Genomic DNA, 288,358 nt, shown 5'->3' on the forward strand with positions numbered 1-288,358 from the left:
CTAAGGAGCCGTCAGACTGGTGGCCATCTTGGTTTTAGCTCCATAAGAAACATTTGTTAAACTTTCTGCTCAATACACAACACTATTTCAGTTTTTCGATAATAGGTATAGAGATTGTTCAGAAAAAATTAAACTTCTAAGTAAAAGGAATATGAAATATCTTAACTATTATTTAGCCAAACTTACACCTTTTAATTAACACTTTGTACCCTGGGCCCCTTCGGCGTGGCTCCCTGGGGGTTTATGGTGATTTAAAAAATCTGTATTATTACAGTAATTTATGTTATAAACTCATACTATATATCATTTTAAAGGTAGAGATACATGCTTTTTTAAATGTATACAAATATAAAGGTTATTTTCAAAATAAAATTATTACATAATTTTGAATGTTATGTAGAAAATACAAAAAAAGTTTTTGCTAAATAGCTTGTTAGTTCAAGTAGTTGGCCTTAGTGTGGTAATTTTTAAAGCACACTGGTACACAAAGTGGCACTGTACAGTCAGGGCACCACCAGGATGTTTCCTTCCTTCCAGCTTTGCCAGTTGCTTCCTTGTTATTTTCTGAGCATACTTTGCATATTCGTGTAGGGTGGTCCTTTTTCTCTGTAGGTGGTATCTTGTCCGGGAAGTGTCCAGCTGTAAAACCCAAAAGTTGTGAAGTAATAGTAATGTAGTACAACAGAAATATTTGTTTTTTATAATATATATATATATATATATATATATATATATGTATATGTCATACATAAAAAAATATTTGTCTTATTGGTTAGTCGATTAGACAATAGACAAATCTCTTTATTTACATGATCGTAAAGAACAGTATAGCGTCAAATATTTAAAACAGTCATAACTCAGAAATAAGCTTTAGAAGAGGTAAGTAGAGCAATTTTGGAAAAGTTCATCTGAGATGTGCACTCCTTGCTCTCTCAACAAATTAATCCAGGCTGTAGATGGTTTCGGACATGAGCCAGCTACGTAGTCTCTGCTTTAAGGAAATGTGATTCCCCTTCTTGATTTCAAGTGGTAGTAAGTTGTATAGCTTTGCACCAGCGTAGGGCGGTTTCATGGCGAAAAAGGCTCATTCTGTGTGCTGGAAGGACAAAATAATCCGCAAATCTGGTGTTTTGGTTGTGAGCATTGGCGTTCCTGGGCAACCCAAGGCTACTGGCATACAGGATGACTTTCCATTATGTATAAAGATGTAACAATTAAAATTCCCAATTGCTTAAAAGCAATCCTGCAGCTCTCACGATATTGAAGACTGGGCTATGCACCTAACTGCCTTCTGCCTTCTTCTGGAGTACCAGCACCCGCTGGATGTTACTGGCAGAGGAGGCACCCCAAAGAATGATCCCATACCTGATGTGGGTCTCGAACATTGCATTGGCAATTGCTGTCATGAACAGGAAATAATTTGATTTGATCGGTCTACACCACTTCTATTTTTGTTATAATGAATTATAACATCAGGTTTTGACTTGTAATCAAGCCTACCTTAGAGCGGACTCCAACATCAGAATACGTCATTTTATGCACAGAAAGAAAGAGCCCAACACATCTCTTTTGTCCTTCCATTTTAGACACAACAGATGATCTCTTATCATAAAAGCTGTTTCATTTGTCTTCAATTTTTTCTTAACAACGGTTTGAGGCAGCTGTTTTCTGTTCCGCATACATGTTCCTACAGCCTTAGTGTTGTTGGCCCATATAAAATCAAATACGGCAGGTGAACTGTAAAAAACGGTCCATAAAACACAGTGTGGCCTTTACCCAAGTAATCTCCAAGTATTCTTTGAAAGGAGACTGATAATACAGCAATCTTCAGATTTTCCAGTGTACACCTCCATTTTTCAAAATGTAGCCAGTCAGTGAATCACAGACAATGTATAGTTTGACCCCATATTTGTCTGGTTTGTTCTTGTTGTAAATTCTTAAAGCGCCACACTTCCTCGAAAACCACATGTTCCTTCATCCACAGTGCGATTTTCATTAGAATAGTGCTGGAAATGCACTAAGCAGGTTGTTGATATAAGATCTCAACTTATGAAGAGGGTCGTGGCCAGGTTGCTTGTAAGGTACAACAATGCTGTTATCGCTAATATGGAAATTAGCTAAGATTGCCAAAAAGGCGGTCACGAGCCATAACTGAAGGTGCATTAGGGACTTCCAATGAATTTATCAGTAGACCAATAATCTGCCAATCTGAATTTTTTTACTACACACATATGCAGAATTATTGAGAAAAACAAATATATTTTGTAAAGTTTGACTGTTGTCTAATGTCCCCAAAATACTATTTTTTTTTTTTTTTAGTTTGTCAGATCTTCTTAGTTTGTCATACTTGATTGTTTCATTTTTGAAGATTTTTGTGATAGAATCAAGGAGGAAAGAATAAAGAAAAAATTTCGATTTTGAGTTGAAGTTTCTCTAATATTAGCTTTTATGCCACTGATTTCATAAAAAAACAGGCAATGGAGGTTGAATATCTCATTGTGACCAACCAAACTCATCTGCATGTTTCTCTGTTCTCCTTCATTTAGGATTGTGGCCTAATGTAACCAACTGAGTGGAGACCTACCGGTGCTAGTGAAAGGCCTGAGTTCCTAGATGTAGGCCTATGTCAATATCAGGATTCTCTTCTTCAGATTCAATAGTTTAGGATCTTCTAAATAGTCACGATCATTTCCAACTCACCCTCAGAATCTGAATCAAATACAGGATCTCGCACATTTTCATTTCGATCCTTCGCTTGGTCATGAAGATTTGTGGAAAACTTAGTCTTACTACTCACATCACTAGGACTCAAAACAACACACAACGTGAAACACTACAAAGCAAAACTGACCAGTACCGACGATCAGCTGTCCAGACTCACTTATAGTATGAACAAAAAATATACGTATTTCATTGCTAAAACGTGACCCAGGGATCTCAAAACCAACAAATATGAACTTATACAACCAATAAACATAATAAAAATGTTCGAATCCAAAAATATGCTGAATGAGACTAAACAATACAATTAAATAACGCGACCCGAACTATACTCGGGCTCCGGGGTTACAAAGTGTTAATTCTCAGACAAAATGAAAAGTGAAATTCAGATAAATATTCCTTGTTTCAGTTTGAATGCAACTTGAGTGTGTTTTTCTGTTAATAAAACAGAACCACACACACACACACACACACACACACACACACACAACACACGCACACAGTATCTCTGTAGAGTGTAGAAGTGCCCTCTTAAGTAACAAGAGCCAGACGTTAGCTCAGATTATCTGAGCTATGCTGAACACATTCCTATTAAGCATAACTAAGGAAAACTACTGTGCTACTGTACATATAACTGCCTCGTAACTTTAAAAGAAATTGTTGTATTAATGATAACATTTTAAATCTGTTTCAAGTGATGTAATGATTATTTAATATTTCTTAATTTTACTTGACAAGTTCATGTCACTAACCCATTTATCATACTGCCCATGTAATAGCAAATAGCATTTTTTATTAAAAATTGTTGGTGGACAAAAATGTTTTCAAAATTTGTTATTCATAACATGAATGCTTTTATATGGGGCATTTACTACAACAAAACTTGCTGTACCACTATTCTTTATACTGTATAACATATTTTATAAAATCACGTTATTATAATGCCTTTGTAAATCTATAGTTCGATCTTTTTATGTTTCAAATGTGGTTTCTTCTAACAAAAATCACAGGAAAATGATTTATTTTAATGCAAATGACGTAAATTTGGTTATTTATTGTTGCTTAGAAAACTATTGTTTTACTACTGCAAGTGCAGGCAAATATTCACTTTTACTGGTGGGATATTATATTAAGAGGTAATTTTATGGTGGGTAAAATTGTGTATATTAAAGTAAGATAAGATTGGTAAAGTGAGATAAAACTCATTTGCTCTCAGTTGGAGTTTAACTCTTTGAGTACTTATAGTGGACGTTTTAAACTTAAAAAAACGAATTTATATAACAACAGAAAAAATAAGGTATAAAAATGTTATTCACTTTTTTTCTTGTTTTTCTCATTTTTTTTTAAATCGTAGTATAAATATTAACTGAATTTTCTCTTAGTAACTTTTTAGAAATTTTTAGGAAATATAAGAGGTGATGATCTAACAATGAAGGGGGAGTGTTTAGGCGTGGTCTGACGTGTTAGCTCATTCTCATGTAGTGTTTGTAAACAGTATTGAGTGTTATATGTAAAACATGGTTGTTGATTTAAATGCCATTGGCATGCTCAATTTTCTATTGTAACGGAATTTTAAGAAAGGTAAGTGCCAAAAAAAATGTGTACAGCTGTCACCAACAGGTGTAAATAATGTTTGTACATACTGGAAATTAAAAAAAATCAAACCTTTGACAAACATTTTTATGGTAAAAATACTGTGTATGAGTGTTATGTTAGGTGCTTTATATAGTTCGGTGCTTAACAGAATTCTGTGCCACTAATTCAGAATCGACTGTTAACGTACAGTTTGTACAAACTTTTTAAAAGAATGTTCTCTATACATTAAATTTGTAATTTAAGATTTCTGAAATATTCAATCCTTTTGTTTATTTGGAATAATTATAAACATTGTTTTAAAATGTGAATTTTACTACCCTACATTGTCAAAATTGTAATAAACATGTGTAAATCATAATAATGAATTGAAAATCAACTCTACTTATAATTTAAAAAAACGTATGTACAAATTAAAGCTAACTATGATTAGATATATTTATTGTATTTTTAAAACTGTAATCTTAGAATATACGTAAACTCTAAAAATTTTATTTTCCTTACATATACAATACAGTTACTTAAAGACACATTATAAGTCAGTTTCAGATTTCAAATTTATTTCATAAAAATAATGTTTTTATTTGATTTGACATGTACATGAGTAAAGGAAGTTGTTCTAATATATGAAAGTGCAGGCAATAAAATTCGGGTATTTTCCTAAATCGTAATTTTGTATTTGCCTGTAATGTTAAGTTACAAATAAACATTTATTGATTATAAAACTCACTACAGTACGTAGTGTCTTAATAAACTTAAATTGAAATAAAGGTAGTGTATATGGAAAAGTTTGTATAAATAATTTACTTCTTGTTCGTAATTGATTACTTATAATAAATACAAATTTACTAAGTATATACAAAATATGGCGATGAGTGAGATTGTAGTAATTACTGAAGATTTGTTAATTCAATTTTGTTCATAACTCAACAAAGAAACTAAATAACCCAGTATTTCAATAATATATTTTATACTTATAAGCCACTGTCCAGTCTGATGATATAATACTGGTTGTGATTTACGTTGTAAATTGTGAAACACTTTTTAAATGTATATGTTACAGTCGGTTACAATATAGTGTATGTACATTGTGCAGTTTTGTATAACCGATACAGAATAATTACGTAATACGCGGCAGCTACCTAGTAAATAAATGAACGGAAGTCAAATTAAGTATAAAAGTGAAGGTTTTATATTTACCATTAGGTATATTTATTACCTTGCGATAGATTCAGTTTTCTTATTCACAGATTGAAGTCAATGTAAGTGAAACAAAACAAAAAGGACCACCGTATTTTTACTATCTACAACCACTAATAATAACACTAATATTTAGACAATAATATTGTACATTATCACACTCATGTGCAGAATGTGTTCAAACTTGATAATGTTTTAGCCATTCTGGAGGTTTGCTCTAGTCTTTCCTGTTTGTATATATGCTGTAGAAAGGACTGAAAATTCATTAAGCTTATACATATTTATATATATATATATTGTGAAAATAATCAATAATATGTACAGACTAATTTGTTCTAAGTTATTTTTATAGGTATGTAAGTTTCTGTAATTTTATTTATTATATGTCTCCATTAGTGTGGAAGATTAAGTTTTTCTCAATTCTTGCAACTCAATAATATATGGCTTTTACCATTTTACGTTAAAGCAATAAATTTTAATACTTCCAGGTACTTTTATCATTTTTTTATATTTGGTTTTATTGTATTAATATGATTTTTATGTTTAATTTTTGGCATAATATTATTGTGTCTAGTATGTTACCTGAGCCTTTTGTACATAAAACTTTTTTACTTGTTCCTTTTGTAACCCTTGCTTTATATCCTAGACAGCGTCTAATGATTTCAGACCAAACCTACAACGATTATTTCCAAAGTGCATGTATTTATTTTTAAATGTAATTGTTTTATATATATATATATATATACATACATAATATATTTTGTATATCGTACACACGTTTCTTATCTGAACATATGTGATTATGAAACCAAATTGTACATTGATTATCATAAATGTATCTTACTGTGTTAAACTTTGGGATTTATTAAATTTGCCAAACCAATTTTTTTATAGAGAGTTTAATAAGTAACTTGATAAGACTAAGAGAAATGTAGTGGTTAATAAAACGATTTCGCATTAGCAATTAAAAACTTGTTAAATTTTGAGTAAAACAAGTTCCCACCCCCACCATCCCCCCCCCCCCCCCCCCCCACCCCCCCCTTTCATTTTATGAACAGTCCCGTTTTATCCTACTTAATAAGGTTTTACTGAATTTTACACGCCTCTGCAGTGTAGAAGGTAAGAGATCTATGTAGTGTACTTATAGATATATTTAATAAACAATTATAAAAATGTGGAAATTTCTTTATTACCAGGATTGTAGGTCTTTTTTTAACAGTGACAATAGTCAACAAACAGCCAAACTTGCTTTTTTTAACAAAACAACCTCTATTTTTTTTTATTTTTTGGAGATTAAAAAATTGTAGATATGAAGATGGCAACCCCTGAAGATGAAATAAGTTTTGCTATCTTATAATCAATGTATTATGCATTGCTAAAAAAAATGCCCTAATTTTCTAATAACACATAACATTTGTATAAACATTCGGTTAATAAATTAACCATTTTATGGAAGGTTTCGTATTACACATTCAAACTAGTGGCGTTATTAAATTTGACAGTATTTGAACAGGCTGTTATTAAAATCAGATGTTACTGTACTGAAAATTGCTACAATGAAACTGGTAATTGAACTTTAACATCTAATCAAATGAAAACATAACCAAATTGAAAAATAATATTATAAACATGTTAATCTGTGTGTTTGGTTATGTGTAAATGTGGCAAAATTGGTAGTAGCTTTTTCCCCCCCCCCCCACCCCCCCCCCCCCCCACCCCCCCCCCCCCCCACCCCCCCCCCCCCCCACCCCCCCCCCCCCCCACCCCCCCCCCCCCCCACCCCCCCACTAAAAGAATGTATAATTGTAAATATATCAAAGATTCTGAAAATAAGGGCAAAGCTGTGTGGAATGTGATAAAAACTTAATTAGGTATGCATACAATTAAAAAATCTGACTGCATGAATCTCAAGGTACAAGATGAAATGTATACAGATGCTAAGCATATTGCACATTATTTCAATACAATGTTTGTAAATATAACTAAGAATATTGGTGCCAAACCACAGATCAATTCAGCTGTTCAGCTACTAAGTAATGTTTCTTGTAATAAAAAAGCCTCATTTGTATTTAAGTGTGTTAGTGCTCAAGAGGTTCATAGTGTGATAATGAGTCTGAGAGACACAAAGTCTGTAGCATGGGATGAGATCCCAGTAGGAGTGCTCAAAGCTACTGCAATGTACATCTCACATCCTCTGGCTTTGATTATTAACCAATCATTCATGTCTGGTGAATTTCCCATCCAACTGAAATATGCAGATGTAAAACCAGTTTTTAAAAAAGGTGAAAAAACAGGATCCAAACAATTACAGACCAGTCTCCATCCTATCCAGTATCTCCAAAGTCTTTGAAAAATAATAGCACACAAACAGTTATGTAACTACCTAGAGAGTAATAGTTTTCTGTGTAAAAGTCAGTATGGTTTTCGCTCTGGCCATAGTACAGTGAGGCTGCCTCTAATATGGTTGAGCAGATCCTGGGGGCTTTGGATGGGTCACAGAGTACTGCTGGTGTATTCTGTGACCTCTCCAGGGCCTTTGACTGTGTAAATCATTCCTTACTTGTTAGTAAACTAAAATTTTATGGGATTTTGGGCAACTCTTTAGCATGGTTTCAATCTTTTCTTCATGGTAGAAAGCAAAGAACGCTAATCAACAATAATGGCATAAAAAGTATATCATCATGGGTGAATATATGTACTGGTGTACCACAGGGGTACATTCTGGGCCCTTTGTTGTTCATTATCTTTATAAATGACATGCCACATAATATTAGAAATGACCTGATTTTGTATGCTGATGACACAACATCTCTGGTAAAATGTAACAGGGAGCAAGATTTAAAATTAGAAATAATTAATTCCCTAATAGACTTAGAAAAATGGTTTACTTGTAATGGGCTCGCATTAAACAGTGATAAGACACAAATTGTAAAATTTCAGACTGTACAAAATAAGGCTATGTCCAATTTTAATATAGATTTTAGGAACTCAGTGATTGTAATAAGTTTTGTTAATTAAGTGACAGTAAATACCACTAAGTTTTTGGGGCTAGTTATTGATAAAAATCTTTCTTGGAGACCACACTTAGAACTGCTAAATAAAAAACTGAGCTCAGCTTGCTACCAAATGTACACATTGAGAGAGCTGGTTGATATTAAGACTAGGCTCATAGTTTATTATGCTTGCTTTTGTTCATTGGCACAATATGGGATCCAAGTGTGGGGATGTAGTTCAGGTATTTTCTGTTTTTAAAGCTCAAAAGAGATATATTAGAACCATGCTATTTTTGAATCAGAGAGCTTCATGTAAAGATATTTTTAGAGATATGAAAATATTGATCATTCCATCATTGTACATCTATAGCTGTTTAATATTTATTCATAATCGCCTAAATTCAGAAAATATAATTTATCATGAACATCAGTATGGCACCCGTTTTAAAGACAATCTGCAATTTCCTCTTCACAAATTAACATTATTTGAAAGCTCTCCAAATTATATGGGAATTAAATTTTACAACAAATTACCTCTACATGTAAAGCAGCTAACAGTGTTCAGTTTTAAAAAATCAGTGAAAAGCTTACTAATTAATAATAATAAAAGGCCTATTATAATATTTCTGAATTCTTGCAGAACAATCTGCAGCTTGTGTAGTTTTAGTGAATTTGACAAATACATTGTTAATGTATGAAATGTTGTACAAAAACTGTTTTTACCATATAGTATGTATTATTGACAAGCAACCTGTTCACACAACATGTATAGTTGTATAACTGTGGATGTTATGTTGCAATAAATTTCTTGATTCTATTAACGGCCAAAATCGGCTAAGTATTGCGCAGTTAGATTTGTTGTAATTCTCTCCATTGTGCTACTACTTAACCTGTTGACGAGTGCGCACGGCATTTGCCGTGCCCCTATGACGGTCCATACTGAGTGACTCATTGACCAGTGACAGACTGTTAGGGAGTAAAACAAAAAAAACTTAAATGTTAATAAACTTGTTTATTATAGTTTAAATGTATATAAAAATAACATTGTAGATTGTTAAAAGCAATATCCTCGTTTTAAAACTTTGCTAATATGTGATACTGCTCAAAACAAGGATATATACAAAGGGCGACCACATGTTGAACATTCATAGCTGGTTTCTTTTCTTCTTTGTCCAGATCGAGTAGTGTGTTTGCATGCACACATAGCACTGCCTGAGTAGTTTTCGCTTCTTTGGGTTATTCTGGGGGAGTGGCCTTATAAAATGGCAACCTTGGAGGCGTAGCGGGTCGTGTCCCGCCTCCGCAAAATAGTTTTTTAAGTTATCACCAGGTGCCACCACGATACAGGACTAGCAACACTGTACAGAGACACTATTAGGAACAACTGAAAAGTTCCAAAAATCTCCGCTAGACGTCACAGTAAGTCAGTGAGAACGAATTGACAGTCATTAGTCTGCAACGGAAAATGCCGTGCCTCCTCACACGGGACCAAACGGCAAATGCCGTGCGCACTCATTTGGGTATGTTTTGCTGCACTCGTCAACAGGTTAATCCATGTTCAAAATCCCATTATTCTATCTAAGGTGCCGTCGTCATAACATGTGCACAATCACGCTAAAACATACAAACACAGACACACTCTCACACAAAAAAAAAATGTATAGCAAATAGTGTGGAGTTTTAGTTATATAGGCCTAGTTCGATTTATTTACTATTAGACAATTTTTGGATAATATAGTCAAATGCTTATAATGTTTTAAATTGTAAGCTAAGATCAAATCTGGTTTCCAATGCTTCCACAGCATGAATAAATTCTTTTTTTTTCACAGATTTCTGATTCTTATCTTTAGAACTGCCCTAGTTAGGTTCTGATAACAGTGTATTATGGCTTAATTTACCCCCAGCTCACTTATGGGCTGGTGTTGTGGGGAGCTTGTGCGATCAATTCATAAGAGTGTTCAAGCTGCAAAAACAAGCTGCGATTCACTTTATCGCTCACTTAAAATTCAGAAAGTTGTAAAAGAAATCCTTCAAAAATTTGCAAATTTTGACGCTGCCCAGTCTTTAAATCTTGGACACAACTCTCTTCTATGTGTCTACATGTGCCATAATGAAGAAGATCGAGCATACAAGAGTATGAGACTAGGGAACAGAGATAAATACCGAACTGGAAGACACAGAATGGTGGTTTATGAACGCTTACCTCCACAGGCAAATTAAAGATTCAATCAAAAACGGTCCAACGTCCAAGGTGTTAAAAACTCGTTTGAAACTCTTTTAAGTGTTACAAACATTTTATAATTTTGACGAGTTTTTGGCATATGATTAGGAGACAACCAACTAAAAAGAATGACTGACTACGTTGGTGAAAGTGGGAATATTGGCGAATGAATGGATGTATGTAAGTTATGCAAGTTGAACGTTTGAATGAGACTTCTTGTGGTGTGTATGACAAAGTTTTAGGGAGTAAAGAGTTAAAGGTTGACTTTTGCCATGCGTTGGAAAATGTTCCAGCAACACAATATCTTTAGTCTTTCCTACAGATTATCCGCTACATTGAGATCTTTGTCAAACTATCCACAAATCACGGCAGTACGAGCACTTACTTCGACATTCCAGTGCAGCAGGAGGCCGGAACATGTGCCACAGAGGCTTGGGACACACCTCACAGTTGGTGGGCATGTGGTAGGAGATCTGTATGAACTCGTGGCCCTTCAGAACGATGGTGCCGGGCTTGTCGTCTATGACCCTGCTCATGTCCAGTGGGCCCCCTTCGTCTGGTCTGCGAGCCTCTCCCTCACCCGCATACAGCAACTGTCAACATCACATTCTCTTGTACTGTCCATACTTTGAAATCTGATTAGTAATTTGGTATTCCACTGGTTGGTGTTAACCACACAATACACAGTGTGCTGCCATGGTCACCCACACAGACCTTCCAAACTCAATCACAGATTATTTTCCACATTTTTTATTTAATTCCTAACATTTTCCTCTATATTTTCTAGATAGTTTCCATTTGTGCTTAAACATTTTTCAAAGTGATCTCAACCTGTTGAATGTGAAAGTTACAGAAGTATGTCTACAAGGATAACCAATTTTCTACTGCTTCTTTCACGCTGTCATCTAGCAAAACACTTGCCACTCTAGAACTAGTGAAAAACCATGTGATGCTATAAGCCTTGACTGTACGTGGGTGGTAAATGTGTTCCCATTCAAAACATCCCATCAGGTGTTTGTTTGAATGGCAGAATGGATCTGGTTTTGTCACATAGTAACCAAACTTCCGACACGAGAGGGCTTATACCTGATTAACAAACACACAACTGGCATTGTTTGCTTGGCCTTGACTTGGACTTGTTATACAAACTACATTAGTGCATTGCAGTACCAGACATCTTCTTCCTTAAAATACATACCATAATCCACTGTACATTCCAGGTTAGGAACTGAGCAATTATTTACTCTTTATGTTACCTAAAAGTTGTTTATTAGTGGCGAGTGCTTTGCTACAGACTACAGATGGTGTGATGAAAGAAGCAGTTGGAGTAACTTCTGTGACTTCAACCTCAGGTTTGTATTATGTGAAGACATAATATGATTGAACAGAAACTACTATTTGAAATATACAAAATTTAATAAATAGGGTTGTTGAAAAAGCTGTGATGGTTTATAAACTTTCCTCTTCATATAAATTGGCATTTCATGACCAAACATTAACAAAAAATTACTGATAATATTTAAACAAAAGAAAATTATTTCAACTATTTCAATTATTTCAATTAGAAGACAGATACGATTATGAGAAAATAAATTGAATTAAAAAGTTTATTATTGTATATTATATCAAACACTTTTTGAGGATACATTTCTAATACTAACAGTCATTTTTTCAACAGATGACAGGCCATTTTTGAGTATTTTGTATCAGTACTTTGAACATTTTGTAAAAAAAATACATTTTTGCTATAAACCTATATGTGCAATATTATTTTTTCAGGAGAATGTGGAGATAATTATAATAGTATAAAACATTATGCATAAGCCATTAAAAAAATGACTACACTATATTTTGTTTTTGGAAAATAGTGAGACTGCCCCTGGTTACTTAACCCTTTGGGCGCCAACGTCCGATCTATAGGACGTTACGCAAAACTGCTATATTTACCCGACTAAACAACTTTATTCAGTCATATTCAGTATTTGGCCTTCCAATAATTTGGTAAAACGGTATTTATTACTTCTTTATGTTGGTATCACTGGCAGCACAAAGAAACTAACAACCAATCGCGCTGTTTCCCGCCAAGCGCTCAGTGAAGCTTTCTGTGCTGTCATTTTGTTCGGGTGTCGCTTATACGTAGTGATATTGCTGGCGTTGAATCTATAATTCTATTATTGATTTTATGTTATTTATAAAGTGTAATATATAAAATTTTACACTTTTTTAATGAGTAGATCGCCTTTGAGTGAACGTACAATTCAACGCTTAGTTGAAAATGATTATTTGAGTGACAGTGAGTGCAATGATGTGGATAGTAGTTCAAATGATGAATCTGAGCAAAGTGATGCCGACGACACAGATTTAGATCCTACGTTTGAACCAAACAATTCTGGAAGTACTGTTTCAACCACTACAAGACCAGTGTTGTCGTCGTCAGATGAAGACAGCGTTGAGAACCCAAGGCCGGGACCTAGTCGAGTGACTCACTTGCCTAGGCACCGCGGTCGCCTGCCTGCTGCTACGCAAGACCCGCATACCATCACAAACTCCAACTCGGAATCAGGTGAACTTAGTGATAATGACGAATGGCAAGAGGTTATTGAAGGCAACGACCCAGGTTTCACTCACACCTTCTCATTCTGTGAGCTTCCAGGACCTAAACATTGTCCACCCAGAAATTCCCCTCCTATAAATTATTTTGATTTATTTTTTCTATTTACTTTTTTGCAAATTTTGGCAACAAAAACAAATAATGATGCAAGGAATTTTATACACAAAAACCAAGGGAAATTGGGAAATCAAAGCTGAAATCGCACATTCAGGCCTGTTGCTTATTTAGAAATAAAAACTTTTATTGCCGTCCTTTTCAATATGGGACTAAATAAAAAACCAACAATTGACATGTACTGGAACACCAAATCATCTCAAAATTGTCCATGGTTTGCAAAAATGTTTAGCGGGAATAGATTTGAGTCAATATTGAAGTTTTTTCACATGGTGGACACTGAAAATTTGCCAAAACCTAAAGAGCAAGGTTATGATCCATGTGCTCGTTTTACTCCACTAGTTGAGCATGCAAACAGAGTTTTTAGGCATTATTATACACCACATAAGCAACTATCCATAGATAAAAGTCTTGTAGGCACCAAGAATCATACACTACTCATACAGTACTTATCCAACAAGCACCACCACAAGTGGGGTATAAAGTTGTGGATGCTTTTTGACGCAGTTTGCAATTATTGTTTAGGATCTGTTTGTTATAAAGGGGCAAAAAATAACAATGAAATCCAGACAAATAATAATGGACAGGGCTACAATGTTGTTGTACAATTGTTAGAAATGGGAAATTATCAAAGAAAAGGATTTCATGTTTTTGTGCAATGATGTGGCTAGTAGTTCAAATGATGAATTGCCTCTGGCAAAGTATTTGTATTTCCAACTTACTCATATTACTGGAACACTTTGAAGCAACAGGAAGGGAATCCCTCCGAAAATGTTAACCAAATTTTCTGTACGGGAAACAAAATACTGTAGTAAAAACAGTATGCTTATGCTAGGAAGCAGACAAAAAGCTTCTCAGAAAAAGCAAGTTTTACTGCTCTCTACTGACAGTACCGCCATCAACGAAATGAAAGCAAAAAAAAGAGCCAATAAAGATTTTAATACAAGCAAACCACAAATGATTCGACAGTATAATGCATATATTGGAGGTGTTGACACCGCTGACCAGATGCTTTATTGCAATCTGGATGAGAGGCGGACTCTCAAATATTGGAAAAAGATTACATTTCATGTCTTTGCAAGAATGGTTGTCAATCTTTACGTCTTGTATAAAATGAACACGGACAATCCTTTATCCTGATTGAACTTTACCATTTCAATCATTAATGAAATCTCAAATGAGTGGCTCGCGGACCTGGCACCGCACCTACAACATGGACATGGCAATCGGGACAATGAACCTCTTTACATCTTACTGAGGAAAAAGAGCGCAATTGCAGTGTATGTAGTGCAGCAAGCACAAAGCAAGGTGGAATGAGAAAGAAAACTAGATATGCATGTAAGAAGTGTGAGAAAGGGGTTCATCCTCTATGCTTGTCCAAGCATAGATGCTAAAAAAACTTTTTCAAACATATAAGATTTCTTTTTATTAATAAGTGTAAATATTTAATTTTTAATTTAAGACTTACAAAAATAAAAAGTGTGTGTAACATGAATTTAATGAATATAAATTCTATAGTAACAATAGTGACAATGTACTGCATTACAACTTTCTCCAGCTAAATAAGGTAAATATTGCACATTGATGAATTAGCATAGTTTTATTTAAAAAATTACCAAAAATCCATTTCTTGTCACATGGGTTTGAAATTTTGTAATAATGTTAGCAAATATATATACTTTAAAATAAAATCCAATGTTATGTATAAAATATTTTTTCCAATATGTTTTCATGAGCATAAAATAAAATTTTAAAGTTTAAAAAATTTGTTTGTGTTGTTATGCGTATTTTCAAAATTATTTCCATGCATTATAATTTTATTGATAAATGTATTATATATAAAATTTAACAATAAAAATAACAAAACAAAAATGAAAATTCTAACTATAATATTAAGTTAGCTATGATATTTTTATTGAGATGCTGCAAATCACAGTGTTAACCCGCTGGCTCTTTTAGCAAGAAACCGTGAAAAAGCGCTTGGCGTCCAAAGGGTTAATATTATAAACATTAGAATCTGAGATAGTAGCAAATTTATTCTTAATTTTATCTAGTTTCATAAAATATATAATTGTATCCAGATTCTCTTGAAGAAAAATTAATACTGTAAAAATCACAAATAGCACTTGAAATGCTAAATTTGTTACTATGGGTACAGTTTTTTTTTTTTTAATTAACAAAAAATTAATTTGTACACTAAAAAATCCTTAATATACAAAAATGCAGCATAGAATAGCCTAACACAATGCTATAACAAGCTATAAACCTACATAATAAACCATACCCATGATATATTACAAATTTGCATAATAGCTAGATGAAGACAATCTTTCTAGCAAGTTTTATGACATCACTGTTGCCAAAACAACAAATTAAATTTCACCATTGAAATCAGCAATTCTTTCTGTTTGGAATGGTATATAAATAGTGGTAGTGGTGTTGATTTATGTATTATATAAACATAAGACAATGTACTGTTAATTCAATGTATAGTAAAATATACAATTAATTTTGAAATATCACACACAAGGGGAAACTTTTTCTCTGTAGTTTTTTCAGTACAGCAATATTAAAAGACAACTCATGTACCTGAAATATCCTAGGAATATCTTTGGCATCTGCTCTGATAACATCTCCCTGGGTGACCGGCCGGACATGGAACACTTTACTGGAAATAAACAAAATAAAATTACCTTTCTGTCAGTACAGTAGGCATGGGTAAAACTGGGAATTCCTCACAATTGAAGCCAGACAACGGTTACACAGAACCGTTGCGCCGCAACTGCTCCACAAAGTGACAGATCGCAACTGTGAGGAAGAAGTAGTTCTCTGCAGCAGTAAACTTACATAGACTCTCAACGTAGCTCAACTAGTTTTGTTGCAGGAATCGTCTACAAAAAATAGTTGTTTTGAAACTGTTGTACCAAAAGTTGAAGTGGAACTGAGTGTACTGTGTAGTAATCAATGGTTCTAAAGACCGGTTACAATAGTGTATAAATTAGTTGCTACTTGTACCATTAAAAAAAATTAAGCTTAAATAAACAAAGTACTAAAAAATTGTCTAATCAATAGGTTTATTTGATATTTCAACCAATCATCATAACAGTTTTGTTTTGTTTTAGGCTGAGGCTGAGGTGGTTTAAATAATAATTGCTGTTAATAATATTAATTTTTAAGTACACTTCATGTAATATACTTAACCCTTTCAGTGCCGCAGCGTTTTGCTATATGGTATGCATAAAATCCCGAGCGAAAATGCCTGATTCTGCAAGGGTCTGGTTAAAAATTCATAACAAATTTATTTATTGGTATAATGTCTTGGGTTTTTGTTTTTTTTTAGATAAATATATTTTCTTTATACATATAATACATTTATCACTTATTTAACGTTTTTATACACATAAAAAAATCATTAACAAAAACTTTATGAGAAAAACATTTTGTTTTTTATTTTGACACAACTTAGTGTTATTGAAATATTTTATTTTTTCACTTTTAGTTATTCTATCTTATACTCCATTTAATTCTTTACAAAAAGACATATAAACATTATTTTTATACTTATAAATAAAGTTTGGAAAATAAATATGAAAATATGACCTACTACAAAACTAGAAATTTTCTAATCTAACCTAACACACTGGTAACTGATACACTAATAATGCTTAAATCTAATGCCTGCAATACTAGGTCTTCATTGTAAGCAATGTTTTTACGACTCATTGTTTATAAATATCACTGAACAAACACAAAAAACATAAAAACTATACAAACGTATTTAGTAAAGTACTAGATGCTTATGTTCGCCGTAACTCGCGGCCAAGTCATTGTTCTACTTACACACAGACTAGAACAACGCACACAAACGAAATAATTTGAAGATACTAACACTACAAACCCATTTATTTACACTTAAAAACTTTCAATATCATTATTTGTGAAATAAACAGCAGCGCAAACAAAATACGTGACGGCTCGTCCGCGTAGTGGTCGATTCTAAACTCGACTGATGCACTCACTTTACAACCGCCGTAAAAATCAGAATCTAACCAGAATGCAACAAAACCTACATCAAAAGTTACGTTGAAGCCTTTGGAATGTGTATGTATAGTCATTGAGACAATTTAGATAAATACTATATAAAATATAAGCGTTACTGCAAAAGTCACTAACAGCGATTCTGGCATTTCTTGCATATAATGCGGGATCGCTGACAGCGATGCTCCGGCACTCAAAGGGTTAATATAAAAAAAATATGTAGACAAAAAAATATTTGTAATTATTTAAGATGTTTTAGGTAACACAATCACAGGATAAGTAATCCTATCAATCAATCAAAATTCTTTATTTACACGAACATAGAGTACAGTAATGGCGTCGTTACTAAAGGTTTGTACATTTCATATCTTAAAATTGTATATACAATAATAGCTTAGTTGAAATCAGTCAAGAAGATATAAATAGGTAACAGTTAGAGTTAAAAAGAGATGATGAAGCTAAGTTTATATATGGTACAGAAATGTTACCATAGTCAGGCATTGAAAAATTCTTCTAGGGTGTAAAAAGATTTCTGTAGCAGCCAGGTCTTGAGCGATGTCTTGAAGTTCTTGTCTTCTCTACGTCTCTTCAGATCTTCTGAGAGTTGGTTGAAAAGTTTTCTCCCCATGTAGGTAGGTTTCTTTTCAAACAGGGTGAGGTGGTGCATTGGCAGGGCATAGTCATATGCGTTTCTAGTGTTATAGTTATGATTGTTACCTAGGTGGTCAGGTTTCTGAGCTATTGTGTAGCAGGTGGCCTTGCAAATATAGAGTGAGACCACTGTCAGGATTCCAAGTTCTTCAAAAGCCTGATGGCATGACTCGTGAGGAGTCAGTTCTGCTAATATTCGAATAGCTTTTTTTTGCAGAACTAGAACACGGTCCCTGTTTCTTGTTGAAGAGTTGCCCCATGCTAATAATCCATACCTTAGGTGGGACTCAACTAGAGAGAAGTATGCTGTCCTGGTAGTATCTTGGTTACAATAACATTTTACTCTTTTAAGAGCATAAATACTGGAGTTAAGCTTACTACAGAGATCGTCAATGTGTGGATTCCAAGATAGCTTGTCATCTATTATAATGCCAAGGTACTTTGCTTCGTTATCTTGAGCTATTTCTGGTAAGCCATAGTAGTCACTGGTTCTTTGGCCTTTCCATATAAGTTGTAGTGTTTTGCTCTCATTAACCCTTCAACGCGTTATTTTTTTTTTCATGGTCATACTCCCTCCTGCGTTGATTTTTCTGGCGGTTTTTTAGAGATTTTGTGTTTTATAAATAATATAAGCAAATTACCCAAGTTTATAATTATTTTATTATACTTCTATGTTGTTAGTGTTTAAAATTAGCCAAATTAAACAAAATTAACCTACTTTAGGTTAATTTCCCTAAAAGCTAGCTAACCTACAAACCATCCCAAACTCATGTTTATAAAACACAACAAATTGTTCCTGTCAAAACGGGATTTCCTTCTTCAAAACAATATAGTTAGCTTGTAAAATTAATAATAATAACTAAACAAAGGAACGTAAAAACACAAAAAAATATGTCAGTTGAACATAACCATCACACTAACAATGACTGTAAACAACAACAAACGTAAGCTGACAAACGATCGGCTGCACGGCAATGACGTCGTCTTGAATGCAGCTGGTTTCTCAGATATTTTTTCTAAAGATCGATTTTTCGAGATATCGACTCAATTAATTGAAAGTTTGAATCTTCTCCTTTCGATTGGTATACATTTTTCATTGAAAACATTCGATAGTCGTCTGTTACAGCTACAAAAATAACCGACTACTCCATGACGTACTCAGTACGGCAAAACGCGATCTCAAGTAAAAGTGTCATGACGTACCTAGTACGGCAAAACGCGTTGAAGGGTTAAGAACAAAATTATTATGTTGGCAGTATTGTTTGGACATATTCAAGGCTATACAAGAGTTAAGTTCGAGGGATATTGAGTCTTTTTGTGCAATAAGAAGGGCTGTGTCATTTGCATATAGCATTGCTTGGGCCCAGTCAAGAAGATAGCTTGGAAGGTCATTCGTTAGCAGAATAAAAAGCACTGGTTCCAAATCGATCCCTGAGGGACACCTCTAGTGATAGGGAGTAAGGTAGATCTTGCTTTATGGGATGTATTATTGTTTGTATAGTTGAATTCAACTAGTTGCTGTCTGTCTTTCAGGTAGCTAGCAAGCCAGTTTTGTGATGTTCCTCTAATGCCCATGTTCCCTACTTTTTGGAGAAGTAGGGAGTGGTTTAGGCAGTCAAAAGCCTTACTGAAGTCCAGCAGCATGGCAGTCACAGTTGTATCCTCTTCAAGTTGGTCGATGATGAATTCTGACAGTTGAATTATAGCTGTAATTGTGGATTTACCACGGAGGAAGCCATGTTGCTGGGTCGTCAAGATGTTGTAAGTCGTCAGATGTGTTATCAGTTGGTTTAGTAAGATCTTTTCCACTACTTTAGATATTGTTGGGAGAATTGATATGGGTCTATAGTTTTCCACTGATGCTACGCTGCCTTTTTTGTGAACAGGGAATACTTTTGCAAGTTTAAGTTTTGTTGGAAAAATGACCTGTGAAAAAGAAAGGTTGATTATATGACATAAAGGATTCACTATTTCATCCTTGCAGTGTTTCAGTAGTGTGGAGGTGAGTTCATCGATACCTGCTGATGGTTTTGATTTCAGAGATGAGAGTGTATGGAAAACTTCTTCTGGTGTGGTGGGATGAAGTATATAATAATATAACTAATAACCTAATATAACTGGAAGTTCAATCTTTTGGGCTTGTTGCATAACATAGTGAATTAGTCTTTAATAATAACAACAAATTGTTTTTACTGTGGGTAATGATCATTAACGACAGTCTGAGTTTAGTTTCAGTTTCAACAGTTGTGCAAAGTGCAACTGCAAACTAACAATATAAGACAACGGTTACAAGCTGAAGCTGTCGTCTGAGCACAACTGTTCCACAGTATCTAAGCCATCGCTAAGGTACAGCACAGTTTACAGCAACTTAACAAAAGGAACATCTTGCTGCAGATCCAAAAATAAGCCCTTCCAAGCTAGACTGGCATGCTTCAGCACGTCAAACATTTCAGTTGGGAAACACAGTAAAGTTTATTACTGTCAACCTAACCTAGAAATTGGTGGCAATCCAATGGCAAACCATGAACCACAACATTTGTACAGTTAATTGTAAAAATATTAAATCGCAAAGGATTAAAACAATCAATTAGGAACTAAAAGTTAAAAAGGAGTAGTCTTGATCTTGATAAAGAAACAAAAAAAGTAGAACGTAGACAATTTTACTTACATTCTACTTTAATTTCTGTGTTTATAAGAAGACAACTTATCAATAGACAACCTACTATTCCAACCCCCACTAATAAACCACAATTAAGTAGTGTTATATTAATGTAAAGTATAACAATAATGGCAAAAGTCCAAAACGCTTTTGTCTTTTTAAATCATCCACCGTCAATAATACACGTTAATAAAGGACAATGAATTGATTAGATACTCACTTTAAATCCAGTATGAGCACAGGATCAGTATTTTGTTTATCACTCTCTGAATTGTAGAAAATGATTTTTTTCGAAGAAACAACAACGTACTGCTTCTTCCAGCCGTGGCGTCGGATGTTTTGTTTGTTGGGTACTGACAACCATCCCTCTATCCTATTGTCTGAAACCAAAATATACAGTTTACGAGTTAGATGAACGAAAAATTAGTTGAAAATACAAGAAAAATTTTACCCCCTGAGTAATAAGTTAAGCTAACACTCAGCCAATCATTCAAGTTTTATTGCTCACAATCCATCATAACAATGCTACCACAATAAAAATCTTGAAATATTTCGGCCATGCTGCGGAGAGACACTTTCACTCCAGACCGAAACATAATTGTAAACCTTTAACTGCATTAGTTTTTATTTTATTTTTTTAAATTTAACATTCGTGACGGAATCAAACTGCAAACTACAACATTTTTGATAATTGTTGCATGTAATCCAATGTTTTAGATTACTTCGAATTTGTAATATTATGTTGCATTGTATTACTATTCAAATCTTTGTGACATGTAATGAGTAGGTGTAAAGCATATGCTTTAATATCTAGAACAAAATCACCCTGTTTCATTTCATATTATAGAATATGTAACTGTGCATTAAAAATCTATAAAATATATAGGATATGAGTTTTCATTAACACTAATTGAAGTAAAAGTTACAAACATTTCATATAATGTTTATAAATTGTTCTGTCTTATAAACACTAATATTATAACTGAGGTTAAGTGGTAGAGAGGACTGTATAGTCCTAACTTCGCCTCTAATAAAGACATTTTTCATTTCATTCCATTATCAAAAAAATTGTACAACATCAATACACAGGTTACACAATTAAATTATTGAAATATTTCAGCCTGGAGGTGAAATAAATTTTACTGTCACAAAATCTACCTACTTTTTTCGACTGAGCCGGAAGGACTATTTAGGTTTAAGATTATGAATTCAATTAAAATTATTTGCTATAAATTAATCTACAACTTATGTACTAACAACTATATGAAGGGTAGGTTAACAAAGATAGTGTATTGACAAAGTGTGCAAAATCTTAACATTATACCTCATTACTTTTCCAAAAAAATGGATCTGGGGTAAAATTATATTTAACCCTTCTTAACACCATACAATTCATAAATTACAGAAATATATTAAGTTTACTATGGTAAATTTAGCAAAAACTGAAACCAAGTAGTAGAGCCAGTAGATATTAACGCTTAGTGCGCCGCTGCTCCCCGCGCGCCGTCGTTCGCTAGGCCGCCAGACGTTTGAGCACCGCACGGATCCAATACCGCCACGGTAAAATCACCCGTTTTTGCATGGTCACATATTAAATTACATAACTTTCGTAAATTTTGAGCTAGCCTTTTAGTTTTGGTTTTGTTTTTGAGGGGAAGAGATGTACTTTCAGTTGATGTAATAAATTAATTTTATTTTTTTTTTACATTTGTTTATTAGTATGTATGCCTGTCGTAATTAAAAAAAAAAATCTTAAGTTTGAGGTCCAAAAACACACTGAATAAGTAACTTGGGCTCAAATAACGTTTTTTAACCTAAAAGTACGTATTGTTTTGAGAATATACTAAAAGTTACAAATATATTCCACAGAAATTGCATAAAATAATGTAATTTAAGTAAAATTCAAAACATTTCAAAAATTCCGCTGTAGGATGAAGATACACTTGTTACTATAGAAACAAGTAAATATCAATATTTTATAGTTGAAATGAAGCAGAGTAATACAATTCAAAGTTGATATAAATATATTTTATGTTTAAACTATAAGGACAAAGGCGTAAAGTTCATAGTGTCCTGCGGCGCTCAAGGTACCGCATACGGCGAGCCACTATAGTGGCCCATTGCGGTCACGGTACCGTACATCTCGAGCCACTATAGTGGCTCTCGGCGGTCAAAGGGTTAAAACAATCACCTTGTGAGAATATCTCATCATTGTCATTCTCCGCACTACTGAGCGAAGCCGTCTCACTCCCCAGGGTTGCCAACCTGCCCAGCAGCTGCTCTATCTCCGAGTCCTTGGAGTCCAGCTCCATCTGAAGCCTCAGCCTAGCAGCTGTCTCTTCCACAACCTGAGCTTGCTGTTCTTGCAACTCCTTCTGCAGTTTGAGCACCTCCTGGCTGTACTTCTCCCGTTCCTGTAATGACACACACATGCACACTATAAAAAAAAAACAGTACTTTCTAGTTCTAATTTTGTGTTGTCCTTCCTTAGATTACGTGATTAGTTAAAATTATATTATGTACTAGCTGTTTCCTCTCGGCTTTGCATATTTTTCGTAAGCTTTGCCCGTGTATGAGCACTTCCGGTTCAAGTGAATTATGTTTCCAATGCCGATGTAGAGTTTACCTTGGTGCCACAATCAAGAAAATCTGTCAAAAATGTATGTTTATAGCCATTGTAGTACATGTACTGTATTATAAAGTAGTATAACACTCAAGCTTTAAGTTCAAACAGAAATTTATTTTAAAGACAGATATACGTCAAAACTTAGCGCCTTCAAATAGTGTTTAGCTATTTAATATACGTAACTGTCTCGTAATTTCAGTTTATAATGTGCAGGCGCTTTGATAACTTTTATTTTGCAGCGCCGCCTATTTCATAAACTTAAGTAATTAACATTTTTTCATTAACTTTTTGTATGTTAATAGAAATATTTTCAAAACTTCAGTACAAACATTACAATGTTCCTCGTTAATAAACAAAAATTTGTTTTTCATGATTTTATTTCATATGATCACAAGAGGATGATTATACATTAACATATTTCTTTGTTTAATATAACTATTTCAGCTATCAAAGCTTAGGCAGGCTTAGGGTACAAGAAAAATTACCAAAAAGACACATTAATTGAGCTAAGTAAAACTTGTGTACACTGAATGTTATTTTGCAACAAATATTGCATAAACAACCAAGTTTTCTGGACAACATCACCAAAATACGTGGGGAGTACCTGTGTAAGTTCCTGTTGCAGTTTACGACACTCCTTCTCCTTCCGCCTCAGGTCAGCTGACGACATCTTCTTGGTCTTCCCTGTTGTGTTGATGTCCTTCCTGTTCATGATCTCTGCCAACTTGTTGACAGCTTGTTCCTTCAGCAGTTGGTCCTGCTTCAGCTGCTTACGTAATCTGTCCAATTCCTCTTTAGATCCTTTGGCCAGGCGGACGTCTACAATATTCACATAATTAGGCTAAATCAACTATATTTTTTTAGAACTAAAACAGTTACAAATTGTTCCAGCCTAACTAATTCCCACCAAAATAATCAAAGAGTCTCCAACAAAATACAAACTTCTCCATATAAATAGAAGAGATAAAACCAGAAATAATGCTTTGATCATACTTAGACAAACACTGCAAACAATATCAAAATTTTACTTACATAAAAGAAGCCTCACCTAACGTCAACTTAAAAATATTTTTTAATTTTGTAAAAGTGCCAAAATTAATCCTGGATATCAAAATGACATATGTTTTATTATTTTATATACTTTTAAGCAATATAAATTAAATCTAAATTTTTTCATAAAGATTTTACAGATGTTAATTTTATTGTAGTGTTTGCTCATATTTACCTTAAACTACTATATACCTGATGATGGAATAACTGAATCCGAAATACACATAGTTCAAATTAAAAGTGTTGAAGGTGTTTTATTTTTATTTATTTAATTCAATATTTCAACAAATTTATGTTATTTTTTTATAGCATTTATAACAATCAAAGAAAATCACTTAATATTATTGTATACTCACCCTCTTGCATAAGCATCATTTGGTGGTTAAGATCTTCTTTATCTTTCATCAACTGCTCAGAATTCTTTTTGTACTCCATTTCTCTCTCCTTCATCTAAGACAAAATTACTTGTTACTTAATTTAAAGAAATAATCACGAAAACGAGGTAAAGAAAAGAAATGCTAACTGAATGCCAGGAAGCAATAATTGTACCCATATGTAAAAAAGGAGAAAATAAAGAATGTTTTAGCAGTATTTAACTACTCATTATCTCTTACAATGATACTTAAAAAGTGACCCAGAATAGTTTAGAATGTTTGAATGTACAAATAAATTAATTTGGGGCTACCAGGAAGGTTTTATGAAGGGAAGGTCGAAAACAAGTAAGATATTTACTTTTAAGGAAGTTGTGTCTATTGGGAGAAATAATGAAGATTTCTATGCTATTTTCCTTGATTTCCAAAAAGTATAAGACAGTATAGACAATATACAATAATCTTTATTTACATATTCATAGAGAATGGTAACAGCGTCCTTAAAACTAACAATATTAAAATTTGTATACAATAAATTGGTCAAAAAACAAAACAACATGGCTGACTGCCAACATTCCCTGTGAAAGTGCTCTCAAGAATCAGTAAATTAATGATGGTTTTAGGTTCAAACAACAAATAACCTCCGACCAGCACCTTACCTGGAGTACCGTGAGTCTGTTCACAAAAAAATTTGACACTTAAAACTCAAAGAAAGCGAAATATTTTACTTATTCATTCACTTACCAGTAACTGACCTATATATTGAAGACAACAAACTTTATTTTCGACAATACATAGAATGACAATAATATGTCAAATAATCAGAACCACTTTTAATAAAATATTCTAGGAGCATAAGAAAAGAATTTTGTCTCTTCTAATACACTAACATTGACAAAACAATACTGAAAATCACTAAATCTGGTGTGACGTCACAGCCAACTCATCCATTGCTGCTAAATACGTCACTTCCAACACTACACCAGTTGAACAACAGGTTGCAGACAGCCAGACACTAACCTCCAGCGCTGACACAGTGTCTGCTGATTACTAACCTCAGACTTCTGCTTGCTATTTATTGCCAGACCTAGTAATATACTGGACTACAGTATGTTACAATTTTGACATGGTCATTGACTACCTTAAATCAATCTAACTTATACTGTGCAATTTTATACACCTGGACCTCAAGTTTTATGACATAAAGAAACAGCCAAACTTTACAAAACTGATTTGATTTTTATATTTTGAACCTCAATTATTGACATAAAGAACCAGCCAAACTTTAAAAAACTGTTTTGATTTTTATATCTGAACCTCAATATTTTTGACATAAAGAACCAGCCAAACTTTAAAAAACTGATTTTAATTTTATTTCTTAACAAGACTCTTGACATAAAGAAGCAACCAAACTTTCAAAAACTGAACATCTCCTCATTTTCAGCCTCTGGATTTTTCTTTCTTTTCCTCCAAGAATGCCGACAAGATATCCCTGTGGTATATGTTCAATAGGAGTAAAGTACTCAGGACTAAAGTGCACTGGTCTATGTGGACATGCCGGGTGTCAAGATATCAGTGAGAAAATTTTGAAATAAATGTCCTCCAATAAAACAGATAACTGGAAATGTAAGAAATGTACTACAGGCTCTCCAAACCTGCTGTTGACTCCCCCAGCCTCCAAATATCCTCAGACGCCAATTCTTCATTACTGACAAGTCAAACTGAACCTCACATAAATATTGAGGAAGTTCATTCTAAAATCAAAAACCTCAGAGATGCCGATGATCTAGAAACATCCCTTACTCTAGCTGCTGAAGCCGGAAGTGCTTTATTACTTGGAGGGAAGAACACAAATGGTAGAAATATCATATACCAAAACAACACCTCATATTGTATAACATCAACACCACTCCCTCTAAATAGAGGCGTTCCTCAAGGATCTGTCTTGGGGCCGGTACTTTTTATTCTGCTCACCAACGATCTCCCAAACTATCTCCAAGAGCTTAGCCAGGTACTCATGTATGCCGATGATACTGTCCTCCTCATAGCAAATAAACAAGTACAAGAACTAGAAATAGCATCCTTTATGGCTCTAAATACAGCAAAACGATTTTGTAATCAGAATGGCTTAGTATTAAATGACAAGACTCAACAACTAAACTTTGGAAGAAGAACAGTTGAATTGACAGGACTCCCAGAAGTTGACCTTGATAATAAAGCTAAATACTTGGGAGTAACTATTGATGACAAACTCACCTGGACACCACATATTGATCAACTTTGTTCTAAACTTAACTCCTGCATCTATGTCCTTAAAAGACTAAAGGCTACCAATACTCAGGAGATAACTAGAATTGCCTATTTCGCACTTTTTGAGGCTCATCTCCGATATGGCATAACAGTCTGGGGCAACTCCTCAGCAAAAAAATGTGCAACGTATCCTGGTAATTAAAAAAAAAGCGATTAAGATCTTAGCCAACCTCAATCCACTTGACTCCTGCAGAAGTACATTTAAAGAACTAAAGACACTCACATCAGTATCCCTCTACATCCAGGAAGTTATCCTTTACACTACTAATCAAAATCTAACAAGAACAGGACAGCTCCATTATTACAACACCAGGCATGGAAACAATTTCATTTTGCCGAACCACCGTATCAGCCTATATGAAGAGAAGCCAAGCTACATGGGACCAAAATTGTTTAACTGCCTTCCTGACTACTTGAAGAAGATCTCCAGACAAAAACATTTTAAGAGGAAACTTCAAGAATGGCTCCTGGAGTGGTCCTTTTACTCGATCAAAGAATTCACTGGCTTAAAACAACAACATCAAAATTTGTAAAATTAAAAACCAATTTTGTATATTTATATAAAATATGACTTTACTACCATCTACCATGACGCCATTGTATTTCTCCATGAAATTACAAATAAAGAATTTTTGATTTGATTTGATGGTCTTGTTTTTTCCATCAAACATCTCTTTCTAGATATTCTTCAATGGTGTAGAAGGGATTTTCTAGCAACCACTTCTTTATTTCACTCCTGAAAGCCTTTGTGTTACTCTTCTTCAGATCTTCTGGTAAATAGTTCCACAGCTTCATACCCATGTATGATGGCTTCTCCTCAAACAGGGCAATTCGATGCACAGGAAGATGAAAGTTTTCTGCCCTTCGAGTGTTGTAATGATGGATGTCACGACCTCTTGGTAGTCCGTTATTGTGAACAGAGATAACTGCTTCCAGAATATAGAGAGCCGTGACCGTCAATATTGATAAGTTGACAAAGAATGGACGACAACTGTCTCTGTTGTAATCCAGTCAGTGCTCTTACTGCCTTTTTCTGGATTACTAAGATGCGATGTAGGTTGCCTATTGAAGAGTTTCCCCATACTAAGATACCATAAACAGAGAAAAGCTAAGACGCAGAATGGAGGAGTTATAATTCCACAGAAACTCATAAACCTATCTATGCTAAGCATCACGGAGCCCAAGTGAATGGTGAAGTATCTAAACCTTTAAAAGTAGATATGACAGAAAGATGGGCTCTCCCAAATTCTTTTCAACATTGCTATTGAGAAGGCACTACAAAAAGTAGCAGAAATGAACATAGGTAATAAGCATGGGTGTAAAATCAATACATTAGTCTTTGCAGATGATGTACTTATATTATGAAAGCTGTTGCAGAGTACACAATAATCGATTAAATGTTATGGGCTTTTAGGGGAAAAGTACCTTTTCGGACATAAACGCACCAAGTATGGATTACAAATATTTTCTTTAGTTGATTTCTGAACTGGGAGCTTATCTGGGAAAACCCTTTCCAGGATCCTACAATGTTAGACAAACACAGACACCAGAGGTACTTCAGATAGTGGAACCAATGGAAACATACCATTATCAAATGGAACTTTTACAGCCACACAACATTGTATTAGTTAGGACACTAAGGAAAAAGACAAAACCGGAAACCCAAAAAGTTTTAATTACTAAAGGACAAGACAACAATTCCTCACTAATTGGTTTTGTAGAAAAACTAAAAGCCCTTGTTTCTTATGACGTATCGTCCTTTTGGTGTAAAGCATGCACCACAATAGACACATTGATCCTGATTCTGGTGATGCCAAACATATAAATGATATAACAAAACAACAGGGGTGTTGACATAATAGATGGCCTCGGAGTCTTAAGTAATTAGATTGAACTCTTTTATCATCTTGCACGGAACAACAGGCAAGACAGATACATAAGAAGACATTGGATGAAAGAGCTCAACCAAGAAACTGACAATAATTAAAAATATTATGAACACAATCACTTATAATAAATTCAAGATTCATTTCGTATATTGTTCTTTTAATAGACACATTTTCTTTTTAAATGTAAACAAATTTTTAACTCTATATTCTTAAAAAGTATGTGACAAATTTCTTTCTTTCTGTAAATTTGACGTCAAATAGTATACTGTACTGGTATTTTTTTATAGACAGAGTTTAATATGCAGATTATTTAATTCAGTATATTCTGAGAGACATATATTAAAACTAATTACAAGATTTTTTCAGATTTCCCTTTTAAAAAAGTGACAAATAATAAAAAAGTGTGACCTAATTGCTTTTAGGTGATCAAAAGAAAATTCCTTCACTATGGTCCCTTGTTTCAAGAAAGTGGATGCAATCGCTCAAGTATAATTTATATTTATAGCTTGTTAAAAGAATAATTATTTCAGATATGTCTAAATCGACTATCCTAGATTGCGTAAAAGTGCAGAGTACAAACCATATTGAAAGCAGAATCCTTAGAAGCGATGTCTGTCCTATGTTTGGCGAGCAGGTCCTTCAGTTCCAGCTCCTTCATGGTTTTCTCTTTCTCTAGATCGGCAACTGTCTCCTCTGCAATGGAGCGAGCCAGAGCTTCACTGTCCGCTCGAGCCAGGGCTATCTGCAGCTGGTGAGCCAAGGAGCCCCTCTCCTCCTCCAGCTCCAGAATACATCTGGACTTCTCCTCTATCTCCTCCTTCAGCTCTTGGGTTTGTGTTTTGTACAGATCCTGTCAACAGATGGAATCTAATAAGTCTGTGACAATCAACTCTCTTGACATTATTTCACGATTACTGAATTGTACGCCTGACATAACAAAGTCCCTATACTAAAAATATTTGAAATTAAAGTGAAATACTGTCTTGCATTTGATGTTTTAGTTATAATACCAAAACTATCTCCAAATCATAAACACGATCACGTCTAAAATTATCTTATAATTTTGATAATGGAAGCCCATAAAAATACATTACATTTTTTACAAAGTGTTGCGATTGGATCAAATCCCTAATGCAAGCCATTGCTGAACAAATCAAAACTTTTTGAATCATCTTTAGTTTGAAAATCTAGTTACAGTTGTTGAAAAGCTTTGTTATATTCTTCCTCGGACGGCTTGCCATAGTATATGAAGCCTTAACCCTTTAAGTGGCAAGCGCCGTCTGAGACGTATGATTTACGCCGCCGCGAAGTGACAAGCGCCATCACAGCAATCGCTTCACATTTAAGGCTGTTGCTCCACAACCGTCCATTATTTTTAGGCCTAGTTTGAACTATTGTATTCTCCATGATATTTCCTATACATATCATATAGTATAGTGTGTATTCATGTTACTAATGTTTGCTGGCTTAAATGAATCCAACAGTTTTCGTTTGACCTTGCGGTAGACGAGAGAACAGCTGTCTACTCGTCTCGTCACTGTTTTGTTTGGCGAATTTGCGTACTGTTATTGTCAGTATATTATTGTTTATCGCGTTGTTTGTGTTACTGGTAAATGTTTAGGTTATTCGTTCGTCATGGAAAATGTTGGGGTACTTTGGGATTATACCGACCACACCAGTATGAGGAACACAAAAATATAAATTTATAGAAAAAACATTATAGAACGAAAAAGCAACTCTTCAATTACAAAATTACAAACTTACAACGAATATTAATTGTTAATGGGTTTCCTGTGACGCCCAGAATGCAGCAATATGAAGAATGAGTGAATGTAGTAGATTTCCGCCTTCAGCCGCAACTGCCGACCACTACGCATATTTTAGATTTAGGCAACTAGTCATGATCTTGTAAAATCTAATGGCCCTCTCTTCGCTCCTGGGTAAATCCCAAATTCTCATAGTGTCACCCATCACTAATCTATTACACACACAGTAAAACACGGAAATACAACAAAGCGACGCACTCGACAGACACTTCGGCACGAAAGTACAAGAATGCAGCGCACCAGCTGAACGGGCGGCGAGATTCTATAGTCACGTTATTTACTAGACCGCTCGACTTTGACCTCTGTCTGAGGATGGGGAGGGGTTTGCGATAAGACAATTCCTGTTTTATATTTACGAAATACACTGTGCTATGACAAACTAAGCCACTATTATCGGCCCTACACTACTGGGAGAAAAAGACAAGCCCCTTCTAGTGACTCGGAGTAAAAAAAACCAGTTTGTACATAGATTTAGTTTTTCCCATCTAACTTTTTTGTTCTTGTAAATAGAAAAAAATGTATAGGAAATAATTTGTTTAGAATAAAATTGTGTATATTCTATGAATTTGACATTATTTTGTAGCTCCAGTAGTTTCAATGTGACGGACAGTAGAACTTAAAAATTATTTTTTCTAAAAGAAAATCTTTACACATCTACAATGATATTCATCTGAAAATATAGGTAAGGAACCAAATATTATATTTATTCTTATTCTATAGTTCATAAGGAAAACAAAAATATATAATGTTGCTAGGTTATCACTTAGACAATACACGCTCTGTATAATAAGTAACCGGACTGAGCCTGCCCCGCTCCGTCAAAGCGTCTGCTAACCGGTATCTGGTGCTGTAATGGTGGTGGGGGGTCTAGTGAAAGGGAACCGGGCTGCAGCAGTTGCCTCCAAGCGCTTGGAGAGTTAGTATCGAGCAAGAGCGGAGTGCATGTTCAGTTACCCCGTCGGAGTGAAAATGGAGAGTACGATCGAGCAACGTTTTAGCATTAAATTTTGTGTCAAACTCAAGAAAACGGCCACGGAAACTCTTCAAATGATTCAAGAGGCTTACGGTGAGGATGCTCTGTCCAGAACTCAGGTGTTGCAGTGGCACAAAAATTTCCGGGAGGGCCGCGATGACGTCCATGACAAACAGCGCGTCGGTCCTCCATCAACAAGTCACACGGACACAAATGTGCAAAAAGTGTGTGATGTGTTGAACAGTGATCGTCGTCTGAGCATTCGGGCTATCGCAGATGAGGTCGGAATTGATAAGATGACCGTTCAAAACATTATTAAGAACGATCTGGGCATGAAGAAGATCTGCGCGAAGCTGGTACCCAAACACCTGACTGATGAGCAAAAGAAGCGTCATGTTGCTGTCGCTTCGGAAATCCTTGATCGACTGCAAACCGAACCAGAGTTTTTCAACTACGTTATTACAGGAGAGGAGACGTGGGTTTTTGAATACGATCCTGAGACGAAGCGGCAGAGTTCGGAGTGGCACACACCGGCGTCACCAACAACCGAAAAAAGCGCGCATGAGCAAATCGAAGGTGAAGTCGATGCTCATTGCTTTCTTTGACGTGAAAGGCATTGTTCACAAAGAGTTTGTGCCACCCGGTCAAACTGTAAACGGCCAGTACTACAGAGAGGTGCTCCGTCGACTAACCGCCCGGGTTCACCAAGTCCGTCCAGAGATTGCAGATTCGTGGATTCTCCATCACGACAATGCACCGTCGCACACCTGCCTGCTCGTCACCGAACAGTTGGCAAAACAGTCGAGGGCAACGTTGCCACAGCCTCCTTACAGCCCGGATATGGCACCACCGGACTTCATTCTGTTCCCCAAGATCAAGAGACACCTTAAGGGGACGCGGTTCGGGAATCTGGAAAACGTTCAACGTGCTACGACGAGGGCTCTAGACAACATCGAGGTTGCCGACTTCCAGGGAGCGTTCAGGGATTGGAAAATACGGTATCAGCGTGTTATCGACTCCAATGGGGACTACTTTGAAGATTTCTAAAGAAAAATTGTACATATTTTGCCAATAAAAAATTTCCTGAAGTCAGTCCGGTTACTTATTATACAGACCCTGTATTTTCTAAAAATAAGTTTAACGATCACAGCAATTTACCCGAAAACGGCCTGCCACTGAGACCACAAATGACCACCACTTATAGGGTTAATGAATTTGTTGGTACGCTAGGTTTTAGAAAATTACATCAGACACGTGTGGCTGGCCAAATTTGTTTCAAAACACAACTGCCGCACCTGCCGATATTTGAAAATCACGGGATACTGTGTGAGTTTCAATTACTGTGTGAGTCCAGTGAGACCCAATTACTGTCTCAAAGTGGACTGAATGTGTGTCACATACTAACTGGTAACCAGTAAGAGACAACATGGCAAAACCAGCTATTGGTATTCCCAGACATCCTAATGGGCATCGGTCAGACGAAACAAAACCTAATAAATAAATTCATGATTGTTGATTCTTGTAATAACTTATTTTATAAGTTGGTGTTGTGAAAGTACTAAGTGAATATATTGAGTGTGTATACTCACTTCCAGTTAAAATAGGACTATTTTACACAGTTTGATGAATGCTGAGTAACAATCTAAATTAAATTCTATTTTCCTAGCACGTTTATGACATTTAACACAAACAGATAGTAAAAGAGCGATGGTTGAATTTTTACTTTACTCCCTACAATGCCACTCAGACAGCTCACCGAGAAGTACTGCTCTGCTTCGAGCTGGTCCTGCAGCTCCTTCATCTGCAGGTCATCGACAGAGCGCGCCGTCTTGACGCGGTGGAGCTCCTCCTCAGCTGCACGCTTGCTCTCACGCAGACTGGCCACTTCTCGGGAAAGCTGGGCCTCCCGTGCGCGAAGGTGTGCCACCTCGCTTGTGGCCAAACTCGCCTCCGATGCTAGTGCACTCTTCTTGGCCTGCTCCTGCTCCACTTGCGCTTGCAGTGCTTTTGTCTGTCACACACAAACATTTGTATGGTTAGTACTTGACTAACTCAACAATAACAAAGTCAATGCAGTTGAAATACTCAGTGAAACCCACCTTCTCAATTTCTTGCCTGTGTTCCCCCTCCAGTTTCTGTAGCCTTTGTTGTATCTGTCTGTAGTCGACGGAGAGCATGGACATTTGTCTCTCCTTCTCCTGTGATTGAAGGTCTGACTTTTGCCTTGCACTTTTCTCCTCATTTAATTTCGCTTGAAGGGCTTAAAATATTACAACAAAAAATACATTAATATACTCAACTAAACAATGTATTTATTATTATTTGTTATCACTCAAGCAACTAGAATCTCTTACAATAATAGTTTACCTTGAACTGGCAGGTTGTTTTTAGGTAATTAACATACTATTTCTATAAAATTAATAAAAAAATCTTTTTTTACTGTCATTCTATCTATACATTGATACCTATTTTGTTGAAAATGAACTAGAGACGGTGTGATTTAAAATATGAATCATAAAATAAACATTTAAGTTTTTTATAGATCAAAATAAAAATTGCAGTAAAGTTGTGTTACAATAAAATGTGAGTAGCGAGTACCTAGAGACAATAGTTATGTAAATAAATTTAAAATTTTAAGATAGCCAAAATTTAAAAAAAATGTATTTCAGTTTTTGAAAACGTATAGGTATATTTGCTTTATTTTATCAATTATTTTTAGTGCACAAACCAGAGACAGCACAAAAATACATTATTCTCAATGTATACATTATACATTACAATGTTCAGCATTTCTTCCAGTTTCAAGTGGTATATAATCTGTGATATATAAAAATGTTGATAACACCCAAATAGGTACTATAATGAGTGACGAGAGCGAGCACTGCAAATTAACAGAATCTCTGTTGATACCAATTGAGACATGACATAACCAATGGAAGATCCATTGACTGTCAGCTGTTAAAGGGAATTTTATCCAAATATAAAAGTTGTAAATAAATGAGAACGCAAGTCAATATCTAAAAATCAATTACCTTACCATTTATTATATAATCGTGAAATCAGTCTGGATGAAAACAAGTCTAATTCTGTCCTATTTGAAGTACAACAAAAATATGTTAAACAAGGTAAAATCACATAGCCTACCTCGAAATATGCAGTCCATTCGGTCTGAAGCATGAGAATAAATTATCAAATTAATTACACAAGCTTTGTGGATAAAATTCCTAAATTTAAAAACTTGAATAAAATACTAAAGACTAGATTAATTTTAATTTAAGGTAAAAAGTATGTAGTTTTACCACATAACAGTATTTCTTTTAGGAACTTAAACGCTAATGAAATTCAAATACAATTCATGAAAAAAAAAATGTTAAACTGATTTTGAAAAGGTATAGTTGAAATAAATTGCAAAATTAATGCAGAAGGAATTGTTTTATAAACCATACCAGAGTACACTTTGTATTGCAGTCACAAAAACAAGATCATTATACTTCTGTAACCTATTTAAAATATTTTTTAATTGTGCACCTTTAACAGCTTCAACGTTAGCTTCCTCTTTGGTTAGTAGCCGACTGCGTTCGGTCTCCTCGTGGGCCCGAACCTCCTGGTTGTAGCGGTTCTGAGCTGCCTTCAGCTCCAGTGTCAGCAGGGCACATTCCTTCTCCAGTGACGAAATCCGCTCATTGAGTTGTCTGTTGTCCTCAAGCGCCTTATTTTCCCGGTTGCTGCTACGCTCTAGTTCCGCGTGCAGGGCTGCCAGCCGACCTGGAAACACAACACACCAACTCATTTTTCGCACAATCACTCACAGCAAGGTTCTGCATTAAAGGGTTAAGATACATGCATATTTTATAGAGGAAATATTTATTTAATTAAAGAAGAGGTAAATCAAAACTAGCGGTTGCTGTTTGTTTCACATTAAGCAGCTGACGTTTGTACATAGACACAGGAGACATGTGGCATTCCATGAACATAAACAAAGAAAATACAAACTGCAAGCAAAATATTATTGACAAAAGTACAATTTGTTGATTTCGTTATCGATTTACACCAGTTCATACATAAACTATGACAAAAACACGTTTTAAAGATTAACAATTTGCATACTGCCAATCAACTGATAACCCAATCAACCGATAATTAATGAAGCAGCAAATATTCACAGATTCGATTGATGTATCCTATCAATCAACTCTCAAATGAACAAAAATTCAGTGGATTCAAGATTCATTTTTGACACATCACTAGTCAATAGCATTTTTGCCAACATGGAAAACAACAAGATTTATTTACACATTACATCATTATAATGTATTTAAACAAAAGATATTTGTGATCACTGATTTTCTCCTCTGTTTAATCACAAATTTCAGCATTTCTTTAAATTTTTGAGTAGACAGCACAAACGAATTATACCAAAATCATTAAAATCTGTTGCACCATTTTCTCTATCTTTGGTATTTTCATATCTGACATTGGCTTGCTATAAAAATAATATATGTTTTTGAAATAAATGTTACGATTCAATAATAAACGTTTCAACATAAACTAATTTTTTCAACTGAGATTTCTTTTTTTACCTTCCAGTTCCTTATGCAAGTCAGTGACATGAGTCCGAGCTCCCTTTTCTTGACTGAGCTGGCCTTGCAGTGTTGCCACTTCCTGCTGTAGAGAGTCCCGCTGAGACTGCAGTGCTGCCAACATTCCCTGTAGCTCGCTTGTCATCTGCTCACTGGCAGACTTGGCTACATTCAGCTCTGCCGCCTGCTTGCGCAATCTCGCAGCACTCTCTGTTTCACTCTTCAGCTTCTCTTGTAGTTCTGATAGCTGAAATATTACTAGACAATGTCAGAAGACCACAAGTAATAGTTTTCTAAATAATAATAAGCTGTCATTTAGTTAGCATTAAATTGTTTAACAGTGTCTAACTTAACCCTTTTAACTTTGTAAGTGAAATATCTCTCTGATTAAATCTAACTCCAAACTTTCAAAGCGGAATATGCCACAGTATAATGATAATTCTACAAAATTTCATCAGAATTTATGGGTGAGCTCCTTTGGTATTTTGTAACACTCGTCACAACACCCAGCGGCAGTTTTATAACTCAAGCTTTTGTTTAATCAGTGGCCCGCTGTCACTCTTGAGCAGAAATATTCCTTTGTGACAAATCAGCTGCTGTGTACACGCTTAGTTATTTGTAAACTGATATCACTCAATAAATTCATAGTCATTTAACAACAACGTATTCTTTGTTTAAAGTTTGTTATTGATGATGGAACGTTTGACAGGATAACAGGATTTGGGACATATGCCTTTGTTTTGTAACCATAACCGATGGCAAAAGTCCGAAATCCTGTTATCCTGTCAAGAACCTATTGATAATGTCAGAATACAGTAAATGTACCCAAGTCAACAGACAAAACGTTAATTAAATAGTGTAAATGACTAACAGGTGTTTAAATTTAAAATAAAATCAGTACAGTAAACACACGGTACAGTACAGTACAGTAAAAACTGAAATAAAGAGGGGCAGCCATATTGGATAAACAATTTTTCGGTTAACCAAATTACATCTCAATATAACCTTTTAGAATGGGTGAGTAGGGGAAATTACATACAATAGGTTTCTAAAGTTATGCTTTGCAAATGGTGGCAGGAGCAGGAAGATGACAAATAGCAGCGTGAGTCGAACATATAATTACTTGTAATTATAATTACATAGTAAGAAAACTTAATTTTGGTTTATTCCAATTACTGTACATACAAACATGCAGTAAATAAAATTAAAAATTTTCAGAAGGACACTTTTTAATTCAATTGTACACCGGGAAAATAAAAAAATAACTTTTATAAATTTAAATATTAATATTTTTTTTATTGAGCAGTATAAAGATGTAGATTTTAAGTGATATATTTACAAAGTTACATCTGTTCATTTTTGGTGTGAACCATCATTAACATTTTTTTTATGGCAACATAATAAATTTTAGCTAAAATATTATCTGTATTTTTACAATAAATATAGGAGGGTTGTCCAGAAAGTAACAGCTGTTTAAGTGTTCCGCAGTGGATGGGCCCAATGCCACCATCTTGGGGTACAAAGATTCATACCCTCAATACACATCGAGCTGTAGTAGCAGGCAGTCTGTATGTTTCCTGCTTCGCTTACTATGACTCGCACTACAATTATTAAAAATCCACCACTTGTGGAGTGCATTCAGTGAGTAAGCTTTTATTGGAAAAACTACAACCTATCATTAGAAATCAATCTCCTACTTTGTAATGATTACGGTAATGGAATATGAGTGAAAAGTAGATAAGACAGTGATGTATTGATTTTTGAAATGGCAAAGTTAATTTTCATGATGAAGATTACAGATTGGTCTAACGTGGTTACTGAAGATTTGTTGACAAAATCAATAAAAATCTAAGTTTAACAATCAGTGAATTTTCAGAACAATTTCCTCAAATTTCATGAAAGCTTGGTTACAAAAACCTTTGTAACAAGAGGGTTCCGAAAACTTTTACAGATAATCACAAAAAACGAAGGGTTGCTGCATCTATGGATTTTTTTAAAAGATTACGATAAACAAGGTAATGAACTTCTCAAACATATCACAGCTGGTGATGAAATAAGGGTGAAGCATGTTAATTAGGACGAAAAGACCTAGTACAGAACGGGGACACAAACATCCTCACAAAAAAGGAAGAAAAATGTCTTCACCCTATGACTGCCAGAAAGATTATGGCACCTATTTTCTGGGACAATAAGAGTGTGATTTATAAGTTGATAATAAGGTTGATTTCCTTGAATGAGGCTCAACAACCAATGCAGAAAGATATTGCTAAACACTGCAGAAGTAAAGATATTACTCAAAAGAATCTAAGTCTTTGTTCTAAAGACATGTTGTTAACTTCAAATACTAATTGCAATTAGTTAAAAACCTACCTGCTTCTCCATGAAATTGATTTTATCGTTAACTTGCTGATTGTTGTTCATTTCTCGAGCCCTTTTATTCTGTTCCTCCTCCAGTTTCCTCTTCAGTTCAGTAAGTTGCCCTTCTGTTTTCCTCCTGACTTCAATTTCGTTTTCGATTCTTCGTTGAGACTGTAAAACACACAGTATTAAGTGCAAGATATTTTATTTATAAACCTAAAGAGTACAGAATAGACAAAAGCAAAACAAAGTGTGTGTACACAATATAAATGTTGGTTTTCCTGTTACTAAATTCGTCAACTAAGTAAAGATTCAAGACAAGAAGCCATTCTTTGAGATGTGACTTTTTCAGATTTTTACCAAATGGTCTGAAAGAGGATTGTGGAATTTCCACTCCATCCAGCTTGGTTGTTTCTCGTACTATGAAAATTAAACTTTGTTATCATTTTTAAATGTTTTTATAAGCACAACATAACTAAGAGAAATACAGACTCACTTCCTTGAGATCATGCCTGGCCATAGTGAGAGACTTCTCCAGCCGAGTGGTTTCCTCTCTCATCTCGGACTCGCGCCTTGACACTGTTTCCAGCTGTTGCAGCAGCACTCGCTGCTTCTCCTCCAGTGCTTCCACCTCCATGCGTTCCCTCTCCAGCAGGGACTCCAGCTCCCCATTGTGTTCCCTCTGAAACATTCACAACTGTTATTTCCTTCATGTCCTTCAGTAAAAACATTTTCAAAAATTACAAATGTATTTGTTTTAATTTATCGTATTAAATGTAGTCAATGCTTATTTTAAATAAAAATTTGATAATACATGTAATTTATTAGGAAAAATTCAGTATTATAGAAGCAGTCGTTAACATAAATCTTGATTATAAAGAAATTCTTTTATTCCTGCTCAACCCTAAAGGTAAGTGCTGTAATGGGTGGGCATTGTGTCACAAGGGCCAAGACGTTATTGTTATTTTGATGTGCTTAAAGTTGCATAGCTAAAATTAAATTAAATGCATAATTCCTTTATGAATAAGATACTTGTAGGCAATTAAGCAGTATATTTGTTTTTAATGTGTCCCATGATGAATTACACTACAAATGTATTTTATAAATTTAGTAAAAATTCGTAATTAAATAAAAGTACTAATAACAGTTTTGAGTTCAAGAAATATAATAGAAAAAGGGGTTCAAATAATTTAAACCTATAGATGGGCTAAAACTAGTATATAATTTGGTCAAAATAATATATTAAGCCAACACAATACATTGGGATCCTTATTTTCTTATTAATTGAAGCTTCATAAATTAAATTAGCGGACCAATTGAACAGTCCAAATTAGACCACTTTGGTTGCAAATTCAGAAATATGAAATAACAAGGAAAGCTAAGTATCAAACTGATTAGAGCTTTGTAATAAACCAAAGCGGAGTCACAGTATGGTTTTGAGAAGTTCGTCAAGAGTGAACCAATAATAAAAAAGGCATCCTCCCATTTCAACATTATTTTAAATATTACTAAGCGTGGTAAACTGTATTGACAGTAGTAGATACATGCACTAAGAAAACATTAATCGATTGAATTGACTCTTTTGTTACGAAGTCTGATATTTTTCTTGTACTTCCAATTACCTAAATACTTTAAAATTACATGGAACAACTCGGTATAAACTGTGGTACAGAGAAAAAATGTTCGTGTGGTATTTGAATCTTATAGTTATTGTCGGCGGCATAATAAGTCCTGTTCAATAAGCCCGGTACTTCCTACAGTAGTCATTTGAAATAGATTCATATTTTTCTTAGAGATATGTAAATAAATAAAAAAAATATTTAAAACTGTTTGAAGATTTAAAAAGTGTATAATATAAAATAAAATTTTAATTCTTAATGTACTGGTTATTAAAAATGAAGACCTATTTATCTATTCATAATTATTTTTAAAAATCGAATATTTTCATACAAAATTATTTTACTTATGGTAATTTATGTGGAAGTAAGCAATTTAGCTTAAATACATTTCTTACAGTTCGTTTTTGCTAACCAAACAGTGATTGGCACTAAAAAAGTTAAAACACTTTATCTTTATATCTTAACTCTTGGTAATATTAACAAGAAGTTATATAATTAGAAAAAAATATATCAAAATATCTCTCCCACATGTGGCAGACAGGTCAGCCCTATTAGTGTTTGTGAAAACAAATATTTTAAAATTTGGCTTGAAGCGAAAACAACATTTTTTAAATATTCTGTACTCTTTGACCATTACTTTTTTTAAATCTGATAACCTCAACATTACTACACCTTATGAACAACATTGGAATTTCCCCCTTACACATTTCTTTATTACTGGAGTTTCAGTTGTTTTAAAGAACTGTAAATATCTCTAACTACCCATTTGAAGGTATCATATGACCAACACTAATTTCAGTATGTAATGCATCCTTCGTCAGTTTTCTGTAATTTTGATAAAATTTGAAAACAAAATCATCAGAAACTTACCGTGTCCACCTTCACCACCACCATGGAAAGCATGAAAAAGAAAAAAAAGCGTTGTTACAAAATGTTTGATCTTTTAATGGTTATAACTATTTATTTGAATGGTAAATTAAAAAGAGAATAAATCACTTGAATTTAAGTGTTTCTTAAAGTTTGTTGTTTTTTTTATTTTGAAAATGAACAAGTGAATGGATACATTTCATTTAAACTACGATCTCGGAGTTGATCTTGCACGCTTCATACCACATGAGAGTAGCTTACTGTACTTGGTATAACTGGTTAGAATATATCTTGTTTATTATACTGAAGTAAGAACTCCACTTGTTAAATCTAAGAGAAGAAAAACATTGGCAAAGTCTTAAAATTATGCTTAAAAATTCTTGAATATCATGAGAAATTCTTTAAAAATTTGTAAGGCCATACATAGTATGTTATTGTATCAATAAAGATTGATGAACAAAAAGTACTAACTCTGCCAAAATGCTAGGAAGAGCTCTTACTCTTTGTCCATAATTTATTTTGTATTAGATTGTTTCTGTCACACAGCCCTTACTCTTAGTCCATCATTTATATTTTTACTACATTTTTTTGAAAAAAAAGAATGCATATTTTACTGAAAATACTGTTATTTGACGATAATTTTGTGAACTTTAACTTCTATGAGTTGACAAAATATTTTGTTTTCTGTTTAAGTTTCCTGCTCTTTACCTTGAAAAAACTTAATTTGACAAATCTTTTCTTAACCTTAAATATCTGTGTGGTCCAAACTGTTTTAATCTCCAGAACTGTACAGCCACATATGTGGTACACCTCTACACGGAGTTGACAAGTTGATAATTAATTATGAAGTGTTCACATTAGCTCAGCGAATAAGGGACACAACTGATTTATTGTTCAGTGGAAAGTTTATGAAGTACATCTATAAGAAAAGTTCAGAGTTATATGTTAATAAATAATTAATATTTAATTACACAATATACTTGTCCAATTTTACAGATTATTTATTTTGTTTTTGCTGAATAGTTAAGTTCAGAGGGTATAATAATTCTGTTACAAACTTACATTCATATAGCAAAGTTACAGAGGCTACAAAATTATTAGATAAACAAATTTTAAAAAAAATAAAAATTACTTATGCTCTTATTGTATTAATTTACTATTATAAGATATTGACCCAAAACCAGAAAACCAAAAACTAATTTACTCGAATCATTACAAACCTAATTATATTCATTATTTATTATCTTACCGTGTCAGCGTTATGAGAAACAGAGTTTTCTCTACCGGAACTCCCTAGCAACCTGAAAATCACAAAAAAATCTACTATTAGACACAGACGATAAACTCTTAATCCTGTGAGTGCTGTGGTGTCACTAGCTCTGGTTGTAAAAGTGCTCAAAGTGATAGTAACATCACCAATTTTTATAATTTATACTTTGATAATAATTAACCCTCTGGATACTGGACGGTAATAAAAAAATAAATTAAGAATGTCACACTATTATAAGGATATTTGTAGAGGTTTTCAGGAAATATTTATATTTCAAGAACTATATCAAATTATATTGAGTGGAGTTCAATTTCACCTTCCGCTTAGTGCAGCGTCTGAAATACGACACTGGTGCTCCTGGAACCTAGAGTTCACATCTGTCTAAAGAGATGAAGGAATGAAGACGTTCGAAACAAGCTCCTTGCATTTTTTCGGCTTCCAAAGCAACAGCCACACAAACGTTTCTTCATATTGAAGAATAACCAGAAGTCTCACATGCAAGATCAGGTAAATAACAGGTGAGTCCCATTGTTTTGATGCATTTTCAGCCAAGAACTCAAATTTTTGCAGCAGTGTGACGAGGCATTGCCATAATGCCAAATTAAACCCTTAATGTTTAAGTCCTGAACAACTTCTGGTGAGCTTTGTTCTATCTACTAACTTGCTATGACAATCCTCTGTTCCTCTATCTTAATAGCCCTCACCAGTTCTGTACTCCTAAAGAGAACATTGTACATTATTTTCTTCACCGTTTGTGAGGATGGCTTATCTTCAAACAAAACATCAACACACGACTAGGTGTTAGAACATCATAAAATGTCTCATCACCTGTGACAATTTTGGAAACAATCCGATAACCACCAATATTAAGCAGTTTTAGGGTCTGCTGGCTGATTTTCACATGCTCAGGTCTTTGCTCATCTATCAAAACGAGAGTAACCATTCAGACATATTTTCTGACTTTTAGACAGTCACACAATATTATTCACACTGCTGCGGATCTAATCTCTCTAGGGTAACTTCAATCATTAAATAAGAGCATCGTCTGTCCTTTTGGATTATAACGCGCACCCAATGAACGTTTTATTGAGCAACAACAGAATACAGCCTGCCTGAATATTCGTCATATAAAGCAAATTAAGGCTCTCCAAAATTCTAAATACCACCTAAAAACAGTAACAAAGGATGGTACTTCAAAATCATAAACAATTTTGAGACGTTCTGACACATTCCTCTAGAGACAAACCGACTTTAAAATCATGGAAATTCATAGCCTAAAAATGTTCTGCCAATAACCCCATGAATTTATTAAATTCATGTTTCCGAACAGACGATACAAGTACAATGACGAAGTCAAATTGCTGTCAGATACTTATAGATGCTGGGACTATCAGATAAGAATATTGCAGTATGCACTGCCTGCCAGTATCTCAAAACTTTCAGAGTGACCCTCGTGTAGTACAATGTTATTTCAGCCACATGACACATTTTGGAATTGTGTGTTCAGAACTCTTTGGTCTACTAAAATTATAATAATAATAATGAAATATTCTGTACACACATAACACAATGGTCAACCATAGTCTGATTTAGTTTAACCAACATGTCATTTTAAAAGGTCCTGTCACCTTTAAACTTGACATTTACAACTAAAGGAAGACAAGAAATTTTGTGGCAACAAAATTTAAGAAAACCAGAGGTATTTCTAAAATTTCCTGATTTTTCCCTAAGTTTTTCAGAGTTAGACCATGCTGACTCTTGTACATCAGATCAATATAATGTTTCCTCTAAAATCAAAAGTTTAGAAAGAAGCCCTCATCCTGTGTATGTACTATTTAACAGGAGAGCTAGTTAAAATTGTTTCCATCTATCATGGGATGGAGTGATTTTAAGATTTATTATTATTACTCTCTGATATAATTAAACTTTAAAACAGAATATCTTATTTCTTTTATGTTTTTATACTTAATACTACACAAAAATAACTAAATTAAAAATTAACCTTTTATAAAAACTTTATAATATTTTTGGTTCAAACAAATTATTTTCAATTAAGTCTTTAACTGCAGTATATCAACCGTAGTGTCACATTTTCCACTTTATTACAGAAAAATTTTTTAAAAAACCTTAAATCTGTTTCATAGATACTTTACAACTGTTTTTCATTATATACTTTACCATGTATAATGTATAGGTACAATTTTCAAATAGTAAACATAAACTAAGAAATAAAGGGCATACCACTTTCATTTTTATACATCCCTTACCTATGATTGTATTTTAATTGTAAAACAAATGACATATAAAATGAGTGAAATCAACAATATTTCAGATAAAGAATATACTTTGAACATACTTACATATAATCTCGAGAATACGTAAATCCCACAAATGGTAAGTGGTTGCCGGAGAAAGCCTTGGGAGTTGGAAAACTTTCCTCCGGGGACTCGTCCTTCTCAACGTCATCGAAGTGGCTGGTGTCGTCGTCTCCAGAGAGTTCAGGTACAACGGGTGGCACACCTGGGCAGGGTACATTCATGTTCAAGTGATGCCACATTCTTAGAACTAATAATACTAATAATACTCCTTTCTTTTCTCCTTTGAAAAAGCATTTTCTATAATCTTGGAAGGATTTTCAATATCTTAATTTCCTGACTGATCTACCAACTGACTATTGAGAACAAAGTAGCATCATTGTTAGTAGCATCAAGTGTTAATTTGCTTACTAGGGAGAGCAAAGAGCTCTTTAGGCTTGTTAGCCTAAGATATCGATCAACCGCATTTCAATAGAATAAGTCTAAAAAAAAGTAATAAAATAAGTTTAACATTTATTTATTTATTGTATGGCTGCACATATTATAAAATACATAAAAGTGTATAACACAGTTATGGATCAATTTCTTTCATAAACATACATTTAACCCTTTTAACCCCGGCCATTAAATCAAGTGATGTGCTAGAAATCCCAAGCCATTTTCAGACAAAATGTAAGGGTTTTGTAAAAAATTCATAACTCAGTTATTTTTAAAGATATTTAGGTAATTCTTTTTTTGTTTTACTTCTTTATACATGTAGCTTACAGAAATATACAAATAAAATTATTATTTTGAAAGTATTTTTTTTGTACATACATATACATATATAACAAATAAATAAAAATGAAAAAATTTCAAGTTTGATCATGGAAACCATATAGTTAAAAAATATTTGACACAAAAATACCCATTTACTTTATGATATATATTTAATCCTTAATAAAAGGAAACAAAAATTATAGGCCTACCTTATTTACAAGTGGAGTAACATCAATTTTTGTGTTACTCATTGCAACAGTAGGCCTACCAGATGATGTTCCTGGTTGAGCAACGTCCTCATCTGATGAATTTTCAAAGGGTTCAAAAGTTGGGTCTTCAACTATATCATCTAAATAAGTTACAGATAATTCACTATCACTTTCCTCTGCTAATTCCCCTTCTGATTCAGAAGAAATGTTTTTCAAGATATCCATCACTCAAAACGTCGTCACTAATCACATCCACACCATTTGCAACTAGGTTACTAATTAGTGTATTTTCACTTACGGGAGACTTTGAACGATGTCTTTTACTCATTTTGAAATCAAACAAATAATAAACTAAACTTTAACTGCCGTACTTTACACTGCTTTAACCTAAAACTGTGAAGAAAACAGAATATTCACAACCACGTGATATACAGCTGTCTGCAACAAGTGTGAGCAGTCAGTCGAGACGAACTGCAATTGCTCAGTCACAGACTGACAAAATACGAAGTCAAACCATTACAAACTAATATATTTCGATGCAAAATATCTTTGTGCACAAGTCTGTGAAATTTCAAAGCATTTGGTGAAATAGGTGGCCAGTAAAGTAATAAAAAGTGCACGTCCGCACTATACGGACGTCGGGAGTTGACGCCATTTTTACGACGTCCGTACTATACAGACGTCGGGGTTAAAAGGGTTGTCAGCGTCTATTACCATCAGGAAATCATCTAAATGCCTCCATATGCCATACTTGGATATTCCATCATGATGTGTCTTCAGATTTCCTTTTCTGCTCCAAAATCACACCTGGTAGATTGCGTTCGGCCCCACTTGTGTAGTGAATCCATGCATATGCCGTAGTAAGTGCGGATTCTGTTGATTTATGTCCAAATCTTACAGGGCTGCTCGAAGGCAGGTGGTTTCATCCTAACGCAGGGAAGATACCTGCACTGAATGGAGCGGTCATGAATTCATTTACACTCCCAGGAGTCCACAGGGTCGAACTTAGACGAGAGCAGTTCTTATAATTGGTCTACTGGATCATAGTCTGTTTCTCGATGATTTTTCCGCATCCTGGTGTATGGGTAAGCGAGGGTTGGCTTGTATGCATTTATATTCATAGAGAAGAGCTGCTTTGTGCCTGAAATCTGGAAGAGGTATATGGCTCAATATGGTAGCCAATCTGTGGGGATCAATCGCAGAGTTCCACTGATCATCCTCATAGTCTCGTTCAACTGTACGTCCACTTTCTGGGTGTGAGTACTGCTGAGCCAGATCGGAGCGTCATATTCTGCAGTTGAGTAAACTAGTCCAAGTGCTGAGGTTCGTAATGAGTCAGCGGTAGAGCCCCAAATGGTGCCACATAGCTTGTGGAGGGTGCTATTCCGAGTTCCCAGTTTCACAGCAATATTCACCAGGTGTATCTTATAGGTCAGTATTCTACGCAAGGTGACTCAAAGGTACTCCAGGTGTACATTGTGGCACAATGGAGTATCCACACAATGGAGTTGGAGCTGTCTATTCACTGCTCTAATGGTGAAAGCATGGGACTTTTCTACACCAATGGAATTTCAATTAAGCATACTAAACGTTTTTACAGTAAGATGGTCTAAACCCATTACAAATATTTTTTGACCTCCCCAGGAATTGAACCTGTGACCTTTCGGTTAGAATTGCAGCCTTACCCCTATGCTACAGTGATGGTCATGGGATTTTTATTGTTTGTTGGTATTTGGCTTCAATATCCATTTACAGAAATATTTCTCTAAGTTTTCTAAATGCAAACCTCTATCTCCCTCAAAAAAGCAATGCTGCATGGCTAGCACCCAATCATCCACATAGCCGAACTTCCGAGATCTAGTTCAGATATATCAGACATGTAGAGGTTGAACAGCAGTAGGACCAGGACATAAGATAAGATTAGATAAGATAAGAATCTCTTTATTCATAGTTGTATACATTTTATACATGAATAGTGTCAGAATTGTATATACAATATAGTTGACTAATCTTTACATTAACAAATTAGAATTCTGGGTATATTTTCCAATTTATTTAAAATAGCCATACATAAATATATAATGGTTAATCTATAAACATTATATTTCTGCAAGTTCATATTATAAATTAAAGAGAACTTTAAATTCTTAAAAAATAAGCTTCAAATTAATGAACTAACTAATGGGCCATCTGATTCATAAAATTCCTCTATTGAGTAAAGTGCCTTTGCTGTCAGGTAACTTGTTAATTTTTTCTTAAATTTTGGCAAGGTTTGTTCCGATCTAATGTGGCAAGGTAATCTTTGAAGAAATTTTAGTCCCACGTAGGTTTGGGCTTTTTTTATAGAACTCAAGATTATGATGCCCAATTATTCTATATCTGGAATTCCTGGTATTGTATTTTTGAGTAGGATAATCTGATATTTCAATACATTCTTTTGCAGTTAAGATTGTGGCAAGTAATATATAAGGCAAATACTGTTGGAATTTGTAGCTGAGCAAAATAAATTTTAACTGAGTCTCTCCATCTAAGATTTAACATGATCCTGACAGCCTGTTTTTGTCATTTTCAAAATTCTATTGAGATTTGCTTTGGACTGTCCCCCTGTATAGGCTAATTCCAAAGTTGATGTGGAGAATGAATGAGTGAATAATAAATTGTTTTCAATGTTTTGAGATTGCTCAGCTTTGACATTCTTCTCAGAGCAAATAATCCAGATGATATTTTGGATGAAATTCTATTTACGTGGTTTTGTCCAGTCTAAATTTTTTGTCAATCGTCAACCCTAGAAATTTTGTGCTGTCTGTTTGATCCAGTTCATGATCTCTTATTAGGATTTTAAGGTTGGTCTCTTTATTTGAATTTTGTTTTGTGAAAAATTGCATAAGGTGTGTTTTTTCATAATTGACTAATAAATTTTTTTGGGCCATATTTTGAATAAGATTGGAAATATTAAGAAAAGATGATAATTCAAGCTGTTTTATATTGTCCTCTGTTACAAGAAGATTAGTGTCATCTGCATATAAACAAATTTTCCCGTTTCCCATGTAGGGTTCCCACTGGGCAATCCCTTCAAATAGCATACAAACAGCAAAGGGCCTAAAATGGAACCTTGGGGGACGCCATATTTCATGAACTGTTGTCTTGATTGAATTTTGTTGATTTGTTTTCCATTTTGATTTGTTATCTCAACATATTGCTTGCGGATTGTTAAATAAGATTTGAACCAAGCAGCTGTTTTTCTATCAATATTGAGGTTTTCTAAAATCTGTAGTTAATTTAGGATGTGAGACACTGTCAAATGCTCGGCTCAGGTCAAGGAAAATGGCAGCCACTTTTTTCTTTTTATCAATATTTCAATTATTGACTGCACAAAATCAGTTGCAGCTGTAATCACAGACTTGCCAGATCGGAAACCATGCTGTTCCTTGTCAAATAAACTATTCGATTTCTAGATAAGAGGCAAATTGGTTGTACACTACTCGCTCATAGACTTTTGAAAAAACATGATAACTGAGAAATAGGACGGTAGTAGCAAGATACATCATGAGGGTCACCCTTGTTGACAACTTTGGCAATTTTCATTTGATCAGGAAAATATACCTGTGACAAAAGAGGAAATTAATGAGATGAGCCAGAGGGCCACTGATAACTCTACCACATTGTTTTAAGACAGCACAGACACATCATCATGGCCCTGATGAGAATTTATTATTGAGAGAGGCAATTAATGGTGCTAACTACATCTGAATTTACTGGTTGAAAAGTAAAAGGACTTATTCACTTGAAACATTTATAGTTTGGGAATTCTCATTTAGAACAAGGTTATTAGGCAAGTTTGGTAAAATTAAATTTTCTACAGTTGATGAGAAAAAAACTATTAAAACTTTCGGCTATACATAAAGGATCAGAAATTTTGTCTACCATCCACATTCAGAAGTAATTCTGAGTTACAACCAGTTAACTTTCTACCCAATTCATTATTAATTATTTGCCAGGTTGATTTTATCAAGTTAGTAGAAGCATTCAATCTTTCTGTCAAAAAACTTTTTCTTTTCTAAAATGACATTCTGTTTTTAGTTCTTTCCTTATGGGTTTTAACATTTCTTTGGTATCACTATCTTTAGTACTCCGAGCCTGTGCACTTAAATTAACTAATGTAGCCTTTTTATTCCTAATACTGTCAGTTATCCAAGATTTACAATTTACATTAATTTTGACTTTGGTTAAAGGGAAATGTAACATTAAAATGATACATAAATGTGGTATAAAAAACATTGAATTTTTCTTCAACAGGAGCACAATACATATCCAACCAGTTTTCTCTCTCCAAAAACTTTCACAAAATCCATTAACACTGCTTTCAGAAATGTTTCTACTAAATTTTATAAAAGCTATTGGATGTACTTTTTGTTTTTACATTGTGTAATTCCAACAATTGTCCATCATGGTCAGAAATTTCAGTTACTATGCCAGTTACACATGTAAGTTCTTTATCTATATTTGTTACAAAATTGTCAACCGGCAGTTCAGTCACACATCCCTGAGGCAGTCCAGCATTGAGTGTCCTTGAAGAACTCGCTTTGATACCCAGTACAAACCCGAAATACACTGCCAGTGAGCATGGATAATAAGTTGCAGGGTTTGTTTGCATGGACTTCTTGGTAAAGTTTATAAGTAATCCATATCTCCACACAGTGTCATACGCTGCAGAGAGGTGAAATGTTCACAGACAAATTTAGACATTCATACATACACATGTAAAAAATCTGAGAGCTCATAAGAAAATCTACTCACTTTCAGACTAGGTGAAAAATGTGGATAAACCCAACGTAAAGGGTGTCAGGTTGGGACAGTCAGTTTTTTTCATAGTTTTAACAAGATTTAAATCCTCTTTAGCATGTTGAATTCACACAAATGCTTCTGCAATTCTCTTTAACCCTTTCCAGGCCAGGCGGCAAATATATTGCCGCCATAGATCGTGTCTGAAAAGTGCCAGGGCGGCAATATATTGCCGTCAGTGACATATTGCCGCCTTGATATTCGTCGTTTTCTTAAATAAATACGACGTCAAATGATTAAAGTTTTATGTTTTTTTATTCCCTGGTATATTTGTAGATAGTTAATATGAGTATAATTTTTATTTTGGAGGTCTATGCATTTTTATTTTTAATTGTCACGTGACATTATCAGCTGACTCGATCTATTGTTGTTAATAATTCTTTATGCTTTAGTGTAATCGTACTATTGTATGCTGGATTCTTCTTCATTATTTTATTTTGGTGGTTGTAAATATTAGTAGTGTTAGTAGTTACATGCTTAGCTATTGTGTGTAGTAGTTACAATGACTGACAATTTGCGATCTCACGGGAGTGAAATTGTTAAGTAGCACATTTGTAAATAGAAAAAGTGTAAAATAAATTTCAAATAAAATTGTGTAAATATTTCTTGGTAAATAGTGTTTTTAACTGTATTGAAACTGCTTATGGATCCTACAATCATCTGTTAACCGGTACATCCATAATGTGAATATTTATTTTAAGTTTTCTTGCAGTGTAAGAGTCAGTTGCTTTATCACTTGTTGCGAAGTACAAGTACAAATTATGCGTATTTATACAAAATGTGTCATAAAAAATTTATTTATGAGAGAAATAACACAAAATTTTGTATGGTTGTTCCTTTCTAAATGTACAATATAATAACATAGCTTCCTACAGTAAAATTATTTTTCCTTTTTTAGTTATTTACAAAAAAAAAATTTAAAAAATTAATTTTTTTTTATGTAATCTATTAAAACATTATTTTTTTTAAATTTTAAATTACTTAATACTACATCTATATATTTTTTTTGTTGATAGTATATATCTATACGAGTAATTTGGTGCAACTTTTTAGGTCATTCTCTAATGTTTATGAAAAGTTATAAATTTTAATCAAGAGACTGCAAAATCTCCAATTTTAGCCTGGCACTTTTGACTAGTCACAAGGGGATATGATATGTGAAAAAATTTTGCAACATCTCATATTTGGTCCTGGCCCTGAAAGGGTTAAAACATTGTTTTTTATTTTGCATGGTTTATTTTTATTTTTCAAGATAATAGTTAAATTAAACCAAAAAAAAGAATAGCATTTCATAAAATTGATCACTACTTTTCATATTTAATTTTCTCAAGTAAGAATTACTTATTTACTATTATTTGTACATTCATTAGTTCATTATTACAATAAATAAATTATAACAATAACAATAAAATTCTTTATTTAAAAAAATACTTAAACATCATAATTTTTTGCCTCTATACGAGAACATAAAAATGAAAAATTGTGTAATTTTATTAAAATGACTGAAACATATAGGTAAACATCTGAATCCAGTCAGTTTAGATTCCACTAAACTGATTTCACAATGTTAATTTCACTTGGGAGAGCTGTTCTGACAGAGTAATTTAAAATATTGAGTTTAATACATGTTCCTGGCAGCTTCTGTAATTATTGTTTCACCAAAATTAATTTGGACCTTCAATAAATTAAGACTCTATTTCTTAGATTATTGCTTGGATTAGTGTGAGTGACATGGGATATCCATGTTTCATCTCCTGTTATGATTTGACGACATGTCATCCACTTCTTTGTTTTAACGAGTTAAAAAGATAAAAAAAACTTAAAAATTTTGTTTGATTGTGATTCTCTGTTGGGAGTTTGAATACTCACTCAGAGCAAAATCTTAATAATTGTTGGTTTTCTAATACAATTCTATACAGGACAGACCTAGCTAAATACTACAGAATATTCCTTATAGTGTTTGGTTATTGTCAATTTTCTGTCCTTCCAAATTACAGTTTCAAATTCAATTGCACTTAACCAAATCTTCAGTGACTACAGACGGTCAACGTTTTCACTGCCACCCTTGAACTCTTTGACCCATTTCCACCATTTACCTAAGCTTTATCATTATATGCACGCTTTTGGATAGCGTATACTACTAGTCTAAAGCCACTCATATCTTGACTACCATTTGTAGATTTTAGTACTTTAATACTTACAATCTCGTAAATTATCAAACGTCCACTGATCATTTTGAAAGAATGCGTGTGACTTAATTTCTTCTACGCCATTTCTCCCCAGCCTCTGTGTTCTGCAATAAAAATATTAAAGAATCAACAATGAGAAATTGTATCAGATATAAAATAAATTTGAAACATAGAAATTCAGTTTGCATAATTTACATGATAATTACATTCCAACCTCAACTGTGGAGTTCAGAACTATTATTCTTTGTTACTACTGAAGATCTACATGCAACAGTTATTATGTATGGGCTAACATGACATTGGCTTGCACTGTTTGTAAAATCAATAATATTATATGACAGCATTAACCATCAAGAATTAACAAAGATTTAAACATCCAAAGTCAGTGTCCACCGTTGTCATTTATAGACTTTGACCAAGTTAATTAAAAATTTGGTAACCTTTGTGGGTAATGAGGCTTTCTTTTTGGTGGAGCATAAAACGACTCAAAATTTTCAAAAGGCAACCCTACACATGTGGCACGTTGTTGGATAACAAAAATAAACATTTTTGCGCAAAACGGAAGTCGCTATCTATCATTGTTCCAAGAAGGCGGTGCTAAATGACGGAAAATGGGGTTTTTAACTATTTACAAACAGATTTACATGAAACTTGGTTTGTAGAGATATTCAGGTCAAGAAACGCCTATGTGATATCAGTTTTACAAATTACCCACTCATTATCAAGATGGTGGCATCAAACAAGGGTAAAAAGGGGTTAGAACTATCGTCCAGTTTCTCTATTAATTTCATTTTCAAAAATTTTTGAAAAGGTAATGTTTAATCAATTATCTAAAATACATCATCACAATACAATACTCGTGGCCGAAATGATCTTGCCTTTCCCTCTCATAGGTTACATCTGTATACCAGAAGACCATTATATGCAGGAATTAAGTTTTATAACTGTCTTCTAAGTTATATAAAACATACACATGGAAGTTCTTATAATTATAATTGATATGTGTTTTTTTTAAACTTTGTAACTGACGCCATTCATACTGTACACTGTACTTTTAACGAATAAAGTTACTGATTGATTATCCTTCGTCCACCAGTTATTTTTCGGCGGATTAGAATGAAAATCGTTATTTGGAGGTTTTTCATGTCAGGTTTTATATGCAAGTTACTATACGAGGTGTGTTCAAAAAGTATTAGTGAATTTTGTGTATTTTCAAAAATTATTTATTTATTTGTGAATATCTATTTTGTCCCCTTCAAAGTAATCCCCCTGGGATATTATACACTTGTGCCAACGTTTTTTCCAATCTTCAAAGCACTTCAAAAAATCATTTTTTTTGTATCTTGTTCAGCTCCTCCTTCGATGCTGTCTCTATCTCGTCCATCGTGGCGTAGCGTCGTCCTATCATGGGCCTCTTCAGTTTCGGGAACAAGAAAAAGTCACAGGGAGCCAGATCTGGGGAATACAGTGGCTGCAGTATCATTAGTGTGTTGTTTTTGACCAAGACGTCGCGTACAAGCAGCGATGTGTGAGCAGGGGCGTTATCGTGGTGCAAAAGCCAATTTTTGTTTTTCCACAAATTCGGGTGTTTCTGGCGGATTGCTTTGCGAAAATAGCGCATAACTTGCAGTTAATATTCCTTATTCACCGTTCTACCTTGTGGCAAGAACTCATGATGCACCATGCCCCTGCAATCGAAGAAAACTGTAAGCAAAACTTTCACATTCAACCGAACTTGATGTGCTTTTTTCGGTCTTGGTTCGTGCGGCAGCTTCCATTGAGATGATTGAGCTTTGGTTTCCACGTCATAACCATAAACCTACGATTCGTCACCAGTTATGACCCTCTGGAGCAAATTCGGGTCGTTGCAGACAGATTTCAACATCTCATTAGCAATGTTCATGCAATGCTGTTTTTGATCGAAATCGAGCAATTTTGGTACGAATTTTGCGGCGACCCGTCTCATGCCCAAATTATCGATTAAAATCGAATGGCACGAGCCAATTGATATGCCTAGGTCCTCGGCAATTTCTCTAACGGTGATTCAACGATTGGCCAATACCATTTTCTTCACTTCAACAATTTTATCGTCTGTTGTTAAAGTGCTCGGGTGTCCGGCACGCTCTTCATCGTTCACATCTTCTCGGCCTTCTGAAAACATTTTGTACCACCGATAAACGTTGCTTTTGTCCAAAGTAGCTTCTCCGTATGGCACAGTCAACATTCGGAATGCATCCACGCACTTAATTATTTCACACAAAATTTGATACAGGTTCTTTGTTCCATTTTTTTGAATAGGTAAAAATCGAAGACGAACCAAATCACGTGCAAGCAAAGCAGCTGTCAACAATTAACTGAACATTCAAAATGGCCGAAATTGTCAACATAAGTAAGAGACATATGTACCAACATAAGGCCACAAAAAAATCGAAATTCGAATATACGTAACCCGCGAAAATTCAAAATTCGCGATACTTTTTGAACACACCTCGTATGTATATAATGGTAAATAAAGCAATCAGAACTTTTTTGCTTTTTTTAACATTGTGATTTGTAGAGTATGAAATTGGTGATAAAATGCATTAAAATGTCAACTGAACATCAGAAAACAGCTGTGCTCTATTCATTATTCATGGTTACCTGTTATCAATCCGAAATACATCATAGTGAACACCATTCTGCACTGAATACTGGTATGTTTGAACAGTTTTTTTCTGTATGGGAAGTATGATAGTGAAATTGTTGAGATCTACATGTGAGAGAGGTGCAGTCTACGATCTTGTTACAGAAAAATAAATAATTTCTAAATTTTTACATGAAGTACAAAGACAAAACAAAAGCCACAACAACCTTCTTACATTTAACTTCTAAAATACCAACTACTAATCACCAAACTCTTAAAGCTGACGTAGATGCCAACTACAGAATATTAAAAACTCTGTCAGAGAGGAAGCCTTATATCAGGTTCTTGGCGCGATGGGATATCTCGATGTCGGAGAAGTGCAGGGAATTGCGGCAATCCATGATCTTGCTGTAGGTGCTGACGAGAGGATATTGCAAACTCACCTGTCAGTGAGGAAGCCACATATCAGGTTCTTGGCATGATGGGATATCTCGATGTCGGAGGGGAAGTGCAGGGAATTGCGGTGATCCATGATCTTGCTGTAGGTGCCAACGAGAGAATCAGCGTAGAAGGGTGTGTCACCGACCAACATCTCGTAGAGAAAGACACCAACCGACCACCAGTCACACTCTCGCCCATACAGCCCCTCTCCACCCTGCGACTGTAGCACCTCCGGCGAGATGTAGTCTGGTGTCCCAACAGCCGTATCTGACCTCACCAACCCATCCTACCATACAAAAGAGAGTTTTATTGTTCACGAAACTCATACTTTACTTCTAAATATGTTAAAATGGGTTTGTTAATGAAATTCAAAAATAATCTTTTAAATATATGTAAATAATAAAATTACTAGTATTAACTGTCACTGACTAAACATGTTGGTATTGTGCAACTGTAATTGATACTTCCAATTACAGTATTTGGAACCAGACTTGTAATTACTTAAATACCAAAAAAGATTAAGAAATATTTTTTAAAGTAAATTATAATTAGAACAAGAGGAAGTGAGCTCGTTCATGCTTTATTGAGTTTTTAGTTGGTAATACCAATTTATATACCAAGTTCTGCTTCTTATTGAGAATATAGATCTTAAAATGGTGCTCATTAAAAAAAGTCCAGGGAATTGGACTTTTAAAATTATACCTCAAAAGTTCATCACATTTCGGCTGTATACAACAATATTTTTCAACATCAACACAATGATCAGCTTTTAAGGAATTGCAGCTGTTAACTCTCCCGTGTCTGTACATTTTAGAAACCACTTTGTTTTGTATGTATAAGTGTGCCTTAACCAGAGGCCGGGACATACATACGCATGAGACACGAGGTAGAGAATTACTACGAACTGCAAGCCACAGAACAGTGGTTTTTGAACACTTGCCCTCGCAGGCATGTGTTAATTTTATTAACAGACTGCCAAATTCAATAAAAAATTCCCTAACGCCCAAGGCACCTTTTGGTGTCACAAGCATTTTATAATGCAGGGGAATTTTTAGCATTTAATTGGGAGACCGCCCAATTACACGACTGATTCTGCTGTTTAAGGTGGGATATATTGGCGAAGGATGAAAGGTGCATAAGTGTAAAATTGTATGTGTGAATGAGAATTTTGTGGTATGAATGTAAGAAATTTTAGATTAAAATTTGTGACGTTTGCTATACAATGTAATATTGTTTCTGCATTAAAACTGATTTGATTTGATTTGATATGATCAAGTTTGACGTGAATAAAGTAAAGTTAAATTAATGTAAATACAGTATAACTTTTTAACAAATTTAAGTTTTTGATCACAAAACCCACGCTTCCTGTACTACTTTCAGTTTTTGCATTAAAACTAAATTTATTTATCCAAAGACCCATACAAAACTATACATTTTCTGAAACTAGACTAAATTCGTAACCTAAAGCTTTTTTGAAATTTGAAAACTATATTTTTCAGGCACATCCCTCCCTCCCTCTTTTTACATGCATAAAACAAAAAACAATTCCCCACTCACAGTAAAAAATTCAAATTGAAAATATTTACCCTAATTACTTATTATCATTGTATTACACAATTCATTGTGAACAAAATAATACCAAATAAACTTTGGGTTCCAGTAAAAAACTATTTTTTACAGATTTTAGAAAGAAAGCTTCCAAAACTGGAAAAAACGGCTTGGCAGTTGGAGGGTTAAGAGCCGCAGTAACACGACCTTGAGTTAATCTCCATGAGAATGATGTTAAACCTCATAGACTTTAACACCCTTTTTTATCTTAGTGTCAAATCAAATCAAATCAAATTATTTTATTGTTGAAGACATTTACATGCATAACAATCGTCAGTGTACATTGAAAATGAACTAGCCTAGTTTCTAAAATAACTAAAGGTCCTTATCAATTAGAAAACAATTAGTACTATAATATTCCTTTTCAGATAACAAGCACTTTATCTTCCTCCTAAATGATATTGAAGTGTTGGCCTCCTTGAACCCAGATGGCAAGTTATTGAAAAATTTTATGCAAGAGTAAAGGGTTTGTTTTTCAAAGAATGTTGTTGAATGTTTTGGAAGAGTTAAGGAATTTGTACCGCGGACTGTATACATGATGGCCACCAACACAGTCTCTGAAGAGAAGTATTCTTGGATTTTTCTTTCATCGAGCAGTCTCCAAAGGTTTAAAGTTGGTAAGAATTGGTTTGGTAAAGATTTTATTTACACTTAGGCTAAAGTGTGTTATTAAGATCCTTTAAATCAGAAATTGATTTAAAAGAATTCAAAATCAAATTGATTCAAAAATTCTGGATTTGACTGTCACTAATTACGACCAATAATTACATTTAAAATAAATTATGATATTGATATTTTACCATGAATGATTTCACAAATTAAACTTACTTATAGTTTACTGTGAAAATCTCTTATGTTTTCACCGGAGTCAAAGATGGTAAATTGTACATTTGTTACATACAAGAGTTCCATTGTTGTATTTTGGCCTAGTATTTTGGTTCTATAGTCTAATTATAGTGATGGTACACACTAAAGTGTATAGTTTACTGTTGTCCTATTTCTGGAATTACACATGTTAAAATGATGATACAATATTTTAGTATCTGCCTATATTCTTACTTACCAATACTAAAGGAATCAAGATCAAATTCAGAATCGAGTTTGCTATTTTGTTATCAGCCCATCACTATTGTAATCATTGCTTACTACTGCAGAAGAAGGTATGACTCACCGAGTCCATTCTCATGCACGTTCCGAAATCAGCCAACTTCAAATGACCATCTTTCCCAAGTAGCATATTGTCAGGTTTTACATCCCTGTTGGCAGAAATAATTTAACAATGAAATAAAATGCCTGAATAAAATGATAAATAGAGTTATTACAACATCTGTTTTAATTGCAGGAGTAACTTATTTCTTTTACTGAAAAAAGTTTTTAAGTTTTTTTAAAATCATAATTTTTATTTTATCAGCAAATTGTTTATTTTGAAACCTTACCAACTAATTGCGTAAAATAGATCAGTAAATAGAAAAAGTCATGATTCTTGAAAAGAAATACTATGTGAGAAGGAATCTGAGTTAGTAGTGTGATTTATTGTGTTGCTTTAACGACGCTTTATTTAAGAGAATCTTGATGGCTTCCTATACAGTAAAATAAATAACTACATAATTGGAGACTATGAAGAATATTTAAGTTAACTTAACCTGGCATAAGCTCTGATAAGAATTAAACAAGGTATCCACATACAGTTTACACCTTAGCGCTCGGAAGGCCACGCTCAAAGCCCAGTCTTTTCTTTTAGTGTACTCGGATATTCAATGTGATGCGCTGTCCACTCTGATCGAGCGGCCATGCTACAGGCCCACTACATGTTCTCCCAACCAGTCGGAATTCTCTGCTTACCACTTAAAGCTGACAGAACGGATTTATTTTTCTGGATAGCTCCAAACTGGCTTCACCTGCCTAAATTTCAAATGTCCATAATATTGTTGTATGGTAAGATTTGAATACTTGAGCTGATATAAACAACAGACCATAATGTAAATTAATTGGTGTGTTTAATAAAAACAATTTTTACTTATATAATAGTTTTTATATGTAACTGTAAGCATGATTATGGGTGATCATTAGTAGTAAATCGTTTCATAAAGCAATTCAACTTTATTTACACATAAAAAAATGTAAAAAGAAGAGTTTTATTTAATTATCAATATAATACTAATTTTAGTAAAATATTCATGTCATATTGTATTTATTTTTAAGAAGTACAAACTACACTGTGTAGTATAGAGTGAATAAACAACTTTTTAATAGTAAAACAATTAAAAAACTGACATGACTTCAAAAGTTACAAATGTAATCAATTAATTCAGTTGAATAAAGTAAATCATTTTGCTCACCGTCGCTTTCATTTAAACAATAAAAATAATTATCACTATCATCAAATTCTAGTGTTTCAATTTGTCTTATTCCGTCAGGACCTAGGTCACAATAATCTACCATGATACATATTCAATACTAGAATAATAAACTTAACTGGTATGTCACCGTCAGTAGAAGCATGTACTACTACAAAAGGCTTCAGAATGAAACTCACCCTGCTGGGTGATCTCTGTTATTTCCATCCGAGTGCTAAGGGTTAATACTTACGTTATTAAAATAACCACATGTATTGTTTAATGGAGACATAAAAATGGAAGCCTTTAACAAAAACATTTATTGTATTGTAAAAAGGGATATGCACAAAAGGAGTTCCAGAAAGAAAAAAATCATATCTTTGGCAATATTTGTCACAACTTTTTGTTTTATAAACTTAAATGTTTGGAAATAATTGTTTATGCAGAGCACCATATAATCTCTTTATAGAATTTTTTTTATTCTTATTTACACACAAAACAGTATAAAAGCATAAATACATTTTTATATAGGTTGGAAATTTGTGCAATCCATGATATCAGCTTTAGCTATTTTTTATCTTTATGAACAAAAATAAACAAACAATTAAAGTCGCCAGCTGTTGCTTTGTAAACTAGTTTATGAAATACATTCTAGTGGTGATTACTGTTGCTAACAACACCTTAATGTCACATCTATATATATAAAAATGAAACTGTTCGTGTGTAACAGCATCACTCACAAACGGCTGGACGGATTCTTTTGTGTTTTTTTTTTTCTTGTTTTTTTTTGTTTTTTTTTTTTTAGCCTAATTTTTTTTTTAATTTGTTCGTCTTGAATCTGTAGAAGGTTTATAGGATACTTTTTATCTCTTTCCCGATTCAGGATTCCGCCCACTGGTTACAGAAATACCCGTAAGAAATGCATTGCAGCAAACATATGTTATTAAGTGAAAGAGTCTTTTCAAATTTTTAATCAGCTGTTCTTTGTAAACATATATAATGCAACAAAAAATATATTTATATATAAAAATTTTCTTTACACTTATAGTTTTAAAGCATAGAGTAAGCTTAAGAGAAACGACAAAAATTTTGTTTAAACTGTTTCTGCAATCATAATATATAAAAATGAATGTTTGTGTGTTTGTCCTTATAAAGACTCAGAAACTATTGACCGATCACTATGAAAATTTGTATTTTTCTATGTAGAAGGTTTATACGCAATGCCCATTGATGTAACTAACCACCAGGCTGTACTGCAAGATATAAAAGCTTATCAAAGCGCCTGCACATTATAAACTGCAATTACAACACAGTAGTTTACATATATTAAAATATCCAAACACTATTTGAAGGCAAAGAAATATACGGCAAAGCTTAAGAGACGCGTGCGAAGCCGCGGGAAACAGCTAGTCTATTATATAAAAATGAAACTAATTCGTGTGTAACAGCAACACTCACAAACGGCTGGACGGATTCGCTAATTTTTTTTTTAATTTGTTCGTCTTGATCTGTAGAAGGTTATAGATACTGGTTTATATCCCTTTCCCGATTCAGGATTCCGCCCACTGGTTACAGAAATACCCGTTTTTTTTTAAGACAAATGCATTGCAGCAAACATATGATTAGTAAGTTGAAAGAGTCTTTTCAAATTTTTAATCAGCTGTTCTTTGTAAACATATATATAATGCGACAAAAAAAAAATATATTTATATATAATTTAATTATACACTTAATAGTTTTAAAGCATAGAGTAAGCTTAAGAGAAACGACAAATTTTGTTTAAAAAACTGTTTCTGCAATCACTGTTAAAACATAGAACTTTACTATCCAGATAATACAATTCAAATTTGGGACGTAAAAATTCACCTTTAACTGCAATATTTAATTCATTTAATAATGTCCATTCACATGCTTGATCAGAAGAGCAATGCACAGATATAATTTACTATCTTACGTTGGCTACAAATATAAAGAATGTTATACTAAATCAACCTTAGTTTGTTTTTTTTTGACAGAAGTATCAGGAATGTGGTACATACCTTCATAATGCGCCCAAGAAGCTCACGAAGGAACGACTATCCAATTATCTCAGCAATGTTTAGAATGTGATAGAAAAATGAATAAGTGAATATAGTGTACTGTTTTCAACGGGAAATTGCGTGCGAAGCCGCGGGGAAACTTATTGAAATGCGCAGCGAAGCGCGCCTGGTCCGCTAGTTATGTAATAAATGATTGACATAAAATTGGCATTTGTGTAACATGCTAAAATAAAAACATTAATTCCATAAAATTACGTGACCCGCAACCTTCAGGAGTTTCAGCTATTTGTAAAATTATGGAATTCACAATCAAAGGCAAAATAAATTCAAGAGTTTGTATAAACTGTAGGTCCCTATTACTGACAGTATATCAGCCCAGCAGTCTTCAAGAGAAAAATGCTATTGACAACAGATCTGCCCTTAGTCCTCAAAGGGTTAAATGCAACTCAGCTCTGTATTAATTCAATATCTATTATGACCATAAAAAAATATTAATATCATAAATTTACCTATGCACAAATCCCATAGTGTGTATAGCATCAAGGGCCAGGACGACTTCAGCACAATAAAACTTGGCCCAGTTCTCTGGCACATCATAGTTAGACATCAAGTTCACCAAGTCACCACCTAGAAATGTGCAGAATTAGTAGTAGTTAGTCATACGAGAATATAAAATGTCTGCTTAAATAAACTACAGAAAGATCTAAATGGGTAGTGTAGATGCGTAGTTGGGAGAGGAGTGCCGATGGCCGAGAGATCTAAGACGTCGGACTTGGATCTGAGTTAGAGATAATGCAGGGAACCCTTCACACACCACTAATAAATCCATTAGATTTCTTATAACGCCAAGACAAGTAAAGAAATTTTGTTTCTCTAACCCTCCGGGTGATACGTGTTTTTACCCATGGTGATGGGTATATTTTGATTAAATGTGCGCATGTTAAAAAAAACATTTTTTAAAAAGCAAAAACTGTATTGTAATATATTGTGTTGCATATCATTTTATTCTGTACATTCTAACGAATCAGAAAATAATACTATAAGTGAACTTACGCTAATATGATGACCCATTGTACTCTGCTGAACATTCAAATTTACTTTTGCAAAAAAGTTTTTTCAATTTCTCACAACCAAGTACTTTATTATACACATAAAAATTAAAATGTGGAATAGCCATTTTGTTCACCTTTTTATGTACTTTCAGAAAAACTACACATGTATGGCTCAATTCATCAAAAAACTCAATCTATATAATAATGACTATGTACATCTCTTTTTCTGAGCAAACTTCACTGTGATTCAATATCAATGACATCTTCTGGTGTATAAGTTCTCAACCACACGGGATTGGAAAATTCTTGAATAGGCCTATTTGGATTAGGTGTATCATCTTCATCACTATCACTATTATTTACAGTATGATGAGAAATATCTACTTCAGAAGATTCTGTCTTCAAAGTTTGGAACTTTACCTCACCGCTGCCAGAAGAATAATCCTCTAATGACACATCTGAATCAAGTTCTGGCACATCTATATCACTAGTATCTTCCAAATCACTTATTTCATCATCTAAAAACATCTCTGATTTGATCTGAGCCTAAATTGTTATTCATTGCCACTAAATACAGCATAATTCAAAACAATAACACAGTAGACACCATTACTGTATGGGTGTAACAACAGCAGAAAACAGCTGGTTGAAAAACATCGATATATCGACCGCCAAAACAATCTATTAGATTCCATAGAGAATATAAAAGAAACTCCAGAATTTCATGATTACGGCACTATATGAAACATTAGATTTCAAAGAGAATTGTTGAAGGAATTAGCGTTGCAAAAAGCGCTTACATAATAGTAGCGCTCGCGACAATATCACCCGGGCGGACGATACTATTATCACCGCGAGGGCTAAGTTCAAAGCTAATTTTTATTAAAGCTAAATTATAAAATGTAACAGCAAAAAAAAAAATAAATAAATTAGGGTATTTTACTTAAAATTAGCGTATTTATTCATAAAAATAAAACTATTTACAAAACTGTTTATTTTAAATAAATTTTCATTTCATTGTAAAATGTAATTAAACTGCAAAGTTTAGACACACACTCCTGACAACCGAGAAAGCAGTAATACACGCCAAGGATATGTTTGGTTATGGCTCTGTAGGAGATGTAGAACTGATGAGCAGGCGGTCAGAGTTAAACAAAGGGCACTCCTGTCCCCTTGCCACTGAGTGAAGGTCGTTTATAAATACTTCCTTGGCAACTGCAATAAGCATGGAGCATGTACCCAATATTTCAAAGGCCTTTTGTAAACTAAATAACTCTCCAAGAGACATAAACTATAATATCATATATAACTGTATTTGGCGTTTTGGTCTGTCTACCACTCTAATATACCCGTCTACAGCATGGGAAGGGTTAAATCCTCTCTGTGACCCCATATCACTATCTTATCAGTACCATCGTCCGCCTTGTACTGTATCGACTCTTCCCCTTATTCTGTTTGATAATATCCTCAAACTGTGGGGGGGCAGATTTCAACCACTTGTTTTCAAGTGCCGTACATGCTATCACTGCTATTAATGCATCTATCATTAGTAGTAAGGTAGTAAGGGCTCAGTAATAGCTCTTCTTAATTTTTACACTTCAAAAACTTTAAAAAAAAATTAAAGGGACCAATTAACTACACACTGAAATCAGGTAAAGCTCTAAACAGATGGTTGTTTATAGTCGATAATATTGAAAATTTAACGTTTAATATACAGGTTTTAAAATTGTTCTCAGTAATCATTTATGTCCCGTTATATTAAATGCATATGTTCTTACTTTTTAAATTGGCATGTGTTTTTAACTTAATTTACTTTTGCTGCTCAACATTACTTATATTATGATGTTAGAATCCTCCGAACAGGCTCGCCTTGGAGGAATCGTACCTTGTTTGTCTCTTTTAATATAGAATAGTGAATTCTGAGTAGCTTTGTAAAATGTTATACAAAGGTTCATAAATAAAATATCTAAGAGTAATTTTTTTTAGATATTAATTTTGATAAGTATTCTGATGAGGTTTCCTTATACATCATCTGCTAGGAAGGTATTCAATACACTCCCGATGAATTTGGTCTCTCCAGAAATGTATAGCTATAGACAACTGAATATAATTTGAATGCCTAGAGCACTCCTACAGTGTTTTATATTCTATAATTTGTTCCTTTATTCTTGTCTATATTCTGGTAAATATTCTATGTACCTTGTACAGGAATTTTTCCATGTATGCCAAGTGTTGTTTAATTTTAAAATACCAGAGACCAGTAGTGTCAAACTACTATAAGAGCACTGTCTGTTGTTTTGTGACCATATCGGAATCATGTGTTTTTCAATTAGTAACTGTAAATTAATACAAATCTGATCCTGATACAATTCTTACAAATATTAATTAATCTTGTGGTTGACCTAAAAAAACTTTCTTTACCTTTAAATTTAAACACATTCAAACTAACAACCAATAATTAGAAGCTGTGTTGGTAAACCACAAACTTAAACATCTTTTCCTTATTCACAGACAACAGAAGGAAAAAATGAAGGATTACCTGGCATGTAGTCCATGACCATATAGAGATACTTGTGATCTTGAAACGCAAAATGAAGCTGAACAATCCACTGCGAGTTGGCATGAGCCATTATGTCCCGCTCTTCCCAGAAAAATGCTGAATCTGACCTCTTGATCTAAAAAAACGGTCAATGTTAATATGATGAGCCCGACCAACTCCTTTGAGAATTAAAACATGCTACATTAATAGATACCGATGAAACATCATACTGTACTTATATAAATAAATGTGTAACTTGGGTTGTGATATTGTATAAATTGGACAAATTAGTCATCTACTGTAGATTTGGTTTATATACAATAGTTACATTTTATTTCAAATATTTATTTATCTTTCATGTTTATGACAGTAGTTTATGGGAAATTAACAAACATTTGAACACCTAACATATTTGTTCTAAGAAAGAAATCTGTTCAAGAGGAAGATTTTTTTAAAGGAACCAACATAAGGAAATAATAGCAGTATCAACATTTCTAAAAGATCAACTAGAACTGACAATGTGAATGAGGCATTAAAAGATGAAAAACTTGATGTCTTACCATTTCACACTTGCTCAGGAGTTTCATAGCATACACTCGCTGTGTTGATTTATGCCTCACCTAAAAACAATAATTAATTGAGAAAAATACTAACCAGATTTAATAATTAAAAATACCACACAAGTGTGACAAAATAGAAGTAATAAAGTCTGTACTAGTACAACAAATACGTGACTCTAAAAGTCACAAGACAAAAATATATGAACCCTTTTGAGCCAAGAAGGCCAATACTGTCAGCCACAACTGAGTCTCAGACAGTTCAGAATGTTCATGAATTAATAGTGCTCACAGCTCACATGTCTATCTATGGCTAAATTACTTTCATTGGGTGAAGATATTTTTCCTCTCTTAGGACAAGAAGCTTAGAAATTGTACCTTGTCCTAATAGAACCTTTGCGCTGCTTCTGGAGTGACAGGATATTAAGGATGAATAAGGTTCGGGGTAGGGGCCGCTTCCTATCGAGATCCATGAGGAAGAATTTAGGACTCTAATCTCAAGTCATGTCCCCTCGGAAGAAGGGGAAGCCAGCACTGAACCAGTCTCTCCAGACAAAGCAGGCAAGGGGTGGCATATGTCTAGAACCTTTGACACTTAGGGAACGAACCCCATCAACTCCAACAGCCATCTCCCGCAGTAGACTAGACCTATCAAACTACCCTTGCACCCCAGAATGTCAAAATTTGTTAGTTATGTGCTGCTCCTGGACATCCATAAGGTTGCCAAGATTTAAGTGACACATCGGTTTTTTCAATGCCCAGTGTGGGTTCAACTGGAAGGTAAAACCAGTCAGAAGTGAACCCTCCTGTTGTTATTGGGTGAAGTTAATAAAAAGTAGTACTTGCTTCGTTACTCTGATTTTTTAGCAATTACTTTGCATCCAGTGAAGAAAAATGAAAAAGTTACCAAAGGATAGTACTTGCTTCACATTTCCCACGCCTGTAACACTTTCTCCAGTTTCATATTCGTATTTGTGAAGCTTGCCATGGGTCAGACTATGTTTCAGTTCAGCCGGCATTAGAGTCCATGCACAAGGTTGTATCATGAGCTTCAGTACATCACTTATACATAAGTGTGCAATTAACTGTTTACTATTTAAAATACATTGGTGGCATAAATAACACCTATAGCCCATAGGACAGGACAGGAAAATTGCTTTTATATATGGGCTCCTATAGGCATACACAAAAACCTGTGTAAAAATGTTATGTAACAAAAAACATGCCTGCAAAGTTTTGATGACTTGGGTTTTTTATAAGAATAAAAATGTTTCAGCTCATGGAGTAAGTATGACGATATCCAGCCAAAAGTTGGTGTGTTAAACCATCCATAAATAAAATATAATGTAATAGATGATTTCTAACAAAATGTGTGTACTTTTCACTAGCGTACTTCCAACAATTACTAGATTTAAACTTACCAACTGCACTTCACCGAATGCTCCTCTTCCTATCACTTTGATTAAAGTGAAGTCGTCTGTTTTCATACGCAATTTACAAATGTCTGAAGCAACGTTGTCATCTAGAACAAAATAATAATCATAAAATGTTAGTATTACAACCAGATACTAGAAAACTGATTACCACTTGTTCCTTTGCGAGACAGCTTGTGAAAGTGAACATAAAGTGAAGTTACTGCTATCATTACTAATGCAACGTTTCTCAGTTTTCTTTTAACAATACTCATTTCCTAATATAATTAACCCTTCATACGCCACTAATAAATCCATTAACTTTCCTATAATACCAAGACAAGTAAAATTTTTTGTTTCTTTAAGTTCAAAGCTAATTTTTATTATAACAAAATTATAAAAGGTAAAAGCAAAAAAAGTATAAAACAGGACATTTTACTATAAATTAGTGTATTTATTGATAAAAACATAAAAGAACTATTTACAAAACTGTTTATTTCAAATCATTTTAAATCTCAACTTAAACTGAAAAATTTAATTAAATTTTACAAAAAACAAGATACAAACAAATAAGATAAGATACAACTTTCAAACAAATCACAACACTATTACACGATGAAGTGTAATAGGGTCAATCCGTATGGAGTGGTCCAATAAAAGTTAAATTGGTTGCTTGACTATTTTTAAATATTCTAATTTTTATATAAGTTTTTACTATACTCATAAGAGGTTAAAAAATGATTTTTAAATAATTCTATCTTTCACCATTGATGTATGGCGGCCATTTTTGTTTACGAGAATCTTGTTATTTTTGGCTTTGTAGACATTAGCGTTAGATCGATTATCACTGGATTGGATTATGTTAGAGCTTTCAAACCAACACCATTCTTTTCAGAAAGATCTCTTCTACAATATTTGTACCCAACACAAGTACAAGTACAAGCACCAGAAGAACCTAGACCTGGTAACTTGTTTGTGTTATGTTACTCGCATAATATTAAAATTGGCGAAAATCTGTTTTTTCATAACTTTGCTCAGAGCCAAATATCAAGTTCAAATTTATACACTACCTAAGCACCATATATAATATGTACATGCTGTGCAAAAATCAGATTTTTATATCATGTCCCACCAGAGATATAGAGCTTTAAACTTTAAAAAATGTCAAAAAAGACAATTTTTAAAAATTTACAACAAATTAAGGAAGCATGTTTTAAGACTAAAACTCTATTTTATATTAGTAAGTTATGCTATCTAACTGAACAAAAAATTTGAACTGTGATAAATCATCCCTTCTTTGTTTTTTAAGCTTCCAAATAGTGAAATTTGCCAAATTTCAATACTTAACTTTGGGGACGATTTTGGGAGTTAAAATTTGCTTTTAGAGCTATGAATAAGATAACAAGTATTGTAGAAGAGATCTTTCTGAAAAGAATGGTGTTGGTTTGGAAGCTTTAGCATAATCCAATCCAGTGATAATCAATTTAACGCTAATTTCTACAAAGCTAAAAATCACAAGATTCCCGTAAACAAAAATGGCTGCCATGCATAAACGGTAAAAGATAAATTATTTTAAAATAATTTTTTAACCTCTTATGAGTATGGTAAAAATATATAAAAAATGGAAATATTTAAAAATAGTCAAACAACCCTCATTAGACCACTTCATATTGATTGACCCAATAACGAATATGTAGTAGAAGCGTGCACTCGTGACTACCGAGAAAGCAGTAATACACGCCACGGATATGTTTGGTTATGGCACTGTAGTAGATGCAGAACTGGTGAGCAGACTGTCGAAGTTAGACAAAGGACACTCAGTGTTCCACTGCCGCTGCGTGAAAGTTGTTTATAAACACTTCCTTGGCAACCGCGATAAGCACAGAGCGTACACCAGGCATTTCGAAGGCCTTTTGCGAACTAAAAAACTCTCCAAGAGACATAATCTATAATATCGGATAAAATTGTATTTGGCGTTTTAGTCAAAGAGTCTGCGATTCTAATATATCCATCTACAGCGTGGGAAGGGTTTATACTTAGTTTACAGTATAACCAAACAAACATCAATGTGAGTATTGTAAAAAAGAAAAAAAACACAAAGACTAACTGTACTCACATCTTTGCATGTAAGCTTCAACATTCTTCATACGCTTGACAGCGGGATGGTCACAATCGGAGACCAGGGCTTGAACTGTATCCTGTAATAGTATTACACAAAGTTAGCAAAACTCTAATATATTACACAATCATAACATTTTTGCAATCATGTTCCTAAAGGAATTAGCTGGCTAACATAGTCAACAAAAGGAATTGAAAAATCTCCTTTTCCTTAAGAAGACATTAATCTTATTTGATTATGCTCTTTAACAGACACAAAAATATTCAAGCTTACTGATAATCCTCCAAGATTTAATTTATATTGTTCTTTTGGAGGAACTTGGATAGAAATAAGCCTGCAGAGTATAGCATCCCAATTATTTTCTAGATGGACTATAATTCTCAATAATCTTTTTCTCTACAATACCTAATTACATTATTCTGATCATTTCACCACATGGTCATATTCGATAGGTTCCAAACTACTGAAATATATAAAAAAATAATTCTTTATTGTATTTCGTTTATTCTTTCAATGAATTATGATTACATTTACTTCTGATAGCTAAGCTAGTGGTCGAAAGTAGCATGATTTATAAATGACAATGAATGCATGATGTATAAAAAAAGCATTGACAAAGTAAATTATTATTACTTTAATAATTTAATTACATAACGTTATAAAAAAGGTATTTAGAACTTAATAACACACTTTTCCCTAGTAACTCATTCTAGTACACACTTTTTAATTGAAGTAATTTGAGAAATTGAAGCATTGTCAACAAGGATAGTACTTTACAAGTCATAGACGAAAATGCCTCAACATAAATATTTTATTTCACTCAAAAAACTCAAAATCACGAAAAAATACACAAGTAAATAAAATTATTATTTGTGTTTATCTCCTGCAACTGGCTTTAAGCGATTATCGACGCATTAACTACAGTTTCAAAATGGCACTAAGCTATTTTCGACGCCATTAACTATGTTGTAATATGATCTCTCACAGCAAGTCTATTTTTAACTTTGTTTGAAGTAAAACATACGTAAAATATAAAGATAAAGATTCAAGGTTTCATATTATACCATAAAACGCTCTATAGTTAAGTTAAATCTTTCATTATAAAAATTCTAAACTTGGATGTTCGCATTTCCGATCGCCATTTGTTTGCGTAATTTCCGAAACACGCTAAAATTACCGTATGTTTGTAAAAATTCCCTGTCGTGAGTTTACGTTCTACACGATCGTAAGTGTCGTCATTGAAAACAGTGTATTCTTGGCTTTCAGAAACATCTTTTCAATAGCCAGTAGGAAAATAAATGTTTATAAAATAAGCGTTTGAAAAGCTCGAGTTTTGTAAAATCTCAAAATGCCCCAATGCGTAGAAAATAGCTTCATTATAAATTTTGTTATTTTTGTTACTTTATCGTTGTCTGGAAATAGTGAAAATCATATCAAAACAAAGAAGAAGAATTGCTCTAAGCAAACAGTATAATAGACAACGAAGACTATGAACTAGTATTTTATTTTTGTTCTGTTGCGCAATCACCGACTCAGCCAGTAGAGAAGAACAACGCATCGCATTGGTTTGCCGTGTTGATTTCTTTGTTGTTATTACGTCATTGCCGGTATTAGTGTATTGCTTGCTATTTATTTGGATATTTTAGACTTCTCGTTATTTAGTGTGTATAAATAAAAGTTTGTTTATTGTTTTTGTTTTTAATTAGTGAAGTGAAAAATGTAGAGGTTAGGTTAAGTTTTTTTAGCGAATAGGTTGGATTTTTGTGAAACTGAAAATAAGCCTATGTTCACGTAGGTTCAGTGTTTTATTATTTTGTAGACAAATTTAATTTTAATTAAAATAAAATTTTGATTTAAATTTATGCAAAGGTATTTATTATAAAAGTAAATTTTTTTTTTTACTTTTTCTGAAGGTATTAGCGTTTTATTTCTATGACCATCGCTCGTTTTATTTTTTTTAACAAAAAAATAATAGAGATAAAAATACATTGTTGTACATTTTTGTAAACTTCAAGAAACGTTCTATCTTTTATAAATAATTTTGGATGAAAAGAAATTGTTAGCTAAAAAAAGTTAGGCATTTATTTCACAATTTTGACTTTTGTAAAAATAGAAAAAAAATTTGTTTGCCATATAAAAATATCTTATACAATGTAAACTTCTATAAATATCATATTTTTCTCTTCTACATATATTTATCTCTTAGAAAAAAATATTTGTTCATCCAATAGATTCCAAAATGTCACTATGGTATATACATAATAGTGCTATACAAAACTTTTTTCAGATTTTGTAATTTTTATAGATATATTATCCAAAAGTACCAATAAACTTCTTTTACCTAAATATTTTTTTGTAATTTGTAATTGAGGTATATAAGAAACTTTTGTATATTTTAGAATTATTCTAAAAACTTTCATATTACCTGAGAGGGTGCTATACATTTTGAGAAAAATTTATTCTTTACTAATATTTTTACGTTAATCTGTAAAAAAAATAAAAATATATTCAATGATTCAAACTTTAATATTTTTTGGGGAAACTGCATTTATTTCTAAAGACATTGATGTTTTTTAAAATGTTTGTATCTTAAAAAATAGATGAGCAGTGATTAAAATACAAAACCCTTACAAAATCACCAAAAAAGTGCCTGCCATTTTGGGAAAAATGATGGCCAGTTCCAGGGTTAACAAAAAACATTTTTTAAACCCTGCATTTTCAAGTGAAATTGTATGTACTGTTGCATTGTTCTATTTCCGTTTTGTTTCCCTCCATACAAATATTAAAAAATACATTATATTTTGTTTCTTTATATTTCTTACTATATTAAATAAAAAATATTAAATACTCTCAAACTACAAAAGTTTGAATAAAACTTCTAAAATTAAAAGAAATTTTAACATATTTTATTTTTGTCTCAACAATAACAGAATACGTGCCATATTCTTTACTTAATTGATTTTTTTACAATAACTATCAATGTTATAATCAATAATTATAATAATCCATAAAACAACAGTTTTTCCCCAAATGCTTGAAAATTAAAAGCATACAGCCTGGCACTTTATGCATATACCTTTGAGAAATGGCAACATGATACATCAGGTTAGATAAAGAAATTGGATAGTGAATGATTAAGAAAGGTTTAAGATATATTAAAAATGTTATTATCAATACAACTCACATGGACTATTACTGCAATGGATATTGCACTCATGTTATTTTTGTAAATAGAACAAGATGTAATGTAAAGTTAAAACTTAAATTAAAGTGAAAAGTTAATGAATTAACTTAATGGAAAAATAAACAAAATAGAAGTATGTCCTTTTAAATTCATAATGCATAGCAATATTTTTGTTGTTTCAATCACTATCATTTTTATTTGGCTAAAATCAACGTTAAGACGTTGTACAGTTAAGACTGTAACTCCAACATTTACTAAACGTTTTACCGGTACTTGATTTTCTAAACATTGCCTCTTCAAAACAAAAAATATTTCAACTTTTTATGTATTTATTAAACAATTTGTACCTACCAAAAGACAGTCCACATTTGCTACACTTCGAGGATCTTGAATTTTTTCCTCCAGCTGTCGTAGGCGTCGTCTTCGATCTTCATCAATAATATAGGTGTCCATCTTCGTTGTGGATTTTTAAAGCTGTTGACAAAATTCTTCTGTTAGTAAAATGACCATTTATTTGTCTGAATAAAGTTTTCTTTTCACTTAAGCAGAATCTTAAAAGAAAGCAACTAAGCCACCTCAGCTTAACCTAAATGATGTTATTAATAACAGTTTTAATTTGAAGTTTTCATTGTTACATTTTTTTAACAATACAAATATTACTTTTAGTCATTTCCACAGTTAGTATTAATTAGTTCCTTTGGTCAAAGTACCGTTTATTTATGTAACAAAGTCTCATAAACTCCAATTTCAAGTTTACTTCTTAAAATAACAAAGAGTGTAAAAATGTATAAACAATGTGACCTTAAATTCTTATATGAAAAAACTTGTGGATACACACTTGTGTTGCTTAGAAGTTCTAACTTATTAATATAAAGAAGACCACCATAGTTGATTTGTGTTAATATTACTGGATAGTTTATAAAGAAGCTGTATGGGGTGTAAATTAGTACATACTGCATAACACTGTTAGACTAAACAAATGTAGGTTTCTGTTCAACTGTGATTGGGGTAGTGTTAGCTTCGTAAAACAGTAAGACCTTTAATTGATACATCACTTTTAAATGTTACTTATTACTTTACATTTAATTTGCTACACATTTGTTCCTAACCCACTCACAAAACCTGCCTGGACCGTCTTCATTCAAAGCATTTAATGTCCACTTATCTTTTTAAATTTAAAGATTGCCATCTTTTTAACAACTTATCTGACTCTGACAAAATAATAATTTGAGAGATTTCTTTGTAGACTGTGTAAACATCTGCATCACTACAGCAAAACTTTTAAAATCTGTAGAGGTTTTCCTCCATCTATACAGTGTCTTAAACACATTTCTCATGACTCTGTATCCTTCAAAACTTGCAAAAAACTCTTGCAATTGTTACACTTGTACATATTCTATTTCCCACTTTTTTGGACCTCTTGAAATTCTTTATCTCTCATAGTATTAACCATCTTTAAAATATAAATAAATGCTTTTTATGAAAAAAAATTAAATGTTATTTCTATCGGTTTCTGAATTAACTCTCTAAAGCTGTTTTCAACGTTGAAAATTTACAGAAATCGTGGTTATTGAGTGATATTGTAAGAAATTATAACCACTGAATTAGCAAATTTTTTGCAAGGTTAAGTAGTAATAAACGTGATTGTGTAATATAAAAAAACCATTGATAAACTTTTAATATTATTTTGATTCATTCACGTTTCAACGTGAATGAAACAATTCTTTGAAGTTAACAGCTTTTAGAAAACAAATTGAACCACATTTTGAAGCTGTACTTCAACATTCTGTTCATAGTAGGTTATTGGAAATAGATTATAATAAATCCCAAAAATCTGCACTAGTTGTCTAAATCACCTATTGTCTACTGCTATGCACTCTTCAGTACTTTTTGAAAACATAACACAGCATACTTCACCTTGACTTGTTGATGCCAAGTATGTTGTACATTCCCATATTACGAGACATGTTCAGAAAGTAAGTACTCCAATTTTTTTCAACACAATTTTATTTCTACATTGAAGCTCAAACCTTAAACTATTTTTCGACACAGTTTCCACCGATGTTCAAACACTTCTCGTAGCAGGTGATCAATTTGTCTATACCCTCTTCGTGGAAAGTTCCTGCCAACGGACTGTAAGGCGGATGATCGAACTGCTCCCAACGAAACCGTCGAATCAATGTTTGAGTGTCACCAGTGTTATGGGGCTGAGCATTATCATGAAGCAACACAATTCCGTTACATTTCTAGATACCTAACAATCCTGTTTCCAATACGATTTGTTTTGAAAGTTAAGATTTTCACTGGTTTTTACAAATAGACAATATTTTTTTATACACATCATCTTGGAGGTAAGTAATGTGTCTTATTATTACATCAGTAGTACTAAAAATAGTCTCTTCTTTCAGTGTTTCTTCTGTCACGAATTCTTCCACTCAGTCAATCAGCTTGTACCGTTATTTAGTTGTATTTTATATAATACATATCTTCACAACCCTGTTACTCATTACTAGTTAATATCAGTTACATCCAATGTTCTTGGCGGATTAATAACCTAATTGGCACATGTATTAACTTTTTTCTCGAGAACTTTGTAGCTCACCTTCTTGCTGCCAAGCAAATTCTCGCACACCATGTCCGTAAGTAAAATTTATATTTTTGTATTACAAATTAGCTCTTTCAGGCGAGACATCTAATTTTGAATGTAATATAAAGTTGTAAATAGGAATATAACTTACCTTGGTTGATGTTTTATTTGGCAGATTAATATGGATAATAGTGTGGTGATGTCCTTCTGACAAGACCACGTTGTCATGAATCTTAACCCTTTAAGCGTCATGAAAAACTGGACCTGATCTTTGATTAAGTTACAATTTTTTTTTAATTTCCAATGTGTAAAATTAAATTTATTCTTGTTTCTGTATGTCAAAATAGAGTTATTTAACGGTAAATAAAACTTGTTTAGCCCTTTTTGGATTTCCTGGGCTAATTTTTAACTTTTGAAAATATTGTAGAATAGCAGAATAGTTGTCACTAATTTTTTTATCATTTATTCAGTAAGTAGGGGAATGAAACACAGTTTTACAGATAAACGTATACTATATTACTAATTAATAATATTAGAAAAATACAAAAGTAGACAAAGAGTGTTTACGGCGGGCTGTCACAACTGGCATTCCGCGCATCTCCCGCAAGCCACTGTTATCGCGTGGACTTTGAACCTTATTATCGCTCGGCAACCTGTAGAACGGCCTTGCGGGGCTTGAATTATATTTCTTGCTTTCTGAGAACATCCTTATGACCGTAGTAAAATATGAAAAAGTTTGGGGTTGACCAAGTAATTGCTCAGAATTACCAAACCTTCAAATTCCGAATCGTCTAGATTCGCCATTGCACACGAATAATGGTAAAAAAAACACTAAATAAACACTGGACACTGCTGTTTATAATATTAATAATTTACTTTAAAAAGAATAGGACACAACAGAAAATTAGCGATAACCGAAATACATGTGTGTGTTCCGGACGCTTCTCACTAACTAACTGGTTAGATGCCTTGACGGGAGCTCCCGTCAATGACTTTGTGAAAGGCGCTAGAGTGTTTGGCCAATTAGTAGCCACTGCCACTCCCATTGTAATAGAATTCGAGGCAGGGCAACCCGTCTGTATGTCGCATGACTACTAGAACCATCTAGAGGCAAAATATTCAACTAACATAGCAGTAAGAAAATAAAGAATGCAAAAACGCGGAACCACGGCAATAACGTTTTGAGCTTGTAGTGGCCCTCCGCGGATCCGCGTCAATAACGCTGGAAAGGTTAAGTTGTCTCGATAAATGGCTGATACCGTCGTGATTTTGTTTTAGGCGAGTTCAACCGAGTCTCTGATTTCAAATTCAAGTCTCTGATTACAACTTCAAGTGCTTTTAGATTTCCAATCTAGTAATCTTCACTAATGTCGAGTCAAGATGCTGACGCCCGCACTTGTAAGTCGACATCAACGTGAAGAGAAGTTAATTTTAAAGGTTTAATAATTAATAAGTTCGTATACAAAATTCCCAAAGAACATTGGAACCATTAGGTCCACCACCATGATATCATTTAGTTCATTATCACTCTATTTGGCAGCAACGTGGCAATACATTATGTTATTTTTAACATCTAGAAGTGGTGCTTTTATATTTATTTGCCACAATTAACCTGTTGACGAGTGCAGCAAAACATACCCAAATGAGTGCGCACGGCATTTGCCGTTTGGTCCCGTATGAGGAGGCACGGCATTTTCCGTTGCAGACTAATGACTGTCAATTCGTTCTCACTGACTTACTGTGACGTCTAGCAGAGATTTTTGGAACTTTTCAGTTGTTCCTAATAGTGTCTCTGTACAGCGTTGCTAGTCCTGTATCGTGGTGGTACCTGGTGATAATTTAAAAAACTATTTTACGGAGGCGGGACACAAGACCCGCTACGCCTCCAAGGTCGCCATTTTATAAGGCCACTCCCCCAGAATAACCCAAAGAAGCGAAAACTACTCAGGCAGTGCTATGTGTGCATGCAAACACACTACTCGAACTGGACAAAGAAGAAAAGAAACCAGCTATGAATGTTCAACATGTGGTCGCCCTTTGTATATATCCTTGTTTTGAGCAGTATCACATATTAGCAAAGTTTTAAAACAAGGATATTGCTTTTAACAATCTACAATGTATTTTTATATACATTTAAACTATAATAAACAAGTTTATTAACATTTAAAAGTTTTTTTTGTTTTACTCCCTAACAGTCTGTCACTGGTCAATGAGTCACTCAGTATGGACCGTCATAGGGGCACGGCAAATGCCGTGCGCACTCGTCAACAGGTTAAACATATAAGTAAACTTTGCAAATCGAGTATTCATTACTACAACCTCAGCAGTATCCAAACCCCATGTGTTTCGTCCATTCGGTACAAGCTGTTGTGCTGATTTCCTCAGTTATTGTGGCAGTAGGTTGTTCCAGCATACATTGGTTCTTTGATGTACAAACTAAGGTGATGGGATGGTAGAACAAAATTTGGGACATGTTTTGTGTTATAGTGGTGAATGTCTCAATGTCTCTGATGTAAAGATTGTGTGAATATATAGTAACTGAGTTACTGTCCTGAGTGCCCCATAACTCTCTTGAAAAAGATATACCACGTTATTGCTCAGGTCAAGACAAACATATTTCACCATATGAACATGGGTCTCTCTGATGCTTAGTTCCCCATTTATCTGTCTATATGTGTTTTTTTATAAAAAAATTAATATCTTAAAAACTAATAAAATAAATTACACCAAATTTGGCTCAAATGTTTATAATAACAAGACCAGTTACTGAAAAGATGTAATGAAATTATCTTTAGTATTTTCAAAATAGCAGTTATTAAAACTTTTAATCTTTGAATATGTTAAAAACTCAATTTCTCAAGAATTGCAAGAATAGCAGTTTTTAGAGTATTTTATCACACATCAAATGACACCAAAATTATTTAAATTGAATAATAAATAACTGATTTAGAGCAGATATACAATGACAAGATATGGCCCATATTGAGGTTCTTGGAAACGGTAGCTCAAAGCATCGAAGAACCATGTTCATATGGTGAAATAAGGCTGTAATGACCTGAGCAATAACGTGGTATACCTTTGTCCTGAGAGTTACGGGACACCCTGTATAAATTGCCCCAACAGTTAGAATGTTAGGTTCAATAAATGCTGCCCTGCAGCTACCTTGGTACCTAACACCTGCCAGACATGTAACAGCTCTCTTGTGTTGAATTGGGACTTTCTAAATTTGTTCCCCCTCAAGAAACTAAACCAAAACTAAACGATATACCTGAGTGTCAAGAAAGGCAAAATGGGCAGTTATTGTTGTCTCTGGAGTACACATAATTGTTTGTCTTTGTATGAAAAGGTTCTTGAACAGAAGTTTTTGCACTGTTGGTCCACATGTAGCTTTCAATACTGGAGTCAATTACTATACCAAGGTACTTTATGATAGTTTTACAGCCAATGGCAGTTATTCCTTTATCTGTGTTCTTGTTTTTGAATACTACCTGCACTGTTTTTTTCAGTCAAAACCCACAAGTATAATCTGACTCAGCCGATATCACAACATCAAACAAACCTCAAACACTAACAAAATTCATACACACACCATGACATAGAGGTCCAAGGCCAAAACATAGGGCCAGAGGAGGATGTCTTTACCCTTCCGACCATCGCCTTCCTGTGTCACTGTTTCACATGATACGCTGTGACACCGCAGGAGAAATGCTGACAGCGATTTCCTAATTAGAGTCCCACTTTCTTTGGAAGTGACTTCTGTGAAGTTACAATGCCTAAGTTCATTTTCTCCTAGTTGCTCTTCAAGCTGTTGTCAGGTATAATAGGTACCACTTATTTAAGTTACAGTCCATTGCCAAATGTTGTAGGTTTTAAGTACATGTTTATGTATTAAGTTTAATACACCCGAGGAAAAGGTTAGATCTCAATCCTTAAAATGTAGTGTTAACATTGCGTAAAACATAAAAATGCCAAATGTCCAAAATATCCTTTTACAACATACAAAAATGCATACTTTATAAGGTTCATACAGAATGCTAGAAAATAGTTACAAACTTGGCTCTGAAAACTATTTCTTATTACATCGTATTAAACAAACAACTACTATTAAAAATACAAAACAACAATAAAACTATGGAAAAATACATTACGTAACAACAGGGGTGAATATCAAACAAACTGAGCCGAGATTAAAGATGCTCATTTTGTAAATATTTTCTCTGTCTTTGCCTTGTCTGTCTTTCGATGTCAAACACCAACCAACTGATAAATGACATATTTCAGTCACAATATGAAATAGTTCACCAAATTGCCAGGAGGTTTCACCAAACAATGAATGTCCATATGTGTGACAGATGTAATTTCTTGGGTAAATGTTTACTTTAGCCACTTCACATAATTTGTCGTTTTTTCATAAGAAAAATGTCTAAAAAGTAAATTTAAATAATAAACAGAAACAATTCAATTTCAGAAAGGCCAAATATTATTTTCAACTTTTAAATAGGACCTAGTAATTGAACGATAATCCCTCCAGTCATCAATACAGGATATGGCCCTTCAGTGCTGCATAATGCTGATGGTGACAAATGAAAAATTCTCTTGAGATAGTACCGTTTCAAAATAAAAAACTCCATAAGGCTGATCACTTTTGCTTCAAAACTAAAAATTTACAAACTCACCTAACCATTTTACTCTACGTAGTTGGGTAATGACCAACAATAGCCTCCTGTAGAAGTACAAAAAGCATTAAAACTCCCATCACAAAGTAAAAGAAAACAACGTACGTCTTTTCTGTCCATTCTGATACAGCAGTAATTCTATAGTATCTTAAAAGTAAGTAAAGTATTCACGAATTTTACATTGGATGTGCAGAAAAAGATCACTCACTAGTATCACAAGAAGATTTATGTAAATGATTACACAACCTAATTTAACCAATAAGAAAAACAATGTCTAGATAACCACAGAACTTATGCAATAGCAAACCATACTGATATAACAAAGGAAAAATAATAAATTATCTTCACTTTGGAGGTACAAATGATAAATAAAATTACCATAGAGATAGAAAGTATAACCAAAATTGAAAAAGTGCTGAAAAACTTTAAACTATATTCAAATACAGATGGTAGACCTGTTCCTCCCACTTAAATTCTCGGGTGAATGTTAACAACCCAGTTATCCCCTCCTCTTTTACCACCCCTACTTAGTTTGTTATCCTCACTCACCTTAGAAACCCTAATTCCTCCAAGTCCCCTAGATCGATGGAATAATTAAGATATAAACTAAAATTAAAACACTTTTTTGTGCACTGTATAGTTTGTAACCGCCTGAAAATACCTTCTGCAAATAAAAGTATACTATTATAAAAAACTGTTATAAGTTGCTCTTTAATAACATGGCTATATTGTAAACATTATCCATTACTTTTTTTAAAGTTTGTTTATGATAATAGGTGATTTTAGATATCTGAAATTTGCCACTGTTATAGTTTACAAAAAGTATAACACGTATTCCACGTTCGCTAGTTCGGGTGTGTTGTGTTTGTGTTCTTATCTCCCATGCAGTGACATCACTAGGGTCCATTCTCTCCAGTCTGGATTTTATGCCATTTTTGTATTGGTCAGTTATCATTTAATTATACCTTTGAGTGAAAGTCCATTGCTGCACTTTTTTGTTTGTGATTTGTTTTCTTTATTAATAAAGAACCCTACTTAAGTAGGATTTTTAAACCTGAAGAAGATGGATGATTTAAATCATCGAAAAGTAGCGTTATAGTTTTTGTAACATATAACAATGGATGCAATTCGATGAACACTGGGATATTTTTTCATGTAGTCAGGCTAATCCTCCCAGTTATTAGGCATTGATAGTCTCTTTTAATTCAATTGGCTACAGTATAATAAGAGGTCACCACCACAATAGAATCATATTTATGATCATCTAAACTATTATTTAGATAATCATAAACATGATCCTATTGTGGTGGTGGTGGCCTCTTATTATACTGCAGCCATTCAATTGTTAGTAGATCACTGTTTAAATAGTATAATGCAAAGAATAGACGTATCATCTATCAAAACATTTCTATACAGCCTACTCTATGTATTAAGCAACTGACATTTACATAGTTTTTCAGCATTAGTATTTTTCAATCAAATCTATATTACATTTGAAGGGCAGGGCATATATACATTACGTCAAGCCTACATAACCGTGCTACATGTTTTGAAAGCAAATAAAACTCAGCACAAAATGGTTTTATTAAATAGATACTTAAATGTAACCATATTTTATAAGGAGTTACCTACACACTTAAGAGAATAAAAGCATTTTTAATTCTCCTGTTATACCCTATTTATGTGCCTATAATCTAGACATATGGTATCACTATTTCTCTTACAAGTACAAAATAAACATGGCCTACAAATGACGCTTAAATATATTTTATCAATGTTATCAATAAAAAGCTGAGATGGCAGAAGCATAATAATTAACCTAGGCCTAAATTCTAGCAGTAAATAGTTTAAACTTTACATGCACTATAAAATACAGTATAAAGATATAGTCTTCATCCGTAGTTATAATAAAGACAATTTAATACATTTTGAAGTGTTCTCTAATAATTATAACAAAGCATAAATGTTTCTAACTTTACACACTTGAGTGCTTAATTTATATATATATAACTTCAAATACAAAATTTAAAAATCAGTAAAGTAGGCACACTTAAATTGGCTTTATGTTAAGGTCTATGCCTAGTATAACAAAAACTTTTAACATTTATACACCTACAATCATAATACAGATTAGCTTTAAAAATTATGTTGACACAAAAATACTTATCAAGTTACATCTTTTAGCTATTTTAAAAGGAAACTGATAAGCTTTAATAATTAATGTACTTAGCACTAGGTGGCCAAGCTGTGGCTGTTATAGCAGGTCAATATAATAAAACTAAAATCAAATTATTTTATTCATAATTACCTCTTTAAAAGGTGATGTACCAGATTACAACTAAAGAGTAAAGAAACAATAATAAGACATACGAAAACAACCTAGTGACTGGAGATGTTAGTACCCAGTAACAACTATTATAAAACTACAAAGCAGTACAGTATTCAACAGCTTCATGATAACTGTTGAATCTGTTTGTCAGAATAAGGCATTCTATTCAGAAACGATATATACCTCGGAACTGTTGCAAACTCGACTAATTAGTTTTAGCTATCTAAACTGGATTGCAAACGTAGTAAAATGACAATGACAGAACATAACTCCTACTTCTTATTTTAACATTAACACCATTGTTCAATTACTTTACTTCCAATATTACTTTTTCTTGTACTTGTCGTAATAGTATCAAAGACTGATTCAATGAAAAGAACTCTTCAAAACTTCCAAAGCAGTAAATTGTCGGCAGGATTAACACTTTCACTCTTCCAAATCATACACTTCTTCTGTACATTATAATTTAGAACATTCACTGAAGCCTTACAATGTAAGTAATTAGTTGTATTTATAAATTGACAACATAAATATGATTAAATTTATATTGACAAATTCTTAGACAATTATTAAAGTGGTTAGCAGCGAAATTCCAAAAATTAAAAAGAATCCAAATGTATATTTTAAATAAATAAACAATGTTGTGTTAATTTTAAAAATCACTATAAAAAGAAAGAAAGAAAGAAATTAAACTTTTATAAAAGGTGTAAAATTGATTACTCAAGAGAGAAAATCAATGGTCAGCATGGAAATAGCAAACAAATGTTGAGAGTAATGGTGAAGACTGCTGACGGGTCTTGGACTTTACAAGAGAATTAATTTGTGTTTGTTATCAGGTTTATATCCTGAATGATTTGAAACAGTTAAAACTGTACTAGTATACATATATGGAATGCTTGAAAACTAATTTAAAATCATACCGTCCCATGTATATGATGTTTTGATGTTATTCACAACTGGTTTTGAAAGATACCTTAACAGAAAACGTACACTTTTTAAACTAAAATGAACAAGTAATTGTGAGCGACTTCTGGGTCAAATTCAATTTTACTGATATTTTAGTATAACGTACAAGCAGTTCTTAGCAAATAGGCAAAATGATAAATACACTTTAGAAAGCCATAACTAACCTTGCCAAGTCATAAGAAGGTTCATTGTTCATGGGCCACTCCGCTTCATATCTTATCTATCTTTAACAAGGACTGATTTGCTCACGTGATCTGAGCTTGATTTTTAGATACAATCAAATCAAATCAAATCAAATCAAATATTTATTTTGTTGTAAACATGTTCACATGTATAACAAAGTCAACTTAAAAGGTTACTTAACCTAACTTAAAGAGTTAACAACTTCGTAAAATTCTGTTACATCGTATAAGCAGGTTGCAACTAGAAAGTTCTTTAGTTTTTGTCTAAATCTAGTGAGTGGCAGCTCTTTAATACCTTCCGGCAAAACATTAAACATTTTTATGCCTTGGTATAAGAAAACTCTTCTGAGTTTGCAGAGTATCTGCATCGTTTCACTTATAAGTTTATTTTTGTTTCTAGTTGCATAGTTATGGACCTCAGACATTGCAGGCAAAAGTGCCAAGTTCCTCTTAACAAACAAGAGTGTGCTAAATATATACATAGAAGGCAATGAAAGGACACCTAACCTAATGAAGAGCTCTTTACAGTGGGCCTGCCAGTGTGCATCACAAATCAGACGGATTGCTTTTTTTTGCAGCACAAAAAGCTTCTGTACATATCCATGGTTTGCCCAGATTGAAGTTCCATAAGAGAGGTAGCTATGTATGTGGCCATAGTAAACACAGAGCAGAACACCAAACAGAGACACTGCCTTTAAGTGCTCTGATCATGAAAATGCCTTTTGAAATTTTGTTCGCAAGACTGTCAATTTGCTGATGCCAATTTAAGATTGCTCTGGACTGTGAAACCCCAAGAATTTTGAGTGGGTTACTTCCCCCCCCCGATTGCTAAGGCTGAAAGCAAGGTCCTGAGTTTTCCCCGTCATTAAGGCTTAACTTATTTGCATTACACCAGTCATGAATGGTTTTTAGTTTTGGTGTCGATTACGTAACCCACATTTTCTGCACTGTTACCCTGGACACACACTGCCAAATCGTCAGCAAATAGAAATGATTTTACTGAATGAGCATTTAGGTTGTACGGCAGGTCATTAACATAGAGTATGAAAAGCAAGGGTCCCAAAATGGACCCTTGTGGGACACCTTGTTTTACACTCAACTGTTTGAGTAAGAGCCATTTAGGAATACGGATTGCCATCGATTGTTCAAATAAGATCTTAAGAACTGCACTACACTGTTGTCAATAGAAATAAAAATACATCTTATCCAGTAAAATATGATGCGACACTGTGTCAAAGGCCTTGGACATATCAAATGATCTGAAAAGAACGTTCAGGTTGTTCTCCAGTCCTTCAAAACAATTCAAGATCAAATCCTGAGTAGCTTCAACAGTGCTATGGTTAGGTCTAAAGCCGTACTGATTCTTGGACAATAACTTATTTGATTCCAAGAAGGAGGAAAGTTGTTCATGAAAGAGACGTTTCCAAGACCTTTGACAGCGTCGGAACAATGGATATTGGCCTATAGTTGGCACAATCATCCCTAGGCCCTCTTTTGTGTATTGGAATGACCTTACTTACTTTTAGTTTGTCAGGATAAATACCCTGCTTAATACACAAGTTGAAAAGATATGTTAGTACTTCACAAATAGACCTAGCTGATAACTTCAGTATTGCTGCATTGGTGCCATATATATCAAGACAAGTGCTATTATTCAGTTGGTTTATGGTTAGGTAGACTTCTTCTACTGTAAAACTTCTAAGAGTGAATAACCCTACTGAATTGTTTCCTGTTGCACAGTTCTCACTATTGTCAAGAAAAACACTATGATTAGGCTTATTTACATCAGTTGGTATGCTATTACAAATTTGTTCTACACTGGTAAGAAAAAAACTGTTAAAAGCATCAGGCGTTAAATTAGCGTTAATATTGGGAGGCTTACTGTTAACATTTCTAAGCTGATTTATGACAGACCATGCAGCTTTTGATTTATTGTTTGAACTGTCAATTATGTTGTTATTATGATTAAGTTTGGCTTTTTTAATTTCTGCCTTGTACGTTCTCTTAAGAGCAATATAATTTTTCTTTAGACCTGTTACAGTTAGTGTTGCAGAATAAATAGTAAGCATTGTCAAGTTGGACCTTTAATATTCTTAAGTCCTCATTGTACCATTTGTTGTTAGATTTACTATTTCTGTTGGTTATCCCCAACAGTTTTCATAGGCATTGCGCTGTTTAACCCGCCCATAACAACAAATCAAAGAACTTATTGAACTTATTGTTTAAGTCATCCTTACTATTATATATAGCTAACCAATTTATACTATTAAGGTAAGTTAGAAATAGCTTAGAGTTCTGAGGATTGATAGGCCTAACAAGTTTCTTTAACTTAAGATTGTCTGAAGTCACGTTCATTGGTGTACTGAAAATGATGGCGTTGTGATCAGACACACCCCTGTGTGCAAAACGGAAGCATTCCATCTATCAGGATGTAAGGATGTAACAATATTGTCCAAACAGGAGCCCCTACTTGTCGCATTTGAAGATAGATTTGGCCTGGTAACATCCTTAATCGTTATGTGTAAACCAAAAGTTTTAGTTAAGTTATACAGCTCTAAGGTATCATTATTATTATCGGCTAACAGATCGATATTCAAATCTCCTGCGCATATAAAGTCAAAGTTCACACCATGCACACACGAGAAAACTGCATGCAGCTTGTCAAACAAAGCGCTGGTCTTACCTGTAGGTGGTCTATAAAAGCAAACGATGATGGTATTAAAATCAACTAACTGTAATTGCTGTAAGTTCAAAAATTTTTGTTCTTCAACTACCAGTGATAACTTATTATATACTCGTGGATGTTTCTATTTTTCCGATAATAATGAGAGATAGCGTGAAAGGAACCAAATTAGGCTGCACCGATTACCATGAGAATTTGCTGTGATCAGTACTTTCAAGTGATCTCATCACTGTGAATAATTTGCCACGAAAAAGTATCAAGTGCCAAAGTCTCTGGCCAAAGTGAGAAGTTTGATTGGACTTTTGGCGTCACCCTATACATCTGGCACAATAAAATATGCCTCGAGATAGTACTTGAATTCAACCTCATACCACATACGCTCGAACCATGATGGGTATTGTAGTAATTAATTAAATAAAGTAAAGATGAACTTACACTTTTATCCGTCTATACAGTGTTATATATTAGATTCGCCATATATTAGAAAACAAATAGGTATATTTAGTTAATTTTTTGCTAATATTGGTAGTGCTAATGACTATTTAAATGATCAAAATATTGTGAAGTTGTTCTAGAGATCGTTATTGTAGGTGTCCCAGATAATGAATACCTACTAATATACTAATATAATGAAAGCGGGAATAATATACTAAACATTTTTGGTTATCTATATCCATCATCAAATGAAATTTTACTGTTATATCGTAGATTACATGTATATTTTAATTCAGTAACACGACTTAATTTATAACTTAGATCTTAATATACCATGTTATTTTATAATATATAATCGTTGTTATATTGTAGAATTATTATTGTCAATTCTTATTTACTCTATGCTTTGTCGTTAAGATTAAGAATAAGAAGTTTGTTGTTGTTGTGGTTAGTGGTTATCTTCCGATCATATCCCTGCCCTGCCTATCGTAACAAAATATTATCATTCATATCCTCAATCAATGGCATAATTTCATTATTCACATTCGGTTTCGGATTTTTGTCGGCTTCTTTTAAAGTAGCTGAAAATATAAAGAATTTAATATTTTATTTAATTATTGTGTGGTTTTATAATTGTTTGTATACAATTTGGTTTATTTTTTAATATTAGTAAAACAACATTCACTTCGAATTCAACGTTTTGTCATTCACGGGTTTTATTAAATAATGTAGATAACATACAATAAGTTTAGGTTATGTTCGTTAAGTTAACTTTACAATATCTTGTAGGCAGAATTATTTTAAATTGTCTGTAAGTGTTCCTTTTATTTCATTATTGTATGTAAAATAAATGGAGAAAAAAATCAAAACTGTATTATCCAGAGAGTTCAAAATTAGTACAACTTGCACACATGTTCAAGCCGAAGGGACTGTATTTTGCAGACAGGGCACTTAGACTAGTCAGATTGTGATAAAGCTTAATCATGATAAAGCTTGATAATCATTTATGCATACACATCACTTACAAACAGTAAAAAATTCATTACCCCAGGTTTATTGCAAGTAAGTGTTTTTTCGTGAAAAACTAGTCAAATCGGGAGGCTGAATCAAAACTAGTTAGACTAATGATTGTGATGAGACTTTGTATATGCATTGTTTACATTCAAAAATTAACTTCTCAGGTTTCCCCTAAGTACATATGGTGCTTTGGCATTATCTGAAGGCCACTATTTTTTCAGTTTTACTTACCGAGGACTTATAAAAATTAAATGATGATAAAGAACAGACTATTTGACTTTGACTTAAGTTACTGTAAAAATTGCATGTCATTGGACTATCGGTTCTTTTTGTTTGTCTCCATAAAGAAGTGATGTCAGCAAAAAGGAGGTCACTCTGTCTCTATCTACTATGTTTTACTTAACTATAAAAGTAGGTTCAGATTAGGCTATCATAAATATCTATTTGATAAGTTGAAAATTACCTTTACAAGTGCTCACATGATCTGAGCTTGAATTTGGGTGCTATATCAAGGGATGTTTTTCTTTTCTTTTACCAGAAGTGATAGTGCTGCTAACGGTGACATCCATCCCCACACTGGTGGCCAGGGGCATCCCTGATCAGTAGTTTCCTGAACTCTGATTACATCCCAGATTGTCCATCTTTTCCGATGTCAGATCATGTTGGATGATATGGGCTTTGGTAGTCCCACTCTTTTGACGAAAAAAGAAAAACATCCCTTGACTTAGTATCTAAATTCAAACTCAGATCACGGAACTGGTTGTTAACATTTTATATTTATAATAGGTCTATGTACGTATCTATTTAGCTACTTATAATAGCAAATAGATAGGGACCGAGTGGCCTCTTTCACGCCAACATTGCTTCCCTTTGGAAGGCAGATATTAACCCTAGAACTGGCGGTCATTTCATCCTGTAATGTCGGGCTGTTTTGGAGCTTCGCGCAAGGTTTTTTTTTAAAAAATTATTAAAAATATAAAATAAAAGCAATATAAATAAAAGTATATATTTTTGTGTTCAGGATTAAACTTAGAATTACACTATATTGTAAAATTAACAATACAAAATTTTTTAATAAACACTTTTTTTAATCAAATATAAAATTTACAAAAAATATTTGTTAAATTTGGGGGGACCATACCTAGCAAATGAAGTTATAGTGAGATATATTTAAAAGTGAGATAGCCATTCTGTTTCAAATTTTATCTAGTTTCAGAAAAACATAAACATTATACACATTTATGAAAGCATCATAAAGCTATAGAACAAAAAGCAGCGTTGCGCATAAATTCTGAAAATCGGGTGTACACTTAAGACTTTGTTAAAACAAGTTTTTCTAATAAATTTATCTATGAATACATGTTATATTGCATATTCTCTTACTTAGAATAAAGTAGAATGTACAGTACTAATGAAATAATTTCCATAAATTATTTTTTGAACAGTAAAAAGAAGTTACATTTTGCCATTATTCAAAAAATTTGCGAAAAATTTTCATTCAGCAAAATATAAAATGGTTTCTAAAGCTTGTACTATAACAAAATTTATAAATTTATGGTTTATAAGTAATAGGAAATATTATGTAGTTAGAAAACTATAAATATAACTAAATATATGGAAAAATTATAGAATAACCCAAACAGTTATTATATATAACCAAAAATATTACAGGAAATATATATTTTATTGTGAAAACTATCTATTTGCCGAAACTAAATAGTTACTTCAGAGCTAAAAGAGTGCTATAAATAACGTTTAGTAAGTGAAAACAATAACAAACTATGTGAAATGAATTTTAGCCAAGTCATTTTGCCATAGTCTACACAGAGCTGATAATTTCTCAAACATATTTCAGTAAATAGAAATTGATTTATTCTAAAATATATATGTTTACACTACTACGAAATCCAACAACACACTACACATTAAATACGACACTAAAACACGCATAGAACTATTAAAACTTGCAAATATCCACGGCTCGGCACGAAAGTGATACCGAACGGCCGCGGCAACATGGCGGTCACAACAAACGGCGTCACGTTTTCTTTTACGTTCAAAATAACAAGCTTGCTACTTTGATATTCAGGTTAAGGTAAGGTTAGGGAGTAGGGGCTGCCTCCTATCGAGATCCATGAGGAAGAATTAGGGCACTACATCTCAAAGTCATGTCTCTCCGGAAGAAGGGGAGGCCAGTTCTGAACCAGCCTCTCCAGTCAAAGTAGGCAGGGGGTGGCACACTCTTGTTGAGGCTAGCAAGAACCTCTGAGGTTAGGGAACAAACCCCACTAACTCCAACAGTCATCTCCCACAGTAGACTAGACATATTGAACTGCCCATGAACCCCAGAATCTCGACATTTGCGATTAGTGATGTGCCACTCCTGGACATCCATAAGGTTGCCCAGATTTATATGACACATCGGTTTTTGTTGTGAAGAGTGGTGGGTTCAACTGGAAGGTATAAACCAGCCAGAAGTGATCCCTGATGGGTAAACCGAACACCATAATGACATGTAATTATCAGTAAGTCAAATAAAGTTTGTTCTTTCTAATAATGTAGTTTTTTAGGTCCCGGTAAGAAAAGTTCTTCCAAAAGTAGTGGCCTGCGGATACTGTATGTATTTTTTATCAACAACTATGCTTCGCACGCTTTTCGTAAGCTTTGCCTGTGTATGAGCATTTCTGGTTCAAGTGAGTTATATTTCCAACGCCGATGTAGAATTTGTCTTGATGTCACAATCAAGAAAATCTGTCAAAAGTGTATTGTACATGTACATCTACTTTACTATTATATAAAGTGGTCTAACACTCAAGCTTGAAACTCCACCAGAAATTTATTTTAAATACAAATATACATAAAAAATTAGCGTCTTCAAGTAGTGTTTGGCTGTCTCATATATACGTAACTGTCTCGTAATTGCAGTTTATAACGTGTATGCACTTTGAAAACTTTATCTTTTGTAGCACCGTCTGGTGGCGAATTACATCAATGTGCATAGCATATAAATCTTCTCCGTGGAAAAACATATACATACAAATTTTCATAATGATTGGTCACATAGTTTACGATTCTATAAGGACATACAGACAAACATTTATGTATATATAATATATAGCTCCCAGGTTTATATCAAGTATATGTTTACCATAAAGATTTTTTTTGTGGTAAACACATACATGGGATGAATTGGGGAAGTTGAATTTTCTACTGTATATAAGTAATGCGTATACAAAGGTGACTATCAAGTTTCATAAAAATTGGATTAGTCTAAGTATCCCAACTACAGAGTTTTCATGTTTCTTACTTTCTTAAGACTGTCTGCCTGGTCTCTATATTAAAATGTGAAAGAAATTAAAGTTGACTCGATTTACTCAAATTAACCTTAGCTTTACTTATATTTTCGTGTTTGTATTTTATATATAAACTTATATATTCTACTGTATACCATCGGCTTCACATATAATTTTTAAAAGCAAAGTCCATATCTTACTTAGTCAAAGCACTTATGATGTAATATGATGATCCCGTGTCATATTTTTCAAACGTAAGAAGGCATATTATTCCACGTACATATTATTCCAGTGTTCATGGTTAGATGATCTGAGGTTGAGGGTTTGCTCGTATAGGAGCAGTGCTGGTCCAAATGAATTATATTTCCGATGCCACAACTGACTTTGGTAGTTTGAGAAAGGCTTCTTTCGTTATTAGATATTTCCAGTACATAGTTGAGTTTGCCTTGCTGTCACAATAAAGAAAATATATATACATACTTGGGTCTGAGAAGTCTACAATTAGTAAAAACGAATCACCTACTTCCCGTATAAAGGGGAAATCCTTAGGAAGTTCATGCAACATTTCAGTAATCATTTATGATAGGTTTTCTTTTTGTTTCGACTGTAATCTGAGAAAGAATGGCTCATTGAAGCATATTAGTGTAAAAATGCCACATCACTATGTCAAGGAAGCCAACCAGTCTTTAGTATCTGACATTTTTGCACATAAACATTAACAGTTTTCCTAATTAAGGTGTGTCTCATAACAGTGTTTTAATAGTATTTAAAAAAAAAAAACAAACTCTAATTCAAGTATTTCCAATTCATTACATGTTAATTCGTCACTGACTTAATGTGGAATAAATGTTATAGGATTTCTGTATTTGTTATTTGCATTACACTACTATTCAAGTACTTACATTATAACATTAAAATGTAAACAAACGTTTCAGTCTCTTTGACATACTTTAGTTGAAACATCAAAGAAGGTTCAAAAGTGTTGGAACAGGTTTTTAGTGTCAGTTAAATTTGGATTATGACACATAAAATATTATTATTAAAATAGTGGTTAAATTAATTAGACATTTGGTTGTGCTGTCATAAAACAATGTTTACTCAAAACAGTCAATTACATTTAATGGAATTTTTTAATTAATATTCACAAATTTAGAGACTAGTGGGGCTTATTCCAGAAGGATTTTTGAGATAAGAATAGGACTGTATGTTAACCAGAGACCCTATCAATGTCCATGTAAAATTTCAGTATAATCGGATGAATAGTTTACGTGTGAAAGCAAATCAAACAAACAAAGACACTTTTGCATTTATAATATTATTAGGACTTATAATTTTATAAAATTAATATGAATTACATTTAAATAGACATTTAGTGCTGTTTTAATTCATGTATAAATCAATTAAATGTACCTGCATCAGATAAGCTATAGAATCAGGTAGCTTTTGTATCAATATTAACTGTTTGAGTATTATCAACCGACATTGAAAATAGTGTATCTTTATCTGTATCAACTTTAAACAAAATTTAAAACTGTAAACATACAGTAATCTAAAAATGATTTCCATTAAAATAAAAATGACAGAAAATCTTAGAAAGTTAAATGAAATAGCTTTAACGTGATAATCTCTTCAAGAGTAGCTTCTATAAATTGGAATCATATTGAAAGACTCAATATATGAAATTTACAGAAAAGAGTCTATCCTAATAGGGGAAAGTATGATTGTGTTCCGGTGCAAAAAGAGAAGATAATGTTGGTCATAACTTTAGACGCCAAGCTATGGAATACTTTCTTCTATAGCTCTAAGTTAGAACTAACTAGACGTTGTGACTGATGTCAGAAAACAGGATCACTGAAATTTTATTTGTTTAACGCAGTCTAAATTTATGCAGCCTATCAAGACCTATCTATGTTATCCTACTGACTTGTTTTGTAGGAAGATTAGCTTTATTTGGTTGATGACCAGTTTAACAGAGAAGAAAAGCTTGAAGTGGTGGTTGAAGTAAGTAAGTGGAATGTAGGAAAATATTATAATAAAGGGAGGCTGCTAGAAGGAATATGGATGTTGGGTTTGATTAAGCCATTATCAAAAGGGCAAAGATGAGGTGAGACATACCAAATTGCAGCAAATCTGCAAAAGAAGAATGATGCAAAATCAGTCATTCCTTTTAAGTATGTTGACAGGAATAATAAAGTGACAAACATGTAAAAGGCAGTTAAGCGAAAGTACTTTTGTTTATTTTAATGTTGGTAGCTGCCAAAAGGGGTTATACCTGCCAAATGGTGTAAATACATACTGTTGGAAGCAGGTAATACAGTCATAAATCAGAGTCTTAAGATTGGCATACCAGCCGACTTCCTCACAGATAGTCTGTGAATACTCATGTAGAAGATAAGTTCTTTCTTGGTAAGAGATTAAAATGTCCATTCATTATACCTTTTCCTACCTGTGACTTTTCTGCCCTCAGTGCATTGCCCGAGCCTCTGTTTGGTATGCCTTCGGATAGTTGTATAGGGCTAAAGTGCGAAGTGCGTATGCCATGAAACAGTTAAAAAACCAGCCACTTTGGTCCCTGTTCACGAAGTGAATATTGGTCAGAGTGTCTGTCTATGTATGACTTTGGTTGTTGAGAATTACCAACACAGAAAATGAGTTAGCACCAAGCTATGGGGAACGGGGATAGGGTTGAAGGACACGAGGATATGCTCTTCTTGGTGTTTGGCCTGAACCTCTACACACAATGCGCTGATGAAAAAACCCATGAAATTCAAATTTAAATGGGCAGAGTCATAATTACAAATGGCAATAGCAATGTTAATTACAGCTTTCAAGAGATTCAGGTGAAGAAGATTATAACAAACAAAAGAAGATAGGCAAGAACAAGAAACCAGTAATGAAATAACCCCCATGTTCCTTTTATTAGATCTAAAAAAAGAGAAATCTAACTAGTCCCTTATGTACGAGGGTAATTCGGAAAAGTAAGGTCCGATTCACGTTAACCAGACTAACAGTAAGCGAGCAGCGAAATGCGCATGCGCCCTGACTCTCGGCATGCATTGCGCGCAGAACGACGCCATTTGCAGTGAAATCGTTGTAGTCTGCTGTTTTCTGTGGCTTTTTAAAGTGTTTTAAAACTTTTGAACGTCCCGCCGACTGTGAAATGCGGTCTGTGATACGATTTTTGACAGCAAAGAACGTTTCAGCAGCGGATATTCATCGACAGATAAATGAAGTGTACGGTCCAAATGCAATGAATGACAGCAAAGTGCGGAAGTGGGTGAGAGGTTTTAAAGATGGACGGGAAAATGTCCATGACGAACCACGATCTGGTCGGCCGTCAGTGATCACCGAAGATTTGGTGAAAGCCGTTGATGAAAACATTCGTGAAGATCGGCGATTCACTGTTTCTTCATTAGCAATAGAATTTCCAAACGTGAGCACATTGTTTAAAATTGTTTCTGAAATTTTGGATTTTCGCAAATTTTGCTCACATGGGGTTCCCAGGTTGCTTACTGAGGAACACAAAAAAAGAAGAATGGGTATTGCTCTTGAGTTTTTGATCCAATATCATCAGGAAGGTGATAACCTTTTAGACCACATTGTGACGGGTGATGAGACATGGGTTTCCCACATAACCCCAGAAACGAAACGCCAGTCGATGGAGTGGCGTCACTCGACGTCACCGGTTAAAGTGGTTAACAAGACTGGTTATCGTCGCAGGCGGCCGACTTCTATGACACCGGGATTCAAAAACTTGTAGATTGTTATGACAAGTGTTTGAACAAAAAGTGGAAATTATGTAGAAAAATAGTGATTGATGTCAGGAATCAAAATAAAACAAGTTTTTTGAAAAAAATCTGTTGTGGTTTTTTTTTTAAAAAAAAAAACGGACCTTACTTTCCGAATTACCCTCGTAATTAAAAAATTCATCTCCAGAGCATGTGGTCAGCCAATGTTCATCAAGACACTTTAGTGATAGAACTGTATTGGTGGTTGCGGTGCAATGTCTATCGTTGGCACACACCACAGTGTGCTCCTTTGGCTATTGGTAGTGAACACGGTTGAACTTTAAATCTTTGTGTTTGTTAATTATAAAATAGAGCATAACATTCTCTTGCTTATGAGACATTAAAAAAATTACTACCACTTGTATCCATTATTTATTTAAAACAAGAGTAAAGTGACAATATTATTTAATACTAATTTAAAATTAACCGAGCAGGGATCACTTCTTGCTGGTTTACACCTTCCAGTTGAACCTACCACTGGGCACAGCAAAAACCGATCTGTCACTTAAATCTGGGCAACTTTATGGATGTCAAGGAGCGGAACATCACTAACCACAAATTTCGAGATTCTGGAGTGGAAGGGTAATTCAATAGGACTAGTCTACTGCGGGAGATGACTGTTGGAGTTAATGGGGTTTGTTCCCTAAGTATCAGAGATTTTGCTAGCCTCAACAAGGGTGTGCCAGTCCGTGCTTGCTTTGACTAGAGAGGCTAGAGCTGACCTCCCCTTCTTCCGGGGGTGGGGGGGGGACATGAATTTGAGATTAGTGCCCTAATTCTTCCTCATGGATCTTGATAGAAGGCGGCCCCTACCCCCTAATCTACCCATCCTGAATATCCTGTTACTCTGGAAGGCTAAGGTTCTTATAAGACTAAGTGCAATTGATAAGCTTCTTGTCGTAAGAGAAGAAAAAGCATTATATATATAAAATTAAATATTTTTAGTATACATATAGAATTGTAGAATAGTGATGCTTGCATGTACAAAATCTGTTTTTGACAACAGAGATGTATTTATTGTGTGTTTTCAGAATATTTGAATGATGGGAGAAGTTTGTGGTCCACAAGAAAAGTTCTTTATCCTAAGTCTGCCAACTGAATATTTTTTGTCATCATTTGAAAGTGCTTTGGTGAATACATCAACTCAACAACTCAATTTAGGATCAAATAGCTTAATACTGAACGAAAAAAATGTTACAAAATTAGGTTTAAACTGTAGTTTGGACTCAATTATTACGTGGGCTGTGCTATCCTTTAACTTCAACATCCACCAACAGTCCATTCAAAATAGCACCTTAGTGTCAAAAAGGCTTGTTCAAGTTGTTAAGGATGAAAGAGTATCAGAAGATGCAATTGTTATGAGTGAGGATCTGCTTTTCAATTTAGAAAATGATATTAGACGAAGAGCACCAGATGGTGCTTTTGAAATTGACAAAACTTGTGTCACCGTTATTGCCGCAAATTTTTATGAAAACTTACCACCAGCAAAAGCTACAAAAGTAGTTCTGTCAGCATTACAGTCAGACGTGCACTCAGACAATAGTTCCATTGATAATCTGCTGACAAAATATTTTTCATCTCAAAAATACTTATGTGATGGTGATGTGTTCAGTGTGCATGTGGACGAGTGTCATAAACTTGATCTGGGCAGTTTTGTGAATATCGGGAGCGTTTATTTCAAGGTGTGTGAACTCCAAAGCACTCAGAAAAGTGAGTTATATCCAAACGATGTCTGTAGAGGACGTGTGGTTGACAGATCATCAGCATTGTATCAAGTAGCAAATCAGCAAGGGTTCCTGCCTCCTAGAACAGTGCCTGTGTACAGCAACCTCAGTATCAGATTCCTGTGTTCCGATACCTTGGAGATTTTAAGAACTTGTAGACAAATCCTTGTTCCACCCAGTTTTGGAGATATTTTCAACACTTTGTGCCAGTGGATTGAACCATTTGTTTCTCATTCTAAAAGAATAAATGGTAAGATTTTTTTACACACTTTTTCTTCAGAGCATTATTGAACAGTTTACTTTTAAATTTAGGTACTTAAGGGCCATTCCACGCCAAATCATCCAGCCAAAAGTAGAATTGACACCCAAGGGTTCTCTGATTTCAATAAAAGTTTTACATAGATAATATATACATATAAATAAGAAGAAATCCAAAATTGTAGCTTATTCTAACAAAGGGTTTCAGAGATACGGCCATTTGAAGTTTTATGCTAATTTCAGTTTCCAAGGCCCATTTTGCCGCCAAGTGAGCGTACACGTATTCTCGTCTTTCCATGTAGAATGGACAATTATGAAGCTAGAGGCTTCAAATTTTAACTCATATGTTCAAAACTTAATGCAGAATCATATAATACTATTAAAATGGGATTTATTATCTTCTATCACCATAAAAATAATTCATAAACACAAATAATTTTGATTTTTCTGAAATCGGAACATTAAGTTACAAAAAGTGTTGTAGCAAAAATCTCTCTCCACCTACCCTTATAAAAAGTATATATCACTGGAAAGAGGATAGAATCATCTTTCAAATGGTATAATAATATGAGTGGGGTTTTGAGTATTAACATTTTTATCATATATTCAAAGTCAAAAATTAAATTTTAAGACACTAAAATGTGATTGTATACAAAATATTTATGTGATGAAGAAAAAATAAATTCTAAGGTGTAAAAATGTATTATATTTGTTTGAAAATATCTGAATATATATGAAGGTGAAATAAAATATTGTGTTCTAAGTTTTTAAGTGTGTATAAATAAAAAAGAAAATTAAGTTTCTTTAAAAAATTTAGTAAGTCAATGAATTAAAGTATTATTTTAACACAAATAGTTATTGGCCTAACTAAATTGGCCTACAATACTTTTACCTAAAACATGGCTAATTATAACTTTACAAGCATTAAAATAATATTTTTATACAACAATTTAAAAGTTTAACATTCTGAATAAAAAAAAACAACACTTTATTAACTATTAAAGGTCAAACATCAATATTACATTATATGCTAATTACTAATATTTTATAAACACAAACCACAATGGGTGACATCTAGACCAGTTCAAACCAGTGTTTGAAATTACTCTTGTGGAGACATGAAACATTCATTCAAGTCTCAACATGAAAGAAGAAACTTACTCTTGTGGAGACATGAAACACACAAGTCTCAACATGACTCAGTAAGTCACACTGCAAGCTATTGTCAGTATGTGAGGATCTGTGGTTCAGTTAACATTGGTGCTGTGTATACTACATATTTTTGTGAATTGGTCTATTTTAAATGAATTAATTAATTTATTTATTATAAATATGTAATTAATTGTGAAGTGTTTATTTTTATCATGGAAGAAATTGCTGGACCAAGTCAAGTGAGACCAAATTTAATTTGTACAGTAGGTAAAACTTTCAGACTCTTCTTGTGAAAACTTTACTCTGACAAACGATAAAAGTGTACATTTAATTTTTTCAAAAGCTTTCAAGTGAAGAAGTAGAAACATTGAGTTGGCGGACAAATAATCAGTATCGTGAAAATGACACTATTTGTTCTCATCATTTTTGTTATTTTTTGAAATATTTTGAAAAAAAAGCCAAAAATTCATGTTGTGACCCTTTTCAAAAACATGCTGTACCTTTGACAAAGAAAAAAGATTTAAGAGTAATTACCTTAGAAAAAGACGAAAGATGTTAGAGAACATAAAGACATAATTTTAGTCCCAGGAAAGCTTTTGTGCAGTAATTGTAGAAAGTTATTGAATGTAGAAAACAAAGGTTTAAATAATAATGAAACTGCATTTCATGAGAGTGATGAAGATATGGCAAAGATCTTACGACTGCCAAAAGAGTAGTGGAAAAAGAAGTTCTAAATGAGTCTCTGTTAGGTTTAGATGTGACACCTCTGAAACTCCAGTCCTTATCTACTCATTCAAAAAAAAATATCTGCCAGGAAAAAGTTTAAAGCAGGCAAAATTACAAGTCAAGAAGAAACTATCTTTTGTCCTACAAGTAAATGATGATTCTTTAAATGAGTCTTCGAGTGATGGCGAAGAAAAATTTCATGATGAGGAAAAGAAAAAATCTGAAGATCTTGATTATTTAATGGATGCTATTAAGCAAAAGCTGATGACCAATATAACCAGAAGGGAAAAAATACAATTACTAACAATTGCTCTAAGTCATGGTCCCGCAGAAGAAAAGTAGCTGAAAAAACTGAATGTTTCAGAATACTTAGTACGAAAAGCTAGGGCTGTTTGTAATGAAAAGGGCATTTTGGCGATGCCAGAACCAAAAGAAGGTAGAAAACTACCTGAAGAGACAATTGAAGCAGTAAAACAGTTCTATGAAGATGATGAATTTTCTTATATGTTTTCCAGGAGCGAAAGACAGAGTTAGTGTACAAAAAAATACCTACATGCAAAAAAGACTACTTTTATGTAATTTAGAAGAACTGTTTATTGCATTCAAAGAAAAACATCCAAATTTAAAAATAGGATTTTCAAAATTTTGCTCTCTGAGGCCAAAATGGTGTGTACTGGCTGGTTCTCCAGCCACGCATTGCGTTTGTGTATGCCTATACCATCAAAATGTCGAGCTTTTTGGCTAATGCCATAAATCAGCATGATAAAGAAGCCATACATATTATGATGGAAAAAATTAGTCTGCAACAGACAGTCCAGAAATTGTATGCTGAAACGTTGTGATGAATGTCCAAAAACAAACGAGCCATATTAAGACAATACTTGGAGGATATTTTAGAAGATTTTTGATGATGAGGAAGAAATCAAATTCTCCTCAGTGGATAAGTGATGGTCACATGAAGCTGCAGACAATGCTTCTTCCACGCCAAGAGGTTTATTGGCTTTGTAATTGATAAAATTGAATCACTCATTCCACATTCTTTCATAACTAAATCACAAAACACCTATATGAGGGAAAGGAAGGAAGAATTTACAATATGATGTAGCCTTAGTCCTAATGGACTTCGCTGAAAATTACAATTTTGTCCTACAAAATGAAGTGCAATCCTATCAGCATTGGAGTCATTTAAGTTGTTCAATTCATCCTGTTGTTGTTTACTCAAGAAGCGAGGGTGGAAACAACAAAAGAATCCTCTTTGTGTTTTATTTCCGATGATTTGAAACATGATGTACCATTCGTCTATTCCGTTCAAGAAAAAACCGTTGAGTACATTAAGTCCAAACTTTCCTAACGTAACCAAAATTGAATACCTAACAGATGGTTGCAGTTGCCCAATATAAAAATTACAAGTCAATGGTAAAATTTGTGTTACCATAAAGAAGATTTTGGGCTAGAAGCAAGTTGGTCATTCCATGCAACAAGTCACGGAAAAACTGTTTGTGATTGGGATCGGAGGAGGAACAGTTAAGAGGACTGTAACAAAGGAAAACTTACAAAGTGCCAGAGATTCAGACCAAATCATAAATGCTGAAGAAATGTAACTCATTTTGTGCAAATCAGTTCTCGAAAATTAGTTTTTTTTCTTTTTGAAAGAGAACGATATTGAAAACAAAAGAAAGTCTCTTGAAAACCCGTTTTGAATGTTGTGAAAACTATTAAAGGGAACAAGAAGTTTTCACTTCTTTCAGCCAGCAACTAGTGAAGTAATTACAGCGAAGCGACTAAGCTCAGACACTGATGTCTGTTTAAAAACAAAACATATTCAAGAACACTTTGCCAAACTCTAGAGCCTAATATTCATTCTTTTGTAGCATGTGTCTATGAAAATAATTGGTGGATAGGAATGATCCAGTGTTCAATGAAGTTGAAGGAGATTATGATGTAAAAATTTATGCACCCTCATGGACCTAGTGAAACTTTTTTTGGCCCCAAAAAGAAGATCAGTGCCCTGTTCCAGCAGCTCATCTGTTATGCATTGTTAATCCACCTGAAACAACCTCTCTTGGACGTTCGTTACAAAATTGATTCTGTATCTCGGAAAGAAATAGAGACAAAGCGTGGAATATTTTCAGTTTGTAATTAGAGTGCAATGTGTGTGTGTGAGAAAGAAAAATGTAGTTTTGATGGACCAACATAATCAATTCAGTATAAATGATTTTTATTTTTTTTAACATGAAAATGTACATACCTGTTGAAATATTTATCAAGTAAGTACTGAATATAAGTTGTGTACTCATTATAAGTGACTTAATTGTTTTAAAACTTAACTGTGACTTATTCCGCAACAACATTTGATTTAACATATTTAATTTTATGTAAAATTGGCCTCTTTCAAAACAATTTTTCATAGGTATTTTTAATATTTGGCTATATTTTGTGTTTTAATAGAGTAAAATTTTATTTTTTTTACTTTGACGTGTAATAAAAATGGTAATACACAAAACCCCACTCATATTATTATACCATTTGAAAGATAATTTTATCCTCTTTCCAGTAATATATACTTTTATAGGGGTAGGTGGAGAGAGATTTTTGCTACAAAACTTTTTGTAACTTGATGTTCCGATTTCAGAAAAATCCAATTATTTGTGTTTCGGAATTATTTTTTATGGTGATAGTAGATAACAAATCTCATTTTAATAGTATATTATGATTCTGCATTAAGTTTTGAACATATGAGTAAAATTTGAAGCCTGTAGCTTAAAAATTGTCCATTCCACATAGAAATACCGAGAAATACGTGTACGCTCACTTGGCGGCAAAATGGGTCTCGGGAACTGAATTAGCTAATAAATTTAAAAATTCATATGTCTGGAACCATTTGTCAGAACCCAACTGAAATTTTGGATTTTATCCTATCTAAATGCCTACATTATGTGTACAAAATTTCATTAAAAATCTGTGACGGGTGGGTGTCGACCCCTGGATGACTTGGTGTGGAATGGCCCTTAAGCATTATTTATACTGACCACACATTTTGTAATTTGTGTTTAAAAAAGAAAAATATACCTTAATTAAAGAAACATTGTTAGAAAGACTAAATGTATTCTTTTTCTTCTATGGGGCGCTTATTGGCATGCACTTAAGCCTCAAGGGCCTTTTGCACATCCCGGAAGTACACCATGAGGCCGACCAGTCTACAGTTTCAGCAGTTCTACAAACTGCCAAAAACAACCGATCAGGGCCTACTGGAGAAATTTGCCATCCTTATCCATACTACCAAAGATGGTGTACCGCTCCCTTGCTATTGCAGGGCATTCACAGAGCAGGTGTTCAGCAGTTTCCTCCTGCTCGTAACACATTTTACAGAGCGGATCCTGTGAAGATGCTTCCTCAGATGACCATACCCTGATGAGATAAATCAAAATGTTGTATTGGTTTATCTTATCTGAACAGGCAAAGGGAAATGGGAAGAATCGTCGACACGACAGTCGGTTTTGTTTCCTAGTAAGATGGTTGGCCCTCAAGTAGGGCGGTCCGGATGTGAATAGAGACTGTAGGGTGTGGAGTAGTCAGGTAGTTAGATAATGTTAGATAATGTAAGTTTTTGTTCTTTTTTTAGACCTATATATTTATCTTGGATATGATAGTTTTAAATATAGGTTATGAGTTGGGTAGGTTAAAATATGGAAAGAGTAGGTTAATTATAAGTAAAACATGTGCTGGACAGTTATGTTTAGGTAAGTTTTTGTTATTCGTAACTTAAATATACACACAAAACAGTCAAAATGTGGTTGGTATAATACATAAGTACCAAAATGTATAAAAATTTTAATAGATTTTACAAATAGCAATGTATCAAGAGATGTTTTGCTTCAAATTCACACTGCTACAAAACCTTGTATCAGAACAGAGTCAAAGTTACAGTTTTAATTCATGGGTAGTTTGTAAGAAAATAATTACAAACTTAGGTTGACAGTCTTTGTTTTCTCAGATATTGAGCTGAGTCCAATCTTTCTCCTTTCGGGGAATAATGGCACGGGGAAGTCACTGCTACTGCAGACTCTCAGCCAATACCATGGGCTGCACTACTGGAGAGTGGATTGTGTTAATGTGGGTGGAGCAGCGCCAGGACAGTCCGAGGCCAAAGTTAAAGCGATTTTCAGTCAGCTAAAAGGCCTTGCACCTTGTCTCTTACACCTCGCCAACATCGAGGTAAGTAAGACACACTGTGCTATCAATAACATAAAATTGAAGTTCATTTTTACATCAGAATCAGAAGGGTGCACTTCCGGCTGATTTATACCTGTCTGGCAGAACCTGAAGTGGGCACAGTGAAATACTGATGGGCCTACATCTGGACACCCAAAAGATTGTCCAGGAGTGGTACATCCCTGACTGGGATAATTTAGTGAACAAGTTTAGTACAATGTGAACAGGTCTCGTTCAGTGTGCTGAAGGCTTGTTAGGAGTGGTGGATCTGAGGGAGACACATCTTTTACCCAAATAGACCGGTAGGATAGAAACAACATTGTCTCTTTCTTTCAAGGTGACGAGTGTTCAAAATGTGTTCAATCAACGACTGAGGGCAAGATTTCAACATATCCCCATAGTTTTTATCTGGTAAGACCTCAGTAGGAAGCAGCTCCAGTCCTTCCTGAATTCCCTATCAATGATGAACCTGCACAAATCACTTTATATGTTAAGGTTAAGAACAGTTGACTTGATCTTAGGTGATTCAGTCCTCTGAAATCATGTATAATCCTAAGAAAGAGATTCCATTCCTGCAATCATGATGTAGTGTTTTAATCCGGCTAGATGGAGGATTTGAGGCAATGAAGTTTGACTAAATTAAGCTATCCAAAACATCTGTTAGGCCAATCTCTTTATTCCTATATTCACAAGTGGTATGCTAATGCCAGTTTCACATTTAATTCTTGTCGTTATTGCTTCACAATTTAATATATGTACAATTATTTCTGATGTTTTTGTTTGGGTAAGCAGCATACAGAATCCTGTCGAAGTACTTTGGGATCTTTGAGAAGGTTTTTACACAAAGTTTGTCAATGATTGACTGCTAGAGTTGCAATGTTCTGTCCCGGCAAGAACTTTGACAGTGACTCTTATATCTGAACTTAGATGCTACTTGGACCGATTGTGGCCTAATTAAGATATGTTGAATCTTTCTTTTGCCAGTGTGTCTGCATCTTATGATTTAAGATTTCCTAATAGTCTGGGACCCATAAAAGTTCCAGATGGTTAGCTTAAGCAAGCAAGGCTTGCCCACATTACCAAATATCTTTATAAACTGTGCGGTGGGACTGAACACCCAAGTGTCCAGTGGCAGAGATCAAACTCGTGGGGCTGGAAACATTTCATTTCTATTTGTCTGTCCACACTATATCTGTAAACAAACTGACCTATAGACTTGATGTTTTTCATGAAGCTTCATTTGTACAGGATGTCCCATAACTCTCTGGACACAGGTATAGCACGTTATTGCTCAGGTAATGACAACGTAATTCACCATATGATTATGGGTCTCTAATGCTTAGTTTCCCATCTATCTGTCTGTATGTGTTATTTATTAAAAAATTATTATCTTAAAAAGTAATAAATTAAAATATATTTATACCAAATTTGACTCAAATGTTTACAAGGCCAGTTACTGAAACCAATGTGACGAAATTATCTTTAGTATTATCAAAATGGCAGCAATTAAAACTTTTAAACTTTGAATATCTTAAAAACTAGCATGTTTCTCAAGAATTGTAAGAATAACAGTTTTTAGAAGGGGTTTTTCACAAATTAATGTGTGTCAGATTTGATGAAGGCCCCTCGTTGCTGTGCCAATTGATGTATTTCAGATTTGAAGTGATGTCAATTTGATGAGAGTGGCAGATTATAACGCCAATTTGCTATGTGTCACCCCCACGTTGGTTGCGATAATTTGCTGAAAGTCAGTTCTTTAGAGTTATTGACTCACCATGTAGTTGTACGCCCCTTGTCACCAGTGGCACGTTGTTGTACCATGTTGCTCATCATGGTATCGGTCGCCATCTTGCCCAATGCTAGCTGTATTCCCTCGGTATTAATCAAAAAATTATTAGATTTGAACGTCTCTGGTGTTATCACCAGAGACAAGTCTGTGTGTATGTCAGGGTTCCAAAATATGTTAAGTAATGATTACAAAATTTAACATCACTCCACACTTTTTATAAAAGGGATATTTAAAGAAAGTCAAACCAAGTGACCACGAGATTAATTTATTAAATGTCACACTCTCAACACATATTATAATTTCACTCACCTTGCAGTGCTTTGATAATTTTAAAAGTCTAAACAATATCCCATCCTTGATTAAATTTCAATATACTATACAACAGATCATTACTATCCCAGGAGAACTAACACAACCTCCTTGCTTCGAGTCTGATGAAAGAAGAGCGAATCTCCGTACAAAACGACGGATACCGACTCAAAACAATACTCATCCCCTCTCTCGTTCAAATCAGCGTCTTCACGAATAAATTTAATTTAATTCTTTTTTTAATAATTGTCGAAATTTATTACGTTTACTATAATTAATCAATTTAAGTATTTCTATTTTCTTTTTATTATTTTTTCAAACCTTTTTATTTAAATTTTTAGCAACATGTGCTTTATGACGTCATCAATATACAAGTCATTCATACCACAATTGGCTTTTCTGCGTAATTCTATTTAATGTTTTTGTAAAACACGAATTTTGGTTATGTTTACTTCATTTTAATTAATCAAATCTTTTCCCGAATAAAGTTCAATAAATTTCTTTGTTATTAAATAAATCTCAATTCCGACAACATGTGATTCACTGACGTCACAGTCTGCCGATTCATTGACGTCACAGTTTGCCAATTCCCCGCGAATATTCAAATGTCGTAATTTGACCTGTTACACAACCCCCAAATATAAAATTGATCACATATTTGTTATCAATTTATATTTCTCCTCCAATTAAATCTTTTAAATTTTTGTCCAATTAAGCTATTATTTAAATTTCTTGATAATTTTGTTTAAAAGTATTCATTTAAAAGAAAGTAAAATATCAAAGCAAAGCTTACAATCATATTACACAAATTACAATGTATTAAATGTTCACACAAATTACAGTGTACAATATAAATCAATTACACAAATTACAATTAATATTAAATGATTACACAAATTATAGTGTACATATAATCAATACAATTAATACAAATATCAATGAATATATAAATCAGCTACACAAATTACAATTAATATTAAAATGATTACACAAATTAACAATGTACATATAAATCAATTACACAAATTACAATTTAATACAAAATATCAATGAATATATATATATATCTATATATATATATATATATATATATATGAAGAACAGTACTAAAGTTTTAAATACTTGTAACCTCTATATTTTTTGAATATAATGTTTAACGTGTCCATTTCACATGTTCAATACAAGTTAACTCTATCAGATTATACACTCACAAGTTATAATAATACACAAATACCTTGTAAAATTCCTAAATATATTCTTACTGATAAACAATATTGTAATATCCTTATATTGTCATCTCCTACTGGAAACCATATTACATATATTATCTACTATATTACATTATCCTTGTCACATCTTATTCTAAATATTGTATACAACCCCTATACTAATCTGACTTACTCTTAATCTATGAATCTCTTTAGTTCCCTTACATTACGGATCCCAAAGAATTCATTATTGTCTAATCTGTTTAATGCATATGCATTTTCTCTTTTAATGCCTGCGATTACATATGGTCCCTTCATAAAGTAAGAAATATTTTTTAATCTTCTTATCTAATGCATTTGATAAAATATGGTTTTTTACTAATACTTTGTCACCTATTCTATACTTAATTGGATTTAATTTCTCATCATGTCTTTTATTCCTTTTTTTTTCTGCCTTACTTATTAAGTTTTTCCCTTACCATTCTAATTTTATTCAAATGATTTAAATTTACATTCAATTGGAAATTTAATTATTTTTACTTAGAAAAATTATCAGATCTTATTCCAAACATTACTTCATATGGTATTGCTTCAATGGTGTCCTGTACTGAATTGTTTAACACATATTCAGCAAATAACAGAATGTCAGGCCATTGAGTGTGTCTTTTATGACAATATATCCTACAAATTTTATTTACTTCTTTGTTTGTCCTTTCCACTATTGAACTTTGTGGGTGATAAGTGTGTAATGTGATACACTTTAATATCTAAGTTATTAAGAGTTGTGTTCCACAAATTTGAATTAAAACATGGGACCATTGTCGCTGACTATTGCTTTATCATTTTTCCTACTTGACTGGTATAAACTCTTTAGTTACTTTACTTAATACCACTTCTACTGTTTGGTTTCTTTATGGCATATAATTTCACAAAATTTTGAAAAAACATCTACCATTGTTAATATGTATTGTACATTTCCTCTTCCCTTTGGTAATGGACCTATCAAATCTATTGACACCAAGTCTAGTACATTCTGAGATATTATATTCATTTGTCTACCTTCTTGTCTTACATTCCCATGTTTACTCTTTTGGCACAATATACACTTTTTTAACTGTTCCTTTACACTTCTTTCCATATTCTTAAAAATACAATATTCTTTAAGTATATTAAATATTTTATTGACCTCCTAAATGTCCATATTTTTAATGTGTAAAATTAACTAAATCCTTTTTAATACCTTCTGGAATACATACTTTCCATACATCACTATTTTCATCCTTTCTCTTAAAAATTATCCCTCTATACTCCATAAATATTTTATTTATTTTTCCATAATGAACTCCTTCGCTGTCATTTAAGATATTTTTTATATTTCTCAAATACTCATCCTGTTCTTGTTTTTTATCTAGATTCTTTAATATTTCCTTTATCTCACTATCTTTAAACCTAAATCAATTTTGTTGTACAAAACCTTGATACTGTATTTTTCTACTGAATTTTGACTATCCTTCTGTGTAATCCTTGACAGTATGTCTGCTGGAATGTTCTCTTTCCCTTTAAAACAAATTTCTATTTCAAGATTAAACTCTTGTAATGCTAAAGCCCATCTCAACAATCTACCATTTGTTAATTTACAACTTTTTAGAATGTCAATGCTTTATGATCTGTTCTCAACTATCACTCTGGGATGTCCTATTAAATATGATCTAAATTTTTTACTACAAGTTAATACTACAGCTAAACAGTTTCTTCATTCTGTGATCGAGTAAAATTTTTGCGCTTGTGTTAAAGCCTTGCTATAAAATGATATCACCTGTTCCTCACTGTTTCCTCCATCCTTGATTAAATTTCAATATACTATTACAACAGATCATTACTATCCCAGGAGAACTAACACAACCTCCTTGCTTCGAGTCTGATGAAAGAAAAAAGCGAATCTCCGTACAAAACGACGGATACCGGACTCAAAACAATACTCATCCCTCTCTCGTTCAAATCAGCGTCTTCACGAATAAATTTAATTTAATTCTTTTTTAATAATTGTCGAAAAATTTATTACGTTTACTATAATTAATCAAATTTAAGTATTTCTATTTTCTTTTTATTATTTTTTCAAAAACCTTTTTTATTTAAATTTTTTAGCAACATGTGCTTTATGACGTCATCAATATACAAGTCATTCATACCACAATTGGCTTTTTCTGCGTAATTCTATTTAAATGTGTTTTTGTAAAAACACGAATTTTGGTTATGTTTACTTCATTTTAATTAATCAAATCTTTTCCCGAATAAAGTTCAATAAATTTCTTTGTTATTAAATAAATCTCAATTCCGACAACATGTGATTCACATGACGTCACAGTCTTGGCCGATTCATTGACGTCACAGTTTGCCAATTCCCCGTGAATATTCAAATGTCGTAATTTGACCTGTTACAAAATCTAATGACATTAAAATGATTTACATCAAATAATAAATAACTGATTTAGAGCAGATTTACTGTGACAAGACATGGCCTACATTGAGATCTGCTGTTTGTTCAGTTTTTGTATTGTTGGTTATTCGATGAGAACCTCAAAGATGTATGGTTTTCAATTTTTTGTACTGTTATCTCAGTAAAAATTTTTACAATTCCAAATTTTATATTTGTGCGTCATGAACTTGCATAAAACTGCAATATCACTCACATGAACTCAACACTCATTGTATTGGATGCCGAGGCTTGAAATATGGATTGAAAATTGAAAAAATTTGTTTACACTGATGAATGTAATGGTGCCTGATAATATCCATATATTTGCACTTATGAGGTTATGGACCTGGTGTAGAGGGGAAGAGTTAAAACTGTGACTTATTCTTATGAATGTCACAGATTTCAGCGATGTTTGAGAACAGGTCTACACAAACGCAGGCTTGAGATTCCTGCCAACACAAGAGTTGGAACTGCAATAGGCGAAGCCATAGTGGGCATGCTATAGGCAAACCGCTTACAAACATATATTGGGTGATTTTAGTTCACTCAGGGTGGGGTAAATACCCCTCTGCAGCTGTGATGCCACCCTCTCTCAATATCCCCACCACTGCTCAGCACTTGCCCGCTTGTTCTATCCTCTGACCTGGCCACTGTCACTTAGCGGCTAACCTCACACCAAAATGCAAGCTCCCTGGATATATCTATAAGCTATGTTATTCTGTTCAATTAATATTTTACGCTTGTATAGGCCTACACAGAAAAAATACAATATACTACAGTATAGAATAGGTAAGTAGCTGTAGTGTAAAAAAAATGGCACAAGTTAGACACGATCCACACAGCTGATAAAACAGAGACAAGATGCTTGTCCCACTTCCCACCACTGGGGAGAGACCCCTCCTGCATATTTGTCTCAATTTCATGAAATGATGCAGTGGCTAGTCAAGGATGGGAAGGTCAGTGTGATGTTAAGCAAATAATCTAAGTAATGTTCAGTATCATAAATTACTCTTGTATATATAAGCACAAGATTTCCATCACTCTATATTTATTACGAGTATTACTAACAGTTAAAGTGTGGTGTGGCTGTCTGAGGAGGATGCACCTGAGTAGCATCTTTCAGTTCAGATCTCTAGGTAGTGAAGGAAACAGGATTTTTCCGGACATTTGCCATCGTTCAGTGAAACAAGAAATCAGTAACACTATGTTTCGAGATCTGCAATCTGATCTCGAAACGTAGTGTTACTGATTTCTTGTTTCACTGTACGATGACAAATGTCCGGAAAAATCCTGTTTCCTTCACAATCCTTCCATCATCAAAAATAACCTTCAAACAAAGAATCTCTACGTAGCCTTGAAGTCTCTAAGTAGATATCTGCTATCAATAGAATATAAGCTCATTTCTATATTTTATGGTTGGCTCCACCAAATGCACTAGTATTATAATAAATTGATCAGATACACTGTTATAGTTACAGTGGCACTGACACTAATGTAAAAAAAAAACTCTAAAAGAATTATTACTGTGGTATGTGCTGCAAAATGTGAAATATTAATTTAGTTCCTTATTTGACCGATAGATTACAGTACTTTTCAGCTACACTTGGGTAAGGTTTGAATTTCATAACCATGCAATACAGTGTGCTATTCAGAGTGGCCTGGGGAACTGACTGACCGAATGTGGTCATAAAGTCATGGTTACCCAAAATGGCTGCATGAGTCAAAATTGACAATCTCATAAGTTGACAGACGAGCACTAAGGGTTAATATTGTAGTAAATTAAATAAGGTATCAGTCAATGTTTGTTAACATCAGACTTTGATGAAGTACAAAAATGAAAATGCTTGTTTCAGGATTTATGCCAAGATGCAGACTCCAAAGAAGACGTCCGTGTACTGAACTGTTTCAAGCAGCAAGTTCGGCTCTTGAAGTCAAAATGGCCTTCTTGTGATAATAGCTACAACTCAATATATCGAGCGTATCAACTCCAGCATTAACCAGTTATTTCTGGAAACGGCCACTTTGAAAGTTCCCAACTGTGAGCAAAGAGAAGATATAATTCAGTACTTTTTTTATTGCAACGGTAAACAAGTTGATACTAAAGTCTTGCAAATGGTGGCTTCTCAGACGTCAGGTTTTGCACTTAGAGATCTCCAAGTGCTAGTTGCTCTTGCTTTCAAGTAAGTAAAATATTAAGTAAATAGTGTAAATTTATAATAGTTTTTTGTGATAAATTAAAAGAACTATTCAACAATTCTTCACATTGCTTCACAAAACAATTGTTTCTTCACATACAAAATAAAAACATCATTTTAAAATTTGATTATACTCAATCAACATACAGATTATTCAGTAAAAGTGTTCCAATACTTTGGGATTTTGTTCTACACATAAAAATGAGCAATAAAGTTCATATAAAGGTATGTCCTAAAAAACCTTTAGTTTTCTATCTGTCTGTATGTGTTTTTACAAAAACAAATATATCTTTTGAACCAGTTAAGATAAAGTTATGAAACTTGAGAATTATATTAACCTTTAGTAGATCTTTTTGAAAATAAAATATTATAAAAATCTTTTACCCATTTTTAAAATGGCAGATGATTAAATTATTCCATCAAAATAACTGAAAACCGAGTAACGTCCGCCATTTTAAAACTTCCTTGGTCCTCTGTCATGAGTGTTTGCGTCTTGGTGAGTTTGCTGTAGCCACAAAGTGCAGACAGCTACTGTGTGAAGTTGTAGCAACCTATCCTGAAATATTTTATGATTTCATTTCTAGTGTATATTATACCATGGATAAATCCGATGCACAAATAGATGATTGGCTTTTTTTGCGTAATGATGCTATGGACATGGATAGTGAAAATAACTTAGTGGGCAATACATAAAAAGTGTAAAATATTGAAAGATACTAAAATTAAATTTTTTTCATAAAAAAGTACTTATTTAATCTAAATCTGTCCCTGTAAAACACAGCTTAACCCTGGAACTGGCAACCGCCCGATATCCCCCGTTTAAAGCGCCCGATATCGGGCGTTTTAATATGTCTTTTATTTCTCAATATTATGTACTTAAAACACGATCAAAGAGTATCGGTATTGATACCAATCGAAAGAGGAAGGTTCAATTAATGTAAATAATACACTAATAAATAATTTTATCGTTTCGTTACACGTCCATACGTTTTTTAATCTCTAGTTGCTCACGCAGCGATGAGTCAACTGGTTTATTTGGCTATTGTTATTTCATCAGCTGCATGGTGTTCTGTCTGGTTTATTGTTTGTTTGAGTTCGTTGTAATGATGGTTGTGTATATGGACACAATAATAGTAAGTTTTTTGTGCGTGTTTACGTAATGGATCATAATTTCCGTGATCGTTCAAGTGACATTCGAGAACTAGTTGTACATGAAATAAGCAATAATGAGGATTCCGATTTAGACATTCAATCAGAACATAATTTAAAAAATATATAATAAAAAATAGAGAATGAATATGAACTAATAGTTACAAGATTGTACAAATCCAAGTGAGCTTTGAAAGTTCTTACTTTTGTTGGTAAGTAGCACTTTCGAATGTCAGTGTATGATTTTTGTATCGTGTACCACATGTAAAAATATCTTATAAACTACGTGTTGTTTTATTTTTACTCAGAATTAAAAATATTTGCTCTTTCTTTTTTATATTTGGATTTTGCATATCACTAACAAACACAATTTTACAAATCAAAAACTTGTAAAACACTTTTCTTTTTTCTAAAAATGTTTTTCCATGAAGAGGTAGAGTAAGGATATTTTTTTTGTTTTAATTATATTATGTGAAAAATGTTCCTTGAACAATGCTGAATAATAAAAAAAAAAATATGACATAGGTACTTTATATTAAACATGTAATAATAAAATAAATATAAGGCAATGTATGAAGTACTAAAAACACTCCGCCACTGAGAGAAATATGATCGCCAGTTCCAGGGTTAAAAATTCACTTAAAAAAGTAATGCTGTTACATATTCAGTTTTATTAGATCTAAAAAAAGAGAAATCTAACTAGTCCCTTATGTAATTAAAAAATTCATCTCCGACACTTTTAGTGATAGAACTGTATTGGTGGTTGCGGTGCAATGTCTATCGTTGGCACACACCACAGTGTGCTTCCTTTGGCTATTGGTAGTGAACACGGTTTGAACTTTAAATCTTTGTGTTTGTTAATTATAAAATAGAGCAATAACATTCTCTTGCTTATGAAGACATTAAAAAAATTACTACCACTTGTATCCATTATTTATTTAAAACAAGAGTAAAGTGACAATATTATTTAATACTAATTTAAAATTAACCCGAGCAGGGATCACTTCTTGCTGGTTTACACCTTCCAGTTGAACCTAACCACTGGGCACAGCAAAAACCGATCCTGTCACTTAAATCTGGGCAACTTTATGGATGTCAAGGAGCGGAAACATCACTAACCACAAATTTCGAGATTCTGGAGTGGAAGGGTAATTTCAATAGGACTAGTCTACTGCGGGAGATGACTGTTGGAGTTAATGGGGTTTGTTTCCCTAAGTAATCAGAGATTTTGCTAGCCTCAACAAGGGTGTGACTAGTCCGTGCTTTGCTTTGACTAGAGAGGCTAGAGCTGCTGACCTCCCCTTCTTTTGGGGTGAGGGGGGGGACATGAATTTTGAGATTAGTGCCCTAATTCTTCCTCATTGGATCTTGATAGAAGGCGGCCCCTACCCCCTAATCTAACCCATCCTGAATATCCTGTTACTCTGGAAGGCTAAGGTTCTTATAAGACTAAGTGCAATTGATAAGCTTTCTTATCGTAAGAGAAGAAAAAGCATTATATATATAAAATTAAATATTTTTAGTATACATATAGAATTGTAGAATAGTGATGCTTGCATGTACTAAAATCTGTTTTTGACAACAGAGATGTATTTATTGTGTGTTTTCAGAATATTTGAATGATGGGAGAAGTTTGTGGTCCACAAGAAAAAGTTCTTTATCCTAAGTCTGCCAACTGAATAATTTTTTGTCATCATTTGAAAGTGCTTTGGTGAATACATCAACTCAACAACTCAATTTAGGATCAAATAGCTTAATACTGAACGAAAAAAAATGTTACAAAATTAGGTTTAAACTGTAGTTTGGACTCAATTATTACGGTGGGCTGTGCTATCCTTTAAACTTCAACATCCACCAACAGTCCATTCAAAATAGCACCTTAGTGTCAAAAAGGCTTGTTCAAGTTGTTAAGGATGAAAGAGTATCAGAAGATGCAATTGTTATGAGTGAGGATCTGCTTTTCAATTTAGAAAAATGATATTAGACGAAGAGAGCACCAGATGGTGCTTTTGAAATTGACAAAACTTGTGTCACCGTTATTGCCGCAAATTTTTATGAAAACTTACCACCAGCAAAAGCTACAAAAGTAGTTCTGTCAGCATTACAGTCAGACGTGCACTCAGACAATAGTTCCATTGATAATCTGCTGACAAAATATTTTTCATCTCAAAAATACTTATGTGATGGTGATGTGTTCAGTGTGCATGTGGACGAGTGTCATAAACTTGATCTGGGCAGTTTTGTGAATATCGGGAGCGTTTATTTCAAGGTGTGTGAACTCCAAAGCACTCAGAAAAGTGAGTTATATCCAAACGATGTCTGTAGAGGATGTGTGGTTGACAGATCATCAGCATTGTATCAAGTAGCAAATCAGCAAGGGTTCCTGCCTCCTAGAACAGTGCCTGTGTACAGCAACCTCAGTATCAGATTCCTGTGTTCCGATACCTTGGAGATTTTAAGAACTTGTAGACAAATCCTTGTTCCACCCAGTTTTGGAGATATTTTCAACACTTTGTGCCAGTGGATTGAACCATTTGTTTCTCATTCTAAAAGAATAAATGGTAAGATTTTTTTACACACTTTTTCTTCAGAGCATTATTGAACAGTTTACTTTTAAATTTAGGTACTTAAGCATTATTTATACTGACCACACATTTTGTAATTTGTGTTTAAAAAAGAAAAATATACCTTAATTAAAGAAACATCGTTAGAAAGACTAAATGTATTCTTTTTCTTCTATGGGGCGCTTATTGGCATGCACTTAAGCCTCAAGGGCCTTTTGCACATCCCGGAAGTACACCATGAGGCCGACCAGTCTACAGTTTCAGCAGTTCTACAAACTGCCAAAAACAACCGATCAGGGCCTACTGGAGAAATTTGCCATCCTTATCCATACTACCAAAGATGGTGTACCGCTCCCTTGCTATTGCAGGGCATTCACAGAGCAGGTGTTCAGCAGTTTCCTCCTGCTCGTAACACATTTTACAGAGCGGATCCTGTGAAGATGCTTCCTCAGATGACCATACCCTGATGAGATAAATCAAAATGTTGTATTGGTTTATCTTATCTGAACAGGCAAAGGGAAATGGGAAGAATCGTCGACACGACAGTCGGTTTTGTTTCCTAGTAAGATGGTTGGCCCTCAAGTAGGGCGGTCCGGATGTGAATAGAGACTGTAGGTTGTGGAGTAGTCAGGTAGTTAGATAATGTAAGTTTTTGTTCTTTTTTTAGACCTATATATTTATCTTGGATATGATAGTTTTTAAATATAGGTTATGAGTTGGGTAGGTTAAAATATGGAAAAGAGTAGGTTAATTATAAGTAAAACATGTGCTGGACAGTTATGTTTAGGTAAGTTTTTGTTATTCGTAACTTAAATATACACACAAAACAGTCAAAATGTGGTTGGTATAATACATAAGTACCAAAATGTATATAAAAATTTTAATAGATTTTACAAATAGCAATGTATCAAGAGATGTTTTGCTTCAAATTCCACACTGCTACAAAACCTTGTATCAGAACAGAGTCAAAGTTACAGTTTTAATTCATGGGTAGTTTGTAAGAAAATAATTACAAACTTAGGTTGACAGTCTTTGTTTTCTCAGATATTGAGCTGAGTCCAATCTTTCTCCTTTCGGGGAATAATGGCAAACGGGGAAGTCACTGCTACTGCAGACACTCTCAGCCAATACCATGGGCTGCACTACTGGAGAGTGGATTGTGTTAATGTGGGTGGAGCAGCGCCAGGACAGTCCGAGGCCAAAGTTAAAGCGATTTTCAGTCAGCTAAAAAGGCCTTGCACCTTGTCTCTTACACCTCGCCAACATCGAGGTAAGTAAGACACACTGTGCTATCAATAACATAAAATTGAAGTTCATTTTTACATCAGAATCAGAAGGGGTTGCACTTCCGGCTGATTTATACCTGTCTGGCAGAACCTGAAGTGGGCACAGTGAAATACTGATGGGCCTACATCTGGACACCCAAAAGATTGTCCAGGAGTGGTACATCCCTGACTGGGATAAATTTAGTGAACAAGTTTAGTACAATGTGAACAGGTCTCGTTCAGTGTGCTGAAGGCTTGTTAGGAGTGGTGGATCTGAGGGAGACACATCTTTTACCCAAATAGACCGGTAGGATAGAAACAACGTTGTCTCTTTCTTTCAAGGTGACAAATCAACGACTGAGGGCAAGATTTTCAACATATCCCCATAGTTTTTATCTGGTAAGACCTCAGTAGGAAGCAGCTCCAGTCCTTCCTGAATTCCCTATCAATGATGAACCTGCACCAATCACTTTATATGTTAAGGTTAAGAACAGTTGACTTGATCTTAGGTGATTCAGTCCTCTGAAATCATGTATAATCCTAAGAAAGAGATTCCATTCCTGCAATCATGATGTAGTGTTGTAATCCGGCTAGATGGAGGATTTGAGGCGATGAAGTTTGACTAAATTAAGCTATCCAAAACATCTGTTAGGCCAATCTTTATTCCTATATTCACAAGTGGTATGCTAATGCCAGTTTCACATTTAATTCTTGTCGTTATTGCTTCAACAATTTAATATATGTACAATTATTTCTGATGTTTTTTGTTTGGGTAAGCAGCATACAGAATCCTGTCGAAGTACTTTGGGATCTTTGAGAAGGTTTTTTACACAAAGTTTGTCAATGATTGACTGCTAGAGTTGCAATGTTCTGTCCCGGCAAGAACTTTGACAGTGACTCTTATATCTGAACTTAGATGCTACTTGGACCGATTGTGGCCTAATTAAGATATGTTGAATCTTTCTTTTGCCAGTGTGTCTGCATTTTTATGATTTAAGATTTCCTAATAGTCTGGGACCCATAAAAGTTCCAGATGGTTAGCTTAAGCAAGCAAGGCTTGCCCACATTACCAAATATCTTTATAAACTGTGCGGTGGGACTGAACACCCAAGTGTCCAGTGGCAGAGATCAAACTCGTGGGGCTGGAAACATTTCATTTCTATTTGTCTGTCCACACTATATCTGTAAACAAACTGACCTATAGACTTGATGTTTTTCATGAAGCTTCATTTGTACAGGATGTCCCATAACTCTCTGGACACAGGTATAGCACGTTATTGCTCAGGTAATGACAACGTAATTCACCATATGATTATGGGTCTCTAATGCTTAGTTTCCCATCTATCTGTCTGTATGTGTTTATTTATTAAAAAATTATTATCTTAAAAAGTAATAAATTAAAATATATTTATACCAAATTTGACTCAAATGTTTTACAAGGCCAGTTACTGAAACCAATCTGACGAAATTATCTTTATTATTATCAAAATGGCAGCAATTAAAACTTTTAAACTTTGAATATCTTAAAAACTAGCATGTTTCTCAAGAATTGTAAGAATAACAGTTTTTAGAAGGGGTTTTTCACAAATTGATGTGTGTCAGATTTGATGAAGGCCCCTCGTTGCTGTGCCAATTGATGTATTTCAGATTTGAAGTGATGTCAATTTGATGAGAGTGGCAGATTATAACGCCAATTTGCTATGTGTCACCCCTACGTTGGTTGCGATAATTTGCTGAAAGTCAGTTCTTTAGAGTTATTGACTCACCATGTAGTTGTACGCCCCTTGTCACCAGTGGCACGTTGTTGTACCATGTTGCTCATCATGGTATCGGTCGCCATCTTGCCCAATGCTAGCTGTATTCCCTCGGTATTACTTAAAAATTATTAGATTTGAACGTCTCTGGTGTTATCACCAGAGACAAGTCTGTGTGTATGTCAGGGTTCCAAAATATGTTAAGTAATGATTACAAAAATTTAACATCACTCCACACTTTTTATAAAAGGGATATTTAAAGAAAGTCAAACCCAGTGACCACGAGATTAATTTATTAAATGTCACACTCTCAACACATATTATAATTTCACTCACCTTGCAGTGCTTTGATAATTTTAAAAGTCTAAACAATATCCCATCCTTGATTAAATTTCAATATACTATACAACAGATCATTACTATCCCAGGAGAACTAACACAACCTCCTTGCTTCGAGTCTGATGAAAGAAGAGCGAATCTCCGTACAAAACGACGGATACCGACTCAAAACAATACTCATCCCCTCTCTCGTTCAAATCAGCGTCTTCACGAATAAATTTAATTTAATTCTTTTTTTTTATAATTGTCGAAATTTATTACGTTTACTATAATTAATCAATTTAAGTATTTCTATTTTCTTTTTATTATTTTTTCAAAGCTTTTTATTTAAATTTTTAGCAACATGTGCTTTATGACGTCATCAATATACAAGTCATTCATACCACAATTGGCTTTTCTGCGTAATTCTATTTAATGTTTTTGTAAAAACACGAATTTTGGTTATGTTTACTTAATTAATCAAATCTTTTCCCGAATAAAGTTCAATAAATTTCTTCGTTATTAAATAAATCTCAATTCCGACAACATGTGATTCACTGACGTCACAGTCTGCCGATTCATTGACGTCATAGTTTTGCCAATTCCCCGCGAATATTCAAATGTCGTAATTTGACCTGTTACAAAATCTAATGACACTAAAATGATTTACATCAAATAATAAATAACTGATTTAGAGCAGATTACTGTGACAAGACATGGCCTACATTGAGATCTGCTGTTTGTTCAGTTTTTGTATTGTTGGTTATTCGATGAGAACCTCAAAGATGTATGGTTTTCAATTTTTGTACTGTTATCTCAGTAAAAATTTGTACAATTCCAAATTTTATTGTTGTGCGTCTTGAACTTGCATAAAACTGCAATATCACTCACATGAACTCAACACTCATTGTATTGGATGCCGAGGCTTGAAATATGGATTGAAAATTGAAAAAATTTGTTTACACTGATGAATGTAATGGTGCCTGATAATATCCATATATTTGCACTTATGAGGTTATGGACCTGGTGTAGAGGGAAGAGTTAAAACTGTGACTTATTCTTATGAATGTCACAGATTTCAGCGATGTTTGAGAACAGGTCTACACAAACGCAGGCTTGAGATTCCTGCCAACACAAGAGTTGGAACTGCAATAGGCGAAGCCATAGTGGGCATGCTATAGGCAAACCGCTTACAAACATATATTGGGTGATTTTAGTTCACTCAGGGTGGGGTAAATACCCCTCTGCAGCTGTGATGCCACCCTCTCTCAATATCCCCACCACTGCTCAGCACTTGCCCGCTTGTTCTATCCCCTGACCTGGCCACTGTCACTTAGCGGCTAACCTCACACCAAAATGCAAGCTCCCTGGATATATCTATAAGCTATGTTATTCTGTTCAATTAATATTTTACCGCTTGTATAGGCCTACACAGAAAAATACAATATACTACAGTATAGAATAGGTAAGTAGCTGTAGTGTAAACAAAATGGCACAAGTTAGACACGATCCACACAGCTGATAAAACAGAGACAAGATGCTTGTCCCACTTCCCACCACTGGGGAGAGACCCCTCCTGCATATTTGTGTCAATTTCATGAAATGATGCAGTGGCTAGTCAAGGATGGGAAGGTCAGTGTGATGTTAAGCAAATAATCTAAGTAATGTTCAGTATCATAAATTACTCTTGTATATATAAGCACAAGATTTCCATCACTCTATATTTATTACGAGTATTACTAACAGTAAAGTGTGGTGTGGCTGTCTGAGGAGGATGCACCTGAGTAGCATCTTTCAGTTCAGATCTCTAGGTAGTGAAGGAAACAGGATTTTTCCGGACATTTGCCATCGTTCAGTGAAACAAGAAATCAGTAACACTATGTTTTCGAGATCTGCAATCTGATCTCGAAACGTAGTGTTACTGATTTCTTGTTTCACTGTACGATGACAAATGTCCGGAAAAATCCTGTTTCCTTCACAATCCTTCCATCATCAAAAATAACCTTCAAACAAAGAATCTCTACGTAGCCTTGAAGTCTCTAAGTAGATATCTGCTATCAATAGAATATAAGCTCATTTCTATATTTTTATGGTTGGCTCCACCAAATGCACTAGTATTAATAATAAATTGATCAGATACACTGTTATAGTTACAGTGGCACTGACACTAATGTAAAAAAAAAACTCTAAAAGAATTATTACTGTGGTATGTGCTGCAAAATGTGAAATATTAATTTAGTTCCTTATTTGACCGATAGATTACAGTACTTTTCAGCTACACTTGGGTAAGGTTTGAATTTCATAACCATGCAATACAGTGTGCTATTCAGAGTGGCCTGGGGAACTGACTGACCGAATGTGGTCATAAAGTCATGGTTACCCAAAATGGCTGCATGAGTCAAAATGGACAATCTCATAAGTTGACAGACGAGCACTAAGGGTTAATATTGTAGTAAATTAAATAAGGTATCAGTCAATGTTTGTTAACATCAGACTTTGATGAAGTACAAAAATGAAAATGCTTGTTTTCAGGATTTATGCCAAGATGGCAGACTCCAAAGAAGACGTCCGTGTACTGAAACTGTTTCAAGCAGCAAGTTCGGCTCTTGAAGTCAAAATGGCCTCTTGTGATAATAGCTACAACTCAATATATCGAGCATATCAACTCCAGCATTAACCAGTTATTTCTGGAAACGGCCACTTTTGAAAGTTCCCAACTGTGAGCAAAGAGAAGATATAATTCAGTACTTTTTTTATTGCAACGGTAAACAAGTTGATACTAAAGTCTTGCAAATGGTGGCTTCTCAGACGTCAGGTTTTGCATTTAGAGATCTCCAAGTGCTAGTTGCTCTTGCTTTCAAGTAAGTAAAATATTAAGTAAATAGTGTAAATTATAATAGTTTTTTGTGATAAATTAAAAGAAACTATTCAACAATTCTTCACATTGCTTCACAAAACAATTGTTTCTTCACATACAAAATAAAAACATCATTTTAAAATTTGATTATACTCAATCAACATACAGATTATTCAGTAAAAGTGTTCCAATACTTTGGGATTTTGTTCTACATATAAAAAATGAGCAATAAAGTTCAATATAAAGGTATGTCCCTAAAAACCTTTAGTTTTTCTATCTGTCTGTATGTGTTTTTACAAAAACAAATATATCTTTTGAACCAGTTAAGATAAAGTTATGAAACTTGAGAATTATATTAACCTTTAGTAGATCTTTTTGAAAATAAAATATTATAAAAATCCTTTTACCCATTTTAAAATGGCAGATGATTAAATTATTCCATCAAAATAACTGAAAACCGAGTAACGTCCGCCATTTTAAAACTTCCTTGGTCCTCTGTCATGAGTGTTTGCGTCTTGGTGAGTTTGCTGTAGCCACAAAGTGCAGACAGCTACTGTGTGAAGTTGTAGCAACCTATCCTGAAATATTTTATGATTTCATTTCTAGTGTATATTATACCATGGATAAATCCGATGCACAAATAGATGATTGGCTTTTTTTGCGTAATGATGCTATGGACATGGATAGTGAAAATAACTTAGTGGGCAATACATAAAAAAGTGTAAAATATTGAAAGATACTAAAATTAAATTTTTTGCATAAAAAAGTACTTATTTAATCTAAATCTGTCCCTGTAAAACACAGCTTAACCCTGGAACTGGCAACCGCCCGATATCCCCCGTTAAAGCGCCCGATATCGGGCGTTTTAAATATGTCTTTTATTTCTCAATATTATGTACTTAAAACACGATCAAAGAGTATCGGTATTGATACCAATCGAAAGAGGAAGGTTCAATTAATGTAAATAATACACTAATAAATAATTTTATCGTTTCGTTACACGTCCATACGTTTTATAATCTCTAGTTGCTCACGCAGCGATGAGTCAACTGGTTTATTTGGCTATTGTTATTTCATCAGCTGCATGGTGTTCTGTCTGGTTTATTGTTTGTTTGAGTTCGTTGTAATGATGGTTGTGTATATGACACAATAATAGTAAGTTTTTTGTGCGTGTTTACGTAATGGATCATAATTTCCGTGATCGTTCAAGTGACATTCGAGAACTAGTTGTACATGAAATAAGCAATAATGAGGATTCCGATTTAGACATTCAATCAGAACATAATTTAAAATAATATATAATAAAAAATAGAGAATGAATATGAACTAATAGTTACAAGATTGTACAAATCCAAGTGAGCTTTGAAGTTCTTACTTTTTGTTGGTAAGTAGCACTTTCGAATGTCAGTGTATGATTTTTGTATCGTGTACCACATGTAAAAATATCTTATAAACTACGTGTTGTTTTATTTTTACTCAGAATTAAAAATATTTGCTCTTTCTATTTTTATATTTTGGATTTTGCATATCACTAACAACAACAATTTTACAAACCAAAAACTTGTAAAACACTTTTCTTTTTTCTAAAAATGTTTTTTCCATGAAGAGGTAGAGTAAGGATATTTTTTTTGTTTTAATTATATTATGTGAAAAAATGTTCCTTGAACAATGCTGAATAATAAAAAAAAAAATATGACATAGGTACTTTATATTAAACATGTAATAATAAAATAAATATAAGGCAATGTATGAAGTACTAAAAACACTCCGCCACTGAGAGAAATATGATCGCCAGTTCCAGGGTTAAAAATTCACTTAAAAAAGTAATGCTGTTACATATTCAGAAAAACAACATAATTTTAGGTACAAAAAACCGTCAAGGGGTTTATTATAATATAATAGTCTTGTTCATTTTTCTTAAGTGACAATGAAGCAGTGTGAATTGCCAGTATATCTATTGTGGATATATGTATATTAGTCATGATATTAGTATTCAGGACATCCATCCTCTTGCCACATCCTTTCTGCTCGACTGTAACCTCACTCATTATGGTAGACAAGAACACAGAGTTACTTCATAATTGACTGGTTCATGTACTCGGAGTATATTGTTATGAGTAGTAGTTTAATATTACAAAATAAGGAAACTATTTGTTCGGGAACTGTGTCAAGTGTTAGTGTTTGATAATTTTTCCTTTTTTTTAGAGAGAAATTCAAGAGGACTAAGGAAGGGAATGAAGAAAATGACTTCATATTTTCTGATTTCTCCAAAACTATAAGTAAGTAACTTGTAATTTAGTAGTGTTTTTCTGAGGAGAAAGACGTCCTCCTCCTTCCTGCATGAAATAGATTATATACAAAATTTGGCAGACTAATTAAGTAATAAACGTTTTTATTATAACATATATGTACAAATAATAATATGTATTATGAATGCAGCACAGTAATATTATTGAGTAAATAATAATAAAAACTAATATATATATAAATTAAGTCCTGATATGCCTGGATATATTCCAAACGGATTGAGATATCGGAGTACAATCTTCACCATGCCAATTAAAATACTTTTTGGAGAGTAAAAAATCTCACCACCATTTGGTTGAGGGGGGTTACTTTAAATTTTTAAATTTCAACCTATAGAGGTTAAGATAGCTTGTGACATGTGATTTGAAAGGTAAATTCAAAAGAAACACAATAACATAAACAAACCAACTCTAGCAAAAAGTTATGGGTAAAATAATCCCTTACATTGTAATGCCACCTAGAAAGAGACACCTCTTATCAAAACTATGCACACCAGAAACATTGGATACTACAGTAAAAGGGTTAAGCTGGGCACCTCAAAGTATTACTAAACAATGTCATGCGTGCATTGTGATGCTATACTCAAGAAATTGACATTGTCCCTACAGATTATTATTTTTGTGTTATTTGCCCATAACTTTTGCTATAAATAGTGTAAAGGTTTTTCTTAATGTCATTGTGTTTACATTTAATATGACATGTCACAAGATAGGGATTGCAATTTGAAAATTTATATTTACCCCCTTCTACCCCCCTTTTCAAAAGGGGTAAATTATTTTACCTTAAAAAAAAATCCAAAAAAGTAATTTAATAAGTACAGTGTGTATCAAAATGAATGACCTGATTTTAAAACTCAATATCTATTGCTAAAAATGTACTACAAAAATAATATTTATTGCAAAATACTCACAAAATCTTAAAGTTTTAGGTATGTTATTACAAAATATTCTATATGTCCACCAGCAGCAGCACGAACAATATCCAGACGATAGCTAAATTCCTTATAAACCTTACACAACGTATCTGCGTTCACAGACCTTATTGCGACAGTTATTCTGTTCTATAGTTCTTCGATGTCATGAGTTAGAGGGGGAACAAACACTTTTTTCCTTCACATATCCCCACAAGAAAAAGTCGCATGGGGTCAAGTCTGGTGATCTTGGAGGCCAAGAATGAAGGGCATTGTCTCGAGGTCCCGTGCGCCCTATCCAGCGGTGGGGCAGAGTGTTGTTGAGAAGCTGCTGAACATTGTTGTGCCAGTGAGGCGGAGCTCCATCCTAAATAAATATTATTTTTGTAGTACATTTTTAGCAATAGATATTAAGTTTTAAAATCAGGTCATTCATTTTGATACACGCTGTATAGTGAAAGGCATATCAAGACTTAATATACACCCTTAGATGTAAGGGATTGTTTGCCTATAACTTTTGCTAGGATTGTCATAGAGATTTTTTTTCATATAATTTCTTATCTGTTTCTTTCAAATGACATGTCACAAATTAGGGGTTGAAAATTTAGAAAATTTAAAGTGACCTCCCCTCTACCCCCTTTTAAATAGGGGGGAAATATTTTTACCCTTTAAAAAAAGTGTTTTAATAGGTATGGTGAAGATTTTACATTGATATCTCAAACCGTTTTGGAATATATCCAAGCGTATGTGTGTGTATATATATATATATATAAGTAGATATGAATGTGAGGGTTCTAGCTCACTTTTGGGACAGTCAGAAAATCAACGTAAAATACTGTTTAAAGGACAATAAACTAATCTGTAACTCACGAATGAAAAAAAAATTAACCGAATCTATAGCTGTTTTACTGTTCATTGTAGGCTTCTAATTTCTTAAGCTGTTTTAATGAAAAAATCCAGAAATCTTCGAAATCTTTATTCCACGAAGTTAATTGTAACACAGTCTTTATCTTTAATAGTCTTCTTTCCAGTAACAACCAAGTGTAATTTTTCATTTTTGTTCAATTCTTTAATCTTTTTTTCATCCAAAACAGTCAAAAATCTGTTTGGCAAGTGTACTTTACAATCTTCCAACTCGGCAATTATTGTAAACCCGAATTTATCTTTCATTTTCTCCAAATTCAAGATTCTATGTTTCTTCCTTTCTTCCAATTCATTTAACTTCTTATACTCTTTAAACTTACATTCTCCAATATCATTTAACTCCTTCAAGAACTCCATTTAAATAGAAAAAATTTAAAGACGGAAAAAATGAAATTTGCTAACAATCACTCGAGAAGTCGGGGAGAATGTGAGTAAAACCGCATTCTTTTCACGAGGTTCTTCGTTTAATTTCTCCAAATGTACTATAAAATCATCAAAGATTTCAGGCTTAAAATCGTAGACAAATTCAACATCCAGATAATGAAAAAATACAGGTAATATCTTTTCATAATAAACGTGTGTATCGATACCTACAAACCTAATGTATTCTTTGAAAAGGAAAATAATTTTGTCAATGGTTCCAAGAGATAAGTAAAAAATTTTTATTCTGTTTTCTAAATTCTGTAACAAATTTTGTTTGCTTCTTGTCTCCATATTGCAATTTCATAAGCAGATTATTCAAATGTGTTAGTTTATTTCGAAATTTTCCTAGGTTTAGGTCTTTCGTACAAAATTAAATTACAACCTCTACAAACTAAATATCTTTTATCGATAATTTCTCCTCTATTAGAACACTTGTAACAGTTGGCATTATACTCTTCCATTTAAACAAAAAGATTTTTTTTATAAATGGAGATTATGGAACTAACTCTGCCGAGATATAAATTTTTCAGCGCAAATGTTTGTGTTTACATTTCTACAACAGAGATAAATAGAAATAATTTCATTCTATTGTACAACTATTTAGGATATTATGTGTACGATTATAAAGATTATTCCGGAAGAAATCGAGATTTTTCATCAGCGAAAGAGTATATTTTTGAAGTTTTAGAGGGAATGAAAGAGAATAATATGAACATCATTAACTACTGAATTTCTCTAATATCGTTCTTAATCACATCATAGGCTTAAAAATTTCTCAGAGACAACAACAACATAACAAATCGCGTTTGTAACAGCTTTTTGAAAATCCATATTGATAATTATATCGTTCTTTGAACCAGAAATATTTGTCAAACTCTTTGTTGTATCAATGACATAAATAGGTCTATTCGCTAAAAATTCTTTAGGATTGTAATACATTTCCTTATTATTACAGTAAACTTTCTTAAAATCTTGATACATCTGATACATGATTCTGAAAAGACCTCCGGAAATGTTTAAATTTTGTAATTCATCTGGATAATAAGAACCGTTCAATTTTACTCTGATATTTTTTACATCCAAACTATCAAACTTTGAAGGATTTTTTTCTTGATTATTCTGTCTATCTGTTTGAAAACCTATGATAACGAACTTGGGATTGAAGATATTTCTATAAATATTTGTGATATCGAACGAATAAGTTGTTCCGGAAATACCTTTTTGTTCAATACATTGCCAATCTAGAAAATTAAACATAATGTTTTGACTTTTTGTAATTTCATCAATCAACCTTATTTTACTCGTGATTTTATAATCAATCATTGGAACTCTAATAAAAAAATCTGTAATTGTTATTTTTCCATCAACAGGCATAACATTTCCAGTTGCAGTCTTCAGAATCACATCATCGTCTTCTGCTCTTATAAAACTTAGATAAAATCCTCCTTTATAGATCGGAATAGTAACATTTTCAAAAAATCCTAATCCAAAATGAGATAAATTTCCAGCTGCTTCAAAAACACCAAATTTAAAATCTGATTCAAAGCCATTAGAAGTTTGAGAAATAACATCACTTTTTGAATACGAAATAGTTCCTTTAATTGTGCTTAATTGGCCACAGTTTTCGACTTCTTCTATCAATTTATTGTGTTTTCTTACTTCAATCTTAGAAAATAAAAACGGTATAAAATTATCGATTAATCTAACATTATCAGTTCCAAGATATGCTTGACCATCTTGTTTTGTTAAAGTTCCAGAAATATAAAACTGGAAGTTAGATGAGCAAAAGTTATCTCCAAAATCAATATTAAACTCAGTTCTTTTATTCGGTTCATTCAAATGTTGTTTACTAATTGGATAGAAATTTTTAAACTCCGCCCTTTCAATATCACTAGCATATTTTCTGTAGTCCGCCATTTAATAAGAGAAAATTTAGAAATTTTTAAACATCGTGTATCATTTTTTCATCGATCTAATGTACGTTTTTATAAGAAAAGATATAAATTTTAGTAAAATAATTAAAAAGATTAGAGTCATTTTTAATGATCTACTTCGTCATATTCAGGATTCTCTTCCTTAAATTTTGCGATCTCGGTCACATATTTCAATAAAATCTGCACAGGATAGTAACCGCTATCTATAATATTGTTCCAATCAACTGTATCTTTATTTTCATCCAAAAACTTTATACTCAAGTGTTGATAGAGACAAAGAACAGACATATGATCTTTTAATTGATAATGTATATTTTCTTGAATGAACTCTGGGGACAGATTTTGATATTTAGCAATGTTATACCAATTCAATTTGTTTACGTATAATCTCATCATATCTTCGGATAATTCATATTTTTGAGAAATGTCATCCCAATGTTCTTTTTTCAAATCTCTTTCGTGTTGCATGATAAAAAAGATCGAAAGCACTGTAATGTCCCGCCATCTCTATTTATTAGGAAAAAATTTCAAAATCAAGTTTTTATAAATTGGCTCTTTTTAGTGTTACATTCAGCACATTTTCCAGAAATTCTCTTAACTCCATTGATGTTTGCATAGTATTTTATATCATTTGTTTCAGTTTTTGCCTTACATCTCACACAATATATGAGCGCCATTTATATAAGGAAAATTAGTCATCATAGCCGCCTACTCCATTAAATCTGTTATCAATGTTTTCAAAAGATTTATTAACATCTTCTTTAAATTTATTAAAGTTTTCTTCTAGTTTATTTACTTTATCGAGATATAAATCGTTGTATTCAACGAGTTTATGATCAATATTCTCAAAAGTTTTTGTGGCATCTAAACTAAACTTATCAAAAGACTGCTTATTTTTTATAACTTTTTCATTAATTTCGCCAAAGTTTTCTTCTAGTTTAATTAATTTATCATGAAGTAAAGATTGATTAGTAACTACTCTTTTAAAAACTTCACCATTTTTTTCTATCGGTTTCATTAAAACCCTCTTGAAATTTAGCGAAATGTTCCAAAAAGTTTGTTATTTTTCCATAAAGATCGCCTTTATATAGATTGAAATTTTCCTCAAAATTTGTAAATTTTTCATCACAATTTTCTATAGATCTTTTACTTCTCGCTTCAAGTTTTTCATAGACTTCTGTTGTAAAATCTTTAACATGCTGTTTATGATTCTCATAATTTTGTTTTAGTTCATTAAACATTTTAATAGGATCTTCTAATTGAATCATTACAACAACATCAAATGGATTAATTCCTTTACTAACACCGCTAATTCTTTTTCCTTTAAAATCTAAGGCATTTTTAACATTCGGATCATGTAAATCAACAATATCGATGTTTTCTGATAATTTTAGAGGTTTTAAAATTTGTTCTTTAACAACAACATCATGTTTGTCAATACCAGGTCGAACACCGACAATTCTTTTTTTATTAGCTAAACTAACATAATTCTTTTCAACTTTGATCGCTTCAGTAATTTTTATCAGCTTTTTCGATATGAGACATTAAATTGGTAAATAATTTTTTTACACCATCATCAACTTCTTTTTCCAATGTTTTTATTTTATCAGCAACTTCATTTGAACTCATGAAATTTGCAAGTTTGTTATCATATTCTGCTTTAAAATCTTCAATCTCGACAGCAAACATATCTGAATCTGGAAGGTTTTGTAATAAATTTTCTAACTTGTTATCAAACTCATTTCTCAAACTATCAAAATTCAAACTATTATCTACATTTTGAATAATTTGTGTTCCAAATACGTCAAAAATATTTTGTGAATCCATATTTATTAAGCAATAATTTGTTAACAACTTCTTTAAAATCTTTACCATTACTCAGTTCATTCAAAACAAAAATACACAAATGTCCACAAATTGGGGGATCGTTATAGTCTTGAATCTGAGAGTCATTGTAGTAGACGCTTGATTTTTTCAAATATTTGATCAATTCTATCGGCGGTTTGTCCTCAATTCTTCCATACGAATCAAAATAACAGGCATTCTTATCATTCTTATAATAACAAACCCAATGCGTTCCACTTCCCATAATCGAGTCTAAATTCACAATTCCCACATTCAAATTTCTTAACTTTTTCAGGTAATGTATCGCGCATAAAAATTCCTCTAAAATGTTTAATGTTTTTGCAGATTTCTTCCAATTCTCCGAATGTTAAGGGTTCAAATTTTTTTTCCGATGTTTGATTTCACGTAATTCAAAGTTTTTTCATCTAATCCAGATCCTGTAACATCTTCCAACTCTTTATCTAACCAATTTAAAATGTTTCGAACAATAGGAATCACATCCTTTTTAACGATTGGAGCAGCTTTACGAACATAAGGAACAACATTTTTAACAACTGGAATATTTTCTCCAAAATCTAATAAATCTTTCAAAAGTCCACCATTTTTAAGTTCTTTCAACTGATTATAAGAAAATTCTATTCTGGTTCCTTTATTGTTTTTCTTATGTTTTTCGAGTTTATTGTATTGTCTATTTGTTAAAAATATCTTATCTTCGCCATTGTTTAGTTGATCTATTTTAAATTGAATACTAACGGGTATTTTCTTCTTAAAAGCGGATTTTATTTTTTCTTTTCTGATTTTTGCTGAAATTTACATTCACCTCCATTTATATAGTTAAAATTTCAAGTTCTCTTCGATTCCCATTCCTAGTTTTCTCTTCAAAAACATTGCTCCAGCTGTTGGAAGCGCAACAAATCTTTCACCTAAACTAGCATCTTTTGATAAAAATCTATCCATTGCTTTATCTTGCAAAACTTTATCTGCTATATGTCTGGAATTTGTGTCTCTATGTTTTGCATAAAAAATATCGTGTTCCATAGCAGCTTGATCTAATTTATTTATACCAGGATCTCCTCTTTTTAGTCTTTTTTCGAGTTTTGTGCCAGGCCCCAGATACTGATAAGTTGGTACGTGTAATTCAAAAGGTAAATTGTTGATAAAATCATTCAAAAGTCCGCTACCTTCAATCATAGATGAACTTATTGCCGGCAAAACTCGTTTTAAATATTTAATTCCATCAGGTTTTTCAATCATTTCATCAAGTTTGTTCGAAATAAAATCTTTAATCGCTTTCTTTTCGTTCAAAAAATTGTTGTTTCCAGCCTTTTCTTGAGCATAAATATAATTTATAATTCCATCGAGTTTTGTCAAATCGTCGATATATCTGTATTCAATCTTATTATCACTGTATTTTCTTACACCTGATCCTTCGATTCGTTTTTCCCAAATTGGTTTAATCAAATTGAGATATTTTTTACCTTTACTTGACTTTGGTTTCTTAGTTGATGGATCATTATTTTTGTAAATTGAATCAGATTTCCATAAAATTTCAGTATACTTTTTCAAGTCTTCTTCAGAATATAAACCGTCTTTTGGAACATCAGTGCCTGTTAATAATCTCCATAAACCTTGAGTTCCTTCATATGTTTTTTTCATTAATAATGATATCATTATGCTCAAAATTCACGGGCAAATTTCCAATCATAAAACTTTTCTTTTTTCTGTCCCAATACAAACCAAATTTATCATCCTTTGCTCTAGGAAGAAATTTTTTACCAATTTCACCAATTATTATATCCGTTGTTCCAGGACTTATTGGTTCAACTATGGTAGAGTCTTCAATGATTCGAGGTCTAAATGGTGTTGAAGATGGTAATTTTGGCAATTCAAACTCTTCTACTTCAGATTCTGGAATTGAAATATCGGCAAATTGTCGTACAACTGGAACCAAATTCATCAAATTTTGATTATCGCTTAAAACGTTTTCAATTTTACCTTCAACATTTTTAATTGCAGAAGTTACAGGTTGATTGATTTTTTGAATAAGTTCTTGTTCTTCTTCATCCATTCGAATCTGTTCTTTAAATTCTTTGATTAATTTCTTTTCGATTTGATCAAGTTTTTTCGCTTCTTCAGAAGTTACGTTCGCCATTTATTTAGGAAAATTTTGAAACGTGGAACGTAAAAACGTGAACGTGGAACGTGAACACGGAACGTAAAACGTGAACGTGGAACGTGAAACACGAAACGTGAACACGGAACGTAAAACGTGAACACGGAACGTAAAACGTGAACGTGGAACGTGAAACATGAACGTAAAACATGAACGTGAAACGTAAACACGAACGTGAAACACGAACGTGAAAACGAGAACACGAAACGTGAACACGGAACGTAAAACGTGAACGTGGAACGTGGAAACGTGAACACGAAACGAGAAACACGAAACGTGGAACGTAAAACGTGAACGTGAAACGTAAAACGTGAACGTGGAACGTAAAAACGAGAACACGAAACGTAAACGTGAACGTAAAAACATGAAAACAACTAGATTATCACACGTTTATATTGGAAAATTTATTCAAATATTTACCACTTTTAGGCTTCAAAGTTAGATTAATAGTTAAAAATCCGTAGTCTTCCTTCCAAATTTTATCACATAACTCAATAAAGTGGTTAAAACTCATATCAGATCCCACATAATTGTTATAAATCTTTCTCGAATAGTGATCATCTTGCTTAAAAATACACAACATATTCAGGTTATTTCTTATAACTTGTTTATCAACCTTTGAAAAGCATTGGGAAAGATAGATACAAGATATGTTTTTGTGACGAGACATTACGAAATATTCCTTAATAACGTCCTGATTTTCCAAAATACAATCATCAAAAACGATTAAAGAATTTGGTTTACATTCGCTTAAGTGAACTATGTCCTCGGAAGCATTATAAAAATGTGATATTTTTTTGTTTAAGTTTTTCTCAATATTTTCAAATCTTTGTTGTAATTTTTTGTATACGTCTTGTTCTAAAGATTTACTAAAAACATACAAATTGGAATAAGGAATCAACCTATTGTAGATAAAATTCAATAATAAAGTTGTTTTTCCACATCCACTTGAACCAACAATTAACAATCTGATTGGTTGATCTTTCTTATTTTCTTCAAACGTTTGAAGTTTTATCTGATCTTTTTGCTTTAAAAATTTCTCCATTTAAATAGAAGATTTTCATCTTGAAGCAACGCTTGCGAAAATGAAGCTGTTCAAGTTGACTTCAGAAAGCTCTAAATTAGTTTTAAACTTGGAACATCCTATACACTTAGAGGAAGAATCAAATTATTTTATCGGTTTAAGCGGCTTTTATTCTGATAATTTTGTAATAAATATTAGTGAAAGTTCTCCTTATTGTATAGGATTTAGTGAGAAGAACGTAACAAAATATTATGGTTTAAACAAAGGATATTATACTTTCGATCAAATAAAAAAATTCCCTTAAAAATTATCTGAAAACATTCAAACAATCAGATAAATCTTTAAACTTTGACAAAACAAGTTTGAAATGCAAAAAAAATTATCTCTCTAATAAAATTCAAATAAAATCACCAGTAAGAATAATGTTTTCAGCAATTATTGTAGATTTATTAGGGTTTGTTCAAGAAACTATTGAGCCAAATCAGGTATATTTAGGAAATAAAACGCCAAAAATTTAGACCGTTTGATGTAATTGAAGTACATTGTAATCTCGTTGAACCTAGTTTTGAAAATCATACCGAACATTTACACAAAGAATCTGAAATTTTGTACACTTTTTTCCCAAATGTTGCTTATGGATCAAAAATCAGTGAAAAACCGAATGAAATCGATTATATTCCAATTAGAAAAAATATTAAAAGAATTCAAAAAATCGTTCTAACTATACAAGACTCTGAGGGAAATTTATTAAATAATGAGAGTAAAACAACAATATATTTAAGATTGTCGAAAGAATGATGAATCAAGGGGGAACGAATCGTTCTTACCTTCAAATTTTCAAGAAAACAACTTTTGAATGTATAAATTACAAGAGTCTATGCCATAGACCCCTTAACAATCTTCATCCTGACCCTGTTTTCATTAATGAATCTGGATTTTATTCTCGAAATACAAAATTACTAGTTAAATTTCTTTTCTATCTAAATGGAGTCAGTTGTGAATCTACTCAAATTCAATAATAAAGAAATTTTAACATTTGTTGACGAAAATAATGAATTTTGGTTTAAGGCGAAAGATGTTGCAGAGGTGTTAGAATATAAAGATACGAAGAAAGCAATTAAAGAACATGTCAAAGAAAAATATAAAAAAAGCTTCGAAAACATACATTCTGAAGGTAGGGGTGATTCGCCCCCGCCTTCAAACTTTCAAAAAAACACTGTTTTCGTTAATGAATCTGGCCTTTATTCTCAAAATAAAAAATTACTAGTTAAATTTCTTTTCTATCTAAATGGAGTCAGTTTGTAGACCTACTCAATAATCAACTAAAATTCAATAACAAACATATCTTTACGATTGTTGACGAAAACAATGTGATCTGGTTTAAGGCTAAAGACGTAGCAAAAATTCTAGAATATGAAAATACTATGCAAACGATCAGAATAAACGTTGACGAAGATGATAAAAACTTCTATTTTAATCTAAATATAAGGGGGGCTATAAATAGCTTACCTTCAAACTTCCAAAATAACACTGTTTTCGTTAATGAATCTGGACTTTATTCTTTAATTTTGAGATCGCATAAACCAGAAGCGAAATTGTTTAAAAATTGGGTTACGAAAGAAGTATTACCTTCCATTAGAAAATATGGTGAGTACAAACTCAAAAACGAAAATAAGCAGTTAAAAGATGAAATAAAACAGTTACAAAATTTCAGGTCAAATGAAATCCTTGAAAATAGAGAATCAAGAATTGCGAATGGAATTAATGAAGAGAGATATGGTATGTAAAGATTTTGATAAGAAAAAACACCATGTTTTTGTGTTAATTAAGAAGAATCACATGTGGGAATGGCCTTATTATGTTATCAGAGCTCAAAAAGAGAGAAATACCGAAAAGATTGAAAGAACTTGAAATTGATTACCCAGAAATGGAAATTTTATTAAGACATGGAGATCCAAATAGTATAAATCTCTACAACCAAATGAAAGAATCTTTGAATATTTTATACAACGGAAATCATTTTACTACAAATATGGCAGAATCTCGACTGATTTATGGAATATCTAAATTACACGATGAAAATGTTAAACATTCGAATTATGATAGTTTGTTTGTAAATGTCTTTTAAGACTATAGAAATGTTGAATTTCTCTTCCGCATACGCAAAGAACTGGTCTAGCAAAGATTTGTTTAGCACAATCTTTACAATATGCTTGTTTGTTGTCTTTACTATAATGGAGATTATAAAATTCTGAAATATTCTTAACCTTTTTACACCGTGTGCACTCTTTCTCTTCTAAAGTTAATTTTTCCATTTTATCATATAATTCTTTTCTATATTTCTTATTACAATCCTTACAATAATAGCATAATCCATCTTTTCTAGTCTTATCTTGAAAAAACTTCGACAAATCTTTAAATTCTTGACACTTTATACATTTCTTTTGGGCCTCCATTTATATAGAAAAAATTACAGCTTTGACTTTTTCAATTCATATTCGTTAAAAACTTCCGGTTATTTCTCAATTTTCAAAGTTTCCAAGTTTATTTAATTCGTCTAATATATCAGATTTTTGCTTCATTTTTATAGCCATACGGTACTGTATCGATCTTATTTTCTAGGACAATTCTCTTATCATCTTTAGCGTTCAGTGCCAGCTTGTTTATGGTAACAGTGTACAACTCATGTTTATAACTTTTGATGACTGTCATCTCCCTAAATTCTTCTTTATCTTCGAACAAACATCTCTTCAAGTTTTCGATATTTATTGTTTTATTTACAACGCTTCTCTTAATTCCTTTACACCTAACTGGGTTTTTATCTAGATATTTGTACGAGTACATCTTAGACCTTAAACCACAAAATTCTTCTAAAACTTCGCTATTTAACTCATCTTTGAATTTCCCTATTACCTTCTTATTTTTAGTAGTGAAACATTCATGATCTTTTGGATAATCACTTGTATCAAAGTCATCTATATTTTCTTTAATAATTTTAAAAGGATCTCGTTTCAATTCTAGAAAATAACTGTCTGTATCCATGTAACACAGATTCAAATCTGGATCAAACTTCTTTAATTTATCGTAATAAAACTCGTACATTAGCAATTTTGAGAGGTCGAGAACTGAAAATCCTATGTAAATCGGTTTGTTAAATTTAACCTTTTGTTTGTACATGTGACTCGCTATACAGTTGTCGTCAAAGATGTTAAAGCATTTGAAGTTCGTTTTCTTGGCCTGTTTCATTGAAAATTCTTCATTTCCTAGTCTAATATCACATCTGTTTCTCACATTTTCCATAGATTTTCCAAAAACTGAGTTGTTCATTAACTTGTAAAAGTCCTTCTCAAAGTCACTTGTAGCTTTGGTTCTCATGTTTGTGTTAAAATCAATGTAATCTTTCATAAAAGGCTTCTGATCGAATGCAATAACTCTATTCACATGTTTCAAAATCATACCTTGTTCCAGATAGAATTTCAAATTTCTCGAATGAACAACGTATTCAGTTTTATCCAGTAGAGTTGTGCAAAGTTTGTTTTTAAAATGTTCTGGAGCAAGAGGTAAATCCTTGTGATGTTCGTGTAAATTTGTTGGATATTCTAGATCGACTTCAAGAATATAGCCATAATCTTCGTCGCCAGTGAGTTCCAAAATTGTTTCTTTCCATTCTGCTGTTGTATACGTTTTAGGATCCATCCACTTGATTTCGTTATATGGTAAATTTTGCATAAGTCCATACCCATAAAGGTTGTTTGCATCGAGATAGAGTAAATAGTTTTCGGGCTTTGTCTTATCAAAATCTTTCAAATATTTGTTATTTGCTTTAACATATCGTTTAATACATTGAGAAATGCCTCCGCGAATACCTTTTTCGATCATCAAATACATATTATAATCACTAATTAACTGTAATTCTATCTTCGTTAATTTTAACATAGCGTCCCATGCAAGACTGGGAGCTGTTAGATAGTGTGCTGGATCAAGTTTATAGCAATTCAAACAAATATTCCTAAAATTTTCAAAGATATCAGCGAGCAATAGAACATCTTGAATGTTATAGAGATCAGAGTAATTTCCAAGATTTTTATCTTTTAATTTGTTCCAAACATTTAAGTAGTGTTGAAAATCTTTCTCAGATATGCTCTCATCTGTCAAAAGTGAATAGAAATCTTGAATTCTCAATTCTTCTGTGTAATCAAGTTTTTCAATACTGTCGATAAATTCATAGGGAAATATTCCTTTTCCAGATAGAATTTTAAAGATTTCTTCTTCGTCATTTGGCTGTCTTTCTATTATCTCATTCAATATTCTTCCATCTTGTATAAAATGATTTGTATGTTTGAAATCATCTTTTTTGAGGTTTTTAGCTAACTTTTCTATAGACGATGCCATAAATCTGAACGTATCTACAAAAGAAAACTTGATGAACTTTCTTGGTTTATCATCTTCAAACTCATACCCATATCCTGAATTTACTGAATAATTTATGTATTTTTCATCGGTGTTTGCGATCAAATCAACATTACCATACTGTTTTGCCAATTCTTTTATGTACAAATGAGCATCGTAATTTGACATATTGTGGCAGAAAACGGGAATATTTTGAGGAAATTTGAGATTCAAGTTACAAGATAAATGAGCAGCACCTCTAAATTTACCTGTTAAATGACAATGATCTCGTACTTTTTTTTCTTGTTTGATTATCAAAACCCTCACATTCACAAATATGACAAAGACTGGAATTTTGGTACGCTAATTCTTCTTCTTCGGTCAATTTCATAGGTATTTTATTCTTAGAATTATACTTTTTAGCTATGTATTTCGATAATTTATTAAGTTCTTCAAACAATTTTGCAGGAACATTTGGCAAATCTTCTTCATTTTTTGCTCTATAACATATAGGTTTGTACATGCGATTTGTCACATTTGACACTAAATATGGAGTAAAACCATAAGGAATGTGCTTCTGAATCTTGGTTGTAATCGATCTTTGTGGATTGTTCTTGCATGTCGGAATTTTTTCTAATATGCTTTCAAAATCCATATAAATAACGTAAGGATGAGAAAATTTCTTTTGATAATTAGTAAATGTTGTTGTTTGACCTGGAAACGGCATAATTGGCTTACAAACTTCGTGTTGCTTGCAAATTTCTAAATGATCTGTTAAATCTCCAGATTTGTAGAAATGGCTTAAACATCTTCTGCATAGAAATTTTTTATTTTTACACTTAGATAACTGAGAAAATACAAGTTTGTTTAAAATCTGTTATCAAAACATAATGAGATTTTTCATCTTGTTTAACATACAATAAATCGATTTCTAACTCGGCATCATAAATTTCTGAAATTTGTAACGGAACAATATTGAGTTTTTCATCAAAACTATAGACATTTACAGACATTTTCGGATAATTATACTTTGCTTTACTGCTTCGTTTTTCAAATAATTGTATATCTTTTAAGGACATTGGATACTCGAAACCTGAAAATATCTCGTCATTTACAAATTTCTCGTATTGCTTTGCTCTGTCAGCATTCTTTTCAGGTTTTTCAATAGCGCATCGGATAGAATAAACAAAACAGAAATCATCTTTATTTTTGATATTTACACAAGCTTTCTTATCTTTGATTTTCTTTGGCAAATCGATATATGATCCTGCGTTCATTATTTCGTGTTTATTAAGGCTCAAAACTAGTTGTTTGCAGCTTTTAAATGTCCATCCAGAACCCTTATTTGGATGATTTGTCTGTTCTCGATGTGTTAATTTATTAAATTGCTTAGTAATAAAGTCGTTTACATCAAAGATCTCGTCTGCTTTTATAGTAAAGTACATTGGACAAGTTTGTGTTTCACCGTTCACTAAAGTTCGTTCGTATTCGCATTCTAAAGAGAGATATCCTTTACTATTTTTCACAGTTTCTTGAAATTTTTCGATTAAACTTTTAATTTCTGGGCGCAAAATAGAAAGATATTTGTAAATTGACATGAAATTGTCGTTCAAATTTGTTAAAATGTATTGCTTAAATAGACCATGTATTGAGGATAAAACTTCTACATCAATGATATTTTCAGGTTTCTCATTAAGAGTTTTGTCAATTTCTTCGATAATTTCAGACTTAGTTTTATCGTTTGTTTCAATGGACAATTTCTCAGCGATTGATTGAATTTTTTCATCTTTAAATAGATTGAGATCTTTTTTACTTTCCTTAAAATTTTTCTTTAGTTCACGCAATTTTTCTATATTATACATGTTTTGGTGATCGGCAATTTGATTCTCTTTAGCCCAAGTCCTCAAATAATTTAGTTCTTTATTATAAATTTCTTTGTTCTTCAAATGATTTTTCGACTTATAATGTCGGGTAAAATGATGTTCGAAAACATCTTTTTTGCAGTACGGGCAGGATATCTTTTTCCTCTCCATTTAAATAGGGAAAATTTGAATCTGCCAAGTTTTACTTTTTAGTAAAATATCTTTTTATTAAGCTGAAAAATAGCAATAATTCAGTAGATTTCTAAGGATTTTTATCAAAATTTGATAAAAATCAGCACAATTTATGGTTGAACAGCCTTTGATTCTTCTATTTAAAGAAGAAAAATTTGTTTAACTAACACTTTGAAAAGTACAGATTTTTACTAAAATTTGATACAAATCAGCACAATTTATGGTTAAACAGCCTTTGATTCTTCTATTTATATAGAAAAAATTTCATTTAGAGATTTTTTAAATTTCAAATTTTGTAGTGATTTTTCGAGAAATATCGTTCACATTATCAACTTTAAAGCTAAAAATTCGCAATAATTAGAGAAATTCAGTAGATTTTCAGGATTTTTCAAAAAAACTCTAGTATATATGCACCTTAAGAGCTGTGGTTTTGACCCTAAAAACGTGTTTTTAGGGTCAAAACCCCGGTTTTTTGTGTATTTTGGAAGTATAGTGTTGATTTTTCACCTTAAAAGTGTAGAAGTATTAATTTTTTTCTATGTAAATGGCACTGTTACAAGAGTTGAATAAGGTTGGTGATTTAACATTCAAAGAATACAAGAAATTAATAGAATTAGAAGAAAATAAGAAATACAAAATTGTGAATTTGGAGAAAATGAAAGATAAATTCGGGTTTACAATAATTGCCGAGTTGGAAGATTGTAAAGTACACTTGCCAAACAGATTTTTGACTGTTTTGGATGAAAAAAAGATTAAAGAATTGAACAAAAATGAAAAATTACACTTGGTTGTTACTGGAAAGAAGACTATTAAAGATAAAGACTGTGTTACAATTAACTTCGTGGAATAAAGATTTCGAAGATTTCTGGATTTTTTCAAATAGGTAAGAAAGAGGGGTTGCTATGCTACTTTTCAGCTGACCTAAAAAATTGCCTTTTTTTCTAAAAATTCTTAAGAAAACACTTAAATTTAGCAAGATTTTGTTAAAAATTGTGTATTTTGGCCACAATTTTAGGTAAAAAAAAATTTCAGCTGACTTTAAATTTTAATATATTTTGCTTAATTTTAAGACATTTAAGACAAATACTTACAAATTTTAAAAATCCTAGTTAAAAATTTTGCTATATAAATGACAGCTGAAAATAAAATCCACGCTGACAACAATTCGTATTCTATAACAGAACTCTTAGGAAATAAGAAAAAACCTACTAACGAACGCTTCGGATTATGGCTTTTAAACGAGAATTTACATAACGACAATCTGATTACGAACATTGGAGACTTAAACTACGTAGAAAACGAAGAAAGAATGGGGAAATTTAAAAGAATTACAGAACCATTTTGCGATAATATTATGGTTTTTAAAATAACAGATTCTACAGATCTGGAAGGAAAGCTGTTGAAAAAAGACGTTTGTGGCTCCTTTAACAGTTATTTGAGGAGTAAATTTTCTAGATTTCCACTAGCAAAACACGGCGTAAAAGCGAAATTACCGCAATTACTAGATTCTAATACAATAACAATAAAAGGAGTTAAACAGATTATAAGACAAGATTTTAAAAAGATCGCGAAAAAGTATAAAAAACCAGTAGCTGTTCCGTACAAAATAGAGTTAGCGGACGTAAAATTATTAACATTATTGGAAGAACTACCAGAAATCTTAGAGCAATTAGCTGTAGAACACTATTATTTGCTAGATTTGGACATAACACAAGACTTTGCCGGTATCTTTAACAAAGAAGAAATGACAGAGTACTTGACAACAAATTACAATTTTTGCAGACAGAAAGACGTTAAAAATAACTGTAAGATCATTGTAGATAACGATAAAACCGTTGGAAAGGACTGTTTAACCTGGATAAATTCTAACTCCAGGGTCAAAATCTACAATAAGTTCGTGTGCCAAATGACCAGCCCAGGAATTAACAAAATTTTAGGTAACAACGTAGTAAACTTCGTAAACTGTCCAGACAAAAGGTTAAAAGAGACGTTCTCTAGCGAGTTAGCAAAAAACAACGGAATTACAAGATTAGAAGCAACAATTTACAATTATGTAGACGAAAATTTCCAAAATGATAGAGAATTTGATCCACTGGACGACTGTATAAGTTTATTAAAACAAAGCAGGAAGTATTTTAAAAACGCTCCGTTCTATTCGGTATCTCTAGCAAAAATGTGGAGAAAAATAACGGACAGTTTAAAAAACAGTTGCTGTCTCGTTTTTAACGACCTTTTACAGTTTGTTTACTGGGGGAACAGAAACACTAAAAAATTGACAGGAATACAAGTAAAACTGCCAGAAAATACAGAAAACAGGAGGAAAATGGTTGCCTACGCTATATCCGCGTTCAGTTTTAATCTTTTACCGGTTAATTTGGTCTATGTTAAAGAAGATAAAAACGACAAAAATCTGGAACGCGGAACGTGGAACGTAGAACGTAACATGAACGTAAATTTTGTGTTTTACGTTTAATTTAACGTGATTTTACATGTAAAGGTTTAGGTTCCACGTTCTACGTTCCACGTTCCGCGTTCCACGTTCCGCGTTCCGCGTTCCACGTTCTACGTTCCACGTTCACGTTCTACGTTTTCTTAATAAATGGATAGAGCACTAACATTATTACAAAGCGAAAAAGATAAAATCGAAGAAGAAAGAAATAATAAAATTTTAGAATTAATACAAAATGCCGAGACAGATTTTAAGAATTTAAGAGCAAGTTTATACAATCTTCTAGATGAAAAATATAAGCCAGAACTCGTAGAAATACAGTTTAAAAATAGTAAAAGCTCTGTAAATATTTTAAAACAATACAGAATCAGATTCTTTTACATTAGATACAGAAGACGAAGATAAAATATTAGAGATTATTAAAAAAGTTGTTAACAGCACAATTGATGTAGATTCTAACGATTTACAAAATATTTCTGGAGGAAGACTCTATAAATACAGATTTAGAAGTTCTAAGTATGGTAGTGGATTAAGACAACATTTAAAATTCTAAACACGTCTTTCTATTCTTTTTAAACATTTTAATACATTTATCCAACAAATACAAACCTTTCTTTATGCTGGCTTGGAGTGTTTTTAACAACATCTAATTTAATTTTTAACTTGTAATTTAGATCAATATTCCTATCTTTTACTTCTTTTTCTAGCCAGTAATTAGAAATGTAACAATCTTCTACGTTTTCGAATTTTAAGATATATCTTTCGGTTTTTCTATAAATTATTGTAGATAAAGCAGTTATTTGTAGTTCTAATCCTTCTTGTAAATCTTCTAATCTTTTACAATTTTTTACCTTAATATCTCCAATTATCTTGTCCATTCTAAGATTTTTAGCGCAATTTCTGTCTTCTTCTTTGTAAATAATATCGTCCTTATTTGTAAAAATATCTAAAGCGTTTAGTGTAACAATTTTAGGAAAAGTATGACCGTTAAAAGAAGTTAAACCATCTGTTTTTATCTCTATAATTGGTTTATTAATCGGATAGTAGACAATATTTAAACCGTTGTACGGGATCAAAATAAACCCTTCTTTCGTTAAATTTTCTTTATTATTGTTCAATTCGATAAACTTATTTTTAAAAGGTCCTTTAATAAAATAAACAGCTTTATAGCCATCTTTTTCTGCTAAAACGCCAACATAACTAAATCTTGCTTTATTATTGACCACAAATGCCGAAATTTTATAGTTTCCTTTAGTCGATAAATCACTCCATTGTTTCGAAAAGTAACCGATCAAACTATTCTCTATTTCGTTAATTTTTTTATCTTTTCTATACAGTTTTTATATTTTTCTTGTTCTTTTAACAGTTTCTCTAGGTATATTCTTTTTCTTGTTTCCATGTCAAGTTCTTTTAATTCTTGTTCCCTTTTTTTAATACTTTTTAAAAACACGACGTTTAAAGGGTCAATTTTCTCGAGGGAATTTGGAAGTAATTTATTGGTAATATTAAGTCTTTTTCGACAGATATAAGGCTCGACGTTTGTTGTCTTTATCAGCCCTAATTCTTCTAGATTAACCTCTTTCGGAACCGTAGAAAACAAGGTATTAGACTTAGAAAAATATGTTTTTCCCGCTTTTAAATAGCACTTTTGTTTAATTTTTACCAGATTTTTGTCGTTTTTATCTTCTTTAACATAGACCAAATTAACCGGTAAAAGATTAAAACTGAACGCGGATATAGCGTAGGCAACCATTTTCCTCCTGTTTTCTGTATTTTCTGGCAGTTTTACTTGTATTCCTGTCAATTTTTTAGTGTTTCTGTTCCCCCAGTAAACAAACTGTAAAAGGTCGTTAAAAACGAGACAGCAACTGTTTTTTAAACTGTCCGTTATTTTTCTCCACATTTTTGCTAGAGATACCGAATAGAACGGAGCGTTTTTAAAATACTTCCTGCTTTGTTTTAATAAACTTATACAGTCGTCCAGTGGATCAAATTCTCTATCATTTTGGAAATTTTCGTCTACATAATTGTAAATTGTTGCTTCTAATCTTGTAATTCCGTTGTTTTTTGCTAACTCGCTAGAGAACGTCTCTTTTAACCTTTTGTCTGGACAGTTTACGAAGTTTACTACGTTGTTACCTAAAATTTTGTTAATTCCTGGGCTGGTCATTTGGCACACGAACTTATTGTAGATTTTGACCCTGGAGTTAGAATTTATCCAGGTTAAACAGTCCTTTCCAACGGTTTTATCGTTATCTACAATGATCTTACAGTTATTTTTAACGTCTTTCTGTCTGCAAAAATTGTAATTTGTTGTCAAGTACTCTGTCATTTCTTCTTTGTTAAAGATACCGGCAAAGTCTTGTGTTATGTCCAAATCTAGCAAATAATAGTGTTCTACAGCTAATTGCTCTAAGATTTCTGGTAGTTCTTCCAATAATGTTAATAATTTTACGTCCGCTAACTCTATTTTGTACGGAACAGCTACTGGTTTTTTATACTTTTTCGCGATCTTTTTAAAATCTTGTCTTATAATCTGTTTAACTCCTTTTATTGTTATTGTATTAGAATCTAGTAATTGCGGTAATTTCGCTTTTACGCCGTGTTTTGCTAGTGGAAATCTAGAAAATTTACTCCTCAAATAACTGTTAAAGGAGCCACAAACGTCTTTTTTTCAACAGCTTTCCTTCCAGATCTGTAGAATCTGTTATTTTAAAAACCATAATATTATCGCAAAATGGTTCTGTAATTCTTTTAAATTTCCCCATTCTTTCTTCGTTTTCTACGTAGTTTAAGTCTCCAATGTTCGTAATCAGATTGTCGTTATGTAAATTCTCGTTTAAAAGCCATAATCCGAAGCGTTCGTTAGTAGGTTTTTTCTTATTTCCTAAGAGTTCTGTTATAGAATACGAATTGTTGTCAGCGTGGATTTTATTTTCAGCTGTCATTTATATAGCAAAATTTTTAACTAGGATTTTTAAAATTTGTAAGTATTTGTCTTAAATGTCTTAAAATTAAGCAAAATATATTAAAATTTAAAGTCAGCTGAAATTTTTTTTACCTAAAATTGTGGCCAAAATACACAATTTTTAACAAAAACTTGCTAAATTTAAGTGTTTTCTTAAGAATTTTTAGAAAAAAAAGGCAATTTTTTAGGTCAGCTGAAAAGTAGCATAGCAACCCCTCTTTCTTACCTATTTGACTGTTTTGGATGAAAAAAAGATTAAAGAATTGAACAAAAATGAAAAATTACACTTGGTTGTTACTGGAAAGAAGACTATTAAAGATAAAGACTGTGTTACAATTAACTTCGTGGAATAAAGATTTTGAAGATTTCTGGATTTTTTCATTAAAACAGCTTAAGAAATTAGAAGCCTACAATGAACAGTAAAAACAGCTATAGATTCGGTTAATTTTTCATTCGTGAGTTACAGATTAGTTTATTGTCCTTTAAACAGTATTTTACGTTGATTTTCTGACTGTCCCAAAAGTGAGCTAGAACCCTCACATTCATATCTACTTATATATATATATATATATATATATATATATATATATATATATATATATATAGGCAAAAACCATATTTTTAGATGCTAACACAAATATATATTATTTACAGCCTTGTTTTAGATAACTAAAATGTTATTTGTGTTAGCATCTAAAAATATGGTTTTTGCCTGTAACTAATTGTAGAGCTCTAAACAACTCGCCCTTCAATCCATTCAGCAGTAGCTGTTTAACTACTCTTGTAATGGACATAATTTGGCAAAATTAACTGTTGTGTTGTACAATAAATTGTAATTTCTGTAATGGGAAAGAGTTGTCAATTTTTTTGTGTGCAGGATTATATTGTATATTGTACAATACAGTCATCATAATTATGATTTGCCAATGTTAAACAAATGTTGCTTAAGAATGTCAGGTTGTATTTAAGGCATTAAATACAATTTTGAAATTTTCAAAATCTTGCACATCGTATGCAATATGGCATCAGTTCTACTTATCCATGATACTCACACTTTAAAGGGCCACACATGGGAGGGGGGAGGTATGACTGCCTCACATTCCTCTCTCATATGATCTTACCCAATGATTATAACACATTGTTATTGCATTTTTGCATTATATATTATTGAATGTATCTGTTGCCGTTGTATCTTTCATATTTTATTTTTATATAGTATTGTTATTTGGTTATATATTTATTGCTAAAGTTTGTCTATTTATTGTCATTTATCATCTATTATATTATTAATCATTAATATTTATTGTCTGTTTGCCAATTAACAAAAAATGGTTGTTAACCATGGGAAAGAGAATAAAATAAACACTACACTAATGCTGTTAATTATAAAGCAAATGTACCTTGATACTACACTGATATCTTCAACAGGTCTCATGCACAAGGCATATTCCGAGTCAATTGGCACGCCAAAAGTTCCTTCTGTGTCATGGAAAGATGTTGGAGGCTTAGAACATTTGAAGAAGGAAATATTACGTTCCCTGAAGAGCAACATGTTTAATTCAGGATTAAAAAGATCAGGTAAGGTAGATATATATTGCTGAATATATCCAAGAGTATCAGGACTTAATTTACACTCTGAATATATATATATATATATATATATATATATATATATATATATACATGCTTGGATATATTCAAGGTGTGTCCAAAAAGTATCCGACCTTAACGTCTTGCATGAACTGTAGTTACTCGGCGGCAACGGCAATCTGGTCCCCTTCAAAGTACTCCCCTCCACAAGCCACTACCTTATTCCAACGCTCCTCCCACTTCCGGAAACACTCCTTAAATTCATTTTGCAGAATGGCTAACAAGTATTTCGTCGCATTTTGTTTTATTTGTTTAACATCTTCAAATCTTTTTCCTTTCAAAGGAATTTTTAATTTCGGAAATAGCCAGAGCCACAAGGAGCTATGTCAGGACTGTAGGGAGGCTGTCGTAATTGGTTGATGTCGTGTTTGACCAAAAAACGCTGAATAAGATTTGAGGAATGAGCTGGCGCGTTGTCGTGGTGCAGGATCCAGTCACGGCTTGTCCACAGTTCAGGTCGTTTCCTTCGCACTGCATCTCGTAGACACCTTAGGACCTCAAGATAATACTTCTTATTCACTGTCTGGCCTCTTGGAGCATATTCGTGATGAACAACGCCGTCCTGGTAAAAAAAAAACTGTCAACATTGTCTTGACATTGCTTCGACTTTGTCTTGCTTTTTTCGGCTGTTGCTCTTCGCGAGTTTTCCACTGTGAAGATTGAGCCTTTGTTTCAGGGTCGTAGCCATAAACCCATGACTCATCATCACCAGTAATCACTTTTTTAAATAGCCCTGGATCACTTTTTATCAAATCAGATTGTCCTGTGCGATTTCAAGTCGACAGTTCTTTTGGTATTCTGTCAGCAGCTGAGGAACAAATTTTGCCGAAACACGGTTCATATTTAAATCTTCGTGTAAAATGTTACAAACTAACGATTTTGGTATTCTTAAATCTTCTTCCAGCTCTCAGACAGTCAATCGACGGTTATCATTAATTGCTGCACGAACACGTTCAACATTTTCAGCGTTTCTGGCCGTTGAAGGCCTGCCAGATCGGTCATTACTCTCCACTGATATGTGGCCATTTTTAAACCGCCTAAACCACTCTTTTATTTGTGTATCGCCCATAGAAATGTCACCATAAACTTTCCGTATTATAGTAATCGTCTCTGATGCTGAATGGCCAAGTTTTTGGCATAATTTAATGCAAATGCGCTGCTCAATACGTTCAGTCATATTGAAATGCGATGCACACACACGGCAGTACTGTACGGAACAGAGCACTGTGACTCACTGAGTGACCGGATCGTATTCAATGCCTAATATGGGAAGGAGTAGGCTCGCCCCTCCCCGCTAATAACCGGTTCGAGCCGGTCCGTTACGACGCGGCTGCCTCCTGGTCGGCGGTCGGATACTTTTTGGACAGACCTCATATATATGAAATAGAAGTCCTTGAAGTGGGGTTTATAATGCTCTCTAAGCTCACATTGTTTTAAAGTTTTAATAGCCTTCTTCTGCAGTAATAATATTTCTTCAATCCTAGAGCAGTTACCGTACACATCTAAAAACAGATTGGAAGAAGGCAAAATATGCAGCTCTAATGTAATTTACTGGTATTATATTGTTCAGTCTACTCAAGAGATAAATAACTCATGACTTAAATCTGTTATTTCAGTAGTCAATGTATACTCCCCATGTCAAATTCTTGTCATTAATACCCAAGAACTTAAGTATGTTTGAGATACCATCATCCAATGAATCTGTATTATGCCTAAGATTAAGTAGCTAGAGCCTCAGGATTAAGACTATCCAAAATGTTTATTTCTCCTTACGCTAAAGGGTGGGCAGCTCTCCTAGATCAGAGTAAGGAGGATATTAGACTGATATTAGGGATGTTGACAGAACATGGCCCCCTAAGGAAACATCTTATGAGGGTGGGCCTTAGTCAGACGACTAGTGTAGACTCTGTGGAGAAGAGGAGGAATCAGCAGAGCATATTTGGTTAGATTGTCTTGCCATTTTGAAAATTCGAAAAAGATTCTTGGGAGCATATCTCCTCAGTCCCAAGGACATCAGGGAACAGGAGCCCTCAATTCTGATAGGCTTCTGTAAAAGCCTCAAGATTCTGAGAACACAAATATAAATAAGGGAGGCACAAAGGTAGCAACAGTCCATTTGCATGAAACCAATTTGAGGCACTCAATCGCTTCTTTAGCATTTAACTTTAGTACGTTTATTTGAATTCTGTGATTAGTTAATCACAAGGATATACTGATTTATCCTCTTATAGTAATATTGTTTACCTGCAGGCCTGTTGCTACATGGGCCCCCGGGCACTGGCAAGACGCTGCTGGCTAAGGCAGTTGCTACTCAGTGTGGCCGCAACTTCCTGTCTGTGAAAGGACCAGAGCTGCTCAACATGTACGTGGGACAGAGTGAACACAACGTAAGAGACTGTAAGTGTACTCACGCTACCTATTAGAACTTGGGTTAAATAAAAATAGGTTGCACTTTATAGGAATGTATACGCTCTCTAATTGTTAAAAGTTTGGATTGCATAGAGTAATGTGAAAAATGTGTAAGATGGTAAATGTGGGTAAAGCAAAGCGAGGTTGAACAGATGTACTGAATTTCCAATGCAGTGGTTGCAAACTATCCCATAAAGGAAATGTACTCAACAGCTGCTTTGCTGACCCTCATGTAGAGATTAAAATGCGGAGATTCGTGGATTCATGGAAACCGGGGCAGTTTTTCAGACCTGACAATCCCGGAATATCAATCCCAGGATTTCCAGCATTTAAAGGTCACGAAATTTTACTAAAAATTAGTCATTATTGAGAATGTTTATAGCGAAGAAGTGGAATGAATGGTCATACAAAAATTAATGTTCAAAATGGAGAGGAAAGAGGACATAATTAGAACTAGTTTACAACATTACTATAAATTGACAATATCAATAACATGTGTTGAATCAGATCAAGCATTTCATCTTCCGAATATGTGCAGTACACTAAGAACCCGACTGGAAGATGTTAGATACACTTGTTTTGTTCACTCTCATTTCCAGTCATCAAAACAAAAATTTCTTGGGTTAATGAGAGATTATAAATAATGCAGTATTTAATTTTAAATTTATATGTAATTGTATTTAATGTAATATCAGGATGTAAAATATTTTATTTCATTTAATTTGATAGTTTTTTTAAAGAAACTTACTTTGCTAATTGTTTTGTAATATTAGATGTTTGATTTTTTTCTTTAGAAAAGGATTTTAACATAATTTTTCTTATTAAACTTACTAAATTGCTATTTATTTAAATAAAAACTTAAATATAAGTAAATAGAACGATGATATTCATCTATATTTAATTTAATGATTTTGTATTTGTACTATAATTATATTTAATTTGATGAAAAAGGATTTTTTTTATAATTCGAATTTTCTCTGGACACTGGATGTGGTACAGTTTTACATTGAAAATAAAATAATTTTAAGCGTAAATAATTTTTCAAAATTTTGTTGCCAAAATTACGTTATAAAACAGATTTTTCAATCCTGATATTTAAAACAGCTTTTTTAATCACGAAATCCAGGAGTTACAAAAATGGTCCGGGACTACAACCCCTATCCTCACTCTAACATTTAAATACAGCACCTGATGTGTACTGTAATACTGATATATTATGAAATGTGCATTAATGTGTGACCATTGTTTTATTCATATAGAGGTATACATGGTTACATGACTGGGGCTATAGGCTCTACTATAAAACTTTCATTTTATTGCGTATGCTTTATTGTTATCCTGAATGAAAAAGTGTAGTTGTTCATCAAATTCAATAAAACAAATAACAAATTATTAGTTATAAATGTTAAAACATTTTTTAGAAATTATAGGATGATGTTAATGTTGATTTAAATACTGAAAAGTAGAATTATTCCTGTTTTTATCTATTAGATTTTTTACAAGTTTGCATTAAAATATATAAATTGGATTACTTTTGTAATTTTTATCAAAAAACAAGATTTCAATACTTTTATCAGAATATGATGTGCACATTTTAGTTTAGTTACTTTGATAATTTATATAAACATTGTTTTCTGTGACTTAGTAACTGTAAAATCTATGTTGTATTTTCCAGTGTTTGCATTGGCTAAAGCTGCCTCACCATGTATTGTGTTCTTTGATGAACTGGACTCCCTGGCCCCCAACAGAGGGCGGAGTGGGGACTCGGGGGGCGTAATGGACAGGTGAGTGACATTATCCAACAGTCTTACCTTAAATAGGCTTCAATTTGTATGATTTCAATAAATTTGAACTATATATGTGTAATTTGTAGAATACAGAGGATCCCAATAATAATGTTCTCCCGTATCAATGCTATAAGCGAGAAGCTTATATGTAACTGAGAGTTTTCTACCGTTTATTGCCCCCCAAAATCACTGTTAAATTGATTCCACTATGTAAGCAAATTTGAAATGTTTAAGAACTATAAAAGTTCTTGAATACATATATCTTGATACAAAAAGAATTAACGAAGCAGCAATTGAATTAGAGTCATCTCATTTAACCTACAAGTGTTTATCATTACACTACAAGTTGTTAATACATGTTTGGCTCCTATTTTAACACCATAGGCATTTTACTACCATCACCAAAATTTGTACAGTAAAATGGAAATGAGAATGGATTAATTTCTTTTATGAAGATTTTTTTATTATAACTAAATTATAGACTTTCCCCCTGCTAAAAACACAAAAAAGTATTTAAATTTATGGATTGAATTTTTGTTATAATATTTTGTATTTCATCATTGCATTGTTTACGTAATTCTAACTGAAGCTCTATATTAACTCATTGGGGAACTTGCCCGAGCGTCACTCTTTGCGGCCGAGCAGGACTGAATAATCTTGCCCGAGCAGCACTCGTGTGCTCTTTCTAGATGCTAACAATCACGAATTTGTTTGTTTTTTCCGCTAGATCACAGTTTTGTACCCTCGTGCATTCTTATAAACAATTATTCCGTTTCGATTCGTTATGTTTGCACACTGGAACCACAACTAATAGCTTGTTTTGTTATTGTTTACATTTTGCCATATGCTCAATTTTCGTTACTTCAATGTTCTGCTTACATTCTATGTATCATGTTCTCAATGTTTAGTGATTAACTGTTTATAACTATTGAATGAGTTTTTAGTTCTTCCGCTACCTCATGGAACAAGACAATTTACGTACTTCAGAAGTAGACAGATACTTGGAAGTGATTTTGAGATATCAAAGATACTCAAAGACTGAATGGTCATTGAATGTAAAGTAAATAGTTTATTTTAATAATAACAATTGAATGTAACAAACAGTTTTATCTCATCTACACCAGATAACTAATTCAGGAACTTGTCATAAAATCATAAAAAAGTGATAAAATGTGAATTTTGATTGTCTTGTTATTATGCTTTATAGTTAAGTAATCCAATAAAAACTGGTTTTCCATGTAAGAAACATTGTGCTATTTTGAATAAAAAATTATTGAAACAGATAAACAAAAAAATAATAAAATATTGACAGTTACTTTAGATTTTTTGTGTTTTTTACTTAAAAGAATTTGTAAATATATACTAAAAAAATTAAATAAAACATTATTTGAAGTAATCAACAAACCTAATCAAGAATCAAGAAGCTTTATTGTCATTAAATACACAAGGTACAATAGACATTGTCAGACAATATAAATATATATAATCTATTAAAATGGTGGTTATAACACAGTAATAAATAATTTTTTTCTGTAGTAAGTTTATACATAAGTGGTTTACTTGCTCAAACTATATAAAAAAATTGCATAAAAAATATTCACCTGTGCTAAAATTTAAATACTTACAAATAGGAAACACAAATGAATAATTTATCACAAAATTTACATTGAAAAATGAATATAACAAATTAAAATAGTTTGACTAGAATACTACTTACTCTTACTCTTACTCCCAGGACCATTTATATCGGAGGTGATATTTAGCCGCACCAACAAAGCTCCTCCATCTTGAACGGTCCTCTGCATCTTCCTCTGAAGCACCCGTCTATAGTTTAGACGAGTTTTTAGAATTAAAAAACATTACATTTTAGATATATAATAATTTTTATATGTAAATTTTGACAATTGTTTATTTACTATTTAATTTATATATCTAGGCCTAGTTTATTTTAAATTAACCTTCACTGACTAATTTATGCTACTAAAGCACTGTTTTTTCTTTTTTGTATGTTAGTTTAAGTTTAAATTATTTTGATAAAATTGTTTTATTTTGACCATGCCCTAGGCTGCAATATGACATTGTCAATGATTGTAAGAATTCGAACGACAAATAAAGATTTATTTATTTATTTATTTATTTATTTATCTTCTCCATATCAGCCTTCACCTGGTTCCACCATCTCACTTTTGGTCTCCCACGGGGCCGTCTTCCTTCTGGGTTACCATACATTACCCTCTTCAGTTTGCATTCCTCTTCTCTTCTCAAAACATGGGCCTGCCCAACGGAGTCTTCTGCACTTTATTTCTCCTATTACATCCGTACTATTGTAGAGCTCCCTGATTTCTCTATTATGTTTTCTTCTCCATACCCCTTGTTCATATGATGGCCCATAAATTTTACGTAGAATTCTATTCTCGAAAACTAGAAGCTTTTTCTCATCCTTCTTATTTAGCCTCCACGTTTCGGATCCGTACAAAAGCACTGGACATATAATTGTTTTGTATATTCTAGTTTTAGTTTTGTGAGAGAGAGATTTGGTTGAAAGTATCCTATTGCATGCATATACACATCTATTTGCTGAGTTGATCCTATTTTGTATCTCTGGTTCATCTGTGTTTTTATTTGATATTGTGACCCCAAGGTACTTAAAGTTCTCCACTTGTTCGAAAACATGCCCATCAATTTGTAGGGGTCCTCCTCTTTGATTTTGATTCCTTCTAAAGTGCATATATTTAGTTTTTGTCTCATTCGTCTTCAACCCCACTTTCTCTGCCTCACTCATAAATAGTCTAGTTAGTGACCTCAAATCATCTACATTTTCTGCAAATATGACAACATCATCTGCAAAAGCTAGTATGTTTAGTTTAGCTCCAACTTCCACCCCTAAATCCCTCTCTGCTACACTCTGAAGTGCTTCTTCTATGGCAATATTAAATAAGATTGGAGAAAGACCATCTCCTTGCCTAGAATGCTGAGCTTAAATTAAAAGATTTCAAACTGGTACAATTAAAACTAACATATAAACAGTACAAATTAAAACAACATTTATAGTTAAAAAGCTGTATCAGACCATTTAAAACAGACTATCAAAAAATTATAGTACTTGTATCACAGACTAAGAATTCATCCACAGAGTAAAAAGGTGCAACCTTAAACCAATTCTTAAGAACTGTTTTAAATTTATTTAGACTCGTTGTCCATGCACTATCAGGTAATTTATTAAACAACTGCACCTCCATAAAGCAGTGACTTTTTAAAATTTTTCAAGTCTTACTGGTATTAAATTTAACATATATTTAGCTCTTGTATTATAGTTATGGATGTCTTGACGCACCTCATATTTGTCTAGATTTTCTTTAACTCTCATTAAGCAACAATATATATACATAGATGGTACTGTCATTATGGAGAACTCTTTGAAGATCGGGCGACAAGATTCCCTACTCTTCACATTTTTAATCAATCTTAGAGCTTGCTTTTGCCACAAAAAAACTCTTTGGGCTCCACTACTATTACCCCAAAGAAGTATTCCATATAACAAGAGTGAGTGAAAAAAGGCAAAATATGATGTTATTAACATTTCTCTACTTACACATAAACTTAATTTACTTAATAAGTATGTTACCCTAGATAGCTTTGTACATAGACTACTTGTATGAGTATCCCAACTAAGCCTGTCATCCAAATGTACCCCTAACAGTTTAACTGATTTACTTCCACTTGTTACAGCAGTTCTTAAACTGAAATAAATATTCTCTGTTTTACTATTGTTTACATTTAAGAAATTTGCTCTAAACCAATCACAAGCTACCCTCATGGCATTACCTTGCACCAAGTCTAAGCTAATCAGGTCTTTACCAGAATTGAGTAAAGTTGTATCATCCGCATATAAAACGGACATACAGGGTACACTAAAAGCAAAATTATTCATTGTAGAGCACCTATATTGTAGAGCAACCAAATAGACTAAAATGTCCTGAAAAATTGGCTAATTTATCTGTGTCCAAACTTACTTTATTAATATTTAAGTTCAAGCTCGCATTTTTGCCAAAACCAATTAAAACATTCAAGTCCTAGACAGGCTAGGGTAATTCCTTCCTCAATGGGTAACTTAATACAATAGTAACTTATTCTTGAATGGTTCTATGTTGAGCACTACAAGTTTGAAATATTTTTTCATCTATATTAAAAATTAATGTGTATATATATATAATTAAATTTCAATAAAAGTTGAATCGCAAAAAGTACTTGCTCCGCCGGGACTCGAACCCGGATCTCTCACTTCCGGGTGATCACTCATGGCAAGTGAGAGATCTGGGTTCGAGTCCCGGCGGAGCAAGTACTTTTTGCAATTCAACTTTTATTGAAATTAAATTAAATTAGGCTATTGCCATTTATACAAATTTAATGAATATATATATTCACTGTTTTACATACACTATTTTATTAAAATGTACAATCAGTGCAAGTTTAATTAAAAGAAAATTTTTGGTCTTTGTTATATACATATTACTGTAATATGTGTGTGTGTGTATATATACAATAATAATTTTGAAATATTTTTTCAACTATATTAAAAATTAATGTATATATGTACATACATAATGGCCGCCTGTTTAAACATCAAGAATTAGTGAGTGCAGTGAAAAGTGAGTTTTAAAGCTAGAAAAAGATGTCTAGAGAACACAAAAATGCTCACCTCAGATTTACATAGAGACTGTGAGTTAAACTAGCAATAAGTTATCACTATATACTCACATAAAGATCACTAAAAAACATAAATCACTGCTACACACTGAGCTGGCATTCCAACTGCCATAACCCACAAACTGTTATTAATACTTCTCTTAACAACAATTAACAACAATTTCTCTCTTTTCTTCACACTATCAAGACCATTTAAAGAAAAAAAAAAAAAAAAATTACTTCAGTGACTCAAGATATAAGACAACTAACCATTTTCTCACATACAATGGTTTAATGACGTCATTCAGAACAGCCAACTCACAAGAAATAGTGACGTATTAGACTTTGTAATAGCATCCAGCTGTACAGCAGAAGCATGCAGTACAGAGCGAGGTCACAGACGGGAGCGGTGACCCAGCATCTGCTGACAGTGCAACCTCAGCACCTGACCACACACAACTGCTCTGCCTCGACCACCTTGCTAGCTGTGATAATTATCATTCTAGCAAATCCTATACTCATCTGTAGCACTGTTTAGTAATGGCAACAACCAGTGATTCTTTCTCAGTTGGAGACATTGTTTTTGCCAAGCTTAAATGCTACCCACACTGGCCTGGAAAAATAATTGGAATGTCTCCTCAAATTGGAGAAATATCTCCAAAATACAACGTTCTTTTTTTTGGTGATAACAAAACTGCTGACATAAAATCCAAAGACCTATTCCTATATGTCAAGCATAAATATATTTATGGGTTACCCAAGACAGATAGTTTCTAGAAACAGAATATTTAACAAGGCGCTACAAGAAGCTGACACAGCCATAGGTTCAGTAACAAAAACGCATATAGCCTCTCTTAGTAATCCTTCTGATGTAGCTATCTCCATAGAGTCTGAAGATACCCATAAACATAAACCATGTCCAAAACAAAATCAGAAAATATGAGCAAACTGATGAATTTGACCTAGAAACGTCTCTGACTTTAGCAGCAGAAGCTGGGAATGCTCTACTTCACGAGAACAATATATTCTAAAGATTGAAATTACTGACCTCAAACTGCTAAATGACAAACTTACATCTCAGCTCAGAGAAGCAAATCAAACTTAAATCCTCATTACAGCAAGACATGGAAGGAAAAATAGAAGAACTGGGGGGATAAAGTGTCAGCACTAACGGGACTTTACTCGCGACCTTTCAGAAAATAATGACCACCTAAGCAGAAAGCTCACTAAGGAACAAAGACTAAAAGAAGAGTTATTAGCACAGGCAGATGAAGAAAAGAAAAGTAGTGTGAGCTGTACTTAAACAACTGCAAACGTTGCAAACTAAGTCAGAGGAAAAAATAAAATATTTGGAAGCAAAATTAGCTAAAACCACAAAATGGGCAGATAATGAAATTCTCATTCTCAGAAATGAAAATGCTCAATTAATTTCACGAGGGAAAGAGACAGAACAAGAGTTACAGAACTATAAAGTAATTTTGTCGAAAACGGAGGAAGAAGTAGAGGAAAAACCAGTTTAGATTTACTGAGCTGATAAACAAATTTAAAGTCTACACAAATTCATTCCTTGACAACTTTATGAACTCTGACTCAAATACCCACTTAAATAAACCAGGGAATAATAAAATTACATCCAAGTTGGACAGAAAGGAAAGTCCACATTCCTCAGCTAGAGGTCACATGACCAGGACCATGAAGAACAGCCAACTGGATAACACTTTGCAAAAACAAAACCTGTTCAGTATATCACTCCAAGCTGCTAAGTACAAAGCTAGCACTCAAAGTGTGAATCACACTTCTGAACAACACCACAACTTGACCGCAGAAGCCAGACAAATCTGCGTAAACAACACTGAACCTTCAATTGACAACCAGGACTACGCCTTACTACAACTTGACCGCAGAAGCCAGACAAATCTGCGTTAACAACACTGAACCAACATTGACAACCAGGACTATGCCTCACCACAACTTGACCGCAGAAGCCAGACAAATCTGCGTTAACAACACTGAACCAACACTGACAACCAGGACCACGCCTTACTACAACTTGACCGCAGAAGCCAGACAAATCTGCGTAACAACACTGAACCAACATTGACAACCAGGACTATGCCTCACCACAACTTGACCGCAGAAGCCAGACAAATCTGCGTTAACAACACTGAATCCATACTGACTAAAGTAAGAGAACACATCTTCCCTGTAAGTTCAGCTTTATGTAAGTCAGACAAGGAAAAAACACAATTTACAAAATCGCCACCTATGTATGCAAAAACTGAAGCCTGAAAAAATCAAAGTTTGGATGAGTTTTTTGCAATGAATATTCAATTCTACCTTCAGATTATGACTAAAACTCAGGAAAATTCTGCAGTCACTAGGAACATGATGCCAATGACTTCTTCTTCTGAGGCACTGCTTCAGATCCTCACCAGGTCTCTTGGAAACACTAGGACAGGAGACAGATGAAATAGCCCTGGCAACACCCTAATCATCACCTTCCTCTACCGCCACCATCTCCACAGGAACCTGGACATCAGATCCTGGTGCAAGCAGACGTACACCACTCCAATTCTTTTCTAGACCATACCAACATGTCAAGCTGCAATAGTAATATAAAAATTCCGCAATGCTCAGAGTCATCTTCAACAGAAACAACTGTTTTTTTAGGCAGCACTCAGCAGATAAAAATGACTACCTGACAATATGTCATCAAAACATAAGAGGGTCTCAATACAAAAATAAACCGGCTAAACCATCTACTAAGTGAAGTATGCCCCAGCCTCTTGGTTCTAACAGAACACACGGTCTCAAGCAAAGCGATATTGAAACCACAAAAACTTCTAGGATACTCTCTCGTATCTGAATACTGCAGAAAAGAACATAGACTGGGGGGGTTGCTATTTATTGTAGAGACAACTTAATAAACAATATAGAGGCCATAGACATGAGTAACCACTGCGAAGAAAAACTATTTGAGGCTGCAATGGCACATATTATAATCAAAGGGAAGCATCTCTTTCTCCTGGCGTATACCGCCCTCCCGGGGTAAACATTCAAAATAGCTTGGACATCCTATCAAACATTCTGGACAATAGTCAAGCACATAATAGGTCGTTTATTCTGACAGAAGACATAAACATTGACAGATTAAAACCCAACAACCCGGACAGCCTGATGTTTGACAACGAATTGGCAACACACAACATAAGAAGGCTCCCCTTTGCCACCAACTCGCATTACAGTTGACACAAGCACTTCAATTGACTGTATATATGCACTAATATTCCAGAACATGACCTTAGTGCAACAATTTTACAAACTGGACTATCGGATCATACCGCCCAAATATGTAGCCTGGACTTTTGTAAAAAATGACGACAACACGCAAACTCTTCGGCGACAAATGGGAAGGAGAAACCTTGACCAGCTCAAGTCACTGCTTTCCATAAAAACTGGGATACTGTCTATAATGCTGAAGATGCGGAAACAGCATATAAACATATTCGAAGGAGTGCTGCCAAACTGCCCTTGACATCTCCTGCCCTCACAAGAAGAGCAAAAATAAAACTAAGAGTAAACCAATTCACTACTATGACCAAGAATCAGCTGAGATAAAAGCTGCCTATTTAAGAGGCTCAAACACCTATGAAATTACCGGAAGGGCACAAGATAAAGAAACTATGGTAAACATAAAAAAGAAGTACGACAGAAAAACTAAGGATGTTGCAACAAAATGCAAATACACAGAAAATAATGACATCTGACAACAAAATCCAAAGCTGTATGGGACATAATACATACAGAGACCAATGCCAAACAACTTAGCAAAACGTGTCCTAAGCTAAAACATTGACGATGTAGTGGTAGACAATCCTCTTCAGGTAGCTGAACAACTAAACACTTTCTTTACTCAGATAGCAGAAGTGACATTACAGCAAAACAACCAACAGCCAGGAGACAACAGATTAGAAGAGGACCTAAACCTCTTAAACCACCCTTTAATACAACCATTTGATCTGACCGCCACAACATGGGAAGAAGTAAGTCAAGTAATACACAACCTAAAAAACAAATCATCGAGTGGTACAGACGAATACTCATCAAAAGTTGTAAAGCATTGCGCAGTGGAATTGATTCATCCTCTTGCATCAATTATAAATAAATCATTTTCCCTGGGCCAATTCCCAACAAAGCTTAAAGTCTCCAAGGTCTATCCCCAGCACAAAAAAGGACCAAAAACTGACCCAAAAAACTATAGACCCATTTCCTTAATATCAACGTTTTCAAAATTATTGAAAAAATAGTATGAAGAGACTAATGACACATCTTACACAACAGGACTTAATTACTGACTGCCAGCATGACTTCCAGAAGGGAAAATCTACTTTATCTGCCATCATAAGTCTGGTCGAATCTATAATTGACAGCATAGAGGAGGGACAATTTGTCACTGCCTTATTCCTAGACTACAGTAAGGCCTTTGATTGCCTAGGACACAGCCTCATCTCTAAAAAACTTGCAGCTTTGGGAGTAACAGGTCTGGAAAACAAGTGGTTTGATAGTTATCTCAAAGGGAGATCCCAAATTGTGGAGATTCAGCATACTACATCTGGCGTCACTAGCATGTTCAGATCTTGTCCTCAACCAATTACTAGAGGAGTCCCACAGGGATCTGTGTTGGGACCCATTTTGTTTATTCTGCTGACTAACGACTTCCCAGCTCTAATTCAAAATGAAAGTACGAGCTGCATAATGTACGCAGATGATACCACTCTTCTTCTAAGAAATGACACAGCTGAACAATTGTACAGTAACTCTATCACATCATTAGAAAGCGCCATAATCTACAGTAAATTAAATGACTAGCAATAAACCCTGACAAAACTACACAGGTACACTTTAGCAGGAAGAAAGAGGTACCAGCAAGCATTCCCAATATACCAGTGGCTAACCAGATCAAGTTTTTGGGAGTAACTCTCGATAGCAGACTCTCATGGGCAGATCATGTAAACAACATATGCAATAAAATTAGTACAGGCATCTACGTTGTTAAACGTATTAAAATGGGTAGGCTCTCTGGAAGCGGCAAAAATAGCACTACTATGCGCTAATAGAGTCTCACATTAGGTATGGCCTTATAGTCTGGGGAACCTCCCAAGAAACCTCAAGAGAGTTCTGGTACTCAAAAAGAAGGCAGTCAGGACCCTTGCAAACCTTGAGCCACTACAAACTTGCCGACAGGCCTACCAGACCCTAGGCATACTTACAGTACCTGCACTTTACATTTATGAAGCCATCTTGCACGTAGATAAACTACATCTGCAGACTCACATGGACCTCATAATTACCCACACGCCATGCCTCAAGGCTCACTCTACCTCAACACAGAACAGCTTTATATGAGAAGAAACCTTCATACATTGGCCGGAAATTTAAAAACCTTCTACCAGACTACCTCCGCAGCCTGACAGGAAACAGACTAAAGAACCTACTTCGAGAGTTTTGCTGAAGAGACCTGTATACACCATTGAAGAGTTCCTGGAATCTGCTAACACTGGAACCACGTGATTTTAAAAATTGAAGCATAAACCTCCTAAACTCACAATGATGACACTATTAAACTGTAATTATCTAACTTTGCATTATGTATTATATTTTGACAAATTACTGTACTTAATGTTCACGTAATAAAGACATTTTGATTTTGATTTGATTTTGATATATATATATATATATATATATATATATATATATATATATATATACATTAATTTTTAATATAGTTGAAAAAATATTTCAAAATTATTGTTACTTGTAGTGCTAATAATATATATACGAGGGCTGTTTTTTAAGTAAGGGCCGTTCTCCCGTACACGGTAGTAGTTCGCGTTCCTGCCATAACGAGCGTGCGCCCCGCCTCCCGGCATTCTTAGCGAACAACTTCATGCCAGTTGCAGCTCTGTAGCTAACCTGTATGCATTACTGTGGATCTTTAAAATGTTTTAAGATTATCGAATCACCCGCCGCGTGTGAGATTCGGTCAGTGATACGATTTTTGACTGCAAGAAACATGTCGGCTGCTGACATTCACCGTCAGCTTTGTGAGGTGTATGGTGCCAAGGCAATGAGTGAAGGTAAAGTGCGGAAATGGGTCCGAGAATTTAAAGATGGCCGCGAAAATGTCCACGATGAAGATCGCTCAGGCCGGCCATCTGTGATCACGGGAGATTTGATTACTGCAGTTGACGCAAAAATTCATGAGGACCGACGGTTCACAATAACCACTCTCTCTATGGAATTTCCTCAAGTTGTCCAGGTCAGTACTGTACAAAATTGTGTCAGAAAACCTAAACTTTAAAAAATTGTGCTCAAGATGGGTACCCAAACTCCTCACTGAGGATCACAAAAAAAAAAAGAGATTAAGCAGTTCTTTGACTTTCTTGACCCGCTACGACGAGGAAGGAGACGACATGTTGAGTCGAATTGTCACAGGAGATGAAACATGGGTATCCCATATCACTCCTGAATCAAAGCAACAGTCCATGGAATGGCGGCACACAACATCTCCAGTCAAAGTCAAAGCCAAGCAAACGCTGTCGCGGCGCAAAGTTATGGCAACTGTGTTCTGGGACAGGCGCGGTGTTTTGCTAGTGGACTTTATGCCGCGAGGAATGACGATTAACTCAGAAGCCTACTGCGCAACCCTGGCCAGTCTCCGACGCGCCATTCAGAACAAAAGACGCGGCATGCTGACAAAGGGAATTCTGCTCCTCCACGACAATGCAAGGCCTCACACCGCTGCTCGGACACAGGAAATGATCGACTCTTTTGGCTGGGAAGTTTTGAATCATCCGCCGTACAGCCCCGACCTTGCTCCGAGCGATTTCCACCTTTTTCGTTACTTGAAAAATCATCTTGGCGGGAAGCGCTACAATGACGACGAAGAAGTCAAGACGGCCGTGAACTCCTGGTTGTCAGAGCAGGCGGCAGATTTCTTTGAAGAGGGATTTCAAAACTTACTTTTAAGATATGATAAGTGCCTTAACAAACAAGGCAACTATGTAGAAAAATAAAGAAAAGTATGCAGATTCTGAAAATAAATGTATTTTGAAAAAAATAATTGTTGTTTATTTAAAAAAAAAAAAAAAAAAAAAAAAAAAAAAAAACGGCCCTTACTTAAAAAACAGCCCTCGTACATTAATTAAATTTGTTTGAAGGCCAATAGCCAAATTTAATTTCAATAAACATTGAATCACAACGTACATACATACATATACATACAACAATTGTTTAGTCAATAATTTTTTTAATTGATTTATGAGTATTTGAAGTGTCAGGTGAATCTATCAATAGTTGGTATGTTTCCATGTAGAGTTGTATCACAGTTGCTGGCAGAAATGGATGACTTGGGAGATTCTGGCGATGTTTTCATTCTAGGAGCAACAAATCGCCCCGACCTGATCGATCCAGCTCTGTTACGTCCGGGCAGGTCAGTTATATTTATAAGTACAAAAAATTGTTAGCAGTTTTGATAAAAAGGAGTTTACATAAAATTGTTGTAAATATCAGACATACCAATTATAGCACCACATAAAGTTTGGAAATATTCATCCGTTTGAAATTTAGTTCATTAATAACTGACAAAATATTTGGAAAAAAATCTATTCTCGTGCCTGCAATTTGGTTTTAGACCATACAAAAAAACCAAATGAAATCTACATTTTATGATTTGACAAAAGCTTTTAATAAAGTAAATGATGGCATTTTGGTTTCTAAGCTGAAGTTTTATGGATTTGACAAAATAACGTCTTACCTCGAAGATGGGAAACATTTTGTATTTTGTACACAAAGTCCTTTGTAAGAAACGGTGTTCCACAGGAATCCGTTTTGGAACCTCTTTTATTCATAATTTATATAAATGTACTGCCATACCTGAATACGTGTAAGTACAAGGTGTTAAAATATATTTTAAAGCGAAATTAGTAAGTGAACAGTTAGTTGACTTGTCATCAAGAAGTTGCTGTAACTAATTTGTTTCCTAATTTTTTATTGCAGCAGTAGACGAGCTTGTAATACCAAACATTCCCTTGCAATGTTCCCAATTTTTATCTTTCTTTCTGATATGTGTTTGTAACAGTAACAAACTATAGTTAGGACAAGTAATATTCTCTTTTGATGATAAAGAAATGATATTTCTAGAAATATTTTTAAAGAAGCCACGTCTGTAATTGTAAAACCTCTTTCTCATGTAATAAACTCTGAAAACTGATTTTCACCAGAGAACATTTGAGAGACTCTGTTTGTTACAGACCAGTTTCACTAATTTCTGTCTTTTGAAAAATCTTTGAATATGCTGTTTACATTTTGAAGGAAATTAGTTATTAAAAAAACAATTAAAACTATATTTACTTGCAGGAGTTTGCTGAAAGAAGGAACTAGTGTTTTTCAGTAGCTTTAGTTGTTAATTCATGTAACTATTGTTTTTTGTTGTTGTTGTAATTTTAGAACTAAATTGAATAGTTTTTAATTAAAAATGCATCGTGCTATTCAGTGTTTTAACACGTTCACTACTGAATTTCAGCCACCTACCCAATATGCTAAAATATATTTTTTGTTTAAACTTAACATTAGATGTTTTCTTGTAGACTGGGGATGGTATTTTGTTGATTGTACAGGGTGACTGCCGGGAACCGGAGGTATTTTAAATGAATAGTACAACCTTATTTTATATAGTAAAATTATTTAATTGTGGAATATATATTGGTGAAAACATAACCATTTCAAAAAACATATGTTTTATGGAACCTTTTATCCTAGTTTGGGTTTATTTCTTAAAGATGATATCATGCATGTATGTGATGGCCGTTAACCTGGATACAGGTTTCCAACCTCTGGAGAAAATCATTACGCACTCTCATCAACATGTCTTGTCCAATCAAATTCACCTCTTCGGTGATTGCATCTTTTAGCTGCAATAATGTTCGTGGTTTGTGAACATAGACACGAGCTTTCAAATACCCCCATAAGAAATAGTCACAGGGCGACAAATCTGGTGACCTCGGCGGCCACGGCACGTCACCAAAACGTGAAATCAACTTGCCAGGGAACATCTTCTTCACAACTCGCATCGATGCAGCGGCAGTATGCGCTGTAGCCCCATCTTGTTGGAAGTAAACATTTTTCACGTTTATTCCTCGCCTCCGAAGTTGTAGCTTGAGATATGTTTCCAACATGTGAACATAGCGTGCAGAATTCACTGTCACTGTGACTCCATTTTCCTCAAAAAAATACGGACCAATTATCCCAAAGTGGCCTACAGCACACCAAACCGTTACTTTTGGAGAGTGGAGTGGTTTTCCATGAAAGTTACATGGATTTTCAGGAGCCCAATATCGTAAGTTTTGTTTGTTCACTGAACTGTTTAAGTGGAAGTGAGCTTCGTCGCTCATTAACATCATTACATCAAGATTATCAGTAAACAACACCTGCATACGTACTGCGAAATCTTCTCTTTGTCCATAGTCCCTCTCTTTCAGTTGCTGTACCACCTGTATTTTATAGGGATGAAATTTCAAATCTGATTTTAAAATTATTCTGACAGAATCGCGCTTCATGCGTAGCTCTTGTGCGTGTCTTCGTGCAGAGCGACCCGGGCTCCTCATCAAAGCAGTTCTCACTCTAGCGATGTTGTCTGGTGTTCTCACTGTTCTTGCTGGACCAGGTGGCTTTTTCTTTGATACTGTTCCTGTTGTTCTGAACTTGTGCACCCATCTTAGCAATGTATTCCGGCTTGGAACCGTGTCATTTCGCGCAATATTAAAGTGGCGTCGGAAGATACGCTGTGTTTTGATAACGGATTCGCCATTTTTAATAAATGTGTCATATGCAAAAACACGATGCTGAACTGACCACTGATCCATCGTGACTAAAATGGTAAAGCTCACTCAAAACAATGACATAACCTCAATCTCCCTAGAACGTGTAACAACAATGTAACAGCTGTTGCAAATTCGTCCGGTTCCCGGCAGTCACCCTGTAGCTTGGAAAAGTTTATTTTGGCCATTTTGAAAACTTGAAGTTCGCACACAGCACCCAACTTGTTATTATCATTTACGCAAAGGAAATACATTTTGTCTCCTATGTATAGAATTATTGTCAGAAAGGTAAAATATATATTCAATTGTAGCCCGGAAAAGTTCATATAGGAGATTTATAAAACTTGAGGTCCTGAGACCTAACGCGTACAGAGCACCCGATTTGTCACTATTATTAGCTCGAAAAACACATTTTGTCTCTTATGTCTAGAAATATTGTGAGAAAGCTAAAATATATACATAACTAGGTATTTACAATTATATGTACATCCCTACCAGCCACCCAAATGTCTTCTATAATTATCCATATACAGACTGTGGTTGTTGTGGAGTTTTTCTCTCATTAGATTCAGAACAACATTCGCGGCGTGCCCTTTTCCCCCCATATCGTCCAAAACTCCACAGTAAATTACAAATGTAAGCATAAATCCATGGGGATCACAATGTATACAACTTGGTTCCATACTTGTGACGTTTATTTTTAATAAAACGCCACAGACTCGCCGAGCACAGGAAGTGTAAACTACACCTGCCGAGAATTCAGCCGAGCCCATACAACCAAACAAACATAACCTCAACCGTCTTAGGTGCCAAGGACACACTAATGAAAGAAAGAAGTGATGTGCACATGATGTCCCGAGACCTCATGCGCATGCGCCAGACCCTCCACTTGAGGTCCCGAGACCTCACCCGCAGTGAACGTGTTAATGTATGACATTTCATAAATAGAAATTTTAAATTTGATTTCATTTGATAACCATCAACTACAGCATTAGTCATCCGGCGATCAATCTGTCGATTTATATCATTCACTGTCAACTAACCTTCTAATTGCTGGTAATTGTTACTAAAATGCTAGATGTGGTTTAAGTGGTTTTTAACCCTTAAAAGCTATTATGATGTTTATGAGCAGTAGTAGTTAGTGTTTTTTTTTTCAGTTTTTACTAAATATAGCATAGACAAAAAATGCAAAATGAGTGTTTTGAGTCTGGTGGTACACTTATACAAGAATACACTGATCTCATCAACTTCCACCCAAGCCAACTATTGTTAATTTTAAGGTGAGCCCTCCCACCAGCTATACCACAGACCAGTGACTCAGAACAGTACACCACGTTCATAGAGCATGTTATGACAACAAATAATATATTAATTTGTGCTAAACTTTTATATGCTAAAATTTATGTTTCCATAGTAACAAATTTGAATTAACATACTCCGTTGATTATTCACTGTAAATCATATTTATAAAAAAACTTATACCTATAAAAACATACAAAACTATACATTTTCTAAAATTATAATGAATTTAAAATGTTTTGGCTATTTCAGAATCGTTTATTTCTTTTTTTTCCTATGTACACCCCTACCTCTTTTTCATTATAATTGCCAATTTTTATAACTTTGACTTACAAAGAAAATTCGAGAGATTGTATTATCTCTTGTTTATTGTGATCAAAATGCACCAAATATAGAAAAATGTACAGTAAACAGTTTTTTCCCCGCCTCAGTTAGAGAAAACTCAACTGTCAGTTTGAGGGTAACTTCTTGTGTGTCATCAAAAAGTTTCACTAAGTGAACCAGAGCTGTGGGGGCTGCACAAGGTTAGGTAGTTGTACCAACACCCACCACCCTTCTCATCGCATTTACATCTCTTTATTTCTGTAATATACTACTACTATACTTTAAATAAATGAATGGTTAAACTTAATTTGTATTCTGATGATTATAACTAGAAATAATAAATAACTCAGTATGATACAAATGTGAACTTTAATGATGATAAATTAATATACAGGTTTGAATTTTGAAACAAGATGGAGGATACAATAATGGTAAATTTTTAAATACAGTTCTTAAATTTTAGGGCAGGGTGGTCGTGCTGGCTTAATGAAATAGAAATATTAGGTATTGTTTTTAATAAAAGATATTGTAACTTGAAAATAATTTTGTTAAATTTTAATTATATTAATTTTGAATTGTTAGCCAAATCGAATGTTCCTGGGTTTTATGTTCTTGCAATGGATCACTGTTAAACTTAAAAGGAATTTTCTCACCCAATGTCTGTCTTCTGCTTCTGTGTACTTCAGTGATGATATGAATTTAATAAATTAACCTTTCCTTTGAATCAAATACTGCTTAAATATTATAAAATGTAACCAGTTTCTTTATTTAAAATATTAATCTTGCTTCACTTCTTCTATATCCCTCTCTCCTCTAAACTTTTAAACCTCTGCTCTCTTCACTCTTCAACAATCATCCCTGTACACTGTATCACTGACTTTAGTTTACTTTATAACTTTTGAGTTTTATATGTAATAAGGTGAATTTTGATTAATTTTGATATATTTAATTTTGTATTTATTATTGTTTGTATTAAAATTTGAGACAATTTATAATTAATTATTCCTTAATTATTATTACTAATAAAATTTCTAAATTAAATTAAGTATTCATATGAATGTGAGATGGGTGTATGAAATGAGTCATTACATTTCCAATTATGCTGTTTGGAATAAAATAATAGTAAGGTGCACTTTGTAGGCTGGACAAGCTGTTATATGTGGGGCCATGTGAAGATCGTAGCTCTCAGCTGAGTGTCATTACTGCCCTCACTCGCAAGTAAGTGTTTTATTAATTTTGAATTTTGGTAATTGCAAAATTCTCTAAGTAAAAAATGTAATTAGTCAAAATCTACTAATTCATATTAAAATGCCTTTATTTATGGGTGGAATAATATGATTGAGTTCAAACATCTGTATTTTTACTATTTTTTAAACAGAGTTTGTATTAATAATTTTTAATCTTATTTTCTTCCTTGTTTATGTAAAGTTTATCTTTGAATTTTAATTTAATTAATAGCAATTTATTAAGCTTGTATTTTTTTTAGTGAATTTTACCCTGTAATATTTTGTTGTGAATGTTTTCAAACATTAACCAATGATGTGGTTAACACATTTGTTTATTTTGTTAGTATTGTGGTATTTACATCCATTTTTTTCACTTTTTGATTTTTGTTCATATTTTGAAGTTTATTTTTGACGATAGAAGGATTGTGAAGGATACAGGATTTTTATAGTGAAACAAACAATCAGTAACACTAAGTTTTGAGTGTAATAAATTAATTTGTAATAAACCAATGCAGAGTCATTGTATGGTTTTAAGAAGTTCATCTAGTATGAACCAATTATAAAAAAAGGGCCCATTCCTGTTTCCCTTCCTTTTTATTGCCGCCATCTTGTTTCTGCCGTGACAATTGCCATTTGCTATTGATCTCTGGCCAGTTGTAGGTGGTTGGTTGACAAATGCAAATCTATTGTGACCTGTATTCTGTAGTTTAGTTTTAATGATTAATGTTATGTTTAGTTTTTTATTAAGTGCATGTGTTAAAGTTAGTGAAGTTGACACATAACATGGTGTGGTTGTAATTCCTGATTTAGGCGTATCACAACACTCTGGTATGATTTGCTTATTCTAACCTAGTTTGTAATTATGTGTTGCAGATTAGATTGCATATTTTGAAACGTAGTGTTACTGATTTTTTGTTTCACTGAACCTTTTGTTCATATTTTGTAGACAAAATGAAGAAAAAAGACAACTTGGGGGAAAGATTATCCTTCCTTCCCTCTTATTATGGAATAATTACAACATCTGTTTTGATAGATTACAGTTGGCCTCAGACTTGAATTTAGAGGAGATAGTGTCTCTGCTGCCAGACTGTGTGACCGGAGCTCAGATCTCAGCTCTGTGTTCAGCCGCATGGCTGTCGTGTGCACGTCAGCTAATCCTCGGTACGTATTTTGTGTCCATTAAATCTCTTTTTGTCTTAAATATGCAGTAATCTGCATCAGTACATCCTATTACACCCTCTATTTATTGAACCTCTACAAATAAAAACTATTTAGTTAGTAAAAAGTATATTGTTACTTGGTGAATATGAAATTCAGCTTACCATATTGTGAAGATTTAATATCTAGTGTAATATTTGCTACTACTATACACTTTAATTAAATTGTTAAACTTAATTTGTATTCTGATGATTATAGCTAGAAATAACAAATAATTCAGTATGATACAAATGTGAACTTTAATGATGATAAATTGATATACAGGTTTGAATTTTGAATCAAGATGGAGGATACAATAATGGTAAATTTTTAAATACAGTTCTTAAATTTTAGGGTAGGGTGGTCGTGCTGGCTTAATGAAATAGAAATATTAGGTATTGTTTTTATAAAAGATATTGCAATTTTGAAAAATAATTTTTGTTAAATTTTAATTAGGCTATATTAACCCTTTTAGTGCCAAACAAAATTTTCAAAATTTGTACCAGGAATGCCAGGCGTACACATGCATGTTTGTACCAAGATTGCCAGCCACGTTTAGCCAAAATGTACCGTAATTCTTTAAACAATTGTAACTACACTATTTTTTAAGATAAATTCATGGGGTTTTTTTTGTTTTTAACTTAAATAGTTCTATTTTGTATCCTGCACTTTCTTTGACAAAAAATGGTGTACATTACTTTAAAAAAATTTAATTATTAGTATTTAAAATTTTTTTATTTTTTTACTTTTTTGAGTTTAACTTGTGATACACAACAGTAAAATGAACATTGGAAAAACATTGACTACATCACTGAATTCCTACTTTTATTCTGTTGAAATTTACAAACTTTCAAACTGATAAATTAAAAATTGTGAAAGAACAAAAAGAACATCCAAAAGTGTGCTAACCTGGAAAAACACTCCATTTTGCCTAATCTGTTAAATGTCTTCTTGTTTTCTTGAAGGTCTTAACACAAGAGTCAAAATATTTCACAGATCAATAGGCTAGTAACTCTCTTGAAATAAATAAATATTGTTCTCTAAGGATCACTTAAAATAACAAGTAACTATTTACATAAAAATGTACAAAATAGAAAATTTGAAGAGAACATTCAGCAGAAGTGTAGAGGGTAACACTTGGTGTGCACTCCTCTCTTACATTTAACACACATATAGGATGATTTTTTTTTCGTTTTCCTCCTGATTTAGTGCTTGCTACGCTACACACACAACAGTTTTTTTTCCTTTTTTTCTCTCCAATTTTTTCAAAAAATTTTCTGACGTCAGCATTATCACCACCACCACCACGGATGCTTGCCATAGGTCTTGGACTGGTGGCACTTTCCTGCAACTGAAGCCACTGATCACCTAGCTTGTCAACAATGGATACCAGAAATTCTAGATGTGATTTAGGCTTTGTAGTGTTTTGCTTGTATAATATATAGGCATTCAAAAGCATTCTGGATAAGAGATTGAAGGTAATTTTTTTCCAAAATTTAAAACTTCTCCTATCGTCCAGGTATTGGTATAGCATTTGGTCTGATCCATCAACCCCACCCATATTAGCATTGTAATTACGTATCATTTTTGGTTTGTTAGATATGACAGTAAAATTTCCTCTGCGTTTTACTTTACGCTCTGAAGCAGCGACATCATTTGTAGACAACAGCAAAACCTGCTTTTTTTGTGCCTGCTTTTGTCTGTAGCCAAGAATAATCATTTCACTTTTCCTCATGTATTTTGTTTCTCCAACTTTAAAATTTTTTATCATTTGAGCAGGGATACCTTTACGGTTGTGCCTTAGAGTGCCAGTTATAAAGGATTCCTTAGAATATAGATGTGTTGCCAATGTCAGGGAGGTGAAAAAATTGTCCACAAACACGTGGTATCCCTTATTGTACAAATTAGACATACTCATTAGTTTATCCACTACTGTAAAGCCTAAACCTTTTTCTTTTACCGTTGTCTTCTCATTGCCTTTGGCTCCTTTGTATACAAAAAAACTTACACAATAATGAGTGGTAGCATCAACCAACATCCATAACTTCACACCCCACCGGTGATGCTTTTTAGGCCTGTACTGGAGAAGCTGTGAATGTGTTTTGGTTGCAATCATGCTTCTGTCAATAGATAAATTTTTATCTGGTGTAAAATGTAATTTGGAAATCCGGTTTATGTGATCAATCAGTGGTTCGAACCTAGCACAAGGATCGTAGTTTGGTTGGCCTGACTTAGGTAAATTTGTAGTATCCACCAAGTGAAAAAAAATTTCAGTATTGCCTGAAAACGGTTCCTCGTCATCATTCTAGGGAACCAAGGAATCAATTGACTTTTAAGAGTAGACCAAAAGGAAGCGATAGTGTTTTGTCTTTTGATAGCCATATTTATCAACACCAGAAGGAAAGCTTGCATTTCGTTTACAGTCACAGGTCTCCAAGATTTTAGCCTACTGTGTTCTTTCATTCTATCGCGATTTTTATCAATAAAGTTCCTGGCGTACTTGTTTGTAAACCGAACCATTATTTCAATCAAAGGAATGGTAAAGAAAATTTTGAAATAAGCACTTGGAGGAGAGTTCATTGGAGGACAGTGCTTGACTCCTGGCTGTTCCTGATGGAATGGTTAGGCCTGTGTTCAATATCATTGGTTTCATTCACTTCCACCCAGTCAGGTTCATTCTCAGAGTCTTCTGCAGAGCTACTACTGCTATCCCTATTGTTAAGCCTTGATCTTTGAGGTATCACTCTATGGCCTTGTTGGTTAGGCCTAGCCCTATGACGACGTGATGGTTCACTATCAGATGAATCACTGTTAGATTCATCTGAATTTGTATCAATTACCAAGTTTAGTCGATTCAGTCCTAAACCTCGATTACCTGAGGAAGTTGTCGGTCCAACGGGATCGTAGGTCGGGTCATTATCTGTATCGTCAACAACCAAACTTGAACTCGACACTTTTTCATTTTCTGAAATTTCACTCACGAAACCGTCTGAAAGATATTCACTTTCTACTAATCTAGCGATAGTATTATCACTAACAGGTGAATGAGAACGTTTCATTTTGATAGAAAGAAGTCATTAGCACATCTCACTTCACTCAAAACACTCACGAACAACTAAAGTACAACTGTAAACAACAACGACAATGCTGTCTAATGTTGACAGCTGAGAAACGAAATGCACAGAATAGCCAACTTTAAAATCAAAATATGGCTACCTAGTATGACTTATAAACTGGGTAATGTAATTATCAGAAAGATCGTTGTATTGCGATTCTAAAACATTACAAGTATGTTTATTTTGACTAATTAAAGTAATTTTTATTTTTATTTTTTACAAAACGTCCGAAAATACGGACGCCGGCAATCTTCGCCTAAACTGCCAACGTCCGAAAATACGGACGCTGGCAAACTACGCACAATAATCCAACGTCCGAATTTTAAATTTAAAATTTTTAAATACAGTTCTTAAATTTTAGGGTAGGGTGGTCATGCTGGCTTAATGAAATAGAAATATTAGGTATTGTTTTTATAAAAGATATTGCAATTTTGAAAAATGATTTTTGTTAAATTTTAACTAGGCTATTTTAATTTTGAATTGTTAGCCAAATCGAATGTTCCTGGGTTTTATATTCTTCCAATGGATCACTGTTAAATTTAAAAGGAATTTTCTCACCCAATGTCTGTCTTCTGCTTCTCTGTACTTCAGTGATAATATGAATTTAATAAAGTAACCTTTCAAATACTGCTGAATAAATGTAACCAGTTTCTTTATTTATAATGTTAATCTTGCTTCACTTCTTCTATATCCATCTCTCCTCTAAACTTTTAAAACTCTGCTCTCTTCACTCTTCAACAATCATCCCTGCACACTGTATCACTGACTTTAGTTCACTTTATAACTTTGAATTTTATATGTAATAAGGTGAATTTTGATTAATTTTAATACATTTAATTTTGTATTTATTATTGTTTGTATTAAAATTTGAGACAATTTAAAATTAATTATTCCTTAATTATTATTACTAATAAATTTCTAAATTAAATTAAATAGTGAAATGAATGTGAGATGGGTGTATGAAATGAGTCATTACACTAGTAAAACAAAGCTTTGTACCATGTATTAGCTTTGTGTAGAGTGTGTGACCTGAGTGTGTAACTTGTGTGTGAAATGAGTGTATGACCTGTGTCTGCGTGTGCTTGCATTGAGTCTTATTTCTAGAATTTGATAAGAACATTCTCTAGACATGGACCAAATTACCAAAGACTTAAGTGTGTACATGTAATCTTCTCTGCATTGAACAACCCATCCAAGAACTTTTCAGCTCATGCAAATCTTTTGTTATCATTTTTCTTTCCCCTCTTTCATACTTAAGTCTTGCTTAAAATGAATAATATAAACTTTTTGTACGAGATGAGAAATTTTTATAAAATACCTAATGGATTCTGTCATTCTTTAGTAATTCTTGGGGTCAGTCTTATTCTTAAACCTATCACTCTAAGCCCTCTCCCAATTGGCTTCGTTTGTGTGATGATGACACGGCCATGGATACTAAAAATAACATTTTTGGATAAAAAGAATATATCTAAGCTCTACAAATTTGTTATTGTAAAAAAGAACAAAAAATCAGCAAAACAACATGAGTTTAAACAATAAATCTTCTAATAATTTTGATTAAACTTATTAGTTATTAGTAAACGTACTACTTAAAAAAAAATTAAGTTTCTGGTGGCTGAGTTGTTAGCATCACATCTATTTCTCGTGGAACTGGTTCAATTCTATAAGCACACCACCACAACAATTAATCATCTGAACTAAGCCTGAAGTAATGTGGTAAACAGTTCTGGCTGAGCACTAGATCAGCCACGAAGTGTTGAAATTAACCAGTTTGTTCTTTTCATTTTTTCAGATGGTGAACACAAACAAAGACCTGCAGTGGTTGTCAACAGATCTCATTTCTTTGCTGCCCTAAATTCTGTTTTTGGTGAAGAGTAGTTAGTAGACAGTATATTTAAGTTTTTTAAGGATTTTACTGTAAGATGATCTTGATTCACTGACAGTACATTTACAGTAGTATTTTGAGTACCTCAGAAGGCGCTGCCCATTACGTTAAGTTCGTAATTTTGGAGTCGAAAAATATTCCTGATATCGATCATTTTGGCATTTGTCTCTACTATTGTAATTATAACATGTCCGATTTTGAAGTAAGTTGACTCTCTAGAAATCGATTGTTGTGTCATATGTTTATTGTTTTGATTAGTTGTTGTCTGAAATGACGTTCTTTTCTGAAGGTTTTAGTAACTTTGTGGGGAACATACTCAATGAAAGTAAAAATGAACTGAGTGATGGTAATGTTGATGACTAAAGAAAATTATGTGACAAGGCTAACTTCAAACTTGGAAATGGCCAAGGCAAGCTAATGATCCGCATAATTATATTTTTAGTGGTAGATCTGGTATAAACCAATTGTTGCTAGGCAACTAAATACATGAAATATAAGATAATAAAATACAATTTTAATATGTTATATGTTTGAGTAATATTTAAAATTGTCCATAAGCACTTTCTGATTGTAAGTAAATGAGGGAAAATCATATATTTAATTTAAAACTTTCTTTAAAACATGTTATTTAATATCTAACCAAGTGATTATATGAAAGATTTGGTAAAATATTAAGTTCTTTTCAGCCAAATTGAATCTAAGAAGTGTTAATGCCAAAGATGTAAAAACTAAATTATAACTATTTTATGTTTTATAAGTGTTAAAATATAACAATAAAGCTTGAATGTGACAAATAATTGTAAAAAACATTAAAACGAATAAAGATTTTTTTTACTTTGACTTTATATTCAGAAACAGGAAGATTTATTGTTATGCTCATTATGTAGATTTGTACAATTTTGGTGTGTTGTTATTTGTTGTTTTATATAAAGATTATATTTTGCATGATTTGTTACAATGTGTTGTGTTTCATTAATAACTTTTATCTTTTAATTTATTTATATAACCATTATTCATTCAACTTAATCTCGTTATGAAACAATCACAAAATTCAAAATTTGCTTCAGGTGTAAATAACCATTGATAATTTAACCTTAAAGAAATTAGAATTATGTTTTTATGAGTATTTCACACCACAAATATTATTATTGTTTTCATTACATTTATTTTTAAAATTTTGAAAAAGTATTTATTTATAATTATCATGAGATCTGTGGTTTTTCAAGCGCGTATTGAACAAATACTCTCCCTAATTACAACAGTCTGAAAATTTGCATTAAAATTTGTTTAACAACAAAATGTTTATTTTGTGATTTAATAAACCAAACTATAATTTATTAGTTTTTAATTATAATGAAAATGTATACAATTGAACAGTAAACATTTTCAGTGTCCTTTTCAGTCTATTCATTACCAGTTTTAAAAACTTAAATTTCTCTGAAAATTACTATAAATTTGTTCCGACTAAGGGAGAACAAAAAATTGGGTCTGGCCAAGATCAAGTTGCATATTGTTCTTATATTGTATTATTTGTAAAAACATCTTAAAAAGCTTGGAATAAATATGAAGCCTGAAGTAATCGAAAATAAAAAAACTGTGTCATAACTAATTTGTCATATTTTAAAACTAAAATTATGATTAACGTTTAGTTTTAAAAGAAATAACATTTATTAGTTTTTAAAACAATCAAAATCACATACAATTGTTGTAGGACAGAAATGAGGAGTATTACTTCTTTTTCTTCTTTGTTTTAGATAATTTTTTTGGCTTTACTTCTGTTTCGGACACTTTAGTCTCTTCATCAAATGTCACTTGTTCATCAATATGCGTTTCCTCTTCTGGAATATCCTCGATTGACTTTTCAGCTGCATCGGCTTTGCTTTCTATGTTTCTCTTTTTAACAGCTAATTTTGCACACATTAATAAAAGTTCATAGAATTCTAAAAATACAATCTGAAAAATATTTTAAAGTTACATTACAGAAGTCTCCAGGTCAAGGTCTTGACTTTATATTATAATTTTTAAAATATAAATATGTGTAATAAAAACCATAAATGTTATTTTCTTTACTACAAGGTAGAGTCAAAGTTTTCTACCTTATCAAACTTTTTACTAATGATTTTAATTTTATTTAGTGTTTTAATCAAATTAAATTAATTACCAAACTGATATTGGTATTATTTCCATTAAGTTAACATTAATGATAATTATTTAATCATGCCAGAAAATTTATATTTAACACACTCGCTGCGGGTGACGACAATTATTGTAGTCAAGCAATACTGGCGCGCCATGCGGGTGACAACAGCAGACATCTGCTCGCTTGGCCGCCATTGCCTCAGTGTGAGCCTAGCAGTTGCTGTGGAATGTTGTGTCGTTTGCTGCGTGTTGTGCCTGTTTCATACATTGTTTATTCACAATCCTTTCGTAGTTCGCAATTTTCGTTCGCTGGCTGTGCTGTTTTGTTAATTGTGTGTAGTGTATGGTGTAAGGTGACTGTATGTGTGTTTTTTATTGTATTTAGGCAATATGGAGGACGGCAATGAACTAGCTAGCGGAAGACTTTATGAGTGAACAGAACAATTCCGATTCAAGTTCAGAGAGTTCTGCCGATATGAGTTCAGTCCATGTTTATGGACTGTTTTCAATTTTTTTACACAAAACAATTTTTTTCACTATTTGTGCAATTGACAATGTCTTCTGCGAGTGACAGTGCCATTCAGGAGTATTATACCCAGTGTCCTGCGGTACTGACTAAGCGGGGACCGGCGTCAGGTGCGGCTGACAACAATTGTTGTCACAGTTGTGACGTTACCAAATCTGGCAGTGGGGTTGCCTGAACAACCTTGTACAACCTTTTTGGTTGCTCTGACTTCATTCTGGATAAGTTAAAAAAAAATATTTTCCCGCATTTACCATTACCGGTCAAATTTTGTTCAGCAGCGAATGTGTTAATAATAATTGATTGAATGACCTACTTCGATTTACTTTATCTCTAACAAAGCTCAGTTCCTTAGACACTGAGGCCACAGACTCTCCCAAAGATAATTACATTTCAGCAGGATTCATAATCCCAGAAACTTGTTGATTCTGGTACCTTGACTGATGACTGATGACGTGCTTTACTTTAGTGAGTACGAAATACTCGGGACAGTGAGTCTACCGTTTACCTTGTAATCGATATTTATGACAATTCCACCAACAGCGATGTTGGGGCATACTTTTAGAAGACACTGGAACACGGAGAGTAACCCGATACCACTCAGGCATGTCAGATCTTGCGGGTGAGTGTTGTCAGCACATTTTGTCTCAGGTAACATCGGTCCATCAGCAGGATAATAAGTCAGTTTTCCTCCAACTCCGATTACATTTTTACCTGCAATGTATGATATGTAATTATAACCAGTATGATTATTTTACTTGCAGGAGACTAAGGGATATTCTACTCACACCACTCTGTTCACTTTTCTACCAACAGTATTTTCAGAGAAGAAATTAATTTTGATACACCTTTATCAATATATGATTATAATTCTATAATATGTGTATAGTAAATAACATTTGTTAATGTAATACTACTCAATATTAAGTTAATGTAATGTCTTTAATTGTTATAAATTTATATTTCCTCTATTGTCCCATAATTTTGCAGAAGTTTCAGATCAGATTTGTGTGAAGTTATTAGTTTAACCCTCCAGGTGCTAACTATAATACTTTAAAGTGCTGGGCCATTCCAGTGTATACCATAAGGTAAAGAAAAATACTTTAAAATACAAAAAAGTATTCAAATATGTATTATGTATCATTTTTCAGAAAAAAACCTGCCATATATAATGTCTAATAAAACCAAAATACTTTTCATTTTGTGTTTAAAAGGGTAGACATGTTATTACGGGCAGACAAAAAACGTTTTTTAATTTTTTTTATTAATTGGTATAAATAATTTTTCAAAATTTACCAATTATTTCAAATATTATTCTGAACAAGATATATTTTACACCAAACCTTTTTTAAAAAGATACACAGAAATATTTTGAAAACAATAATTATGCTACAGTTTACAAATAATGTTAGCTACTACATAAGTACTTAGTAAATGGATATTTCTTCAAAATAAACAGCACCATTGGTCTTACATATTAGCACACAAAAGCTAAATAATATAGTTATAGTGTAAAATACACAGTTCAATAAATAATAAAAAACTGCTGTTGTGTGTTTGTGTGGGTACGCCAACAGCTGAATTTTATTTCTCATACTTCAAAAAATCTACAAAATTAGTACTTCCAATAAGTCGAATGCTTCCTATTTTACTTTTGGAAGAATGCAATTATTGATTAAACTGTTCATTTGTATCTGACAAAAAGATATGACAGTACTCTTTGAAGTGGTTCAAGTACATTGCACAGTGCGACAATGGCACTGAGGTTAAGCAAAATCTAATAACATTAATTGTTTATCACATATTACTCTTCCCCAAAAAATGTACACATACAAAAATCAAATGTTCGTTTTGTTTTAATTTAAAAAGTAATTATTGCTTTGAATGTTAGTTTTTGTATTATTAAGCAAATAAGTTTTAAAAACGATAAGGAGATGGCTCAAAGTAACGATATGCCCTTGTAAACAGAGAAATTTTATAGAACTGCACCTAGGTTTATTCACGATTTTGTCAATCTAAATCTCAACTTCAGATCATGTCTGTCAGTAAAAAACTGGTGGTGTCTAGCTAGAATGATTTTTCAGGGAAGGAGTTTAGTAAATAAGTCACTCATCAACACATCATTTTCATTACTTGAACGTAAACTCAGTGAATTAAAACTTTTTGGATTCGTCGAACATAGTCAAAGTCAACAGATGTCAGTTGAATATGCTATGAAAAAAATATATACATGCACATTCGTGTTATAAAGATACAATGTTTTGATATTCTACACATTCTTCATATTACCATGTAGAAGATGTTCGGGATAATTGGGAATGGGCTTTTTATATCCGTTTTTGTCCAAAGGAGCAAATGCACACTTTAAGAAATTCCTTGCTGAAAGGGGTTCTCCAAGTCCTTTATAGTACCAATACAGGGCGTCCAGGCTCAACAAGTTTCTTTTTTTAAATAGAACTTGACCTTGAACAATACAGACATTATTGTTGTCATTTAATCATTCTTTATTTGCACATTACGTATTATATGGGTACAAGATACACGGTACAGGTGCATCGTAAAAGACAAGTATAAAATAACCTAACTAAAACTAAAATACATTTTGTGTATCAATTTGCACTTACAAGAGACAATATAATGAAAATAAATAAAAATATTAAAATCTATTAACAATGGGAGGGTGCAGCGAATTATTTCTAGCTATCAACATGCCGTTTCCTTCAACTGTTTTCCCTTTAGCGTTGTTATAAAAATGCTCATAAACACTGGAGTGATCAAAACTTGTTTATCCTGTACTTTTAGAGAAAGTTATACTAAAGATTTGTAGTCAAATCTTTAGTTATTAAAACATTTAACCAATTTATTTGTTCCACTTTCATCCAATATAAGATGGTTGACAGAATATTTGAAAACGTTTTGATTTATAGACATTAAGGATTTTTTAATATAAAAGATGATACCTTCAAAATACCTATTCTATTAATAGAGTTAGGATTGTTAATGAATTTACATACAGTTGACGTATTGGTATAACTTAACAATACCTCTATGGCGGCCAGCATTAGGCAAAATGTCCGAAGTAATAAGTTTGTGCAATCCGGCTGCCAGATAACCCTGGATGTTTGGTGTACCATTCCTTCGTTTCCCATACAGCTCCCATGATACTTCTATAATGCAATGCAAAAACTGCCAAAACTGTAATCTTTCGAATGGGTAATGGACTGCATTGACTAGGGAGGCCTTGTTATTTGCTGAAATCGTACCATAGATGTATCAATTCCTTCACTTCATTGAGACAGAAAGCATATAAAGTGGACAGTATGTTTTAATTCTTATTTTTAATTATTTATTCCTTAATTACGTTTATTTTTTATTTTATTTTATTTTATTCTCCTACTTAGCACCCGCTTTTAAACCTTGGAAAATTTGTGAAAAATTAGGTTCAAGAACCTGAATACAGTAGAACCCCTCATATCCGGCCACCACGGGACCGAGCCCCTGGCCGGATAACGATTCGGCCGGATAAACCAACCTACAGTACACAGCACTTGACGAAACAAAACAATTGTACTGTACTGTACTAACCGGAGTGGAAATAATCAACGAACTGTTTACAGGTTAAACCTATTAGCTCAACTGAGGACAACACAGGAAAATGTAAACAAATAGATACACCAAAATAACGCAAGAGTCGTGGGAGACTAGTGCGTGCAACTGCGCGTCTGCAAGCCGTGGTAAATAAATTTCGATATTGGCTTGCGGGAAGTGGCCGGATAAACCGAGGTGCGGTAAAACCGAGGCCGGATATGAGGGGTTCTACTGTAAAAGCAAATGAGGTAGTAAAAAAGTTCCTGGAAATGTTTCCATGTATTCAAGCAAAGGATCACTGATGGGGAAATCTCTCTTCCTGCGGTAATCAGACAACTTCCAGTTCTTTGTTTTTGATAATGGAAGGATTGTGAAGAAAACAGAATTTTTCAGGATATTTGCCATCATTTAATGATAGTTTGTGAAGTTCTTTGTGGTGGTTCGTTCAGTACAGACCTATAGTGATGTGCATTCTTTAGTTCAGTTTTAATAATTAGTACATTTGTTTTATTAAGTGGATGTTTGAGAGGAAGTGTGCATGAAGTTGACACAAAACATTGTTGCATTGTAATTGCTGATGCGTGTCATAACGCTCTGGTATGATTTGTTTATTTTAACCGGGATTGTAGTTAGGTTAAGGTTAGTTATCCACCTGAGGCAGAGATCAGATTGCAGATTACGAAATGTTGTTTTACGGATTGTTTGTGTCATTGAACATGGTAAACATCCGGAAAAATCCTGTATACTTCTAGTTTTGGATGGCATTAATAAAAACAATGCCAAATGATTTAATACTTTACTAGCAGTGCTGCCAATCCCAGAAAGATATACATTTTTTTTAGAGCACTCCTTTGTGAATATAAATAACAATCCTGGGAATTATTAGACTTGTTGGGAAGGTTAGCTTGAAGTGGAATCCAAAGTAGCATGCAAACAAGCCACCCTTCCTCTCCAGTCCACACAAAAGCACATGGTACAGTACAGACCAAAATTAGTGCTGTCATGGACTGAAGCGACTTGTATTGTCAGAAGCACACAGAGTATGGAACGGACTGTTCGTAGTCAAACTGCTAGAGGTGGGGGGGAACAATTTTAGAACTGCTGAAACCGTAAACTGGTTGGCCTCATGGTACACATCCGGGGTGTGAAAAAGGCCCTTGAGGCTTAAGTGCATGGTAATAGGCCACCTCTTAGAAGAAGAAGTGAAAATCATTCAATCAGAAAGCAGCAGGTTACTTTAGAAATGATGTGCTGCTAATAGTGATAACAATCTTCTGTAAATTTATTCACAATGGATTTATAAGATATGTAGTGTTTACAGTGATGAAATGGTGTAAAACATGGAATCTTCCAAATCAGGCATTCTTCTCTTCACATCAATGGTAGAATACTTTGTTATGTCAAAAAGTTTTTATTTTTACAGTTTTTCATTAGTCATAGTTTAGGAGAAGAACAATTAAACAAATATTATTTAAATGTTATTTAAAATAAACTAACAATAGATTTTATCTGAAGAGGATTGTGCAGACGAATGCATGCTGTAAATGCAAAAACTTACCAATAAGAATATCAAAATCAGCCAAAGACAGTCCTCTAGAGTGAAGGTTACAGTCTATCAGCAGTTGCCAGAACATCAGCCTCATCAGAACTGTCGGAAATGTTGGCTTGGTCTTGCAGCACAACTCTGAGTACTTCACATAAACCACCTTCATGGCTGATAAGTACTGTAGTACCACATTGCGCAAAAGAATCTCCTCAAATCCCGCTTCTAGCTTCTCATCCTCATTGTAGGTAAAGGGGGTTAAATTATTAGAGTCTGTTTTACTGTAAACTGTGCTTCTTATAGTTGTGTGACGTTCTGTTTTACCAGTCCTCTTGGAATCATTCAAGTAAGCACTGAGTCTTCCGGTGTAAAATGTGAGATTTATATCGTGATGTGGTGCGGTTACTGGAACTTTGTAGTGGTTGAGTGAACATATGCTGTCATCTACAAGAGAATCGACTTCAATGTCAGAAACTGAAGAGATACAGCCATGTGTGAAGAGATTGTCGCTGTACACAAAACTGCCATTGCTACATATCACTTCGGCTGGCCCATGTTTCTTTCCGTTCTTCCAAGTGCCACGGACTGTCACACCCAAACTTGTTTCTAATGTCCCCTTTCCTACAATAAAATCCACTTTTTAATTTTAAGAACCAAGAACTTCATCCTCAAGTAATAAACCACAAATTACTGTAAAATATTAAAGTTGATATAACCAACAATATAAATATTATCATAAAAAGTTTACAGAACTAATATCACAGAACAGGAGAGATTATTTGGCATAATCAAATGTATATTGTAGGCTGAGCATTAGTAAAGCGTGTCACTCAAAAAGGATGAAAAATTTGCTTCTACTCATCTTTATATCCTTACGATATCTCAAGAACAAACAGATATATATATTAAAACATTTTGAAATTTGTTTCTTTTTTATTGAATTAATTGCCTATTGCCAGTACATAATACCAATTACAGTGAAGAACCTTGACTGCTGAGGCCAATAATAAAATGTTTATAATTTGTTTTTCAGCTTTAAAAAATATTTTATCCCCTGATTATTGCTAGTATTAGCTTACTAATAAATTATTGTAATCGCCATATGAGCTAAATAGTTTCTTTACTATTTCGTATCCATTCAATTTGACTGTCTTTTATTTATTATAGTAAAATTTTATTTAGTATTCAAAATCAAAAACATAGTAAAATGTTACACAGTTATGCCCTTTATTGCTTTAGCTGACGCTGCAGCTCTATAGTTCTTCTGGTGGAAAATAGGCAGAATAAGACTATAAAAGAACTGGCCTTTTCTCATAGAAAGTAAAAATCTCTCATGTGAAGAAATCAGGGTCTTGTTATTAATACAGTTGTTAGATAATATTTACACATTGACATCAATATTATACAGCTTGATTATGGAAACAGCATTTTGCATAATGTGTTAGAGAAAATAATGATCTTACCATGCCGTACCCCTTTATCCCAGCTCCCATAGTAACAATTTTCTTGAGGCACAACCAACTGTTCGTTGAAGAAAGTCTCCCAGGTGTATTCTCCATAGCCATGGATCCGATTGTTTTCCCAATTTCCACTGTACACCTACAGCATAGTCAACTGTTTGTCTTTTGCAGATTTAATTGTATATAATATTTTTAATATATTGTAAATGAGTTTAAGTGAATTAGAATTATAAAATAAAAACATAAAATTTGGATAAGTTATCATAGTCATAGTCATAATACTTTATTTACATATTCGTCAAGAACAGTAATTACGTCAAGTTACACATAGGTTAAAATATCTTAATACAAGATGTAACATAAAATAATTGAAATTAACATAAGTATATAAAGTTGTATTTTATTCAGTTTACACTTGAGTTCCTCTCCTGTTAAAGAATTCTGCCAGTATGTAGAACGGTCGGTCCTGAAGCCATGTTTTTACTCGCTGAGCAAACTATCTCCTGTTAGTCCTTTTTAGGTCTTCTGGCAGGTTGTTCCACATTCGCATGTAGTATGGTCTCTTTTCAGTTGCACTGAGAGTTGCACACATGCAGAAAGTCAGTAATTGGTTGCATGTCGTGTATTATAGTCATGTATCTGAGCATTCGTTCTGATTTCTTCTGGAGCCATTGTATAGATGTACTTAATGACTTCGAAAATGTAAAGGTTTACTATTGTTAGGATTTTTAGCTGCCTGAAGGTTTCCCTACAAGATTCTCTGTACTGGAGGTTTCCTAAGGTTCTTATTGCTTTTTTCTGAAGCATAAGGACTCTTTGTATGTTTCCAGCTGTAGTGCCTCCCCATACTACAATTCCATAGCGAAGGTGTGACTTAAATAGCGCGTAGTAGGCAGACTTAGCTGTTTCCATGTTGCTTATGTTCTTCAGTCTTCGTATTACATAAAGTCCTGAGCTGAGATGACGACAGGGAATCAATGTGGGGTGTACATGTAAGACCATCATCAACTGTTACAACCAAGGTATTTAGCCGAGGCAACCTCCTCCAGACCAGGTATTCTTCCTGTGGCGTCTCTTTGTCATCCTAAAATCAGCTACTTGGTTTTCTTTTCATTCATAACCAGATCACTGCTGTAAAAATACTGAATTGCCATGTTCAAAGCTACATATGAGGCAATTTCCAGTTTTTTGGGTTTCTTTCTACTTAGCAACAGTACCGTGTCATCTGCATACATCACCATTTTGCTGTAATTCTGTATGTATTGTGGAAAGTCATTTGTAAATATAATAAACATCAAAGGCCCTAGTACAGATCCTTGGGGTACTCCACAGGTGATGGGTTTAATTTCTGATTTAATTTGATTTGTTTTCTGTCTGATTGTGTGCTTGATTTCTACCATTTGCCTTCTTCCGGTTACATAACTTTTAAACCAATCTCTTGATGTGCCCTGTATCCCAAATGTTGTCAGTTTTTTTAAAAGCTGCTGGTGGTCAAGGCTGTCAAAAGCTTTACTGTAGTCTAGTAGTATGGCTGTAGTAGTATTTCCTTTTTCATATTCTAGCAAGAAGTCTACTAGGCTTATTAGAGAAGTGAAAGTAGATTATCCTCTTAAGAAGCCGTGTTGAAAAGGTGTTAAAAGCTGATATATTGATAGGTGATATAGTAGTCGTACTAGTGCCACTTTTTCTATTAACTTTGAGAAAGTAGGGATCAGTGAAATTGGTCTATAGTTTGATGGATTAGTATTTGAGCCATTCTTGAATTTAGGATAAATTTTGGCCAGTTTCAATGATGTTGGGAAAACTCCTGAACAAAATTACTTATTAGTTATATCAACCAGAGGATTGATAGGTTCTTCTTTGCAGGTTTTCTATAGCTTAGAGGAGATCCCATCATATCCTGCTGAGGTCTTTGTTTTTAGTGAGCTAATGATTTGGTTAATTTCTTGTTTAGTTGTTGGCCTTAAGATTAAATGTGGAATATTAATATTCTGGACTGGAAGGTTTATTGCTTGCGTTACATGTGGTCCACTTTTTTTATTATATCTTCAGCTATACTGACGATAGTCTAAATTTGTAGTCATTAAGATGGTTCACAATATCTTGTGGGTTAGTCATTTCACATCCACGTCAATGTTAAGTTTCGAGGGTAATAATGTGTCTTCTTTATGCTTTCTTTCATTGTTAATTACGTTCCAGACAGCCTTTGTTTTGTTTTCTGCGTCAGCAATCCTTGAGATTTTTTCTTGTTGTCTTAAGAGTCTAAGGTGAAGGTCATACTCTTTTTTTAAAAGTGAAGCTCTTCTTTTGTGTTCCTCTTCACCTGTTGTATTATAAAGATTTTGAGCTGCACTAAACCTTTGCTTTAAATTGACTGCTGTGGGAACACTTAACATATAATTTTGTTTTCTTTTTGAATTTTTTGTTTTAACTATTATTGGGCATGATAGATTTATTGCTTGATTTAGAATGTTGCTAAATTTATCATACGCTTGATCTGTGCCAGTGTGGAGTAGACCTCTGTCCAGTTTTGTGTTGAAGTAGATTTTTTAGCATAAGCAGGTTTTTATTACTGAAGTTTCTCCTCTCTGTTGTAGTGGTTAAAGCAGGTTTTGTGGTCCAGTGGATAGTGCAGAGTTGTCCCATGTGATCAGTGATAGCTGTGTTTATTACTTTAATATTTACAGTATCCGGATCACGATTGTTACAGCACACACAGTCAATTGATGTGCCCACAATCACACAGATTGTGACTGGCACAAGATCTAGTCTATATATGTTGCTGCTCATGCATAGTCTTGTTTCTTTTCAAGACAGTCAATATTGATGTCACCCATAAGCACTACTGGGTGGTTCCCAATTGATGTGCCCACAATCACACAGATTGTGACTGGCACAAGATCTAGTCTATATATGTTGCTGCTCATGCATAGTCTTGTTTCTTTTCAAGACAGTCAATATTGATGTCACCCATAAGCACTACTGGGTGGTTCCCAATTGATGTGCCCACAATCACACAGATTGTGACTGGCACAAGATCTAGTCTATATATGTTGCTGCTCATGCATAGTCTTGTTTCTTTTCAAGACAGTCAATATTGATGTCACCCATAAGCACTACTGGGTGGTTCCCAATTGATGTGCCCACAATCACACAGATTGTGACTGGCACAAGATCTAGTCTATATATGTTGCTGCTCATGCATAGTCTTGTTTCTTTTCAAGACAGTCAATGTTAATGTCACCCATAAGCACTACTGGGTGGTTCCCAATTGATGTGCCCACAATCACACAGATTGTGACTGGCACAAGATCTAGTCTATATATGTTGCTGCTCATGCATAGTCTTGTTTCTTTTCAAGACAGTCAATGTTAATGTCACCCATAAGCACTACTGGGTGGTTCCCAATTGATGTGCCCACAATCACACAGATTGTGACTGGCACAAGATCTAGTCTATATATGTTGCTGCTCATGCATAGTCTTGTTTCTTTTCAAGACAGTCAATGTTAATGTCACCCATAAGCACTACTGGGTGGTTCCCAATTGATGTGCCCACAATCACACAGATTGTGACTGGCACAAGATCTAGTCTATATATGTTGCTGCTCATGCATAGTCTTGTTTCTTTTCAAGACAGTCAATGTTAATGTCACCCATAAGCACTACTGGGTGGTTCCCAATTGATGTGCCCACAATCACACAGATTGTGACTGGCACAAGATCTAGTCTATATATGTTGCTGCTCATGCATAGTCTTGTTTCTTTTCAAGACAGTCAATGTTAATGTCACCCATAAGCACTACTGGGTGGTTCCCAATTGATGTGCCCACAATCACACAGATTGTGACTGGCACAAGATCTAGTCTATATATGTTGCTGCTCATGCATAGTCTTGTTTCTTTTCAAGACAGTCAATGTTAATGTCACCATAGGCACTACTGGGTGGTTCCCAATTGATGTGCCCACAATCACACAGATTGTGACTGGCACAAGATCTAGTCTATATATGTTGCTGCTCAGCATAGTCTTGTTTCTTTTCAAGACAGTCAATGTTAATGTCACCTATAGGCACTACTGGGTGGTTCCCAATTGATGTGCCCACAATCACACAGATTGTGACTGGCACAAGATCTAGTCTATATATGTTGCTGCTCAGCATAGTCTTGTTTCTTTTCAAGACAGTCAATGTTAATGTCACCCATAAGCACTACTGGGTGGTTCCCAATTGATGTGCCCACAATCACACAGATTGTGACTGGCACAAGATCTAGTCTATATATGTTGCTGCTCATGCATAGTCTTGTTTCTTTTCAAGACAGTCAATGTTAATGTCACCCATAAGCACTACTGGGTGGTTCCCAATTGATGTGCCCACAATCACACAGATTGTGACTGGCACAAGATCTAGTCTATATATGTTGCTGCTCAGCATAGTCTTGTTTCTTTTCAAGACAGTCAATGTTAATGTCACCCATAAGCACTACTGGGTGGTTCCCAATTGATGTGCCCACAATCACACAGATTGTGACTGGCACAAGATCTAGTCTATATATGTTGCTGCTCAGCATAGTCTTGTTTCTTTTCAAGACAGTCAATGTTAATGTCACCCATAAGCACTACTGGGTGGTTCCCAATTGATGTGCCCACAATCACACAGATTGTGACTGGCACAAGATCTAGTCTATATATGTTGCTGCTCAGCATAGTATTGTTTCTTTTCAAGACAGTCAATGTTAATGTCACCCATAAGCACTACTGGGTGGTTCCCAATTGATGTGCCCACAATCACACAGATTGTGACTGGCACAAGATCTAGTCTATATATGTTGCTGCTCATGCATAGTCTTGTTTCTTTTCAAGACAGTCAATGTTAATGTCACCCATAAGCACTACTGGGTGGTTCCCAATTGATGTGCCCACAATCACACAGATTGTGACTGGCACAAGATCTAGTCTATATATGTTGCTGCTCATGCATAGTCTTGTTTCTTTTCAAGACAGTCAATGTTAATGTCACCCATAAGCACTACTGGGTGGTTCCCAATTGATGTGCCCACAATCACACAGATTGTGACTGGCACAAGATCTAGTCTATATATGTTGCTGCTCATGCATAGTCTTGTTTCTTTTCAAGACAGTCAATGTTAATGTCACCCATAAGCACTACTGGGTGGTTCCCAATTGATGTGCCCACAATCACACAGATTGTGACTGGCACAAGATCTAGTCTATATATGTTGCTGCTCATGCATAGTCTTGTTTCTTTTCAAGACAGTCAATGTTAATGTCACCCATAAGCACTACTGGGTGGTTCCCAATTGATGTGCCCACAATCACACAGATTGTGACTGGCACAAGATCTAGTCTATATATGTTGCTGCTCATGCATAGTCTTGTTTCTTTTCAAGACAGTCAATGTTAATGTCACCCATAAGCACTACTGGGTGGTTCCCAATTGATGTGCCCACAATCACACAGATTGTGACTGGCACAAGATCTAGTCTATATATGTTGCTGCTCATGCATAGTCTTGTTTCTTTTCAAGACAGTCAATATTAATGTCACCCATAAGCACTACTGGGTGGTTCCCAATTGGAATGTTGTCAAGAGTCTCAGATAAAACTTCAATGCCGGAGTGAAGGCTCTTGGTGGTCTGTACACTCCAATAAAAAAAAGAGTATATCTGCCTTCATTTAGCTTAATGGCAGCCAAGTTCAATACTTAAATGACTTATATCAATCATTTCAGCCTTGTCTTTCAGTATGTCTTAAATAAAAATGACCACCCCCCCTTTAAGTGTGACTTTCTGCTTTATTCTGCTACTAGTGTGTGCTCTATTAATCTTGTGTTTAAAAGTGTTTCTTTCTTCTGTCAATGTTCTGTAAGTGCCACTATATCTGGTTCTAATGAAGATAAGAGTGTATTTAATCTTTCAATTTTATTGGCAACTCTGTCTACATTCTGGTGAAAGATAGTGAGAGTTTTTTTAACGTTTTGTTTAGGTAACACCTGTGATTTTATGTCCCGCCTGCTTTTAATTTGCTCTTGATTAAGCTTGCATATTCTAAAAAATGTTCTGAGTGATGGATTTCTTAAAGAGACTGGTTATTAGTGTTTAATGGGAATAGAGACTACTACAATGGCTGAGAGTTTAATGGTTTAGTAACAGAAGAGGCCAGTGATAGGTTTGCTTGCTCAGTGTAGCCATAGTTTTCTTTCATGTGCTCCTTGTAGAATATGTGTTTTAAGAAGAAATCTTCATAATTTTCATCATTTCTTTTCAATTTAGCATTCAATGGTGGGGACTTTCTTACATTCATTTTTATGTTTGAGGTGGCAGGTAGCTGTAATTTCAAGTGGTTCGATTTTTCTGCCGCTTTTGCTACTTGCAAGGAGACACTAAACACGTTCCTCTTCTTAGCTCTGGTTGGAGAGAGTATGTGAATTTTATTTTGTGTAGTATTACTGTCTCCTAAAGTTTGGTTTTCGTGTGTCACAGGCAAGGTCGGCTTATTTATTATTTTTAGATTATCAACAGGTTGTTGTATAGAAGGGGCTTGTTGTGAAACATAAGCTTTCATTTAGGATATTAAGTTCACCACCTCTTGGTCTTTTAGTTTTCGAAGTAGTTCATTATGATGTAGCTTAAGGGTTATAGATAACTTTCTTTCTTCTTCTACTTCTTTTTTGAGGAATTTTTCATTGTTTTCAAGGTAAGTTATTCTTTCCCCCACAACAGTTTTTTTTTTCCAAGTTTGAAAGTGCAGTGTTTGGTACATTGATTTTGCCTTTAAGGTTTAGAATGTTAGCATTAAGAATATTTATTTCATCACTATAAAAGGTCTTTTCATTGTTAGATTGTATAAGTAGCTCTTCTTTTAATTTATATTCTTTAGCTAGTTTTCTGTTCAGGAAAGTAATTTCTTGTTCCAGTTTAGAGTTCCTTGAGATTAGGCTCTTCACTTTTTCTTGGCTGCATATGAGCCTGCCTTCAATGTCATGTTTGTGTGCTGATTCTCTTGTTTGAAATCATTTAATTTTTGTTGTAGGGATATTTTTTGGTTATTGAGTTCAGTTATTTGATTAAGAAGTCTATTAATATCTTGTTTGAACTCTGTATTTTCAAGCAGTAAGGCATTCCCTACTTCAGCAGCCAGGGTAAGGGACATTTCCAGGTCCATCTCCTCCAACTCCCGGTAGTTATTGATTTTTTTCTACCACATTACCTAAGCTAATTTTGGCTATGCTTTGTTCTAGAGGGTTTTCACAGCCTGGGATTTTAAAAGTGTCCTGACTGAAATGGGGAAGAGGAAAGCTATTTAGGATGTCCCTCTGGTCTCTTAGATGGTCATCCTTACTTTTGTAGTCATCTTGTTTAAGACTGATGTCAGATTGAACAGTATTGTCAGAGGTTAAAGTTTGCAGAGCTGACTTGGCTTCCATTAGTGCTTTGTTGAAGGCTTCGTTTCTAAAGTTGTTTACTTATGGGATGCCATATTTGTGGATGTTTTCTGAGTAAGAAAAAAGGCTACTCATTTACTTGAGCCACTGTGTTATCGCCAAAAATAAGGGTTTTAAATTTATGTTATTTTTATCATGTCAATAACTTTTGCTGGCCAATGACGATATCCTTTTATCTTGACAAAGACTAAATCTCCCTTACAAAAATGGTTGGATTTGTTCATTGTCATTATGACTATTTGGTTGTAAGTTTATTTGAAGGAAATCTTTAGTGAAAAAAACCCTTAAAATACAGGTATAGAAAGAAATCAGTATTTAAAAGTTTGGCTGATTCTTTATGTCAAAAATCTTGAAGTCCAGGTTTAAAAATAATCAGTTTTTAAAAGTTTGGCTGATTCTTTATGCCAATAATCTTGAAGTCCAGTTGTGAAAATAATCAATATTTTTTTTATGTACAAAAATCTTGAGGTCCAGGTTAAAGAATTATTTTTAAAAGTTGGTTTAATAGTGGTCTTGAATAAGTTACAATCAAGTGCCTTGTCTTTAAACAGCTGCTGTCAGCTGATGTGATGGTAGGTCAGTGTTTGCTGTGGCAGCAGGTGTCAACCCTCAGCTTTGATACATAATTATTGAATGAGATAATAAAGAATTAGTCAAGAAAGAAGGAAATGACCAATATTTTACTAGTATTAGTAAGTATGCAACGCAAGAAAGAGGCCTAGATTGAGATGTGTTGGACTCAATATTTTGCATACTGACATGATAATCATGAAGTTAAAGAAAGAGAACAGGATTTCAGAAACCAAAAAACATGGCAAAGACCAATATTATCTTGATTTCGATTGAACATTAAATATTTTAGTATCAGCAGTATACTGATTATCATTGTTAATATGGCTGATTAGGTTTACTAATATTGAACAAAGCGCTAACGTACAGTGTGCAAGTAATAATTCATTCCGATTTTGCTGTTAACCTATGACTGATATTATAAACATTTTTCTGTAACCGTAATTTTTTAAAAAAACCTCATTTACACTCTTATAGGGTTATTTAAGTTTTTGAATCGTTACATTTATTTTACGGTTTGTCTTGCAAAGTGTTAACACCTCCACTGCGGCTTTATAAGGAGTGATCCAAAAATGTAGCCAGCAAGGGGGTCTAAGAGGACCGGACCACCCAAATTTTCAATTTTTTAAATTACCTTTTTTAGTAAACGATTATTATTATTGAAATAATTCAGTATTACTGACATGTACTGCTGAAATAGCGTTCTCAAAAAAGAAACTGGTCAAGAACTTTTGAAGGAACAAGATGAGGCCTTACTCTCTGTCCACTACGAGGAAATATCAGTTGTCTGGACCCCCCAACATTTTGTTATGGTTACGCTCTTTGAGTGATCTTGAGTACATTCACCTTGACTGCACTTTAAGGAGTCTGCCGCAGCCAATGTATTAATCTCAGTTTTAGATATAGTCCAATGTTTTCTTGTAACTCACAAAAACCTACTTGTAGTTAAATTTACGACACTACTTTTTATCCTTTTGTTTATACTTCATGATACAATCAGTTGATTACAAATTATACCTAGATGCACAGGACATCACTTTGATTCTATATTTAATTTATCCTTTATCAACAACCTTATACAAGCTCTCTTTAAAACTGTCTGTTGTTCTGAAATCACAAAAAGGAACAATAAAAACTGAAATAATGTACAGAACACATAACATGATTACATACATCATTATTGGTCCAGACCATAGTTCCCAGTCCATGCCGGACTCCGCCCTTCCACTGGCCCGAGTACATGGCTCCCGAGGGGTAGCAGCGTAGCCCTGTGCCGTGCTTGCAATCTCTTGCCCACTCCCCATTGTAGTAGTCTCGGCTGGTGTTGTTGCGGTTGTAGTACATGGCACCCAGCCCATGCCGTCTCCCACACTGCCAGCTACCCGTGTAGAAGCCTACACTCTGCACGAACAGACCAAGACCGTGTCTGTAGCCTTGTTGCATCTGGCCTTCATACCAGCTCAGGTCTGCCCACTGCATGTACCCATCCCCTGACATCTCTCCGTTGTAAAAATCACCCTGAACAGTACATACAAGAAGTTGCTACTTGTAAACTGAGTCCATGCCTGTAGCATGTCACGAAACAACAAACAATACTCTCCTTAATTAATTAAAAAGACAAACTAAAATTTAGAAACAACTCAACAAAAAATATATTCAAATTATGATAGTTTTAATGTAAGGTTCTTCTCAAAACGAAACTAGCAGTTCTTCCAAAATTCAAGATAAAAGTGTACTAAACAAAATAATATGTAGGACTGAATAATGTCTTGAACTAAATTATTATTTCTTAACTCATTAAATAATGTTCTAAAAATACCTGGTCTCCCTGTGCCTTTGTTAGAATTCCATGTACGAGGTTAGTTGCAATTTTAAATATTTCATATTCTTATGAAAATGGATAAATATTATCTCCAAAACTGTTACACTAAACTACTATTAGAGGTGTTAAAGCTTCTATTGTAAAACACCTTTTTAGTCTGTAAGTTTAAAATTGATCTTAAATAATGTAACCATTACACAATTGAACTTAAAAATATTTTGCCGCAAATCTTCAAGTATTGCTTGATTTATCAAATTATTGTATTTCCTTCCTTAATTTGGTACATTTATGGGAGTATTTCTCCTACGTATCAATTAAACCCTGTGAAGATTGGTTGGAAATCTTGAAATACACCACAAAACAAACACTCAAAGTCAAAGTCAAAATCTCTTTATTTACATAGTCTTCAAGACTAGTAGTGGCGTTAACACGATATAATACATAGTAATACAGTGAAACAATGTAATAGAACTAAAGTAAAAATATTAAATTTAATTTTTTGTCTTTATAAACATGGTTGTCTCCAATTGTAAAATTCGTTCAAGGAATAAAACGGTCGTTCTTGCAGCCAGGTTTGCTGCTTCACAGAAAGCTCCTCTACAGGTTTGTCTAGGTGGTAATGTCCCCAGTATTCTCATGGGTCTTTTTTGTAGAGTTAAGACACGTTGAATGTTTAACATAGTGGTTCCACCCCAAACAACAATCCCATACCGCAGATGGGTTTCGAAGAGAGTGTGATAAGCAGTTTTGGCTGTAGTAAAGTCGCTTATAGTCATCATTCTACGCATCACTCTGCGTGCACTGAATAAGAACAAGAGAGTTGCAACTTCCCAAGCTGAGTTATAACAATATCCCCTTCCAATAATCCCATACATCATTATACATGAGTTTGACCGATTTTTAACGAGACCTCAAAGGGTTAATTAAGCCTTTTGTGGTACCTGTAAGACAACCAACAACTATAAAGTCTAACTCTTCCCTTCCACCTCTAGTCAACTGTTTTAAATCCTTTATTAAGGAATTACAAACAAGATTTTGAATTTATTAATCCATAATTATACTTATAAATCAATAATTTTTAAAAATAGGTTTCTTTAATTTATTAAAAACTTAAAAATATTGTCCAAATGTAGCTAAGATGCTAAAAAGTTGTAATATCTTTCAACATACCACATAAACACTACCGTCAGCCCAGTAAAATTTCCCGTGTCCATGCATACGACAGTTTACCAGTTTACCCTGATAGGAGTGTCCTTGTTTAAAAACCATTACTACTTCTGTATCAGTTTTAAGAATTTCCCAACCAAATATTTTCTCTCTTAGGTGTTCAAAAAACGATTTCAACTCTATCTCATACTCTTCTTCAATTTCTTCACTAACAGTGTTTGAAATATTAGATACATCACTAGTAGAATGTTCTGTTTCAGATAGCTGATCTGTTGTTCTGAAATAAACACGTATACCATTAAAATAGTGTTTTGTTTTGGCAATCAATATTAATGATAATAATTAGTATAAATTAGTCATTCAGTATAAATAATTATTGTTATAATCAATAATAAAAATTTAGAACAATTAAAATAGAATAAATATTTCCCAATAAGCAATTTTCACTGTGTATACAAACTTGTTAACGTGATGTTTATTCCTTTAAATAATCACAGCACATCAGCTAATTGTTAGGAAGGATAATAGGATTTCTGACATTTGCCATGATTATCATTTGTTTATTATATGTTACAAAAATTATAACACTACATTTTAAGGATGGAAATTTAATCTCTTCCTCAGTTGTAAAAACCTAATACATGAACATGCACTTAAAAAAGTGTGAAAATGGTCTGCCACTCAAAAAATCTTTCATAATACCTGACTGGTACCCCGATAGTAGGAAGTCCAGACAGGGAGAAATTGGGCCTAAGCGATGTCACTGCACAGAAGTCAAGAGCACAAAACAATATATCACACTTGCACCAGTAAAAGTTGAACACTGATGAGAAAATCAACATAGGCATTTCCTGTAGTGTAGCGGCGTGTCATCTGAATACTTTGTTATCTAAAGGAGATGTCCTGACTGATTCATCAACACATAAAAACTAAAATATATAGACATGAAGTTTGGTTTATAAGCTTATCTTGTGCCTTAGAAGCTGATCTCGAGGCTCGTCACATTGGCCTATAAAATTGCAAAATGTTTATAAGAAATCCACTACTGCAAAAACATGTTATAAATAGAAGATTTTGTTTGATGTGATCAACTGTTCAATGTAAACAAATTCTAATACTCAATACCTGAATACCTTGATTCATTGCAGTATTCATAAATACATGTTGAAGTCATGCAGTGTTAAATAAGGAATGTAGGATGCATTTTAAAGTGTTTCTAAATTAATTTGGTAAAACCTATACTGATTCAATGCAGCTGAGTGTGGCCAAACATTGCCTAGGAGCAGAAATGGACTTTGAATCACCACTTCTCGCTTTTTCCAAGCATCAAGTAAAAATGTTGTTGACACAAATTTATTCGTTGATTAATTTTGGAGTGAAATTTTCAGTAATAATTGCTATAAGAGCTTACGTTTCTGGTGGTTGATCATTGTGGTGAAGAGCCACATCACCGGGTTCCTCATGTACGCTTTTGTTTGATGTTCTACTTCTGCTGGACGAAGATACCTCATTAATACTGTCTTTTTTTGCAGTGGTAGTACTGTCGTGTGATTTTAAACTGCCAAAACTAACACGAGTTTCATCTTGTAACTGGTCATCATTTTCTGCCTCACTTGTTGTGGTAGGAGGTTTCATTCCATTCTGAGCAGTGACGATAGACTCCCATCTAAAAAATTTAGTTTTCTGTTGAATGTTGAAATTCTTTGGAAATCACAGATCAGTAATATTCTTAAGTGCCCTGGTCTATTACTATTACTTCGTCTCTGTAATTGTTAATGAGTTGTTATAAGTGGTAATTCTGATTAACCTACTGTACAATAACTGTCTAGATATAATACATGTTGTTAACACCTTCACTACCGAGTGATTCTCATATGACACTGAATACTCAAGGGCGACTGCCGCTGTCAACATGTTAAAAGTGTGCATTTTCACCGTTGAATAAAGTTGTCAATGTGAAAACTTTTCATCAATAAACTTGGGTTGCCAACGTTCTGTTTTCAAGAAAATTGAAAATTTGTTATAAACTTATAATAATGATGGAAAACGTTTGAAAGTTATCCTGTTAATCAATGCTAAGCTGAGCTTTACATAACATTGATTGCTTAGCATTTACAAACAATAGGGAGTTGTTCTCCTCCTTCTGACACTGCAGTGATGATTATTTCTATACTGACAACTGGTGTCTAGTGCACTAAATCTCTTAGGTAGCTCCGAAGGATAAAGTCAAGCGGGGTAATATCCTGAGATCTCGCAGGTCAGTCGAAGGACCATTTCTCCTATCAACCATCTCGGATACTGCCTGCCGAGGAAATCCTGCATTGCAGGGTTCATTGAAACATAAATCTCTAAACATGACAAAGAGGATAGAATATAACAAGAAACCTCAGAAACAGTACATAAGAGAACAGTATTAAACGGGATGGTAATGGACTGCTGATTAAGACACTGGAAAACGTACACATTGTGCAATATATGATGTGCAGGCAAGTTGCCTTCATGCTACCATATCTCTATTTTCTCGATAATGATTCACTGGCAATGAGAAGTGTATTGACAAAATACAGGTATGTTCCTTTCCACAACCTCTATGTATTCTAAACAAATGTGAACTTTTATCAGAATCACCCTGTAGAATGTGAATGTTAAGTTTAGCTCCATTTCACCTTCTGCTCACAGAGTCTGAAATCTAACACTGTCACAGACTTGAATCCTGGAATTTGACTCCACATGTGTCTATAAAGATCCAAAAGAGTCGATGACGAAGACATTCAAAGCGAACTATTTGCATCCTTTCGACACCCAGACTACAAAGAGCTCTGCCTGGTTATCCAGCACCCACTCAGTGTGATTTGTGATTTTCTTTATTGTACGTATTCTTAGAGAACGGAACAAAGGTCAAGAAGAAGTGTTAATGTTATAAATTAGTGTAATAGTCAGTGTTTGTAAATTCATTATGTGGTCTTCATTTAGTCAAGGGCTCTCTCCAGGAATTCTTTCACTGAGTGTACAACTAGATGAAAAGGTGTTCTCATTGTCTCATGAGGTGCACAATTAAAAATGAAAAATTGAAATGGAATTACACTCAATATTGAAATTGAAGTCTTGCATCGTAGCTACGTTATGTGTAGAAAACCCTGTAGAAGTTCCATATTACATAATAATTATCCATGTTACATATAAGAACATATGCTTCCCAGTACTTTGTAATAACAGTGGTGATATATATTTGTTTAAGAAATTTCTTGACAGGTAAGTGACAACATAAATTTTATCTACATGAACGAGTAAATAGTTGGTGTGAAAAATTGTTGTCGAAAAAGTAACTACAACTAAAGATATAAAACTCTTTGTGAATTCAGGAATGAAGTGATTAGGTCCACTTGAGATCAGATAAGAAGGGACTAGATTGGGGTGCAAGTTTCTGACCTTTGTTTCAGCAGATAACAACAAGCTGCTCTGAAGGACATAATATTATATTATTATGTTTATAAACATTGTTATCACATCTTCTCCTATCCAGATAGACTTTGATAACTCTGAAATGTTTACTATTTTTACTATTTACTAAACTAGGCTTTATTACAAGTTACTCAGCCAACTGGCATAGTAAGCACATCTAGACTACAGCAAATTGCCATCACTCAGATAGCTCATCTGGTAGGGTACTAGACTTGTGTTCTGAAGGTTACTGGTTCAAAACCTTACACAAAGAGATATCAAATTTTTGCTACAAGTTGAAGTACCCCATCACTACAATATACAATACTGTGATATTTTGAAAAGAAAGTCTACTAATATATATAACAAAAATTAGTAGGTTAGGAAGTATTACACGCAGAGTACGATAAGCAGACCCGGTTTTTATATTGCTTATTACAATAACTGATACTTTATATATCAAATAACAAAATGATCAATCAATATCAATGTATCTAAAATACTAAATTAGTCATGTTTCAAATTAATTAAAATAGTTTAAACTATTACGTAATGTCATAAATAATAAAGAAACCATAACCATTAATCAATTGATAAAAATATGAAAGGCGACAGAAAAAATGTAATTTAAATAATAAAGAAAACCTAACAACTAAACAAATATCTTAAAACCGAGAAAGACACGTTAAATCATTTTTTTAGTGTTATTTTGTTTAGTTTTTAAACTTAATTGTCTTTATTTATTTAAAAGAAGTTACAAATAGAACGAATTGTGTTTAGAATGTGAAAATGTGTGTACAGTTAGTACAGATGATTTAGTTATTGTTCAAAATGATCACTATTAGTTGATTATATCAACTATAATAGGTATAATAATCAACGATATTTAATGGGTATAATAATTAAATATCGTTTGATAATTTCGATATAAAAAGCTGGGTCCACTTTTCATACTCTACCCAGTATTATTTTTAAATTTTTTTGAGGAATATATTATAAAAGCACATTCTCGCATCTGTTGTTACTTTCATCTAAAATAATTGCCTTATTACAAGTTTCAATCTCACATTCATATTGTACAAATAGGAAACTTGCACTAATTGGAAAGTAATAAACCAGGAAACTTGTATTATATTCACAACACATTATATACTATATTTAAATGATAATGAAATAAAGAAAGATTAAGGTAACCTCTCAATTATGCTCCCAATAATGGCCGAGAGAATTATGGCAACAACTTCGTCTTCTGGTTTTCTCAAAATGAATTTACCATTCAGTTTTTTCCGATGTTCAGTTTTTGATACATTATCTTCAGCTTCGAAATGAGGTACATTGTCGTCCATTGCTAGTATTGTACTTGACATTATTATTTATATGTTTGATATGATTTTATTAAGACTTGTAAAATTAATTGTTAAATTTCAATTTTAAACTATTATAGTTTTTCAGGATAAATGAAAATATTACTACACCCAAGTCTACTCAATGAACTTTTGTTTACAGACAATGTTATGATTCACAAACATATGATGTGACTTTACATGTTTTTTGGTTGTCAACTACAATAGTAACACATGGCTGTACCCAGACAGGGTCAGAGTCATGTATTCTTCATTCAAAAACTTATATATTACATGTTTTGATTTGAATCATTAGATGAAAAACTCATAATACAAGTAAAATATTTTATTTTCTACAATACAGGCCCATACTGAAAAAGTCAAGTCTTAAAGTATGTAATACATATATATTTTAAGTACGGATAGAAGCAGCACGGAGGATATTTTAACTATTATACAATAACAAATTTATTTTCTCTTATAATATATGTTACTGTAGTAAGTAAATATGGTAGTGTATTGAGTTTCCCACAATTAAGTGTGCGTCCGTGTATAAATAAAAACCTTTAGTATTTTTCATTTTTGTTTGGCAATCTGTAGCAATATTTAAAACATATATTTTCTTCAAAATAAGTACTTATTTTTAAATTCACTAAGGGTAACTTTGTTTCATTAATTCTGTTTGGTATACTCCTTGCGGGACGTCCCCATGATATTACAGAAAACTGATAGTTCCTTCAAAAAGTAGATTTTTAGGTGTAGTGTTGATGTACCAAATCTTGTTGATTTATCTGTTATTGTTCAGAAAATATTATACCTGTGCAGGACTTTATGTACAACCCTGTGTATATATATATATATATATATATATATATATATATAGTTTTAGTGTCTGCCATTGCAAATGAACTCTTTATCTAAATGATGAACTTATCTGATGGAATCTCTAATCAGGCTTTACCTTTAGGACCCTATTTTTTCTTTAAAACTATATATTTCATTTTTCTTAACAGAATGTTATTTTATGTTAGTATAAATTTGTAATACTCATATGATTTTGTCTTGGTACTAGTATTTTGTTTAGGAAATAAATAATTTATTCATTAATTTAGCTACAAGTTCATAAATTTCATATCAGTCTGAGTTTTTGCTTGAGAACTGAACACGTTATTATCTAACGTTACCACAAACATCCAATTTTTCTGGTTCACACTACGCTGAAACACTGCTTGCGTAGTTAAATTCTTGAAATATTTCATCTTCACTGTGGAGAGCCACCTTCAGTTAATCTGCTTTTTATTTAACGTCTGTTGTCTGAAGATGGCTACCAAAAGCTAAGCTAAAATATCTCAAGAACATATTAATTTGTGTAAGCAATGCTTTGACCCAGTGGGAACTGGAAAACTTTGATGTTTAATCATGCCACCTGTCATGTAAGTCTAGAACTAAGATGATGTTTTATTCATCCCAATAGAGTAGGCATAATAGCAAATTCGTCAATTAACCCTTTTCAATCGGATTCTTACACAGGTTTACCCCCTCAGCTTGTAATTATTTTAGCAAATATTCAGTGAAAAACTAATTTATAGAAATCTAATGATTATAAAAGTATACAAGTTATTATATGTTTAATTTACTGTATCAAGCTAAAAAATATACTTCCACTAACTAGTTTTATATTTAAACAGGGTGTGATATCTTTCAAACTATTTTACTGGTTGAAAACCAGGATTTTTTCAACAGGTTTTGCAGTAGTACAATGTTTTCCCTACAACTTGTATGTTGAACGGCATCAGACATTACGATGATGTAATCTTTACTCTACTCCCAGCCGGTCTAAGATTTTTCCGATTGGTGCTGTGATACTACGCCATTCTCAGAAACTAATAAAGTAATGACAGCTGCAGAATTTTTTTGTAGGCAGTTACTCACATATTTTTAGCTGTTTTCATGTAAGTAACTTATATTTTGTTACAGAACACGCATTTTGTTTCTGATTTTGAAGTTATTCCTGAGTTAGAGAATGACGATTCTATTATTTACGAAAATATACAAAGTGATGATGACGACATTCTTCCGACACCAGACATAACAGACAGTGACAGTGATGATAGTCTATGTCTTGGCCTATCAGCAAATAGTTGTGGTGACAATGGATTTTTGACAAGATTTGATCTGTTTATGAAGATCCTAATTTTTCTCATTCGCATTACACATTACTAGCTGGGATATAACCTTTAACACATGTTCCTAATATGGGTAAGGAAAATTGCAATGCAACAGAATGCTTTGTGATCGCAGCACCAATTGGAAACATCGAGGACCGGCTGAAAATAAAGTAAAATGACACCATCACAATGTCGGTTGCTGTCTGACATATGAATTGTAAGGGTTTAAATACTTACTTTGGAATACATGTAGATAAATGGGGAATCTGTGAAATCAATTTTGGGAGAATTATAAAACCTACCACAGTGTATACTGTTATATTCAGTAAAACCTAAAATGTCTAACAAATTTCTTGTTTCTTTGATTTACGAAGTAAATTAAAGATACAACTGTGAACAAATCTTATTAAAGGAATATTAAATAAAACAACAAAATAAAAATTGTAATAATTTAATATTTTTTACAAAAATTATAAAAATATTAACACAGCTTAAGGCACTATATACATTTACAATTATGTTCAACTATATAAACATATTAATAGTTTACAAAAAGTATTGCAGTATACTTTTTAGGCATATTAGTTTTATTACAAATGTTTGTTACGGCTCTGTTTGTTCAATTCATGATAAACTGTAATTGTAATATTTGTAGGCACTTAATTATAATTGGCACAACAATGAGCACACTCTAGTTTCTTGTATTACAACAACCAAAATCAGCCACAAAAAAAAAAAAACTGAGTAAACCAAATAAGGGATTAAAATTAAAACAAAGCCATGTGAAATATTAATACTAATACTAAATTATCAAAGAACTACCCTTTGAATGCCTCTTGTGTATTCCACGGGTCAATAATTTTGGACCAACGGAAGCCACAAGAATTTTCTTTCTACTATGAGTATACAAGTAAATTTCATTTAATGTAAAAAATTAATAATTGATTCAAAATAATGTGAAAGATCTTTGCTTAACACTATTAGCAATTATTACATGTGATAAGAGCCAGAGCAATATGTTAGTAAACAAATTATATAAACAAATAAACTGTTGTCATATAATCAGTATTATTTTATTATGTAATACTACAAGTTAATACTAATTTGAGGAATTCTTCTATAATTAATTTTGTATCCAACGTAATGTAAATTATTTACATTATTTTCCTAACATTTTCAATACATGTTCCCAGCTTGACATAGAAGTGAGATAGATTTTACACAATAAACACTTTGAATTAATTTAAAAATAATAAATTAAAATATTTACTAGGAAAATGCTAATTTAAAACACTTTACTATATTTAGTAATTAAAAGTTATCATATTAAAGTATAATTTTATATACTTTCAATTACCTTTAACAAGTGAATAATTTTTGGCACTAGCCTATTTTGAATTTGGCACTTAAGTTTTAAAAGACACTCGGTGCTCATTACTCATGTATGGCACATAACCTATAAAACACTTTAGCACTCAAAGGGTTAAAAGATTTACTTCAAAGAAATTAACAGATTTCTCTTTGGTAATAACAATAAATAAAGTAATAACATCAAATCAGGCAAGGTAAGTAGTCCGAAACTCAGTGTTTCATGGGAAAAGTAATTCAATAAACTCTCAACAATCATTAAACAATTAAAATTAAAATAAATTGGACAGAATTAACTGGTATCATGTTAAAAAGATGTAAGCACAATAGAGTATTGTACCAAACAGATCTTAACGTTTGCTTTTGCTATTTTCTTCCAGGTTGACACGGGCTTTTTTCAGAATGCTGTGAGTTTTGTCTATTTGATGGCAGATAGCCCTTTCGACTTCGGCCTTGTGTTGGTTGGCAGCACTGAGCTGAGCCTTGTACTGCCGCTTGTGTTGGTTGGCAGCAGTGAGTTGAGCTAAAGTCTCCTCCAGTGCGAACCTGGTCTTCTGCAGGTTATGACGCAGTTGAGTGTTCTCTTCTTCGAGCTTCAGGAAGTCCTTGGCTGGAGGTCCTGGGGCAACAATCCCACAAATTAGACAAACACTGAATACAGTCAATGCCCAACATTTACTTAAAGAATGAAAAAACCAAGTAGGAATTGTGTTAGTATCAATTATTAGTAGAGTAGAAGTTCAATTATCTAAGCCGCTGGGTTTTTTTCTCTTAGGACAAGAATCTTATAAATTGCACTTAGTCCTATAAGAACCTTAGCGCTGCTTCTGGAGTGATATTCAGGATGGGTAAGGTTGGAGGGTAGCGGCCGCCTCCTATATAGATCCTCATATATAGAGGAAGAATTAGGGCACTAATCTCAAGTCATGTCACCCCTGAAGAAGGGGAGGCCAGCTCTGAACCAGCCTCTCCAGTCAAAACAGGCAGGGGGTGGCACATCCTTGTTGAGGCTAGCAAGAACCTCTAAGGTTAGGGAACAAGCCCCACCAACTCCAACAGTCATCTCCCGCAGTAGACTAGATCTATCAAATTCCCTAGCACCTTAGAATCTCAACATTTGCGGTTAGTGAAGTGCCGCTTCTGTACATTTACATAGGATTGCCCAGTGTGGGTTCAACTGAAAGGTATAAGCCAGAAGTGATCCCTGCTGAGTGAAATCAGTTCAATTAGTACATTTGTTATTAATTTTGAAACTGTGAGCTTTACAGATACAAACAGCTTTATAAAAAAACTAAACATTCTGTACTTACCTAATGGCATGATTGTTGACTTAGATGCATGAGTTTCCAGGCTAGACAGACGTCCATGGTCACTTTCAATACCAAGGTCGGGGGATGCACTGGCATGAGAATGAGGAGATGTGGGGTACCACATGGTCCGTGCTTGTGTCTAAAAACAAAAATCAAACTTTGAAATTGGTCATAAATAAGTAAATGATTTTAATTTACTTAAAATATTATTATGGAGGGTTGCAGTAGAATAGTATTTATTATTTCAAACTTGTTATAAAAGTTTTAATGTTTCAAGATTGTATGCTTTGTAAATTTGCGCCTGATCTTTATGGATATAAAACACGCCAAATTGGTCTTTATGAATATAAAACGCAAAATTGATCTTCATGAATATAAAACATGCAAAATTTTTCATTGTAGAAGTTGTTTGTTGGTAATAAATAATACCCTGTAGGAAAGTATCAGGACAGTCAAAGTGACAGATGCGTCTCGCACATGAGAAGTAAAAAAGTCCTGGGAATTAATACTTTAATTACTCGTTTAACTCATAACATTAAAAGTCCTCATTTTTAAGACATAATAAGCTACTTTTTAATATCATTACACATCTGTAATTCTGCACATTGCCAGGGGATCCTTCCAAGAAAAATGCAATCACTTAAAGGTTTTAGAATACTGAAGTACATGAGTACTAGTTGTGGTATGTTATTTATACAAGTTTAGAAAAAAAGAATCATACATGGATTTGAAATAAAGAAACTGGCATGATAAAAAAAATGTGTGGGCCTCCAAAGAATATTTATACCTAAAGTTATCCTAAAGTACTGAAGTAAATAATACCCGGAAGAAAGCCGGACCCGATACAGTACAGTGATTTTGCTGTAATAATCATCCATCTGAATATATAATTAGTAATTTGATTGAGTTTCATCAGAAGTTTGAACAGATGAAAAATGTGATACTCTGGATTTTATAGCGCAGTAAATGCGGTTTTCCTCTCAGACTAAATCTCTGCCTGAGCTCTGAACGTTAAACAAACTTGAATGAATATCAGTTAGACAGCACAAATACAAAACACAATTGTTTCTTATTAGCCAAATTTAATAAAAATTAAAGAAAAATTTGTTACTATAATTATTTTTAAATAAATTAGTTTATATATTTTCACATGGGTTTAACAAGCAAAATTTAATACCAATCAAAGGCAAACATATAGTGAAATTTTCATAAGAATAAAAATACATTTATTGCCATAAAGCTTACATAAGCATTGACACAAGTCATGTATAAAATGTGAAAACTAGCAGAAGTCCAGATAAGGAAAATTTGGTACCCAAAACATGAAGTTGCCAAAACAGTCATGCCATAATTTAAATATTATTTTAAAATTTAAATAAATAAATAAATTAAAACAGGTATATAACATATAAATAAATAACAAATTAATAATAAGAGCAAGTAAAACACACCCTCAAAAATTACAATAACAGAATTATATAAAATTGATAAATTTTCTAATATAGTCTGTATAAATAAAAAAAAAAAACATTGACATTAGAATTCAAAATACAATCATTAAACTAAATAGGTTGTGTCTAGAAACTAACAGTTCCACAGACTAAAATTCTTTTAAAGAACAAAATGGATGGACTAAAATCTAGGAATAACATTTTTGTTAAAATTCATTGTAACTATATTTAGAGATACGTGGCCTTAAAAAAATGTAGACTTTCAAAGCGATTACTGTGTTAGTAAAATACACCCCATAGTAAAATATGGGTTATACTTTAATTTCCAACATTATGGAATGGAGTTTAACACTATTGAATTCCCTCTCTTTTTGCCACATTGAGACTGAATTAGTTTAAAACAAATTTTAATACAATGTTAGAAATGAATTTTATTAAACATGCCAATTTATTGAGACAACTGTACCTGAGGGGAAGACAAAGCCACTTCTTGGTCAGAGATGTAATCTGACGTGAGATCTTGGCTGCGCTGAGTCTTGTACGAGGGCGGGGAAGAGGGCATGAGTAGTGGTGGGGGGTGTTGGCGGCGGGGACTGCCCGCTACACTGGAACCCCCATCCGTCTCGTAGTCCGAGTAGTGGGGCTTCACCAGGTTCAGACTGGCCAACTTCGACTCCAGCTCCAAGTTCACTGCCTCCAGTTCTGCCACCCGCCGCTCCAACTCACACTTGATCCGCTCCACTATCGCCACTTGCTACAACCAAACAGAACCCCACTCACTTTTGTGCTATATCCAGTCTGCTGGACGTATCTAAGTTTTTGCTATACACACATAGTGTGTAAATTAAGTCCTGATACACCGGATTATATTCCAAACGGATTAAAATATCGATGTACAACCTTCACCATACTTATTAAAATACTTTTTTGGATTTTTTTAATTAAAAAAAAAAAGTACGGGGAGGGGGTAACTTTAAATTTTAAACTTGTAATCACTATCTTGTGCCATATAATTTAATAAAAACACAATGACATGAATAAAACATCTCTATGACATTCCTAGCAAAGTTATTACAAAATCTTTTTTTTACCTATATAAATTATGTTATCTTTTTAATATCAACTAAAATTTTACATCCTCACCTAAAACTTTCGAAATTAAAAACATTTAACACATTATTTAACTACTTGCTAGTTGTTTTATATAGAACATGTTCAATTTTGTTCTACAAAATGATGTTGTAAAGTAATTGTATTTGGCAAAAAAGAACACAATCCCTTCTTTGAACTTTATGAGAAGTGTATTAAAAAGAAAGAGTGCATTTCTATGATATGAGCAATGTTTGATTAAGTAACAACAGGAAAAGAGGAAAATCCTAATTGTGTTGTTTGTCTGGATGGATCACTGATGTTTAACGGTAGTTAGTTTATTTTCTCCACCATTCCTTTCTCTCTCCATTGCTAAATTCTTCACAGTACAAAATCAGAGACTAATATTACACCACATTGTGTATTTATAAGACAGTAAATATTTGTACAACACAGCTGTTGTAATGGAATAGCGTTTAATCAACCCAATCTGAGGTTGAGTGGTAGAGAGGGCTAAATAGCCCTATCTCCGCCTCTTAAATAAAGGCATATTTCATTTCATTTCAATAATAATAATAATTGATTTATTCTCCATTATCTTACAAAACATAGTTACATGACAGTATCGAGATGGACAACCATTGCTTTAAATATGAATTGTTAAATGAAGCACTGGTAAATGAGTATAAATTTTCCAATATCAATTTTATTATTGCAAGACCTTTTGGAATATGATTCCATCATCAGGCAACTTCACAGATGAATAAGAGTCCTAAACTTTTTCCAATGCTCCAAGATTCTTAATTCATGAATTGTTAAGTATGTCAATTGCCAACGTTGTTGTCTCCATTATAAAAACTGCCTTGTAAAGAGATGTAAGCAATTCACAGTTTCTGAGTAAAAGGTAGAACACATGAAGCTAAAATTATTGCAACAAACATGAGATGAGTCAGCCTGAGCCATGAACATGAATAGAAATAAGAAGATAAGCAACACTGCCTCCATTTCCCACTAACTTCTGTTCCACAAGATGGCTAAATCACTATCCCCACCCACTATACATAATTTTGCAAGGAGACTATTTTTACAGAAATGGCCTTCTAAATGGTTTAATTAAAAACATTTATTACATGTGCCCTTGTGTCAAAAAAGTAATATAATTTTGATTAAATAATTTCAAATATATAATTTTTTGTATGATGCCGGCCTGTTGGAATTGTCTTCATGGTAAAACTTATTAAAAATTTTGACACTAATTAACGAAACATGACCTCCAGAGTACAAACCCCCCCCCCCATCACAGTGTATATGTGTCTCATTTTATATATTTTTACTATATTTATGTAACAATTACTTGGTATAAACATTGGTCCTATGTTTGTTGGTCAGATCGGTACACTATTACGTTCCAATATATTGGCCATTAACATTTTTTCCTCACTATATTATTTATGAACCTAGAGAAAATTTAAAAAATGTTAAGAAATGCTTATAACATTTCCTACAATTTTTATGATAAAAAATTTGTTGTATTTCAAAGAGTTTATTGATAACATGTAAATCCTATAAAAAGTTAAGTTATTGATAGCATTTAAATTCTATAAAAAGTTTCCAATCACTAAAAACCGATGAGGGAAATGGTGAAAAAGTTCAAATTTGGAACAAAAATATATCTTAGCCATATTCATTGGCCAGCTCGGTATGCCTTTTTGTTCCAATGCGGCAGCAGTTGTATAGAATATGCTATAGAATTGTTTGACATGGCTTTTAAGGCAACCCATACATTGTTAGAAACCCAATTTTAATTAAAATTTTTAAGAACAACATAATATATAGGGAGATTATAATAATTGTAATTAGAACAAAGTACTGTTCTGAACACAAAACCATCCTGTAATATTCTATAAAATAAATACTTATTACCCTTTAGAACTAGGAGACTAAGTGGAATAACACAAATAAACGCAATGTTACAAAAATAAAGTAATATTTTACGGTCCGACTCGGTTTATGGTTATCAAAATGGTAATCATCCCGTATATTGCATATAATAATGTTTTATTATGTAGTTTAAATATTAGTAATTTCATAAATATAATATTTTATTCAATATCGACCTCACTTTAATTTTATAATGTTTCCATGTAACTAAATATTAATTATTTTTAAATAAATTTTGTAAATTAATGATAATTATAATGGAGTGTCCATGTCAAACGTGTATTTTTATAAACTTTTACAATATTGTAACTGTAAATATTGACTATGATTTGCCATCAAATGATTACCCCTACGCTATAACTAATTATATGTTAATATAATCTGAAAGCAAATACACTGTGTAAAAAATTATCAAACATCACAATGAAAATGAAAAACAATAATTGCAAGTGGATAATGTTGAATCAAACTTTACAAGTTGCTAGCATAATTGTTTAAAAGGCGACAGACGTACAAAGTGGTTAAAGCCTTGCAAAACTTTGTCAGTCACTACTATTTATATTATAATGAGGTAATTTTTTATATTGGGTGTTATATATTCAAGGAACATACACTACAAGCATCTCAAGGTACTACTACATGCATACTAGACCACAGGTCAAAGTTAATTTGTTTTGTTTATTTAAGGCGGGTATTTGGAACCAAAACAAGCCCAACCTTCTAGGCACTAGCAGATGATCACACCACAACATGTGCTACCAGACACAAGATACTGTACCTACGCCTATCATATTTACTCCCTACAGGGAAAAATTATTGTATAGTGCTAAAATGTTTTATAAAATTATACTTTTAATTTTTTCTTTTTATATTCTTTGGTGCATGTTCAATGATTCAACCATTGGGCTAATTTTTCACAACTTTACAATTCCTGCATATTTTCTTGCAAAGCCTGGATAAATAAACCATTTTATTCAAATGTATTACTTCATAGAATGTTGATCTAAAAAGTATGTTTTAAAAAAATTAAAGATTTTACAAAAACAGGTTTAACGCTTTTTAATCAATATTCACCACCCGCTATACGTTAAAACTCCACAATTTGTTTCTTTCTTGTTGAAAAGTTATAAAATATTGATATTTCTATTTGAACAGTGATGAGATTATAATACAGACCCATTATATAATCTATCAAGCTGAAGGTTTCATTTTCATTATATTAGCAATATATAAATAACGGGGCTATTCAGAAAGTAAGGAATGTTAACATCTGATGCCGGCAGCCGTGTGCCAATCATATACATATTATATTGGTATGCTCATGCTCGGTACCTCAGACAGCCAAAATTGATGAATATTGATTTTCTCAAGTGTGGTCAACAATAAACTCTGAGCGGTACTGCCAAACATTGCAAAACCTTAGGAGAGCTATCTCAAAAAAGTGCAAAGGAAAATTGTCATCCAAAATTTTGCTTTTGCATGACAGTGCCCGACCTCACACGGAAAACCGTACGCAAGAATTCTTGAACTTGTTCAACTGGGAAGTTTTTCCTCATATCCCCTACAGTCCTGCTCCAAGTGATTTTCACTTATTCCCGTAAACGAAGACCTGGCTAGCAGCAGCACAGCATTTTGACAACGATGATGAGTTCCAGGTATGTATCATAGAGTGGCTGAGATCAGAGGCTGCAGAATTCTATGACACAGAATTTCAAAGCTTGTCCACCGCTATGATGAGTGCATGAATTTGTATAGTGATTACGTAGAAAAGTAGTATAATAGTCCCTCTTTCATATGTATATAATAAGATGCTTTTCTTGTACATAGTTCTAGTTTTAATTAAAAAACGTTCCTTACTTTCTGAGTACCCCTCGTACTTCTAAAACACTGTTGCATTTTTAATAATTATTTTACTCTAACCCATTATAATATTCTTCTTCAAAAATTTATAATTTTGCAAACAAAACCAATACAACCTAAATAATTTGATTTAACTATTACTTTTTAGTTTAAGAAACATGTTTAAATCATGTATTGACCACTTCAAATAACTACAAATTTGTTTGATTTTTTTTAAATAGACGCACTCGAACTTGTGAGTTTAATTACACTACAGCCAAATCTACACTTTCCATAACTCTTTGGTACTGTGTTAACTCCAAAATGCAATATTTAGTAAATAAAAGTAGATAATCTGTGTTGTATATTGGCGGATACCATTCAAGCTTCATATAAGCTGATATCACAGGCTTTAGTGTCAGGGATCCTTGGACCACAGCCATTCTAATGTGTATAAACCCACATGCTTGAATGGTCACACTACAGGTTTTTGTAACTGAATGACTCTATTTATAGTTCCACCAGCAATAAACGATAGCCTAGCGCCTAAAGGATTTAGTAATGAATAGTTAAACCATAAAAGACAGAAGAAAACCACTATAAGAATACAAATTAAATATATTTGTACACAATTATAATTTAAAAACAACAAAAATTAGTCAGTCGGTCAAAGCTAGAATTTGTGTGCCATGCAATATTTGTGGAGGAAGTCAGAATTAGTCTGCTTGAGTACGTTAGGTTCGTGTTGTCTGCGCCGCAACTCTTGCTGCAGCTTTATGTTCTCGTTGGCCACTCGAGTGTACTGCAGCACAGCCTCGGAGTGCGCAAACCTGGCTGCGTCTAGCCGCCTCTGCAGCTCCTCCACCACTGCGGAGCTCTCGTCCCGCCTCTACCAACACCAACACCCGCACTCACTCCCACAACTTCCAACTAACGATGCAACACTAATCTACTTCCCCGATACTCTGCAAATATAGTTCTACAAGAGGGTAAAAAAAAATTAAATACCCAGAAAAATTCAAACTAATTGAATGAATATCTACACACTTATTGCTAACCCCAAATTTAACTTTTATGCACAAACTACTTATACAGATAATGTAAAAATATTTTTATATTTCTAATGTAATTTTATGGATAATTGACAAAAATTAATCTGTATAACAAATGAGTTAAAATTTATCATATTTTGGATGACTGTGATATGAAAATAATAGATATGTTACTTTCAAAGGTAAGCATTTGAAAGAGTAATTCTTTTAATTTCTCCAATTTAACTGATGGCAAAACAGTAATATATAATTTCCCATAAAATAAAAACATATGTCCCTTAAAATAGTCTAGAGGATTCACTGGTATTCCATAAACTTAATATTTACCTTTGATAACATTTTGTCTTAGCCTTAGGTATGTAATATATTTTTTTGACATGAACAAAATAATTACAGTAGGTCATTATTAATTTTTTATGGTGATTTCATTGTTTATGAAAAGTAAATTTATGGAAATGTTAAAACAGTATAATTTTTTTCAACTTGCCTTTGTAACAAAATTATATATCTCAATTTTGAATAGTGTATTTTTATACTATGGTGTAGTAATTTTACTTCTCAATCCCCCTCTTGCCAATAATGTTGAGACAAATTCCACCACCACTGAGATACCACCACCACTTTACCCATGCATTTACCCAACACAACTAAAGATACGATACAGGTCCACTGGTACAAGAAACGTTACCTTGTTGGAGCTGTCCAGATCGCGTACCCTGGCCTCGAACTGAGCGCACTGGTCGAGTGCAAGGTCCAGCTGTGAGCGCAGTGCTCTCTCCAGCTCGCCACTGCTCAACTCCAGACAGCTGAGCCGCTTCTGTAGCTCGCTCACTTGACGGTCCCGAGCTATCAGCTGGGTCGCCAACTCCTGCCGCTCTCTCTCAGCGTCGGCCAACAGCTGTTCCTGCTCAGCAACAATCCTCTGCAGACCAAACAATCATTGTCACTCATATGTGATAGTTTGATATATCCATATAACTCTATTCCTAGTTTGTTATATCCACATAACTCTATTCCTAGTTTGTTATATCTATATAACTCTATTCCTAGTTTCTTATATCCATATAACTTTATTCCTAGTTTGATATATCCATATAACTCTGTTCCTTTGACATACAAAATTATGGTATGATCTTTTGTATTTTCAATGTATCCATTTTACTGCTACAATCTAACTCATATAATTAACTCCTACCTACATTTGAAAATTCTCTCCTTAGTCAAAAATGTAATGGAGCACTTCTAATACAACATTAGTGACTAGTTTTCATCATATTTTGCAAAATATCTTTTCCCTCCAAAATTACAGATTGTGTCAGAAAAGGACTACTTCCTAAATGAAACTTTTCATTGAAAGATTTTGGGCCAAAGTATGAAAACCAGTGGCCACATAAGGTCTTTGAGCTTGAACTGGCCTCATTCGTATCTTGTCCAAGATGGGAGCACTTCTGTGAGTTCTGTTCATCTCTTACTGTATAGACTCTCCCCAACTCTGTCCAAGTACCCTACACAAGTTTTATAGCCTTAGTAAACTAAAGCTAAAGAGAGAATCTATTAAAACAAAACTTTTTAAATGTGTTAACACGGCTTTGAGCAGTTTTTGGAATTCACCTTAACAAACACTTTCTTGCTATACATATTAAGTCCTTTTATACAATTTATTAGTGATAACATTTAACAAGTTTATTTATACTGTTTATAATGACCACATCATCTAAACTGATACTATTCTTTACATCATTGACATTTCAATATGTTTTATTAATACAAGATCCTGCGTTCATTTCTTCCCTTTTCCATAAAAAATTACTATCAATATTGTTAACAGACAATTACCACTACAAATACCTCACCTACTAAGAACCAAAAGACTCACAACCAATAGCCTAATCCTACAAATCTAAACCTGAGATAAGTCCCTCCCACCACTCCCCTCAGAAGACTAACAGTTTCCATATATGTTTAATATTTAATATAGTACTCGATACATAAAGTGATAAAATTGTCTATAACAAGTATATTGGGAACACTGCTTACCACACTGACTCTGCAACCTAAAGTGAACAGTCAACTATAATGATCTCTACTGGTTGTGAAAGATTGCAGTGCAATCGAACATTTCTAATTATGCGTAATTTTATGTGTTCTTTCAATCAGTGAACTCTAGAAGATAGTTTTCTGGGTAAACCTGCTGATTTTCCTATCAACTAGTAACAAAATTTAAAATAAGTATTTATTTGTGTGTTATACACTTCTGTGTATAGAAAAAAATGATCTCATGACTACTTTAAACAAATTTTAACGTAGTCCATATAATAGAGAGATAAAAATTAACCTAACATTCTATATTCTTTCATCAATGAGTTATAAAAGTATGTAGCTTTTCTTTCAAGAACAAACCCCACCTTATTTTTGTTTAATAATTACATCTTTGTTATGATAGCTGAAGGCAAAATTTATATAAACTAAACATTTAATATTTAGTCTAACCTTAAGGTCCTCTTTTTGTTGGCTTATTTGCTGGATTTGAATGTTCAAATCTTCTTGGAGTTTTTTATTCTTTATTCCTTCTTGTTCATATCGTTCAACATCCGCTAAGAGCTTGTTTACGTGCTGATTGCTCTCTAACATTTTTGCTGATAACTCATCTTTTTCATTTCGTAAATCCAACCATTTCTGCTCCAGCTGCAAACATTTTTGTTCAGATTGTGCACATTTTTTACTAAACACTTCTTCTACTTCTTTGATTCTTTGAGCAGTTTTGTCCTCCAACTCTAGCAGGGCACGTTGTTTCTCAATCAGCTCTGATGAGTTTTGTTGCAAAGTAGTTTGCAATAAGTTCACTTGTTTGTTCCAATTTTCCTTTTCCGATTTCAGTTCAGACAATTCACTCTCAGCTAACTCTAACTGGGTAGTGACCTCTTTCAGCCGTGCAAGTGATGCATTCTCTTGATCATCCCCCTGGAACAAAGGAGAAAGTTAACACAGAACAGCATAGATTACAATATTTCAACAAAGTTTACATTGCGGAGATCTAAACAACTATGATAGTTCTACTGGGTTCCCTCTATTTATAATAATAATAATTGAAGATGCAACATTTTAATCTTCATCCACTCATTCCTAAAACATTTAAATATTTAGCTGATTGAACACAACAAAATATGTTACAAGCTTGTCAATAAAAACGTTTTAATTAACTACAACTTGAAATTTGTCAAGCTCTTGCCACCCATAAGGAAGATGAGCTAAACTTATTCCAAAACCACATCAACATAACTTTTAATTGGTAATTACATATCAATAATAAAAACCAATATCAGGAAAATTATCATTAGTACTTGCAGTTACCTGTGGCTTTGCATGCAATTTCCTATTGAAAAACATGGACATTGTGGACATATTCCTTTTAAATAGAATTCTTAACATTCCTGAGATCTCCTGATACATTTTAGATTAAAGCTTTGAGGCAGAGAATTTAGAGTGTGAAACAGTTTTTATAAGTAGTCAAACAATTTGAATATCTCTCAAACATGTCATGATTATTGATTTAATAGCTACAACGATTTTTAGTGACAGTTAAATAATTTTACGCCGTTGTAGAGGAATCTTAAAATTGAAGTCTTAAGTTATTCAGCTATTACAATTATGATATAATAAATAGAGGGTTCTATTTAGTTTTCAAATAGAAGTAGACATATTTTGGGTACAGTGCTCATGGATAAGAGATTCAGATATTAAGCAAAATTTCTAATGGTTTTTATTTTTGACTATGCGCATGTGCACTGCTGATTTGCATGAATTATACTTTCGACGCCAAGGCTGAGTTTGCCATGTTTCTCCGATCAATAATATTCATACACACACAGGTCTGAAAAGTCTACTTCTTTCATCAAGCATCTACTTTTAGCCATTATAATTTACTTCGACTTTAAGGCATTTCCAATGCCATAGCTGAGTTTAATTTGTTGCCCTGATCAAGAAAATATATATACATATACAAAGTTTTATATAAACAACAGACTTTATTATTATTTAATTATTATTAAATTATTAATATGTGTTTGCTATAACGCAACTTTAAAGACCAGTGGGGCGTGACCTGGAGAGATTTTCGAAACAAGAATAGGCCCATATTTCAATACTAAGAATTTCCATGTAAAATTTCAGTTAAATTGGTTGAATAGCTTACGCGTGAAAGCAACACAAACAAAGGCACTTTTGCATTTATAATATTACTAGCGGGCCCGGCGCGCTTTGCTGCGCATTTCAATAATTTTTTGCAAAAGTTGCCCGCGGCTTCGCACGCAATTTCCCGTTGAAAACAGTACACTATATTCACTTATTCTTTTTCTATCACATTCTAAACATTGCTGAGATAATTGATAGTCGTTCCATCGTGAGCCTCTTGGGCGTATTATGAAGGTATGTACCATATTCCTGCCTCTATCTAGCTGTTACCCACGGCTTCGCACGCAAATCTTAAGAACCGAAGTCCTTATATTACTTAGTAAATTTTTTTTTTTACTATAATAAATTTTAGATTAAATTAGTTATATCTCCGATGCCACGATTGAGCTTGCTTTGTTGTCTCGATCGAGAGAATATGTACACACGGAGTTTTGAGAACCATACTTCTGTCAAAAAAAACAACTAAGGTTGATTTTATAACATTCTTTATATTTGTAGCCAACGTAAGATAGTAATTATGATATCTGCATTACTCTTCTGATCAAGCATGAGCATGGTTTATATTAAATAAATATTGCAGTTAAAGGTGAATTTTTACGTCAAATTTGAATTGTATTATCTGGATAGTAAAGTCTATGTTTAACAGTGATTGCAAAAACAGTTTAAACAAAATTTGTCGTTTCTCTTAAGCTTACTCTATGCTTTAAAACTATAAGTGTAATATATGTTTACAAAGAACAGCTGATTAAAAATTTGAAAAGACGTTAACATATGTTTGCTGCAATGCATTTCTTATGGGTATTTCTGTAACCAGTGGGGCGGAATCCTGAATCGGGAAAGGGATGGGCATAGCTTATAAACCTTCTCCGTGGAAAAATACATATACGTACAAATTTTCATCATGATCGGTCCAATAGTTCACGATTCCATAAAGGACAAACATACAAACATTCATTTTTATATATATAGATTAGGATATTATCAATACAATAGTACCTCATGTCACATGTAATTAGGTCACATGCAGTATTAATTTTTTTTTTAACTCTGTACATGTATTATCCCTATATAAGACTCTTTAAGATGAAAAGCTAGTTTGGCTGTCTGCATGGGGATAAAGTTTAAAACTGCATTATAAATAGTAACAGTCTCATATCCAACCAATCAACTTTATTCAATAAAAGTACGTGGTATAATACAAATGGTGTCAATATTTTTAAAAAGTGTATGAAGAAATAATTATAATTAAAAATGCTATTTTTACTCTTAGACTATTAAATTGTCAAGTAAATTTCACGTAATTTGCGTTATTACTACTTTTCATATATTAAAACAATTTACATACAGTGGAGTCCCGCTAATCCGAACACGTGTAATCCGAACGTCGGTTAATCCGAACAGGTCCAGGAGGAATTATTTATAACGATAATGAACAGTTATAGGAACTAATTACATACTAAATGAAAATGGGTGCATCATTTCGTACATAAACAAAGAAAACTTTAATTAAATAGACATACAGTATTTTATTAAGACAAATTGTGTACGGTACAGTACATAAATAATGAAATTAAATACAGTACCAAATTAAGACTTATAGGTTAAGTATGAGTTAAATTACTGTATTAAGAAGTGAAATCAAACAAAAATTGGACGTACAGTACTGATATTATTATTGAGTACAATATTAAATGTTAAAAGACATAAATTCAGTTATTCTCTTCTGTCGCATTGAAGGGAGTCTATTGGATGACGCGTAGTTTCGTACAACTATTGAACGCGTGGACCCGTACAATATCCAGTACGCTCACATTGCTTAACAATAGAACTCTCACACTAAATACGGTAAATATGCTTAGTATTCGCAAACACGTTTATTTGTCAAGAAATACAATGCAACAGTCAGAAAACATGTTTTAATAAACAATATTGATAATTCTATAACAAAATAGACCCATCTCAAGTTTAAAACCGTATTTTTCTGTAATTCTGGCTAATCCGAACAATCACATAATCCGAATAGGGCTCGGTCCCAATTAGGTCGGATTAACGGGACTCTACTGTATAACAAAAAATAAAAAGTTATAACTTTCAAAAATATTTTCAATTGAATATAAAGATATATCCACCAGATACTCTTTTAAAAAGGTTTAACATTTTTTTGAATTTTTTCATTTCTTAAATTACTAGGGAATTAATAAAAGACTTTAATTCCCGCATCCGGTGACTTCCCTGCAAATAGCTCCAACCTGTGCCAGGGAAATGTATACTCATCACGGCTTCTGGTGTTATAATGATGGGTTGAGCCAAGATTAGGTAGTTGAACCAAAAATGTATCACTTCAGAAACTTAGATTTTAGTATCTTGATGCTAATAAATTGTTAAAAACGTATATCCATTATACAATTTATCACGAGCCATTAGCATTGACACACTAGAAATGTTTATGAGTTTGAGACGAGTTCCTATTCGTAACACAGCGAATGCATGGCCTCTGCCTACCTGATTTCTCCTCAGGGAGGGATCGGTGGACTCCAGCTGGCGTCTTATGTAATCATTGTGAAACAGAGAGGCTTCCAGTTTTTCCCTCTGGTGCCGGATTTCTTCCAGGAGGTGGGACGGGACACAAAACTGACTCTGTCTTGATAACTGTGATGATACAATCAATCAATCAATCAACATTTTTTATTGCCATAAAATAAAGATCATTGGCAAAGTTAGATTAATTATATCTTAAGTTACGCAAACATAAACCACAATACTCAAATACAGCCAGTGGCATTGGCGAATTTAAAATAAAATGTTTTTTAATCGGAGGTACTCGTCCAGTACTTAAAATGGGTTATCTAACAGCCATAAGTAATATTTATTAAAAAATTTTTTTTATTGTACTTTAGGACTAAGGATAACAAATGGTTGTACACCCTCAGTGCAATAGCAGAATGGCTTTCAAGAGTTTTGCTCAATCTATTAAAATTAATAGACGCAGCATTTTTATTCCTGGTATTATGGGATTGTTTGATAGTGCTAGGCTTTACCAATTGAGGATTTTGAAAGATACATTTCATAAGACCAAAAAGATACAGGTTTATTATGTCTGAATTTTACAAATAGTAAAAAGAGGTCTACAATGTTCAAGTGGCTGTGAGTTAGTAATAATTCTTATAGATTTTTTTAGGATAAGAATGTTATTAATTTTACTTGCATTGCCCCACATTACTGGCTCATACCTTATAATGGATTGAAAAAAGGCAAGGTCAAGTTCCGTTATTTCACCCCATGTTTTTAAATCGCTACTATAGCCACGGAATTGATTGTTTGAGGTGAACTAATCATTTCAACTTATATTTCTGATCAGCCCCTCTAGAATTTTATATTTTACTGATAGGTACTATCTCGAGGGATGTTTTTCAGGATGGCCGAAGGCACTCGTCTCATTTCGATAACAAGAACAGTCTGGGCATGCCTGATGCTGATAAGATAAGACGTCATCAAGGAAAACAAACAGTGTCTATCTAGTTTAGTACCTCCGTACTCATCTATGATCATAAATAGTTAAAACAATCAATTCCGTGGCTATAGTAGCGATTTTAAAACATGGGGTGAAATAACGGAACCTGACCAATGGCAAAATAAGCCGTTCTCACATAATTTATATTAACATAGAGTATATGCCGTCTGAGAAGATAAATCACTCTAGATAACTTAGTTGAAAGATAATTAATATGGGCATCCCAATTTAAATTTCTGACAATAATAATTCTCAAGAATTTAGCATGATTAAATAGATTGCTTTGAGAGTTTACAGATTTTCTTAAACTGAACAGGATATTTTGAGTTTTAGATACATTTAGATGGAAACCATTGTTTTTAAACCAGCTTGAAGTATTTTGTGTTACAGTGTTTAGTTTCTCAATGCTATTGCCTGCATTTAAAAATGTTGAGTCATTTGCATACAAAATTGTTGTGGCAGAGACTGACGACGGCAAGTCATTAATACAGACCAAGAATAACAAAGGACCTAATATGGATCCCTGGGGGACGCCATACGTGACATTTACTTCCTGAGACCAGTTACCATCGTTATAAACTTTTTGCTTTCTATTGCTTAAATAGGATTTTAGAAATGAGAGACGTACACTACCCAACCCATAGTATGATAATTTCATGGTAAGATCATTGATATCAACACAATCAAAAGCCCTGCTCAGGTTACACAAAGTGGCATACAATAGCATTACATTAATTTTACCTAATCAATCTGCTTTGTTACTAATAGATTATAATCCACAATTATTTATAGCTCCATTGTAGTATGTAGCAGACTTATTATTTCCATTCTAACAAACATTCATTTACCTCATTTCTATAATTAATTGTTTACTGATGGTTATACAAATTTTCAACTGGTTTTTCTGTATTTGACTAATCAAATCAAATCGAATAAAAAAGTCTTTATTTAGAATTTATAAATATACAATAAATAGTGTCAAGTACATTAAAACTACTATTAACAATGTTACTTTATACTATAAAACCTCATATGATATATAATAAAATAATAGTAAAAAATCTTAAAAATACTAATTGTATGATTATGAGTTATACTGACTGTCCTAATGAATATAATTCATCTAGTGAATAAAAAGCGTGCTGCAAAAGAAAATCTTTTAATCATAGTTTGAAATTTGTAAATTAATTTATTTCCTTTATTGCTTTGGGAATATAGTTTAAAAATTTTATTCCAGTATAGTTGATGCCTTTCTTAAATTTTTCTAGGTTATGATGAGGTAATATAATGGTGTTTTTGTTTCTGGTATTGTAAAAGTGTACCTCTTTATAAGTTTTAAAATTGAGTTTGTGATTTTCTACATAAATATTAAAAGTATTAAAAATATACTGGCTATACACTGTCAATATTCTTAAGTTCGTAAATTTTCCTTGACAGAATCATCACTTCTTAATCGAAAGATTGTTCTCAGACCTTTTTTTTTAAGGCTGAGAATTTTATTTAGATTTTGACTTGAGGTCCCGCCATAGACCATAGGATATATATAACTGAATATGAGCATGAAATACAGTACTACAGTACTAGAGTCTTTACATAAGGTAACAACATTATTTTGAAACCATTTTTTGTATTTCTATAATTAAAGGAGAGTATGTTGCTAGTAGATGCAAAAAAACATAAATAATAGGAAGATAAGACACAGGAAACAATTAATGGTATGAAGAGGGAATAGAGGAAGAGAGTCGACCTGACCTACCTCAATGCTGGTTGTTTTGTCCTGTCTGGACAGTGCGGAAGGCGTCAGCTGATGCAAGATTACCAACTCACTTCGCAGAGCTTCATTTACTTGTTCCAGATTCCGAATTTTACGTTGTAGTCTTTGGATTTCACTTCCTCTCCTAGATGCTACAAAAAACGTTTTTTTTTTTTTGTTATGTGAACAAATTGTAAATATTAAATTTTTAATGAATTAATTCTACATTGAAGAAAAAATATCAGTTGAGGTAGAAAAACACTTTGTAGAATTAGATACAGCTTTATCAATATACAGATCTTGAAACATTTCCTATGTAAAAAATGTGTTCTAAACTAATAATGTATTCAGCACGTTTAAATTAATAATAAAAGATATTTAAACCATTTTTTGTGTTGTATAAAAGTTAGATAAAAACAGATATTTCATAAAACTAAATTAAATTAAAACTGATTATACATTTTTTTGTTTTTTCTGACATGGACCCATTTACCAAGTTTCTTAACACTTGTAAAGATAACAACGAAGATAAAGCGGTTTTAAACAAAAGATAGTGTATAGCTGCAAAACAAAGTGGAAATTAAAAAAAATGTATTTTTCATTTTTAGCTTAGAGTCACATAATAGAATCTGGAAATATATAACTAGCCCAACCTTTTTGTTACACCCTTTATATAAGGCATGTGGGAGCTATTTGGGTTCTGAATTTGTTACAACAATACACATTTAAAATACACAACATTTACATAGTTAAAGAAAAATTAGAAGTGCTGATATTATTGGAGCAAATTCCCAAGGAATGTTTTAACTCTTTGTGTTCTTAAAAAAAATCCTCTCAACTCGCGTCAAACGCTACTGGCCATTCTGGTTTCTTTATTGTTTCCCTACCAATATAAAATATAGACATTTCCAAACAACCAAACTAAAACATGACCTCCAATTGCTTTAAAAATAAACTATTTGACGTAATCAAAACAATACAAATTTTTAGAAATAGCTAATTGAAAAAGAATTTACTGTATAAAAGTGATCACTTGTATTCTTATCATGTTTATTCTATTTGAATCTTATTTCTCTCAGATACTTTACTTTTAAGTAATATGTTATGTGATTAACAACTACAAGAACTTACAGGGTGATTTTTGTGCCGAATCAGCTGTTTCCGAAGTGTCACCAAAGTTGTTTGGCATGGATTTAGTCATATTGGTCGGATCTTCCTTCAGTCCCATCCGCGCGTAGGAAACATCACGATCTGGCTCAGACCAGGTCTCATATTCAGATAACCCGTCATGGTGCTTAACCGTTCCTTCCAAGCTGACAGGAGTCTGTGAGCTTTTCACACTCTTCTTCTTGCTGGTCAGAGTTATCTTGCCAATGTTGGCACTCCTCACTTCCGGGTTCAGTTTTGTCGGTTGGTTCTGATCACTCGTCTCCACCAGAGAGCCCTCAGTGATGTCCGCTATGTTGCCACAAAACTCCGTCTCCTCTATAATTCTGCTTTCTGTATTGTCCATGAACTGTTGTTCGTTGTTACCGAACGCTGATTTCAAGAAGTTGTCCCCAAAACTCTTCTCCGATTGGAATCTCGCTATTTCTCCGTCCCTTTGTTTGACTTCCTCGGTCAGAGTTTCAACTTGAGACTTGAGTTTGGCGACTTCCTCACCGTCTGAGAACGCCTCTTGGCACTCGTCCCCGCTCCAGAAGTCCACAGTGGAGATGTCGGGCAGCAGGGGGACGTAGAGGCTGGGCTGGAGCTCTGTCCAGGCACTACAGTGATGTAGAGTCGATTCTTCTGCTGCTATCGACAGAGATCTGAAACAGACAAGAACATTCTTTAACCCTCCGACTGGTAATAAGAAACTCTCAGAATGATACACTGCTTTTTGTTTTTTCGCAGTATATTTTTAGGATATTAAAAACAAAAATGTGCTAAATGCTAAGTAATAAGTGTTTTATATATCATGTTTTTAGTTAGAAACCAGAGAAAAATGTAAAATAATGCAAATATACACTTACTAGAGTATTGTTATTTTATTTATAAATAAATTGAAAAATGTGTATTTTAAATTATTTGTTTTCTAAGTTTCACTTCATGTAACTTTCATATGACTTGAGATAATAAGAAACTGTAAAATGTACAAAATATACACAGTTTTCTAGTTAAAAAGAATATTATTATATATATACACTTATTTACAACACAAAAAAAGTTTTTCATAAAAATGTAAAGTATGTATCCATATTGGTGTTTGATGAATTCTTTGGAGAAGAGGAATATCAGATAATGATGAATTGTTTTCACTGTCACTAAGCCTACTGAACCTAGCAACAAAGATCATAAAGGCCGTACAGGGTGTCACCAGCTGCATAGTCCGTCAGCTGTATGCCGTACAACATTTAGATTGATATCAGCTAACAACGAGTAATATTATGAATGTAAACTATATCAAATGAATTGGTATTTATGAGTAGAGGATTCGACTGGTGCAAGTTATGTCTTTCTAACTTAAACGGTTTTCACATAATAATAGCGGAAAGTTGACTGACGGCTGTACCGTCATTATCAGTTCACAAGCGGTATTGATGAAAGTATGTGCCGTCGGTCATCAGTTGGAGGATTAAATATTGTAATATTAATATGATGTTTTTGAGCCAAATACTGAATTTCCTTTATAATTTTAAATTCTACATTATTGGTGGTAGCTGTCAAGACGTGACCAGACAGATAAGGAGTATTACAACTACCAATGAATGAACCAAGCCAGAGCCTAGCTAGACTGTGAAGGCGGAATAATGTACCTTTTCTCTACCACATCAGTTCATCATTTATTCAGAAGTATTGCAAGAGCAGCCTTTCATACTTGGTACATTAAGTTAACCTAACAGCTGTTACTTTGGACATTGTTTTGTGAATTAATGATCTGCTTCTGAAGCTATGGTGACAACCTATGAAACAAATATATTCAAGTGACTGAATATGAATATACAAGTAACTTTATTAATTTATGGCTAGTTAATTATTAAACCTTTTTATTGTCAATAGTTTGAGTTTTATTAAATATTTTTACTTTTATAAATCATATTAAAAATATCCTTAAAATAGTACCTTAACCCTTTCCGGGCCAGGCAGCAAAATATTGCCACCATAGCGTCTGAAAAGTGCCAAGCGGCAATATATAGTCTACTTGATATTCGTCGTTTTCTTAAATAAATACGACGTCAAATGATTAAAGTTTTATGTTTTTTTATTCCCTGGTATATTTGTAGATAATTAATATGAATATCATTTTTATTTTGGAGGTCTATGCATTTTTATTTCATAATTGTCACGTGACATTATCAGCTGACTCGATCTTTTGTTGTTAATTCTTTATGCTTTAGTGTAATCGTACTATTGTATGCTGGATTCTTCATTATTATTTGATTTTGTGGTTGTAAATATTAGTTGTTACGTGCTTAGCTATTGTGTGTAGTAGTTACGACTGACAATTTGCGATCTCACGGGAGTGAAATTGTAAGTAGCATATTTGTAAATAGAAAAAGTGTAAATAAATTTCAAATAAAATTGTGTAAATATTTCTTGGTAAATAGTGTTTTTTAACTGTATTGAAACTGTTTATGGATCCTACAATCATCTGTTTACCGGTAAATCCATAACGTGAATATTTATTTTAAGTTTCTTGCAATGTAAGAGTCAGTTGCTTTAACACTTATAAAATGTTGCGAAGTACAATTATGCGTATTTATACAAAATGTGTCATAAAAAATTTATTTATGAGAGAAATAACACAAAATGTTGTATGGTTGTTCCTTTCTAAATGTACAATATAATAAAATAGCTTCCCACAGTAAAATTATTTTTCCTTTTTTAGTTATTTGCAAAAAAATAAATAAAAAAATGTATATGTAATCTATTAAAACAATTTTTTTTTTTAATTTTAGATTACTTAAAACTAGATCTCTATATTTTTTTTGATAGTATATATCTATACGAGTAATTCCGTGCAACTTTTAGGTCATTCTCTAATTTTTTTGAAAAGTAATAAATTTTAATCTAATAGACTGCAAAATCACCAATTTTAGCCTGGCACTTTTGACTAGTCACAAGGGGATATGAGATGTGAAAACATTTTGCAACATCTCATATTTGGTCCTGGCCCTGAAAGGGTTAAAATCTTTACTATTATGAACATTATTGACAGTGTCACTATAGTATATACTAGCAGTTACCCGCTGCTTCACACACAATTTTATAAAAAAAAGAAAAAAAAAACAGGAACCCCATGTAATTTAATAATAATAATAATATTATTATTGTTTTTATGAATGTTTTGTTCATGTTGATGTATTTCATTATGTACAACATTAAATAGATTTTTAAAATGATATACTGATAAACAAATTACAACCACAAGATAGAGGTTGCAATTTGAAAATTTCAATTGACCCGCCTCTAGCCCTTTTGAAAGAGTGAGAGGAAATATTTTTACCCCCCAAAAAGTCCAAAAAAGTATTTTAATAGGTATGGTGTAGATTTTACATCAATATCTCAATCTGTTTGGAATATATCCAGGCATATCAGGACTTAATTTACACTCTGTATAATAGTATAGATGTCACTGGTTTTTATTTTTTTATGCTTTAGCCATGCCACATAACCATTGTAACTTTGATGTTAACAATATATAAGTCTAAAAATACAAATGAATGGTAATTTTCACTAAAACTTTGATTTTTGATTAAGCCATTTGATTTTATACACTGTAGTTGAAGGTAGATTGTATCTCTGAAACATGTAAAGGTGAAAAGACCTCTTTGGTTGATTTTGTATTTGATGGAGGTAAGAATACCTAATTAATTTGTCAATTGAATCCAAAAGGAGCATAATGAATAAATCTTAAATATTGTTAATGATTCTAAAAAGCTTGAACTATCCTAGATACTGATAATTTATATGCACCTGGAAAGTTCTCTGCTACGCTCCACTGCCTGCTGTACAACTCTACGCTTCTTGCCACAGAGGGAGGGCAGCAAGGAGTCAAGGAAGTCTGCCAGTTCCTGGAGCCGTGTGGTGAGCAGTACGCAGGCATTCACTGCCTCCTTACGCAACTTATCCGCCTGATCACGCTCAGCTCGCAGCGTCTGTACAAGCAGGCTGTCTGCATCGCGTTCTGGTGTATTTAACAGCCTTGCCTGCAGCTCCTCCACCTTCTTCGACAGTTGTCTGGAAATAATCATTTAGACTTTTTTATAAAGAAACTTTTAACTTCTCTAACTTTGAATATTTCTCCACACATATACAGGCTGCTTCGTTATCTTATCAAGCAGAATATCTAGAGAACCCAGTATAGTAAAACACTTAACAGGACAGGTAAAGTAGTTTTATATTTACAGATGTTCCTCTATTATGGGTATTTGGCATTCCATAACTTTATTATATTTAATGTATTTATTTAAATCATGTGATACTCAAATAAACTTAAAAATCTTCACGTAGTAAAAGTTTTAGAGTGTATACTTGTACATAGTTAGTTCAAAGTTGGTTTTAAACGTTATAATAAAATTTTTAGAAATCATTTACAAAAAAGTGTAACCAAGTGTGTTTAAGTTATTATAACTTTGAGACAAGCTTTCAAATACATGATTGAGAATTAGTTATGTCCCATACAGAGGCAATCTATGACATCATTCATTGGTCAGAATATGGACACTGTACATAAATACACCAAATTCTGAAACTGGCAACTGGTTCAAAATTACAACTTACAATTGGGCACATTTGCACAAATGTATTTTTTATTTTCATAAAAATAATTAGTGCTCAATTACCTAATTATTTTTAAGCAACATCATTACTTTTCATTCTAAAAATATCTGAACATAAAGTGTAAAATTTTTAAACTTTAAAATTTTGAATGTAGGTTACCTCTCAACAATCCTGATTAAAAATAATCATTACAGTGTTACTTATCACAAATTTAAATGATAACAGTGTATCAAGCAGCATAGAGTGTTATGTTGGGGCACTTGTTTAACCTAATTTCTCTAGCTACAGTATGTTACCAAACAGTGAAGGAACTAATGTAAGAATGCATAGAACAGTCAGCATATACAGGCCAATGAATATGTCAAATTCATTTTAAAGATCATAAGGTACAAATAAATAGATTTTGAGACTAAAAAGATTCAAAGAATCCTCTTTAACCCTCTAAGTGGCAAGCGACGTCCTGAGACGTTCTATTTACACCGCCGTGACGTGGCAAGCGACGTCTTTAGAAGTCGCTTCACATTGCGCTTTATTGCTAGGCAACCGATAATTATTTTTACGCCTAGTTTGCAACAGTTGCATTCACCACTAAATTTTAAATACATTTCATATAGTATCATCAACATCACGATGAAATAGCAGAAGACACTTGACAAAAAATAAAACACTGAATCAAAATCCTACACCAGCAAATGTTATTCAGGCTCCACTTTGTTACTAACTTGCAGCACCACAACACTACTGAAGAAGAAATAGGAACAATTATTGACTCCATGAAAGCTAAAACATCTGCTGGAGAGGACGACATTTCTTCAAAGCTAATTAAACATTGTAAAAGTGAACTTTTAACCCCACTGACAACTCTTATAAACAAATCTCTGGACGAAGGAATTTTCCCTAACAGTCTAAAAAGTGGCTAAAGTCTATCCCAATTACAAAAGTGGCCAAAATCAATGACGCTGTTAACTATCGACCAATATCTCTGATATCAAATTTTTCTAAGATCCTAGAGCGAGTAATATTGAACAGACTTATAGCACATCTGCAGCAACACAACCTCCTGACCTCTAGACAACATGGATTTATCAAGAACAGATCAACAACAACTGCAGTAGTACAACTAATTGAGTACATTATTGATAAACTAGACCAGGGATGTGTTGCAACAAGTGTCATGCTCGATTTCAGCAAGCATTCGACTGCCTGGACCACAACCTGTTAATTGGAAAGCTCAAGGCACTTGGGATAATTGGAAAAGAAGCCAGCTGGTTCACAAGTTATCTCAGCGATAGGAAACAATTGGTTGAGCTCAGCTACAAGGATAACAACACCCTTCTCACAGTAAAATCTGAAACCCTCCCAATGAAAAGAGGAGTGCCACAAGGATCTGTCCTTGGCCCTGTACTTTATATACTCCTCACCAATGATTTTCCAAGTTACCTTTCAGAGTTTTGTGAGACAGTGATGTTTTGCTGATGACACAGCACTACTTGTTGCCACCAAAAATCGACAAGAGCTTGAAATAAACTCCTATGTGGCATACAGCATGGCAAAACAGTACTGCCTTCAAAATTATCTGGTCCTGAATGAAAGTAAAACCTTTCAACTGATATACACATCACTTCCCAATGACTACCAAGGCCTTCCAGAATTAACAACACTAAACTCAAATAAATATCTAGGCATAGTCCTTGACAACAATCTCTCATGGACACCTCATGTGACCCAACTTTGTAAAAACTGAACATGGGTCTCTATGCTATACGAAGGCTAAAGCAGGTCAGTGATAACAGAACAGCCATCATAGCCTACTACTCTTTATTTGAAACCCACCTAAGATATGGTTTAGTGGCCTGGGGTGGGACAAAGCGCTTCAAACCTCCAAAGAGTATTGGTAATTCAGAAAAGAGCCATAAGAACACTGAAAGGACTAAGACCACAAGAGACATGTAGAGAAGCCTTCAAGGAGCTCAGGATCTTGACAGTTTACTGCACTCTATATTCTTGAAACAGTAATGCATGCAGTAAAAATAGGCCGAGCCAGATTAGGAGACCACCACACATACAACACAAGGCATAGGCACAACTTCGCACTTGACACTCATCATCTCTGTCTATTCGAGAAGAAACCATCTTATCGAGGAGCTGCCTTCTACAACTGTCTGCAAGAAGAAATGAAGAGAATCCCTGAGAAGAATCTGAAGAGAAGACTCATGGACTGGCTGCTGGAACGAACAATATACACAGTCCAGGAGTTTTTGGATTGGAGAACTCAGCAATGAAGATGAATAATGACGAATTCTGTAACTCTTACTGTACATACTTTTTACCTAATTCGAACTTAACAACTGTAATTCAAATGACACAGTCGCTGTACTCAATGTATATGTGAATAAAGATTTGATTTGATTTGAAATAACCAATGGTACTAACTGAAATAATACGGTACTTTGGGATTATACCGACCACACCCAGACATGAATCGTTATTTGACATTTTGCTTCTACTGATTACTAGATTAGCGTAAAACAATATTTCGTCAATATAAAACAGGAATTGTCTTATCGGCAAACCCTCCCCATCCTCAGACAGAGGTCAAAGTCGAGCGGTCTAGTAGATAACGTGATTTGCAGAGTCGCGTCGCTTTGTTGTACTTCCGTGTTTTACCTCTACATTTCTCCAAACACAAAAATTCAATAAAAACAAACATTACCAAACTAAAACTAAACTCTTTATTGAAAAAAACACTCAAAAACTTGTTTTTATTCTTGATCACATTTCCGCCACCCAAAATGGTGCTGCCCCGCGCTGATGTCAACGAAAGAAAAAAACATTCCTCGAGATAGTACCTATCAGTAAAATATCAAATTCCAAAAGGGCCAGAAATATAAATTGAATTGTAATGGAAAGGCAATTATTGTACCGTGCAAATCATTGTGATGCCGCGCGGCCTGCCGTAATCGGGATTCTCGAGAAAGATAAGATAACAGAGACAACAATACCGATTACAATACCTGGAAATGCTTGTAAGTTTTTTAATTTTGTAATTAAAGAGTTCTTTTTTCGTTCTATCATGTTTGTTTCTATAAATTTATATTTTTGTGTTCTTCATACTGGTGTGGTCGGTATAATCCCAAAGTACCAATAATCCTAAGTTTTCTCCCGCAGTCTGTTTTTTTTTACTGAGGGAAAGGGAGGAAAAGGCAAGCAACTTCTAGCGATTCTGACTACAAAAAGTGCTTTTTCTAGATTCAGTTTTTCCCATATAACTTTTACAGTGTTGTAAATAGAAAAAAAATATTATTGAAGGTTTTTTTGTTTAGAATTAAATTGTGAATTAAAGGTTGCATTTAACATAATCTCCTAGGGAATGAAATTTTTAAAGTTACAGAACGTAAAAATGAAAAGTTTGGTGGAGAAAAAAAAACGTTTTATTGAAAAATTTTGTGTGGATATCATAAAAAAAGGTTACGGTATGTAAGAAATAACTATACTATGTTATTCTGTAGTTTATTACGAAAAGATTGATATACAACAAGCATTGCTCATATTAGAATTTGCATTTTATTTTTAAATTATAAGATAGTCCTGCTTGACTCTGAAAAATAGCCCGCCATTCCAGCAACATATTACCGCCACTTAGAGGGTTAAGGGCTCTTCGTTTGCTTCACAAACCAAAATATGATTCCAAAAAAAAACCCTCACTAAAAATTCCTCATAAAGTAAACTCTAAATTAGGGTATGCTCTGCTAATATTTAAAATTGACTATGTTCTACCTAATTTCTTTTGCTCATCGATTTGTTACTTTGCGCTAGCCCTGTTACCTTCATGTTGGATGAATTTAATTATTTTTATTTTCTAAAGTTAAAATGAATAGCGTTATCCAAATTGTAAACTAAAATATAAGATTAACATAATCCAAGTTGAGTCTGTGTAGTTAGTTTAGTATTTTGACAAACAACATGTTTTCAGTTGAAGACTTAATATCGCAAAAAGAGGTAGTCTTGAATAAATTAAAACTAATGCATGTTCTCCAAAGTTTCTAGAACTGTATGACCAAATATTAATATTGAGGTGAACACAAGTATACTGACCGATTCTCTTCAGCTAGCTGTTGTAGTAAATCCTTGGTGTCTGATCGGGGTTGGAGGTTCTCCTTGTCCTCCAGGAAGATCCCAGAGTTCTGCAGCGACATCGGAGCCACCAGAGTTGTCACCTTGTCCTGCACCTGGAAGTCTCTCAACTGTTTCTTCAGCGCCAACACCTCCAGCTGTCTCCGCTCACACACCTTGTTCAGCTTTTCGATTTCCCGATTCTTGTCCCACAACTCCGTATTCACTAAGCCTTGTAGGTTGAAAGTCCTTTTCCTCAACTCTTTCTTCAAACACTCCACCTCCTTGTTCTTCTCCTCTAACTCCATCACTAAACTCTGTTTTTCCTGTTCCTCGTTGTTGGAGTTACAAACTGAGCTCTTTAGATCAGACTCGGTTTTCCCGTTGGCACTGTCACTGCTATGAGGAATGGACTCAAGTTTCATCTTGTACTCCTGAAGAGTGCATTCTTTTTCAATTATTACTTCTTTCAACTCCTATAACAAAATGTAATTTTTGAAAATGTTCATTTTTATTTTAAAACCTTATTTGCAGAACTATTCAGTGATGAGTACTGAGAGTTTGTAATGTTTTTTGACCATACTAGAAATTTGCATCAATTGTTAATGTACAAGGATTAGACAAAAAGAATTGCACAATATAAGTGATAAATTAATATTTTAACATGTGTATTGCCATTACAATTCTTTTCTTTCAATTAATATTTGGCCCATAGTCACATTAAACATGCTATTAAATTCTTGAAGGTGATTTTAATTAACAATTATTTCTTTTAACTATAACTGGTTGAACACTTTTTTTCTATTGAATAGTGTTTTAATTTATAAGCATAATTAAATACACACTTTATCAGCATATATTTATTTTGTAATATGAAAAGCCTTTTAAAACAAATACTATTAATTTAATATTATATTTATATTGATATAATTTTAAACTTTTAATAATAACAGTGCTGTTGTGGACAAATCAGACAATTTAATGGTAATGTCTATTGTCTATTGTCAAGACAATTCAAAACAACAATATATATTTCTTGTTATTCACCGACACCTTGAACACAGTTACTTGCACAAGTTGTCAGTACAGCAGAAGTACTTATTCATATTTACCTGTATCTTGTAGTTGAGTTCTTGTATCAGAACATCCTTATCTGACGTCATTTTTCTTAAATCCTCAATTTCTCTGACAACCTGTGAACACAGTGACAATAAATTTTGTATTTAGATTTTTCTGGCTTTCTTGTTTTTGATATTAAAGGAGTAAAATCCCACTAGTTTTGTTTATTATATTAAGAATTTTGGTCTCGTATATTTTCCAATCATTACAACTAAGAAAACTAAATTGTTTTGAAATAAAGAAATTCTAAGCTTATGCATACTTTGAGGTTTGTATAAATCTCATAGAAAAGTTGATCATAAATGATCGTAAGTTGAGTACACAAAATAAAATTCTGAGAGCGGTAATTAATAATGGAAGTGGATTACCTTCCAGCTGCATTCCTCTTCAATAAAAGTAAACTAGATGAACAAATTTGCTATTTTCATACTTCCAAACATCTTTATGTCACTCACCTCTGGCAATCAGTAATAGTACCTTTAATATTTGGCAGTAATCAAACACCTTATCTCCAATTAGTTGTGTTTCCACAATTTGAGTTTGCTGAGGTCTAAATCTAGTCTCATAGTTCATTAGGAAGAAGGGATTAGATTGACCTGTTCTTTTTAATATTATTTATTTAGGGTTAAAAATACAGTGTTTTGAAAAACGTGAAAACTTCCAGAAATCATTAAAAGTACAAGTAAAAATGACAAAAACGTAATAATCTAGTTACGTAGATTCAGTGTTTTCTCCTAAGAAATTTAATTGAATTATAATAAGAAAATCAATGGTTAATCTCCATTTTGTTATTTTGAATATGTTATATTACTACTAATTATATTGTTTTATTTGTTAATTGCGTTAATGATGACAATGAATGTGCTATACTTTAATGTTATCTAACTCAGTAATGTTTTATAAAAGGTTTATAAAGGTTTGACATAAGAAGTTTTAATACTCTTAATATTATATTAGAGTTTATTTATTTGTTAGTGAATCATTTTGGTTGGAATCTTGTTATTAATAATGAAGGGAGACTGAGGCAAGGTAATGGTTTGATGTATACGTTTACATTTATTTAGCAGTATTATTACTGATGTCAAAGTTTGAAAAATTTCAGTGTTTATCGTATTAATGTCTGACATCTTTGTAAAGCTTTTATGTGAAGTTTATTAATGGTGTTTAATTTCTAATATCATATAATATTAGGTTATATTATGTAACAGTGACAATGTTTATTATTGATCTATTTCTGACTATGTCATCTGTCTTACCAACATAGCTGGATCTTGTAAGATGTAACATGACAATAAACATTCATTAATTCATTCATACTTGATTGTAGAATAAAGTACCATCGTTGTAAATGTTTTTATACACTATATTGCATTTAATACCACAAACTAACTAGTATATTACTTTTTTATAATCTACATAAGTGGCGATCCCTTCTAGGAATATTTCCAAATCAGGTTCCAGCAGTAACACAAATTTTTCAAGTTACACACATGCAAGAAATAAGAGATGCAAGATATTCATGCAGGGAATGAAGAACACCATACTTAAATTATGTACAATTTGTCTCTACTGATGTCTGTGGTATTCGTAATAACATATTTATTATAATAAAGGTTTTAACAACCCCCCCATCATGCTATTTTTGTCTAATAAAATTCATCCTGATCATTGGGTTTGTGCAGTTTTATTAAATATTAAAGTTGCTTTTAAAGGTATACCTGCGCAAGATGATTGCCTCATTGTTTTTTTGTTTTGTTTTTGTTTGGGACTCAGCTCTGAATACATTCTTGTTCCCAATATTATTTAAACGATGATAAATATGCTTATTACTCATATACTATTATTTCCATTCTTTATTAACTCCCAACTATTGTGCAAGCTCTCAGTGTCAAACATACAAACTACTTTACAACACGCATCATTGTTTTTAGTATCTCTGGAGCCTTTGCTATTACAACTAAACTAATATAAAATGGTATAGATGTTTTGTGAAATAAAATACATAGAGCAGACTATTAATACTGAAGGTCAAAATGGTACAGTAGCTCTTACTGAGGGTTATATATTTTGTCGTGAACCCACCAAAGAACATTTCGGGAAAATTGGCAACAAATTAATTCCAAACCAACATTACCAAATATTACAACAGATTATTTAAGAAAAAAGGTACTTTTAAGTTACACTTTAAATGTTGATTAAAAAAAAATAAATTATACGGTATAAATGCAGTGACACATTCCTTCACATCTACTTTATATCTTATCGATACAGCCCTTATTTCATACAATTCTTATTATGTATTCTTTGTTTTATATATCTTTCAAATCCAAAACAATTTATTGTCATTAATACAAATATAAGGTAGGAGTACACCAGACTGCTTATTGCATAACAGGCTTCACTGAGATTGCATGCAAAATTTTACGTCTACAGTTCATTTCATTCTCAAGAGCTCCTGCAGAGACAGACAATCATACACAAAATATATTTTTACATTCCTCAGGTAGGCAAAAAAGACATTGTGATAGCCTGTTGAGTGATTTGCTTCAATGATGCTCAGCCAAATCCCATGGCTTGGTCATGCACCATCAGAGAAACATTCTTGTCTATGCAGAAATGAAGTTTCACAAAAAATGTAAAGTGTACAGATGAAATCTTCCTCTAGATATCTTGTTACATGATACATTCTTCACAATTTTTATTCATTACACTGGATTTCATAGCAATGTTTAAATAATAAAAGTCCCCTAGTCATGAAGTGATAGTGTTGTATGTGTAGAGGTAGTTAAACTACACGTGTTACATTATTAAATGACATATGATTGTACTCAGTTTGTTTATAAATTTATTTATTTTGCAATTTTCTCGTTGCCATTATGGTTATCCATAAGACCAATATAAAAATGTTCACTAAGACTCAGCCAAATCCCATAGGGTGTTATGCATCGTCATCAAACCTGCTTATATAAAAACAAAGCTTGATTCAAAATTTCAAGTCTATAGTAATTTTTGTTTTTAATCATTTTTAGATAAACATACAGAAATAAAATTTTCCAGCACCTTGAGTGAGAGGCTTCGCTAAAGCTCAGCCAAATGGATTTTTTTTAAAGTATAGGTTTATTCTGTTACTGCAGTAACACAACAAACAACTGCACTATGTTCCTTGTTCTCTGACTTGAGTTTTGTTGTTAAAGTAGCTGCGGTAAAAGTCAAATCAGTATAATTAATTTTGTAGTTGTTAACTTAATGAATAACTAGCGCTATTTTTTTTAACAAATTAATGTATCCAGTCATTCACGTTAGCTATATTATACAAAAATGTTATTGTTTTTTTGTTGCATTGTGGATTTTTTAGAATTGATACTTCCCACATACTCATGCACACAATAAACCGTAAGAAAATATAGTACAGTGAATAATCTTGATTTTGATTTTATACTATCCAATTTGTCATTACATATACAAACAAATACATGACTAAGGCATTTTGGTACTTTGGTATTATTTGGAGCCCACTCTGTCCCTATTCACTATTAGTTATTTGGCTAAATAAGTAGATAAATACATACGTACCTATAAAAAATAGAAAAAGTTTAAGTTAACATTTACAAGTCTTCACGTGATCTGAGCTTGAATTTAAGTACTATCTCCAAGGATGATTTTCTTTTACATCGAATGTGTCACGAAAGTCCGCACTGATGGCCAGGAGCATTCCCGACCTCAGATAACATTGGATGATCTGACACGTGATCTGAGGTTAGGAAAGTACCGAACGGAAATAGCCCTGGTAATCAGTGTGAGCTTCGGTGACACATTCAACGAAAAAGAAAATCATCCTTCGACATAGTACCCAAATTCTAGCTCATATCACGTGAGCGCTCACAAAGGATAACTTTAATTTTGGTACTACTAATAACAAATTTATGATAACCTCATCTAAACTTACTTATATCGCGTAATAACAAGTAGTACATACAGACAGACTGGCCTCCGAAAATTATACCAAAATACCAAAAACTTTTTACAGTTGTGCTGGTAACTGAACATTATTACTTTTCAAGTCAATTCTTATTTCAGAGTTAGCATCAATATTTGTTTAATTGAGAGCCTAGTCAAATATTTTTTTAAAGCACAGAATTTTGCAGTTAAGCCTTCCAGAACCACAACTTAACCTATTCAAAAGCTAATAGCATTTATATATTCAAAGAGATTATACTCTTAATTTTATGAACCCTTTCAGTATTTTTTCAAACATTAAAATTTTTTTAAACAATAAGGCATGTCATTTAATTTTGACCACTGGTTAATACAACGTTAAACTTTTTCCAAATCTTTTTAAAACTGCATTATAATTTTAGATTCGGGAGGAAAATGCCTTTTGTGATATCTCGTTCAAGTTCATTTTGAAACATGTAGTTTATTCAAAAATATTGGGTCTTAATCAGAACTTTTGTTTTTTTTTTTTCAAAAACTAATAGCATTGCCAGATTTAGAAAGAAAATATATTTGTTTTTATACTACTTCAAATATATTAACACACGTGAGAGATCACGCAAATGCAATTTTCCCACACTCACATTTTTATTATTTTAAATTAGATTCAATATACTAATTTAAATTATCTGTGCACTGGTTGGGACAGTGTAAAATATGAGACACTGCACAAAGAAGAAGGTAAACTGGAACTAAACTCAACAATTGCAGTGAATCAACCCATCCCACCATAGGTAAGTTATGTATTAAATAATCTTTATATATAAAACCCTGTCTAAAAAACACATATTGGAAGTACTGTGCAACCTAACAAATAATTTACACTGTGAAGAAGATTTACACTGTCCGATTGCTACATATACTTTTATAAATCATATAAATAAAAATGTACGACTTCACAATTAAATGCGTTTAGTTGAAGAACAACATACAAAATGGAACTTGAATTTTTCATAAGTGAATAATGGTATCTTTAATTTTACATTTCCCTCTAAAGGAATGTGCAGCTGACGGACAGCTTTTAAATTAGAAACAACAAAGTCTATGGATTTTAAATCCTCAGTACACCAAGTTTACGGGTTGGGAATCTCAAAACAAAATACTGGGTTATTGTTTATAAAGTCTGTACACATGTCAAGGTTATTAATGTTACCTTACGAAATTTCACTCTTCTAGGCCAAAAGTGGAAAAAAGTGCCCAATACATTGCACCAATCACTCAGACAGTTCAGTTTTATACTATAGTAACATGAATGATTGACAACATGTTGGAATCTACAAGTTTTGGTAACATAAAAACCTCCTAAAAGGATAACAAAACTTCAGCCATGATAAACTGAACATTTGTCCTGATTCACTTTGAAATCTAATGAGAATATCTGTGTGCAAAACTATCCATCATATGTACTGGTTGAAATCTTCTATACATTTTGAATAGAAACAATTTTGCTATATTTATTTTAGTGCTACACTTAGGGTGTCCAGTGATTCTCTGGACAAAGGTATACCACGTTATTGCTCAGGTCAAGACAAACATATTTCACTGTATAAACATAGGTCTCTGATGCTTAGTTTCCCATCTGTCTGTCTGTCTGTGATTTAAAAAAAAAATTAATATCTTAAACACTGATAAGTTTAATTATACCAAATTTGGTTCAAATTTTTATGACAACAAGGCTGATTAACGAAAAACTGATCATGAATTATCTTTAGTATTTCAAAAATGGCGGCCATTAAAACTTCTAAACTTTGAATATCTTAAAAACCAGCAGTTTTTCTCAAGAACTACATGAATAACCGTTTTTAGAGGATATTATCACACATCTAATGGCACCAACTTTATTTAAATCAAATAATAAATAACTGATTTAGAACAAATTTCCTGTGACTAGACATGGCCCACATTGAGGCTCTCATTGAATAGCCAACAATACAAAAACTAAATAAACAGCAGCTCTCATTAATAATTTTGGTGTCATTAGATTTGTGATAATATCCTCTAAAAACTGTTATTCTTGTAGTTCTTGAGAAAAAATACTGGTTTTTTAGACATTCACAGTTTTAAAATCTTTATTGCCGCCATTATGAAAATACTTGTCTTTAGATAATTTCATGATATCTTTTTGAATAACTGGCCTTGTTATCATAAACATTTGAGCCAAATTTGGTATAATTTAATTTATTGGTTTTTGAGATATTAAGTTTTTAATAAAAAACACCTGGATAAAACACCATGTTCATATAGTGAAATGTGTTTGTCTTGACCTGAGCAATAACGTGGTATACCTTTGTCCAGAGAGTTGTATATATAATTTTATAACTTTATGATAATTTTATAATTATGTAATGAGTCTATCATAAGTTTAAAAAATGTTATGCTTTTGTAAGTATCTAATGCATGACAATATTTTGGAATAAAAAAAACCCAGCCAGTGCACTGTACAGAGGTCTAAAACAAGAGGTTAAAAGTTTTCCATGCTCTTCCACCAACATTCTTGTACTTCTTACTCTTCCTCTACAACAGACACTGGGCTTTGGAACGATAACTTGACACTAGTCCATGTATTTGTAAGTCGAATTTGAGACTAGATTGTACAAAACATGTTCCTCGGTTGAGTGATACAGACCTTGTAAAGTAAGATCACTATTTCAGAGATCAACTAGGAGTCCAAGTCTGGCTCCATATAAAATTAAGTTTCTCTGCTTGATATCGATCATTGGGACACATATAAATACAACTTACTCATAGTGAACACCTTTGGATTTTTTTATTAATAAATAAATGATTACTCACCTTAACATAACTGATGTGTACAGTATGTATATGACCAGTTGTTGTAGATGGAGCTTATATTGGTACTGATAACTTACTTACATTAAAACATTAAACCAATATTTAACACTTTTATTATCTTGTGAGGCCTTTCGATATCAAGGATATCTTCTTCAGACACATCACAAAACACTTTTGTGATGTGTCTGAAGAAGATATCCTTGATATCGAAAGGACTCACAAAATAATAAAAGTGTTAAATATTAGTTTTATGTTTTAATGTAAGTAAGTTATATGACCAGTGTTTATACATTTTAAATCAACCAACAATCCCAAACGGGTGATAGGAAAGTCTTCCTGTTTGCCTAACGAAGATTTAATTTAAATCAAAACCGGTCTTACAACACTACAAAAGGACTGTTAAGGTGAGTAGTTGTTTATTTAATATGACACTACACCAAACATTTTGAGATACCCAGCGGGGATAACTTCTGGCTGGTTTACACCATCCAGTTGAACCCACAGTGGGTACAGCAAAAACTGATATGTTACTTAAATCTGGGCAACCTTATGGATGTCCAGGAGCGGCACATCACTAATAGCAAATATTGAGATTCTGGTGTGTGCAACGGAAATTCAATAGGTCTAGTCTACTGCGGAAGATAACTGTTGGAGTTGGTGGCGTTTGTTTCTTAAGTGTCAGAGGTTCTTGCTAGCCTCATTATAAGGTGTCATCCCGTGTCTGCTTTGATTGTAGAGGCTGGTTCAGAGCTGGCCTCCCTTTCTTTTGAGGGGACATGACTTGAGATTAGTGCCCCAAATTCTTATGGATTCCCTTATGGATCTTGATAGGAGGCGGTCCCCAACCTTACCCATCTAGAATATCCTGTCACTCTGGAAGCAGCGTAAAGGTCCTTATAGGACTAAGTGAAATTTATAAGCTTCTTGTCCTAAGAGAACAAAAAGTTTTTGAGATGCAAGCATGATTTTTTAGCTAGATTTAACAAACTTTACATATTGAGTTTACACAACTTGTCCTGTCATTTGCTTTATAATAAATCAATGACTTAAAGACGTTCCAAAATTACGGTGCAGGTAACAGATATATACTGATGAATTCGTACTGTTATAAGATAATAAGTGACACTCTGATATGGATGTAACATTATCATATGATAAACTGTCTGTCTACTCTAACTTGTATGTTTGGTGCTAAGTTGTATTGATAGGGACGGGACAGGTTTTAGCCGTACCAATTTTATAAGATCAGTTGCTTGGCCTAAAATTTCCCTGGGATTACACCTATGCAATAGAGCTAGGAAACAATATTTTAAGATATTAACATTACATAACCTTTTACATCCATTTATCATCCATATCATATTTGTGTGTGATATGAAATTTTGATAACATACAAATTGGTGCAGTTCTTGCTAATCTATACAACTTTATCTACACTGCAGCAATAACAGTAGATAATGTCAAAGAAGGAGAAGAGCTTAGTTAAGTAATTGTGCCCAGGGTCTATCAAAGGTATAAATGGCTCTTGATGAGGAGGGTTGGCTGTATTTTTATCCTTCAAATAACTGAGTTTATACAAAGCATATCTTAAAATTTCTAATAATAAATTCAATAATCAAAATTTTTTTAAATATGATGAAGTAATAAAATAATAGCTATTAACATTGAAAATTATTAACTTCTTAAAGTGTGTTTTGTTTCTAAAGCCAAAGATGATGACTGATAATATAGATGCAGCATATAGAATAGCATATAGAATACAGATTTTGCACGTTACAGGAAAATTTACAAAACACAAAGCAGTTGAGTAGAAGAATATGCTGAAGATTACAAATTTAAAACTAAATTCTCATCTGATATAATTGTTTATTTGATGAAGATTCGTAATTCATGTATAGTATATTGTGCATACCCTAAAATTGAGTTAAAAATCTGTTAAGAATTATCGTAAAAAAATATTTGTTTTTTGGTTAATTCCAAATCTGAATTTATACACAACACAAATATTATAAAATAATGATTACAATAACACCATATTAATTTATTCAAAGTTGTTTTATTTTAAACACAGCCAAAGTAATGAGTACAGTCATTTATCTTTAATATTGAAATGTTAAACTGTTAAAAGTGTTAAATTTTACTAAGACAGTGAAGTTTGAGTGTAATCACTCTTGTAATCTGTCTTCCAAGAATCATCTTCGTTTTCTGTTAAACCAGCACTGGAACAAATTTGTTTCCTTAATCTCCAAACTGTTGTGTCTTCTCTTCCAACTCAATTTAATATGACTTCCACTCATTCAAAATAAAAATTAAACTCTCAGCTACCATAAAATTCTAAAGTCAGTGTTATTCTTTCTCTGCAAAAAAGGATCTGTTGGAATTTTGACTGTTAGAGAAGACTCTATGGGAACATCCAAAATGGTGTGAATTAACACTGGAGAAATACTTCCAGAGAGGCAATGACGGACTCTGTACAACACAAGATGATGTTACTAATATCTCTTACAACTATGTTACTAAGAATAAATATTACTGTTCAGTTTAAGTATTTCTGCCATTTTTACTATGAGAATGCAGAAGTTCACGATGACTGCAAGATGATTATTTTGAACAGGGCATGACAACGACAGGTACAATAAAATAATAATATAAACTTAAAATGAACAAAAGCCTATGAAAAACAATACCAATATCACAGTCATGAAAATCATTCATAGAATGAAATTAATTAAGGAGTAGCTAGCCATATCAAAATTTTAAAATTACTAACAATAGTTGTCCAGGCAGACAGTGGAGCATATTAAATTTTACACTGTTAATTTTGTACGAACTGCTAGTGACTGTTAAATGGTATCGTCAGAATTATTGTTATGACTGTACCTAAATAAGTGGAGGTTAGTTGTAGTATACAAAGGCCGGCAGTGATCTAGAGAACTAGCTCCAGCTCTTATTTGGATAACCTTTTCTGCAATAAAACATGGAGTTCTCGCACTTTACATTTGGAGAATGACCCCAGAGAAGAAGATGAATTATACAAGAATGAAAGATTCCAAAGTATAAAGTTCTAAGATTATTTCTGTTAAATAATACATTTAACTTCTAACACAAATAAAGAGTCCTCACTATTCTCTTATAAATACTATTTGTATTATCTTTCTGATTCCATTAAGAATCAATGTAAATACCTAACAAGTCGAGATTCCTTTTCGGTCTTTACTAAAATTAATGAAAAGATTGCGTTATATCAGAGATACAATGCAATATGTTGCCCATGACAACCTTAGTATCTCCTCCTTAGCAGAGTTCAAGTAGATTTTTATTAGTTTTCATTATGGTTGTATCATCTACATATATAATGGTTTCATATAATTGCTTAGGTAAATAGTTTATTGCCACTATGAATAGAAAAGGGCCCAAAATTGACCCTGGGGCATTCAATTCCAATTCTCCTTACTTCAAAATACCTACCCTTAACTACAACACACTGATACCAGTTTCTAAGATATAACTGAATTATATTTAATAATTGGAAATTAAAACCTGTTTTCTACATTTTTAATTACGATGTCATATGATATACAACCAAAACCCTTCATTACACCAAAGAGTGTGAAGGCTAATACGGTAGAGCTGCTTTTACGAAACACAAAATAAGATTCAGAAAGTAGATTTGTCTTAGAAATTCAATTAGTTGATTGTACATAAAATATTTAAAACCTTAGAAAAAATTGGGACTATTGAAATAGGTTGATAGTTCTGAAGCAGATTTTTATCCTCCTTGTTAAGAATTGGTACAACTTTTGATCATTTCACTGATGCTGGAAAATATCTCAACTGCAAGCAAGTCAAGAGACGACAATAAGAAAAAAGAAAGTGGAAAACAAATAACAAGTATTGATTTTTAAGTAATATACTTAAAAAGCCAATAAAGGTCCATGGCTTTGGAAATCTTTAATACTGTTTTATAAATTCCATCAGCTATAATTTCCCTCCAGTTGAACTGAGTATTCCTAGCTTTTCATTAGCTATCATAAGATTAACTGTTGAAGCTTTAGAATCATCAATTTGGTTAGCTGAGGTATTAACAGAACTCAAATAAATACTTGTTGAAGAACCGACAAGATGTCCGTAACAGTTCTCTTATCCAATCACGACTGAAATCACATTATTTAATAATCGCATAATCATTACCTAAGATGTTATAAGAGGACTGAATAGTTTACTAAAACTAAAAAAGAGATATTTGGGCTTGTGTGATGTGTTCAATTACACTGTCCTTTGTATACCTCGGTTTTGGGTAACAACCGTTCTTTGTTCAAATTTGAGTATAAGTGACAGCTTATGAACTTGTAATCACAACATGCTGATACCTCTCACCAGAAATCTGCCAAACACTGTCGCCACGAAGCAAGATTACAGCATCACATCGCAAGTCCTAACTTACCTAATCATTATCATGCAAAGAGGTAACGACAACAAAAGCAAAGTCATGAAAAATGTACACGTCATCCATCAACCGACATGCACAATATCTAAAGCAGAACAGTTAAGGATGAAAAAGGACAGGAAAAGAAGTACACCAGAGTGATTTATAATACAAATCTGATATTATCCACAAAACTATGATGATGCCAATCAGTGATTAAAAAAGTTTATAAATAACTAATATAATAACATTTACAGTATATCACAGGATATGAATTGTTGATGAAACAGACATGCTAACACGATATAACCGTAAAACGCTAGAAAATGCCAAGCTATAAACAACAAACAAAATAAATACAATTACATTTAAGAATAAATTAATAATAAGTTAAGTAAGCAAGTATGAAAAAAACTCGCTAAACTATTACCATCTTAAATATAAGTTAAAGCTGAGACATAACATATATTAAATACAACCAAATGTGAATGAACAAGAAATCTTATTACTTTAAATTACAGATGACAGCTAAATATTAAACTAAACATTAAGAGGAAGCACATTTTTCTTCACTTTACTAAAAAAAATTTAACTTGGAGATATTAATAATCGTTATGAACTAACAACAGCGGAAGGATTAAAACACAACATTTTTTATCAGCAAGGATGTATAGATTTAAAAAATGTATCAACAAAAAATGCAAAGTGGGTAACATGTATATTTCTAAATGACTATTTTTGGAATCACAGCATACAATACAATATATTATAGTTAACTAAACATTGTTATACAATTCTCCAAACAACATTAGGTTATTAATGCCTACTACCATTTATAAAAACATTAAAAAAACTAGGTAACTTACTTTAAAAGCATTCACTAACTACAATTTAAATGATGAAGTATTTTACATTTTCATGTTAAACTTTAAAACAGTTTCTATATTTAAAACCTTTTTGTTTGTTTATTATTTATGATTTTAATGGGACATACTCGTATTATGAAAATTGATAAATTCTACGATCTGGTATACAAATTATTGTAAATAAATCAAATAATCACAGTGATATGCAATCTAAAGAATGTTTAGAATAAAAATTAGAGACCTTATAAAACATTTACAATTACAGTAATTTAATTATATAATATCACTGGTTAAATTCTCTATACGTAAAATTACACCTAAAAATTAATAAAATGTACAAAATAGAAAATATCATAATATATTTGGCAGATCAATTTGTTCAATAATCAGTCTTAATTAAAGCCCATTCCAATTATTTTGCATGATTTATTACCGGTAATTAAGCTGTGGCTAAAGTTAATTATAGACATCAAATTAGTTAATTATAGTTAACAGTTTTAAATGTACTTACACTACTTAAACTTACTACAAGGTAAGTACAGAAAGTAAATTCCGTTTGTGTTTTTTGTTGTTGCAGAGTTTTGACTAATTTTCTCACACCCAGCACTAAACCTAACCCTGACTCATTAACAAGGAGTTTATGTAATTTTGGGCACTTTGAGGTTGCTTGCTTAAAAATGTTAAAATGAAAAAAATCGTTAATAGTTTTTTTTTATAAGTTCTTCATGAACAAAGATATGAATTCAATTTAATTACACCTGTACAACGTTTTCTCAATGCGATAAACGTTAAACCAAGTCATCAACAGGTCTGTGAGGTGTGGAACAAAATGTCATGAGCGATTTAATGGTAAGATGGGTGAGGGAGTTTAACAATGGATATGTCAAATTGTGTGTGATGACAAACAAAGTGAAAATCTATTTCTTGTTAATGATTAAAATGGTCAGAGATTGTTGGAAAAAAAAACATGTTTATAATTTTTGCTCTTTAAATGGAATTTCCAAAAACTTAAAGGATTGCTTTTTTTATCAAACTGTTCATTAAAAATTTGTATTTTTTATAACTTTTTGCACGCTGGGTACCAAAAATACTTACCAAGGAGCACAAACAAAACCCTCTGAGTAGCGCACTTAAGAATTTGTAAAACTGCACTTATGGAGGTGACAACCTTCTTAGCAGTACAGTCGCTGGACTAAAGAGACAACTTTGATAACTTGTGACACATCTGAATAATATCACTGTATACAGTGGAAGCACACATTGTCCTTACATACCAGGAAAAATCGCAAAATCATGTGTTCGGTTTCTGTGATAGACATGGTGTTTTCTTAGTAATTTTTTCTGGAGGGTGAAACAATGAGCTGTGATATGCTCACCAACAGTAAATGTGAATGTGACACAACTGTTGGCTGGGAACAAACCAACCGTCCTCCCTCTGTACATGTCAAACTTACTTCTAGGGACTGCTCTACTTTATTTTCTTATACCTGAAGTTTGATCTTGCTGGCAAGATGTTCAACGATGAAAACAAGATCAAAAACCATGTTACCACTTGGTTGAAATCATAGAAGACAACCTTTTACGATAAAAGAATACAATGCTTTAAGCCACAATATGATAAATGCTTACAAACTGTGGAACATAGATCTTTGGAAATATATATAATTTTTTTTTAATATGCATTATTTTTCTTTTACCACTAAAATGGACGAATCTTTCTGGATGTACCTTGTATGGATTGAAACATATATTTTTTAAACGCCAGTTTATATCTAATCTTTAAGATTCAATGTTGCATGCTAAAATATAAGTATTATGTTAATCCAGTCTTTAATATGAAAAATTAATTTAATAAAGATTTAATATTGAATTTTTATAAATTAGACACAATGTTTACTTTAATAGTATAAGGTTGTGAAAATTATGTATGTATTAAAATAAATATGTCAAAACATAAATGTTGACTTCACGGCCAAAATCCTGTAAAAGTATTAGTGCTATTATGCATGCTTACACGTTTTCCCATGCTAAACTTACATTTGAAAATATATACCATAAATAGAACGCTGGTTTATTATTTCTTTATTCACTAAACTGCATGAAATATTGAATCTCAAAGGTATGAAACTAGAATATCACAATTTTTACGCGATTAATTTCAATTACTCAAATTAAATAAGCTGTTTATGGAATAGATGAGGCAATAAAATGCAACATGCATGATGAAAAGCAAACAGTAACAGTTCTACCAACCAAGGAGCATTCCACAATATCATTTAAGATTTATTTACCTCTTCCTTGACAAAGTCTGCACGCCTGTCACTAAGCTTACGATTGGCTGCCTTCAACTCTTCCACTTCCCTCTTCAGGAGTTTATTTTCCTTGACTAAAGCCTGGATAAAACTTTCAGCATCCTGCAGCCGATATCCCTTGGAGCTCTTGGCTTCTCTCTCCTTCAAGACCTTTATCTCCTTGGCCAACTCCTCCAACTTGTCATTAGCCTGTCTCAGTTGTCTCGCTTGCTCTCTGTCTAGGTCAGAGCTGCGCCGGCCGGTCGAACGCTCCCTTGACGATCTCGGCGTGCTTCGCTCCTCTATCTGTCTCTGGAGCTTCCTCACCTGAAACAGATATTGAACATCTAGCAATCAAGATTCAAACACATCAAAATTATGACCATCTTTATTCTAAAAATACTGGGTGTCCCACAAAGAGGTTTAAACTTTGATTTTATATTATTTTCTCATTTATCCACAGAACCTTTTCAAACTCTAAACAATTCATTGAATAGGGTTTTAAAATATTCTGTAAAGATTTCAGCTCTCTAGCAATTGTTGAAACAAAATGATGGCATTTTGAAAAACTATACTTTAAAAACAGTATTTTTGGTTTTGTAAAATTATTTATTGTCATATTCTAGGAAATAAAGCATTTCAATCAGAAAATTACAACATAGCCTATTAAAAAACCTACAATTACAGTCCACAATTATTCGAACTGCAATCCATCCACAGCAACAAACTGAAAACAGCGCTTAACAAATGAATCATAAGCTCTTACAAAGATTCTGTGGCATCCAGAGAAATTCCTCTTCAATTGATTGTTTTAATTTCTCATCATTATTAAACCTACGAGTATAAACTTGTTCCTTTAAGTAACCCCATAGAAAGAAATCACACTCAGTTAAATCTGGGGATAGGGGTGGCCAATCTAAAAAATCACTTCCACGACTAATTCAACCGCAATGAAGGTTGTCATTTAGTAATCGCTTGATCAGATTTGCGAAATGAGGAGGAACACCGTCTTGTTGGAAGATTGCTTGATCCATTTATGTAACCATAAAATGAGGCAAGACTTGTTTATTCAAAACCTGTTCATACCTATGCCCAGTCATTGTAATCAAATAAAATCAGGTAATTCAAGAAATTAATTTTTATAGGAAGCAAAATGGTAAAATTTTAAATATGTCACCATTTTGTTTCTACAATTGTTAGGGACCTTTAATTTTCACAGAATATTTTTAAAACCTACTTTATTAATTGGGTAGAGTTTGAAAATGTTTGGTGAATAAATGGGTAATATAAAATCAAATGTTTAAACTTCTTCATGGGACACCCGGTATATATACGACATTCACAGGATTAATATAAAATATATCAGGTTGCCTAAGTAGAATAATAATTTACATGCATACAAACAACATTTAAAACAATAGAAAATAAACCATCTCAAAATGTCCTTACCTAGACTTCTAAATATTGAGAGTTGTTACAGAATGCTTATTCTAGCTCTTACTCATTCAAAATAGGTAATAACAAATTTCAGCTCACAGAAAATATTACACACAACCTTTACAAGTTTAAAGATGTACAACTATGGAACTTATAGACTCCACACACTTCACCTACAATGCCTTTTCAGGTTCAGTTGATTTAGATATAGACTAATGAGTTATATGCCCTCTAAGGACGAAGATAATACCACAGTTAATCTTATCTTTCAACCACGATATCCTGTAAAGTAGGCATTATACTTTCCTTGATTCCATTTGATTAAGAATCCAATTTGTTTTTTAAATATTTAACAAATTTTACAATAAATATGACTGGATAACAACTAATGTAACACCTACAATATTATACATTTTACTTCCTATTTAGAAAAAATGTTATAAAGAAAACTTCAAAACCTTTATTTTGGTGAAACCAAAAATTCACTTTTCTCTCTGCTTAATTGATAGAAAATCCGTAGAGTTCCTTCATCAAAACATAAAGAAATGGATTTTACAGTTTTCTGTGACATTAAGTATTTTATTATTTAATCACATACACATAAAATTTGTTATGCTGACCAAACCAGAAATGTAGGTTATTTCACATAAAGTATAGATTATATACAGTAGATATTGTTGTTTTTACTGCATACATTTTAAAATGTTGCATAAATGTAATGACTACTTGAAGCTGCTTGTCAAATCATATTGGATTACAAAATTGTCCAAGACACATGACAAGCACTATTGTAACATGTTAATTTAATTCACATAATTAAAAACAATAATTGGTTTATACAATTACAAAACTTGTCATATATGTCAGCAAAGGACTGTCTGGACAATATCTCGTGACATACATCGGAGAGATTTTGAACAAATCTTTGTTTATTGAATAGTAAAACATGGGTGAAAATTGGAGTTTTTAGTGGTTGAGTGCCATTATAGGAGTGGGCAAAAGTTGGGCTTTTTCATGGTAAAATGCCACCCCCTTGTACAGTATGCTCGTATAGCTTTGTCAAAAATTACCAGAAGAATAATTTGACATACAGCAGAAAGATTTAGCTCCAATCTTTGTTTATTGAATAGTAAGGAGTACGCGAAAGTTAAGGATTGTCGTGGTAAAGTGCCACCCCTTAGACTGTAGGTAGGGTACGTTCATATAGATTTGTCCGCACATTACCAGAAGAAGGAATTTTTGAAGCACAACAGAAGAAATTCATGATGAGTTCTTGCACACAATACTTCAACAAATTTAAAACAAACTCCTTAGTAAGTTTTTGTTTTATGTCAAGAAGGAGTTAAAAGTATAAAATCCGTAAACTAAAATTTTCTTCCGTAATATTATCCAACAAATTTAGTTATTTTTGGTGTAACAAGTAAAACTAAAAAGTGCAATACATCATCTCAATAGAAATGAAATGCTCCAAATTTGTAACTACTCTGTACTTCCTATGGGTACACAGACATGTCAGCTATTTTATCCAACATTATTATTTCAACCGAAATAATTTCCACAAAAAAACCAATTGAAAATTGCACTTGAAATAATAGCTAGTTACTAACAGGAGTTATAACATTTCAAATTACAGGTACTCACACTGAAGCACATGGACTTGATTGAGTTAACTTATTCATATCACTCAAAAGCCAAAGTTCATTGACTTAATAAAACACTAATGGAAGTTATTGGCTGAACAGAATCGGGCAGACAGGCTGCTAGAAACTGGCTTGAAATAGGCATTGCAGCAGCTAGAGGCCTGCTTGGATATTTTGGGCTCCCCCCCCCCCACACACAGGCAGTTCACTCAGTAGTTTACACAATGGACTCGCAACAATGGTCAAACACTTACAATTTTTGTCCTTTTATCTCTGTTACAATTTGGTATGTTTGGGAGAAATATGAATTTGAAACAAACTCTAGTTAGCTAAACACTGGTTAAAAAGGCGAACAAAAGTTAATTTTTCCTCTGTCTACCATGAGTTAAAAAAATTTTTATTCACTAATTTTTAATCTCTTGAATATTTGGATTTGTTGAATCATTCACTAATATAAAGTTATTTATTTTATATCATTTGAAAATGCATTGGATTGTAATAATATGTAGCAATCTGATACTTTTTAAAGTTTTTAGTAATATGGGTAATTTCTTAGTTTTTCAGTTCTCTTAAGTAACAAATTAAAAAACAAAAATTTTGTAACTTATCCGAATGTTTATTCAAAGATTTTAAGATTTATCATTAAAACTAAGCAGTAGCCAAACATTTTTATGAATTTAATACTTGTTTTAAAACAATGAATTCAATTCTTATACTCTTTAAATTTAGGTTTTATTTTCTTTTTTATAAACTCTGTTCCAAGTTACAATTTTGAGTTTTGTATTTCTGAAATAAAATGTACTATGAGGTATAGTCAAAATATGAATACAATAATACTAATACAGGTTCCTAATCTGGGAGTAACAGTCCGGTTGAATCTAAATAAAAAAAATCATGGACTTACTTGTAATCTATTTTATTGCAAGTCTGAGGTATTTATTTAAGCACGGGATAAATTTAACAAACTACCAAGACAGGAAAACAATAAAACACAATAATGATATGCATAGCATCGTGTACCTGATCTGGGCACACGATGCACTTTACAGAAGCCCGGTGTGTACCTGATGGAGTACATGTCCGTCGTGAACATGTTAAGAGACTATGTTCAATCATTCGTAAGTTATTTTTAACTGTACGCTTTGTATTGGCCCTATTATGGAGTTTTTAAGTATTAAACAATAAATAATTTTTTTTATTTTGAGTTCGGGTTATTATAAACTCTATAATATGAATTTAATTAATTTAATTTGTAATGCTAGCAGTTGTTTAGAATGGAATGCCACAGTTGGTCATACTTAATTTGTTATGATTGTCTTCACAAATAAAAGCTAATATTTGTATCAAATTAATCAATTAAAAATAAAATAACTGTTGTTTGGGAAACTTAATAGTATTTAGAAAATTTGCAGGTAGAAAAGTTTAGTCAAAAATATTAAGATAACCACCACAACAATTCATTACTGAATAAAATTTGAGATTTGCCATATTTTCAGCATTTTGACACCTTTACCTAATAGAAGTTTTAGATGATATTAAAACTGATTTCATATTACAATATATTTGATCACTGATTACTTCACCAAAATTTCTTACACTTTGTAAATTCCATCAATGTTTATAGTACCATAAATAAGGATGTAATGATCAAGTAACAAGAGCTTGTAGATTGATAGTCAGGATGGAAAAATAGCCAGTCTCTCGGTCATTGTCAGCTACAGAGCCAACAAAGTCTACACTCAGTGTGTCGACGGTCGCATCTGAGAATAGTTTTGTTTCCACACTCGATCATGAGTAGAACTCATATTATTTTGTCTTCAGCCATTGTTATAAATTTATAATGTAGTATTCTTGTGTTTTGCTATTATTACAAGCAAACATCGAGTCACGCAACAGGCTTCGCTGAGATCCAATCCAAAAGTCCAAGTCTGTAGCTCACTTTATTATACAGATAATCATATACAAAAGAAATCTACCCATACTTCGGGGGGAAAAAAAAGAGAAATTGTGTCAGTCTACCGAGTGATAGGCTTCAATGATGCTCAGCTAGATCCAATGGTTGGACATGCACTATCAAAGAACTCATTCTTGAAATGAAGTTTCATGCAAAAATTTAAATCTACAGATGAAATATTTCTCAAGATATCTTGCCACAAGATTCACCCACATTTTTGTTCTTTAAATTGGGTTTTATACGAGTGTATAAATAAAAAAAGTCTGCACACCAAGTCACAATAAAATGATGTATGTGTTGGGATAGTTAGGCTGGATGTAGTAGTATGTCTCACGTTAAAATCTCTAATGAGTGTACCGAGTTTGTTTACAAATTTATTTATTCTGCTATTTTCTCGTTGCCACCATGGTTACCCATAAGACCAATGCAAGAATATTCGTTAATGCCCAGCCAAATTTCATGCAATGACATGCACCATTATTGAACTCAGTGTTCTTCATATATAAATGAAGCTTCATATACAATGAATTACAAGACTATAAGTCAGTTCATTTTCGAGATATCACACAGACAGACAGACAGAAATGAAATTTTTCCAACCCCTCAAGTGATAGGCTTCACTGACGCTCAGCGAATTGAACTGACAGATCCTTCTTAAAATGGTGTCATTGTTGTCTGCCTGTCTGTCTATGCTTGTGAATACTATCTTGATAAGGAGGTTCTATGTACAGGGTGGCACATAGAAACGGGAAATTTTGAAGTTGTTGTTGGTACACCTGTAAGTCTCGTAGGAGTGGGGGACGGAAGTCATGTCGCCAAGTAGTAACGGTCATTTAGTTGAGATGGAGCAGTGGAGTGGTGCGGAGCATGCCGTTGCCGTGAGAGCATATTACAAAAATGGTGACAGCTGCACGAGTGTTCCGACGCCATTATGAGATTCTTACCCGCAGTCGAGTTCCTTCTTCACATGCCATGGGTTTGGAATTTTGAAGAGACTGGTTCGGCCTTAAAGAAAAAACCTCCTGGGCGTATAGTGACTGTTCGAACCCCAGAAAATGTTGATGCAGTGAGAGTCGCAGTGGAAAGGAGTCCACGTCGTTCTGTACGAAAAATCGCCTCATCATTGCGACTTGAGCGTCGGAGTGTGCAAAGAATATTCCATGGCCTGCAGTTTTATCCTTACAAGCTTCAGATTGTCCAAGCTCTAAAACCAAATGCCGGTGAGTTACGCTTACAATTTTGTGAACAGCTACTGACTAAAATCATTGAGGGCACAAATTCCCTCGAAAATCTTTGGATGTCTGATGAGGCCCACTTTCATTTAAATGGGCATGTCAACAAGCAGAACATGCGTTACTGGGCTCGCAGAAATCCCGGTGAACTTCATCAACGTCCGTTACACAGCTTTAAAGTTACTTTATGGTGTGCAGTGTCTTGTTGAGGGATAATTGGACCTTACTTCTTTAAGGATGGTAATGGTTCCACTGTTACTGTTACATCTGAACGTTACATTCATATGCTGGAGCCATTTTTTGCTCCAGATATTCTTCATGCTTTTCCAGATATTGACATTCAGCAAACCTGGTTTCAACAGGATGGAGTCACCTCACACACTGCCAATCTGTCAATGGCAGCACTGAGGCGTTTGTTTGGGGAGCGCATAATTTAAAGGAATGCTAATGTCATTTGGCCTCCACGGTCTCCAGACCTCTCAGTATGCGACTTCTTTCTACGGGGACATCTAAAGAGCGTTGTGTGCCATACTACGCCAAGAAATCTTCTTGAGCTCAAGACTCAGATTGAAGTACACGTCGCCAACATCCCAGAGAACACATTGCGTCACACAATGATAAGTTTTCTAAATCGATTGAATATTCGTTTTAAGTGCATTGGACAGCACTTAACTGATGTTATTTTTTTTAAAGTGACTAACTTTATAGTTATTTAGAATATTTCTCATGTAATTTCCACTCTCGCCTAACACATTTTAAGCATTAAAAAAAAACTTTGTTGTACAATTCATTGGTTATGATTATTTCAAAATTTCCCGTTCCTCTGCGCCACCCTGTATTTTAAACTATTTAAAACATAACTTGATCCAAGGAAAAACTCTATTGATTTTGGGTTCAAAATGTTGAAAATTAGAAGTAAATACAACAAACAATTTTTAATCTGTCTTATAGTGATTACGATTAAAAAAAATTCCAAACTAAAGACATTTGTAAAGAAACTAATACTACACACACACATACATTATTTTTATGAATTTATTATACAAAACCTGATTACTGTTTAACTATAGTAATTAACTCAAAAGTTACAAATCAAACTTTTCTTATAAAAGGAATAGCATTTAAAATTTGATTTTGTGTTTTTTTTTATTCCTTACAATTATGTGACTAAATTGCTGTTTAAAAAAAATATGGCTCTGTAGAGAAGTCATTTTAATGAGTCACTAAGGGGTAATTACATTTGACACCAAATATATGTTTTATTACTTTGCCCTTCTAATACTAAAAACCAACTTAAAAAAAACATAAAAATCTTCAACGTTTTGACATGTGCCTGAGTGGGTGGCATTATACACACTTTTATCTAAATGGTTCAAAATCATTGTTCCAATTATCAAATTCAATGTTTCCATTATCTAGGTAAAATAAATCAATAAATTCACTAAAATGCACACACAGGAGTTATATTTACAACTTAGCATCTGTTAATTACTATTACCACTTACAATTAAAAAAATGTTAGTTAACATTTCTCTTAAAATTGTAAGCTACAGCAGACCTTGATGAATTTCAATTTATAAATGTTAATTTTTTCACATTCATACTTAAATGAACATTTTTCTGAAATCTCTACTTTAACAAATGAAACCATCAACAATCTAGCTACACACAAAAAGTGCACAATGTTGTCACTTCAAGTACATTCAGAATCCCTAATACTTTTTACAATTTTGTTCAAGTTACTTTTTGGTGTAGGAGATTAAAAAAACAATTTCTTGATAAAAGTCCTTAAAATACTTGGATTGTCTTGAATGATGAAGGGATAAAAAATCATGACAAAAGAATCTAGATTGAAGTAACCAATTTCAACACCTAAGTACCAAATTTGTATGGTTCAAAACTCCAGGTGAAACTGATAAACTTCTTTCACTGCATGTAGTAATCAGACTATTAATTAAAACTACTGATTTTTAGTTAGCCATAAAGTTATATCTCATTCTTCCATTAAAATAACCTTGATTCACAAGCATAAAATACACATTTTGTAGATGGGCATCATGCCTAAAACCTCTAAACAATTCCTTTCTAACAATTTTATTTGCAGTATATTTAATCTTACCTCCTGCTTCAGTCCTACGTTTTGCAGGAAAATGCTCTGAGCATTATTCTCAAATTCAGTCTGAGTGGAGATGTTGACGGCTTGTTCTTGTTTCTCCTGTGAAGCACGAGTCACTAAGTCTAAGTTGCGCTGCACATTTTTCAATTGACGTCTCTTGTTTTCCAGTTCCATCTCCTAAAAGAAAGTTCTCATAATAATTTCCTTCTTGTTTAAAAGTTTAACTACAACTAACACTCCTTGATTAATATATTCAAAGTATGTTACATGTGTGACTCTTAAATAATTGACTCAGGTTGTTCTCTTTTATTTAAGAGAAGAAAACAGGATTATTTGTTCAATGTATTGAAAAAAAACAATTTAACTTCCTGTGGTGGAAGAATTGAACTTGATTAGTAAGAAAAAATATTAATTATATCACTGCAACAGGTTCCAGGCAGTAAGTTTATATTAAATACAACCATATGGTCAAAAGAATGTGACTTATTATTGGCTTTAGAAAAGCCTACAACTCGAGGGGCTGGAAAAACTTAATTTGTCTGTTTGCCTGCATGTACCTTGAAAACCAAATGACCTATAGACTTGAAATTTTAAATGAAACTTCATTTCCCAATATAAAAGAATGGGTTCTATGATTGAATTTGACTGGGTGTAATTTTTGTGCCAATTTACTTTGTGAAATTTTCAAGATTCAGGACATCTCGAGAATGAAATGAGTTATAAATTTGAAATTTTGCACGCAACTTCAACAAAGCCTGTTACGCAACACATGGTGTGGTGTTCTCTATTTAGGAATGTATGTGTTGATAAGCAGAAAAGAGGTGAGAAAAAATGAAAGGGGGTTTATGCTGTTTGATTATGTATGAAAAGATTGTTTACGAAAGACAGCCGATAGTTGAGTGGTCTGAGACGTTGGGTTTGAATGAGAGATATAGTAGGTTTAAATCCTTTTTGTAATGGTTGCACTATCACTACCATAGACCCTATACTGTATCGACTCTACCATTTATTCTGTTTGATAAAATTCTTGCACAGGCCAGTGGCCCATGAGGATGGCCACAATAAAGGATGAGATGGACGGAAACCCAAAAGGGCTGTTTGTATTCTGGAGTCAAAATGTTTTTACCTTTTGACCCCTAAATCAATAGAGTACTTTCTTGGATCATGAGAAGTTTTGGAACCTATTAAGAAGTTTTAGAGTACTATCTTGGAACCTATGCACTAAGTTTGCCCCAGAGGTTTCACTTCTGGCTAGTTTGTACCTTCCAGTTGAACCTGCACTGGGCACAGCAAAAACCGACATGTCACTTAAATCTGGGCAACTTTATGGATGTCCAGGAGCGGCACATCACTAACTGCAAACGTCAAGATTCTGGGGTGCAAGGGTAATTCGATAGGTCTAGTCTACTGCTAGAGATGACTGTTAGAGTTGGTAGGGTTTGTTCCATAAAATTCAAAAGTTCTTGCTACCCTTGACGTAAGGGTGTGCCACCTCTTGCCTGTTTTGACTGGAGAGGCTGGTTCAGAGCTGGCTTTCCCTTCTTCCAAGAGGACATGACTTGAAATTAGTTCCCTAAACTTTTCCTCGTGAATCTCGACAGGAGGTGGCCCCTACCACCACCACCTTACCCATCCAGAATATCCTGTCACTCCGGAAGCAGCGCAAAGGTCCTGTAGAACTAGGTGCAATTTTCTAAGCTTCTTGTTCTTAGAGAACAAAAAAATTAAAATGTACTAAGTTTCATGTCTCTAGAACCTTTCTATCAAGAGTTATCACACAGACAGAGACGTATGACAGATACCATGATTTTAGGAAGGCAAGGAAAGTAATAATGTATTCACAACAGAATCCATCACATGGCACGTAGGCACTCTGTCACCTGTCTTGTTGTATCTGCATACTCTTGTGTCATATGTAACTATGACAGAATAAGAATGTATCGATAAAAGAACATGAATCACTTTGAGCCAAAAATTTACTATTTAGTTTTTCATCCAGTACTATTAATGTAACAAGGAAATCCTTTGTAGAAAAGTATTGGCAGATATCCAAACAAAAGAATAGTTTAACAATTTAAAAAAGGCAACATTTTAGTGAAGACGTTGTATTTACCATTTTTGCACCTAAATCGGTTTGAACCGTAATGGCCGCTACAAACCTAAATTTAATTTAATGAGTATATAAAAAGAATGTGCCACAAATAAAATATGAGATGTGGTTAGAAATAACCAGAACGATATTTCTGCAGTGAAAATACAAACACATTAAGAGCGAGTTTGGGGTGATGGAGTCCTTTCATCTCCTCTCAGATTTCTACAAGAGTTTAGTCTTCTCTACTCACTCTGTCGACTGTTAGCACGTGGTTTAAGAATTGATGATGTGTTAGTAAAATAATTGCTGATACTTCAGAAAGAAAAACAAACATGTTAAAATTTCATTAGATGGAATCATAAATAGAAACCTTTAATTTCGGAAAATTCTCAGTGATTATATTTAGGTTCTGAGACGAATTAGAGGGATTATGGCTTAAAGTGATTACAAGAACCAAGAATAACCTATAGATAGACTTGGCAAGAGAAAATGACAGGACATTTGCCGGCATGCTGTGATTATATATTCTAGGAGCCAGCACTTTACATAAATAGTAACATTGAACATTTCAAAGACGAAATATTATATAATAATGCTGCTGAAGAACGTAAACAGCCATAATATTGACTATTTGGACAAGCTTGTGATGGACAGTAAAAACCGTCGTTACTCTTTTAGGATCAAACAGCTATAACAGTTAGTTCTCTTTAGGCACAACTTTCTGCTACTCTTCAAAGGGTTAAGGAGAGGCTGTTCCCCTTTTAAGCCTTATTCTGTTTATCCTCATGAGGCATTGGCCTGTGCGTTGATCTTATCAAACTGAATAAAGAAGAATCATATCAAATCAAAATTACTCTTTATTTTACATTTTAAAAAATAGTTACGATTTCATTTTTATTTGAAAATACTGTCATATGGGCCAAGGCCTTTGTGTATGACAGCCAGTTTTTAATTAAAATAATGTTAATAGCAACTGACAATTTATATATATATATATATATATATATATATATATATATATATATATATATACACATATATAAACATAAGTAAGGGAGGTGAACAGGTTCTTTTAGGACTACGTGCGGAGACAACAGTCTCTTCTCCAGAGACAAAAAAAATAACATTTCTGATATATAACTGATGGATCGTGACAAGATCTGATTCTATAAACAACTGAATTGATGAAAAATGTTTAAACTTATTTAAAGCTGTCTTGAGAATCGATTTCTGAATAACATATTCAATGGATCAATGATGGTTTTGAACGCCTCTAATAGACTGAACATATGCAAAATTAACAGTTTTTAATTTACTATAATTTAACCCTTTGAGTGCCAACGTCCGATTTTACCGGACGTTCGGGAAAAAGTCACTAAAAATTGTAACCCTTTAATATTTTTAAATAATATCATATTGAAATGTTTGTGAAGAATCGTTCTTTTCAAAATAAATTGTTATAGTACACTTCCGATCAAACTTTAAATTATGACACTCACATATAAACATTTTCGGTTACCATAGCTACCAGAAACAATGTGACAATAGTTTCTTAAAAGTTGTATAACTTACTCATTATTGAAGATAATAATATAAATTTTTCAAGATTTACAGACAATTGCATACACTTTCCAGTGATATGAACTAAGAAAAGGATATGAATTTTTTTTGTCATAATAATTTGGTTGAAAAATGAAATTAAAAAATATTTTTGAATTTTTTTTGGGTAAGTCCATTTTTGGTATTCCTAAATTTAGTGTTATGGTAACTTTGTTATTTTATGTTAATTAAACAGAGTTTTCAGAGAAAAATAAAAAAAGAATCATGTTGATAGCTTATTAAATAATCGAACTGTGAATTTTTTACTAAAACCTTGCGAAATGCCTGAAAAAGGGCTGGCACTTTTAGGTACACCCACTAGAAAAATACCTGGCACTTTTCAGTATACCCACCCAAAAAATACTTGGCACTCAAAGGGTTAAGATTTGCCCTTGCTGATAAAACACGTAAATCAATTTTCTAAGTTTAGGATATAAATAATTAATGTGTGGTTCCCATTTAAGATTTTTTACAATAATTATAGCTAAGTATTTGTACTGGTCTAACCGATAGGCTGGCAGTGGCAGGCAGTTTTAGCTGAGTTGCCACATGAGTGTAGCACTAAAAGCAGGCTCACTCACATTCCTCAATGCTATTGGTGAACATTTTGTTTACTGACGTTCATTGTCAAAATGTTAATATGAAACCAATTTTTAATTAGCATTAGCATTGTTCGAATCAACCTGATAATTTTCTTGCCAGGTTTTTCCCTTGAAAACAATAACTGTGTCATCTGCGAACAGTAGTAATTTTTCGGTTTTATTTAGCTTACCTATGTTGTTTGTATAAACAAGAAAAAGTAACGGACTAAGCATACTCCCTTGAGCGACACCGTAATTTACTTCCAATGGAGCATTATTTCAATGATTTTTTGTTAAAAATTGCTTCCAACCAGTTAAATAACTTTCAAACCATTTTTAAACAAATCCTCTTATACCAACACATTATAATTTCTTAAACAATAAATTTCTTTCAATTGAATCGAAGGCTTCGGCTATGTGCCAGAAAACCAAGAGAATTAAAAAAACTTTCACTTATTAAATCCATTCTTTATTAATTTTGAAAACAGTGTCTGAAGTATTTGCTCTGTCTAAAAACCAAATTGTGATTCCAATATTACGTTATTGGATTTTAAATTATTTTGAAATTGTGTTCTTACACATTTCTTTACTGAATACACTAAGCAAGGAGATCAGTCTATAATTGCTCGTCTGATTCGCTGTTTCCCTTGTGTAATGGAATAACTAGCAAGTTTAAATTTTTTGGGAAAAATACCAGAGGAGTCAATACAGTACAAGGTCAATGTTACTGAAAAAAGTACAATGGTCACAAATGGGGTTTGATTCTGCTCTATCTATAATTCAGAGCCAAAGACCATTCAGCCGCTAACTCTCCCATGTTATATTAATTATGAGGCTGTATTATACATGAAATAGCAAATTAATTTTAGATTGGTATGCATTACTTTGCATTTGGAGCAGTATTTCGTAATGAAATGTTGATTTATAACAAAAGGCTGCCAAAACGACTACATTGTAACTCCACGGCCACCAAAGGTGACATTTAAAGATCTACAAAGTAGCTCTACAGGCATTCTATGGTTAATTTGAGGACCAATGGCTTAAAGGCAACTTCCGAAACCATCACTAATGACTGGATACCTCAGCGGTCACCCATCCAAGCAGCAGCCATGCTCAAAGTAGCTTGACTCAGTTATCTTATGATAAGTGCCACACTCACTACACTGCACCATTGACATATAAAAATCAGATTCATTTGTGAAAAATCTTCTTGAAGGAACAGGCCTACCTTCATTGCCATTTCTCTCTCCATGGATTCACTCTTGGTCTTCAGTTGTTCATGTGCATCTTTTACCATTTTATGATAAACGTTTTTCACTCTCACAGCCTCCTTCAGTTCCTCTGCCAGGCTACAGACTTGCTGGTGAACTTGTTCTAGAGATCCTTTATCCTTGGCACTCTTTGCCTGCAGTACGTTGATCATGTCTTCCAACACGGACACACGCTCTCTCTCTTTGGCTAACTCACTCTCCAATTCTTTTATCTGAAAAATAATTATTAACTCCTAATCAAGTAATAGAATGTTTTTATTAAAGTAAATAAATCTAGCAACAAATGTGTTTCATTGTTTAAAGTTTGTTCTTATGACAAGAGTTTGAGAAGGTAACAGGATTATTTTCGACATTTCCCAATACTATTGAGTAACACTACATTTTGTTATCTACAACCTTAACTAACCTAAAATATAGACTATCGGTAAAACTCTAGTACTGTTATAGCCGTAAGAACTTTTAGCACACCGTCAGACACACATATACGATTGTTGATGTGTTCCAAAACATCCTTTGATCATTACTAAAAACGTTCAGATTGATCTTGACAACAGGTAAGGATATCCAATGATGTCCCTTTGAAGTCAGAGGTTTCCAGGTCTAGTAGAGTGAGGCAATACAGGAATAGGAACAGGAAATTTCTTCAATGCCAGACAGGAAATAGTAATTTTTTCAACTGATTTTATTTTACAGAAGTTGAATTAGCTCTTTGATTAGGTTCTCTTGAATCTCATATTACTGTGTAAAAAGTGTTTATTCTATTGTATTGTGTTCTAATCATCTCATGTTTCTTTCTTGCTTTTCGATAGAAATGCTTTTGCACAATAGTACTGTTGTAAATATTTTGTTGTGTTAAAAGGGAATATTCAGGCTCCTAAATACAGAAAATGCAGTTTTCTAAGATATTTTTCCAGGTAAGACTATATAATGTAAGAACAATGAAAACCAAAATGTATATTAAAATATTTGTCACTCACATGACATTACGTTACGTGAGCTGCTGACATGCACTATAGCTACACTATCAAAAATAAAGATAATCTAAAACTAACTGTTTATCATTTACCTTGATCTCTGAGGGGTTAGGTTGTTTGGATTCTGTCGCTTTCTTGTCAAGACCAAAAGTCATTGCGTACATGGCGTTAGTGTCGTCAAGATGTATAGAAGTCTCCATAAATTTTGCGTACGAATCCTTCAGCTCCTGTAACCGGAAAATCCTCACATTTAGGTACCAAACAGTTCTTCAAATAAATCCAAGATTTTCAATGGCTTATTTGGATGTTTCTATACTTAAATACCACACATTTAGCCTCTTTTAACATAGGTACCAAAAGTAATTAATACAAATAACAATATCAAATTTCTAATTTGGATCAGTCACAGACAAAACTTTCTTGAGCAAATAGGAGGTAATAAGAGTACATCTATTTGGAGCTACAACAGCAAGTAACATGTACATGGGGAAGTAACATGGGGGTGGACACAAGGACATGTTACTCACAATTACGTTTTTACGATTATTTGTAATTTTTTTGTAATGTGGAATCTTCTCAAAAAAACTTGTGGTTATTTTCAATAACTATTTCTCTGAATATACTAATTATTTAAATAATCTCTGTATATAAAATTCTGTTGATAAAAAAATAATACAAGTATTGTAAAAAAAGTAAAAAAAAAACATCATGCATAGAAAATATTGCCCTACATACTTTTAAAAGCATATAGTAAAACGTTTGTTTATACCTTTAAAATATAAGTCAAATAAAAGAACGGAATAAAAACTGGAATTTTATATGTGAGTGAATTTATCGCTTAACATTTTTCTTTCGATGAACTGGGTGAAGAAGTCAAGGTCATGTGAAGAAATATAGAAGAAGAGATAAGAGCTGAATTAATTGAACTATATCTTGTTAATATTGAGGTACTGTATTATAGCTAAATAAAAATCTCTCAACGGAAAATATGTAAAGAAACTACAAGGCCTGTTTGAGCTAGAGCAGAGAGCCTCTCATTCAATTACTTGACTGTTGACCCCTGATGGATCAAGTAAGGTTGTCCACAGACTACATAATCAATTTAATGTTATTGCAAAAGTTATTTCTAGCTTGTTTCTTTATTAGTGATATACAAACTTTTCATAAGAACAACACAACCATAAATAAACCATATAAAAAAAAGAAATTGAGAATACGATTTTTAAAACTTTATACATCAATAAATAGAACACTTACCAGTTGATAGTAAATATTTCACAGCTAAATAAAAATGAAACATTTTTAATGGAGAAACTTTTCTAAATAACCAAAAATTCCATAAATACACTCCAAAAGATTTTCAATTGAAAGAGTAGTCTATCGTTTTAGGGACACTCTTCTCTATCAACTTTTTTAAGTGTGTAGTAGAAAATCTATGTTTAATAATAATAAAAATAATCCTTATGAGAGCTGTGAAATGGCCGCTAGCCTTTCTTGACACACACAATTTGTTTTTAGAATTATTCGATTTTTACAATTAACTAAAAAGATTTAAATTATGTAAATGATTGCAAAAAGAAAACATCTCAAAATTAGTGTAAAAGTCCTCAAAGTGTGTTAGGAATTGAAAGAATCTAAAGACACGTCAATTCTGCCCTCCCTTTGGCTTTGCACTAAGTTTTCAGTTTGTATTAGTTTTCAACATAAATACAATGCAGTTTTAGGGAGTTTTAAAACATTTTAAGTCAACTGATAAGTAGTTACAAAAATATCACCTTCTTTGTCAGTATTGACTAAATTTGAATATACTTAACATTTACAGTACATTAATACTATTATAAAAACAAAGTTAAACCTAATTTACTAATAAAAGAACTATTGTTTACAAAAATTCAGCAAAATATTGAAATATTGTGTTTATGTAATTAAAATCATTGGCAAAAATCCTACAAAACAGTTTCTTATATTTAGATAAAAGCGTTTTATATTTTTCATTGTCTATAAACTCGAATTGTAATGAAAAATTAAAAACATATCACACACACACTGACAGTTTATGGTTTATCATATTAACATAGAATATTTCCATAAAAGCTTATTTATATATTTGAATTGTCTTATTCTTTCACTTTTTTGATAACATTTAATTTTTTAAAAGAAAATTTAGCAATCTGTTTCAACCAAAACTGTTGGCTTAGTTTGCCGGCTGACTATTCTGTGTTGATTCAGGTTTCACAGGATTTAGCTTTGTATTATTTGCATCAGGTGATAAAGTTTACAGCCAAATACTTTGCAAATTTAACAGTTATTTGTTTTTCCTCAATAAAGAAAATTAAACCAGATACCAATTTAACTTATTATATTAACAGTGGAACATTTAACATTGTCACAAACTTACCTTTTCTAAAGCATCAATTTTAGTCTGCAACTCCAACTTTTCCTGTTCATGCTCCGTTTTTAATGCGTCAAAATCATTGTTCATAGCCTCTAATTGCTGTTTTTGGACATCCAAAGCTTTGTATGTATTTATTAATAAGTCCTCCTTACTTGATAAATCTTTTTTAGTAAGTTCATGTTCAACCTAAAATCAAGAAAAAATTAGATATAATATAGAGTATTAAAAAATGACTTCAATAATATAATCCATACATGGAAACATTAATCAAAGATGTTTCTAAAACCATTCATCTTATCTCGCTTAGTTTGGCACATATACTTTTTTATTTTTTATTTTGAAGAAATGTTACTTGTACCATTGTATTTTGTTTGGTTATTTTAACTTAAAATCTGTTTAATTCTCTACCACAGTATCTAAAGAATGTTAAGGAGCCCAACAAATTTAAAAGCCAATTGAAAGAATTTTTAATTCAAAAGGAATATTACAGTGTCCAGGATTACTTACTTGAGAAGAAAGACTAGTTTTAGTATGTTATGTTTTGGTTCTGTATGTAATGTTAAATTTAGTAATTTAGATAATTTTACCTTAATTTGACCTCTGCCTGTGCAATCCTTGTATTGTTTGTGGCAATAAATGATAAATGACTTTGACTTTGACCTAAAGCTAAAATAAATAATATTTGTTCCTTTATTTTATTTTTAAATGGTAACCATCAAAAGACTTTATTGTTACAAAAACTTATAAAAATCTATTTTGGTCTATTTTTAATCTTATCTCAACAATTAGTTGATTGAAATAGCAAATTTGCCCTTTGGGCAATTTTTGTACAAACAACTTTTTATATTTTGTCACTTATGTGAAATTTGACATCAGGATTTTAAGAACATGTGGATTTAATCTTTTGCATAAAGCTAAGTCCAAATAAGTGGAATAACCTCATACAGAATCACAACTGTATAATCAATATTTATAATATGTGAAACTAAAGTAAACAAATAACAGCAACAGAGCAATACATACAAAGTGAATTAGACAAATCATTGATTTTTACTCTTTTTATGCTCTTGTGCATTAAATTATAACTTAAATTTCTAGAGCTTATATCACAGAGTAATAAGGTATATATACCTTATTACTCTGTGCTTATATTTTGTGAACAGTAAGTGTAAACTAGCTCTTTAGGCTAGACTAAAAGACTTAAAAAAAAAAAAAAAAAACATTATTTTTAACAGTCAAACCAATACTTAACAATTTCAATTAAAAACCTATTATTGTAGTACAATATATTTTTATTAGATAATTTAACAGTAACTGACCTATGTAGTACATTAATAACAAACAATTTCTGCTGTCTTACACTGATTGTTTACATATTTTTAGTTTTATTTATCCACTGCTAGTGGACGAATACTTTAGTAAATAGAATATGCTATGTACGAAGTTAATTTTAGCCAATAGAAAACCTAAAAGTTATGGTGTCTTAAAAGCACCAAATAAATGTTCATAATACAAGGAAAGTGTTTAGTTTAACAGCCACCTTTACCGATAACCATCTTGATCTTAACCCACACAAACAGTGTTACACCTTTTTATACCTTCTATTTAAATCTTAGTATTATAAGAAGTTTATCATGTAAATGTTAGGCCTATTAATATCTATTTAACTTATTTTTACATGTTTTTACTGATTATAAAAAAAACTAAAATGGTTTTGTACTTTTTTAAATATTCAAAAAGTTTAAATTTAACAAGATAATCTAAATAAATACAACATACCTACATGGCCAACATAAAGAGTGTAAAAGTGATTGAGGATTAATACTGTTCTTATGGAGTAAAAACAAGAGTGTAAAAGTGTTTGAGCTTTAATTCTGTTCTTATGGAGTAAAAACAAGAATGTAAAAGTGATTTGAGGTTTAACACTGTTCTAGTGGAGTAAAAACAAGAGTGTAGAAGTGCTTGAGGTTTAACACTGTTCTTATAGAGTAAAAACTAAAGTATAAAATTGTTTGAGGTTTAACACTGTTCTTATGGAGTAAAAACAAGAGTGTAAAAGTGTTTGAGCTTTAATTCTGTTCTTATGGAGTAAAAACAAGAATGTAAAAGTGATTTGAGGTTTAACACTGTTCTAGTGGAGTAAAAACAAGAGTGTAGAAGTGCTTGAGGTTTAACACTGTTCTTATAGAGTAAAAACTAAAGTATAAAATTGTTTGAGGTTTAACACTGTTCTTATGGAGTAAAAACAAGAGTGTAAAAGTGTTTGAGCTTTAATTCTGTTCTTATGGAGTAAAAACAAGAATGTAAAAGTGATTTGAGGTTTAACACTGTTCTTATGGAGTAAAAACAAGAGTGTAAAAGTGTTTGAGCTTTAATTCTGTTCTTATGGAGTAAAAACAAGAATGTAAAAGTGATTTGAGGTTTAACACTGTTCTAGTGGAGTAAAAACAAGAGTGTAGAAGTGCTTGAGGTTTAACACTGTTCTTATAGAGTAAAAACTAAAGTATAAAATTGTTTGAGGTTTAACACTGTTCTTATGGAGTAAAAACAAGAGTGTAAAAGTGTTTGAGCTTTAATTCTGTTCTTATGGAGTAAAAAACAAGAATGTAAAAGTGATTTGAGGTTTAACACTGTTCTTATGGAGTAAAAACAAGAGTGTAAAAGTGTTTGAGCTTTAATTCTGTTCTTATGGAGTAAAAACAAGAATGTAAAAGTGATTTGAGGTTTAACACTGTTCTAGTGGAGTAAAAACAAGAGTGTAGAAGTGCTTGAGGTTTAACACTGTTCTTATAGAGTAAAAACTAAAGTATAAAAATTGTTTGAGGTTTAAACACTGTTCTTATGGAGTAAAACAAGAGTGTAAAAGTGTTTGAGGTTTAACACTGTTCTTATGGAGTAAAAACAAGAGTGTAAAAGTGGTTTAAGGTTTAACACTGTTCTTATAGAGTAAAAACTAAAGTATAAAAGTGTTTGAGGTTAAACACTGTTCTTATGGAGTAAAACAAGAGTGTAAAAGTGTTTGAGGTTTAACACTGTTCTTATGGAGTAAAACAAGAGTGTAAAAGTGTTTGAGGTTTAACACTGTTCTTATGGAGTAAAAACAAGAGTGTAAAAGTGGTTTAAGGTTTAACACTGTTCTTATAGAGTAAAAACTAAAGTATAAAAGTGTTTGAGGTTAAACACTGTTCTTATGGAGTAAAACAAGAGTGTAAAAGTGTTTGAGGTTTAACACTGTTCTTATGGAGTAAAACAAGAGTGTAAAAGTGTTTGAGGTTTAACACTGTTCTTATGGAGTAAAAACGAGAGTGTAAAAAGTGTTTGAGGTTTAATTCTGATCTTATGGAGTAAGAACAAGAGTGTAAAAGTGATTTGAGGTTTAACACTGTTCTTATGGAGTAAAACAAGAGTGTAAAAGTGTTTGAGGTTTAACACTGTTCTTATAGAGTAAAAACTAAAGTATAAAAGTGTTTGAGGTTAAACACTGTTCTTATGGAGTAAAACAAGAGTGTAAATTGTTTGAGGTTTAACACTGTTCTTATGGAGTAAAACAAGAGTGTAAAAGTGTTTGAGGTTTAACACTGTTCTTATGGAGTAAAAACAAGAGTGTAAAAGTGGTTTAAGGTTTAACACTGTTCTTATAGAGTAAAAACTAAAGTATAAAAGTGTTTGAGGTTTAAACACTGTTCTTATGGAGTAAAAACAAGAGTGTAAAATTGTTTGAGGTTTAACACTGTTCTTATGGAGTAAAAACAAGAGTGTAAAAGTGTTTGAGGTTTAACACTGTTCTTATGGAGTAAAAACAAGAGTGTAAAAAGTGTTTGAGGTTTAACACTGTTCTTATGGAGTAAAACAAGAGTGTAAAAGTGTTTGAGGTTTAACACTGTTCTTATAGAGTAAAAACTAAAGTATAAAAGTGTTTGAGGTTAAACACTGTTCTTATGGAGTAAAACAAGAGTGTAAAATTGTTTGAGGTTTAACACTGTTCTTATGGAGTAAAAACAAGAGTGTAAAAGTGTTTGAGGTTTAACACTGTTCTTATAGAGTAAAAACTAAAGTATAAAAGTGTTTGAGGTTAAACACTGTTCTTATGGAGTAAAACAAGAGTGTAAAAGTGTTTGAGGTTTAACACTGTTCTTATAGAGTAAAAACTAAAGTATAAAAGTGTTTGAGGTTAAACACTGTTCTTATGGAGTAAAACAAGAGTGTAAAATTGTTTGAGGTTTAACACTGTTCTTATGGAGTAAAACAAGAGTGTAAAAGTGTTTGAGGTTTAACACTGTTCTTATGGAGTAAAACAAGAGTGTAAAAGTGTTTGAGGTTTAACACTGTTCTTATAGAGTAAAAACTAAAGTATAAAAAGTGTTTGAGGTTTAAACACTGTTCTTATGGTAAAAGTGTTTGAGGTTTAACACTGTTCTTATAGAGTAAAAACTAAAGTATAAAAGTGTTTGAGAGGTTAAACACTGTTCTTATGGAGTAAAACAAGAGTGTAAAATTGTTTGAGGTTTAACACTGTTCTTATGGAGTAAAACAAGAGTGTAAAAGTGTTTGAGGTTTAACACTGTTCTTATGGAGTAAAAACAAGAGTGTAAAAGTGGTTTAAGGTTTAACACTGTTCTTATAGAGTAAAAACTAAAGTATAAAAGTGTTTGAGGTTAAACACTGTTCTTATGGAATAAAACTCAATCTTTCTCTCTTCAGCTGGCTTCTTAATAGACTATGAGGAATAAATTACCATAGCATAATTCCAAATAAACACACATTTTATAACAATGGACTTGATAATTTGCTAAACTAAATGTATAAGAAAGTGTAAATATTTTAATTTAATTATTGTCTTTAGATTTTTGAATTGTAGATCCTGTATCACCATGGCACACTGATTTACAATAGTAACACTTTCATACTGTCCAACTCTACAGCCTCCCCCCCTTTAACACATCACAACACAATTAATTAGCAACAACTAACTACACAGGATGAATAAAAAAAGTCAGGACCCCTCTCTATATTGTTCTAAAGTTTATATAAGGAGATATCCTTTAGGTAGTGGTATAATGAGAAAAGAAAGTTTCATTTGGTAATTTTCAAAATTTTGTGTGTCCTCCAAAAATGGAGGATTTGGGGGGTAACTCAAAAATGTGAATAGTAAACCCCTCTCAAGTGACCCCTCATTTTGAAGAGCATAAAAAAAGAATTGGAAAAATCAGAGATCGCTATCTCTTTCACAATGGGGAAAATTAACTGAAAACTCCCATTTAAATAATGTGGAATGATAAAAACAAATTTTTGATAGATAGATTACTTTTTAGAAACTGTTTGAAATCAAATATCTTACTTTGAGATCGGTGAACAGACCACGCAGTTCATCCACATCCTTGGGCAGGTTAGGGTCGATGCGGTTCTGCTCTATGAAATAGATTCTCACTTTCAAATTGAAGTTTTCCCTCTTCAGATTAACCAAATCCTCTTCGTACTCTTTCATGGTCCTGGGCCGCCCAGGCGATCTCTTACCCGGCGATGTCGGGCTGAAGGGAATTTGACCTGCGGCATAATGGTGACAATGTTAATACTCTGTGGGAGTTGAAAGGAATTTATAAACAATTTTCAAAATACATTAAAGGTGAAAAAAGGACACTATTGTTTCTTATCTTACTCTGTCTACATAGTATTGTACACCTTTGGCTATTACTGGCCAGTATCTATACATAATAGTGATTCAAAACTGTGTAAAAATATATGGAGAAATCTGAAATCTATACCACAAACTATACTGGGCGATTCCGATAAAAGTGCACATTTTTCAGGGCTGAAAACATTTTATTTGTCCAATGCACATGGGGGCGCAATATTTCGTTTCCGAGAAAATTGGGAATTTGTGAAAATGCCTCCTTGTAGGCACCACATAGTGTTCCCTTTGAGATTCGACAAAAATACGCAAATCTGCTGAAACAAAACTTATTTCCTTTGTAATAATACATAAAAGAACCACATAATGTGAACAAGAATTCCAAAATTTATCCTACTTGTGTTGATGCAAAGGTGAGTTCTTTGTAACATTGACTGTCTTACATTTCGAAAAAGTCGGAGATTTTCTCCCACTTTTGCTGCTTAGTAATTTTTTTTTTTTTAATAATATTTTCTTATTTAATAATATATTTTTACATTCTAGTTTGCATGAAGTGGTTCTTTTATTTGTAATTAAGAAAAACCATTTAGTTTCAGCAGCTTCACATTTTTCCGGCCAAATCTGCAAGGGGAACACTATGTGTTGCCTACAAGGAGGCGTTTTCACAAATTCTAAATTTCCTCGAAAACAAAACATTTACACCCCACGTGTACTGGACGAAAACGTTTGTATTCACATCCTCTATCAACCCTGAAAAAATACGCACTTTTATCGGAATCACCTGGTATAAAAACACACTTGATGAACACAGGTTCGAACTTAAATAAAAAAAGGCAATTTATACAATATTCTTATATGTGTATATTTATGGTGGGTTGAGAAAAGAATTGTTAAAATCTGACTTTTCTGCTTGGCACCCGACCAGAGATCGTTGTTACAACAGCAGACATGGCACAGGATATATGGAGAGGTTCTAAGTTTAGATACAATAGGTCGTTATTTTGTCCCTGTCCAGGACCTTCGATACAAACTCAATTGATTGTTTGTGTTTTCCAAGAGAGACCGTGTTTACGTCAAGAGATGGCAACAGTTTATCTCTTCACAACTGCGTCACACTAAACTGTGTTGCTCAGGTGGCATTTGAATCCAAACCAACGTTAACAAACTTGAAAACGTTACTTCGATACTAAACTTGAAAACTTTACTTCGATACTAAACTTGAAAACGTTACTTCGATACTAAACTTGAAAACGTTACTTCGATACTAAACTTGAAAACGTTACTTTGATACTAAGCTTGAAAACGATACTTCGATATTGAACTGGAAATTTATATTGAATTCTTATTACTATCAATCCGCTTGATATTAATATTGCAGAGATTTAAATTCGAGTTAACTCAAAGTGAAAACAACAATCTTTTTAGTAATTTAAAACTCTTTGCTTGAAGATAAATGTTTTTTATTTTGCATAGTTTTGTTTTTGTTTAAATATTTGAAACCGGGATGTAAATTCTAAGAGTAACGCGCCCAACAAAAACTAATTTGTGAACAATAGGAGACCTGGGAGCACGTCAAAACTCAAAATATCTGTATTTAATCAAATGAACTACAAAAACAGTGGTTATTTTTGATTTTTAGAAAATGTGTCTTTCCTATCTTTATTACAAACATGGGGTTTATCACTTTTGTGTGAAACGAAAGAAAAACAAATGCAGATATGAATAATAAATCATTAATCTGTTATAAGAATGTTTGTATCATAAGAATTATAATTGGTGGAATTCCCGATTGTAGCTTATACAGATCAATATTAGCGGTACGTATAGTACTATGTAGTGATGGGAGAATCGAATAGTGTTCGAATATACATATTCACATATTAGAATACCTCAAAATTAATGCGAATACTTTTAAAATGAATACAATTTTTTTGAAGAATTGAATTCAAACCTACAGTATTCATTCGTTAGGACTAATAGTACTCAAATAAACCATTCAAATAAAATATATCTGAACTATGAAAATAATAATTAAGGGGAGATTCAACAACAAGGGGAATAAGTAATTAAACATTTTCAAACTCGACAAAATGTATAATTGTAAAATTATTCAATTAATAAATAAATTTGTAAACAATAAACACAATAACGAATGTTTATCTCATGTTGGTGTGTAAAAACAAAACATGATTGAGGTTTTTGGCTTCAATCTATTTCTACGATAATTGGTGGCAAAACCTGCGGTAAAAAGACAGGACTGAAGTAGCAGGTAAACAAATATGTTTTTTCTAGAGTTCACAAATCATGGGTATGACATGTTTGCAGGAGGCACAAAAAGGCAAACGATTTTCCCACCTTTTCTGGCAGGGCAATTCCAAATAACCGAGAAACAGTGGATTACCGGAAGGAAGTAAGACAAGTCTACACATGTCTGTTAGAAAAAGTATTCGAACATAAGGGTGCTTTTGAATACACTGTATCCGATTCTCCCATCACTAGTAAGTTACTACGAGAGGTCCACAGTGTCTGTGCCGGTTACTGCGGACATGTCAGCACCAGTCCGTACCTGCCGACTGGAAGGACGACGACGCGCAGGCGTAGAGCCCAGACATGACGAGGGTGTGCGCGGGTACGCCCCGGGAATCGACGTATGACACAGGAAATTATGCTCGCGGAGCTACGCCCCCCAATATACGCTTCTAGCCGAAGTTATGAAACACGTTCCACACACGAGCACACAACTCGATTGTCTTCTTTACAATCCGCAACAGTAACTACCTATGAGAAATCTCGTCTAGTCGTGATCGTTTATTCTCGACTATTCCGGAGTACCAAAAGTCAACTTTAATAATTTTGGATAAACAACGATACGTCAAACAGAAATAAACATTCGAATATGAGAAACACCTGTTTATTTCAACAGCTGAAAAGTGAAATCTATATACTTTCCGTACAACGCGATGTTGATGGTTGATATTCGCAATTTCCAATGATGAACAATCTTACATATCCTCGTGTATTCTGTATGTATATTTGTTCTTTTTTCATTATTTTTCACAAAGTTTTTGCTCTTTTGAAAACTAAAATTCGAAATATTAAAGAGTATTAAGAAGTCTTTCTTATATATTCAATATTGTCAGAACAAATCATGTGTTAGAAACTCTGTCTATTTTGTCTTTCAAGAGAAAAATTAAAATTTATAAATTAAAAAAGAAGGAAAAATATTTTAATTAAATACATTTCTAATTACACGAATTATAAATAATTTCATATTTTACATAGAACAGGATTTTTCCGGACATTTGCCGTAGTTCAGTGATACAAAAAAATCAGTAACACTACGTTTCGAGACCTGCAACCTGATCTCTTCTTCAGGTAAATAACTAACCTAACACATAATTAATTACAAACCAGGTTATACGTAGTGTTACTGAATTTCCGTATCACTGGACAATGGCAAATGTCCGGAAAAATCCTGTTTCCTTCACAATCCTTCCATCGTGACAAATAAACTTCAAACAAAGAATGACACGGAACCTTATATTTACCTAAATAATTAAGTATAATAATAAATTATTACGTAATTTTATGAGAACACCAAAGATAACATTAAAAATGCTCATTGAAATTAAATATGATTAACGATGCCTTAGATTTAATGCATTGTTGGGGTTGGTATTACCCTCGGCTGAACTACTAATAAATGATGAATATTATTAAGTTTACGCGAATTCTAAAATGTAGTCAATAGATTTTAAAGAAAACATTAATCGAAGTTTTTGTATGCGCTGAAATAGGGTTACATTTAATTTTAATACTAAAATATCTGGGATATTTATTCATTCTAATATGCAATAAAGGTGCAAGTTATAAGCAAATGACGTAGCTGGATTCACAAGTCATTTTACCAACTATCTGATAATTTCTTTGTATTGCGCTACAAGAGATTTTTTAGATTTTAATAGTAAATTACAAGTTTTGCAGAAAGGTTTAAAACAAGCTTTACAGCCAAAGGTTTTTTGATATTTTGGAATAGTTTACCAGGGGGTAGTTTAGTTCGTAGAAATAAATATTTAAGTTTTTAGGTCTTTTGAATTTTACTGCAGATGGATTACTAAATGAATTGCTTATTAAAGGCGATGCATGTAAATATTATGTGCTGTTTTAACGATACCATTAATTTTGTACAATCTTAGAAAGTATGTACAGTACTTGTAAATTTTCTTGATAGTTGTAGCTCCTACAAGTACAATTTTGTATTAAGTAAGTCATTATTTTTCATTGATACGAGGAAATCTTCGTATTACTATTTATAATGTTTTGAGAATATCCTCTATTATCAAAAGAACTTTAGGTCGTGAATGATATTCTAATCAGATTTATTTAAACCGTCTTTCTGCTCTAGTAGCTAGACTCTTTACCATGGCCAAGATGACAGCTTGAATAGTTTAAATATTGCACTGGATTTCAAATCTTTCACACGGGTTTTTGTTTTTAGGTGTCCATGATCTAAAAAGGCATCGACATCTACAAATGAGACGATCTTAATTTACTTGTATTTTGTTATTGCTTCACTAAGGTTTCGACACGAATCTCTGACTATCAACGAAAGAACACTTATATTCCGCATGTTTCAACACAGGACAATAATAATTATAACGCCTCCTTTCAGAATGTCCTTGAAAGAGTGCTGTAATAGGCAAGGTCTACGCGAGGGAAGAGGCTTTGAAAGAAATTATTTATAAAAACTGCAGTATTTTCTCTTAATACCTCAAAAAGAAAAATTATAAATATGACCCAGTACGCTTGAACTAACACAGTTTTCTAGAAAATGTAAACTGAATTTTAGAGCGGTAAAAGAACACTCACAATCGCTCATCTATTATTACTTGCTACAGCCTCGCAGAGTCCATTGTTCCCGTACTGGCGTCTACTTATGTTAAAACAATTGTAGGTCCCCATCATATTACATCATAAATGCTTTCACTTAGAAAGCAATGGCCTTTGATTTAGAAAATTACGTGTGAAGCCGCTAGTAACTGCTAGTTTTATAATAAATAGAAAAAAATGGCATAACTTCGTTTTATACAAACAAGTTCATAGAGGTCTGTGTTATAATTTTTTGTGAGTTATAAATTACCACATGACTGTTTTGTCCCGAAAAATAAATATCTATTCTCGTACATAACTTTAGTTTGAACCGGTTCCTTAAACCTTAACATCATATATTGGACAATCCGACCTTTTTTAAAACGTCTAACCTACATAATTATGATGTCGGGTAGCGAAGATCAAATACGAGGGAAGCCTGACATTTTTACCCAAGTGAGCTGTTTAGTAACATATTTCTGTGGATAATTTTGTAAATCCGAAGTAGTATACGGGCATATTAATTATTTCTAGTGGTTAGTAAATAATTTAACTTACTAATAGAGAGTGTGCGTCACCATTACGGTTTACATTGAAATGTTGCTGTTGATTATTTCAAACTACTACTGCAATATATTTTGGTCTGTAGCGAAAATGACTGGAGAATCACAAGAATGACAGTTCATCTCCCGGAGAAAACATATTATAGTAGTATAATATATTATAGTACTGTATTTACGGACGTTAAGGAGGAAATAATGTGTATATAAGCTTGTAACGGTTGTAATTCTTAAAAGCTTACAGATACGCGTACATTATTTCTAGGCCGATTTTTACAATGTAGATGATGTCCCAATGTTTCTAATTAGATTTAACAACTTTTATTGTTTCTTTTAAACATTTCATAATCATTACTTCTTACAATATTTTTGAAACGTGATACGATCGATAGCAGAATATTAATTTTTCACTTGATTTGAAACTGCAAATATTATTGCTTCAAATTTGAGTTTCTTATCTTTACTGATTTATGAAATAAAAATAAATACATACACACGTTAAACTAACCGTTTCTGATCCATGTTTATGTTACATCACATAAATGTGTTGTAAAAATATCGTTAATATATATATATATATATATACGATATTTTTTAAACCAATATCTTTAGTAAATCTCAGCGAAATTAATGAAAATCTTTAATATATATTACAGATTTTCATTAATATATATATAAGAGATTTACTAAAGATATTGGTTTAAAAAATATCGTTTTATATATATTGCAATAGATTAATAATGCATTTTTAAACTAATATTGTTAGTAAATATAAACGAAATTAAAGAAAATCTTTATAAAGTATTACTAATTTAAAAACTAGTAATTTCTTTTGATTACATGCACTTAACATAATATTTATCCAATAATAATTATGTCAGATATAATCTATTTGTAACAAAGGATAAAGACAACGAATGACATTATGTATGTAAACGTTACAGCTATTTTTCTTGTTACAGATAACGGCGGAAACGGCATTAAATGCCGAATTTGTCATTATTTAATCTGCCTTGTTTACAGTTTTCAATACAATCAGTAATCGGGTATTTCAAATTAAATAGGTTAGATATTGAGTGTAGATAAGGGACATTCAATAGTAACAGTAGCCAGACACGATATAAACGTTATCTGATAGCTCGCGCATGTTACCGGTTCTAACCGGTTTGTTTCTTACACAGTATCAATAAATAGGTCACCCACCACTTTACAAGTGCGTTTATTTGACCATCAGTTCTGAGTGCTGAAACGGCCTTGACTTTTACCGCGCAATAATAACAATATGAAACTGTTCATGTGCTCTTATTTTTGATGTGTTGTGAGTTATGTTTCAGTTTACATAGCTCTATACGGTAACCCTGATAAATGTGCGCTTTTTCATGGCTGATAGAGGATGTGAATACAAACACGTTTTGTCCAATACATATGGGGTCACAAATGTTTCATTCCCGATAAAATTGAGAATTTATGAAACGCCTCCTGGTAGGCCACACGTTGTGTTTGTTCCCTTTGAGATTTGGCCGCTGAGACTTAATGCGTCTAAATTACAAATAAAAGAACCAATTCATGTAAACAAGAATGCAAGTCAAAAATCTAAGAGTAGTAAATATAGTTTACATTTCTAAATGCGATCACGTTTTATTTAATATTTCTTTAACGATTCCCGTCATAATAACTTTTAACTTAAATAACAAAGACAATGAATATGTATGCATTTCTATACTTATATTAACAAGCACAATAAGTTATTTAGCACAGAATACGTACATTTCAATATGATATTCTTAGTTATATTTTGTATTAAATAGTTATATTTTGTAAAACTAAACAAACTGCTTGTCAATTTACATTCTAGAGGGTGTCCTTAAATTGCACTACCGAACTTAGTTTAATTTGTCAGAGCAAAATAAGTAAGAAATGTCATATACAGTGTGCCCTGTCTATCTTATTTTACCATTAGTTTGTCTGTTTTATGTTTTGTTTTTTAAAAGGTATATCTTTATATGGAATAAGCGTATAAAGTTGAAACTCCAAAATATTGTAATTTAGACCCGTATTAAAAAATTTCAGAAAAATATTATATCAGGTTTGAGAATGGCGGTCATAAAACATATTGAATAAGTAATAACTCAGAAATGAAAGATTATGTGTATAAGCGTAGTGAAATATGAGCTACTTTGAAATGCACATTTTGATATCAAATCTATTTCTCTAAAACAATAATAATAATCTAATGGGGATGATTCTCGAAGTGAGCGCCATATATCACTTCAAATACACCGATAGAGAATTGTGAAACTTCTGATTAATAAACAGCTGATTGTTGCATTTTATATACATGCTAACACCAAATAATTGTATTTTTAACAAGCGATATTTAGTTAATATAATTCTTACTTATTTGCAGGTATCTCATTCTAAAACAGAGTAACCAATTTAACTCACCAAAGCTTACAAAAAATTGTACGTCAAAACATGAACAGTGTGTGCCAATTTTGCTATTACAAGATGTCGGAATACTGCAAATTCTCGTGTTTCAAAAGCACTGTGGCATCCACTGGTCTAGCATTATGTTAACGATTTGCCACAAAAATTAAAATTGACACAAATAGCACAAACTATTAAATATATAAGGTTACATTAAATACATATTTACAGTGAAAAAAACGAGTGCACGTTTCGTGGAAAAGTGCCAAACAATTGCGGCCGGGAGACTCATGAATAAAATCGTTTTATGCAGTAAATACGTATTTAATGTCATTTTATTGGTTTATTAATTTGTGTTATGTGTCTATTTGTGTTATTTGTTTCAATTTTAAGTTTTATGACGAATCGTCACGGCGATGGAAGAAGACCTGTGACGCTCTGTCGTCGAAACGTGTCATCAAACGGAAGTTGCCTGTTGCGGTACGTGAATCGTGTTGTGGCACGTTTATGTCGCTCTTGCTTCTCCCAACTTGACGCTGGATGACGTACAGAGCTGCTTCCGTGAATTGCTCCCTTGTATGTTTAACTAAACAAGTGTTGTAAGAGGACACGTCGCTGAAAATTGGTGCTTCTGTCGTTAACGATGGAATGTATCCGTAATCTCGTTATCCTTTCACATCATTCACCGTCAATGATGAGCTCGGAACAAGTGTGTCGGGTTAGGCCCGTTGAACACTATACAATTCTATCTGTCCGGAGAAAAAACCGGACGGTTCTAAATCGTGATCTGCTGATTTCCAAACTACACGATTCTGCCCGTCAGGGGAAAAACCGGACGGTCTAAATCGTGATCTGCTGATTTCCAAACTACACGATTCTGCCCGTCAGGGGAAAAAACCGGACGGTTCTAAATCGTGATCTGCTGATTTCCAAACTACACGATTCTGCCCGTCAGGGGAAAAATCGGACGGTCTAAATTGTAGTCTGCTATTTCCACAGTGCACGATTCCGCCCGACCGGGAAAAAGACAATCGGACAAATCGGAGACAACACTTCAGTTCTGTTGATGGTGCGGTCGTGAATGGATCGTGAGCGATTTATTGTGTTCTGTTGATGAAATAACACCTATTTTTCCGGGCATGTTAATATATAATTATAAAAATTCTCCCATGGCTACTGTATCGTCGGCGGAAAAAAGGTACAATCGACTCTGGGTTCATCCAATTAATCAGAGACGTGAGGAAGTCAGGACCTTTTTACGAAATGGGAAATTACGACCGGACGTGTTTTAATTTCTTTTGTATGTCAGTTGTTTCTTTTGATGAGTTGTATGAGATGGACAGCTTTTGATTCAACGTCAATTCCTTCAAAAACGTTTAAATAAGCCAATGAAACACACAAACTGAAGACACCGCCAAAACGCAACCTAAAACCAAACTGAATGCACACTGCATCGTACAGCCCGGACCACTAAACCCATCTAGTGTCAAAGCTTGCGTTTGGTCACTGAGCCGGGAGGGTGACACGGTTACCGTGTTTCTAGTGGCACCGGACAATGTGAAAGATCTCCGCATTGCAATAATCAACTAAGAAAGATAGCCCGTCCGGATTTTTTCCCGGAAGAACAGAATCGTGTACTGTGCAAAGGGCCTTATTGTTCTTCACTGCCGACGAAAGACACCGGCAGTGACAATCGACTCTGCGAGTCTGCGGAAGGTAGTAATAGATGAGCGATTGTGAGTGTTCTCTTACCGCTCTAGAATTCAGATTATATTTTCTCGAGAACTATGTCAGTTCAAACGTACTGGGTCTTATATTTATAATTTTTTATTTTTGAGGTTTTAAGAGAAAATACTGCAGTGTTGTAAATAATTTCTTTCAAAGCCTCTTCCCTCGCGTAGACATCACCTATTACTGCACTCTTTCAAGGACATTCTGAAAGGAGTGTGATATATAGTGTGATACATATTGTCTTGTGTGGAAACATGCGGAGTATAAAGCGTCCTTTCGTTGAAAGTCGGAGATCCGCGTCGAAATCTTGGTGAAGCAATAACTAATATATAAGTTATCTAGCAGTAACCCTCGGATTCACCCGAAATTTTCAAAATGTAAGGCTGTAGCTTTCTTACTGAAAGCATTTATAATGTAATATGATGGAGCCCTAAAATTTGTTTAAACAAAAGGAGACACGTCAGGTACATTTTATTTCAGTATCCAAAGTTGACAGATTCAAAACGTAAATAAAATTTTGTCTGTTACAATTTAAGTTTTTTGTGTGAATAAATATATACGCAAAAGTCTGTAAAAAACCTAATTTGGTCAAAAAAGCGTCAACTTCCGTATGTTTAGATCAATTTCTAGTACCATAGTTGAGTTGAGTTTGTCCACACCACAGTCAAAGATAACGCCCAAAAAGAGTGTAAGGTCGTAAGAGTACTATAAATAAATAAGAGTAGATTGCACGAATGAGGACGCCTCGATTAGTCTTATCAGTATCCAGTCGATACAGAGATTCCAAAATCACGTGACCTCTGGTAGGCTAACAATGCTCGACCGATAGGCACGTAATCTGGTTCCAATTTCCAACAGCCATCCAGAAACGGGAAATAACGTTACTTTTCAATAACCTATTACCAAAATAACATGGTTAGTATCCGTAGCTTTACTAGTTCTAAGGGTATATAGTTTTGTATAACAAATAAAAAATGACGGCTAGCGGCTAAACGAGACATTTCTTGACCTATGTGTATATTACATTTTTGTTTGGAATGATGAATCCTATCATCCACATAAGTTTGTAACAACCTTTTGTGAACACCCTGTATAGAATGATAATTTATAATTTCAATATGAATGTGATTACAATACCGCATGTTTCAGCAATTTGATACAAGTGTTCCTTAATGTGACCTATCCTCTTATAGATTTTTTGCGAATGTCCAGTACAGAGAAAACGTCAAATTTTTTATTTGAAACCCAACTGTTTATGTACTACCAGCGGTTAGTTACCCGTGGCTGCACACAAAATTTCGCAGGCTTTGCACGTCTATGAGCACTTCTGGTTCGAGTGAATTATATTTCTGACGCCAACGTTCGGTTTGCCTTGTTGCCACGATCAATAAAATATTCTTTGTTTAAAGTTCGTCATTGACGATGGAAGGTTTGACAGGATAACAGGATTTCGGACATTTGCCCTAGTTTATGTTACAAAGATATAACACAACGTTTCGATGATTGGAAACTATCTCTTCGTCAATCAAGTGGGGGAGGAATTAGTACATACAAAAATAAACAACAAAGAAGAGATGAAGGGAACGAAAAGGTTTCAAACATACCCAAACGCTGCTTGGAGACTGCCTGGACTAGACTCCAAGCAGCTTTTGGTTATACTTAAACTCTTTTCTTTCCCTTCTTTCTGTTCTTTATTTTTGTACTAATACCTCCCCCACCTGACGAAGACGATATATTCCAATTCCCGAAACGTTGTGTTGTAACATATAACTATGGCAAATGTCCGAAATCCTGTTATGCTGTCAATAAAATATGTCAAAACATTTATATCTAAGGCCATTGTACTTTACTCCGGTAATTGTTTGGGCCATAGTTAATTTTCCCTTGCTTACCCGATCAAGAGATACTGTTACTGTCATAAAAACCAATTTGATGGCACAAATGATTTTAGTAAGTGGTACCATTGCTGCTGTAGATTATGATTTGATTGTTTATGTTTTAATGGCACTGTTTGTCAGATCTGGACACGTCCTACTGGATCTTTACCGGAAACGGAAACCGGCCAAGTAGCACGGAATGCCACCACTTCCTCAAATCTCCCACACAGCTGACCTCCGATTAGCGCTTGTACCGGCCGGTTAATTGTAGCCTAATTAACACGAAGTACCGTTCACCGACCGTAATTGTAATTTACGGATCTTTATTATATAATCAGGACCAAATTGAGGATGAAATCCAAGGATTCCTCAGAGACGGAAATGTGATTGGGTTTCCCCGAGTTGTGTTAGACGATGATGGGTATAGTGTCGGGAGGGAGGGAGGGGAGGGGGTTTGGACTTCGCTGCCAGGCGGCCTGGATTTAGCAGAGCGGGCGAGCGAGCGAGCGGTGAAATGCTACTAGAGTGCCATGACACGCGTGTATTTATAGAAGCTGCACTTGCGGCTTGAGCTGTCCCTATTCTGTCCGCCCAATACCGTACTGTATTGTGAAAACCATTCTTTAAAAAACTGTCATTTCGAAATTAAAAATATTTTAATCGTGTTTAAAAAAACGAAACGATACTTTTAAATGGAAGCTTTTCTTTTAGGAATATTACTGGTTGTTTTGTTATTTGACATTAACATTTTCCAACAGGCACCATTTTGTTAATACTGAATAAAATCACACCATTATTTTTATCTCTCCTCTTATGTATTACTTCCTACTTGCGAAGTTTGGTGTCTGTAGCTTTACTAGTTCTAGAGATATTAATTTTTGTCTAAAATAAATACAAAATGTCGACTATAACATTTCTCGGTGTATATTAGTATGACAGGAGTTGTTTTCTGAACACTCTGTATATGACCTATTCTGACCGAACGGGGTGAACTGATACGTGACGGTAGTCACGACGTGCTCGCTTGGATTATCAGACGCCGGTATCTGTAAATTGATATCACTATATTACACTATAATATAAATCATAAATATTACATACCCCGCTGTGTTTATGCTCTGAAGACTACTACTGTAAAAACCCCACAGCACTACCAAGTCCTAGAATTCCACAATAATCCAATCAGTTGAAAAAAAAACTTGTTAGTTCTATAATAATTATTCTTTAGTATTATACAACTGTATAAAAACTATAATAAAACCCATACTGTATATGAGTCGTGTTACAATTTATTTTCTTTAGGTGAAAAAGTTTTTAAATTGTGCAATTCGAAATTATATAAATTATAGTATAGAATTTGAATTAAGTTCTCATATTATAACAGCAGAAGTCGAGTTTTACTGCGGTCATGATCGCTGTCACCGCTTTTTAGCTGGAGAATTGGGAAAACAGGATATAAAATCACATCCTGTGTCATATTAAACCTCGTTACAGAATTGGCCAAATGCCAGTACGAAAATGTGAGCTTTTCGATGGCATGCCAAATTAATAACTCTGGCAGTTCTTTAGTTTTCAAATTTTATTGCCTTGAAGAATGCTACGGGTTTATAAACTCAATTCTCCTCTCAACAAAATTGTCTGGTCGCGTCCAAATTTAGAGATTCACATGGAAATTTATTTCGGCCCCGGTCGCCGCCGCAACGATTTTCATATTTCAGACTACTGTATCCACACGGGGGGGGGGGTATCGGGTATCGCTCCGATGGACTGTACAGTAGCAAATTTGAACTGGTGACCTTCCAAATCGGTTCCAAAATCCAACAAGATATCAAACCGAGAGAATCATGTTCTTGCAGCATTTTAACTGTTAGGCACATTGAACAATTTGACTATTTAAAGATAACAACTAAAATGTAAAAAGATAATAATCAATAATAATTTTAAAAACCCAAATATTCGCCTTTGCTCCAAAAATTACATTTTTACCATACTCATTTATTCTGAATTATATGAAGATCTCATAATTGAGCAAAACTGACGAATCGCGAATTATGTTCTAAGTGCAATCCATTGATATCCAACATGGGCGTGAGCACTTTCCCACATCACTGTCACATACCCAGTTCCGACAGTATGAATGTGTCTGTTGCTATGTATGCAGTTTCCATTGTGAGCAACACCTTACTATGTATTTCCATAGAATTGCACACTCATTAGAATAAATATTACAATACGCACAGATATGGAGAGTTACTGTCATAAACTGTGACTGTTATCTTTCCTTTGGTAGCGAACTAAAATTTAAATTGTTTACCTCACTGTGATACAACTTAAACTTGTATAATTTTGAAAATATACAGAGTGTCCTACGAGTAAACCGACAAACTTCTCGGGTGGTTTCCTCTCATCAAAATAATAAAAAAGTTCATATAAACGATGTCCAGAAACGCTTTGTTAGCGAGCTACGTCTAGCGAAATATTTCGCTCGATTTTCTAGAAAGGGGCGGAAATAAAGCGAAACTGGCGATTTTATGGCGTAAAGAGAGTTGTTAAATTTCTTGTATGTTATGTAAAATTAACTGAAAAATTAAATAAAATACGTCTCAGACCTGTAAGACGACCCATTTCTGAGATATCAGACAAAATATGCAAACTTCGGTCACGAAAAACACGTATTGTTTAGATTTGAAGTACATTAACTTCACTAAATGCGTAATAAACACGCAACACTTTTTAACCAAAACTTTATAGATAATGTAATTATGAACAGAATGATGCAAAAAAAGGTCATTAATAAAGAAACACAAAGTTAAAAAAATTAATGTTTAATTAAATCAACACAAACGAAAACAAGACAGAAAATGCAACATCTGTTTATTAAACGAATGTTCTTAGTAAAAACAAAATATTTGTATTCCAATTTCCGTCATTTCCTAGAAAAATCAAGCGAAATCTTTCGCTAGCCGTAGTTCGCTAACAAAGCGTTTCCGGACATACAGTATGTGTATATGAACATTTTTCATTATTTTGATGATAGGAAACCACCTGAGAAGTTTGTCAGGTTACTTGTGGGACAGCCTGTATAATTTTAAACGTAACAATAAAGAAAGGTTGTAACCTGCAATTTGATAGTAGAGATTGGTTTCCTTACCACGCTATACGAGTACTACAGAAGAGGTAAAACCCTAAAAGCATTCATTGATTTAACTCATAGTCACATTTTTTACTGACAACCGTTGCGTGTATGCCATAGGGATTTGTTATAAAGACGAGCGAACCTATAAAAACTAATTTTATTTATCAAATATTACATTTCTGGAATTAAAACTGACTGGAATACTCAGTATGAGGTCTCATCACATATAACAACTGAGAATGCCGCTGTTATATTTACAACTTATACTTTACGTTTATAGGTCTACGTAGCACATTACTTACTAGTTTGATTGGCATGGGTATAATTTAAAAAAGTCATTAGTGATATATCGCAACTATAATTAATACTGGTAAATAAAATGTCTTTAAAGGTCACGAGAGGCGTAAATTATTTTTTATACGTAATAGAAAATTGTTCAAGATTTCTTGCAACAAATAGCACTTCTCAGGTAACTTCGCTACTACATGTGTACAGAGACACAAGACAAGGTTCACTCACATAAGAGTGAATCTCTGATGTTATACATCAATAACGACTTAAAAACAAAATTGAGAGCTACACATAACGTAGCTATGGTAGGAAGGGTTGATTAAATTGAATGTTGAGTTTAGCTCCAGTTCACCTTCCTTCTATTGCAGCGTCTGGTATCTGACGCTGTCTCAGACTTGACTCCTGGAATCTGGAGTCGTGTTCGTCTGAAGAGATCCAAAGTCGAGAGACAATCGCGATCGTTGTTCCTGGAGCAAACGAACGTACGACGTGCATCTAACTGTTATCATCACGCTTCTGAGGGCTCCAATCCGTCTGAGGACCGTCTTGTGGAAGGCTCACATTATACAGGATGTAACAAAACTCTCCACACAAACATTTTTCCATGGAAACTAGGCCCCAAAAGCTAAATGCAACCCATTTAGTTAATCTCTTTTCGTCTACCGTCTGTCTGCCTGTAAGTGTTTTTAAGTTAAAAATCGTATTTTTAAACTACGATTTACAACAAAACTACTATAGTACACCTTTTCTCTGGATGGGACCAATCAGTAAAAAGGTTTAATCGCATTTGCTAATTAAATTTCAGATAGCTGCCAATAAAATATTTACACAAAAACATCTTACAAAGGACTGTACTAATTTTACAAAAATTAACTTTTGTAAACAATTGATCAACAAACCTATTGACATTTTTAATGTTGAAGTCAGAAAACAACTGAATAACTGCATTATAGCATGATTAGTCCGACCAAGCTTCTTCAATCTCAAATTTCTTTACAATAATGTAACAGTTTTACAATGATAAATGTGACAGATAACAAATTATTTTGAATCTATCCATTTAATTAAATTATTTTATTAATGAACTGTTTGTAACCTTATTGTGATAAAACTTTATACTCTCTAAATTTGACATTGATTGCCATTTAATTTTTTTATAAAATGTTCTACAGAAATTTATTTGTTAACCTTTTTTACCACTGTTATTTTAAAATATCTTTCAGTTCAAACATTTTAAAATGCCGCTATATTTAAATTTAATTTTAAAATGCAATCAATTTTACTATTCATATATCCTGTCGATATACTTAAAATTGATTAAAGTTGGTTCATTAGTTATAAAATATGATTTTTTTCAATAAAAAAACTACAGTATACACACGAAAGATAAATGAAAGAGATGGAACTACACGTGAAGCTCAGGCTAATGCGTAGTCGCTAAATTGCTGACTGTACAACACGTGAAGCTCAGGCTAATGCGTAATAGGTAACATGCTGATGGAAATACACGTGAAGCTCAGGCTAATGGGTAGTCGCTAACTTGCTGACGGTACTACACGTGAAGCTCAGGCTAATATGCACTTAACAACTTGCTGACGGTTTCAATCTCTCACCCCAAGACACTGTGCCAGCAACAAACACAGAATGTCAAACAGCGAACTGAATAATCATCTGGCACAATCATCGGCCACACACTGCCAGGGAGGTGCGCCTCGTGAGAATTTGGCACTTCTGCTATAATTTTGTACGTTCAGTAATAATACAGTACTGAAGGTATTCTACAGGTATATTGATTAGGCCACCTTAACACTATACCGCACATTTCCATAATATGCCGCGGAACCCTGTCGAGTCTGGATGTAACGTTCCGCTGCCAACGTTATCGCTACCACAGATCTTCGAGGCTTCCACCACCACCAGAGCTGATGGGGCTACAGCTCAGACGTTGCGTCCACCTTTCTCCCACGTACGAGAACAATGGTATTGTGAGTACCAGCACTTAATCCAATTTCCATTTATATTTGTTTTCGTTTACATTACCCACAATTCTAATAACCACAATGGCTGTTTCCTTTTAATAAATTTGGCTCGATCAAAACACGACGAACATTAATCCCCCCCCCCAACAACCACACACCTCAAATTTAATCTCGCGCCGCGTGGCTGAGAAGTGAGTCAGCACCGAACTTCCTGACGATAGGCCAAGGCGTAAACTTTTACTGCTCACACAAACAAGCAAACTCCGAAATGCCGAGCTATAACGGGAAGGTGTTTCATTCTGACACCCGGTAATAATTCCGAATTTCGTAGAATGAATTCCGCATGACGTAAGTTTGTCTTTTCTGGAATTTGATGGCAGGAATGTTATAATATAGGGGCCTGATTTAGATAATGAAATATATGCAAATAAAGGAAATGTTTTCTCGGGCTAAACGTTATTTTTGGCATCACCTAACCTAGATGCACACAAAGTGTTTATATTTATCGATAGATTTAATAGGATGCACATAAATTTATAGTAAAGGTAATTAAATTACATTACCTTTCAATTAATTTCTACTGGCGTTTTCACGAAGAATTCATTAATGAAACACTCAATCTAGAAACATCATTGTATTCCTTCGCGATTATGTTGTGTTATTAAACCCGTTTAGTGGAAAAAATATTTTTATTAATAAATAATTATATTACAGATTCCACGAACAATGGACCGAAGCCTCCAAGAAACCGAGTTGAGAATTACAGTTTAACCAATGGGCATTTCTGTTCCCTATGGTGTGTTGTGTTCAAAATAAAATATAAAACTGTTGTATTGACTGCCTCACGCTAAGTATGTACGGGAATTATAACCCATGTACCTTTACAGTGCTTCTGCGATATTTTTTTTGTTTTGACATCACACGGAAGAGCGGTAACTCCAAATCTAAAAATATTGAAAATATTTTAAAACAAAGGCTTTAATTAATTAAACTAAATAATTGTACTATACAGCTATACGTAAGAAAAGTAAATAACCCTAGTTTCCTATATTTGGTTAAAAATGGCCTCGTTATAAGTGACCAAATTAAAATTAAAACTTAAAATATAAATTTTATTAGATGCTAATATTCGATACTCGTTATGCATTATACTTTTTCATGATAAACTCAGAAATTAATTCTTTTTTTAAAACGCTACAATAACAGTCTGTCTATTGAGTGACACCAACTTCACTGTAATGGTGCGCCGTAAGACGATTGCCGCAATCAAAGTGTTAATGTCTCATTCAGGTGACGTTTCTACTTCAGATTGTTTTGTTTTATGACATCTTTGTTTCCAGATGCCAAGCAACTGTTTTCATCATCTTAAAGAAATCTCTGAATGTTAATTCTTCATTTAAATGCACAAATTCTCGTTTTTGTTTTGTTTTTGACTTGATTTATTAGTTAAACAATATCCTGCTGCTCAAAACGGTTTTAAACGTATTTGATTATATTTTGTATTTACTTGCTTATTCTTATTGGAATCAAATGCTTAATTTTTGAACAAACACTCCAATAATTAAGAAAGATTTCTTAATTATTGCAGTGTTTGATCATAAATTAGATATTTGATTAATTTACATTTTTCAGAATATCTTTGTTCTAAAGCATTTTCACGATTACCGGAGTTTCTAACATTTTTACGATTCAACGGAGTTTCTGACACTTTTTCAGAAAACATTTAGCAACCATACACTTTGCTTTTTACATTCCATTTACTGATTCACTTCACTGTTTGGTGACAATTCCTTATTAAAATTTTTTAATTAATTTAAAAGTCTAAAATATCTAGTTTTGTACAAAGTTTGCAATTTGGTTAATTTTGTGTTTTCACAAAACACAAAATTAAGCGTGAAAACACAAAATTAAGCAAAATTAATTACGTTGTAGGTGTACCTATTATGTTAGCCTTCATGGTTTTTAAGTTTCTTTAGTTCCGTTGATTGGTTTTTAATTATGATTCTGTTAACTTTTTTCCTCCAGATAACCTTTGATTAACTAAGTACATCTTGAGCGGATTTATCAATGTCCCAGTTTTGGGGATCTTCTGGGGAAAATACTGCTTCAGCTGTTTTGAGTTCGTAATGATTATCAGAATATGTATTCAATTTTTGTAAATCATGTCCTTTATCAATGTGCGTTGTTTCTTTTTATTCTTTTTCTCATGCTTTTATCTTTCTTTCTATTTCAATAACTCTTATTATGTGGGACCATCTTATATTTTTTGATGACATTCTCGCATTCTTTTTCGAAGAAGTAAATTATTTCTACTTAATTTTTTTTATTCTTGTGATTTTCAATGTAAAAAGTATTTAAATCAGTGAAGCTGCTATACTAGTTTTATTTAAACGAATTAGGGGTATTATTGATTAGTGTACTGGTGTTTTACAAAATAGTTACTTTATAGCATGAACATAGTTTAAATAATTGTATCAGAATTTACGTAAAGCATATTTTAAAACCTTTTCAATGATGATAACAAACAAAGTAAAATAAATTATACAATCTAATTTCTCAAAAATGTTTACTAACAATATGAATTTTATAAGAAAAATCCTAGTAATTTTTACTATAACACTATTGGACATATTGAGAATATCCATTATTAGTAGAAATGATTTTATCTCAATAAGGTCACCATGTGTATGTTTTATTTGCTTCCTTCGCAGGCAAAATTCACAAAATTATTTAGTAAGTTTCAACTCTCAGTCCTCTGTCATATTTCAGGCACGAGACTGAGAATTATGTGAATGATGGAGGTTTACAGTGGAACAAGTTCCAAGCACCACATTTAAAAATGAGTAAAATTAAATTTTGTCCTTCGTTGAACATGCTACATAGCACATTAAATAAAAATATTATAATGAATACTTACTTGATAACTTAAGGCAGGG

The 288,358-nt window shown here is 33.1% G+C and overlaps 5 protein-coding genes across 12 annotated transcripts in view; 2 read left to right on the forward strand and 3 right to left on the reverse strand.

Annotated features, from left to right (window-relative positions):
• Positions 1 to 11,060: 11,060 nt before the first annotated feature.
• LOC124364587 (rho-associated protein kinase 2) lies at positions 11,061 to 82,700 on the reverse strand. 3 transcript variants are annotated; one of them, XM_046820167.1, is made up of 26 exons: positions 82,540 to 82,700; positions 73,116 to 73,238; positions 69,578 to 69,659; positions 67,471 to 67,571; positions 66,053 to 66,112; positions 65,493 to 65,628; positions 62,411 to 62,528; positions 58,698 to 58,782; positions 55,921 to 56,204; positions 52,867 to 52,958; positions 44,901 to 45,060; positions 42,520 to 42,571; positions 41,274 to 41,282; positions 39,281 to 39,466; positions 38,797 to 38,955; positions 36,427 to 36,673; positions 35,375 to 35,611; positions 33,946 to 34,106; positions 33,603 to 33,857; positions 29,628 to 29,897; positions 24,834 to 24,927; positions 24,032 to 24,246; positions 22,993 to 23,215; positions 21,022 to 21,181; positions 16,043 to 16,121; positions 11,061 to 11,321 (listed from the first exon to the last, which is right to left on the reverse strand). In XM_046820167.1, the coding sequence occupies exons 2-26, from the start codon at positions 73,215 to 73,217 to the stop codon at positions 11,076 to 11,078; spliced, it is 3,813 nt and encodes a 1,270-aa protein (XP_046676123.1). In that variant the 5' UTR covers positions 73,218 to 73,238; positions 82,540 to 82,700; the 3' UTR covers positions 11,061 to 11,075. The 3 variants fall into 3 exon arrangements, with proteins under 3 accessions (XP_046676123.1, XP_046676124.1, XP_046676125.1); XM_046820168.1 differs by lacking the exon at positions 82,540 to 82,700 and adding an exon at positions 82,336 to 82,533; XM_046820169.1 differs by lacking the exon at positions 41,274 to 41,282.
• A 4,419-nt stretch (positions 82,701 to 87,119) lies between these two features.
• On the forward strand, positions 87,120 to 174,491 carry LOC124365481. Its single transcript, XM_046821464.1, is given in 16 exon segments — positions 87,120 to 87,433; positions 95,752 to 96,694; positions 102,575 to 102,795; positions 110,428 to 110,517; positions 110,519 to 110,754; positions 114,118 to 114,338; positions 115,597 to 115,752; positions 120,530 to 120,680; positions 122,882 to 122,955; positions 145,505 to 145,654; positions 147,977 to 148,123; positions 149,811 to 149,919; positions 161,984 to 162,100; positions 167,250 to 167,327; positions 168,369 to 168,496; positions 173,441 to 174,491. Coding segments are annotated over 15 exon segments (2,898 nt in total). The 5' UTR covers positions 87,120 to 87,433; positions 95,752 to 95,760; the 3' UTR covers positions 173,527 to 174,491.
• Positions 87,446 to 94,694, forward strand: LOC124364588 (histone-lysine N-methyltransferase SETMAR-like). Its single transcript, XM_046820170.1, has 2 exons — positions 87,446 to 87,673; positions 93,148 to 94,694. The coding sequence occupies exon 2, from the start codon at positions 94,093 to 94,095 to the stop codon at positions 94,690 to 94,692; it is 600 nt and encodes a 199-aa protein (XP_046676126.1). The 5' UTR covers positions 87,446 to 87,673; positions 93,148 to 94,092; the 3' UTR covers positions 94,693 to 94,694.
• A 685-nt stretch (positions 174,492 to 175,176) lies between the features above and the next one.
• Positions 175,177 to 198,771, reverse strand: LOC124364589 (radial spoke head 10 homolog B-like). Of its 3 annotated transcripts, XM_046820171.1 has the most exons (10): positions 198,444 to 198,770; positions 195,220 to 195,474; positions 193,812 to 194,085; positions 191,993 to 192,337; positions 182,790 to 182,925; positions 181,342 to 181,947; positions 179,240 to 179,446; positions 178,485 to 178,658; positions 176,704 to 176,909; positions 175,177 to 175,486 (listed from the first exon to the last, which is right to left on the reverse strand). In XM_046820171.1, exons 1-10 carry the CDS (start codon positions 198,614 to 198,616, stop codon positions 175,262 to 175,264), a joined length of 2,601 nt encoding a protein of 866 aa, XP_046676127.1. In that variant the 5' UTR covers positions 198,617 to 198,770; the 3' UTR covers positions 175,177 to 175,261. The 3 variants fall into 3 exon arrangements, with proteins under 3 accessions (XP_046676127.1, XP_046676128.1, XP_046676129.1); XM_046820172.1 differs by lacking the exon at positions 179,240 to 179,446 and having other exon boundaries at positions 198,444 to 198,771; XM_046820173.1 differs by lacking the exon at positions 195,220 to 195,474 and having other exon boundaries at positions 198,444 to 198,769.
• Positions 198,772 to 201,195: 2,424 nt separating this feature from the next.
• The window catches only part of LOC124364590 (centrosomin-like), a 134,022-nt gene continuing 46,859 nt past the window's right edge, over positions 201,196 to 288,358 (reverse strand). For 2 of the 4 annotated variants that reach the window (XM_046820175.1, XM_046820174.1), the window contains exons 3-20: positions 268,262 to 268,467; positions 262,927 to 263,109; positions 260,621 to 260,755; positions 259,512 to 259,766; positions 254,015 to 254,188; positions 245,633 to 245,959; positions 231,257 to 231,337; positions 230,127 to 230,620; positions 225,225 to 225,488; positions 221,397 to 222,076; positions 220,269 to 220,417; positions 217,504 to 217,650; positions 213,301 to 213,771; positions 211,499 to 211,732; positions 210,492 to 210,647; positions 205,356 to 205,643; positions 203,439 to 203,577; positions 201,196 to 202,747 (exon numbers count right to left, since the gene is read on the reverse strand). In XM_046820175.1, the coding sequence (XP_046676131.1) occupies positions 202,479 to 202,747; positions 203,439 to 203,577; positions 205,356 to 205,643; positions 210,492 to 210,647; positions 211,499 to 211,732; positions 213,301 to 213,771; positions 217,504 to 217,650; positions 220,269 to 220,417; positions 221,397 to 222,076; positions 225,225 to 225,488; positions 230,127 to 230,620; positions 231,257 to 231,337; positions 245,633 to 245,959; positions 254,015 to 254,188; positions 259,512 to 259,766; positions 260,621 to 260,755; positions 262,927 to 263,109; positions 268,262 to 268,467 (4,652 nt within the window). In that variant the 3' untranslated portion in view covers positions 201,196 to 202,478. Of the gene's footprint in view, positions 202,748 to 203,438; positions 203,578 to 205,355; positions 205,644 to 210,491; positions 210,648 to 211,498; positions 211,733 to 213,300; positions 213,772 to 217,503; positions 217,651 to 220,268; positions 220,418 to 221,396; positions 222,077 to 225,224; positions 225,489 to 230,126; positions 230,621 to 231,256; positions 231,338 to 245,632; positions 245,960 to 254,014; positions 254,189 to 259,511; positions 259,767 to 260,620; positions 260,756 to 262,926; positions 263,110 to 268,261; positions 268,468 to 271,118; positions 271,393 to 288,358 lie in introns of those variants that run through there. The other 2 variants (XM_046820176.1, XM_046820177.1) reach the window with 2 other exon arrangements.

This window comes from Homalodisca vitripennis, chromosome 6 (assembly GCF_021130785.1).
Source record: "Homalodisca vitripennis isolate AUS2020 chromosome 6, UT_GWSS_2.1, whole genome shotgun sequence".
NCBI classification, from domain to species: domain Eukaryota; kingdom Metazoa; phylum Arthropoda; class Insecta; order Hemiptera; family Cicadellidae; genus Homalodisca; species Homalodisca vitripennis.

What these genes read in the sequence shown, in the direction of transcription:
- LOC124364589 (XM_046820171.1), bottom strand. Translation starts at nt 198,616, where the DNA reads ATGTCAAGTACAATACTAGCAATGGACGACAATGTACCTCATTTCGAA. An exon ending in CTGACGGTAGTGTTTATGTG is followed by an intron (nt 192,338 to 193,811) that starts GTATGTTGAAAG and finishes TGTACTGTTCAG; the next exon opens with GGTGATTTTTACAACGGAGA. An exon ending in TCCCGAACATCTTCTACATG is followed by an intron (nt 176,910 to 178,484) that starts GTAATATGAAGA and finishes CATACATTGCAG; the next exon opens with GTAAAAATGTAATCGGAGTT.
- LOC124364588 (XM_046820170.1), top strand. Translation starts at nt 94,093, where the DNA reads ATGCGGTCTGTGATACGATTTTTGACAGCAAAGAACGTTTCAGCAGCG.
- LOC124364587 (XM_046820167.1), bottom strand. Translation starts at nt 73,217, where the DNA reads ATGGACACCTATATTATTGATGAAGATCGAAGACGACGCCTACGACAG. An exon ending in CATTCGGTGAAGTGCAGTTG is followed by an intron (nt 66,113 to 67,470) that starts GTAAGTTTAAAT and finishes TATTGTTTTTAG; the next exon opens with GTGAGGCATAAATCAACACA. An exon ending in TGCAACAGGAACTTACACAG is followed by an intron (nt 23,216 to 24,031) that starts GTACTCCCCACG and finishes GTGTCATTACAG; the next exon opens with GAACGGGAGAAGTACAGCCA.